The 288,358-nt window shown below is 46.4% G+C and overlaps 9 protein-coding genes across 10 annotated transcripts in view; 4 read left to right on the forward strand and 5 right to left on the reverse strand.

The window, feature by feature from the left end:
- The window catches only part of LOC128302214 (GTPase-activating Rap/Ran-GAP domain-like protein 3), a 65,107-nt gene extending 15,782 nt beyond the window's left edge, over positions 1-49,325 (reverse strand). The window contains exons 1-2 of the mRNA XM_053038984.1: positions 48,856-49,325; positions 4,079-4,148 (exon numbers count right to left, since the gene is read on the reverse strand). Of these exons, the coding sequence (XP_052894944.1) occupies positions 4,079-4,148; positions 48,856-49,325 (540 nt within the window). The remainder of the gene's footprint in view (positions 1-4,078; positions 4,149-48,855) is intronic.
- Positions 49,326-77,944: 28,619 nt separating this feature from the next.
- On the reverse strand, positions 77,945-79,378 carry LOC128309217 (integumentary mucin C.1-like). Its single transcript, XM_053045624.1, has 8 exons — positions 79,316-79,378; positions 79,200-79,235; positions 79,090-79,137; positions 78,985-79,017; positions 78,883-78,912; positions 78,767-78,814; positions 78,531-78,702; positions 77,945-78,468 (listed from the first exon to the last, which is right to left on the reverse strand). The coding sequence occupies exons 1-8, from the start codon at positions 79,376-79,378 to the stop codon at positions 77,945-77,947; spliced, it is 954 nt and encodes a 317-aa protein (XP_052901584.1).
- Positions 79,379-79,713: 335 nt separating this feature from the next.
- On the reverse strand, positions 79,714-81,922 carry LOC128299260 (adenosine 3'-phospho 5'-phosphosulfate transporter 1). Its single transcript, XM_053035164.1, has 2 exons — positions 81,576-81,922; positions 79,714-81,513 (listed from the first exon to the last, which is right to left on the reverse strand). The coding sequence occupies exons 1-2, from the start codon at positions 81,605-81,607 to the stop codon at positions 80,121-80,123; spliced, it is 1,425 nt and encodes a 474-aa protein (XP_052891124.1). The 5' UTR covers positions 81,608-81,922; the 3' UTR covers positions 79,714-80,120.
- Positions 81,923-82,667: 745 nt separating this feature from the next.
- On the forward strand, positions 82,668-85,227 carry LOC128299259 (aldehyde dehydrogenase, mitochondrial). The gene is made up of 4 exons (XM_053035163.1): positions 82,668-83,122; positions 83,208-83,356; positions 83,416-83,512; positions 83,587-85,227. Exons 1-4 carry the CDS (start codon positions 83,012-83,014, stop codon positions 84,778-84,780), a joined length of 1,551 nt encoding a protein of 516 aa, XP_052891123.1. The 5' UTR covers positions 82,668-83,011; the 3' UTR covers positions 84,781-85,227.
- Positions 85,228-85,764: 537 nt separating this feature from the next.
- LOC128299258 (PDF receptor) lies at positions 85,765-108,039 on the reverse strand. 2 transcript variants are annotated; one of them, XR_008287292.1, is made up of 12 exons: positions 106,866-108,039; positions 92,319-92,787; positions 92,119-92,226; positions 89,995-90,155; positions 89,729-89,832; positions 88,670-88,829; positions 88,020-88,240; positions 87,745-87,814; positions 87,400-87,669; positions 87,172-87,317; positions 86,789-87,069; positions 85,765-86,597 (listed from the first exon to the last, which is right to left on the reverse strand). XR_008287292.1 is itself a non-coding variant. In XM_053035162.1 (12 exons), the coding sequence occupies exons 2-12, from the start codon at positions 92,494-92,496 to the stop codon at positions 86,585-86,587; spliced, it is 1,605 nt and encodes a 534-aa protein (XP_052891122.1). In that variant the 5' UTR covers positions 92,497-92,787; positions 106,866-108,039; the 3' UTR covers positions 85,765-86,584. The 2 variants fall into 2 exon arrangements, 1 of the variants encoding a protein (XP_052891122.1); XM_053035162.1 differs by having other exon boundaries at positions 86,896-87,069.
- Positions 95,127-96,779, forward strand: LOC128299262 (rRNA methyltransferase 3, mitochondrial). The gene is made up of 3 exons (XM_053035165.1): positions 95,127-95,892; positions 95,967-96,405; positions 96,479-96,779. Exons 1-3 carry the CDS (start codon positions 95,151-95,153, stop codon positions 96,645-96,647), a joined length of 1,350 nt encoding a protein of 449 aa, XP_052891125.1. The 5' UTR covers positions 95,127-95,150; the 3' UTR covers positions 96,648-96,779.
- Positions 108,040-121,365: 13,326 nt separating the features above from the next.
- On the forward strand, positions 121,366-220,462 carry LOC128299257 (basement membrane-specific heparan sulfate proteoglycan core protein). Its single transcript, XM_053035161.1, has 55 exons — positions 121,366-121,441; positions 123,017-123,247; positions 150,975-151,692; positions 151,760-151,904; positions 152,496-152,659; positions 152,996-153,355; positions 154,372-154,473; positions 164,906-164,917; positions 186,872-186,979; positions 187,068-187,193; positions 189,017-189,136; positions 190,700-190,816; positions 191,103-191,260; positions 191,456-191,546; positions 192,074-192,217; positions 193,124-193,256; positions 193,559-193,644; positions 193,991-194,119; positions 194,540-194,676; positions 194,756-194,858; positions 195,878-195,982; positions 196,050-196,160; positions 196,435-196,551; positions 196,814-196,942; positions 197,677-197,751; positions 198,018-198,032; positions 198,719-198,852; positions 198,938-199,031; positions 199,487-199,867; positions 199,940-200,346; positions 200,425-200,709; positions 200,786-201,750; positions 201,844-201,961; positions 202,041-203,111; positions 203,190-203,450; positions 203,534-203,705; positions 204,061-204,243; positions 204,600-204,733; positions 205,213-205,387; positions 205,466-206,066; positions 206,131-206,393; positions 206,592-206,772; positions 206,852-207,840; positions 208,253-208,371; positions 208,450-208,625; positions 209,242-209,260; positions 211,541-211,778; positions 214,410-214,564; positions 214,628-214,909; positions 215,005-215,927; positions 215,995-216,155; positions 216,236-216,486; positions 217,098-217,797; positions 217,887-218,037; positions 219,405-220,462. The coding sequence occupies exons 2-55, from the start codon at positions 123,146-123,148 to the stop codon at positions 219,436-219,438; spliced, it is 13,230 nt and encodes a 4,409-aa protein (XP_052891121.1). The 5' UTR covers positions 121,366-121,441; positions 123,017-123,145; the 3' UTR covers positions 219,439-220,462.
- Positions 220,463-226,601: 6,139 nt separating this feature from the next.
- Positions 226,602-228,432, forward strand: LOC128296784 (phenoloxidase-activating factor 2). The gene is made up of 5 exons (XM_053032267.1): positions 226,602-226,767; positions 226,923-227,003; positions 227,109-227,248; positions 227,329-227,654; positions 227,730-228,432. The coding sequence occupies exons 1-5, from the start codon at positions 226,644-226,646 to the stop codon at positions 228,322-228,324; spliced, it is 1,266 nt and encodes a 421-aa protein (XP_052888227.1). The 5' UTR covers positions 226,602-226,643; the 3' UTR covers positions 228,325-228,432.
- Positions 228,433-228,502: 70 nt separating this feature from the next.
- Positions 228,503-230,469, reverse strand: LOC128296967 (uncharacterized). Its single transcript, XM_053032507.1, has 5 exons — positions 229,854-230,469; positions 229,616-229,740; positions 229,444-229,535; positions 229,142-229,355; positions 228,503-229,058 (listed from the first exon to the last, which is right to left on the reverse strand). The coding sequence occupies exons 1-5, from the start codon at positions 229,997-229,999 to the stop codon at positions 228,640-228,642; spliced, it is 996 nt and encodes a 331-aa protein (XP_052888467.1). The 5' UTR covers positions 230,000-230,469; the 3' UTR covers positions 228,503-228,639.
- Positions 230,470-288,358: the final 57,889 nt, after the last annotated feature.

Consider the following 288,358-nt stretch of genomic DNA (forward strand, 5'->3'; position numbering starts at 1 on the left):
CAACCACTTCTACGTAGCGTGATGTGTGCGATATAATCTCCCTTTTATGCTGCCACAACTTAATGCTGGCACAAAACAACAAAAAAAATCTGCACGCCCCTGTTGCGGGTGGTCGATTGGCGGAAATTCGCCAGTGGCACTTGGAAAATGTCAAACATGCAGTCGAGAGCAAAAAAATTATCTGGATGGCATCCAGTTTCACGAACCATCCTACAGATTGTTTTTGTGCGCAATTCGGTGTATATATTCAACAGGTTCAACGATGTTTGGCGAAGCAGTATGATTCAATTGAAAGTCGTAATTTATAGGAGCATTATTTATTGGGTTTTAATTTGGCTAGAGAAGTGAGCAAGTGCTGAGTTTTGGTGTGAATTTAAAGTGCACAACTAACTACGCTAATGGAGCTTCTTTACTATAGGCTTAGATTTTAAGATAAGTTTACGTTCAGTGTCTAGGCCTTCCATCAGCCATAAGCGAACAAACAAAACAAAAACTGTCCTTATTCAAATGGTCATTAGCTGTATAACTTCAATATCCAAAAGTTTTATAGTTTATAATGATAAGAATTATAATAATTTAGATTATAAAAATGTAGTTTCATAATTATAAGAACTAAAGATAAACATACGAAAATACGGCATTGCCGTCATAATTGAAATTAAATAAATGAAGGTAAACATAATTCAATGTCATTGCATGGATGCTAGCAATGGAAGCCTTTAAGTTTAAATAATTCTCAATAAAACGCTACTGACATAAAACGCGCTGATTCTTTACTTTTATTGAACTTCAATTATACGTAGATAGTAACATTTTTCATATCCAATATACGAAAGCTTGGTTTCAGATTCTATAAATCTAAGTTATATTAAGAAGTATTATGTTATATAATTCGGAAACATATTAATGAATAAATGGAAAAATATACCTCAGGAGCGTTAAGCTTAAGGCGACTGTCGAGAAGTAGTGGGAATAGGATTATTTACAGGTTAAGGGTTCAGCAAACCCAGAGATCATACCAACACTTCAATGAACATCGCACAACTGGTTCAATAACAAACAACTATATTAGAATTCATCGGCTGCTGGTGACGCTTTCCACGATATCACGAGACACTGCAGTGCTACACTAGAGGAGTCCAGCAACCTGGGCTTTCCCATACTAGTTCAATACATCGGGATTAGTCATCTAAACCTCAACAGTATTGGAGACCGGTAACGTCGGCCTTATGTTCCCATATATGTCACATACATGTATGGTCAACCGAATATTACAATTTTTTTTCTAGGGATGACAATGATTTTAATAATCCAATTAGCTTAAGAGCTGTTTACTCTTTGTTGGTTCATTGGTTCAATGAAATTTTTAATAATTAATATTATAAATATTGTGAAGACATCATCTACAAAGCGTCCCACAAATAGATACCAACACAATATACTCAAGTGTAGCCACGACGTTCTGCGTGCAACTTCATGTATGATGCCATCCATTTTTCCGCAGAATCACTCAAAAAAACCTTAACAATACTAGCTTTTGGACACGCAATCTGAATGATACCAGACACTCTAGTATTACTAACATTTTATCGATTGGCGTTTAAAAAAAATTATTACAAATTCATAAGACCTACAGAACTATATTTCTCATAGTGCTTTCTATAGCACGAATAATTACAAACAGCAATGCACAAAATAGTAAATAGGGCAAATATTAATATTCTCCATTGCACATTGCAGAACGACCGAACTCACTCACTTTCTAACGCCCTTGATTACTCACGCTCATTCCATCAGCCACGCTAAAATATCGCTGCCATCAGCATAAAAATACAACATCCCCCCAGCCTCTACTACTCAACAGTGTACCAATTTGACAGCTTCCACAGTGCATCCAGGCCAGCATCGAATGCCAATCGTGTCATAAAGATGCACCATAAAGAGTTCAGCGACATCGGCCACGATCGCACGAAACCAACCAGGCAACCGACCTTAGCAACCGGCGCCCAACAGTGGGTGAGATGGTGTCCGATTAAAATCAATTTTAATTGAAACCATTTAACCCGCACCGCAGCTTGAGGCATCCGTGCCGTACGGGGTGACCAAGCGTGACGTGTGCTAGTGGCGGACGGGTGAGGAAAGGAAAGAGTTCTCGCGAAAAACGGCGCCATTCCCGGCACCGTTCATTGATGCCAATTGATTGACACGCGGACAACTTCACGATGGCAAAACGAAGGCGAAATGGTGAATGGCCGTTGCTCGCACTCGTTGATCTTCCCGACTTCTGATGCGCACTGGCTGCTATATAAATATCATTAGCAATCGGCTGGGCGGACAACATTGTATACGCGGTGGTGCCGTCGCTCAGTTACGATCTGGCTGTAACGCGAAACTGTCGTCGGTGCTGTGTGCTTGGGTTCGGAAGTTTTGGCAAGTGTCAACAAAAGTATCCGGTTGCGCGTGAAACGGATACGGTGACAGTGACGTGATCTCGGGGGATCTATCGTTACGGAGGCGCTTTTTTTTTTTCGGGGAAGATTCTGCCCAAGTCCACCAGCTCACCGATCAATCCACGCGCTAGCAATGAAACCGCGCGGTACCTGCCACCTCGCGCAGGCATTACTGATTGTGTGGTTTCTGCACGCTTCCACACTGTTGCGCACCATCGTACAAGGGCAGGACAATGGGTTCCACGGCAGCTCCGGCTTAAAGCACGAGGACTACCAAAACTCCAGTGAAATGTACGTGGAGGACACGGAAGAGCTGACGCCCAGCTATGGTGATGTCGACCAGCACGACATGGAGGATTCCCGCCACTTTCAGTACCGCTGCCAGGCATGCCAGTACCGCAACGTGTACGCGATGGCATCGCTCAAATCGATCAAAGCGCACGTACTGATGAAGCTGGGCATCGACTTTATGCCGAACAAAACGGAATACCCGTCGGTACCGGAGCAAATACTGTCCAGCTTCAATAAGCAGATGGGCAGCAGACCGGAAGGTAAACAGTTGTCCAGTGTGACCCACGACCCCGACTACATGGAGGACGATCCGATGGTGGATGAGGTGGAGGAGGACTACGACTACTATCCGGTCACGAACAAGATCTACATACTGGCGAAACGTGAGTAGTGTGTCGAGCTGTGGGACGCATGAACTAATGGCCATTTTCTCGCATTTCTGTGTCTTCCACCGTTGATTGTTCCATTTCACAGGAAAGCAAACCAACCTGCCAGGAAACACTCGAATCATTTAATATTAAGTAATTCTTTTTATGCAAATAACACTTTTTTTACAGCTGGGGATATTTTTTTGTGAAACTAATCGATCATTTTCAGCACTTATTTGTTGTTTGTTATAAATGTATATTAATCAACTTTTTTTTTATTCTAGCTGTTACCTCATTCTCCATTCTCGTAGTCCTTTTCTTGCAGGTCATTTGCAAACCGAGATGATTTTGTTGGGCCACAGTCAAATGATCTATCTTTCTTACTAGTTGGGCTAGGATCATTTATAAGGATTTCTCTCACCGTTAAAATAAATCTGCCTCTAAAATAAATCTGCAAAAACACTATCAGTCGGATAAGATAAAGAAAATCACTCCAAAACATCCTGCCTACTGGCAAAATTTATTGATTAGCACTAACCGAACCAAATTTAGTATCACGTTGAGAGAATATCCTTGTTAAATGAAGAACGACATGAAAAGATGCGAATAAAAGTTTCTAGTCCGGAGGTCAATCATTCTTGGCTATCTTTTTTCCGACTGTAAAAAGAAAGTTAAAAGCGAATTTTCTGTGATCGAAAGAAAACTAATGGAAGTTCATTAAAATGGTGCAAAAGAATGGTGGGAAATAAAAGAAAGAAAAAAATCACTACCTTTTAAAACACACGCTTTGAGCGGCGTAATATTAAACGATCTTTCTTTTTCTTTTTTTCTTTGCTATGTATCGATCATTACTCCAGTGTCGCTAAGGTCGTCGTAGGAAATTATGCGCACCTTTTCTTCCCCATCCGACGGTTGGTTCCTTTTCCATCTTAATTAAAACACACCGATTAGCACGAACATTTACATTACCTGGTCCACTGATCCGTAATGGCGCCGGGAGAAGACGCCCCGCCTCGATATGAGCTCTGTGGCCGAGGTGCTGTAGGGAAGAAACGGTAAGACACGAGAGCGCGTGGTTAAATTTCCATTCGTCTTAAGCTATTTTAAAAACGTAAAGCTCAAACTCAAAAGCACCACAAGATTGGTGGTAAAATTACGGAAGAGTTGTTATCGTTCGGGCCGAACAAGTGGCCCAGCGAACGATGTGACGGTGCAAGAGCAGCAAAAAAAAAACTGGAAACCCCACAACTGCTTTTCGCTAATTGGTACTAAATAGACACTTGCAGGATCGAAAATTCCAAACCATCCAAGACGATGCGGCAGATATTTCGAATGTGAATGTGCAAACAAACGAATAAACAAACCACCGGTATAACCTCCACACGGCACCGTGACCCATGCCCCCAGAATCATTAATCAGTGTCAGCAGCGTTACCATGGGAAATGCCAAGCTCCTACAATGTCGCCATCGCATCTGCTCGAAAGGGACACGACGCCGGCAAAGCGGGTGACAGAAACAAGAACATTTTCCGTCGAAAGGTACCATTTTGGGTGGAATGAATGAAATAAAATTGTGCTATGCGGCAGATTTTGTGTTTGTGATCCGGAATGCTTCCGGAGAGATACTTCTTCTGCACCGACTGGACGGGTTTCGCTTTGCGACGGGTGTTATTTCATTTGCAGTTTAACGGCATTAATATAGCGCGAGAAATTCCGTACAAGCGCGGGTTTAATGGTTGAGCTGGACCTAATTTTGGGGCTAATCTTGATTTGCTGCCATTTTCCCTTTTTTCGATCGTTTTTATCATTAATTTTAGGAGTGCATTCTGATGATAACGGGCGCGAGTTGTTGACTATTTGTTCGGGGAAAATATTCGTTATTATTCCATAAATGAGCTTTAATTAAACACGAACCACGGAAAGCAAAATGGAAAATAAGGGTGATTGTCTTGCTGCAAAACAGACAAATAAGCTATCTTGTCAAGCTTATTGCATAGTTTTTTTTTATGTTGCGTATCATTTCGCCTCAGACTATACAAGCTACGTGACATCATGACATCCCGTTGTTGTGTCATTCTACTTTTGCTGCAAAAAAAACCTATTCGTTGCTCTGCGCAATGAGTACCTCTTGGATGGTTGCCCCTTAAGGTATGCACACCAAGCACAAAAACGCTTTAAATAGCACAATGTTGTGTTTTTAAACAAATTTGTCTGTGGCTTACTGTATTGGTATCAAAAATTTACCAGAAATAACAAGTAGATGTGTGTAATTAAAAAATATATAACAAAATAATAACAGAAAACATACAAAAATTTAAAAAAGTGAAAATAAGAATAAAATACAATAAAAATAAACATCTACTCTAAAAGACGAATTATCTTTATCTTTTTAGGCTAGTTCATAACTAAACAATACATTATTAAGCTCTGTTGAAAGTACAGAAGCCTTACAAAATTTAATATACGCACCATTTAGATAACGATGGCAAATGTTTGGCTCACATGAAATCTTTCATGCTGCTCATACCATCAACCATCGGTACACCTTGGTGTACCTTAAGGACGATACGAAAGTTTTGTGGGCAATTGAAATAACAGCTCAAACCCCGACCAATGCCAAACACCAAAACGCCGTGTGTTTATCTACCACCATGTAAACGAACACAAACAGGAAAAAGCGAAACAATAATATGCTTTCGGGTTCTTTTCGAAGGGGGTTGCGCGTGACCTCTTTGTGAGCATGGGCTTCGAAGGGTTTCGGTACTAGCTAGTGCCTTTTGGGACGGGGATTCGTACGTACGCTTTGATGCTGGTGGTGTGTTTGTGATGTTCGGCAGGTTAGAAGGCGTACGGCTGGTTATGAATCTTATTTTGAATGCTTAAATTGCAACGGAAAGGCTTACGTTCACCTCACTAAGCAAGATGAATCAAAGGTCTGTGATGACGCTTGGTAGAGTGGTTGAAGTTACAAGCCTGTGCAGCTGGTTGCGTTGCGCTTGGGAACAGCATGGGAAGGATCGTTTTATTTTTGCGATTGAATTCATTCGTTGCTTAACTGCCCTATCGCATGTAGATGAGAATGTCAATCAACTACGTGCCTTTGGAAGTACACGTACTGTAAGATAAAAGTTTGTGATTTCCCACGGAGCACGGAATCGAAACCGAACACGTGAGCCCGCCCGCCAATGGCCAGGCAAGGAAACGGAAATAAACTTTGGCTGTCTTTGGCTGGACATAACCGTATCAACAATAGCATTTCGCTAAACTTCTTACCCCACTCCACCATGCGCTGGGACCGTTCGAGTTGATGATGATGATCATGACGTAAAACAAACAACTCTCCGTAACAACTTTGCGCGTCTTTATTTTAATGGTTCGAATAGCCGGACCAACGATCGCTAGTGGTTGGCAGATAAAGCTGGATGTGTATATTGTGGTTTGGTGTAAGCGTTCCGGCCAAAATAGTGGCAACTCGTGTCGGTAAAAGGGATCCGGGTATGGCCGGCTAATGTTTCCGTGTCGGGAAGCTTACGGCACACCATACGGTGTACGGAACCGGTAACTGCGTGTAGTTAATATACCTTCTGTTTCACTTTTATCACAGATCCAGCGCTGACACACAAAAGAATCCCATCAAAAAAGTTATGCTAAGCTGCTAGTGGGTACCTATTTGAATAATGAATGGTTTGGTGGGTTTGATCGATGTTATCAATGCGGGGGAACTTGTACCGAATTGTGCTATTATCGGACAACCTTCGGAAAAGCTAGCGCAGACGTACCAGATGACCCGGAAAAGATCTCCACCCTTTTCCTAACCAACAATGTTACCGCGCGAACAGCAGCATATAGTTTATATCCATCGAAACGGGTAACGAGTTCCGGATAAATTGTTAGCAACCATTCAACTTACATTACGCTTGACGCACGACGCTGCAGCACCCGCAGTGCACCGATATCTCGATGCGGTGCCCGCGGTGGCGGTGTAAACAAACTTTGACTCCGATCGCGGACCGGATCCGAGTCCCGGTACGTGCGGAAGATGGTCGCTATCTTCAGATTGAAGCACAACATTGTCCATCCGAACGTGTAACGTTTCTGAGACGCGCGCCCGCGCGACCGTTACGCATCACATCCTAGCAGCCGGCCACGGTTGCCACCCATTACAGCATACGTGCAATGGTTCATTATCGAACCGCACAGCAGGAACGGGACGGAACCGTTTCAGCGACCGGTTTTTTGGTGTTTTCGTTCGTATTGTCCCGGACGGTGTCCGCGGCGATGGCCGATGGGTGGGGAAATGGACCAACCGAGTAGTCGTGAACGGTTGCAACGCGGTTGCTCTGGGTGGCCTTCTGTTGCCACTGCCACTGCACGGAGACACTCGTTTTACGCTCCACGGGGAACAATTTATGGTCGGAATCACTTTAACATGGTTGTTTACTTACGGCACCAATTCACTGTATCATGCCGTCACGCTGTTAATGTTCTGAACGGTACATAGAGCATGTTTGTAGTGTCGTTTTCACATTCTTTTCGATCAAACACAGTTTGTTTTCACTAGTAAGTGCCAGCACGTGCATCACACCATGAACCTCAACATGTGGGTAACGCTTGTAGCAGACTAATAGACATATATGGTGGTACAAGACTTGCAGAGTATAATAACGTATGGTCATTTAATCATTTGCCGAAATGTTTTCGTTTATCACAAAGCTTTTACGTTCTCATTACACCTAAAGTAATCCATCGTGACATGTGTATTGCATGGATTTAGGCAACGCGACCCACACATTGCATACTGTCAGGCGTTTCCCACCCCCTAAAATGCTTAGTGAATTGTTAAATTAGACAAGTTTTTCGTAAGCACGCGGTGAAACCGTGTGCAAAACTCTAATTGAAGTATTACGTTCGTTTTTCCAGCGAACTTTTCTCGAGAATCGAACTCATTTAAGAGCACTAAAAGAAAAACAACATGAAAACCACCGCCTCCACACCTCGTTTCATAAAGCTGTCAACGTTCGGTGACTAGTATGGGTGGCTCACGATACCTAACTCACGCACGCTTGGTATTATAGCTAAATAACAAAACAAAAAATGAAACGATCGCACGATTCTGACAGTCGTTTTAAGCATTTTCATGCCTAGCCGTAATCAGTCGGGAACATGCTTCCCTTCTATGCAGCAGTAGCGAGAAAGGAGAAATAGGAAAACTTTCACCCCACCCAGAAGGGAAGCAATGACGTGCGTAAAAGGGTGAAGTGAAACTTTGTCTTTCTCATTAACTACCACCAATAGCATGCCAATGCTGCGTTGCTGTCACGAGCAGACAGATGGCAACAAACAATAGCGAAAATCCCGTTGCTTGGCCGGAGTCGCTCGCCCGGATGTTGGCCTGCCTTTGGCTTCGAAATCCGGCACGGGATACGGTTAGCTTACGTCAAATCGAATTCAGTGGAAATCAGTCGCAAACGGCTTACAAGATTCAAATCCGCCTCGCGTAATCGTTTCGATTACTCGGGTGTAATTAACTGCAGTAAGGTATGGGTTCCGTTGCAGGTAACTGTTGCAACTGCAACCCGCCGGTCCCGGATGTGATTAGTGGCAGGTTAGTTACGGTTCGAAGCACACAAAAACGGACACGCTTCGGAGGCAAATGCACATTTAGCAGTGCGCTTCCTGGGGGAAATGGCCGACTAGTCAAGGTCGGGGTCAGGTAGCTATTGGGATGGAGGTGACATGAGATATATTTACGAGATACGCTACTCCGGAAGCGCCAATTAAATGGAGAATCGTTTAATCAATCGCTAATGACTATTATCGGTGGTGCGGTTAGGTAGCAAATCGATAGATGAACCTTTCAAGATATGACCCAAATTATCTTCATTAAATGTGGTTTCACTTTAGTTGAGCACAGCCAACGAAATGATGAGAAGAAGCATTAAATTAGGGTTTTAAAAAGAATGTCTTTAGCACTGGCCGCCTGCATGTAGGCTGTACATATTTTGAGGAAATAAATGGTCATTCTTCTTTATAAGTGCTAAGCTAAGTGATCCAACGAGTCACTTCCGAAGCTTTTTTAATACCAACATCTGTCAACGAAATATGAATTGAACAATAAAACAAATAACCTGAATCAAACAAAAAAATATTAATCCGAAGCCTTGGCTAATAAAAAGGCTAGGATAGAAGGCACTTCAAGCTTTTTTTTTCTCTCTTTTAAAGCACTTGAAACAACTCAAGTTCGTTCTGCTTTAGCTAAACTTTAATCGTTATTACTTTTTCCCTGAACAACCTGACCCGGAATAATTTCGTTTTCTGCGAAAGACTTCCCAGGTCCGGATACATCGGGCAGACGGGCTATTCCAAAGTCATTATATCTTTATTTTTCGACCGTTCCTCACATAGCTGTCAGCTGCTGTTTCCTGTTATGTTTGTTTTTTTTTTCGTGCCCTCCAATCTTCAAATGACACATTACGTTGGGTGAAGTGTGAGCAAACGCTGAAATCAATGTTTGAGCCAATTTTCCGCCACAATTCACCTTACTGCTATGGTGATGAAATTCTTGCCCTATTCGAAGGTCGCCGCTGGTATTGGAGGATAATGGCGTCGTTTTCTCGATGCTTCATAGTCACCGCCATTTTTTCAATCGATGCTGATTTCAATATCACTGTAGTAACATTCTCCACCGATCGAACGTCACGCCAAAGGAACGTACAAAAGCTGCTTTATGCTCAGCCGTGCTGCTTCGGCAGAGAACGTTCTCTTTGTGTTCTCCGTGAAGCTCCAGCTGCATTCACTGTGTTCGAAAGCGAATGTTTCGCTTCTAAATGCATAAAGTGCAATGTTTACTCTTCACCGATCGATTTTCTCAACAGGATCGGCGAAGCAACAGCATGCGGCACTGCGAAGCAGAGTGGGGTGAAAATTATCGAAGGAAGACGGAGAGCAAACAGATCATCGAGTTTTTTGGGAGAATCGGAAATGATAACAGTTGGCCGGTTCGGGTGTAGCTCCGTAGAGGTTAAGCAGCACATGCACAATGTGCCTTTTGTGTTCGCTTACCCAACCCTTATGCACAGGACAGGATGGACACGCTTTTCCTGTCTGCTTGTTTGCCGTTTCTCGCAGCAGCACACAATTCCGTTACATACGAGTTGAGCTGAGTCGACACAATTTGTGCTTTGTAGCTCGGAATCGTACAGATTCCTTTCCGTATGAAGTGCCTTAGGTAGTTAGTTTGTAATGTAAATACTGTCTGCGTTACTACCTGCAGGGAAGGAATAATCCTTAAAACAAACACTCAGTATGCCTCCGAACTTTCACACGCATACGTTTCGGTGTTCAAACCCGTTTAGCTCAGCAAAACGATGAAGCTAACCAATCACAAAGCTATGTTCGATTTGTTCATCTCACATAATACCCAGCATGTAGGACTATCTTAATTAACAAGCTCCAAACAGGTTGAACGAGTTAGAATAGAACGCATTTCTGATTGTTCTCAACATGAAACAGCCCTAAAGTATGCAATCCTCTAAACAAAAGGATGTTCAACTGCGTAGTACCCGGGTCTTAAGTACTATTTGTGTCGCTACTGCCGGCGTAGTATGCATGTTAAACTGGTACATTTTCCCCACATGACGTATACGGTCCGTCACATTTGGCAATCATTCGTTGAAACGGAGCCAAAACAACATACGAACCCCGAAATGGTGTCAGTGGAACGATAAATGCAAACATCCAAAAACAAAATCCCATAACTCTCCTACCATGGGGCCATCGGATAAGCAAACGCCAGTTTACCCGCACCGTCGCGTTTACTTCATCACAGCCAGCCGATTTGCACCGTATTTATGCGTCCAATCGATAATTCGGCTTGGGACAGGTTTTACACGTTTTTAAAGCTGCTTGTCTTACCGGACAGTGGTGCATTCTTGCGAGCGAACGATCAAGAGTGAAGTCATTTCAATGCTGGCTTTTATTATTATGATGCTCCCGACAAAAGGGAATGGAAATTGAGTTTCTGGCCCGAGCGACAGGGAAGGGTTCCGGATTACCGCAATAAGCTAAACCATGGCACCCGAATGACCTCGATTGCTGTGGTTGTAAAGTGCAACGACCTACTGGCCCCGCCAAGAATGCGAAACCGAAACCATACCGGAAAGCATCTGCGTCACTGAGGGGTGAGTTTGGGCGGAGGGCGAATGAAAGTTAACTGCCCATTTTGGCATGTTCATGCTATGTCATCGTGTCCTGCTGCTGGGTGTTGTTGGATTGTGTGTCTTTAACCGAGAGCAGTTCAGTTCTAGCAGTGCATACCAAGTGCATACACACAAAGGCAGTTGTGTTTTTTTGTGCGTTTGAGAGTTAAAATTCACAGCAAATTCTCTTTCGATTTCATATTCCTGAAGAGCCAATTGTAGAATAAAAGTTGAAGGCAAGCACAATTGAGATTGAAATCTTCTTCCCACGAACCACCATCAAACCCCACAACACGATTCGATCGTGTCTTCATCGAACGATGCGGTATGAATAATAGTTCCGATGAAGTTTCAAGCATATTTTCCACAACTTCCACACTTATCAGAACTTCTCGAGCAGTGAAAGTTCTCCCTACAGGTGAAATTCTACAATCACGGCCATCACGCGGCGTACAGTCACGCTCGGAAGGATAAAGTAATAACAGAAATATTGATAGCTACCTATCATGCTCACCCCTTCCACGTCAGCAACAGCCGACTCGACTGCGGACTTTGCATCGGGAGCGGGAAAGATGAAGCGAGACCACAAAAAGTCATGCCTCCATCGAAACGACCGATGTAATGCTATGGCCTGAGCGATTCAATTTCGTTCCAACATCCATTAAGTGTCCGATTTTGGTCGAGCGCTGCAGCGGATGCCTTTGAAGACGGGTCAATTGATGGATGGTATGGTACGAAGGTACGTGTGTGTGTGTGTAATTCCTTTTCGATAGCGTTACAGCCCCGAAAGCGATACCGAGATAGACTTTGGACCCTCTGCTTGGCATAACGAAGAAGGATATGGCTGTCTGGTGCTGGTCTACCTTTATTGATTGGCCCCCTCCGTTTTGGGTGTACCCTTTCAAGGGATCCCGGCACTTCCGAGCAGCTCAAAGCCAGCTTGGCTAAGATGTATCGTTCAAGATGCAATCCGCCCCATTTTGTGCCGCTGTGATGAAGTATTGTTCTTGAACGATTATCTTCGCTTGTGAACCTTGTGCGCTTGGGAACAGCATGGGAAGGATCGTTTTATTTTTGCGATTGAATTCATTCGTTGCTTAACTGCCCTATCGCATGTAGATGAGAATGTCAATCAACTACGTGCCTTTGGAAGTACACGTACTGTAAGATAAAAGTTTGTGATTTCCCACGGAGCACGGAATCGAAACCGAACACGTGAGCCCGCCCGCCAATGGCCAGGCAAGGAAACGGAAATAAACTTTGGCTGTCTTTGGCTGGACATAACCGTATCAACAATAGCATTTCGCTAAACTTCTTACCCCACTCCACCATGCGCTGGGACCGTTCGAGTTGATGATGATGATCATGACGTAAAACAAACAACTCTCCGTAACAACTTTGCGCGTCTTTATTTTAATGGTTCGAATAGCCGGACCAACGATCGCTAGTGGTTGGCAGATAAAGCTGGATGTGTATATTGTGGTTTGGTGTAAGCGTTCCGGCCAAAATAGTGGCAACTCGTGTCGGTAAAAGGGATCCGGGTATGGCCGGCTAATGTTTCCGTGTCGGGAAGCTTACGGCACACCATACGGTGTACGGAACCGGTAACTGCGTGTAGTTAATATACCTTCTGTTTCACTTTTATCACAGATCCAGCGCTGACACACAAAAGAATCCCATCAAAAAAGTTATGCTAAGCTGCTAGTGGGTACCTATTTGAATAATGAATGGTTTGGTGGGTTTGATCGATGTTATCAATGCGGGGGAACTTGTACCGAATTGTGCTATTATCGGACAACCTTCGGAAAAGCTAGCGCAGACGTACCAGATGACCCGGAAAAGATCTCCACCCTTTTCCTAACCAACAATGTTACCGCGCGAACAGCAGCATATAGTTTATATCCATCGAAACGGGTAACGAGTTCCGGATAAATTGTTAGCAACCATTCAACTTACATTACGCTTGACGCACGACGCTGCAGCACCCGCAGTGCACCGATATCTCGATGCGGTGCCCGCGGTGGCGGTGTAAACAAACTTTGACTCCGATCGCGGACCGGATCCGAGTCCCGGTACGTGCGGAAGATGGTCGCTATCTTCAGATTGAAGCACAACATTGTCCATCCGAACGTGTAACGTTTCTGAGACGCGCGCCCGCGCGACCGTTACGCATCACATCCTAGCAGCCGGCCACGGTTGCCACCCATTACAGCATACGTGCAATGGTTCATTATCGAACCGCACAGCAGGAACGGGACGGAACCGTTTCAGCGACCGGTTTTTTGGTGTTTTCGTTCGTATTGTCCCGGACGGTGTCCGCGGCGATGGCCGATGGGTGGGGAAATGGACCAACCGAGTAGTCGTGAACGGTTGCAACGCGGTTGCTCTGGGTGGCCTTCTGTTGCCACTGCCACTGCACGGAGACACTCGTTTTACGCTCCACGGGGAACAATTTATGGTCGGAATCACTTTAACATGGTTGTTTACTTACGGCACCAATTCACTGTATCATGCCGTCACGCTGTTAATGTTCTGAACGGTACATAGAGCATGTTTGTAGTGTCGTTTTCACATTCTTTTCGATCAAACACAGTTTGTTTTCACTAGTAAGTGCCAGCACGTGCATCACACCATGAACCTCAACATGTGGGTAACGCTTGTAGCAGACTAATAGACATATATGGTGGTACAAGACTTGCAGAGTATAATAACGTATGGTCATTTAATCATTTGCCGAAATGTTTTCGTTTATCACAAAGCTTTTACGTTCTCATTACACCTAAAGTAATCCATCGTGACATGTGTATTGCATGGATTTAGGCAACGCGACCCACACATTGCATACTGTCAGGCGTTTCCCACCCCCTAAAATGCTTAGTGAATTGTTAAATTAGACAAGTTTTTCGTAAGCACGCGGTGAAACCGTGTGCAAAACTCTAATTGAAGTATTACGTTCGTTTTTCCAGCGAACTTTTCTCGAGAATCGAACTCATTTAAGAGCACTAAAAGAAAAACAACATGAAAACCACCGCCTCCACACCTCGTTTCATAAAGCTGTCAACGTTCGGTGACTAGTATGGGTGGCTCACGATACCTAACTCACGCACGCTTGGTATTATAGCTAAATAACAAAACAAAAAATGAAACGATCGCACGATTCTGACAGTCGTTTTAAGCATTTTCATGCCTAGCCGTAATCAGTCGGGAACATGCTTCCCTTCTATGCAGCAGTAGCGAGAAAGGAGAAATAGGAAAACTTTCACCCCACCCAGAAGGGAAGCAATGACGTGCGTAAAAGGGTGAAGTGAAACTTTGTCTTTCTCATTAACTACCACCAATAGCATGCCAATGCTGCGTTGCTGTCACGAGCAGACAGATGGCAACAAACAATAGCGAAAATCCCGTTGCTTGGCCGGAGTCGCTCGCCCGGATGTTGGCCTGCCTTTGGCTTCGAAATCCGGCACGGGATACGGTTAGCTTACGTCAAATCGAATTCAGTGGAAATCAGTCGCAAACGGCTTACAAGATTCAAATCCGCCTCGCGTAATCGTTTCGATTACTCGGGTGTAATTAACTGCAGTAAGGTATGGGTTCCGTTGCAGGTAACTGTTGCAACTGCAACCCGCCGGTCCCGGATGTGATTAGTGGCAGGTTAGTTACGGTTCGAAGCACACAAAAACGGACACGCTTCGGAGGCAAATGCACATTTAGCAGTGCGCTTCCTGGGGGAAATGGCCGACTAGTCAAGGTCGGGGTCAGGTAGCTATTGGGATGGAGGTGACATGAGATATATTTACGAGATACGCTACTCCGGAAGCGCCAATTAAATGGAGAATCGTTTAATCAATCGCTAATGACTATTATCGGTGGTGCGGTTAGGTAGCAAATCGATAGATGAACCTTTCAAGATATGACCCAAATTATCTTCATTAAATGTGGTTTCACTTTAGTTGAGCACAGCCAACGAAATGATGAGAAGAAGCATTAAATTAGGGTTTTAAAAAGAATGTCTTTAGCACTGGCCGCCTGCATGTAGGCTGTACATATTTTGAGGAAATAAATGGTCATTCTTCTTTATAAGTGCTAAGCTAAGTGATCCAACGAGTCACTTCCGAAGCTTTTTTAATACCAACATCTGTCAACGAAATATGAATTGAACAATAAAACAAATAACCTGAATCAAACAAAAAAATATTAATCCGAAGCCTTGGCTAATAAAAAGGCTAGGATAGAAGGCACTTCAAGCTTTTTTTTTCTCTCTTTTAAAGCACTTGAAACAACTCAAGTTCGTTCTGCTTTAGCTAAACTTTAATCGTTATTACTTTTTCCCTGAACAACCTGACCCGGAATAATTTCGTTTTCTGCGAAAGACTTCCCAGGTCCGGATACATCGGGCAGACGGGCTATTCCAAAGTCATTATATCTTTATTTTTCGACCGTTCCTCACATAGCTGTCAGCTGCTGTTTCCTGTTATGTTTGTTTTTTTTTTCGTGCCCTCCAATCTTCAAATGACACATTACGTTGGGTGAAGTGTGAGCAAACGCTGAAATCAATGTTTGAGCCAATTTTCCGCCACAATTCACCTTACTGCTATGGTGATGAAATTCTTGCCCTATTCGAAGGTCGCCGCTGGTATTGGAGGATAATGGCGTCGTTTTCTCGATGCTTCATAGTCACCGCCATTTTTTCAATCGATGCTGATTTCAATATCACTGTAGTAACATTCTCCACCGATCGAACGTCACGCCAAAGGAACGTACAAAAGCTGCTTTATGCTCAGCCGTGCTGCTTCGGCAGAGAACGTTCTCTTTGTGTTCTCCGTGAAGCTCCAGCTGCATTCACTGTGTTCGAAAGCGAATGTTTCGCTTCTAAATGCATAAAGTGCAATGTTTACTCTTCACCGATCGATTTTCTCAACAGGATCGGCGAAGCAACAGCATGCGGCACTGCGAAGCAGAGTGGGGTGAAAATTATCGAAGGAAGACGGAGAGCAAACAGATCATCGAGTTTTTTGGGAGAATCGGAAATGATAACAGTTGGCCGGTTCGGGTGTAGCTCCGTAGAGGTTAAGCAGCACATGCACAATGTGCCTTTTGTGTTCGCTTACCCAACCCTTATGCACAGGACAGGATGGACACGCTTTTCCTGTCTGCTTGTTTGCCGTTTCTCGCAGCAGCACACAATTCCGTTACATACGAGTTGAGCTGAGTCGACACAATTTGTGCTTTGTAGCTCGGAATCGTACAGATTCCTTTCCGTATGAAGTGCCTTAGGTAGTTAGTTTGTAATGTAAATACTGTCTGCGTTACTACCTGCAGGGAAGGAATAATCCTTAAAACAAACACTCAGTATGCCTCCGAACTTTCACACGCATACGTTTCGGTGTTCAAACCCGTTTAGCTCAGCAAAACGATGAAGCTAACCAATCACAAAGCTATGTTCGATTTGTTCATCTCACATAATACCCAGCATGTAGGACTATCTTAATTAACAAGCTCCAAACAGGTTGAACGAGTTAGAATAGAACGCATTTCTGATTGTTCTCAACATGAAACAGCCCTAAAGTATGCAATCCTCTAAACAAAAGGATGTTCAACTGCGTAGTACCCGGGTCTTAAGTACTATTTGTGTCGCTACTGCCGGCGTAGTATGCATGTTAAACTGGTACATTTTCCCCACATGACGTATACGGTCCGTCACATTTGGCAATCATTCGTTGAAACGGAGCCAAAACAACATACGAACCCCGAAATGGTGTCAGTGGAACGATAAATGCAAACATCCAAAAACAAAATCCCATAACTCTCCTACCATGGGGCCATCGGATAAGCAAACGCCAGTTTACCCGCACCGTCGCGTTTACTTCATCACAGCCAGCCGATTTGCACCGTATTTATGCGTCCAATCGATAATTCGGCTTGGGACAGGTTTTACACGTTTTTAAAGCTGCTTGTCTTACCGGACAGTGGTGCATTCTTGCGAGCGAACGATCAAGAGTGAAGTCATTTCAATGCTGGCTTTTATTATTATGATGCTCCCGACAAAAGGGAATGGAAATTGAGTTTCTGGCCCGAGCGACAGGGAAGGGTTCCGGATTACCGCAATAAGCTAAACCATGGCACCCGAATGACCTCGATTGCTGTGGTTGTAAAGTGCAACGACCTACTGGCCCCGCCAAGAATGCGAAACCGAAACCATACCGGAAAGCATCTGCGTCACTGAGGGGTGAGTTTGGGCGGAGGGCGAATGAAAGTTAACTGCCCATTTTGGCATGTTCATGCTATGTCATCGTGTCCTGCTGCTGGGTGTTGTTGGATTGTGTGTCTTTAACCGAGAGCAGTTCAGTTCTAGCAGTGCATACCAAGTGCATACACACAAAGGCAGTTGTGTTTTTTTGTGCGTTTGAGAGTTAAAATTCACAGCAAATTCTCTTTCGATTTCATATTCCTGAAGAGCCAATTGTAGAATAAAAGTTGAAGGCAAGCACAATTGAGATTGAAATCTTCTTCCCACGAACCACCATCAAACCCCACAACACGATTCGATCGTGTCTTCATCGAACGATGCGGTATGAATAATAGTTCCGATGAAGTTTCAAGCATATTTTCCACAACTTCCACACTTATCAGAACTTCTCGAGCAGTGAAAGTTCTCCCTACAGGTGAAATTCTACAATCACGGCCATCACGCGGCGTACAGTCACGCTCGGAAGGATAAAGTAATAACAGAAATATTGATAGCTACCTATCATGCTCACCCCTTCCACGTCAGCAACAGCCGACTCGACTGCGGACTTTGCATCGGGAGCGGGAAAGATGAAGCGAGACCACAAAAAGTCATGCCTCCATCGAAACGACCGATGTAATGCTATGGCCTGAGCGATTCAATTTCGTTCCAACATCCATTAAGTGTCCGATTTTGGTCGAGCGCTGCAGCGGATGCCTTTGAAGACGGGTCAATTGATGGATGGTATGGTACGAAGGTACGTGTGTGTGTGTGTAATTCCTTTTCGATAGCGTTACAGCCCCGAAAGCGATACCGAGATAGACTTTGGACCCTCTGCTTGGCATAACGAAGAAGGATATGGCTGTCTGGTGCTGGTCTACCTTTATTGATTGGCCCCCTCCGTTTTGGGTGTACCCTTTCAAGGGATCCCGGCACTTCCGAGCAGCTCAAAGCCAGCTTGGCTAAGATGTATCGTTCAAGATGCAATCCGCCCCATTTTGTGCCGCTGTGATGAAGTATTGTTCTTGAACGATTATCTTCGCTTGTGAACCGGGATCAATCGGGAAGGGGTTTTAGTCGGGTTTACACAAGTACCGAGAAGGTTTTGGTGTAGTGCTCGATTGGTGTAGTAGAGGCAAAATCGATTATTGACAAGTATTTTTGAAAATAAGCTTTTCTTTAGCGAAAAGAATATTTTGGAGTTTCTAAAGTATTTATTTCAAAATCACGGTTTTTTGCCATAATAATGCGTTAAGCAACTAGACTAAAATAAACAATGTTATAGATGCCTAACTAATATCAAACCACGCATACCATTTATCTTTAATAGTTTCGTTCATCAGAATATCACCTTTTCACATAATCACGGAACATCAGCATCATTATCCTGGTCTTAGAAAATATAATCGTTACTGTAACGATAAGTTCCATCCGAGAAAGTCGACCGAAAGCTCAATTACTCTGCACCCGCTCGTGTCACATCGTTTAGTTTGTCCTATAAGAAGCAACCAACATTCATTTTGTGGCCATAACGTAAACGTAATCGGATTCTTTCATCATTGGCAATGCTTTCTTCATGTTGTCTCATTGCCTTTAGCTTGCCCTTTTATGGACAGGGACGGAAGCAAAACTGTTCCTCCAAGCGGTATTAAAATCATCCGTCTCAATTAAACCTCAATTATGGATGTTTCATTTAATTCAATTATTGCATAACCGCACCTAAACAAAGCGGATTCCGGCGAAAAGGGTAACAACGCTCTGAGTCTGCTAAGCTGGCCGTATCAGCGCTGTTTTCTGATGTTAGCTAAACGCGGTAAGTCTGGTATGATGAGATAATTCAAATTAAGGCAAGATTAATAGGGGTTAACAAATGTGAAGGTGCAAACAAAGGTGTAACAGCTACAAGTGTCCATGTTTAATATAAAGTATATGATCAAAGTAGGATCAACGAAGTAAAAGTTAATTAAAGCTCTTTAATATGTCACTTGTTTAAACCATCTGCACTTTTACCTCGGTAAACGTTGGCAATTTTCCGGAGGTAGCTCTGAAGTGTGTAGATCAAATGAAAACTTCAGAAAGGAACATTATTGCTATAAAATAACTAACTTTTTCACGCGCGATAAACTTCATGAGTGAACGCTCGACATGCAGAGAGCATTTAAATTGTTTTAACAATGCTCTGCTCATAACTGATGTAAACTAAGTCTCGGAAAACAATTTTTGTTACACGCACAAGAATAAAACATTTAACAATATTAATTGAAATGAAACTACCACCCGAACACATAATACAGTTTTGTTCCAAACAATCCAAGGCTTTGACATGCAAAGGCTGTCGCATACAATTTTATGATCACAATTTTATTTCAAATTGAATGTGATTTTTTATTCATCTCCTCGGGCACACAGAAAACCACCAGGCGCCTCCATCGGTGGAGGGAATTTAAATATTTCAATGTACTTTTAGCAGCTTTTCACAGCTTGTCACACAATGAAACAGCAGATAAAATAAAATTTCTTGAATTTTGCTTGCTAATTTTGTGTGTTCGCATTTGAATATCTATTTAAACGGGTTTGAGAAAGTGTTTTTTTAATTAAGCAACAGTTGTATACGGCTTGTGGTGGCGTTAGATTTAATAGAATTACGCTGAAGTAACGAACGGAGGGAGTTTGGATAAATGGACTATTCTAGAAAATTCATAGAACACAACGTAGAGTTAGCCATCAACAGTGTGGTTTGCTACACATTTCATCACCTGAAGGTGTAATTTGTACGCTGCGAGCATCAAAGTGGGGTTGTGGTTTTGAGTAATTTATTTGTGAACTAACAGACACCTTAAACGCAGCCTTCAATCATCGTTATCGCGTTACGTCTAAATTACACACACATACACACACACGGTCGGTTACACGATCGCAAAATATAACCGGAAATATCATTTACCGGTAACAAGGCACAATTAAAGGTGATTTCAACCGATGCACAATGGTAAACGATTTCTCCAGACGCGTGCATTGCGTCATCATCGACGCATTTACCAAGAAACATCGATTTGTCGTCATAAGCTGCCAACGTCTATCGTCGTAGCTCACGTGGCCTAGACAACGCGCACGCAGGAAGCCGAGAAAAGCTTCGATCATATGTCACTACCGTTGCCGAGTACCGAGCCTGACTTTGTACCGAAAACCCATCACGTTACCTGTCGGTGGCAGGAGAAGTGGCATGACTCACGTTTCATCACGATTGGCTTTTATTCTTCGAAATCTCGCCAACAGCACGGCAAACAGACATCCGGTGGAATCGGTTTGCGTAGTGAGAAGGTTTTTTTTCTTTGCATTTTATCTTTCATTGCCGTTTGAAGGTACATTGAAATTTTTAAATTCCCTCAACCGATGGAGGCGCCTGGTGGTTTTCTGTGTTCCCGAGGAGATGAATAAAAAATCACATTCAATTGCAAATAAAATTGTGATCATAAAATTGCATGTGACAGTCTTTGCATATTAAAACCTTGGATTGTTTGGAACAAAAATGTATTATGTGTTCGGGTGGTAGTTTCATTTCAATTAATATTGTTAAATGTTGTTGTTGTTTCCACTACAGATACTTAATTACGAAATAAACCCACCTTGTTCAAACCACAGAAATATCATTTAACAGGAAAACCAATAGCGAAACTACACCACATTCCCACATGTAAAAGCTTCAAAAAGAGTAAAACAGACAAGTGCACCTACAATACAAATCGTGAAACGGTTCATAACATAACACAAATACGCATATTATTCTTGAGATGGAATAATCACACATCGAATGAGAGTATTTTTCAATCCTTCTATTTTAGTTCTTGTTGTTTGAACAACATTCTTCTAGAAACAAACCAGAACCCCATGTTTTAAAAGAAGCCGTGCGGACACTGCAACACACAGCAGGACTGGGGTCTGTCTGCGTCTCATTCTACCAAGTTTTGACTGGTCGTTATTTCGGTACGTATTGATCGGGTCATATGTGAACCGGTCCAGTAACGAAACATGCAGATAGTGTCTACATTTTGGGAACGACGCTCGGTGGGTGGGTCTGAGCAGCCATTTTTTGACAGCTGAAATGGACATCCGACCAACCTTGCATGTGTGAGCTGCTAAAAATAAATCACATGCATGATATGGAACACGAACAGAATGGAGCAAACGAAAAACAAAACCAAACAAACAAACAAACCCCAACGGTTCCCCCGCAAACCCAAGACGTTTTGCTGCTGACCACCAAATGTTGCACGTGAAAGTTGCTTTAAAGTCGTACCGATGCACTGCATGTCCTTTTGGTGGTTTGGTTTGAAAGTCGATCGTTGCCTTTCGACATCCGGCGCTGTTGGATTCCGGAAAATGGGCAAAAACAAAAACTTTTCTTCCCGTTGCGGTGTGGTTTTGTTTCGATTTAACCAAGCAGTCGGAAAAAACGACATCCGGACAGTTGGACAGAAAGTTTCGGTGTGTTTCTGTGATGTCTTAGATGCAGCTTTTGCGACCAGGTCGACCGAACGTCGTATCGAAACGTTTGACACATTCACTTTAAATTCGAACTTCGCTTTCCGTTAGAAAGAGACTCATTGTATGGGGCTATTGCTATCGCACCATGAATGGTGATTAATTTATTATTCATAAATTAATGTCTGAGTGGTACCGACGCTGCACGCCAACCGGCGGCCGGAGCATAACAAACCATTTCCGCGCAAATTATCACCTAGACCGACGAAAGCGAGCGGTAACAAACAAAACAATCTAAAACTGAACCAAAGCTAATGGATTCCAAAAATAAAGACACACCATTTACCACCATACACACCAGTAGTACCGTTGGGAAATTTAATCGAATCTGATTTTGGCACACTCAAACAAAGTCATGCGACTCGGGGCTGCCTATGTTCTGTGCAGCACACACAAAAACAGTGTACATTAAGCGTGTAAATCCCTGCCGGTTCGGGCACGAAATTGATTTTACAACCATAGCATCCTTTTCCGGACGCTTCTTTCACGGTGCGATTACTCCTCAATCAAGCGCCTGGCACTCGCCCCAGCACTCGGGTCCACTGTTCGGTAGTGACACTTTCTTTTTTCTTCCGTCATATGCTCGATCAAACATCCATTAGCGCGCGCGAGCTGGTTGCACAGCTTTTGGGGCGGCAAAAAAAACATATACCAAAACCCCGTTACACAACCAAACAGGGAAGGAAAAAGTTCGAGCGACAAAACCAATCGCTTTGGAGTTTGGAGCAAAAAGTTTGCCCCAGCACTTCGCAAAAGCGGTACGGTTTTTGGGGCGAAACTTTTCCAACCAAACGGTTTGCTGAGCGATAACCATGGCGCTGACGCGATCAGGTTCATGGCACTGTGCAAAAGGTTCCGTACAAAGGGATCGTTCTATTCACGTCGAAAAAGACGCCTGTAATCAACGAACCAGAAAAGGGAATCGACAGTTTACGTGTGAGAAAGTGCATGAGAGGAAAAAAAAGCACAGAAGCGAAAATCAGCTTTTATTCATCTTGCGAGCGTGCCCCGTAGTAGGTAATTAAAACTTTGACCCAACACATGTTGGCGTAACCCACGCACTCACTGCCACGTGCCACGTACCGGATTCCATGCGATCGGGAAACAGCTGAAGCATTGCAACGCATCGCAGGACCGCGAACGGAATGAAGGAAACGGCCGAGAAAGCAAAAGGAATGTCGGGCAAATAAGAGATCTTCTTGCGGGGTCGAGTTGATTTAGGGTAATTTTGGGTTTTACACTTCCCTGCGTAGCGATCTGTTTAACCTCCTACGGGAAAAAAGGTAGGTTTATTTCGTGTTTGATGTTGAAAATATTTGATTTAGCGAGGTAATGAGATTGGGACCCATTGCTGCATTGGGGAAATATACAGCGCTCTCAAGATCATCCAACCACCGCCCGAGTATTCGAATCGAGCGGGATGGTATCTGACGCTAGCGAGAAAAAGGGTATCTTCATTTGTCCATTTTATTCCTTTGTTTGATGTTTGCAGATTGAATCGCTTTGCCATATTAATAAAGTTTTCGCTTCGAAGAAAATGTGTGATGTATAGATAAAGGATAATAATTAAAACGGAAATTAATTCACTTAAGCAACCAACTCGTTCTTCGCAACGGGAAATAGAATTGCTGATCCAATTTTAAAGCATGTCACGTCAGTTGTAATTCCATAAGTGGTTCTAATTTGATTCACAACTAAGTAATGTCCATTTTTTAATTGGATGAAGCCAGTAGAAATTTGGAATCAATTTTAACATTTCCAAAACTTAAAGTAAGGTAAGTAAGGGAACCGGATTTTTTTGCCCGAAAAATGGCTTGATACATGCAATGCTTCAAAAGATAAAGAACGTTTCTGTAAAGTAATTCTGAATTTGGTAGAAATACGGCTTAAAATAGGTATAGCTAATTTTCGAAATCAATCCATATTTCTGATAACAAAAACGTAAATTCAAAAATGTTCCAAAAACAGACCATATAATCAAATAAACATTACATACTAAAGCATCTACAATAATACTAATTTAGATACTATTCTCGTTAAAAGTATATGTTTTTAAATTTGTTAATAATTGTAAACTTAATGGTCCTTGATAAAACACAACTGTGATTGTCAGTGTGTTAGACCCTACGCCGTATACCAAGACCATTCGTCCTTCCTGGTCCAATAAAGAAAATTTTGGAGCATTACTATGTACTATTGTAACATATTTCAAGGAAAACGCTATCATTTTAAATCAATTTCTGTAGCTTTAATCCTTTTTATGTTCAGAAAAAGCAAACTTTTCTCCCATTTTCACCGTACAATAACCACTATGGTTGCATTCCCACAACGATTGTTTGCATGGAAAATTAGAGTGAATGCTAATCAAATTCCCACCTCTTTTATCAACACATGACACACATACGACGGCCCGCATGCACACACAATCACCATCGATTGAATCCTACACGAGACCACATTTTCCCATTAACTCGCCCGAAGGGTCGATGTTTTGTGATCCGCCCATATATGCACATTGTTATCACCCACGATACGCAATTCACATCCATTAAAGTGCTCAGGTGCGTGGACGTTCGGTGGCAATTTCACGTGTTTTCCAAACAATCGGTAACATCCTACAGCCTGTTGTTAAGACAAAAGAAAACAACAACAACGGCAAGCGAATCAATCACGCCCAATCGCACGTTGGATGGTCACTGCAAACGATTAACATTTGCACCGATTGTACGCTCCGGAGTTAATTAATCACATACGCAAACAGGGCGGTGAGCGAAACTTCTTTCCCTGGGCATCACTAAGATCCGAGGGTGCTATGTGATCACATCGGTGAAACGAGTAGGCACATGAATTATGAACCAAACATAGGTCCTGAGGTGACAAAGCCGCACCGAGTGACTCGTCTGAAGAGGAGTGAATTTCGGTGAAGTAGCAATTTGGTAGTCCTGTCTCCCAATAACCCCTTTTCAAGCGCGGTCGCTGTAATGTTCATGCACGACTGCTGATTAAATTATGCGATGGTTAATTGAAATCCGTTCAGCATCCAGCCGTGTGCAAGCCACCGTGCGGTGAAGTCCGTGACGGCGTGGTGAATGATGGCTGAGGTGAATAAATTATATTTACTCAATTACATAGAGCCCAATTTGGGCACAAGAACGGAAACAACCCTCAAGGCGTAGACCAACGACGGTGGCCAACCACCGAACATCGCCAAGCGGCCGTAATTCTTCCGAAATTATGTTGCCTTTTGTTCGATGATTATTAATTCAGTTCTACTTCTGCTGCTACTGCTGCTGCTGCTGCTGCACAAAAACGCCACGAACGGGAGCTCATTCATGAGTTCATTCTTATGATGATACGTTACGCGATTCCAGCAGATGATTGTGTGTGTGTTTTTATGCTAAAAGAAAAGTGTTTCAATGTGATTCTGAGAAAAAATCGCTCCCTGCACCGAACGAAACCGGTTTATCGTCTGCCGTACACAAAGAATGCGATCAATTCGATTTACGGTTACTTTTTTACACTGCTCTTTGCAACCATTAATTTTACGATCACTCAACCGGAAGAAGGTGTGGCCACACGATTATTGCACTAGACACACCACCCGGGCGAACATACATATTGGCCGTTAGTATAATTTTCATGTATCAAAACCACACAATGCACCGATTATACACCACTGCGAAGAGCTGCCCGCAAGCTCCGAAAACAAACCGCAACCGAACTAACCGTGCGTGTCTGCAACGGCGACACACGAACCGTCTAAGGACGCGCTCGAACCACACCAAAACACCGAACCATACCGGTTGAAAGCTCGTGGAAAACTGACACGAAATGATTTTCCGAAGCAAGCGCCAAGCTTGCCGAAATATATCTCGCCTGCGTCTGTTTTTTTCCTCTCCAGCGCGTCTCCCCAACCAGCCAGTCCTCCACCTAGCATGGTGTGCATCAGACACGTCACGGAAAAGTGTGTGTAACGTCATCGATTAGAGGCGCCGCGGTTAGGGTTTGGGAAGGGGGTGGTAAATTGTGTCGCAAGGCGGGAAACAAGTGCGCTACGGTACGATAGATATGCGAACAAAAGATAATAACAAAATCATCTAGCGAAATAAACACCCTCTTCTTCCACACCATCCCTTATCTTTCAGTACGCGCCGAAAGTGGGACAGTAAAAGCTCAACGCGAACGAACGTTCTGGTATGCGAGTCCGTGTCGTCTCGGCCGAGAAAAAAAGGGGCCACCCTGCCAACCATGCCTGTGTGTCGAAACAGGGCGCTTTTCATTCATGTCATTTCCGTCTCCTCGGCATAGTAACGCAACCGCACGCACACATGCGCAACGGTACGAAAGCGTTCTCACGAATACATGCCACGAGAGTATTGAAGTGGTTTGTAAACAAAGTTGCCCTTCCGAGCCGAAGCCACGTGCTTTTATGGAAGGACATCAAAATATCGGAAAACGCAAAAGAAACCTTCGTGCGTTGTGCCGCAGCGATGAAAAGCGATGAACAGCGATGAAAATGTTGACTAGGAAAGCTTTCTTCCCTGGTGCTTTCATCGCACGGAAAATTCTCTCAATGAAATTTCTGGAAAATTCTGGAAAATGATCGATGGAAGCTTTGCTACTGAAGGATGTTTAGTACAGCGTTGAAAAGTTTCATTTACAGTCGTGAAATATTTCACACCGGGAAGGATAAAAGGAAGGATGCCCTTTTTCCTGTTTCCCATTTTTCCAGAGCATTTACTTACTACATTACTTTCTTCAATAGCAATATTAATGGTGAAAAATAGAAAAATTAATCCTCTATTAAATAATTGACGTTTCTAGTTCGAAGGGTTGATCGGCCTACAAAATTATTTGAAATAATACCTTAGTGATGCAAAGTTGGCCATGCATCATATGTATTACAATATACTTACGACATGAAGGGTGATTTTTGTACCTTTATGAGTTATTTTGTCAGCTTACCTGTAATGAAAGAAAAAACACCATAATATAAGACAATCATAAAACTATATTCACTTTCAAACAGCTTCAATTGATAACTATTAATCCAAGAGATTGTTAAAAGAGGTACAATATTATACCCAACAGCTTAAAATCTTTATAAAATCTAGATGATAAAGCTGATCGGAAAGAGGATGCAGAAATTCAAATGTTTTAAGTGTTTGTTGCTCATTGCAATTTAACAATATTTAAATTGTTTTGGAAAATCCAGCAAAACTCGTTCATTAATATTCAAGACACCGATGGTGTAGACAAATCATCATGATAATATTTGTTATGACAAATATGTAAATCATTTGTTTGCCTTCTAAAACAGTTTTATAGTCGTACACATTCGACTTTCAATGTTACAACATTTCAAACTCTTCTATTAACGTTCTTTGACTAAGCTCTTACACATGACGTTAATTGATGTAACCATTGAAAGTCTTTTCATTTCATAGTAATGATGTTATGATGGCGAAAGACCTGAAGGTTTACATTCTGAAACAGGGAAAATGTTCAACCTTCCCGATCTTGACATTCAGCCGTTGATAAACACTACACACATTTGCTGTTAAATTATTACATCACCCGTATTATATATCAAATTACCTTACCTCCCTATAGGATCGAAAAACAATTCTCCTTCTGATCTATGCAAAACATCATTCCATCGATTCCACGAATGACGTTTAAACAATGTTCTAAAGGAATTACCCACACAACACGGCTGACATTGATTATGCAGCACATCATATTGTCTCGGCCAGATACGTACCCGTACAGGTGGCTGAAGATTAAATTAGGCCCGTGAGCCTGTCGCTAGAGGTTCCGTTTCGAAACTAACAAATTGATTGTGCTTAAGGTAACATCGTGAACACGGCTTGTTCATCAGTCGGAAGCGATGTGATGAAGTTGTGCTTTACGTTTGACGAAGCAACAAAGTGATGATTTACACCTGGCACTGCAGCTATTCGCCGCGTGTGTCGGGAGGCGAACTAGTGAGTAATTGTTCCGTCGCGCCTATAATTGATTTATCGTGGAAAAGCGTACATCGGATATAGTATCCACTACGCCTAGTGATGGTACGGTCCGGGTATGAGTTGCTAGCACACAGGATGGTGCTACAGTGAAGATGATAATTCAGTGAAAAGCCGGTATAACAGGAGATTGGCAATATTTATCGCTGTCCGTTTATATGCAAACAAGTATATTTGAGTGGTACGTTTTTTTTTTACACACCTGTCCTTGGACATTGGAGTAGTAAATTGATGGACAAACAAGCGGATAAAACACGCGGGTTTGCAAATGGATTGGGTTTATGTTCATTAACAGATGTCAAACAATGACAATGAACTTGTTAACACTTGTTGAAAGCGTTAAAATACACAATCCGATAAAAGCTTGTTCATATGGGGATGAATTTTCCCTTCCTGATTCTGCTTCCATGTTCAACTTGGTGAGTAATTTTAACAATTTCATTCTTGTTTCTTTTTCATACCGCATAAAAGTTCGTTAACGACACTCAGCGAGCATTGTTAGCCACACTCCAAATCGTTCGATTGTGTTCCACTGTCGATGACAAGCCCCTTTCCACGCGTTAGACAGCTGTCATTGTTGCACAAACCGAACGTGCCACTAAAGCCGCTAAATTTGTGCAAAGTGCCCGTGGTGAAAATGAATGGTGGTTTTCGTCGTAAAGAAAGCCCGGCAAAAGCTAGACGATCACGGCAAATCACACAAATCTTCTGTCCCATTTATCAGCCGCGATGATTAACGGATTCCATGTCCATGCTCGTCCCCGTTCACTGTCACGTTTCCGCACATAATGGTGGTCCAATCGTAATCGAGACGTGTCTGAATGGGAGCTATGGAGTGACAGAATAGAAAAAAGAGGCAAATCTCACCCCTCCTGTTCCGGCTATGTCACCCTACAAAATGCCCAGTGCTCCCGTTGGAAAGGAATCCCATTTATCAATCTAGTATTTTGAGCGACACTACATCATTCCACCACCAGCTGGACACCGTGTTGTCCAGCGCTGATGAGGCACTTTTTGCACGGCCTAGAAAACTTCCAAACTATGTGTTCGGGTTGGGGATGGGGAAAAAATTTCTGCATTTTTGTCATTTCACGCACCCTCCAACCGCCAGTGGAAATCTCTCCTGCCCATCAACCGTGTATTTGGTGGAAAACTCAATTGAGCACCATGACTAATGGTATGCAATAAATTGGTACGGCCTACCGGCAAATCGGCAAATCGATGGCACCTGGTCGGTCGATTGGCGCCCGGGATCAAAACCATCAATTTTACATTTCAAAACTGTTGATACCCACACGCTGCTTTGGGTCTCACCTCTGTCCGGTGGCGCTTTCGTTCCATCGCTCGATGGAAATGCTGCTGCTGCGCGACCGAAAGCGTTCCTTCTGGAGTTGACGAAGTTGACGCAGTTCCTCCCGGTACGCACCGAGCGGATCACGGTCCGGAACCGATTGTTCCGCGGAGCTGGACTCCTGGGTACGGTGCGCACCTTCGCCCGCATGCTTCCGCCGTGATCCAAAGCTGGTCCCGCTCGGTTTCCCGGTTGGCGAGGAGGATGGTTCCGGTGGGTAAAATAACCCCGTCGAGGAGGACGACTTCGGGCCGATGGAGTGGAACATTTTTTTCGACTTGACAAACTTGGGCGAGGCGGAAGCGAGTAACCGATCGCCGAAGCTTTGCGTCCGGAAAAACTTCGGCGATGACTGGGGCGGAGCGTTCGGGGTGGTTTGGGACGATGTGGTACCGTGGCGGGAGGACATCTCCGCCCGCAGCAGCTGCTGCTCATCGAAACTTCCGGCACGAAGGGCCACACTTTTACGACGTCCGGCTGATTGTACGGTAGGGCCGAAGCTCGTTTGTGTGCCGGTCGGATCGGGCCGGTGGCCCGTATTGACCGACTTCACCGAACGGGACATGCTCAGGCAAGCACGTATCACTCACGGTTGCCACATTCAATAGGCTCGCTATGTGTGCCCCGAATGCGATAATAATCGATGCACACGGCCCGACCGATAATATTGATCACACGCTCGTCGTTTTAGTTGGGAGAAACGATTTTTCTTTTTATTTAAATACAAAATCACACAAAATCACACACGCAAACAACTTCTCGGCTGGCTGGTAGGGAACACTACCGATGAATGCGAGCTGCGAAAGTTACCTTCCGGGAAATGGATGCCCAACGTTCGCCAGCACACTGAGCTGTAAATAATCGACACACAGGACACAACTCAGCAAACAGCAGACACACGTACAAACACACACACATACATGCACACTGTAGGGACTTCCGCGCGCTTCCGATAATGAACAAGTTTGTCGATCCATCAACCACTTCTCGGTGAAACACTGGGATTTTGTCTTCCTGAACGACTTGGACGTGATATGAGCAAACCCTGCCACACTATCCCCCACAATGTGCATCCCGCGTGTGGGTTGCTTCGATTAAGATTTTCATTATACCTTCATCCCTGTTTTATGAACACCGCATACCACTCCCCAGCCACGCTGCTATCTCCGACGTGTTCTTTCTCTGTCTCTCTCGCTCGCTTCACGATTCAGTTTCATCAGTGCAACATGATCGATCAACGCGCGGCACTCCAGCAAAGCAGCAGCTCATTGTTAACTCGTTTATTGGCACTGTTTTATGTGGCACCAGCATCGGCATCCGCCACGGCAAACGACGGTGAAGCGGACTATCGATTGCCGCTTTTAATGTCCCATTCATTGTGCTGCGCGAAACAATGCAAGCGCCCATGGTAAGCATGACGCGGGAATGTGCACACCATCTTTCCACACGAGATGGGAATTTTGTGGAAGTTTTGCTTTTTTCCTCCTGCCCCTCAGCCACGGGTGGCTTAAGATTTATTGGGTTTCGTTAGCCGCGAATTGAGCGTGCGAATACGAAAAAAAAAACCACTCCAGCCACTTGGGCCGGAGTGTGTTTAAGGAGCTTTAAACAATACCCACCGCATGAAGTGACTTTCCACGCGAAAGGCGATCGATTTCTTTTGCTTCCGAACGCCATACTCGTCCAACACGTACGTGCCATTCCGGATTGCATACTTTCGACTAATGTGGATGGGTGAGCAAAAAAAAAAACACAAAAAAAAAACAAATGCCAATCCATCACCAAAGCGCACTCACCGGCGGTACATTAAGTGCACGGTGCAATGCTTTCAGCAGCAAATTTCCATTAATTGCTTCCTCGCGTGGACAGCACGGAACGGCAGCCAAGCGACGGATTGGAAAGCGTGTGTGTTTGACACGATACTGATGATTGTCCACGAAAGCGAGAAATCGTGCAAGTGTGTGTGTGTGTTTTGGAAGTGAAGAAACCGGAAGGGAAGGCTTGGATAAGAAGCGAAGCGGTCCGTGTGTAAATAGCATCTTGATGGGTTTTCCGTGAACTTTAATGAACCGTGGACGGTGTGCAGTTGACATGCGAAGCGGAAAACTGGTTTTGTCTAATGTTGCCGTCCGTCCTTACCGCCGGATTGTGTGGCGAAAGCTTGCATTCTTTTCACATTTTGTTTGCACGGTGAATTGTGTGCCTGGGGGGAAAATTGGCCCGCCACTTCATTTCCCGGAAGTACATGACGATGATGCTGATGACGGCGAGGACGTCTTAAATTGAGCTGCTTCAGTGGCATTTGGTACGCTGGGCGAAGGGAAAATCGATTCGGATAGCCATAAAATCTGACGCGTTGGTTTGGAATGAATATGCAAACAGGATTACGACATTGGTTGCTTTTCGTGCAACGTGGGCCACGCCATAAAAGCCATAAAAGCGTAATGTAATGTCCATTAGCGTCTTAAATTGGTATAGGTTTTAACTTTAAAAATGGCAACCAACATTCACCGTTCACCATCCGTTTAACACTTTTTAATCCACTCTCCATGCGGTGCACCATTTCATCACTTGGGTTCACGTTTACCACGAGAGCATAACTCACTGCACGCTCGAGTCGTTTTTAGATTTCTGTAATACTAAACCCAACACTGCCGTGCGCTGGCAACGAACGCGGGAAACTGGGAGAATGGCCGTAATTGCGACAGGGTAATCCTTTCGCTAAATATCTTCGCGGAAAAGAAAACTCCCACGGTCCTACCAGCACCATCGACTGCAACCGACTGTGGCTCAACCGCGACGGCGACGACGATGACGACGATGACGGCACACTACTACCGAGCGGTTGTCTTTGACCACGGGACCGCGAACCATGGGGCACCATGCCTCCATGGTGGTACGAATGCTCAGGTTGATCTATCTCCATCCATCCCATCCACCCACACGGAGGACGACTGGCTGCTATGAACGCGAGGGATTTGTCGCGCGAGATTTCTCTATGTTTGTCCTGTTTTTCCTCCTATTTGGAAACCGAGTTTCCTGTTGCTCATTCGCCCGCACACACACACGGCTGGAACGCGCGATCGTTGAGCCAAAAAAAAAAAAATGGGGTAAAAGGATCACCATTCCAGCTCGGGAGTGCTCTCGCTATCCATGGCATGCTTTCCCGAGACATGGCGACAATGTGGCCTCGCTATATATCTCTTTCCTTCCCAACCGCCTGCGAGAGAGTAAATCCATCGGAATGAACATTTCTTGCCTGTTGCCATTGTGTGCATAGTGTGTGTGTGTGTGTGTATGTTTGGGGGGGACGGGTATGATTTTTTATTTGTTTCTCGTTTCCTTCTTCACTGCCATGCTGCCGAGTGGGTGAATCGAGCCGTGATTTGGTCCGACCACCGACCACGACACTAACGAGACACTTTACGATCGAAGCGCTCACTTCACTGGCCGTACACCGTCCGTTCGCATCCGCAAACAACGGTCACGATGGTTTGTTTAACTTCCGGTAATTGAGCTCATTTCTGCGGTAGAAGCGTGCCCATTTCTACCTGTTGGTTTGGGAAATTTGTAGGAAGGAAAAGCCGGGCCGGGGAAACTATCCCGAAAAAGCTTTCTACCATGGTGGCTGGTGTCCCGAGATAAAGCACATTCACTCCCACCAACGGTACCGTATAAGGTTACCAGTTGGAATGGGAAAATCAGAAGCTTTAGAGAGGAAGAGAGTGAGAAACAGTGAGAGAGAGGAGAAATGAAAGAGTATATTATGGAATCAGTAGTCCGTAATGTAATGTAAACTTAACAACCCCTTCTTTTAATGCTGCAATGCATTTTACCAAACGTACATCAGAAACTTGTGGACTCAATGCTATTTTATGACATTTTTTTTATCACATTTTCCCCATTTATGAATTTTCCGACGTATGGAAATACGCAAAATATAAAGCCCTGTAAGGGATGTAAGCGAATAATTAAACCGCCCTCCCTACCTAATACTTCATCAACCTTGAACCTTACCCTTTGAAACCGTAAGTGTTGCACCACTTTTGTCTTAAAATGACAATTGGATACATCGGTAAACTTTCGTTCCACCTAAATCGGTTCATTACGGTGCATGTAGTTGTTGTTGCTTCCTGCATCATTCTCATTCTGATCTCCCGCTTCATCTCGCTTTCCACGTTCACTAGCTCATTTTTCAACGTCCTCCACCGTCCCCTCGCTCTGCTGTCGGATTCATCCCTTCGGGCGGATCTTCGCGCTTAAAACCCTTCCACCGACACGCCACCCGTTCCCATATCCTGTCTGCCACACAAAAGCAGACGGCACGGCGACCGGTACCGTCAAGAGAGCGCCAATTCGAAAGCATATTTTTATCGCACCACGGCCATATACGACCCGGCCACAGGGCCGGCCATGTTGCTATTATTATTTTTATTGTGCTTTATGCTGCCGGGTTCGCCGTGCCACAGGTTTTGCTGTTTATTTGTATGTTTTTTTTTTTCTGTCAATTTTCCTTTCCTTTACCGCTTCGATGGTGAGCGCTATCCGTGTGGCAGGAATTTCCAGTGCCATCCCGTCTCGGTGCCGGTCGTCTGCTTCGGGCGTATCCATTATCCCATTGCGGGTAGGACCGGGTGGAGCGATGACTTTAAGCCGTAGTGACAACAAATGGTAGCAGCTTCCATCCGACGAGCGCGCGGGATTATGGAACCGTGGATCTCATGTCAATGTCGGCGACATCGACACGGCTGTGACATCCGCCGTTGTGAGTGGCAAGCGAGTACGGGGTTTTTTTTTCTTTTCTTCGCTACAGAATTGTTAACCAAGATTTGAAATTCAATTGACACCGGAACGCTCTGGTGGCCGCTCTGGTGTCTAGTGCTGGTCTGTCCATTAAGCTTGATCTGCATTTTAGAAGGGGCAGTTGTCATGTTGGTCCGTCCGTTAGAATTCTCCTGAAGCAACCCAGCCAACTATCAATATATTGAATGGAATTCTAGGTTTTTTCGACTATTCTTAAATGTTAAGTTCCAACAGTGTCAAACAATGATTCACAGATTCAACCGTTCCTTTGAGCAGATGTCAAAAACTTGAGACCGGCAAATGTTTTTTTCCCGAGTCACTTCCCAAAAAACAAAACTTCAATTTAACGTCTCCATTCAATCGTTGAGCTCCAAAGTTGATCTCCAAATAACTGCTCATTTGTGATAATTACTTATCAAACATTCATAGTCTGTCAGACGCCCTGCCAAACGGTCAGCTCGGCAGACAGCGCCCCCAAACACCGACACCGACCAGATCAACTTCGTCCAGCCCACTCGAGCGTGTCGAACGAAAACACAAGCCACGCGAGCCTGCCCGGAGCTGGCCTATCGTTATAAATCATGCAAATCAGAAAGTTAACAATCTGCCCGAGAACCACTTTGTGCTAATCACTTTCGTGCCACCTTCATCTCGCCGACGCCGCCTGGTCGGCGCATTCACAACACAAATTAAGGGGAAATTATCTTAATTACTTTAGACGCAGCGTCGAAGCTGGACTTGATTTGTCAAACGTGAACCTTTCGCGAGGCAATCTGTACGAAAAAGGGGAGCACGTGCTGGAGTGACGGCCGGCCTGCCGATGTACCAAAGTTCGTAAGGATTAAGGGTAAACTTTTCATCAAACACGAATTACATCAGGAAGAAGTATGTCCAACTGTAGGAATTCGTTTCCAAGGAGGCGTTAGGCATGATACGTGCGTTTCGAAGTGTACACCGTAGTATCAATTCGTATCCGAGATGAAGTTTACCCAGCTACGAGATGATACGACCAAACGAGCACGGTACTTGTTGATATGTGGCACATTCGTCGACATTGGAGCCTCCAATAATGCAATGAAAGGAACATTCGCAATGGCAAAGATGGTGGAGATCAAATAAACCCTTAAGCGCGAAAGGTGTTGGAAAGTGGGAGAAAATGAAATCCGTGAGCTTTACTTCCGGCACGTGGTTCCTTATGTACGGCGCGACATACATGCACGGTGGTTCTGGAATCTTTGCCTTTCTCCAAAAAAGACATCCGTAAGAAGGTGAACGGCTGACGGCTTTTGTCGTTTTCGTTCGTGCAGCCATCTTTGTAAGCTGTTTCCTTTAGCTCTTTGGCTTCCACGCAAACACACTCAGACACACACAAGCAGAAATCCTCCAGCATTAATGTTTGCCTTTCTGGAAGCTTGGGAAAATGTTCGATTTTTCCAACCAGTCCGTTTGCCTTCGTCAAAAACCGGAAAGTGTGCCCATGTTTCCCGCACGATCTGCACGCTACGGTTTGCTAGTTTACTTTAATTGTTTCGCTTTGCTCTAGATCGTCGCCGGCATCGGTTCCGTCACAGTGTTGACGCGCTGTCACGTTCGTTCTGGGGTCCGATTGTTCGGAATGGTCGGTTCTAACATAAATCAACTACCCTGCTCGGAAGGTATTTTCCATTAGTGGTCCAAACAAGAGGATTTCGGTTTGGGTGGCTTCGTTCTAAATCTCTAGACGGTAGCCATTTTCTTCCTGCCCTCCGCACCCCGGTGCTCCCACGGAATCAATAGAACAAACAATGGTTTGACCTACGGAACCGAGGATGTTCCACAGATACCGGCACCATTTCTCACCTCACGCTTAAAACCCTTCGGCAGGGGAAATCTAATTTAACCGTTTTCACAACCAATTTGCGCAAAACTGCTCACTCGGACCATATTGACGTGCGGTGCGGTAGGAAAATCCCGGCCCGCCCCGGTAAGGGGAATGTGACAGGAACGCTGATTTGGTTGCAGCTTTGCTTCGGGAAGAAGCTTTTTTAAAGCCACTCAGCCACAGCGTCGAGTTTGAGTCCATGGTTTTTCACACCCTTTTCGATGTATTTTAAAGGTAAAAGGATCACATTGAGACAGATTCTTCCCTTCTGGTTGGCAGAATGGGATTAGGTAGCAGAAATGGCTAATAGTATTTTCTATTTATAATATGTAGCATTACATCCACCAACACGAAACACTATTGGAGGAATTTATATCCATTTGCACGCTTCCCTCTTCATGGTGCTATATATATACACAGCACACATGTGAATTTGAATGGTTCGTAGCAATTGAGATGCTAACGAACTGGCAATAGACGTATTTTGGAGATCCTATACATATCGTACTCCATTACGAAGGTGTGAAAAGTAATTCCAGTGTTAATAGCATTAGCTTCGGCCTAACACTGACAGCAATAGATCAAGCTGGGATTATTTTTGTTTATTCATGACAGAGCTATTTTATCTTTGGTTCACTTACTTGTTGTTGGTAGGGGAAATAGAGAAATGTTTTATTTCATTTATATCATACCTGTAACGACAAGAAAAAAAAACAAAATATTTATTTTTACTTATTTTGAATTCATATATATTTTTTTTGTTTTGTACTAAACTAAGAATTTACTTCATTGTCTTACGGTATAAAATATCAAAGCCAACTAGGCAGTATTGCCTAGTAACTGGTAGCAAAGCAGTAACTAACCACCCAATTCAATAATCGTTGCCTTTTAGACTATGGTCATGGTCAGCTGTTTGTCAGTTTCTCACTTACAAAATGCTGCCGAACCGTTCGAAGCGAGCGAACGAAAACACAACCCAAAACAAATCGAATCAATTACGTCCACCCCGTGTGGAGTCACTCCGGCCCGGTGTACGGTGTGCGGTGAACCTTCCGTCATGCTAGCTGCCATACAATTTTCCACGATTGATGCCAATCAATCCTTTGCGGGAAGGGGAAGAAAAGGGAAGCAGCGGGATGGGTGATGGTAAGGAAGGTTTTCCTGCACCAACATCCTGTGCCAGTACCACTCACCGACCGATTACCGGTTAGAACCACACACCAAACGACATTCGGATCGATCGATCTTTGGCGTTTTCCGGCGTTCGGTAGCTTCAGTTTCCGGTTCGTTGGAATCAATACATTGAGCCCGTTTGCTAGCCCTCCCCACACACACACACACGCACGCTCAATCGTGAAATGAGCGATTTCGTTGGGGCGAAACGAAATTAATATATAGAAGAAAAAAATCCCATTTTCCCAACCCGGGAGCGCCGAACGACGGAGGTTGAAAGCTGTTTACATATATCGCACACATTTATGTGAAATGCGCAGCCCAGCGTAATGTCATCGACACTCGATCGCAACCGAACCGTACACCGATGATTGATTTATGGCCAACAGGCAAATTAGATTGATCGTCTGTTCGCCTTTGATGGCTTACTTTTGTGTTGTTTTTATTACCCTGCTTGATTGGACTGGAATTTCATACGGTTGTTGCTGTTTGACTTGATTAATTAGACGCTGTGCGTTGGGTTAGCACGTGGATGAATGGATTAGGATGCAACCTTCGCGCGGATGATGAACTAATCCTTCATGAGAAATGTGCGGATCTAGCGGACTGAAATGAATCGTGTTAGATAGGGAAGGCTGCCTTGACGCTCTTGGGTCGGTTCTCATTTAGATCCGGCTTTTACAATAAGCACAGTCTATTATTCGACTCTATTAGGGCTTAGCTAATCTATTCTCCATTTCCTTCCTTATAACATTGGATTCCTGGAACTTTACGCTAAGAATACCATGGAATACCATTGTGATAAAAGACTTTGTAAAAGACAGGTCGAGTGGTGTATTTGGCATCACACAACATAACCGAACCAAAATCCATCCGACCCAACCCCTCGTGCGCAATACTTACTATCTAGCAATGGAGAAATAAAGTCACAGAAACCCAGAAATTACAGACCGGATCCTCTTGAAGCTGTTGTGCCGGTAAAGAAGATGACTCCCTAAAACTAGTTTCAACGGGGAAAACTACACGTACAAAGTAGGGGAATTTTTGATAACTTTTATAGTTTTACTTTTATAAATTAAACCTTATTTTAGGTGTCAACAGGAATTCGTTAGTTTTAACAAGTATTAACTATCGGCCGAGTACACCCCAAATAAGGTGCCCAGGCACTGTTTAGAGCAGGAAATGTCTTCAAATTAATGTGAATTGTACCACAGATTAGGTTACCAATCGCTATAAGCAATTCGGTCTGGACGTTTTTCATGAATAAAAAAAAATCTTTAAATTCCAAATTCTCAACAGAGAACACATGCTGTAAAGATAATGTCAACCTACTCAAACCCATGTTGGGGTAACAGATGGGACTTATCGTTACTATCATCATCTACATTACAGCCATCGTCCTTGGTTTGGCCCAATTGGCTGTCTGTGACAGTTATGTTTATTAATAATGCTCGCAAGAATGGCCATTCCGTAACTTTAATAAGTAATTGGACAAACTTTATATCTAATATTACGAGTTGACATTAAATCGAAATATTCGCGTAATATTCCAGTACACATCTTAGGCTACTGAAGTTATGCCAATAAGGCCGTAATAGACTTAAAAAAAAACAAAATTAAGTGGCTTGAACAATTCACAACACAATACTCCGTCCAGCGTATGGATGAAAGAATTTGTATCGAGATATTACGCCCCAAGATATTTGATAAGAATTTAAGAAATGTGAAGACAGTTGTGAACGTGTTTTCAATTCTTCGTTTAAAGAAGAGAAGGGGAAATTCTGATGTCTCATGAATATCTGGCGAAATCTAAGCCTAATATAGTTCAAATATATAAAATTTAGTATTTGAAATTATAGTACAACCTTTAAACAACAAAAATACTCGCCAGCGATGTATTGTTACTTCACTTCACTCCAAAAAAAACCTACCATACTAGCTGTTCATTATTAAAGCAAATGTCGTTATGTGTTAAGTTTCTCTCATTTGTCCCACATTTATTACACAAATCACAGCTGCCGAAAGGGGAGGAACACTTTGAAACACCGATTTCCATCCATTCCGTTACATCGACCTACCAATCCGCCCTCATAACAACAGCACCACAAGAGCAAAAAAGCACACAGCAAACCATTAGGTATCATTTATCGCCTCGTCGCAAACCTCGAGAGCCCCAGCCGAAGATCAACGTTTCACACAATTAATTCCCGTTTAATGTTTGTTCGAGCGTAAAGCAAAAAAAAGCCCCAGCTAGCCCCAGGACCGGGGTTCGGTCTGCGTAATGACAGGCAAACGCATTAAATTTAATCTTACGCTTCGCTCAACTGCACCGGTTAAATAACAAAATGGCGAATTATGTTCATATTAATTTTTAACACCCAACTTCCACAACACCAAACCCCGAAACCAGCGAAGAACAAAAATATACATAAATACATTTGTTCTCGAATAAATCGTAAAAAAAACACACACAGAAACCAAAACAAATGGCCATAGTTATGAGAAAGTTACGGTGATGTATGGCTGGGGATGAACTAACGCCCGGATTTGGAGGAATGCGTTTAGTTGGTGGTAAAAGAAAGGGGTGCTTTGAAAATGGCCGGACTAAATTCCCATGCAATGCGTAATGGTTACCTTCCGGTGTTACCATCGATTTATGCTCCCTCTTCAAAGTCTGCTGTCGACGCTTTATGGCATGCGGTGAAGCTTGTTCGTAAACTTGTGCCCCTCTTCTAAGCCCGGAAGATGTTTCGTGCTCCACTTCATGACGTACAGGGTAGGCAAAGCATAACGCTGTTATTTGCCGAGGGTTGTTGAACTGAATTTGCCTTCGAAATGAGAAATAAGCAAATGTCAAAGACGCCAATCTCTGGCACCGGTTAAAGAGCCATGAAGCACCATGTTGATTATTCCCCTTACTTTGCGGATCCTTCTTAAGGCTTCAGCAGCGCGAAAGGTAAGCAATTTCAGGAAGCATGTTAATAATTTATCATCTCTCCCGGGGCTACTTTTCGACCGTGAAAAGGTATCAGTAACGCTCCGGGGCATCTCGTGCCAGTTGGACGACATTTGAAAAGCCACGGGTAACGGGTAACGAGTTGAATGGAACGGGACTTTAAAGGTTTATTTAATGCATTTATGATTAAAATGTAATGATTGTGGAATATAAAATTATTTAAATATAAATAAATATACACCGGTGAATTAATAAATCAGAGCTCTTTATTTTCCTCATCCGATACATCGCTACAAAACTCCTTCTATTTAGCGCTTTCACTGTGACCCATTTTACATAATTGCTTACAAAAACGCACCGTGCGAATGAACCAAAACAAATGTTAAAAAGTGAAAGAATTCTGCTTCTTTAGCCCTTCAAAATGGAAAGTTAATCCATGCATACTGACGGGCACACAATAGGTTACAACCGACACTACTCCTCAGCTCAACCTCAGCTCGCGGTTTAGTTGAGCAGCGAAGCAAAAATAAAAACTCCATCCACTATATTTTATGAAAACGACAGGACAGGAAAAATGAGAACACGGAATGAGAAAACTTTGCCCCGTAATCTGATCCGTCGCAAAGTGAACGAAAGCGATGCAGACGAAGTTGCTCGTTTCGTCCACTGCATTACACTTTCGTACAGCATTCGCCGTTGGTATTTTTCTGCCCGTGTATTTGAAAATTCAATGTATGTAAAATGGATAAACTGCAGTTTGAAGCGCCGTAAAAGTAGTGCCATCTTTGTTGCTGTTCCATCGGTCACGATCACTGCGCAGCGCACAAAGAAGTGCAACACAGATGCAATTCCACCTAACCAGACAGGGTGGATAAAGGGTGCATTGTAAGTTATGGTGTCGTTCATTGGGAGGCAAGGTGCACCAACAGGTTATATGTTGCCGTTGCAACCCCGCCGCTTGATCAATCCCATCCGAATGAAAGCGTTTCGAATGAAATCGAATCACGGATAAGCTCGCGCACAAGTGCTTTTTTTACGGTGTGTGTACTGTTGCTTTGGTCGCATGCATGCAGTTCGAATGCAATGTTCATTTGTATGGTAATTAGTGTTTTACATTTTGTTGCACCATTTGAATACTTTGCAGGATGAATGAACTACACGTTGGCGGTTGATGTGATGCACGCTACGGATTTTACAACATTTAATGCATCTATTGTGGAACTTTTTGCGGTTCCTTAATTCTTTATAATAGAATTGATTCATATTTGAAATTTAAATTGGCTTATCTAGAAGTTCCAGTTGATGGCCCCTTTTTTAATATAATCAGGGTCAGGATTTTATAGTTCCCCGTATTGGGTAGATCATTTTACAGAATAAATAATAAAGTTCGTTGTAGGTATTTACCCATCACATCTCATCTCCGCAGCCTTGCATATGTTTAAAAAACTGTAATATTTCGATCAACTAGATACTCAAGATATTCTTGATGGAAAATAATTGGAAATTGCAAGTTATTACATTTAACACTTGTCTTACTAATTTTCTTTACTTACAAACAAGTAAAATATTCATTATCATGAGCTATTTTATAACCTCAACTTAAAGTCAACATATTCATCTGCTGGTGTGTTTCGTTCTTTGATTTAAATGGCCAACTCCAAAAGTGAATTTGTTGTCAATTTTAATATGTTTTCCTTTTTTATAGAAGTTGTTTTGTTAAAGTTTTGATGATGAATTAAGAATTTTGTAACATATTTTCACCATTATCAACAACCCCAACAATTATGTAACACAACCATGACTGGGATAAGGAAAAAGACAAGACGAAAATGTTGTTACAAAATTAAAACCTTCTCAGTCCATATGCGGCTGACAGCACGATGAGGTAACATCATAGTAGGATAAGTTTATGCTCCTATGAGTGTCCAATGTTTTTGAGAATAATATACGCTGGGAACTTACCCGTGCACCCATTATATTAATTTTTCCATTCACATACGAATAATGAAAAAATTAAGTATCTCTTGATTAGTAAAACTAAATCGCTATATTTCCCCAAAGACTGCACAATGAAATATGCTTGGCACAAGGCAGCGCTGCATATAAACTGAAAATTTGAAGTTTTCCTTCGTTCCTTAACAAAGAATCGCATCTTTATTCCTAACGCATAGCTCATACCACGTGCAGCATTCGTGGAAAGTCTTTGCTAAATGGCAACGCTTACTTTCCTCGCAGTTGGTGCAAGTTTGTGCAGCTTAATGGTTTTAATGCTTCTCACGTAAATTAATTATGAGTATCTTTATTATCAGACCGAACCTTACAGCGCAACCCATATCGGTTCATACCCTTCGCACTACTTCTCACCTGGTAGCGTAGCCAGATTGCATCGGGAAACTTTTCAACGCATAAAGTTTGATTAAAGCTTCCGCAGCGCAGCATGATGCTTCGATGGTGTACGGTGTTCTGTTTCACGTATCGCGGATCCAGCAGTTGGCGTTGGCGCGTCTCACAATCTACACGTGAGTGCAACTCCATTGTGCAGCGGCATCCAGCAACTTGCATGTGTGCCAACAAAGAAAACGCGGCTGCTTACACGGTGCGTGTGGTTTTGCCAGTACCATAAAGCATCAGCAAGAGCTCCGAATGGAAATCCTACCACACCGAAAATACTGGCCTCAAACCGTCGGTCTACTTAGCAGTGTAGCAGTTCGTTGCGAACGTTTTACTGCTGCCCTTACCGCTGCCTTCCGTTTTATATGCGCCACCGATTTTCATCAACAAGTTCAACCACTTCATATCGTTGCAGCATCGGCGAGGTTAAGGCTTCCCAAAACCTCAAAAGGTTTGGCCGTAGCAACATCGCCAAAGTGCCCACCGGGCGGAGATTTTGGTTTGTCGAGACAGGGCCCACCATAACCACGACAAAAACCCCCCACCGTACCAGCACACGTGCGTGCAGGTGCACATCCCGAACGTATGGAATGAAGTTTATGGAACCGAGCGTCATCACAACGAATCGGAAAAGCATCGCGTCTCTTCGTTCACCTGTGTTTGCCCGAACACGTGGCAAATGGTAAACGAGAAGGCACTGCTCACCGTGTGCCTTTTGCTACTTTATGCTTTGCCCGGTTTGATCTAATCCGGAGCAAACATAGTGCTCCAATTTACAGCCGGCCCCATTACCACAAGCTCGGGCCGGGGTAGAAAAATATGCCACGGCCAAGATCCATCGTAACGGGACCGTTAAATTTAACCTCAACCATTTGCAGTCAGTGTTCCGGCCTACCGGGTCTAGGGTAGGCCCTTATCGTGGCGAGCGAGCGAAAAGAGAAATTTCGAGGATCAAAAATTAACACTTCGTTTTAAGTGGTGCTCTTGATGTTGGGATACAGCATACGGGGGTGGCTCGGTATGAAATCGAGCGGACGCCAATGGTTTCCACTAAGCTATGGATATCGTCTGCGCCAAACAGCTGCTGGCACGCAATGATAACAGAACGTGCGCATTGAATCATAAAATTTCTCATCACGTTACAACGAATGGCGAACCGTTTGTGACTGTTTTTATGTCTACAGTGTGAGAATGCAGTTCAGCTTTTTTTTTTGTTTTTGTGCCCTTATTCCAGCAGGGGGAGGAAATTTTCAACTGTTGGATGAGAAAACTCGATCAAAACAATGTGGATTGATCTGGTGGTGCATAGCAGGTCGCAAGTAAAATGTGTTAAAAAACAAATCAAGCACATAAAAAACCAAACCAACAAATCAATACCGAGTCGAACGTACCGATTTCCCGAACGACAAACCAACCAAAGTGATTTCAAACATTCTACAAAGTTTCAACACCCAGATCAATACGAAGCATGCACTAGCTTGGAGAGGAAAGTTTTCTTTTTTCTCTTTTATTCGTTTCCGATTCATCGTTACACGGCGGCCAGTTCGGAAGCAAAAAAAAAACAAGCACCACAATGTAGGCATTTTCTTGGAAAAGAGCTGTATGTTTGAGACCGGTGCTTACGGTTGACAATGGACAATGGGAGTAGTGGTGGGCGCTGCCATTTCACCACACAACTCCACCACGCTGTTCTGACATTCGCACGCGCGCTTGTGTTTGACTGCTCAACGGTAACATCCATCAAGCTGACAGTGTAAAGCATCCGAAGGGAAATGAACGTTGCTGTCGCGGAATGGGTGAAAAGTTGGTGGACTTTGCAATCCTTACGGTGTTTGTTTTTTATTGGAATGGAATAGATAAACGAGTTTGCTTTTCCAATACTCAAAAGAAATACATCTCGCTACATTGTTCATCGTACAATTTAAATGCAAATTAGTTTGATCATATGGCGAAAATTATTGTACCACTAGCAAACTCTAAGCATATAACTCTTCAGATATCAGCTCAGTGGAGTTGTTCAAACCCTCCTCTCGTTCTGGATCTACATCAAAGGATATTCAAAACATACCGCAGTTACACTGTTACGAGTTCCGACATTGCCACAGTCGTTATTGTTTCACATCATTGTCATGCTCGTACACGGCAGCGGCATGTCTAGGTCGGGATGGAACGTCTTTCCTTTCGATCATTGTACTCCGTACGAACGAACAAACGATAGAAGGATGAAGCATCTTGCAAAGAATGAATCGTACCATCAAACAACCGAACATTATCACGAACAACTTGATGGACGTATTTAAAGCTTTTTGATGTTTTACAGAAGCAAGCTCCAGTTTGTGAAGCTTGTCTAAACGCACTGGTGACATCAAATGAAGAAATAGAATCAAACAGTCGTAATGGTCAGACTGACGCAAGCAATATTTAGATATGGAAGCGATGGAAGCTTTAGTCGTGGCAAGTTTCTTGCTGCTTGTATGTTACCTGATATAACATTCAAATAAAAATCGTTTCGCTTCCAAGTGCTGCGTTTCGCTACACGAATCGCTGACCATTCTCTCTTTGATGTGTTGCCCTATGGGTACAAACATTTCCCGACGAACGGTTGCATTGTATAGCATTAGTGCTGGTGCTAAACCGATTTGAAGCTTGCCGTATTTGTCTTGTAATTAGACACGGCTAGGATTAGATTTGATATCCCGTTCGCGCTGCCCGTGTGCTGCACAAACCGAAGCGTATCAGATAGATGTAAGCGCGTCGGAAATTAAATATTTATCCTACCCGTATCCGTGACGCGTATAATTAGATCTGCGCTGTGCTGCCCCGAACAAAAAGGTCCTTTTGTTCGAGAGCTGAGTGGCGAGCAGCCACTTTTTAACAAGTGCGAATGAAAGCATTACGTTCATCCGTTGACTCTTTGATTATTTGTGGCTTTTTTGGGCCTTATTTTGGTACTACTGCGAAACATAATAGTGAACGGCTTAATATGTTTTTTTTTTTCGTTCACAGATTACACCTGAATCATGTGCGAGAGGGAGGGTTTTGTGTGTTGGTAATGATTTGTTCATTACTGTGAACCACTTTTATGTGCAATCAACAAAGAAAGCACTGAAAGGAGCACTGATTATTATCTTCATTGACATGAGTGATGATAAAACACGCCATTTTGCAGGAGCTTTGTGTGGGGAACAATAGCCACGAAACCAGGTCAAACAACATGCTCATCACGACGTAGTCTTTCGTACTACCGAAGCATCCCAATCATTGTGCGATTACTAGTGATTTCTTTGTTTTACTTCACATGGGATGTGGTATATATGGGGGAACAAATAATACATGAAGCTTAAAAAAATAATGATACGACTGGACAATTACTTGAATTACATTGTAAAAAAAAATCACTCATTCAATGTACCAACAAACAAAATGACCTAAATCCACATAAATTGCTCCAAATGAACGTTAATACGACTCCTCTGTCATTAAATTAAAAAGAAAAACTAATGTTACGTTGTTACTTTCAAAAACTTGCCATACCGCTTGCCATGGAGACGCCTGGTAGCTCACAGGCTCGGACGCTCACCATGGAGACGCCCGGTACTTTGACTCCAATTAAGGTCGCTCAAAAACCGTCCCGATCGTTGCCGGTATCGGTTATCTACGATCGAAATATTGCCCAGGTAGCGATAAATAACACTCAATACCCCGTACTCGTTAGTACAGCTGAGAAAATATTGACCATGAGTGGGTAATGGTGTGAGGCAGCACGCGTTGCCTGACTGCGGTTCATCGATGCGAACCAATATCATTAAGATTGTGATTGGGTGTAGGCTTCTACTACCAGTAATCTGATCGACACAAAAAGGAGCAACATTTCTTCGAACGATTGTGGAGAAAGTTTATTGGGTTGGAAAGGCAATAAACAACGGTAGAATATGTTATTTATCCAAGAAAGTTCAGTTTCCAAGTAAAACATTCGTTTAATTTTTATTATCACAAAAAGCCATACAGCAGCAGTGTTCTAGAAAATATCTACAACACAGAGAGCAGCTTAGTAGCATTAACTAGAATCATAAGCATAATTTGATAATGAGTTATATAATCATCTTCTTGAAAGCCTGCTTGCAAGAGTTCTCCGTAACAAAAGCCATTAAACGCGTATTAAATGCCAAACGTTCCTTAAGCGAGCGAAGTATTTCAGCTATCTGAATCACATTTTTTTTCATGCGCGATCATAATTCTTCCACCGATAATGTACATATTACAAAGTAGCGTTCAAGAAACCATCCATCTTGGATGCTCACATCAACCACATAAGCCGGATGCCTCGGGGTACTCCGTTGTACACACAACCAAGTTCCCGCTCCACACATACCCGTGCAAAGGATCAACAAAACAGCCAGAAGCGGAAAACATGCCAAAAATTCCCCAGAAAAAAAAGGAACCATGCAACTATGTACGGGGCTGGTACGTTATTGCATTTGTTGCCTGTTGGTAGTTTCGCTCGGTTTCGCCGGCATTCCACAGCATTGTCAAATCGTTCGTTATGTTTCTTTTTAAACGCACACACACAAACAATCCATCAGGGGAACAGGTCAGGTGGGGCTGGAATAATAATGCTTCATCCTGACGGGCTCCGCAACTCTCCTTGGGCAAAAAACGCAACCTTGAGTATGACATTTAACTGTGACTAAAAGCACCAAGGCAAGGTACAGACAACAGTCACATCAAACATCTTCACATAAAACTCAACAGCAGGGAAGTTTGGGATTGTCGGTTGAACAGCCATCGCGACCAATTCATTTTGCACAATAAAAGCAGCTGTTTTCGGGGTGATGAAGAAACGGGAGGCCAGCTTTTTGGTGACAAGGACTGTTTACCGACGGTCTAACAGGCGTGAACAGGCCCCTCTCCGCTAGGCAAATGGCTGGAAGTGAACCGGGGCTGATGTAATTGAACGTACGCAAGCCGGTTATCCATAAAGTGTCTACCAAAGCGGACAAAGTTATAATTGGGCGTGTGTATTTTGGTCGTTCGAGTGAAAACTTTACTCATATCTATTTGAAGAAATAAACAGTGTGAAGCCAGTAAGATTTCATTCCCATCTGATCAATATTATGTACAGTAGTTTACTGTGAACCGTATCGCTTTTTTTAAGTGGAAAGTAAATAAAACGTAAATTTTTGTTACGACAAGCCATAAGTGGGACGGTGGTCGGTAGCAAACAAAAAAAAACAAAAACTTTCAAGACAAAGCATAATAAATTAAACAAAGACTGCTTCGGAAAACGTAATCAAAACTGATGGCCATCTTAAAGACTGTTTAAGCTTCTCGACACCGCCCTTTTGTAGTCCGGGCATTGGCGCTTTAAATGGAGCTCATTAGCATCATTACTTCTTTTGTGGTGTTCTGCACGAGCTCAGTTATCAGATGGCAAGTGTCGTTTTACAATGCGTGTCAGCTACAGGTACCGCGTAGCGCCAAATGCTGCCCGTGCTAAAGCGAACCAAAAAATACGACAATCACGATAAAAATGGAAAATGGGGAAAAGCGCACATAAAAAACGAGCTTCACCCCCGGGGGCCAAACTTTAGCAGTTTAACGAAAGAAGCAGAGGAAAAAAAAACAACCACTCCCATTCGCTGCGGGATTTAATTGTTACAGGTGTTTTGCGCCATAATTCCATTATGCAATCGCCAAACCAATCCCCAATGGATGCTACGGGGATGATTCCGAACGAGGAAGCGCAAACGAATAACAGTGTTCTTCATGCTGGGAAAATGGATCTGCCACCATTGCAAACCACAGAATTGACCGCTTTGGTGGTGAAAGAAAAAGGTTCATCCACACGTACACTGGCGCAACCATCAAACAGCGAATGGATGGCTGTTCGGATAGAGAACCGAAAGCGAAACCGGTTAGAAATGATCGCTACAGCAAAAAAAAACAACACAAAAAAACATTTACCTTGCCTTTGATGAGGATCTTCAACCAAATAGCGTTTTTCTTTCGCATGTTTTTGTTTCAACCTTGTGAACTTTTTTCATCTTTTATGCTTATTTTCTATTCAAGATTTCCCTCCGGCTTTCAGTATCATATTTTCGCAGCTGGTACCAGTTTGGATGCCTATTTGTTTTATCATCCTTTCACCGACTAGTTAATTTATGTGTCTGTGTCTGAGTGTGCGTGTTTGTTTGTTATACCGAGACGCTCGAAACTTACCTGGCTGCAGCGTAATCGGTCGCATGGTAGGAAGCATTACGACCCCCAGCCATAAACCCGCCACCACCGCCACTTGCACCACCACAACCACCCGCACGGTCGGTCTGTACCATCTCCCAGCTGGTGATACGGATGGGCCAAACGATCTGACCGAAGCTGTCCCGTATCAGCGCCTCCCAGGACGAGTAGGATGGCGATGATTGGGAGTGGTCGGATTGAAGCCGTTCCGAGCGCTGCAACCGGGCCCGCCGCCGGGGTGACAGTGAACTTTGCTGGCCCGGACCCGCCGGGCCATTGGGAGGATTGCTGCCTGCTGCCGCTGTGACCGCAACAGGTTGGCTCGGTACCGTGCTGTTGCTGCTGCTAGCCGAAGCGGACGGTGGCTGGCGTGTTGCATAACTTCCGGCGCTTGGCGTTGTACCTGACACGGGTGACAGCAACGAGGGAGCGCTCGGTTCGCCGCTCGCCATGTTGAAATGTGTGAACAGGTTTGACGACGCACTGCAGTCGTTCCGTCCGTGGCAGGGGATGTTGCTTGCTTTTAATGGTACCCTGCACACTTACCGCACAATGATTGTCCGTTGCAAAACATTAACACACAAACACACCACCGAAAACTGGGAAAACGAGCTACGGCAGCTTTTAAATATATTGACAAAAATTACAAGCTTTCAACAGGAAAAAGCTTCAGCATTATTTGTGATGTAAGAACACTAACTTCACTAACCCAATCAATCCAATCCGGAAGCAAAGAAAAGACAGCTCACGTGAGCAGCTTCCGTTTTTTTTTTCTTTCGTTGAACTCACTTCATTCCCACTTCACTGCCCACGACCGAAACACTCGGATCAACAGGGGAAGTTGCACCGTGCACGGATGCATGCATCATAATGTGCCTTTGTTTCTGCACCACAGGATTTCCTTTCGTTGCGGTAATGCACAACAAATGCTGAATGTTAGGGCAATGGTACATGTACGGCATTTGCAATTAGCTGCGGCTGCTGCTCAATCACCAATGTTCTTCCGCCATCAGATGATTGCCTGTACGTTACAGTGGCGTGCGGATTACACAAGCTCACAACCCGCTCGACCCCACAAACATTCCCACCCAACAGCTGCCCCTGGGAGACGGCGAGACTGGGAGTTTTATGTCGTGATGATGAACACGCTGCAGCTGATGGGAGAGAGCCTAGAACGCGTACACTACCAAGTACAAGCTCTTAAAGCAACACCATAAATCACGCTTACAAGGTTAGGGCAACGGGATCGGCCATGTTCCTTGTGGTCACTAATCGGATGGACGAACACCGCCAAGCTGTACGTGGGTGTTTCAAAACGCATTGCAGCATCCTTCGCTTTATTTTGTTAAACGTATGAACGGAACTTCCCTCGCTAACCAATACAGCTGCACACCACGAAAAAAAAAACACGAAACGAAAATCGCATTAAAAAACCCCGGAAAACCTTAACGCTCGGTGGGAAAGTAATAACCATAAACCAGTCCGCCAGAATAGACCGCGCAAGCTGCACGAAGTGCTTTTGTTTTATCGAAAGCGTTTTGTTTCCATTCCACGTGGTTGGAAAGGTTGAAGCGAATGAAACAAACAAAAAAAAAAGAATGAAACACCAACCCCGGACACACACTTATACGCGCGCGAGATTGCTTGCAATGAACCGGAAATGGGAATAAATTAAATTAAAACAAAAAAAAAGTTATCCCAACGGTCAGGGCCATTCTGCAACGAGCAACAGCTGTGGAAACACAAAGAAATATAATACCTTCCCGTTATCCTGCGGACAAATAATAGTGTGAACTGTACGGCACGGAAAACAAATCACGACACTATGGTTTTGTCTAGCAGCACACACCGCACAGAGAACAAAAAAATTCCCTTCCCTTACAGGATCAGATGGATCCGATGCGTTCCTGCTATCGAAAACACATGCCCGGTTTGCGAAACGGAACCGTGAATACTGCTACAGAACCAACACAACCGTTACCGTTTGCCGATCGAACGCGAATGCCATCTGCTACAGCTACGATGCGATGCTGCATGGTACCGTGTGCCCGCGCTGGAACACCGTCCCGACAGTGGCAACCGTACCAAAGCAGCACGGCGGGCGATATCTTCGCCAACCCCCGAAATCGTGCTCGATGGATCACGTGAAGTGACGCATCTCTTTCGCGTCGCCAGAGACCGTTTGGGATCTGCAACCCAAAACACCGTGTGCAACCACAACCATCTTGTAACAGCGCCGAACGCACAAAACCGATTAAGCAACAGGAAGAAAGAGAGGGCACCATTGGTTGTAACGGATAGGATTCGTCACGCGCTCGCACCCATACACGCGCACGCGGTCGAAATATAAACGTTGATGCGACAACGTTACTGGCAAACGCACTGTGCTCACGTGCTGAGCAACAGTCGGAAAGCTAACGACGGAAGAAAACCCGTCACCCGGAAGCTTTTCCCATGTCGCGCACAGGGTGTGCCGCGGTAAGCTTTCGAGAATAATCAATGTTTCCGTGACGGTGCGATGTGTTGCACAACGTCACTCATGAGTGACTGCCCGAAAAGCTTGCTTTGTGAGTGGCTTTTTGTTGTGATTTCATCTTTCCAAGGAGCGGCATCATGTGTGGTGTTCCTGGATAAATGAAAACCCATTCGTTCCTGGGATATTTTTTCTTTCTTTCGTGCTCAATTGTTACAATGGAATTTGTGGTACTCTAAAGCGTGCTAATAAACAGTGTGATAATTTGTGTTGGCAAAATAAACATTTGTTCTCCTCTTCTGCTAATACGTTCTCTACCCAAAAACGCAAACAGTTTCCACTGCTAAAGGAACATCCAAAGAACAACTTCCACAACAAGTCACTCCCCGGAGGGTAGATTATAATTTCCTGAAATAACAGATAGTCCCTACAGATTGGCGGCACTTTATCAGTCAAAGTGAGAAAAAGCTCAGGTATGCAAGAGAGTTGCTAAATAAACAGCCTGTGGGTGTACAAAACATGCAAACACTTACACACACATTCATAACACTAGCTCAACTAGGACCGTCGGTATGCCCGGTACCGTCAGCACCGGTGTGTGTAGATTAGCATCCCGGTGGTTCACTACGGACCATGCCCAGCGTATCGTAGTTCTTTGATCTAAAGTTCCGGCCAAAGAAGCGCTCGGGTTCGGACTTTTTCATGCCATGGGTTTTCCGGTGGCACGAGCCAAAGCCAGGGATAGATTTCGGGTGTATACACTCGAACGTTGACTTCTGGTAGGTCGTTTTTATTAAACCTCACAAAGTTTATCATGCAAGCTAACCGATAACTGCCAACAACGGAAATGAAGCTGCCAGCACGAAAGGATTGGGGTTTGGGCTTCAAATCTGTTTACTGTGTTAGCTGCCTCAGGCGCTTTGTACCGTTCGTTATTCGACGAAATAACTTATTTAAGACTATTGTTGAATTAATATCATTCAGTGTGAAAGAAGTTTGGATTTACGCAAGGAATACAAGGATTTCTACACCAATATTGCATACTTTTCGGCGTTTATACGAAATACGCCTTAAAGGTATGCAATTTACGCGACCAGACGCCAAGTGTTATGCTGTAGGCAACACAAAGTTATCTCTTTTGTTCAAGTGCTGTCGTTATTCTGTACTATCAATTAAAAAAATATTGTAATTGATCGGAATCTGAAAATTGGGAAATTCAACTCCCGGTTGTTTGAAATCCGAACCCTTAACAACCTCTCACTAGTTTTACTTCAGCTATCATTTTTCATACACCTCAGCAAATGCTCCTTTACTGCTATAAACCATCGCTAATGGCGTAGAGTATGAAGATTATTTTGAAGCCGCTATTTAAGACATTTTAATGAGGTTGTTTTACTCATGTTTCCGTCCGTGTATCTGTTCTGCCAAACTCCAACAACCACCTGACAGGTATTTAAGTTCAAGGCATCATAATCAATCTGCCGATAATCTTCTGGCGTCATATTTTAAAAGTTGCTCAAACTTTCCGCTCTGCCTGTAATTTTTAAGCCTCAACATTGTTTTCTCCCACTTCACAATGTACGCTCTGCAGGGGCCGGAAGCATCACAAAACTTTTCAATTCCCCCAAAAATACGGTTGCGGTACGGTGCCCTGGTTGCCGTATTCTCGTCACGTACCAGTTGGGTCAACACGGACGATCCGCATCTTGCATCCGGAAAATGGGGACAGGAAATCAAAATTTGCCCTGTTTCATTCCGGTTCGGCGAATAAATCCTGCATTCCGATTATCTTCAGCTAACCCAGATACGCTGCTGTAATAAATTGCATAACCCAGCGTCCTGCTATGCTAAACTTGTGCGCAATGTTGCGAAACTGCAATTACATAACTCCGTTGGGAAAGGAAGGGAAAGATTCAAAAACTGGCTCCACTGGCTAGTAATTTGCATTCTGTGTAGTGAGGTACAAAAAAACCAAACACACACAAAACGAAACACCTTCGCTGCAGTGTCAATAGAATACGTGAAAGCCATCGCATAATGAGCAAATGAAGCGCAATCGTCTAAATTTGCACCCTTTCACAGACTGCCGAATGCTGAGTGGTGGAACAAAATTAATCCCCTTTCCTGCCGAATGCTATGGTAGTGTGGCTATAGCGATAGGAAATAACATTGCTGAACGTGATTCTATCCGCTCCGCTGTGACGTTATAGCTTCCACAGTAAGGAAGTGGCAAGTGAACCGAAAGGGAACGATCTTGCTTGCTGCTGATACTGCAACTTTCCGGCTCTACACCGTAATCTGTTTTAAGCGGATCTCAACCCTCAAAAAAAAAATTCGTCCCAGCTGACAAATAGTACTTGGGAAAGGTTCAGCTGTGCCAAGACTTCCATGGTTTTGCTAACGAACCAATCGAACGCTGGGGCCGGAGAGGAGCCCAGCTAGATGGGGTTGGGTCTCTACGCTGAGCGTTTGGCACTTTAGTGCCACTTTTCTTGTGGTTTCAGCGCTTTCTTCAAACATGATGCGCTGAATGCATGAACTCTACCGTAAGAATTGTGCTCACGCTGCACGGTGGCTCAAGCTTGCCGAGCACCAACCACCAACCACGCACTGCAGCACGGAGAAAGTAAGCACCGAAGGTTTGTGTGGAAAACATTTCACTGTCAGAACAATGCGTATGCCCGCCGGCTCCGAGATTGCTAAAACACCGAACGGAACGCTTCATTTCGGCAAACGCTTCCTGTTTTAATGCCCGTCCTAAAACTGGGACACGTAACACGCTGGTGAATGCCACCGGTGCCACGTTTAAGCGAGAAGAACAATTTCTTCATCAAACAATTTGGAGCCTCCAGAAAGGCGCGAGGAAAAGAAAAGTGCTCCACGGCCAGCTATCTGGCGTGGTATAAAGTCTCCGCCGACAATCAGTTTCTCGTTATCGTTGGCGCAAGCAGTCACAGCGCACAGGATCGGTTTCGGCGATGGGCCAAAACGATATGCAAGCCACATTGCCACTTATCTTACGTCGTTTGGGTAATACGCCATTTCGGAATGGAATATGAATTTAAATAAACGTAAAGAAAACACTTTTCCTTTCATATGATTTCTTTCCATTACGGGTTTGCGTAAGGATTATCTTATACCGCGATCCACATGCTGTTATGCATGATAATCAGGATGAAACTATTTTTAAATAATGCTGGTTTTCTGTTTGTGAATAATACTCCCCGAAGAATTCTTCTTAAAAACTACTCAAAATATCTGCCTTAACAGCAAACGAAGAATTCATGTAGTAAAATAACAATATGAGTTTGAACGTTATGCAAACAATTAACTTAAAAAAGTTCTCTGTGCGTGTAATACAACTAAAACAATTCCATCGTGTGCAGTGTACGTCGAGGAGGTTGGCTCTCCACGGTTCTTTCTCGCGCACGATACGTTTTAATTTGTAAACCAAAACGAAATATTCATTTACATTCGCAGATTCCGTTGCAATTAGTTTTGTAAGTTACGGTTTTAATTTGCATTCACGAGAAGGCTTGAAATTAACACCGCATTAAAAAGCAAAATGTATGCATTGTGGCACAAATGCGATTCAAATAAAAGTGTTCTATTTGATAAAAGCTTTTTCTTCCATTTCGACATACACATTATATCGTAAGTTTTATTAAATGTTTATTGCAAGTAGTAGCTCACGTCTTTACTTTGGTAACATTTTTAATTTATAATTCTAGTTAATTAATTATGTTTTTTTAATTTATATTTTTATTAATTTATATTTTTTATAATATTTCTTCTTATTTTTCTTATGCATCTTCTTATGAAAATTTCGCATGCTACCTTTATTTTTATTTTCAAAGGTCCCCTATAGGGTCCATTGGTATATTTGGTAGCGGTACCGGTCTTCGCACGACAAGCCCGGGTGACAATCTCATCCGAACTATCCAGCAAACAGGTAAATAAAGACAATGAAATTCAGGCACGGCCTCCTGGTCTCCTTTACCAATTATTATTAAAAGGAAACAGTGCTCTTTTTCAATGAAATATTCCAAGTGATGTATGCGAAGCAGCAAAATATATTATAATTTACATCCTGGTGATGTTGTTTTTTTTTGCTGAAATAATGTTTATATTCCACAGAAGTCTATATTCCACTGAGTTACTCATAGAAAATTCGTTTTAATATTCTTTGTAACTGAATTATTGTACATAGATAAGTGTTCAGCTTATAAATAACTATGTTAAAGTGTTAAGAGATGTAATAATTTAATGAAAAAATGAATCCATAATTTTAGAATGACCATATCTCGTTCATACCCTGATCTTTCTTTCAATGTTGAACATCTCATTTAAGATGTAATACAAAGCCTACTTTTGCATTAATCATGAAAATTTGTCATTATTGTTAAAATAATCTTACTTTCTACGTATCCAGCAAGAGCCACCAGGCGCCTCCATTATTACTTATAAATCCTTTGCTTCATGTACTATTCTTTCCGAGATTCGCACACTTCTCAGCGCAAAATAACAAGCATCATAAAACGGCAACAGTTATACGGCAAAAAGCTTTCATTTTCATATGAAAATATTCCACAAGAATAGTCGCATCACCGTACAGAACGGTTCGTAATAGAAATAAATCCTTATCAAGCGCCATTATGCTCAAAATTTGAAACCTCATCCCAACGAACCCCGCCTCGAGATGTGCGATCAAATAAAATGTAAATAAACCCATCAAAAACCCACGGCCACACACAGAGGGTTAAACGTACTCGCGTAACAGATTAAGTGCTACCCAAAATGCTGCAATGAGCGAATCGATATCATCATCAATCGGAATTGCATTTCGCGTCGTAAAACATCACTGCCTTTCAGCCGCAATACAAACAAACGAACACACACACACGCGCTCTTCAGTGCGCATCGTGATAAAGTGCCAATTGATTGGAAATGATTTTGTCGGTGAAATTCGTACCTACGCCGAAAAGACCGCTCAACATGCGTCTGATAAAATTGCAACCATACCCGACAAACTATGGCCGAAACACACGCATAAAAGGCTACTCATGCTACAATCTCAGATCGTCTGGCCCACCGTGCGAGCAGATGCGAAAACATCGAGATCGTGTCTTGTTTACAGATACACGATAGGCCCAGGGATCATAACGAACGAAGCTCTTACGGTGTGCGTGTGTGTATCGGATTATCATCCTTTGGGATGGGATTGAAGGATGGTGGGTATTGGGATTACTCACTGAGCCTAGACACAATCAGAAATATCATCCTTATAAAGCAGAGGGGAGTGTGTGTGTGTGTGAGTGGATGGACGAGGGAAGGATCCAGTTTTCCAATAGGTACACGTGCTCCGGATGTCTTTAGATGAAACGGTATGAAAGCATTCGAGCATGGGAAAATGCTACAAGCACAACATTAAACACATTTCGCCTGTTTGCTAAACGGGCACAATGTGTGATGGTACTACGATGTCGGAACATAATGGATATGCTTCATGAGGTCATAAATCTCCCTCTCTCTGGGGAGTCTAGGGGGAAGGTTGGGGGGGGGGGGAGGTTGAGTATTAAACCGGCAGGCACTACCAACATTACGCAATAAATCGTCCAATCGCCTAGCAGTTCGCTCTTCGCAAGGGGTCAATGAACGAAGTGGTATGCAAAAACTGTGAAACAAAAACGCCATTAGCCGCCGGTGCTTAATGCACGATATCAAAATTTAACATTACATCCCTTTTGCAAAGCAATTACAAAATTTAATTTCATTACCCAAAACTCGCACACACAAAGCTGGTCGAAATATCCACTGCTTCCAACTTGCTTTAGTTTTGCATAATCAAATCAATTCGGTGGCCAACTTTATGCAAACAGAAACTTATTCTCCATGCATGATGCTGCCATCTGGCATCGGAACGTGTGCTGGTGGTCGATTAGCACTATTAAATAACCAGCTCGAAAGCATGATGCTCCACCCCGCCCTGGAAAACCGCACACAAAGCTGCCGGCGCACACAGTAAACAGAACATGTTAATTTAAGCACCAGTCGAGGTCGAGCATGCAACACCCGCACGCACAGACACAGACAGTACCAGCACGAAAAACATATCTACTTCACCGAAAGCATTCCAACCAAGCGAACGGGGTAAACATTCCAACAAGTTTCTATTTAAGCTACATCGAGAAAATGCAACCATTTGTACATTATGGCTTAGTAGCAGTGCGGTGAATGAAGCTTCATGCTCGTGCTGCAAATCAATCCAACGTGAAGCACACAAGGGAATTTCGGAGCAGCAGCGGCACCATATCCTTACTCCCGTTGCCTGCGGCATGATGATTGATGATTCGAGTGAAATCGCGTCCCGAGCACGAGAGCCCCGGTACAGTGAAAATTAGCTGTGAACATATACTTTTCGTACAACGACTGGATGGATTTACCAAAGCGAAAAGCAGTTCCTCCATGAAGCGAACGTTCAATACTCAATTATTGGCCCGAAAAACAACCCTCCAAGAATAATCATTAAAAATACGTCAAAAGCAGCATAGGATGCAATTAAAAGAGCAACAATAGTCCATTAAATGCGTTGAACTATGCGTCCATAATTCACGATAGCTTCAGCCCACTAATGCTTTCGTTTGTCGGGTGTCGGGAGAGAGCGATACAAACAGTTCCTTATTTTCCACACACCTTAGTTGTAGTTATGCAACACAGCGAGAAAAATCTCACCCGAACAAAAGCAAATAGACAAAACTATCCCGGCAGCAAAAAGGAGCACGGCCCAGGATCAGGTATCGATTTTTTTTTTATTGTTGCCATCCTTCTTCACAACTTCACAATCTGACCTACATCGGAACGGCACGAATCGCCCATTTATGCCAGCGGGTGAAATTTGCACCAGCATCACCGGCACTGCATCGTTAAGGCGTGACGAGATACATGGCTAACACGACACATTCGTCGCCCTCCTTCCGCCTTCCGTCAGCCACGCTCGACGTTAGGATGATCTGGCTCGGTAAACAAACGAAATGATAATATAAATCGTCACACTAGGACGCACCGGAAAATGAAGTGTTCCCAGCGTTCTGGATTGGGTTGATCCCGAAGTGGGACGGTCGAACAGTCTATTATACACTAACAATGGACATCCTGATGAGGTAAGGGAAGAAAGGGAGGGGGGGGCGGTCATCGTGACCTGACCCAACCGGAAAAACCACTCCATTTTACGGTCAGCAAGCCGGAACGCGCGTATATAATCTGGTGCCGGTGCCACATTTTTGCTGCTTGTCGTGTGTAGGGTCTGGGTGCGAGGTTTCCCAACAATAGCTTATTAACGCGTTGTTTAACATTCCATTGAACGAAGCGTTGTGGATTGGTGGACCGTGGGTAAACAACCAGCAGCAAACGGTAGTAAACCCTTACGCTACACTTTATAATGAAACCGATCGTGATCGAAGGTGACAGGTAATATGAAGATTTTGCTATACAGGAAATAGATTCAAACGGTAGTGTTGTGAAATTAACTGGAAAATCCAATGAAAGAACCTCATTTAAAACACATTTCCTTCTGCGGAACATTGGCATCAGTTTAACAACTCCCTTATACTAATCAAACCACATTCGAACTCAAGAATCAATGCTACTGATCTCTTCCAAAAGTGCACTCTTAACGGTTCTACAAACTACCATGCGCCTCCATCGAGACCCATTCAAATGCTCTGGCCTTCCGAATTCAAAAGAAACTGTTAGCTCACAATTAGCAAATATTCTTTGATGCACTCATGCAGCTTGCTGTGCTGTAAATCCTTTTACTCTCCATTGCATGCTAAGCCACTTTACCATCTATTGCACTCTCCAGCAGCGCGCTGATCGCTTACGATACTACGGTCTTTCAATTTTGCCTCCAACAACGTACCAGGTACATACATTCAGACCCATTCGGAATATTGGCAATAGATTTTCCCACGTCACTGGGTGCACGTACAAACTGACCCACTTGGAGCGGATTGCACTTGGAAAATGCAAACGAATCAGGTCAAGTGCACGGCCGGCAAAATGAAGCGTGGGCAGCAGCGCTGGGGCGGTGCGAATGTGTGTGAGCAACGTAGTACAAATCTGTAGTACAGCCGTCAGGTCCAGGTACAGCGTGTGGGAAAGATTTATCGTGCTAGCATTACGTGCATGTTCACACCACCGTTCGGACGCCAACAGTTGTTTGACTGATTGTGGCACTGTGGTGATATCACTCCCCAGCACGGAGCGATGCTTTCAAGAAGTTTGTTGTTGAAGTGAGCATCGGGGGTAGCTTTTGTAACAATATTTCAATAAAATTATCAAATTGAAACAGTTAAGATAACTGTTATTTTCATTCATATTGCACCAGCTTGGGAAATACACTCATATTTAGAAGGGCAGAAAAAATATGCCAAACGAATTTATGTTCAAGCCAATGAGCTAAATGCATTATTTTGCCTTCCCTGAAGAGACGTTTCTGAAGCTGCACACCAAAAGCACCTGAGGGTAACTAATAAATAAACCAGTTAGTTCACCTCACCGGGCAAAGGCAGTCCAGTGCAGTGCTACCGTTACGAGTGCCATCTAGGTCTTACCTCTGTGTTTGCTAGTCTGCTGCTAATGGAAAGCATCAAATTTACAACCAGTGCACTCTACTTTTCGGGCCATTTTCTACCACCGGAATGGCTTGATCCGAGCGTAATTTCATTTATATTCTAAAGAAGCTTACTGCATAAAGATAAACACACAGATTATTATACTGAGTGGACGGTTTCTATTGCTAGTTCACTTTAAAAGCAGTGCTTGCGTAGTTGCTACTTAAAGCGATCAGTTAGGAAAAAACAAGAAGTAATTCTTATTCATTCTTTTTCCGGCAAAATAACGGACATTTCAGTTTGGAACAGAAGGCTTCAGCATCGGTTTCGATTAGCACGTTTTAGGTCGTCGCTCTTCAAACTCAAACTCAAAATGTCAATCGTTTACAGTGAGGGGAAACGGAAACCGTACCGGCGCTACCCCCTTTTATTAGGGATCCAATTTATCTAAGTCTAAACTGTTCTAGCTCACTGCACTCCATCAGCCATAATGCGTCCAATTTAATGTGATCAACTTTCCCAACGCTCGGCGGGTTCCCGAGCTGTCGAAATATAAAAAAATGCGCAAAAGGACAACCATCACCAAGAGCTAACCCATCATTGCCTATCATCGTTGGGCATCCGCGAGCTCGATTTAATTTAATCTACCCGCTTCAATTGGATATCCAGTGCTCTGTTCACCAGATGCTCGAAGGGAATCCTTTCAAACCCCTCAAAGGACTATGCTTTTTTTTATTTCACCCTCAGGATTCAGCTGGCGTTTCGATTTTTGTTTGTTTTGTGCATGCTCCTTTTATTCGAATGTAAGGTAAAGAATAAGTTGCTTTAAATGGGGAGTGAAGAAAAGAACTTGTCGTTGGGAAAGCTCGCTATGCAAAAGCAACCACCGGGGTGTTTTGTGTGAACCAGCAGTGGAACCACCTGGAATGTGGAAACCACAAAATCGTCAACAAGTTGCAAAGAAGTTGATGGATTTTTTTTTGCTATTCATTTCAATAAAGACGGTTGTAGGGTTTACCGTGGTTCGCAAATGGAACTTTTTTCCCTTCGCTTCCTTTCAATGCAAAGCTCGATACAATTGCATGCAGCGTGAACGATGAGCGAAACGGGTACATTCTAGGGCACATGAAGAAACTTCGCGGTTGCGTAGGATGGGAGAAAATCGTTTAAGAAGTTATAATTGGAAACACATGTGCGAATATTACTTTGATAAGTGCGGTAAAGCAACAAGGAGTAAGATTATAGAATTACTAATATGAAGAAATATCTTCAATGTAGTATTATTGTTCACATCCTTCAATAATAATTACAGAAATATGCTTTTTTATAAAGTACAATAATTTAATTTTGTACAATATATATTTTTATATTTTCGATAAAATTAAATAAAACAGCTAAATTGATATGTTTTGTATGCATGTAACATGCCTGGGGTGAAAAACCTCCTCCTTACACAGTAAAACAAAGCAACTCCTCTCAAACACGAGCCGCGGGGCATGATTTGCCGAACCGTTCGACCCAACAAGCCGGATTCGCTGGAATAAACCATTAAAAGTGGCTTAAAACAGTGATAAAATTTGGACATAAGCCCTGAAACACATAACTTTGCGCTATTTTTTTTTTTTTTGTTGGCTTGTTTCTGTTCCTGTCTGCCTACTGTCCACAATTCTACCAGCCGCCCGACGGGATGCTCTGCCTCGAGTGCTTTCCACAACCGAATGGACAAACGAAAGACGGGTGGAATTGAACGAACCATAGGCACGGAGGTGACCGTGGGTCGTAAATTAAACTCATAGGTTACAACTCCATCAAATACTGCAACGGTTCCAATGAGCGAATCTCGCTTTTCCGACATCAACGATCAAGCGGTAGTTGCCGCTGTCGGGATGGGAAAGGACAGTTTATGGCACCATCAAAAGTCGTGTTGATTTGAAAATTCCTTCTGTGTTTTTTTGTGTATTCTTAGTACAATAAACCGCTGTTTCATTTTGAGGTGGAATAATTTATAAACTTTAATCCATGCTGTGCTATTTTCAGCATTTTAAGTCTGGGACAATTGAAGCTGCTCTTGTGGGGCGGATGTGAAGTTTATAGCATGGATTATCTCTAAATCGTTTTGCTTGAATGTGCGTAATAATTATATCGGGTCGAGATACACTTATGGGGCAAAATTCAGCCAAGCGTACGAAAGACAAAGCCACATAAAACTGAAACCCCACTCTTAAGAACAGTGCGGTGTGGCTGTATCAGCAGTTTGTGGGTCTATCGATACCTTTGGCTCACAGGACGGCTAGCAAAGCACGCCGTCTCCGGGTGTTTCAATTCGATAAGACATCGATGCGAGTCGGTACACTCTTGACCTACTTCCACCACCACAACGGTTGGGCGTAGAAGGGATGTACGGGTACTCGTCAAGCCTACGTTCGATTGATTGTACCGTTCGATCCAATGCGGACCGGCTCCGGGGCACTCCTTGTGTACGATGCAGATTGTAGCGAGGGTGTCTGGTAAGAAATTCTTCGTAAAATCCCACAAACTTCCATCCAAACCACTCTTCACTCACATACCAACAGTCGTTTACAGTGGTGTGGTAAGGTAAAGCTGTAATAAACGACAAACTGCGGTGTGTGTGTACGTGTGTTGGTGATGAGCATAATTAAGCACACGTGACATTCGTTCGCTTTGTTCGATAATGTTTAATTAAATTTTGGTAAAGCGGCATAAAACAGCTCAATTCGATAAAAGCTCATAGTAGCTAAATTTTATGTCTAAAATTCTGAAAATCGATCGAAACGCCAGTAATGTGGTTCTGAATGCCGACAGTACTAAACAATCACTCCAAACCAACACAAGATGACATTTTGTAATTAAAAATGATTATGTAAACTTTGCGTTTCCATTATGTGCCTGTGCTATGTAGCGGAAAATCGTTCACAATTAAACCAGTTTACAGAAGTTGTCTAAACAAAGTGTAACCTTTAACGTACTACAGCACTCGCCTAACCGTCCCATGCTCACCGTAGTACATAATTTCCCGGAACATATTCAATACTGAAACGCCGTATCGATTTTCTTCGCCTTCGCCCATTTGCGAAGCCATTATCGCCAACTGGCTAACGATCGAGTATCGGGCGCCTCCATCGGTACACACCCAGTCAAACAATCAACAAACACGTCACCCACCGTCTCCCAGCCCGCACCACAAATACCATGCGACAACAGCACAACCCCTAGCGTTGTGCCAATATCTTGTTGTTTTTTTTTTTTTGTCTTTTCCCCGTTGTGAATAAATTTACCCGCACAGCATTGCAACCATGGAAGCCTTACGGTGTTTGGCCATTGCTTAAAGTATCGCTACCGAACGCCGAACGACTGCATGAAGCAAATTGAAACATTCCAGCCCACGTGCGGTGAACTTCATATTCGGCAGTGGATTGGGCAGTGATTTTGGGCGAAATTTTCCCCGGGTAACGACCCCCGGGTGGTGTAAGGGCCGCGCGAACAGACAAACGTTTCCTTCCGCGACATGGCAGCGACTGTATTTACCCAAATACCCCAACGGTTTCTGTCCAGCAGCTGTCGAACTGTGCGCTGGATGTGAAGATGGTACGCGAGAATTCTAGCCCCCGTTTCGTGCCCGCTGGCCAGCTACGTTTGTTCTGCGAATATTCGACATCCAGGACGATCCGGTGCGTTGGGGATTCCCCAAAGGCATCATTCGGAATGTTATTGCTTCCTGCACTTCCTGCGTGGTTTTGGCATGTTTATAGCGTCCAAAAACCCCCGGAAAGCCAAGTTGTACGCCGAGCAGAGTGAAACGTCTTCACCGTTCCTGGCCCTCACAGTAGACGGTGGCTTGTGATATAGGTTTATTTATAGCATGATTTAGAATGCAATTTTCGGCATAACACAGGCTGTCTTTCCCGTCTCGTTTTCGATATTGAATATTGAAAGTAATGTGTGTATCAGCGACCAGAATATGGGGACGACTTACGATCGCGCTGGGGATCTGCTGATTTTCATTCCATTGCGACCGCTTCCGAACGAATCACGGTTGGCTGCCCTTATCGGTACGATTCAACCGGCCAGCCGTCAACTGTCAACCGTTCTCACACAACGTCGCACATCGACATAACGATTATGGGCCACTGGGAACCTTCACGAGTGTCGGCCCATACTAGCTTTGCAGCTGCAACCGTACACTGCCCAGGAACGCATCCATCGTACTTGTTGAGATGTGTTGTGTGTGTGGGTGTTTTTTTTTATTATTCCTGTCGTTTTTATGTTCTGTACGCCTTGTTTACTGTTGTGCTAGTCATTAGAATCATTCACACGTGAAAAAGTCACGTCAACAAACGGTGACATGTAATGGGCTCGAACGCAGCAGAACGAGGAAGGCAACATAACACACCATAGCAGGAATCGATGTCAGAGGTTCCGCACATGTCACACTATTCCAGCCCAGATCGTTGTTCCTGATGTGGTAGCTGAAATCCTCCCCCCGTTTTGCCGCAACGACCACCAGCACCAGCGAGAACACTCGACACGAGATCACACCACGGACAGTTGTGGTGGACTCACTCGCACTGCAGTGTGGAGGACTTTCCGCCAGTCCAGTACTTTTATTTTCGTATTATTCACCCTCGCTCACGGAACAGTGCTGGAACTCGTTGCGCGACACACGGAACGCTTCACCGCAGCAAGTCGAAACAGGGAAATGGTGAAGTTTTACTGACATCTGAATACGTGGACGATGGCGTTCTTATCTGACGCATCTGTTACAGCTGTGAAGGTTTGTTGAAATGGGCGAACAGCAGCACAATGTCTGCCATATTCTCCAACGCGCCACCAAGCTCGTCTTCCTCACCTTAAGCACCTAAAGCGGCCGAGATTATCTTGCACCGGCTAGGAACAGCCGTAGCAAAAGTTCGTGCCAACGAGGTCCGCTTTGCTGCGATTATCTCATTGCCATTGCCCCGTTTGACAGCAATAGGATTCATTTCGGGGACATCCCCATTTTCCGCATCCGATGACGACCGTGGCAAGTTTTAATAATCCCGGCCGGGATCGGGTCTAACAGTTCGGGGTGGCGTAATCATAAGTAAGACTACCTTAACGACAGTTCTTGTTTGGGGAGGCTTTTATTCTTTTTTTGTGGTTCTTTCGGTAAGTACATAAGACCCGCCTCCGACTTATGTTATTTGTTTGATTTTGATTTCAGATCCACCATAATGACAGGGCATTAGATTGAGATAGTGTTGGACGTGATTAGATAACGGGTAATTATCATCTTTTCTCAATTTGACGTGTTCTTGCGGTGACACGATGCTTTAGAGGCAACTTCATCATTGCCCAACGGAACCCTGACTTAATCGATAGAGGGATTAATCTTCACGATGACAAGATTACCGGTACAAATCCCCACGTATGTACGCATCGCCCGAAAATCATTTCCTTTGTGAATGTTTTATGCTTCGGGTCGGTTGTCACCATCTCACTCAGGGGGGAAAAAACGGACGCACACGCAACCCATATGGCTGTGTTCACATGGAACTGTTTTACGTGCCCAGTAAAAGTTGGGACCTTTCTTCATCTAGCATAGAGCTTAACACTATCCTGCTAAGCAAACCCACACAAACCACATCAGCCACCGCCATACTCTGTCCCAGCCGCCCTAATCTCTCACCTCTTGTGGTCAACGTACGTGTGGAGACACGCGTTTCGCAAATACGCGTCCATATTTGATTACGTTTCATTTATACGCAAACACGCACCATCGCACCGTACCAGAAGTGGCAAAGATGCGAGGTGGAAGTGTCGTAACCGTCTACTGCCACAAGCGCTTGCCCCTTCCAGGTGAGGTCGCAATCTCTTTCATTTCATCCTTTCCTGCTTGCCACAGCTAGATGTGCAACTCCCGCTTATATAGGGGTTATAAATCTGTTTTCGGTTGTCATGAGATATATGGTACGATTTCACCTCAAAAAGAGCGAAGGAAACATAAAAAAAAAACCCTGACGCAGAAAAGGTATTCCGCCGAAGAACTCAGAAACGTGTTAGTACCCGGATGAATTGTTTCATTTAAAGGTCCCCCTTTCCCTCCCCTTTCGCCTGTCACACCCTGAAGGCCACAGGTTAGACGATTTGGGATGATGCCACTTGTTCAGCAATATTCGCTACCTTACCTAACCCTGGCGTTCCAACCAGCGAGTGGAGCAGATAAAACTTTTAACCACTCGGTTACTTCATTTTTTTTTTGTCCATTTCCAACCATACCCAAGCCTATTTGTACGCACATTACTCTGAAAACAATTTATCGAGTAGCGGAAAAGTTAGAGTGGTGTACAAACCCTGGGTAGAAAATCAGCCCACCCGCCAAGCTCTTGTGCTGTGGAGAAACTCAGTTTTTCTTTACTTTGTCGAGCGGCAATTTGGACCGTTGCACCCCGTACTCATACAAGAGCAAGGCAGCGTACAAATCCTTCGAGGTGGAAAACTTGCCCCTCATAGGCTACCCGTCGTGATGGTACAGCAGGGGAAGGGGATGTGTACAGAGGAGAAAGGGGGGAAGGAATGTTCCAACTCAAAATTCGCCGAACTGTTTAAGCTTTTCAATCGCACAAAATAGACAACCGTTGATTTGGTGTGTGCATGATTTTTTGGTTTAATGTTACAGAGCCAAAAAAAAGCATTTCCGAGAAGATTGAGGGACTAAACATTAGCAATACAAAAGAAGTACAGCATATTATCATAGAAACACAAAAGAAAGTTTTGAGGCAGCAGCAAAACAGCGAGAATAAAGAACAACAATCAAGCTTTTGAAAAAGAAACGATTGATAACGTTTGATAGTAACAAAAATAAAGAAAGAAACGTTTTTTTTTGTGCCTTTCTTGTGTTGATGTTCTTCTCAACAATTGCCTTTTCCAGAAGCATCTTGATAAATAAAACCACCCAGCAAAGTACTGATGCTATCCACCACAATTAATAATCTTACTTTCTCACTCTTTCTCTCTCTCTTTCTCTCTCTCTCTCTCTCTCTCTCTCTCTCTCTCTCTCTCTCTCTCTCTTTCGCATTACTTTAAACGATGGGTACCGGGTAATGTTTGCTTGTCCCTACATTTTCAGGCCCCCAATTAAGTACGCCACACCCAAACCATTTCTAATTGCGAATGTGCACCATCGGCAGAAGCAAACAAACAAAAAAAAACATTACAATTGATACAGACTGAACTCGTTAGGCCTAGGACAATAAACAGACCTAAGTACGCCTGAAAGCTGGAGGGTGAGAAAAAAAGGTTGGATCCACCTAATGACCCAAATTACGGTTGAGGCTGCAAATTTAGCAATTAGCAAATGAACTTTTCGACACTACTCGGTTCGTCCTTGCGCTCATGCAGAAAGGGGAAAAAGGTTGGTTGTGGAATGAAGCTTTATTATAAGTCAATTAAAACATAGTTGATATTGAGTGAAGTATAGATGAAAGTTATTGAAAGTTTTCATTTGTATCGCTGTCTTGAGCTAAACAAAAGACTCCTTACACGCAGGTCATCACGCGCCAAGATAGATAGTAAATGTTTTTGGAAAAGGTAAATAAATACAGTTTACGATATCGTTTTCGCATCACAGACGCATCAAACCCCCATCAAAGGTTCATTCCGCTATTTAAGCACTGTTTACGGTGCTTGTAACAAAAATTAAACCCAAATAAACGAACCAATCGATAACAGTACCCGGCCTTCGCGTATGTTCATTTCACAACAATTTTATGACCAACTGATTGCCAACGGCTGTTTCGATACGATACGATGCGGGGTTGCTTTTTTTGCGCCGAAAACATATAATTTGAACAGTTTTTTTTTTACATTTCATAACAATCGATTGATTCGGGCAGCTTATGCACAGCCGTGCCGTTTTTTGGCAATTTTCCTGAAGAAAAAAGCACATTTATGTATCGTTTGTCAGTTTATAAATTACCTTTGAGCGGTCGTTAAATCCTTATCCATGGTTCGATTACAGCTGCAGTGCTGTTACGCCCGACAACCGGTGATTACTTCTCTCTGCGATGGTGCGTTGAAGAACGATTCAGTGCCGACTCCGCCCGATTGGCACTTGGTTCCCGTACACGATGAACTGTAACCGTACACCGGTGACACCTTTCCGTTTCACTGCTGCATTATGTAATTTACATCAGCACCTTCACCACTTTGGTTCCCCAACACACTATCACTAACCACAATACGCGTTGTTATGAAGGAAAAAACAACCAAAAACAACTACCTATTAACGACCATAAAAGCAATAACGCCTCATACGACCGGATATATCAGTACTTCCGGTTTAATTATTTTTTTTTTGTTTTCGGTGATCCGTTTCCTATTTTGTTAAATTGCTTTGTCACGCACACACGCACACAAACATACACTGCGCCTATAAAGAGAACGATGCCATAACAGTTAATATTTCATCTGATAAGAGCCCGACTCTTGCACGAGACGCGATATTTGACCACAACCAAACGCACTAGCTTGCGTTTCGAACGTGTTGCGTTCTGGCGGTCATTTACATTTACAACCCTTTTCTTTATCGGAACTATCGAAACGAGTCTTTTCCTGGGAAATAGTTGGGCGTTGGTACGAACTCAACCCTCTAGGACTTTGATCTATGTTTTTGACCCCGTTTCCGATCGCTAACACAACAACGCCTCTAATTGTGGTCAGACGATGCCCAATCATCGACATCCGTTCACCACACACATTCTCACCACACACACACACACGCGGAATAGGGGATGGGCGATAGTGATAGACCTAATTTTCCACTGTATTTCCTTCTATTTCGCCTCCGCTGCTTTTCAACCGTCTTTTTTCACACTGCACACTGCACTGCACACTGGGACCCGAATGTTCAATTTTTGGCAGTCCGTGCCGACACCTAGCACACACACCCAACAGCTTCCGGGTGTTTGTGTAAAGCACTGGGTGTACAGCATTGGCAGAGGTAAACTTGCTTCCATCCTTCCCAGCCAAACGAAGCAAACCGTTCAATTACGTCGAGACTCACCGTGGCGGTCAGTAGTCAGTCTGTCGCACGCTCAACACACAAACCAAACCATTGCAGGTGATTTTTCACACCAGACTGAATGTTGAAATCTGTGTTTCAAGCGTACAGATACACACGGTTCACGGAGTTCCACACAAGTTCCACGGTTCTACGGCCGAACGGTGGCGCGAAAATGAAACGAAAACCGAAAAACCGAGGTAGCACCGACAGGGCCCCACAGGCCGTGTTTGGGCTGGGTCCGTGGTTCTGTCCGTGTTCGGGCGTATGCTACACTCATCGAGTTACCGAGCGTGCTGTGGATGGATGGATGCGGCTGGGTTGGGTCCGTGGAACAATTACGAAGATGCCGGTTGACGCTCAAGACGCTTTCATTCATGCTTTCCTCGCAACAGCAACAGAAGAACAAAGCAAAAAGTTCTATAAATCATCCCGTGTGGAAGAGATTTTGTTGACAGTCGGAGGGATTAAGATGGGTCGGAGGTAAGGTCGAGTTTAAAATTAACATCGACGCATCTAAATGTAATTTTAGTACCATATCGATACTACCACGCCCGTAACTGTAAGCTCATATTAAAATTAAGATCATTTGTTTAATAAAATCTTTTAAAGTATAATAATACTTTAAAATAAAATACATTAATTGATGTATTTTCACCATAAAAATATTCCAGTATCGCGTTTCAAAATAAAATACACCCAATAGCGTAAAGAATGCCACAACTCACGTGACGTTCGTCGAGTTCGTCGCCTAGCAGCACGATACGGTGAGTTACCCGAATGGTACGCATGGTGAGTGCCACCTCGACCGGAAAATGAGTGCCGCTCTGCGTTCTCTGTGTGTAATAACATTTACGAAGCTTTTTAATCGAATTTCTTCGCTATGGCCGACAGAGCAGGAGAGAACTTTGCCAAAGCGAGAGAAAGAGAGAGGAAGAGAGAGAGAGAGAGAGAGAGAGAGAGAGAGAAGCAACGGAAGGAACACTCACAGCGAACTCCAAATTTTACTATTTCGCTTTCGTTTGATCGTGGCTCGCCCTCGGATGGTTCTTTGTTTTCTGTTTTATATCACCTTTTCAAGCACCAGTTCAAGTACAGTGGCAGGCACATTTTTGGCGGCAAACAATGTAAACGCAGTGTGCAACAAAGCGCGATTCCACCCTGCTACATAATGTATGCTCCATTGGTGCTGGAGGAAAAAGCCAAAAGACGCACTACCAGCAAGGGAGTCAAAATGGTACAAGTGTACAAGGTACTATTCCGTTCACCTCCCATTCCCTGTCCTCACACACTCACCGTGTGCTTGTTGGTAAATTGTTTTCTTTTTTGGGTTCGTTGCGATGAACGCCCGTTGAATTATGAAGCACAAATAATCATACACGGTAGAACACGCGCTCACGACATGCTGTGACCCCGCAACCGGCATGAGGGCCACACCGCAAAGATGATATGCAAATTAACGATCGATTCGGGGAACGATTTTTGTCTCTCGTCAGCGGGTCGCGGATGTGGTTTGTGACATTTCGCATTCACGGCAGCGTGCACGTGCTGTCGCGACTACATGCTCCATTGCCAAAAACATGAGAAATGAATTTTAAAAATCCATCGCGTAACTAGAGCAGCTTCACAAGCTGAAGAAACAAACTCCATGGAATAAATCTTTCGTGTGGAAAATGAGAATTTTTAGTTACAGCTCAGAAGTAATGAGATAGTGACAGTGAAGAATGTTTAATTTGATTCAAACGATGCAGAAATAAATGACTGTAAAAACAGCTTTCCATTTCCTTTCATGGTGGTTATATTTTATGAGGAATTGATGAAGGAATAATTTATTTACTTTTTGAATTCATTTTTCTTTTAGTTAATGTGTGTTTTATTTTTAAATATTTTTTTATGATCAACAACTTATCTTCAGTATGTATTTTATTACAAGATACGTCAAAACATAACACAACTACTTACTATATGTGTACCAAACAAACGTTTATAGGATTGACATTATTTTTAAGGAAAATACAAATTTGGAGATTCAAAACTTCTCATAAAAATAATCATACATTTTGAACGACAATCATTTATACAATGAGCTCATAAGCGAAAGTGTAAATAGAGAAATCTACAATTACTCACATTGTCATTATTTATCGATGAACATCACCGGATGGTATCATAAACGTATCACTTAAAATCACAAACTTGATATTGCACCTTCAAGTATCCGTTTTGCAGTGCTATCTGTAACCCTTGTTGTAAACGTTAGTTACAAACTGGGGTTTTGTAATGTTTTTTGAAACACTATCGATTCCAACACAAAAGTCGTCCATTGCTTTGATGACACTTTCGTCGTAAAAAATCCACTGTAAAAGTAATTTTCACGGGTTTTGAAATAAAACTAAATTGAAAAGACACGACAATCGTCTTCGACACTTTGCTGCTTTGTCACGAAGCAGTAATTCTTACGTTTAGCAGTGAGCTGGAATGTTCACCTCTCCCGCTTGCCGACTATTTCCGTACCCCGTCTGAAACTGCAGGCAAAGAGAAATGTACATAAATTCCATTCCAAAACATTGACCGTCCCTAAATCATAGCCCTAACAACCTTCCGGTGTATTCTGTTTTGTGTCTGAGCCCACCATCAATCCAGTTACAGTCGCAAACCGTTCCAAGTTAAGAGCGTTCTGTGCTGAATGTTATTGGTTTTTTCGCTCGGTTCGTTGGATGTTATTGCCGGTTACAAAGAAAGGTGCTGCCAAGAAAGTATCGTCGATCAAACAAACTTACACGCCCAAAAAAAAAACGCGGAAGCAACGCCACGTGGAGTTCGTTCGCTGGTAGAATTATTACCGCTGTTTCACTTGAACGAGCTTTTTCCCTTTACATCCCAAGCGTCCTATACATTGTCCATTAACATTATTTATCTATATATTGAACTTCGAACCCAACGGTCTTCCGTTTGCACCCCCTAAATGCAGAAAAATCAGTGCCCACAAGCCGGCCAATTTTCACCTCTCTCGCACCGGTGTTAGGCTAATGGACTGCAGTGCTAAAGGATCGAACGGAAGCTTTTTCCGAAAATATGATTATCCCTGCAGTAAATTGACCTGCCACTCCAGCCGTACTGGGGCTGACATTACATCATATTCGACGGAAAACGTAAGCAGAACCCCCGCTGAAGATACCTTTCTGTTGGTCGGGGAGTGTTTATTGATGTATTTGGTAATACGACGATAAGTGTGTTTTCATGACCATTTTCTATTTCCGTTCACCTGGTGCGAAAACCGTACCAAGCAGATTGTTATTATTTTTGGATGACTTTTCCTCGCAGTAATATGAACGTTGGCGACTTCAGTTCACAAATTTGACTTCGCTCTGCGTTTGGAACTTTGGCGACCATCCATGCTCGCGGACATTACTCGCACAAAACAATACATAAAACCCAAATACATGGGCCCGAATTTTGTTTCCCGCCAATGGTAATCCTACCATAATCCTCGTCAACAGTCGTCCAAATTTTACGACTCATTCGGACCTTTTCGAGGGCAGTGAACTCGGGAGGTTTTTCATCCCAGTTCCGGCATTGGAACGCATATCGTCTTTTTGCTGCTAAAATATGCATGTCCACTTCATTCGAAATGGGACGACATTGATTGGAAACTGTTCCAAACAGCTGGAACAGTACGAATATATGTATTTGGAAGGGTAGACTGAAAAAAGTCCAGTCGAGCTCCGGGGAGTTAAGAGTGAGAGAAGAAAAAGTAACCATCGGTGGATGTTGCCGGCTCATAGGAACTCGGATCCGAGTGTCCAATGGGACTAGCAAAAGGGAAACAGGTTGAATATCCGTAACCACGATCGATGATGACAGCCGGCCCGACCAGTACTCAAAATGAACTTCTCGATTTCCATACTGATTATCATCCGAAGCTTTGCTCATTGACTGGATATTGAACGAACGGAGCCAAGTTCGCTGCACGTTTGAAAACGTATTAAAAGTGAACAAATGGTAGTAATGAAACGAACGTTACGTTAAAAACGACCAGGTCCTAGGTTTGGCATCATCAATATAACGAAAACAAAAATTACGAGTATGTTCTATCTCGATAACTTAACACTATTTGGAAATTTTGCGTTCTTTGTTTGGGTACATTTAATAAAAATAAATATTGTTAATTATGTGCTTCTTATTGCTTTTTTCCTTGATCAAATAAAATTAACAAATTAAATGCGTATAAACTAACCATAGTTAATTAAATTATAATCCCGATGAACAATACAAGCTGGAGTTATATACAATCTATTCCGGTACTTGCATGCACCTTTCAGATATGGAACTTGTCAAAAACTTAGGAAAACCCTCTTAGCTGCGCTTAAAAGGGAGATGCTCGAAAGGATTGTTGAACCGATGTTGTTATTTATGGGAAAACAGTCACTCTCATGTTAAACCCTGCGAGCTGTACGAAAACTTCATTATAACGCAGCGAATTACACTCGTTAGTGAGCTAATTATATAATTAAAATGACACCAGACGATCCAACTTAATTTCAAATTTTTAAATAAAAACTTCTTAGGTCGCCCGCAGGGACAGAGGAGCCATGGTAAGTTAGAAGACTACAGAAGCAATACAAGAACGTTGAGAAGCAGCTCCGGATAAGTAATTAAGTAATTAAAAACGGGCTTAAAACGATAAGTCTTCTATAAAGCTAATAAATTGAGGAATATTGAAATCAAATATAGAACCAACAATCAACGCTGACATTTTGCCATGAGAATCCGCTTTTTCTAACTACAAAGACTTCCACAGATACCCAACAATGGCCTGTAAAATTTATTAATTCTTGGATTGCTTTACTGCAGATAGTAAGCAAATTAACAACCTGTGGTAGCCTCATTTGCTCAAATTTATTGGTGTTTTTAAAAGAATGTTATATAAAAAAGGCCATATATATCAAATACTAATTTTGAAATATTCTTTAAGAGGACTTGTGACACTGCAACATTCACGGAAGCATCTTTGTAATTTTCTTTCTAGCCCATTATTGAACTTTTTGCCTGGCAGGCATTTTGAAAGACCCTACACTAATCTGATACTGCATTCGAGGGCCCATAAACTACAAGAGCTTTTTTTTGCTACAACAAACAACAAGAAGTAGAATTTACAGCAACAACCTATTCAAATTTAAAGATGGAAATAATAAATGAAGTACTAAGCAATGTGAAAAATCACACTCGTTAAAAATATATTGTGAACTCGAAATAAAATAACATTAAATTGAGTACCTCCATCCGTTCACTTTGTTCGCATTGGGACATGCTATTAGAATTATTTCAATCTGCAAAGTTCACACTGTTTATAGTTTTGTTACTCCTTTTGCAGTGAAATTCCAACTCATCCGGGAGCAAAGCATTAAAACAATTTCAATAAAAAACTTTTCTTCAATGGAGAAACACAAAACAAAAAATCCTCCCATGATACCTACCACCCGTCCGTTATCACTGTGATCGTGGCTATTGTGTGGCCGCTTTCTGTTACAATAAACGTTTTTCTACCCATCTACAAAACATCGGGCGTCTCCACCGATGCACCACCGTCCGGCAGCAAACATCCCAAGTTGCGGATGCAAATTGAAAACTATCCGACCGCAACTTTGCGCTCCACCGGGAGCTGCGCAAAGAGATTTGAAAAGTTTCCTTTCACCAATTCCCGTGATAAGGGAGAGAGGGAGGGGTGGGGGAGGGGGTGGTCTTTTCTTTTTTCCCACTTTCTAAACGAACCGTCCGTTTATTTTCGACATTTCAACTGTACACTGTTGCATTCGTAAGCTGCAAATGACGATGCATTCTTTTGGTTCGGTTCGATGCTGGCAATATTCCGTCCAAGCTGGGAATGATTCCTGCGCTAACACTAAAAAAACACTCACACACACTTACTAACCGGCCATTCATCTAGCAACAACAGGGTGGTATCGGTTTGTACCGCGTCAAAACCAAAACCCTTTTTTGCTTCCCGAGAGTCAGCGAAACAATGGCCACTGAATGTGGCTCACTGAATGGGTATAACAGTACCATCATATCAGCCGAATAGTATCCATGGTCACGCTTCCATGCAGGCGGTGGTGGATGAAACCATCACCCCGGGAGGCGGGAGGCTGGCGGCCAGTGGGAACGGCGGGAACATCCGCTCACAGTACCGTGATGCATCCTAGTGGAGCGAAAGTAGAGCAACATGCCGCGCACTTCCGGCAGTGTTACGATGGAGAATGGCTGGCGACACGCGAAGATGGCACCGAGCTGGATGACGATTTGAGACAATCTGCTCCGAGGATCGGAGCTCGTAAATTGCATGCTTTTATGAGTGCTTTTTCACCCACGCCTGTGTCGCCGCGGTGTGCAATGAAATGAAAGAGAAAAGGAAGAATGACAAAATAAAAACTATTGCCCACTCCACACCGAGAGCTTCACGCTTCACGGGATGGACAAGACGTGGATTGGTGTAAGATACAGCTTGTTTCTCTTGCACCATAGTTGGCGTGTACCGTCGGGTGTATCGGGGAAATGGGGGACACAAAATTGATAGGAAATTAAGTTTATCCCAATCAATGTATGTATTAAACCCGGTCGGAGAAGACTTCAGTGGAAGCTTCACTTCACTATTGCGCTTTGTTTCCCACAAACTGTGTAGCGTGCCGCGTGCTTGTAACGTTCAACTGTCCTCACAAAAGCATGCTTAATGGCAACTTTTAACTTACAGTAATCTCAGCAATACGAACTTGCGCGCTTTACAGCGTCACACAGTAAGCACATTTTAATGGTCACCTGTTTTTAAAACATCACACAAACGAACCCACCGCAACAGAATCCTTCAGATTCGTTTGTTTCTTCTGCATCGTTTCTAATGGCGTCCTCTAATCGTTCGTTCGTTCTCTTAATTGCAACTATTAACATTCATCAGCTGGTTTTTGCTATCATTACCATTACAGCCGATTACGGTGCTTACCGGGCAGTGCCACACGAAGAGTGTCGTTCTGGTAGATGTGTTCCTTTTTTACTTTTGACGTGAAATACCATCCATACGTAGCGTGTGGTTCCCCCGCACGGGGCGGTACCTTAATTATGATGGCACGTGTGCAACCTGTAAGTGGTAGGTGTAATGCAATTTAACATGGTTTTGTTTATAATGGAGCTAATTTGATGTGTTGTGACATCAAGGAGATCAATAAAACTATTATCCTACACAGAAGATATACAATCAGCGTGGTCTAAGGACCCAACCATTTCTTGCACTGCAATCTTTTGATGTCAGGAATATCTCATACAAATATCATTAAATGTAGTGGGAAATATAGAAAATATTACATAAATAATGTACCCATCTCCATGTAAATCACTCATATTCTTATTGATTTAACGAGATTCTCTCAAAACAACAGGGTATTTTATCATTAACTTCAGAATTTTAATCGAAAAGTACTAGATAAATGAGATTTAGAACTAAATTTGTATTATCTTGTTTTAATTTTTTTTTAATATTATGATCCTGACACATTTTTATAAAATACGCGTGAGTTTCACCAGCATTTTGAATCAATGTTAGATTCTTTTACAGCAATCTAAAAAATGTATATGAAACAAATTTTATTAACATTCGTTTACTAGTTTATATACTTTAAATAATCTCAAATGACTATGCTTAGAAATGGAATCTTTGTGCTGACAGTTACAATTTGTTAAATAGGAGGAAGCGGAAGGGGGATGCTAAACTTTTGTTACGTAACATGCAATAAAATAAAACATAGATGTAAGATTCCTGATTGTATCTATGAAAAAATAACTTTATTTTATAATTTTCATACAACTTCCATGAAAGCTATATACTTGTATGATGTTTAAACGTCAAGATCCTCCGTTTTGACCAAGTCGTATTAATTTGGAATTTGAATTTTTATCGCTTTGGCTGTGAATGTAGGATAAGAGACGATAAAAAAATGAAAAAAATATGATAATTTTTCAAAACGAACCCGATTATATTCCGATATTATATTACGATATAATATTCAAATCAGATGTAAACATTTATGAGCTGTGAAGTGCTCCAAATTAAAAAAAAAAAAACTCGGTACATTACAACATTGCGGCTCTTTTCGATCTGTAGCTTTGGGACGAAGTGTCTGATAAACCTCTGGTCGAGTTTACGACACAGTAAGCAATCCTACGTCCTATGAAAAAAACGGTAAGCTTCAAACGCTAATGAGCTTATCAAGAAATGTTTGTCAGAAACAATCATGTGTTTCTGTTATCTGAAACGCATGTTGCAAGAAGATTTCATTTACGGATTTTCAAATTCTTTCCTATACACTGCAAAACATGCTGAACAACATAAGCATTCGTAATTAATTAAAAAAAAAACCGTGCAAAATTCTAGAAGATCTAGAGTAGATTAAGGATCCCTGTTAAAAGCTTCCTTGACATCAAATGCGCCCACTTACATCTTCACACGGCGTAAACATTAATGAAAGGGCATTCAACGCATGCTCCCACGCTGGATTTACGTTGCTACTAGCAATTATTGGACGTTATTTCAAGCCAAAGAAACTTCCAGTAAGCGCAATAACACCCATTGCCACGCAAGCTATGAGCGCAATTAAGCCAAAACGAACCCAACTACTTCCTTCTCACAGGTATCCCTATCCTTTAGTTTCTCAATGAGCTGCGTGAAAATTGTTTAAAATGACAGCCGTACTTTGTACTTCGGAGCACCACCTATTCGTTTGCTAAAACCCCCTGTCCCTTGCGGATTAAGGGCAATTTATTTTCTCCCTTTCATTACACACACACACATTACACACATGCACACCCTTCTCATGCGGTAATGTGCGATAAGCACGGGAACTCACCACGGTAGGGTTTACAATGTGCCATTTCTATATGTTGCTATTGCTCCGTTTTCCTCTCTTTTTTCACCTTCTTTGGTCGTGGCGTAGTGCTGGTTGTTGTGGTGGATTTTTTCCCAGTTTTACGCACATGTTTTTCCCTTTCTTCGCGATGTTCCGGAAAACCGGTAGTTGTGGTGGTTTGCACTGGGATGAGCTTTCTACCTTTTTTATTCTTTTTCGGTTTCTTCGTCTTACGGGGTCGAACGGTGGTGGTGGTGGTCGTTGTGGTAGTGGTCGTCGTGGTTGATGTAGTGGATGTCGATCTCGTTTTTTTAACGCGCCGCTTTGTCGTGGATGATGCGCTGGCTTGTGTGGTGGACGAACTTTCGGTTTTTTCGAATATTTGGACATTTTTATCGTCGGAAGAGCTCGGCGATGGATTCACAACCGGAACAGGGATGGGCACTATGTTTGTATCGGCAGGTTGATCGGAACCGAGAGAGTTTCCATTTAGTGGAACTGGAGCACCCGTAACAAGTCCAGGCAGTATTGTCGTATTATCGACAGATGGTAGAATTGTTGCTAGAATACAAAAAAAAACATTTATATCAGTATCAACCCCAGTAGATGTAACGAAATATTACCCTTATTCAAGGACATTTCAATTGCCGTGTAGTCCGGATAGGTTGTATTGCCAAGCAAAGCTAAACTGTCGTAGTCGAAATCCGTTGCGGACAAAACATCTTCATTCGTACAGTTCGTACACTCTGGTGGTGCAAACGCTGGCGAGAATGCTGAGCCTGCACTGAAAGCAGCCTGTAAAGGAAATTGGGTTTTCGTTCCATTATTCATTACATGAAGTTGCTTTGGCAACACTCACCATCAGAGCTGGACCACCCGATTTCACAACAGCTCCTGAGGATCCACCCTGAAATTGGGAAAAAAAACATTGCAACCGTTCGTTTCGACAGTCTATTCTGCAACAGTTTACAATACCTTTGCCGTGGCCGTTCGTGTCGTGGTAGTCTGCAAGAAGAAGAGTGAACAGGTCAAGCGCAATGCAGCGGATTAAGCTCTGCACACCATTCACATAATTACCTGTACACGTAACGGTGCGGAAGATTGAGCGGTCTGTGAACATTTGGAATGGCATTATGTAATGATTGTCCTGGGATGAGTCTTGAGCCACTCAGTGCTACTTACCGCAGTTCCTACTTTTTCGTAGTCCATAATAACTAGACGGTGAGCTTTCTGGAAGGACGGTATAAAAGTATTGATCATTTTGTGAAGTTTCAATGTAAATTAACTCATACCTTTTCCGGTGCGGGTGTGGTTTGTCCAGAGATTCCCTGGTGAGTGTCGAAATTTGAAACCAAAAAAACATTGTTTTAAACATTTCAGTGCAAAGACGACGTATTCCAATACATACCTGTAGTATCAAACATATAGTTCCTATATGTAACGTCCATGTCCATGTTCTTAACCTTATCATGATGTCGGTTTACTAGCTACTGTAGCAATACTATGCCGAGGAATGAGTTCTTCCTGTGGCTTTTATGCGTTCCAGTACAATTCTACATTTATCGTGCATTATAAATCGTTCAGCAGTTAAAATCGTATTATCATTGTCACGGAATCGGCGAAAACGACAACTAATTTGTTGTTAAAAATTCAACTAAAGCAGTAATGTGTTATAAAGCTGCAAACTGAGTGTCAATTTAAAAAAAGATCCAAATGTATTTACAACTAATGTTTGAAGCAATTAGCTAATGCTGGTTAAATGATGTTGTAGGTAATCGGTACACACATGTTTATTTCGTTGTCGAAATTTATTAATCGCCATCCAAACACTACACACAAACATATTGATCACGATTCACAATCAATCGATCGTCACATTTTTGGTTAGAACAAGCATTCAAGCGTATCAGAACGGTTTCGTTATTTTACCTCATTTTACTTTGTTACATGGCTACGCACTCTACCGTAATTTGCCTCACTGTTAACGCGTTATGTCTTCTATAAATAATACATCTTATCTTAATCTACAGCACCGGGCGGTGAGTCCTGGTGAAAGAAATTTCTCCATCTTGGATGAACTAAAATGTTGTCTGTTGTCTAATAGAACGAACAATCTTAATTAGTAAAATGCAAACGCGCTGACGCTGCTAACTGCTTAAGCACACCGTATGCCTATTCTCTCCGAAAAAAAACGAAACAACAAAAGCCGTATTTTAAACGTTGATACGTGGTTTGTTGCTGCCACCGCTCGGTGCAGTTTGGTGTCGTTGCTTAATTGCTTTTAACCGCTGGTTACAGTACACCCGCAGGAAGATGGCGAGAAACACGATCAGCACACCGATTACCCCGAGGAACGAAATACGGTGCTGATAGATCAGACAGGACAGCAGTATCGCGATGGCCTGTCGCAGTGTCATGATGATCGTGAACACGACCGCTCCGAACGTGGCAATCGTGTAGAAGATAAACAGTTGCCCGATCGCGGACGAAATGGACAGCACGATGCAGTCGATCACAAACTTAGGATGATCAACGGCAAACACGAGCGAACTGTAGAAACCGCCCTGCATCGCGAGTGACGCACCGGTGAACAGTGTGCTGAATAGGTTTACGCCGCACATCATCTGGATGGAGGACATCGAGTACGATTTGAACAGTTCGCCCTGCCAGTTGGAGGTGAAGCTGTCGAAAATCATGTAAAACGTTAGGAGCAGCACACCGGTCAGCGTCGTCATGGCGGTCGATTTCGATTCGTCCGTCGAACCGGTCAGGAAGAAGATCATACCGACCGAGATCATAACTGCGGTCAGGTATTCGTAGAACTCGTACTTGTTGCGCGATATTATTTTCCCCATTATCATTACCGGGATGATTTTGCACGATTTGGCCAACACTTGCGTGGGAAAGTTGACAAATTTCAGTGCCTCGTACTGGAACCAGGCGCTCATGATGTTGGAAAACGAAGCGTACGAATACTTGTACAGCGGTGCACGGTGGCGAAATTGACGCTTTGCCACGAGATAAACGGCCGTTATCATGAAGCCTAGAACACGGTTGGAAAACACCAGAAATTGGGAATCCTTGAAATGTGATTTGCGCTTCTCCGGTCCTTCGTACTCCTGGGTCATAATTTTCTCCTGCAGTACTCCCCAGGTAAGGTAGGAGCCCATCAGTCCCACCAGACAGTAGCACAGCAGCACACACTCCTGGGCCGTTGTGCGTTTACTGGCCGCTCCTTTTGTTGTACCGGACTGCGAATCCAGAGGTCGATCGAGGCTATCCGTGCCGGATCCGGAGTAACAAAACTTCACCAGTGCTGAGAGATGTGACCGCTCCGATCGTTCCATGTATTTGGTGCGTTTGGCATACTTGTAGATCAACACTCCGGGTACGAAGATACAGAAATAGCCGAACAGGTTCACCATCAGCCGAAGGAGCCATGAGTACTCTTTCGATTTCTGATCGATAAGCTGACTGAGGGACAGATCGGGCTTTGGTCCACTGTCGGCAACCGGAGGTGCGACAAGATTCGGTGCATCGCTAAGCGTTTCATGAAGAATTTGTGATACTAGTCGTACGATAGTAATCGTTACGATGATGATAAACCTGGAAAAGAGTTTGATAAGTGAATTTCCAGAAACGCACAAACGAACAGCAATTTTACTTACAGAATGATGATGTCTGGCACGTAGTTCCTCATGATGGTTCGCTTGCAAGTGAAGGACGGTGCGACGGGAACGCTCACAGTAGCATTGATTGTGTTCAAACTAAAACGGGGCTGGAACAACGCTCTTGTTGTGCTGCGTTCAAGCACGTTTTCAAAGTACTCGCCACGGGATGCTTACTTAAGTAGGGAAACTTTGCGCTTCTCTCTTTGGAATGATACGTTGTCAAACACAGAATACTGGGAATTCCTTCCGAAACCCCAAACGCACCGAGTACTGTGAAGTGCTCACGGCAGTGGGCAAGTTAACAAGGAAACATCCCTTCACATGTTTATTACGCGAACGATGCAATTTTCCCCCAACGATTGCAAAACGAAAATAGCCAACAAGGCTTGAAATAAAACACCACAAATCGTGACAACACAACAGCTGATCTTTGGCATCTGGTGCATGACAGCTACGCACGGAACATTTTGTTGTCAAGGTTAATGTAGCTCAGGTGGGCTCGTTTTAAATAACGTTTCGTGCCAGACGTGTGGTGTTTAAAAACAAAATAATACAGGACTATACATTTTATATTTTTAGATAAAGTTAAATTATGTACATCGTTCATCATATCCTACATTGGGAAGACCTTGCCTCAACTCATCTTGAGTTTATCATATCTTGATTGTCGCACGGTAGTATCGACAAGATCATACTGAAATTAATATATTTTTTTATAATTATATTAGGAAGGCTCTTAGTACGACTTGTGTATACAATATGACAAATTCGTAATGCTTTATTCATGCTCCTTTCTATATCCAAACCAGAATTTTGACTATTGCAGTAAAATTGAGAATTAATTAATCTAAACAAAACAACAATCAATCAATGCAAAATCATAGAATATCCTTCTTGCCAATGCAACGGTGAAACTTTTTCTGTTATCTCGATGATTCATTCAGGATACTAAAAGCAGGAAATCTTTAGTGCAAATATTATGCTTTCGTCAATTAGCATTAATAAACTGACGGTTAGATAACTGTCAAACAATGCACGTCGGTCCGCCTGGTTTGCCGGTTGCAAACGCGTAGTAGTGGGAATGAAAATAGAGCGGAATTCCACCACCACAGTTGTTTTGCAATTTTATTACGCGGTTTTGTACGCACGGTTCTTGATTAATTGCTAGACTCTTCGTGCATTTAAATTACTGATCGTTAAGTCACCTTGTATAGCCTCTCTGATCTTAAGCGACTGCTAACGATCGTTAAAATTCTGCCGGAGAATTATTGCCATTAAAACCGGTAGCTGTACTGTAGATAGAACCATCTCGGCCAGTCTTATCGCTGGGACAGAAGCGATAAACAGTGTGTTTTCAAACCAGCGTCCAGTAGCCAGCAAAGTGCATTTACGGTGTTTGACTAGTACTGTGTCTTCCGCCAATCGTTTACGCTATGCATCGTGTGGTGAAATCTTCGAGCATCTTACGTGCTCTGTCTGCAGCCGGTGCCCGCAATTATTCGGTTCCGGCTCCAAAATCATCACCGGAGATTCTTTACACGGGGGTAAGTGTGCTTTCGTGATATTTCACTAGAGGTCAAAGGAACACAGAATGGGCGCGTCTTCTACAGTGCTGTTCCTTATCGGCAGATCTTTATCAACAATGAGTGGCACAAAAGCTCGACCGGCAAGACCTTTCCCACAATCAACCCATCCAACGAGAAGGTAATCGCGGAAATCCAGCAGGGCACCAAATCCGACATTGATCAGGCGGTCGTAGCGGCTAGGGAAGCTTTCAAGTAAGTATTTTGACTTCGATTCATTTACACAAGTGGTAATGATTTTATTTGTTCCGCAGGCTGGGTTCACCATGGCGTCGAATGGATGCCTCGAAGCGAGGTCAACTGCTGTACCGTTTGGCAGATTTGATGGAACGCGATCGGGTGTACTTAGCGGTTCGTATGCAAGCAGCAACCCAAACGTTGCTTGTGAGGTCACTAAAATGGTCTTAACTTTTTACGAAATCCAGAGCTTGGAAACGTTGGACAATGGCAAACCGTACTTCATGTCGTATAATGCGGACGTACCGATGGCGATAGGCAACTTGCGCTACTATGCTGGTTGGGCGGACAAGAACCACGGTAAGGTCATACCGATGGATGGCGAATATTTCGTCTATACCCGCCATGAACCGGTGGGTGTTTGTGGACAAATCATCCCCTGGAACTTCCCGCTACTAATGGCGGCCTGGAAGTTTGGTCCGGCGTTGGCTACCGGCAATACCATCATCTTGAAACCGGCCGAGCAGACCAGCCTGACGGCATTGTACCTGGCGCAGCTGACCAAGGAAGCTGGATTCCCACCCGGAGTCATCAACGTCGTGCCCGGTTTCGGTGATGCCGGAGCAGCCCTTGTCGATCATCCTGATGTGGATAAGGTGGCATTTACCGGCTCGACTGAGGTAGGAAAGAAAATTCAGCAAGGCTCCGGGTTGAGTAATCTGAAGCGCACCACGCTCGAACTGGGCGGTAAAAGCCCCAACATCATTCTGTCCGACTCGGACATGAAGCACGCGGTAGAAACATCCCACTTCGGACTGTTTTTCAACATGGGCCAATGTTGCTGTGCCGGATCGCGTACCTTTATCGAGGACAAAATTTACGACGAATTCGTGGAGCGTTCTGCCGAACGGGCGAAGAAACGTACGGTTGGCAATCCGTTCGATTTGACCACCGAACATGGTCCGCAGGTCGATCGGGAACAGTACGACAAAATATTGGGTCTGATCGACACGGGCAAGCAGCAGGGAGCGCGGCTTGTCGCGGGCGGATCGAAAGTACCGGACCTGCCCGGTTTCTTCATTCAACCGACGGTGTTTGCGGACGTGCAAGATAATATGACGATCGCGAAGGAGGAAATTTTCGGCCCAGTACAGCAGCTGATCCGGTTCAAATCGCTCGACGAGGTGATCGAGCGCGCGAACCAGACCGACTACGGTTTGGCGGCAGCCGTCTTTTCCAAGGACATCGACAAGGTGAACTATCTGGTGCAGGGTCTGCGGGCCGGTACGGTTTGGGTCAACACGTACAACGTCCTTTCGGCACAAGCACCGTTCGGCGGGTACAAGATGTCGGGGCACGGTCGCGAAAATGGCGAATACGGTCTGCAGGCGTACACGGAGGTAAAAAGCGTCATCACTCGCATTCCGGTCAAGAATTCTTAAATAGGGCCCTACCTGTTTCCGTTTGTTTCTTAAAAAGAGAAAACGAATGCACTAACCAAACGCGCACCACAAAACCGTTGTTAAACGACACACAATAATCAATCATTTTTTAAAGGTAAGAAGAATTTCACACTTTCGTCAAACAATTTTGAAGTGACGAAAGAGGTGACATGATGTATAAATGTCCTTTTGAAGGAAAATAAAGGAAAGCATACAAAACTGATAGTTCATTAACCATCTGAGAAAATTTTAAACTGTGTAGACCATCGGAATAATGGTTCACTGGAGTTGATCAATTACAGTTGTTAGAAAATTCTAACGATAGTTTCAAATAGAATGCTAGTTAAAACATCACCGGTAGAAAGGTCATCTCTGGGTGAATAATAAATAAAACCCTTAAAACTCTGAGATTGGGCAAATGAAGGGACATTCTTGTAGATTGATTTGAAGTTCGGTTGAAGCCATATAATCAAGGCTTATATCAGCAAAAGCATTGATGAGACGAATACAATAAACGAATAAATTAAAGAAGAATTTCGAATGCTAGAATTGAACTTTAATCTGTCATGAGGGTTACTCCATTGGTCCAGTGTTAGGCTTACGGTTAACGAAGGATTCGAGAACGGCTACTTGGTTGGCTGACCCTTCAGCGTATTGGTCTTAATCAATGTAATCTTTCGACAGTAATATAAAAAACCAAGACTGGTTATAATGGTAATGGTGTCTTCTAACAGTGTGTTAGATCTTGTCTAGATGTCTTTGCCTTTGTCTGGATTCGTTTGTAACAGAACTAGATTGAGCGGAGATAGATGTGGAGTCAATTGCAATTTCTGAACCAACCTGAATTATTCCAGATCTATTTCAGCTCATTTATGTTTGCACCGAATCCAGGAAAAAACCTCCCCCAAATGAGATCTGATGAGATCAGCACTGGATCGACTCAACTATTACATCAGTTACCAGCGGGCTTTTTTTGTACAAAAACAGACAACATTGCATTTATTCGTTCATTTAGCATTCCAGTTTTGTTTTACACATAAATCAATCTAAACTGCTCCCCGGTCCAAATGATCGGTGATGTGGATGTAGTGTAGAAGCTGTCCTGGTTCTTGGGTTTGCAATTAATTGCGCGATACAGCTTCCGTTACGGCTGCCCGTTACACCTTACACGCTACAACAGTTACGAAATCGACCAGAAAAAAAACAATCGACATAATTTAATAGCTTCTTCGGCTAGAATCTTCGTCACCCTGATAAAATATATATATATATATATGTATACATATATTTGTATGTATTTATATATCTTTCTCTTTTTCTTTTTTGTTGTATATCAAACGAGCGAGCAACATTTTACCATTCCCTTAATTCGATACATTCCTGCCCAACGTGCCCAAAACCTATCTAAGTAACATTTCCTTTCGTTTACTATACACCGCTGCCCCTCGGTAAATTCGATTCTTACGCACGGTAATACAATCGGATGCGCGTATGCTCCCTTTAACTTTTTCTGCAAACGGTGGCAAAAGCTTCAAACAAAGTTTTGGCGACAGAACAATCGCCCGCTGTATGTAAAATCATGCGTTTGTTGTTTGCTGTTTCTTTCGTTTTTTTCCTAATTTGTTGTTCATCGTGTTGCGTTTGCTGGTACAATCGTTCAATTGGTGCGCTACCCTGATAGCAGTTCCGGTTTCCGGTGACGCACAGTCAACCGGGTAAAGCTTTTTTTTGTTCGTTTTGTTTTGTTCTAGTTTCTTATAGTCTCATGGATCGGTGTACTTCACACGTGCTCCGACAGCCGCCATCACACGCTGGTTCTGTAAAAAGAGTTATTGTTGGAAGATAGAAACGTTACCACGCATTAGTTACAACAAGCTTAATGTGACAAACCGGAGGAGGAGGTGAAAAAATGGCGTAAATCGATAGAATAATGGGTAGAACTATGCGTGAAATTAAGCATGAATGAATGGCTAATCGAGGGCAGACGCTTACGGAACAGAATACGTACAAGGATGGAGTGGCCACAGAACAGAAAATCAAACAAACGCAGCAAAAAGGAAGAAAAAAAAACACAAGGAAAGGACACACTAGTCGGAAATGTCGAACACAACTGACTCGGGTGGGGCCGGCTCCGGAGCGGACGGGTTGGTATGTTTTTGTACTAGAAAGCAGCGACTAAACCAGCCGCATCGGAAACCGTTCGCGGTACTGCTGGCCATGCCACCGTTGGCGGTATGATTGTTGGCACCTGTCAGCAGGTTGTTGCTGGCGGCATTTCTATTGGTGTTGCTGTGGTTTTTTTTGGCGATGGAATAAAAACAAATAAACAAAACGAAAGTGTTCCATTAGTATTAGTTCCCGGTCCGGGAGGGGGCGCTTTAATTGGCTAACCGATTTGTGTCTCCGGCGTGCGGTGCCTCATTGACCGGTACCGTGGGATAACCGGCGGAAAAGAGCGATTGCCTCCGTACCGCCCAATCATGGTGCCCGCGCAGTGATAGATACACGCTGATACTCTTCATCAGGGCCGTCCGTACCTGGTTGGACGAGCAAGAAGATGCAAATTGTAAAGGTTTTAAACTGCAACGGTTCAACAGCGATCGTGTGAGGGAACCGCACCTCGCCATTTAGGAAGCAGTACAGCAGCGCGATGAAGAACCCTTGGAAGGAGACGAGAAAATGCGTCACGTAGGACCAGATGGCGAACTCGAGTGCCGTCTTATCAAGCGGGTTTTGGGTCATGTTGAGTATGTTGGTGATTCCAAGCAATGGCACAAGGACGACCGCCGCACGGACCGCTTTCCGTACCTGCTCCACATCGCTCGTGTGGCTTTGGCGCAGCTTCACGATCAGTACACGTATAATGTTTAGTAAAAATATAAAATTCAACTGCAAACGAAAAAAGACGTGATTGGATCCACTGTTTAATGCACGTTCGGAACAATCGGTTTGGGCGGGTCTTACCACGACTACTGCTAATCTTGGACCTTCCAAAATCCAGTAATAAGGCGTCAAGTTGTAACCCCACCAGCATCTGCAAGTACGCGGAGAAGAACGATCAAGAAACTGCTTAGTGTCGCTTTCGCAGTTCCCGGAACCCGATGGAGGCGCCCGCGGAACCGTGTAGGATTTGTTTGCGCTTTTCTTGGCCAGACTCGACTCGACATATTCTTACGGCACATCCGGACACCCGTGACACACTCCCTGCAACGGGACGCCTCTCCCACCACTCTACTTACTTCTGCTGCCGGATGTAGTGCGCGGTGGTGATGGCCCAGATGACGGTCAGTACGACCGGGCCACCCCAGCCCACGATGGCGTAAAGCGTATGTGGAAACCTTCCCTGAAATACTGTCACCGTCACTACGTTGTGTAAATATAATCCCTCTATAAACATCCACATAAACATGCAGGTCCTGGCGTACTCCATCAGCACGTACGACGCTTCGCAGAGGAACGGCTGTGTCAGTGAGAGAGAGCGAGAGAATGTGGACAGAGAGAAAGCAAAAGGGAATATAGTATGTATCAATGCGCACTCACTGCAAACGGAGGCAAACGGTTGTACAGGATTATGCTGTTTGATCTTTCCTTTTCTTTTTTGTCCCACAAAGAAAAAGCTTAAAGTCACACCAAATTTGCATAATAAACACACACACACGTAAACGCCGGCGTGCATAGGTACGGAGGATGTGAAAGGGTATCAGAACAGAGAGAAAAATAGTGAACATCCCAAGAATAATATGTCGCCAACCTTCGTGTTACATGAAGCGGGAAGAAGAGATTTTGTATACTTAAGGTTCTTCTGCCAACGTGCAAACGTCGAATGTATCGTACAATGTTTTCCCATAAACCAGTGGGCCAACGGATGCGTGGCGGCGTATTTGCTTACCGTGTTATCGATTCCTTGGCGGGAGCTTTCGTTGCCGAACTTTTTGCCCCCGCTGCGTATGATCGCTTGGTCGATGTATAAGGTTAGGCGGATCACCACCTGTATCACCATGGCAACGAACAGATTTTTGTGTATTCTCGTCCGGTTGTTGCGAAGACCGCTGGAATGGGGGAGACGAACGTTACATCATCGAGCAAGTGAGCTGTTTTGCGCGGGGGTGTTATCCTTCAAACGGTACATTTAAAGATGATGTACAGTTTAAGGCAGGCAGATAAATATACCGCTGATTTCTTCTTATGTCTGTCTGTTTTTAAGCGTTTTCCTAAATGTTTTCCCCCTTGGTTTGGTATTGCCAAGAATTTGGCAGTGTAGATATCACATCAACTCTTCAAGACTATATGTTAAAAAATCAACTCGTGATCAGGACTCATGATTATTTAGCAATGGATCTGAAGCATATGATGTTTTTGGGATGACAAAAACTACACACATGAGGCTATTTTCCATTCTTCAACAAAGAAGTAATCCCTAAACTATACCTTCAACATGTTCCCGTAAAACGATCTACCTGTGCCTTTCGACGATCGTAGAAAGGGAAATTTCCGTGAAGATTTTTTAATTTTCTTCAGGGTTTGTGATTATTTGAGATCTATCTTGGCCTATTAGGTACCAAGATCAGTATTGGAAATAGAATCTCCAAAAGCTTAATGATTTAAGGAAGTCGACCAACTCCCTCATTGATCCTCAGATGCGATCGACTAGAATTCTTTAAGGAAATACCAGACGTAGACTGTACTCAAGAATAATTTCAAGAATAAAATGCCGTGCGCGTCACAATATCACGAAAAATCATGAGTCACAATATCAAGAGAAAGAGTAAGCTTGGTTAGTTTCAAAGAAATTATGGTATAGACTTTTATTTCTGTTATATTGCTAAATCACTACACGAGTCCCTCCTCAGAAAGGATTCCTGAGTGGAGAAGATTATTACGTAAACCCAGACACAGATTTCGCAGAGAAATGGTGTATGTTTCAAACCCAAAATCAATAGCTACTTACCGAAATTTACAAAATATTACTAACGAAATGATTAACGCTACTAGTGAAAGACTAAATCCCACCGTCTCCAGCGTACGCGTCCGCTCGGCAATGTCAATCTTATCCTGGAACGGTATAAAAAAAAATCCATATCAGTTCCTCATGGAGCTTGCGTTCCCTGAGCTGCGTCCCCAACTGCAAATCAGTTATTAATAGCGACACAGCGAAAGGATCAATAGGGACAGACAATTAAATATTGGCGGGCAGATGGAAAACAGCTCACGTACATTCGCTTCATCGTCGTTACCGCCGGCGTAAAGCTTTCTAAACAGTTGTATAACTTCCGGGCTGTAGCAGGGCGTATAGTTGGTCCATCCGTGTAGGTTTGACGGGGAGCCCGGTCTCCCTTCCCACTGTCCCTCGGCACTGCATCTTCGTTCGGCAAACTCTGGCGTGTGATGAGCGGAGGTTTTCGAATGCCCAGGCGTGGCATGGAATGGAGTGGTGAAAAGAAAAAACAAAATATAGTTGTATAACCGGTGGCGAGTAGCAATAGTGCACCGTACGCAACGCACTGTGCGGTATAAGTTACACTCCAAGAAATCCTATCGATGTTAGCGGAAAGTTAGTTCCCATTTTAAGTATCCGCAAAGGGGGGAGTGGGGGAATTTCTTCCTACTTGAGATCCTGTGATCTTCGGAGAGAATTTGCCTTATCCCAGCAGTGTTAAGAATACCTTCACGTTACATTGTTTCGTAATGTTGTGTCGTCTAAATCGGGGACGTGGGGCGAGTTCCTATCGCGGGTTGCGTAAGACGGGCAAGAGGGAACGCAAACTGAAATAGGGTACGGAGCACAAAGTAAAGGGTGCTCCAAACTTACACACATTGGCCGGGTGCTAACAGTCGGGTAGGCGTCGTCAGGACGAGAAATCAGCTTACGTAAAACGGTTTACGTAACGATGCTCATCATAGCGGCTTAAAAGATAAGCCGCTCCCACCACCAGGTCCAGAGCAACAACAGCAGCTCGCCATCTATCCCAATCACAATTAATCAGACACACCTTGTTTTTTTTCGTATGTACGAAAGATTTGCTCCGAAACCCGAATCCATCTGTGCGATATAATGACTGCGATCGGTTGATTATGCTTTAGCGCTGCATTGTGTAGGTTAGTCGACAGAGTGGCAAAGAAAATAACAACTTCAACAATACAAAACATGGAACTCGGATGCAAGGAGGGGTGCAATGGATCCTGTTCCGTACCAGGACTTCCAGCGCTCGGCATCGTCACGCAACGTAACCGTGTGCGGAACGACTGTACCGAACATGTGTATGGTACCGTGGCGAAATACTATACAAAACCCCATTCCGCAGTGTTCCGGCGAGGGCAACAGGTTGCGGATTGCGTTTGTTCGTTGCGCAATGTACGACAGCGTGCACCGGGCTGGAGTTGGAGCATTATCCCAGCGGCCCACGGATATTGGAGCTGTGGGATGGCATTGGTATATATCCTTGTTTGTTTCCGCCGTCCTCTGTGCAAAATGCGCCACTCACCTCGAGCCAGAATACGACAAAATGCGTTACGTTAAATCAAAACCCAAGTCAAGCATTGAGGTTTTACCCTGTTATATGTCGTACTCGCGACACTCGAACCTTCTCCGAGACCGGTGGTGACACAACCACATCCACAAACGCAAAACCCCTGGTAGTGGGATTCTAATCTTCAAAAAAAACCTCCTCCTTCAAAGCCGCAAACCATACCGTTCGGTTTATTATCAGGAAGACTATTTTTGTGCTCACTCGGTTTGATGGCTAATACCTGTAGCACATTGTGGAACCTTATTCGGATGTTGGGTTTTACGGTGGAAACCGGGAAGGGCGACCTGTTTCCGAATTGACATTCGTGCAATGATTATGATGGGGAGCTGATCCTTGCCGAAATGGCTGTTTGGGCTCGTGGCACGGAAGATAGAATACATTGGCAAATATGCGCCGGTGCTGCCACGTATGAATACAAGGATTAATGTATTTATCATATTATAATGCTTTTCTCTCTCCTTCTCTTTCTCTCTCTCTCTCTCTCTCTCTCTCTCTCTATCCTTCTCTTTCTCTCTCTTTTTCTCTTTTGCTTTATCTGGGCCACAAACATTACATTCAAAAATCAAATCCTCAGGCCAAATCTGTTTAGCGTAAACATTTCCTATGCAGAAATAAAACACGAAAAAGCTTTTCAACAAGACTAAAACACAAACCCGTTGGCGAATGGTTCACAAACAGCGCGAAAAAAAAACAACCAAGCAGATATCATGTTTTATCATCCTGTAAAGCTGTAAAGTGTGTCCCGGGTTTGTGTGAAGATCTCGTCTGTGGAGTGTTCTCGCTACACAACCCGATTGTGTCGTACACTTACTTGAGGTATCGATTCCGTGTCCAGAAGGGCATCGCTGTCTTATTGTCAAATTGGCTGGCGTTGGTGGCCAGCACAGTATGCTATCCCAGGTCCAGTTGCAGTAAGGAACTAGCGTCAAGAACAGATGGCAATATGTGGTTACAGTGCGGAATCAGAAGTAGCGATGAGCGACCTAGTGTGGTCCACTGGTGGCAACATACCTGTAGTCGGTATAACGAACTCTTCATATTTAAGGGCACATGAGTCAAGCGTTGTGTTGATGAACAGTTGTGTCGCATCAGTAGTGGTGCTGATGGTGGTTGCCGCACCCGCAGCACCGGCAACAGCGGCAGCAGCAGCAGCAGCGACAGTAGAAGGGCCACCGATTGTTGACACCATGGCGGACCATATCTCTGGAATATTGGGTGAGGGTCGTTTTGCACTTCCCGAGGGGCTGTCCTTCCAGAGCAGCACAGTGCGAATGTTCGCTAGCCGCAGGTCGGCACCTCTGTCCAGTTGCCGGGATAGTTAGGTGTTCCGCGCCCGAGCTGACAGACTTTCGGGTCGAATGATTTCTGTAATTTTGCCACTATGCAATCTCGTGGTGCACGTCCTGGTAAAGCAGGTCCTTCCTGCTTAACGCCGTGCTGGAGTGCTCTGGTTGCGCTTTCGTCTAGACGATATCGTATACTGTAAATTAAAGAAGCGAGAGACAAAAACAAAAAAAAATCATTACCATCGTTACCCGCGAGCTGGCCGGAACCCGTGTGCTTATCACACTGTGTGCACTTTTCGTGGTGCTTCGGTGAATTTTAACCCCAGCCCCGCTAATGCTTGCCGACCTCGAGCGCAATAAAAAACGGCCATGGCTGGGTGAGTGAGTGACCGTGCAGCAGCAGAATGGATAGGGATAAAGTACAGCTAATATAAAGCATCTACAGCTCATGTATTTCTTTTTCCACCCCAAAGCACCAGCAGGATCGGTGGTTTCTGGTGCTCTCTGGTAGTGAAAGTTGTCAGCCTTTCGCAGGCGCAAGAGGCAAAAAAACCCTGGAATTCCCTTGTTTCCTCCCTGGGGCCTCAAGGTGGCCACCTCGTGTAAGCCTCGTTCAACACGCCTAATCGGCCCGTAGCTGTGTGTGGCCATTTTAGATTGACTGGTTACCAACAATGGGTGTCCTTTAGGGAGCCGGCGCACAATGCTAAGTAACTTGCCGTCCACCTACCTCCCTCACCCCCTTCCGCCCTTCCATTCCACGATTCGTTCCTTGTCAGGTACCCCACGTTCCCATTCCATTGTGGTACCGACGGCAACGAGCCGGGATGAATAATATTATGGAGAGGATAATGAAACTCGCCAAGGAGGCGTCCAGGGCCAGTACGGGCAAACCTGCAAAATCAGTACTTTTTGAAGTATGATTTCAAGTGTCATCAACAGTTGCTATTATACTCCCCGCTGGCGGCACAAGAGTCGTCGCAGAACCGAAACGGACGGCATCCGTGGCACGGACGGTGCACGGCACTGCACCGGAATGGGCCAGCGGATGGGCCAGCGGATAAAATGAAAGCGTGGAACGACTTGAGAAAAATACTTCTTTAATCAATAGTTTCCTGCTTGGTTCGTTCGGGTTGCGGTTTTTGGCCGGAAGTTCCTGGCTTTATTGGTAGCAAGGATACGGAGGTGAAAGTAATTCAGCGAACGACAGAATTGTTGTTTTCTTTTTTTATTTTGCTCAATTGATATTCACGGAAAATTGGGGAACAGAATACAGTTTTTATTGGCAGTGAAGCTTATCTACAATAGGATAATGAAATAATCCTTTGTATGGAATTAGTGTAGTATTTAGAAAAAACATTACATTCATTTCTACATAAATAGCATAATTTCGTGACTATCATCGCTAAACCCACAGCCAATTACCCGTCTCGTATTTGGTCGTACTAGCGGCAAAAATGTTAAAGCTAATCTCCATTCATACCGGTACCACTTTTCATTCATGCCCATCCACGCACACACTTACACACTCGTAGGACGTAAAAATGTCCTTGTCAGCGAGATATCTACAGTGAAAAGCTCATTAACCATGAGCTAGACATAAGTACTTTATGTCTTCTCTGGGGGGCATTTTTTATTCTCCGTTCCGATCGTGCATCGTGGACCAGCTCAATTGATTATCGATGAGCAGCCTCAAATGAGCATGTTCATGCATAAGTGTGTCAGAACGTTCTTGATGAACAATCAAAGCGCTGGGTTTGATGAACGAGCGTTCAGGAAAGTATGCAGACATCGCGAGGCAGTTGCTCTTTTCTTGGTTGAAATTAATTTTTCAACATTTTGCTACGCAAAAAGCTTCAAATAGCTTAAATGGTAATTGCTGTAATAAGCTTTCTGGGTGAGGAGCGTTTTGGAACAAATGTGGTTATAACATTTTCCTGTTTGTTACAATGTTTCTTCAATTTACGATAGCTTCCGGTTTGTTGCTACCTATTGACGAATTCAGTAATGATTCATTTTTGTACCTATCCTTTTAATGACTTAATTCAAATGTATAAATATCATTCAATCAATTTTCCACCAAGAAACTAGTCATTGATGATTCCAACACAATGTTAGCGTAGAAGCTCCTTGCATTGCTAACGATCAGCGAAACAGATAATTTTCTTTTCTGCAGAAAATTACGATGATTTGGAATATGGTCTTAATGTATCCTCTCGAAGTTGTAGCTTTCATCAGCATTTATGTCGTGAAAGAGTATGTGAGCTTTAATTTTTACATCAGTAACCAATTGACTCATTACTCAAAGTTTACTCAAGGTCGACCCAGAGAAGACATAAAGTACTTAAGGTCGGTAAATGCAAAATTTAGATTTATATTCTTGCAAATGATCGATCCTGGAGATTTTCTGGGCGACAACGCGATACGAACCATATGGTTTTGACAGTTCTCACGCACACGTGCAGTGGTACGTGCGCTGCACCACTGTCAGTCGGTTTGTTTACGTTTGTTTACATTCATTCGCGTACCGGGCGAGCAGCAAAGCGGGAGTGTTAAAATGTTTCGAACGTGGAAGGTGATGCGATTTTGTGCCAAAACAGACATTAGCATACGGTTTTATCGACAGTTCGGTGTAGTTACTAATGTGCAACAGAAATGCTCTCCGACACTGTTTGTACCGCGTGGTTTTCGACCAACAAGCAACGAAATGCCGGAACAATTACAATCCAGTCCGGTGACGAATGCCGTCGAGCATGAGTTTGTGGAGTGCGGTGCTGAAGATGAGCTGCTAAACAATCGCAAAAGTATCCCAAATTTAAAAGTATCCGAGCTGCTGAAAGCCGTGCCACGATCAAAACTGAAACCGGAGCGTAAATCGTCCGATGAAGTAAGGGAAAGCACAAAACCGGCGCACAAGAAAACGGCTATCGAGAAAGACACGCTCCAGATGCTGCAGCATCGCTACCAAGATTCGCGCGTATCGGAGGAACGGTACGACAAGGAGCTGAAAGTCCGCTACACCATACTGCAGCCGAACGATGACCGGCACCGGGATTTGATGATGCTGCTCGGGTCTCGCAAATACCGGGAGCGGGAAAAACAGCTCGTGCTGGAAGGCAGACGCTTGATAATGGATGGGTACGCCGCCGGATTACGGTTGGAAGCGATCGTTACGAGTGATTTGAAGCTGCTAGCGGAACTCAAATTTAAGAATATGAAGCAAAACTGGCCCATATTGCTTGTCAAACGACAAACCATGATGGAGTGGTCATCGTTAGCAACCAGCCCCGGTCTAATAGGTAAGGCAAGGTTCTGTTCCAGCCGCCACAGTCTTGCTACAGTATTTCTTTTTTTTTATTCATTTTCGTTACAGGCATTTTTGCTGAACCGTCCAACCTGGCCGAACTAGTAAGTCGTAATGCGGCAGGCAGCAAACGACTTCCGGTAACAGTGGTTTGTGACAACATCCGTGAACCGAACAATTTAGGCAGCATAATACGCAGCTGTGCGGCCGTATCCGTGCAGGAAGTAATTCTGCTAAAAGGTTGTGCCCATCCGTGGGATCTAAAATGTCTCCGCGGTGGCGCTGGGGCACACTTTCGTGTGCCCATCTACGGTCCAATGGAAACCTACCAGCTGCCGGATCACACCCGTGACGGTTCATTGTTTGTGGTTGCTGACAACAAGAAACCGACCGATGAGAGAAACGGATTCCAATGGAAACATTACGATCAGATTGATTATGCAAGTGCGGATCATGTGGTGCTGGTAATTGGTGGAGAAACGTATGGAGTTAGCGATGATATTAGAAGGTACGTGTTGGGGAAACCTATATTTTATGCAGCTTCCTCAAGGTTTTTTCTATGCTGTTATTTTCTTTTCTAGCTTTATACAGCAGCTATCCAAGCCGGTAGAACAAGGAATCCAGGACCGAAAGTTTGTGGCCCACATTCCACTAGCGAATGGTATTGAAAGTCTTAACACAGCATCTGCATTGAGTGTTGTTCTTTACGAAATGAGGCGTTCTTTGCTACAAATGGATGGCACTACGTAAAAAAAGTAAAGGTAACTAATGGTACAGACTAAACAAAACTATAGAGATGAAGTGGTAAATAAATCAGCCCAGAATTGTAGTAAATTAAATAACACAGATTTCAGACAAACGATTTAATGCTGATGACAGAATCATTTGCCCTCTGTACAAAAATACATTGTTCAAACATACAGCACAAAACAAATCCTTTTATCAGTTATTTAAGTTATTGGGAAAGTTTAAGTTTTCCAGTTTCATACCTTTTTCTTTGGAAAGTTGCACAACGTTCGTTGGCAGTTAGTGATCTTGACAATGCACCCAAATGCGTCCTCCGAATTGCAATCTGGTGCAGAAAGCTTTGTGTCGAATCCCATGTTTTTCACTCCAATCATACACTCGGATGACCACTTAGCCACATACTCTTTCGGTACGAGTTTAACAACCGAACGTCAACAAGTATTGAAGCTGACGTGCTGAAAAACAACATTTATCAATCTGTCAATGCAGTTTCGCACTCGAGAGTTTGGAAATTGTTTTGCGTGCGAACGTTACGAACATCGCAACAAAGCAAATAGAACGGACATGACGGTCATAACCGTGAAATGGCGTGCGTGGGTTTACGCTACCCGTCGATGAAGACAGTTCGTGATGCGAAGGGTTTAGTGTTTATCAATTGAAAATTGCTTTCCTAAGGAAATCTTTATAATTTATTGATTGTTTAATGTTATTATATTGCATTGTAGTGATTTAAGGAGTATAACAATTTTCCACAGTTCAGGTAGGGTATTTGTTCACTAAGTTCAACAGTGTGCTTTTTGTCAGCAGCAAAAACACAAAGAAATCATAGCAAAATTCGTTGAATCTGGTGCTCGTAGTCTTCAGCAGTTGTTTCACAGCATTATCTGCCTGCTAACATAACATTGAATACATTGATTTGCATGGCACACAATACTTAACCCATTAGCAGCGAAATATTCGATACAGCTGAATAAGAACGTAAATGATTATTAACATTGCAAATTTGGTTCCCAGCATCCTTTCGCCTGCAGGTCTGACGGGTTTTAACAACTTTCTAAAGATATATTCTCCCATCAGGCTGTTGCAAACCACCTATCCGTCAGATATGGCGTAAAGTTACCTATTTTCATCGGATTGATAAGATACATTATATGTACCTCGTGTTTGGTTTAAAGGCATTTGAATTTAGGCAATTAAAACTACGCGATCGTAAGCTAATGGTGTGCGAACCGGTAGGAACCGAAATGTTTTAAAGAATTTCATGAAGGCCTTTTATACGCACATTAGAAATTTCGGTTGTGATATTGTTTTATTGTAAATGATCTAACCTTTACGAAAGTTATCAGGAGTTTTATAAAAAAAACCCAATCACAGTAGTATTTGGACAATTTTCAATGGCACAATGAAAAATAAACGAACAAACTGGGCAACACATGCAATTTAGGCCTGATTCGCACCCAGTGGGAACACATTGTGCACGTTTATGAATAATTTCTTTGCCAAGAACCGAGAGTCATCATCATATTGCAAGCGTGTGAAGTTTTTACGGTGCTTTGCAGGAGCTGTGTTTTCCAATGGGGGAAAGAACACATTTGAATCGAGTTGAACGAAACCAGGCCGATGGATTATGGAGACTTGGGGACGCAGTGCACTTCTGGTGATTCACTGCGGCTATGAATTGCAAATGGGCTGTTACTTTGCTAATTACTTCTGCTGCGAAGCATCGAGTTGATGAGATTCCTTTAGTTAGTTTAGCATTTTGAAGCTATTTCTGTTGTTGTGGGAAACAATAGCGTCATAACAAAAGCTGGCATCTATTTAATGCTTAAAAATTGATTACCTCCTAGGTTTTTTTAAACATTTCATTTCATGTTTTTCATTTCAACCCTCTATGGGTTTGTGCCTTTAGGGGTTAGCACTTGCACAGAATTAGCAAATTAGGATGAGTTGCGGGAAATCGACTAACTCGTTCAGCGTTCAGATAGTAAGAGAGCTTTTATTAATCCTAGTTGTTTGTTAGCGCATAAGCACCATTCCCTTATGCGCTCGGTCTACACCCAGGCGTCGGGTGATTCCATTTAGTGCTGCGTCGAGCAGTTCCTTACATCACTCCCCCCTTTAGTAACAATATCGTTTCGGTATTGTGGTCACGCGATCATATCGTGTAGTGTAGTGCTTATCGGGAGAGCACTTACCATATCGTAGTGCTTATCGGGAGAGAATCTTCTTGCGTAATTGGTTGACCCGATGCGTCTATGTGTGCGGCTTTTAAGCGGTCAATAGATACCTGCGTGCATGATCCTAATTCTGCTTGTACGCACGACTTGCTTTTGTCATCGTGCTGAGTATGTGTTGACCTTATCTTGCTCATCATTTGTTCAACATTTGATTCTCTCTGTTCTCTCTTGATCGTTGATCTTAATCCTAACAATACAATTAGTAGTGCCTCAGTCCATTTCGGGCAGTTGTCGCACAATGTTGCGGATTTTAATTGCCGGTGCACTTTTGCCTATTTGCCTGTTAGCTTGCGGATGGTATGGTTTTGTTCTTAAGTGGTTTATCATGCGTTTAAAAACGAGTGAATTTTTCCATCGTTAGACAATAGTGGTTTCCTTTAGATGGTGAAAGTGGGCCTATTAAGCCCATGTGCACGTGGTAAAATCTATGATCCGGAACTGTGATTGTGTTGGATCGTTGTGTCGTTGTGTCGATTGATTTTTTTTTTGCATACTAGTGGCATAGTGTTTGCGCGAAGTGTTTGCAGTCTTTTCGTATAGAAAGCCAAACGAATCTTTCGCAAATCAAGTGTGTGGTTGCTCGTACTCCCGGATGTGATGTGTTGTGCTATTTTTTCTGTTATACGCTTCCTTCAGTGTTGTGTTTCAGTGTGCGTGCGTTGCAGCTTCGCCATGTGCTCATAATCTATCGCGTCAGTGTTAAACGAATCGACTCTGCTTAACATATCAGCCATTTTGTTCTGTTCGCCAGAAACGTGGTGAATGTATGTCGTGAATTCGCTGATGAAACAGAGTTGGCACTGTTGCGTAGGATTGGCTCTTTCTGAGCGTTGTTGAAAAGCGGTGATCAGTGGTTTGTGATCAGTGTATGCACAAAATTCGCGTGCCTCTAGGAGGTCTTTGAAACTTGCTCTTTCTGGGCGTTGGTGAAAAGCGGTGATCAGTGGTTTGTGATCGGTGTATACACAAAGTTCGCGTGCCTCTTTGAAATATCGCACTGATTCGTATTTGCGATGTAGCGTCATATGAACGAAGCGTTACATGAGCGTTACATTACGAAACTCATCGTTCCTGCGTACGCATCTCACAGGCGTATATTTCTCTATCGTAAGTACTCGCTTTTTGTAGACATTGGGTTAAACTTTTAGAAAATAAGGTTAAGGGCTCAGGACCATCCTTTCCGATTTGTTGTAAAACGCCACCTATTGCATGATTTGATGCATCAACAATTAATGCTAGCTTGGCGTTTGGTGCAGGATGCGCAAGGATTGTCACATTTGCCAAATCTTTACACTCAGTGTATAAAGCGCTAACAGTTCGTGGTAGTCACATAGTTTCAACAAGACACCCACTAATACTTTATTGTTTTCGCGACATCAATCAAATTTGGGTGATGGACACGGCGCTGAACGTGTTAACCTCAGAGGCTGACTTCGGAATCCTATGTTATGTTTTCGCTTATTGTATCTACCAATGAATATGTACATCATTTCAATTAATTTTCAGTTTCGTTCGTCAAACTTATAAAATATTATCTCTAAAATTTTCTTTCGTGTTGAATTGTGGGTGAAAAAACATTTCCGAACAGATAAAAACAAGATACCAATACCTCTCAAAGTTGACGCCATAATGATAGCAATATGTTTGTTCGTAAACATTTGCCCAGTGAAGGAAATGTAGCATCCACATGATATTTACCCGCAATGATTCACTTACTTTAATTCTAAAACATCACCATCCCTCCAACATATGGGCAATTCGTAGTACCGAATGGATGTTTCTGTTTTGGAGAGGAATATGATTTCTTATATTCCTTCCAAAATACACTCACCGATCCCTGTCCTTTTGCCATGGGATATGGCAAAAGTTATCGTATCGCGTTTCTGTTTACCTACGAGTTAAAGTAAAAAGTTTCCGACCCAAGTTTTTCGGAGGGTCGCAAAGCTGTAGGCGTGTAGGACGCTTTGGAGCTTTTGAGCCAACACTGGTCGACCGTGGCAGATAATGTTGATTTTTAATATAGTAAGATAATTTTCAACACGTTACGGTGGAGTAACTTTAAGGCAAAAAGAAAAACTTTTATAATTATGATGCCGATTTTCTTACCCCGCTCGTACCAATCACCCTTTTCATTGCACTCTCTACCCAGCACATGTATGATTCACAATCCTTCCAGGTGGACTGTTCTAGTACGGAGGGACATTAGCCAAACATTCCGTCTCTCATCAGCCTGCCTTAATGAATGTATGCAATCTGCAACTGGATGGACCACAGATGACTGTATGTGTTGACGTTTAATGGAGCAACACAACCATTAGCCGTTTCCCCCGCTTCCCGTCTCTCGCGTCGTTCGCCAAATAATGTAAACAAATTCGGAATTCTTCCGACCGGAAAAGCACTTGAAATTGATTGCTGCTAGCGCCTGGCAGGCGCGAACATAAACACCCACCGTCCGGACAGGAAACAGCACTTTCCAGCGTGAACGCGAAATGACTCGCCGCGCTCGCGAAGAACTTGCAGTACCGTGCACACGGTCGTGGAGACAGATTCGCACGAAGATGTAAATCGGTTTGCCATCAGTTCGGCACGCCGGTGGCCTCTAAACGTCCATCACCCGAATGATGGGACGCCGGCAGAGCGGATGTTCTGGAATGTTGTGATTTATGACAGGCAGCAAGTGCATTATGCATTTTCTCTTTTCAAAAGGCGAGATAATGCGCCGAATTTTCCATATTCATTTGTTATCGGTATTAAAATCTGATCATCTCATCGGAGAAAATCCATACACCACAAACGCATCCATCTGGCGAACAGAGCATAATCTCTACGCCCATTATATGCTGCTGTTTTGTGTTGCGTGTGTTTAACTCTTTACGATTGGCGTGTATGTTTGAACAATGCAAAAAAAACAAAGATCCACAAGTATCCATCAGCGGTGGATGGGGAAGAATTTGCCGGCGTTGTTTATGGGATGCCGAAAAGCCGAAATGATGAATGGCATATGCACCTGGCACATTTCCACACTAAATTTATGCGTTCTTATTTTTTCATTCTTGCGATCGTAAACTCTGCTCCATCGTTTCATCCTAAATGGGAACGTATCCTGCCAGAGGAGTGATGGATACTGCCGTGTTTTAGCTTTAAGTTATGGAAAACAACCAAAAACACAACAACAAAAGCGGCATAAATTTTGTGTCATTGGATAAAAATGACGCATTATGGCAGATTCCAAAGCCAAAATGGAGAAGAAAAAATAAAAAAAAGATGGGAAACCATGGTAGGAAACATGGGAACGATGTTCGCTTCCTTCCTGTGCATGTCGTGACGGCATACGGGATGACCTTCGGCGCCGTTTTCATTGCAACCTGGTGCAGTTTACTACGGATCGACGGATATAATTTCGGTAAAGCAGATCCCAATGTCATCGAGGGTTTTTGCTGCAGCAGTTGCAGCTGCCATCTCATCATCTAATTGCAATGCGCTTCCAAGATCAAAGAATGTGGGAAATGTAATATCCCCGTGGTGTGTACGGTTCGCACAAACTGGTTCGCCGGTTCCCGAGTCCCCGGCACCAGGCGCAAACAACAAACCCCCGCACGTTGGGATTTGTGGGTGGATATCTCTTAATTTCTAAGGAATCTCAACGGTCGGTATTGAGCCGCAGTGGTAGTTAATTTGATTTCATCATGGAATGCTTCGAGAAAAGGTGTCTACCGTCTTGGCATTTTGCCAACGGTAGCAGTAACAACTAATTACGTTTAGCAAACGTGTCCCTTCCATGGGCCTCGTTAGAGAAATTTATTAAAATTACATTAAACTATAGGATCCGAAATCCTTTTGCGAAATTGCTGAATAACCGTACAGGCAAAGTGTGCAAAGTTGGAACTATTTTACCTTACAAATTAACCCATTCACGTGTGCTAGTGTCTTCGTTCACCGCGGAGCGTGATAACCTTTCTTTCCACTTCACGTGATTCATTCACCATTCAAACCATTCATTCGATCGTTTCCCATGCTTTGCTCCATTGCAAGGTAATATGGAATTCATGCTGCAATCTGTGTTGGTGGAAAAGTAGCGAAGGTAAACATATGTACAGATTTTAAGAGCGAAAGCCAACATACGTAAAAGGAACGTTGAGATTTTCCTGCTGTGTGCTGTACACATAAAGTTGATCTTATGCCAAAGCGCTTTGATTGCTTCTGCTTTACGATTTGCCGAGCCTGCTTACATGGCTTTCCTTAGCTAGCGAAAGGAGCGTATGCGGCGAATACAAGTGGATGAGAAATTTCACAATGTGCGCTAGGATGAAAATTGCATAGCGTAAGGATAGGAATCAAAACAATAAAAATAATATACTTAACTATTCACTGTTGTGCAGTGGAATGCTTCCACCGTAGAAACTCTTGCATTTTTATCGTCTACCCGTGACATATTGCACAGAACGGTACCATAGTTTACGACCTTCAAGAGCTAAGATTGAGCCTGTATCAATATAACCTTCTTCATTAAAGACATTCCCAACATACAGGGTGCCTCAAAAGAACTGCTACTTGATGATAAGCATTAACTTAAATTGTTAATGAGTAGAGTAGCAATAGCCAACATGACCTTACTCTTATGCACAGCAGAATTATTTGTTTAGTACATCAACAATTTATAGTGCCATTTTAATAATTTGATAAGCGATAACCACTAATAGGACGAAATTGTGGGCTGTTCAGCAGTTACAAACAAATCCCGTCCAAAACCACGATATTAGGTGAAAAAGTCTTCACACTTTCATGTCTCCTTGTTTCTTCATGTTTCTATTTGTTGTAAAAGATTTTAATGATGTTCTTTCGTACATTTGTATTCTGATATTTACATCCTCTATTTCTAAACCCCTCTGATTTCTAAGTATCATAATTTTTCGGATGGTATGAAAGTAAAGCCCTATTTTTGCTTAAAATTCCCTTTAAATCCTCTCCCCTTAACTATTCTCGTTGCATAAAAATTGACTCTTAGAATATGATGTTGATGTATTCGTCTGCAGGTGGTATTAAGCTTCTACAACATCGTCTCTTTCCCATTAAATGGAACAACATCGATTGCTGAACATCCGTCTTAAAGTCGCACTTCCACACACTTCTCAACACTTTAGCGTAAGATGTACGGTTCTGGAAATACATCTTTCCGCTTGATTTGCGAGTTTTCGGAACGGAGCGTCACTGACACCACTGGACGGGCGCGTTCAATCAATAGTTTGACTCTCGACACCACCGTGGTGTCACCGGACGGCAAAGTGTTAATATGAGCAACCAATCGACGGTCGTTTAAAAGTGATCGAAAAATTAAAAAGTATTGCAATTTTTTCAGTCACCCTGTGTGTGTTTCACTGACCGAATTAAATGCACAATAAGCTCATGTGGCCTCAATCAGACTCATGGGAAAGGGGGTTGATGTTAAATTACATTATAGTCGGAAATGTGTGTTACAATTTGAACAATATGCTTCTACATTTCCATTTTTTGGAAGTAAATATTAAAACTTTTTTTAAATTTAATTTCACTAAAATGTGGAAAAGCACCTGATATAGAAGCATGGGTAAAATTTCGAAATTAATTCTTTCGTTCGTATTTTTTTTAAATCCGCAATTCAACTTTAAGTAATCATTCAAACATTGATACACATCAGGCATCACATCACATTACAGGGAAGATGGAGTATAAGCCAGCGCACAAAACCGATCCGACAAGGATGAGAAACAAACAGTCTGAAACCAGTATGTATAGAAATAAATTTTGGTAAACAACAAGCGCACAAATGCTTTAGTCAATAGTTCATCTTTCCCCGTCAGACCCACTCGAAGGTCGGCGGCAAATTGTACGGGCGCAAAGCAAAAACAGCAAACTGTACGGTACAATTTGTCAAACACAAGTGAAAGATGTTGTAGGAACCGTTGATTGCGCAGATAAGAGAAAGCAGGTCATCGGAGCAGCATGATAAAGCAGCATCGAACAAACGGCGAATTTCCGCCAGCTGTATGTGTGTGTGTAAGTATTTTTTTAACATTGTTTATTTTTTTACCATCGTCCAATTTTCCGCTGTGGGAAAAGGACCGCGCCACGCGGATCCACGATGGTAGGCAACTGATAGGATGACCGGAACGGTCGAATGCAATCCAACAACAGTAACGGGGCGGATTTTAAGGATGGTTTATTTTAAAAACCATTTTGGAACATTTTACATCCACTTCTGGTGAGAACAAGCAAGCAGGTGAGCAGTTGGCGAATAGCGAAAGGATGAGCGGTGGTAGTGAGAAATCCTGAGAACGCTTCTGTAGCGCATCGGATTCGATCCCAGCTGCCCAAAATTTCAACCCCATTTCCACGGTGTGAGTGTCATCGTAGTAACTACACCGATTGAAACGGTAGAGTTTGAAATGGTTAGACGTGCCATAATGCTCGTGAATTTGGCTCTATTATGGTTCCTTTGTGTGCCTTTTTTTTTCTTTCTTAAGAACCATCCCAAAAGTTCAACGCAATACGTTGCTCCATTTGGTTGCGCACATTCAAAATGCTTACCGACGCGGGGGTTTCGTTCGTGCGTTCGTTCAAACTGTATGCTAATATTATTGCTACATAACAGCTACAAACCTACGCCGTGAGCAATACGCACTTTCTTTGGCATCCTTTCGGTCCCTGCACGTATCAGTTTAGAATTTCAGACCGACTGTATCCAGAATAATCCGTCGCTCTGTATGTGTGTGTGTGTATGTGGGTGGGTGTGGGTATCAGCTCGCGTTTCACGCGTTCAAGATGGATTTATTGAATTTTGACTCCAAGCGCACGGGACTCACCACACCAGCCGAGTGATGGGTGAGAGTTATTTTGGCAGCTTGCGTTTTGCCGTACATTGGCGGTTGACATTTGACAAAGGCATTGCGATTGGGCGAGGGTTGGGTTTGAATCAACACACGCGGGCTGTTGCGAGTGCTTCAGGGCACGTACCAGCACTACGCACGCACTAACCCATGAAGGTATGCGGTCGAATTACGGCGACCCGCGTCGTCTGCCGCTAGAACACCGAAGGCAGCTTAGTTTTCGGCGGTGCCTACGGCTTGTTGCTGCTCGCCACATTGCGGAGGGGGGTCGGCGGGATGGGAATCGGTAATCTTAAACGCTTTTTCCCCGTACGTGCGACAACAGCGCCAGGATGCAGTCACAATGCTGGTAATCCTATCTGTCGGCAGCGGTTTGATAGTGTGACAGATGCAAAGTTTTGCGCGAGACGCGATGGGGTTGCCGCCAGCTGGGCGTGCAAGATTTGCACCGTTACGAATGTCACATTTGCACCGGCACTACGGTGGAGCGTGCCAGTGTAAGGGCAAGGTAAATGGCAAAAACCTGGGCTACGTAACGCCCGATGCCACCCGCGCTCAGTTGTGTTGCGGTGTTTACCGGTGTGCATCTGTGGTCGATGCTGGCCGATGATGGGACTTGGCCTGGTTGATGTGTGCAACCCGGCCCGCCAACGGGTTTGAAATTGGATAAGCCCAGACGCTTATCCGGGGCGTGCGGCGCAGGACGGGTCGGGAGGGTCGTTTATTGTTTTCTGCGTTACGGACAAACCACAGGTTTTAATTATGCAATCACAACAATCGCACGGCCTCGAAAGCAGATGCAGGAAGCGAATTCTTAACCGGGTACCGATGCGATCGTTACTGCAATGGGCCTGAGTGAAATCAGTGCCACAAACGAAAGCCTTTTCAGATACTGACGATGCGATAATTTTCGCAGCATCCCGGCTAAGATACACACCCCAGAGACTAGTGCTCTGGTTTCCAGAATAATGGACACACCTGCCCTGCATGGTGTATCCGGTCTTTGATATGGACAATTCTTAAGAAGATTGGTGCAATAATATTTCATCATGTGCAGCGATCCTTGAACACAAGGCTGTGCGCTGTACTAAGCGTGGTAATGGTAACGGATGTCTACTAACCTGTCTACCACCTTCAATTAACAGACTTCCAGAAGTGCGGCGTGTGTGATACATTCCTCGGAATCACTTTATCCATTTGGTGCGACATAACTAGAGTTCCCACGTATGCTGCATCGTAGTAGCGAAAAGAGTGACCACTAACTACCCTGTTGGATCGTGGGCACTCGTCGTTCGTTGTATTTTTTTTTTATTTTTTGACTCTACCTTGCAGGTTAACTATCTTCTCTATGCTTTAATTACAGACTTGATCTCTTTCTCTCCCTCCAAATTGTACGTTTTTTTTTTGGTTCTCACTTTGCACGCGTCTTCAAATGAAGTCCGCAAAGTTGCGGAGTTCGTTCGTTGCACTACAGCACTGTTGTGGACGCTTCCGCTGGAATTGACCAGGAGAATGATTTCTTTTTGTTGTGGCCGCTGCTGTTTGTTGGCTATCTTCACACTTTCGTTCGTTGTCTACCGTGCGGGGTCAGTTGGGCATGCAACGCACCGGTACAGTTCCATCCATAGCAGTGGATAGCTGCCTTTACGGGATGAAAATTTTGCAAAACCCTTATACATCTACGGCACTGCGTTCCTTTTGTCCCACGTTCACTACAACACACCGCGCGGATACTCCGGTGGGTACTTTTGGGGATTTTTTTTTCGCCTCCACTATTGCACACTCGAGATTTGTAATGAGAAATCTCGTCACCCTTCTTCATCAGATTCCGCCCGCTCCTGGCATTACTTCAGCAGAACGTAGAATAAAACAATTTGACACAACTTTTGCAACCGATCACGAATGGACGAATCAGAGCGAATGTTAGGGCACACTACACGCGGTTTGGCAGGACACGTTTCGTGCAATGTATCGCCAGCTGAACGTGCACCACGGAACAGGCGAACCACCGGGAACGGCCGGCAAACATCGCAAGGTTGACACGGATTGTTAATATCAACTCGCGCAACCGTAAAGTCATTTAGCGTTAAAGGTCGCGCTGCGTGCGTACCGAACGACGTGCAACTAACGTGTCACAGCCGGGTCACGAATTCAATCAAAGGTACACTGTGCACTGTGCTGGTACGGTTCACGGTGACCCACACCGAGGAAGAGCATGTGTGTTGTGCACACGCTGACTGCCGGCAGCTGACTGACTGGCTGTACGGCCGTCCGCGATGCTCTATACACTGCGAAGCGCGTTGGAACACTGTGCTGCTGTGCTCCAACATCGTGCAACGTGAGCAGCATCGTCATTCAATCATCTTATCGGAGCGTTTCGTTCGGCAATCCCCAACCATATCGTGGCGAGATCGCTTTTCCGCGTGTCACCGACACCGGAACCGGTTCGGCTTCGTGTTCGGGTTTTTGGGTGCATTCGTACGGATTTCGTGTATGCTTTATCCTTTGCTGTTGCTTCTTCTTTTTTCTTCTTCGTTCGTCTACTGGATGCTGGCCGGTGCGGCTCCATCCTGCTGGCGAGAGCAACCGAGCGCTGATAGCCTCTTCGGGGCGTGGAGCGGAACCGGCTGGGGGTTACAAGGGTTTGTTGTTATAGTATTTTCCTCCGTCCTGATCCGTGCACAAGTTTCCCACCCGGCATTCACACCGTCATGGTCTGCACGGGCATCACCGATGCCACAGGTTGATCATAGCCGATGGGAAAAGTTGACGATTGTTTTGGTAAGAAAACCGGTAGCTGCTTGACGACCTTTGGCTGTTGACGCTATCAAGGGGATAGAGTTAATAGTGTGCACCGTAGTACCGCAAACCGACAGTACAGATCCCGTGCGGTCAAGCGGACAGCAGGCCGGCAGCAAATATTAAACGAGAAAAAATTCTTGGCTTCACACGTGCAGCTGGGGTTTCCTGTTGTACAATACCATTGTCACAATGATTGGATAACATGGACGCGTACCCACCGGTACTACTTCATCTTTTCAACACATGGAGTTTTGCTACAAGTTTCTTTCCCTCCGTTTTTTTTCTAGGAAAATGAATTATTCAGCAATGAAAAATCTGTTGCACAAAACTTTTACTCGAGAAAGCATTGTTCCGGTTCGAGCCTCCGCCAGTTAGATTGTGTAGCTTCGTCTGCGACTCGATCGCAGCAGCTGTTGGGTGCGCATTAACAACCATTTCATTGTTTGAAGCGCTCCAGAACTTTAAAAACCAACCACAGTGTTAATCAACATAAACGCTGCTCGGTTTTTGTAAAGTTAAAATCTCAAATACATGGGCACAGCGCCGACATGACCGACCGCATCGCCAATTCCCAACGGTTGGCAAAAGTTTCGTTAAAACATTTCCCACTGCTTCATTCCTGGTGGTGGTAAAACTTGTCAAGTGTAGTGAATGCGATGCGTACGATTGCTTTCTTCGCCGGTCTGGTCTCTCCGGCACGAACTATACTGTTTGAGCGGCATTTTCGATAAACAGCCCATCCCGCCCGAATTGATTGCGCAAATAAACAGATCAGCGGGTTTTCTTCAAACTTTCTAGACTATCCAGCACGCCGTTTATCGGTTCCAGCGTTTCGGTGGCCAATCCATACAGCTACCGTTACCGCTAGATGGATAACTCAATAAATTTTCCAAGGCCCGTTTCTCGAACACTGTGCGGATGTGGGGTTTCATGATCATGTCGACGTTGGCTGTATTTCGCTGTAGAATCCCTCGAAGATGGACGTTTTGGGTGTATTTGGGATGAAACTCGATTAAAACGGGATCGGCTTATGCTTCTCATCCAACCGGGTGAGTACTGCGGTTCGGGTAAACATAAAGCGTGAACACGGTTTACATTGAATTGACTTTTATGAAAAGTGTGATGGTTTGCAGATTTAGCAACCTTTGCCCACAAGTTAGTGCCGATGCATCATAACCTTTTAATTGCATTTTAATTGAAGTATGTATTTCAAACAAATTCGGTTCATTTTTATTCATTCCACGCTGGCAGCTTTTACAGCCTGTACGAAATGGTGTAATTAAAATTCCGTAACAGAACAGAAATGTGCATAAAAACCTCGTAGCGCACGGACGCTTCAAAAAACGAGAACACCACGTGTCCCAAAGTGCGAGATGAAAGGGAGTACTTTATGGTGCCGCAGTACGTTAACGCGCTTTAAGCGATCCGGATGAATAACGGACTCACCGCAAACGGCACGTTCCGTTCGCGTTCAATAGCGGAAGCAATGAATGCAATTTATTGCATTACCACCGTAAACAAATAAAGCGAAGAGCGAGTCACAGTGTGGACAGTGTTTTGCTTCGTTATGGTATCGATTGGTTTTTTATTGCTTCCCAAAGGTGTAAAGCTGAACACCAAGCATTTGTTGACCCATTACATGATTACTGTGCTACCGGTACAGAAGGGCTACTTGCGCTTCAACACACTTTGACCTATTATGTTTCCTCTTTAGGCACTATAAGCTTCATTTTCTGTCAAGTCAACGACAATGGGATTTAACCATAATTTACTCAAATTGGAGAGAACTACTGTCTGTCTATCTCGTTTCTTCTCTAATTAGAAACATAATATGATTTTGTAACAATAAAATAATTTATCAAAATATTCCACACAACTGCTAACGCATTTTGCTTTGCACAGTCAGTCCTGAACAGTCCTGAACGGTGCGCGTGAAAAGATCTCATAAAAAAGAACATGTTTGTGGCAGTATACGGATCCAGTGTCTCGTTATGTTACGAACCGTTCCAAGAATACACCCAACATTGAATCTTTTTATAAATGTGTTTTGACGATGTTAAAAGTTTGCATCATCACTTCAAACGAGTGATTGGAATTTGATTTTAAATCACCATTTTATTTTGCTTTTTTTTAAAGTCTGTGATATGATATAATATCATATGACTTTTATATTTGAAATTAATAAGTAAGGGGAAATAGCATTTTCTTCCGCACTACGTCACCCAATTCCTCAGCCCTTTAATATGAGTGCTGAAATCAACTAAATTTTCTATCAAGTCCGAGCAAACAAATAAGAAACAGAACAGAATGTTATTGTGTGTAAATTTAATATATCATGATGGTTATTATACTATAATTTAAAAAAAAACTCCACTATAAATTGGCACAACAAAACGAAAAATATGTTTCAAGACTCGTTTTCAAGTTTGTTTCAACAGCTTAGAAAGATACGCGGTGTAACAAAATAAGCCCCGGTTCTGCTAACCCTTGCCATAATTTGATCTTATTTTTAGTCATTACGATAACAATAGACAAAAACTGCGAACCACAAAAGATCATCCCACGGAATCGTTCTTATCGAAACTTTTTTTTATATTCCTCCCTCCCCATTGAACCCTTCGCTAATGCAATTTAATCGAGCGAATTTGTTGATCCCGATACCGTGCCCTGCAGCGAATAATGGTTTCGCCAAATTCGTTTCAAAGAAGGATTTTGTTTTGCCTATTTTGCTGTGCGCGCACCCAATACTAGAAGCAGAAAAGCGTTCAAAAGTTTAGGAAATGCTCACTCGTTCGACAGGGAAGGAAGGAGGTGGAGCTGTAGCATTGAGGAGCTAACGGAGTGAATCATCATTGCCCAAAAAAAAATCTTCCTGTATGTTCGGTTAGCGGGATGTTTTTTTTTTGTTGCTACCAGAGGATAATCCTATTCGATTCGTAAAGTAATCAATATAGATTGTGATTGATGAGAAAAAAAGAAACTACTTCGTGCAGAACGTCATCGCGGTCATGGATGAATGTGCCGGGTTGAAGTTCTGGAAAGTTGATTGTGTTAACATATACTGAGAATGCTTTCTGTACTATCCGTCGTACGAATGCCGCTTCCAACATGTGGTATCTGTAGGCAATGTGCTCCAAGAAGAACAGAAAGAGCTTATGAAAACATGCCCAATCTCATGTGCTTCACAATACTTTAGAACAATATTTGTCTTGAAGCAAAGGAATTGTTGGAAAATGGAAAATATTATCTAAAACACTGTATAAACTAGCAAGGAGACAATATTACCTCAGAAGGTTGAAGCCTATTTATAAGATGGAATAAAAGGTTATGCCTTTCAGATAGACTACAAACAGTCGTTGACTACAAAATGTCAACAGCAATAAATATAACAATCACAATTGTTAGTACCTGCTGCGAAGCCAATTTAAAATACGTCTGCACAAAAAAAAAATCCCCCAGGTGGTACAGAACAGTTCCGGTCAGGGATAAGGTGGTAATAATGATCAACCGACCGTTACCAACCGAACGTAACAGGTTAACAATTAAAGATTAATGAGGGCCATAAAAGAAGCGGTACAGCATTGTTACCCGCCCGATAATGATTCCGACCGAGGATCTTCGTGCCGGAAATGGAGACGCCTGGTTCCTCACCCGTTACGGTCAACCGAACAATGGGACTAAGGAATGGTAAAACGTTGGTGATGATGATGATGATGATGTTGGTGATGATGATGGGAACATGATAACCGTACGCGAAAGAATGGACGAATTACATAACAACCGTTGGGCACACCGTCGGAACAAGAAAGCGTAACCCCGCTTCCGACACCCTTCAAACCGACCCGGTGTACAAATGATTTGCTTTCTGTACGATTTTAGGTGCGTCCACACAAATTGTAACCACTCATATTCACACTCCCCGCACAGGGGACACACGAGAAAACCACGTCGCTTCCGATCCCATCATCATCATCATCGTTGCCGCTCCGGCACACCTTCGACCATCGGAGAAAACATCCCGCAAATGGTTCCGGATTTCGAAGTGCTTACTCCGGTCCTTACGGGCGCGTCTGGTTTTGGCCATCATTACGTGGTAAGGTCCAGCGAGTGTCCACTAAAAACCCCGGGCTGCTATATAATTTAACCGAATGGATGCTGATTGTCGGGTGAGACTACTTCTTTTACCACGCGGGATTCAATTTCACATCCAAAAGGTGAATCCAAAAGGTACTGTAACATTTCCTTATCGTTTGACGTTTTGTGGAGCATTTTTGGCAAACAAATTTGAACAAAAGCCTAACCGACTAAGACGTATCGGGAAAGCATCTTTCGTGATGGAATGGAAAAAAGGAAATGCGAAAATAAAAAAAATATGATAGTGTATTTTCGTTCAATGCTCGAACAGCCGATTCGAACATCTGCGATAGCGGAATTCCAACCAACCTACCGGCGCGCTGGTCGCATGATTATGACATATACACTTGAACAGTTGTGTCATTTGCATTCAACCGCCGACTACAATGGTCCTTGAAGGATGGATCCTTTTCTTCGAGCATGTTTTTCATTTAATAATCTCCTTTTTATATTTACCGTTCGCTGATGGGACGCTGGTGCAGAAACTTCGTTTCCCTATCCCTTTGGCTACGCCACGCTACCCCCCAAACACACACTATGCGTTGGAAAATCACTCACTTGCGGCGCGTTCTATCTTCCTGTCCTGTACGGCCCGCGGCCAAACCGACTTTTATTCAACCGTCAGTGCGCGGCCGGGGACGCAGAGATTTCGGCCCAATGGGTGGGTGTGAAGGGGCGGTGGAGAAATTTGTTTCATGCTTCTGTAACATCATAATGTGCGCCGTGCTGTATCCCTACCCGTGTAAGCCGGCTGCTGGATGGTCGGGAAAAGCAGAACAAAACGGGCCCGAAAGTGATGGTGCAGAATATGGCCGGGGCCGGGTCGGATTCAGGTTCGGTTCGGTTTGGTAGTGGAGTGTAGCTTTTCTTTTCCTTATATTGCGTGTTTGAAGTGTTTCTTGAACTGACCTTTCCTCGAACGGGCGCCGGCGATTGCAGTGGTACGGGGAGAATAGGTCCTCATCCACTATTTTCCGTCGGTGCGTCCCGGTTTTTTTTTTCTCCTTCGCTTCGGGTTCAACCATCACCGACAGCAGGGTAGCTGGAAATCTTTTGGCTTTTAACAATGGGCAGTACTTGCCCGAAGGCAGTAGACGATGCTGTTGCTAGTGCGGAATGGAACTCGCGCGAAAACTTTCCTCCAGAAGGAGGGAGCGAGAAACTAAGTGTAACCGAGGGGTAATGCTTGTACCAGCGAGATAGAGAGAAAAGGAGCAAGCAAGAGAGCAATACAGACAGCTATATTGGAAAAGTTTTGGACCGTGTCAATAGTGGGAAAGGACACCGTGGTACGCACGTTGCACGAGACCCTTTGCTACCATTGTGAACTTGTTACGCCGATGTTGAGCACGGGTGCTTGAGATGTACGTGGCGTGCCAAGGTAATTTGATACCGGGGTTGTATCGCGTGATTCAAAAACACCGGACGGACGGACTGCAGGACCGGGATTTGGCCACACTTCGCTCTAAAGATCCAAGCAATAGTAACTGATGGAAAGTGTGCACAACTTGCACAACCAGGTAACTTCACTAAGCTTGATCGATCTTTCGCGTGTCGTAACGCTGACATATCCGCTCGGTTAACGAATGCTTTCGCTCTTACATGCATGGGGACACGTTACAAAGGGTCGCGCCGCCACGTAATGGCAAATCAATGACGAGGTAAATAATTTTGCGCGTCCCGGCTGCGCCAAACCGACCACGTGTCTACGCTACCCGCTACAGCATCCGTTGCGGCGCGGGAGCACGGCCAGAAATAGCTTTCCCCCGGTGGGATAGAATGACGTGCGGCGGATAGTTGGCAAACAGTGTGGCGGGATGAAAAATGAAGCTTGTGTGAATGCTTAATTCTACTCGCTGTTGCCGAATGTGTCCCTGCAACCCGGGGAAACAATTGCCGAAGGTTTTCCTTTTTGGGCCTGTTTCCTTCATCCCGCCCGGCACAGCGTAATGGGCCGGTAGGTATTGTGGACGGTGTGCGGTTTCACTACGGCCAGAGAATGGAGTCGTTCATCAATTATTAAAATCAATTTGATATAAGGCACATAATGACAGCTTTTACTACGGTGCGCTATTACGGTGCGCTCGTGGACACGGTGAATGGATGCTTTTCTTTAGGTTCACCCAACCGTGAACGTGAGAGCACACTTCGAGCGCTGCTGCAACCATTTTTCCTGTGGGTGTTTGGATTTCACTGAGTTCAGTTAGTCTGCGAACAATAAGATTTGGGTGGCGCGGTTGAATGATAAAATGTTCTACGGCGCGGTAAATCGGTCTCGGTCCGCTCGGTACTGGCCGATGGGAAAGGAAAGCTTATGTCCTTTTGATGATGTAAAAATCATTCCACGCCAGCTAGGGTGAGCGTACGAATATGTTGCATGGCGGATGTAAGCTGCGGTGCTATTGGCTGGCAACGGTCTTGCAATTATGCCGTCATTGCCGGTGAGGTAACTGATCGTAGAGCGGATTTGTTATTTAACGACAAAGTTAGTGAAAAAGTATTGCTTATGGCCAACCACGTGTACTATATTTGTGACATTTGTGCATTACTATAAATTTAGATTAAAACCTGGGACTACATATTTGATTAAAGATTCGAACATAAACTGTATTTCAATACAAAATATCTTAGGCTAAAAATGTACACTTAATAATTCTTCACTTATGTCTACATCGGGATTTTGACTTACTTCATGTATGTAATTAACGAAGTGTTTGAAACCCGCTCCTTTCTTTGTAGTATCAGGGAAATCTTAGTCGTTCTAGCTTTGTGGTTTTAGGCTACTTAATTGTTTAGTTAACTTAAAAAAAGTCACAGTTTTGTTTTGTCGTGAGACAGGTTGTGTACATGTGTTCTAACGTGTCTATTCCATCGCATCTTTCACATTTTTAAGAGTTTCTAAAGTTCATTTGTTCAAGTGTTTTGTTGTTGTGCACTTTTTCGTGCATTAAATAGGAGTACATGTTTTTCTGATTGGTTGTCATACTATTTGTCTGTAAATTTCTCGATATTTGCTTCCATTTTTTGGACAAATCTCGTTATTTCTGCCTTGATTTTGGTGATCTGTGAATTCAGTGGAGAAAAAATGCAGCTATATACCATTTCTTGGACATATTCTATGTGTTGCAAATAATGACCTTTTGAATTGAATTCAGAATGCTGTGGTTGTGGGGCCATACATGATACGTTATTTTTTTCACTGCCCATGAGCCGTATATAGTTTATGACTTCTAATATTTGTATATTGTATTGAGCCAGGATAATGAGATGTTGATGCAATTTGCTGTATGTCCTACATTTAATCTTTTACGTTTAGAAAAGCTTTAATTAGCTCCAGTTTCCTCTTCAAATTGGGTGATTAACTCTTTAATTCTATGAAGTGTGCTTGGGGAAGACTGGGGAGACTGAAATATCATCAGTATATACTGTGATGCAGTCATGCTTCTCCAGAGCATTTTTTTCCAATTTTCTTATTAGAGGATTTAGGTAGATCACGATCAAATAAGCATTGATATGGGATCCTCTTGTCTTACGAATCTTTGTATATGGCCTGGCCTGTAACTAAAACATTTGATGTTGCTTTGTCTCCTATTGTTTTTAGTATATGTATTATGTTTTTGTTTATTCCTATGTGGTTCCTTGTCTTGTATAGGAAATTTCGATTTGTTCTTTCTTTTTTTTTGGGTTTATAACACACTGTTGATTCCTAATTTCATCACCACCTTGTAAATGTGGTGCTATCCAAATGTGATGATAACTTATCGCATTTGTGGAAAGTATTTAGAAGGATTTAATGATCAGTACCAATGATCAGAACGACAAAGTTATGAAATTTTTTACCCTGATGAGATCTGTTATAGTTCGAATTATATGTAACGATCCGATTGCTCCATATTGACAGTTGCAGAATGCAGTTGAATGTGAGACTGAGGTTTGACTTTTGACACTTACGCCGTTACTTCAGACATTCGCGAATTTTTAACGTCGCCACCACAGAAGGTTGATTGGGGAGGCGAAACTTGTTTAAGTCGGATAAATTAAATTATTAAACGACTACACCAAAGGCATTAATTGTTGCTAGATAGATTGTCTCATAAATCCTGCAAAATAGTTTTTGGTCTCCCGAATGGGTAAAAATGGAACTTACAGATAAACATCGTTAGATCTTTAGAAGAACTAAAACATTACGTACTGTTGGATTAAGAACCATAGCACAATTGCTAGCCATTGAGACCTTAAATCACGTTTCTAGCAACGGTAGAAAAGAAACTTAAACTCTAGATTCGTTATTTAAAATATGTTGACTGTCAAAACCTAATTTGAAAAATTCTCACGTAGGTTGCATTTTACAGAACAAATATCCATAAATATATGTACTCTCTTTACTAAATCTCTCATATATTATTGATAAATTCTAATAACTCTAGGTATGTGTTGCTATTTCAAATCATTTCATATCTATATCTGATTACATCCCTTGTATGAAACGATAATTAGGTACGGATAAGTTGGTCGATTCAAAGTTTTGGGAGTTATAATTTACTGTAGACATTTATAACCTGGACAAACATTTGATGGGATGTTTAATGAAGGCGTAACCTTTTCCAAGTTAAAATAAGCATGAATAAACGATTCCTAATGACTTTCCATCAACTGTGACGAAACTGTTTGTGAATGTTTCACTACTCTCGGATACCGAGGAAGCAATAGTTAAGCTTGCTTAGCAACTTTTACTTCCCCTACACGGTACACACCGGTGGCAACAAGTTTGTGTGGCAGGATATGTGCCTACCGCCCGTTTCTAACTGCATGGCCCGACAATTCCAAAATTTATTCGAAATCTTTCCAACGAAAACGATGGTAACACGTGAGCAAATGTTAAGCTACCAGAGAAAGGGAATAGATTGCAGCGTGGATACCGAGTGCCTTTCGAGTGGTAATTTTATTCCCCATCCTTCGGTTTTGCAATCAGTGTAATTGGAAAGTGCCACGAGGCGTGAGTTTCGCAATAATTAACATTTTTTGCACATGATCGATCAGCGTGACATGTGGCTAATCGTCAGTTACACGCGTGCCGATAAGGATAAGACCGACGTCGTTGGCGGGGTACGGAAACTGTGGGGACACTGTGTCATTTTAAAACAAACACTGACCAATCGTTCGATCGGTGGAGGATGTGATTGAGATGTTTTCATCGCTACAATTTCCACCTCGACGAGCTGTCATTTATCCATTCCAATTTGAGGACCTTTAGGAAATACCGGGAGGTCCTCACTGCAACGCTGCAAGCAAGTTGGCAACCCGGCATGAAGCTATTTTGGTGTATGTATAGCACAGCGGTGTGTGCAAACGTTTTCTTTGCATTTTTACGAGCGGCAACTTTTCGCCATCCAAAAGCACTACGTGCTTTTCGCAAACCGGTGGTGGTTTTGGGTTGTTTGGAACATCGCCAGTAAAGACGGGTGGGCCTCCCCGAACCAGCTCGACGGAGGCTAACGGTCTAATAAATGTGTACACGAAAGCTGTATCGGCATGCGTCGGTGTACTGACGCGGCCTGTTGCTGACATGCTTCGAATTGTTTTATGGTCATTTAATTTGCCATTATAGCTGGAATGGCAGGCGAGAGTTTCCGATGGAATTACACGCTTTTTTTCCCCCTGCTAGCTAGCATACTTGGCTAGCATGTGCGTTACACAAGCACTAGCGGGAGACGCTGTGGTATGTGGTATTTAAAGAAACAGGACGGGGGAAAAAAACATGTTACAGTAAATCACAGCAGGTGGTTTGATAGCTTACCAAATCGAACAAAAAAGGGGCAAGAAATTCATATTACGCCGCGATAAAGAAAACACATTTCGGAACTGTCAATAATGCAGGAAGCAAGCGGGCAACCTTCAAGTTGCGAATTATGGCAAACAAACTTCGTACAAACATTCCCAATGTATACCGGAGTTTAGAAACAAAAAGTTGACGAACTAATTCATACCTATTTTCATTAAACTAGATAAACTTCTTTGAATAAACCATTTTGACGATGCATTAACTGTAACTGGTGTTTGACTGTTTTAGAGCTTGATTTAGGCATAAAAATAGTTAAACCCAGGAACGGAACATTTTCTCTGCCAGTGAAAACACATCTTACAGCTTGAAATGGAATAGTAACTGAGTTTACAGACGAATGGCAAACAGTTGCAATGTGACGAACGCAGACGTGTTAACCATTCTGGGCGCTCTTCTATCCATTTCCGTTCTGTATTGCTGTAGACCCCTACGGGAAGGTTTAACCATACCTATCACCAACACCCGGCCACAGTCGTGCCGGTCGTCAGGCAGTCACGTGTAATGCGTAGTAGAAGGTAACCGTACAAGAGACAAAGCGACAAAATTCTACCCAACTTTCCATCCTTCGGTACCGTCACGTGCCATCTGAGAGCACCCAAACTTTCAACTGGCAGTATGCGAGAACTTCTCTGCCGACCAGTGCTCCAATTCTCTCCCTTTGCCTCACACAAACAAGACGGCTTCCGGTTCAGGAACCATTCGCATAATGCGACCGGAACTGCAACTGAAGATGGAGTGGAGAAAACAAAACGGTATGTAACGTGCATGTGATAGGTACGGTAGGGAACCCGGGACTGTCAATCGGTGCAAGGTGACCAGATACTCACGCGAGCCATGGGCATAATGCTCCATTGAAAATGTATGTTCGGTAGCAGTACCTCTGCTACGGCAGTGGTTTACATTTTTCGAGGTGGCGTACGACATTTTCTACGACAAAACGGGCCTTGCAGGGATTCGTAGAGCGTGAGTTTGGTAAGTTATTGTTTTTTTTTGCGCCCCATCTGCGTTCGGGGAGAAGCCCTCCGATGGAAAGAAAAATGACGGTTTGAAAAGTTTTCAGTTTATTGCACGAGAATTTCGAAGACAAGAAGGCATACCGTGGGGACTTTTCTACTGAATAATCGCATAATACGCGCAATCGCCAGGAATTTACGCAGTAGGAATGGGTAATGTTTAAAAAAAAACACCGTAACGAGGATAATTGATAAACAAATTCAATAACACATTTTTGCATACGAACTCAAACTTCAGTTTAATCTTGTCGCTTAACTGTACAGTTTGATTAATTTTTCCATATTAATTGGAACTGTTCTACTTATTGTTAGTCGCTGATGGTCTTGATTTTTGCTATCACCAGGACAATAGATGATTCTGCTTACGAATTGACTCTTTTCTCAAATCTTACCGCGTCTGTTAGTTTTAACAGGTCCGTTAACCAAACCCTGCAATACCTATGATGTCACCGGTCTGACCGGTCACCCTTACTATTTGCTGGCGGTTATGGAGAATAGTCTCAAAGTCGTCACAAAAAGCCCTAGCAATTACCTGACGAGCTGTATTTTCGAATGTGTTTTATCATGTCGAAAATGATCATAGCACACAATCGGCCGGCAGTGATCTTTGATATGATGCGAAATCTTATCCATTGCTCCATTAACAATTGAAAATTCATGTAAATAAAATAAATAGGTCATGACGACAATGCCATTTCGAAAAATTGCAAGCGGATTTGCGTATTGCTTATATATTGAAATAATTTTAATAATTTCAACCCAAAGGTATACTAAATTCAATGAATTTTCATTTGATCAAAATAAACAGCGCCAACTGTTCAAAAACCGTTACAATTTGAAACGCCATTGAAGTCAGTGCCGCCATCTACACGGTGAATGAACTCTCTAAGACAATGAAAGCTTGTGTTCTGACGAAGTAAAATTCCAAGCGAAACAAAATGCTGTTTTACTAGCTCTTATCGATTAATATTCTGTTGGTGAGGTAAAATTGTATTGACTTTATTCGCATAAACATAAGCAGACGACAAAAGTTGATTAGTAAAAGCGATTGAAAGTGTTTTTAATCTGGTCATATTTTGATTTTTCACACATTTGATGTTTGAAATTCAACTTATTTATATATTAAAAGATCAGCAATCACGTAAGTTCAGAATCAACCCATCCACGTGCGATAACAACAACCGTCGGCGAAATCAACCGATGGTGGCGAAAAGCGTCTCCATTTTTGTTTCAAACGAGCTTTCGCATGGGGCCCCCACCGGAATGAACGAAGCTGCGAATGAACACAATGCAAGCAAACAGCTGGTGTAGCATACAACCGGCATATTAGCCGGCAGAAATGAATGACTACTGGAGAAACGCCACACCACGTGGAGAGGTGCCAAAGACACGAGTCCGCGCATTAGCGTGTCGCACGGAGTGTTATCACCTGGTCTCGGTTTTACTCCGTGCAGGGGTTTCGGGATTTATCTCAGAACTCCACCTTCTCGCCGGCTTGGGGCCGGCCACGTGTGGACCAATCATCGGGGAGGCCAGCGATTTGCTGACTTCCGTCGTGGAGCAAACGCAAAACCCCGTGAGATGAGCGGTGAACGGTGAGCGTGGCGAAGATGAGCCTGGGCATTCGTCCATTTCGGATTTGCGTTCATCCGCGCGGCCGGCCATGGATAAAACTCTCGAAGCAGTGGTCTCGAGGTCACGCCGTGCTTAGTGACGTGATCAACGGCAATGGTTCATTTTTCGTTCGTCTGACAGACGGTCGGTACGCAAGGTTTTCGGCTCGCGCACCCGACGGTTGCGTATCGCGGCTCAGTTCGTGGCCGCGGCTCAGCCAGTGTGGTTCGGCATTTCGGCAAGTGCTTTCCTTCTTCCGATTCCCGCACACTATCTGTTCCCGTTGCTTTTGGTGCGTTGTGTTGGGGTTCCCCCCTCTCCCCCCTCGGATCGTGTCCGATTCCCGGCCGTTCGCCCAAGTGTAGACTTTAGGTTAAAGAAGTCGGCGCGTCTGGCTCTGCACGGGTGTGAGTGTACGCGCGCGCGTACGTTTGGTTGTGCGTGCGCGAGAGTGTATTTTTAATAGATCGGTGCGGGGCATGCTGTTGAAGCACGAAGAACCACGACGGGTGTGTGTGCGGGTGTATCAACCGCGGTGTTACTGCCAGTCTGCACCAGTGTCCAATTCCTGTCCCGAACCCTTCTTTCGGCCGACTTCTTTCCCTTCTGTCCGTACTGGCTGGACTGATGTGTTCCCGTGGCTGTGGCACCGGCTTCGACGCACTCGTCAGCAGAAACAGGGACGTCGGAATCTGACAGTTCCGACGGCGCAGATCATGTTCGCTGGCGGAAGGTGTTGAATTGTCAGCATGTTGCACCAGGAACCATGCAGTACGAAAGATCACACATGTTAGGGTGACCGACGATCGTGCCCAGAGGGGTTTTATCGCCAATTGAAAAGTTGAACTTTTCTCGATCACGGTCGCTTGACGTCACGTTCGGATCGGAATACCTAAGGACGTATAGTGTCAATCCTATCTTCCGTATGGTTACTCTTGACAACTCGCTACAGGAAGGGAGCACAATGCAAACGAAACAGTGAAACGTGATGTAGTCCAAAATTAGATGACAACAGATGCATGATTCTACTTACCACTATCTCTCTCTCTCTCTCCCTCTATTTGTCCTATGTGCATGAGTGTTTATAAATATAAAGAAGTGTATGTGTGTGCGTGTGTGTGTGCTTGTGTTTGTGTGGGTATGTGAACATTTTCATTCAACCCCTCTTGGAAGCCGGTAATAATGAAAAAGCGCTATCGAGCTGGTAACCGCGCTGAATCAAAATCAATTCGAATGCCTACTCCCCTTCTTATCGCATAGATCGAACGTACACGGGGCCGGATCTCATCTTCCCCTATTGGTAAGAAGACGGAGAACAAAAAAACCACACCGGGGCCATAGTTTCGAACAGTTGTGATCGAATACCGGGCACGAAAGCGAAGAGACCACACTGCTGGCGCGATAAAAAAGATGTGGTGCTGTGTAGGCCGTGGCTCTATCGCGCCCGCTATCGTCATCATCTAGTTTGTGTTGCATTGTTTGAGCTATTGCTAATATTTACCTTATGGTTTGGGGCCTTTTTTTTCCTCTGGCACAGACCACCTTTGCGTCTGAATCGTTCCTGTGATCTTTCGTGACGCAACTATTTTTCTTACGCTGTGCTTCGGTGAGGATTGAAGTTCGTGTTAGGGATGCAACTAGAAATCTTAGAGTAGAGTCCAGAGTTTGAGTATTGTTGGATTATATTTGGATCAGTGATAAGGAAAAGATATTTCTAGGAAACTATCATCTACCATGTGTGAAATGTTTTACTGTGTAATATGTTGATATTTATGATTCTATAATTAGACTTTATAAATTTGAATATGGAATGTTCCTCATCAGCTATATAGATTAAGAGGGGTTTCTATTGCACTTTCGGATTTAGTGACAGTGTTGTGTTGGTGCGTTAAGCAGGACAACTTTAGTGTTTAACTTCCCGTAAACCATCCTCACCGGATCCTCCCGTTCCCGGAGCTGACACATCAGCGGAAGTGATCGCATCGCCGCCTCGGCAATGGCGGCCGTAAGGTGCAGGGTAGCGGCATTGCTGCTGTTACTTCTAGCCGCCATCGGAACGAATGCAGCCGGGCAACAGCCAGCCATCGTGGAAAGTGAGGTAAGCGAGTGTGGAGACCACACCGGGGGTATGGGTGTACGCACTGTGCGTGTCGCGACACACCGGTAGAACAAACAATGTACCGAGTGCTGACAAACGAAGGCAACTTGCTCGAGAGTTGAAGTGGGTCGCCCTGCAGACGATGTGTGTGCGAGTGTGGGCCAAGTGTCCATCGAAATGCATGCTGGCGTCGGATTTGGAGGACTACTTTTCGCCGTCAATTGTGTGCTATCAGTTCTTCCTACATTCCACTTGTACACCTTGAACGCCTGCCACTGGATGCACTGAGTAGAATAAGAATCTTTGTGCAAGGGAGAAAAAAAGGTTATCAGGAACTTCGTACCGCACCTGTTGCTGGTGTTGCTCCACGTGTCGCTGCCCACAGCGCAAGTTATATCGGGCTCAAGTAGCTTAACCCGGGAGCAGCATTGCTCTGCCACAATGTATCCGGCAACGCACTCCACTCGCGATCGTTCACGGTGTGGTGATCCAATTTGCTGACCCTCCGACCATCCGCCGCTACCACCCCTAAACCCCCAACGTGCATGAGTCTCACGATCTTGATTAAAAAAATACCACCGATTGTCCACCGAAGCACTGCTGACGACGAGGTTCTTGATAAGAGTGTTTGAAGCGCTTGCGTTGGTGCATATTTTTGTGCATGATGTAACTCAAAGACGCGAGGCGCATCACCGTATCGCACACCGAACGGTCACGATAAGAAGGCAGTGCTGTAGTTGAAGATAAAGCAAACGGGCGGGAGTTTCCAAAAGGTTGGACCGTGTTTGCTGTGCCGCAAGCTTAGACGAACTCGAGCATGCTAAGATGGGCTTATTGAAGTTTTGCGCACGGTGCGGTATGCGGTTTAAACATTCCACGCGTGAGGGGTTTTGGTGCATTCATCCGGATTACACATGCAATGCATTGTATTTTAGTTTTATCTTAGGATTTGCAATTTTTCCATTTCGGTCGTACTGTTTGATAAGTGTGACAATTATTTTGACAGTTTCTTCCGATCCGATCATACGAAGAATGTTTGAAAATAACTGCTAAAGTAGGTATTTTTTGAAGCTTTGGAATTCGTTAAGGCCCTTCGAGACATCTCTGCCGAAGTCAATCAACTTTTGATCCTATAGCTTGCGAAGAACCTTGCTGTAGCAAAATATTCTACATGCATGATGAATGCGATGCATCATTCTATACGTATGATCTTATGCATTTTGGAACGTATTTCGTTGCGATATTTCATAACGAAATTTTTTTTACTGCACCAATGGATACTTCAAGAACTCCTCTTTAAGAGACCTTCGCTTTGATGCCACTTTCGCTAAGCGTAAATCATCATGGGTTACTTCGTTTTGTGGTCGATTATATTTTGCTAACAAAAAAACCCCCCCTCGTACAGTTCGCGAAGAGTCAGAGAACCTGTTTTCAATTAACACTCCGCCCGGGCGAAGCCGATCTTGGACTCGGTTTTGCTCCAGACAGACGCGCCTTCCCATTAGGATACACTACCTATGTATTTGTGGCTTCCTTCACCATGTAAGGGAGACCCATGCCAGCACAACTAAAATAAAAAACCCTTTTTTGCGGTAGAGAGAAATTGTGGTATTGTGGTTGGAGGAACAGAATTCGAGATGTTTCAAGGATAAGATTTCTTCTGCTGAGGCCCGAGGTCATCGCATCCAGCACACATGGAAGATCTCGACCACCGTTGTTGCCTTTCCTTCATCGGATCGTAACTATTTTCGTACCGAATGCTGCTATTTGCATGAGATAGACTGCAAGATCAATCTTAGTCACGAGACTGCGTAGCGGTAGAAACAGAGCATTAGATACACACGTCGATTGGTGGTTATTTCTTTGGGACTGTTATGATTCGTACCCGGTTCGGAACACGTAGGTGGAAAGCAAGAAGCTACTCGATACAGTTTATCGGCCCCGCAAGATGGACCGGTGATGGAACCGTGTGGGACTGACCAAGATAGGTGCACAGGGAAGTTCCTTATTTGGTGCGTTTCGCAGAGGTCTCCTCTTCGGCGCGATTGAATGAAGGCGAAACTCGAGCAACTGCGTGCTTGGTGGATAAGGTCGGCAGACAAAACCCACAAAACAAAAAATACGCTAACCGGTCATTTTATGTGCCGTATATGGGCATGGCGCATAGGACCAAAAGTGGTGCCGTAGACTGCCGTGCTAGGGCTTTGGTGGCATTGCCGAGGGCGATCGTGAGTTCCAGCGCTCGTGCTGCTCGCACTCGTCATGGGCTTGTGAGTTTCTTCGCTTTTTTCCCCCCTGTTGGCATTGGCCTTTCGGAATTGATACGGTACCGGTGTCTTTCATTTCGTACCGCAGCCGATTGCTTAATTATCATATTATTGCCGCCGCCGCCACCGCTGCCGGTGGGACAATCGTACGCGGTTAAGCTTCTTGATAAGTTACGACGTACGGAGGTGACAGGGTCAGGGGACTGGATTCCAATCAATTTGTTCGTTTTTTCACACACACACAAAAAGTGACAGTTTTTCACGCCTTCCATTCATTGGTGAACAGGCAGGGGTCGTGTATTACATCGTGACACTATGGTATAGTTCTAAGAATGCACTCCTCCTGCTCGATACCCCTATCTAATACACTTGAAAGTGAAACATTTGGACTGATGTCACCGTTTTTTTTCTGGATCATTGTTGTAGCTTGCTGATTCAATCGAAATGACGCCATGTTTTGATAGCACATGTTGAAGTTATGTCATCGCCAAGTGTCCAAGTGTATGAGAAGTTGATGTATGAGGGCGGAAATGGATAACAGTTTGTAAGCTTTCTGAGAAGACTACGGCAGGCTAAGATGTGATTGTTATTAAACATTGCAGACATCAGTCATTTTAATTGCAATGATCCGTCACACAACTTTTTGTGGTAATTACCCTAAATTCACCAAAATTTATGGTGATTATCACACATTATTTAAACGGATTTTTTATTTATTATTGGAATTGATATAAACAATTATTATTAACTTAAACAAATGTTAGAAATTGTTTCTTTTTTTGCAAAAAATCTTGAAAAGCTGAATCTTTTATCGATCTACCAGACACGCGTGAGTTATTTTTTAAATTATGTTGTAAGTTCTGGAGAAGAAAAACTAAAATAAATAAAATTAGCTGCAAATGATCAAAACATTCATTTAAAAACAATCCGATACTTCATGATACACCTAGCTGTTGCGCTACCGTAGCCACATTGTAGATGTTATCCTAGGCTGGGGGTGATGATTAATTTAAACATCCATAAAACCCAACCAGATAAGTTTGAGCGTACAAGCCTGCCCAGCATGAATCACGGTAAGCTGTCGTTTAGTATCTCTTTTTTTTCCTGTTGGAGGAAGTTTGTTTTGATTTCTGTTGGTTTTTGGTAAAGGTTGCAGATTTAGTTTACTACTTGCTCCTGTCTCCAGCCGCATGCTCTCCTTTCCCTCCACTCAAACAAGCAGCAGTAAGCATCATAGGGAAGAGATTAGTGAAATTAGACGTATGCCGCGAACAATGTTAGCCACCGGTCGGCAGCTAAAAACGGACCAGCAATAATTAACATCTTTCACACTTTGATAATTTATGAAACTTCGTTGATCCGCTTTAGGAAGGTTGTTGCCACCGGCGTGTCCGGCAAGTGGCGATGTGGTGCGCTGGATTTTGGCTCCGGAAGAATGGTACGGTTGCGTTTAAGAATGGTGAACATTGTTGGCATTATGAGTATTTTCATGAAAAAAGAAGAATATTATATTACTAGCATCCGTCTGTTTTATGCTAACGTAGTACAACAGAAGTTTATTATTCATTAATCCATCTGATGTTTCAATTAATTTTACATTTAATTCCAAACACAGGTTTGCTTTTTATCTGATTGTTTGATTACAAGTGTAACAACAATATTTTAATATTTATATTCGTTCCGTATGTGGGTGTGGGTTTGCGATGCGTCGGAAGAGTGGTTCTATAAATTATTTCTTTTTAACACCATCGATGATGTCACTGCTTTTACATCCATAAGCATCCATAGGGAAAGGCCAGGAAAATTTATGGAACGCATTTCAAAACAAACTTCACCCACTGCCAAAATAGGCTGGAAGGTGCGATGATGCCATTGTCGTCCGTGGGTGGCATGTGATAGATTTGACCACTGGTTCGGCATTTCGAAGAAGTGTGGTTGTGGCTGAATGGTGATCCGTTTTGATAGAGCCAAGCATTCACTTGTCTGTGAATGAATGGTTTTTGTTTTCATTATTTTCACTACAAAAAAAGAGCACAATCCATTCATTCTGATGGAAATGATTTGATACATACGAGCAGCTTGTGAGGAATATGAATATAAATTTGAAAAAAAAATCATATTCACTTCGGCGTTTCTGCTCAACAGTTTGCCAAATTTCAGGTACATTCTGTCTCTCTTTTGAGGCTTTATGGTAGTTATAATTTTTAGCCAGGCTGATGAATAATTCAGCCCATAATTAGTTTTTTTATTCTGCGCCTAATTTTTCCTAATTTGCCTGCCTGTATTTTCACCTTCTCGCTCTCTGTCCCAACATTGCATTCGGGGAAGATACGCATTACGTACGTATTAAATTCCTTTGCTCGCCATCACAAGCCGGGAACGTACGCCATCAACTCTCTGCATGCGCCGGCTGTATTATGATGAATTTTTTTATAATCACTCCCAAATTACGCCACCCGTAGAATCGGTTCAGGCTGGCGGTAAGTTAGATGTTTTTCTCTCTCAAGTTTTCTTTTATGGTAGGTTATGTCTTATTTGCTCACCCATTTAGCCGGATTAGCCTCTTGCCGGATTCCTGTTTTACTGGACGGCTGTGTACGGCTGTTTTACCCAGCAGCCCCGGTGTTGAAATAGTCGGATCTTATTGGTGGCGTTGGTGGTGAATTTAGAACTTCAGCGGCCGTGAGATGTGTCGGGTTAGATTGCTGTTTCATTGCGGCACACAATTTGCGTTTTTGAATCTCTTGTTACCTTTGAAATGATGCGTAAAAAATGGCCGTCAGGATGGCGCTTGTTTTACGAGTTTAATTGTTTCTGCTGTCGGAACATTTTCTGTACGAGTTATCGCAAACGTAGAACAGATCTTGCATGCGCTACGTTGTCTCGGCGAACCGTCCAGCAAATCATGTGCAGTGAGAGTGAAAGAAGTTTTCAAATAATTAATGTTCTTACTCGCAGAGCTTCGAAAGGCGTTAAAAAAAGTTACAATTTTACGTTACAATGAATTTAATTTCGAATTCCGTCTAGAACCTTGCTATCCATCGCTCATTCGGCATCCGTTTTGATTACGGGATTAAATTCGAATTTATTACAACGGTGGATGCTCGTCGCCATAATCTTGCAGGCAAATCAACGATGAAAAGTAATGCGTTTTAAAGAACATTAGAATGGTGGTCCGTTCCTCCGAGCCCTGTAGTTTTTTGGATGCGCCATGTGGGGCATGTGAGGGTGTTCTAATTTATTTACAGCATAACAATAAATTAGACGACATCATTAGGCACGATTAAATTTCTCTGATTTTCACCCCTTTTTTAGGAGATCGTTTTTTTATTGACGCTGTTACTAGGCTGGGTAAAATTTATTACAATTTTTTTATTAAAGATATGATTAGCTATTCCCAATCGGTATGAATTAAATCAATTCATAAGCAACATTGTACGAAGAATCTTTTTGAAAGCCGTTTTAAACATCCCACTAAATACACTCGGTATACACAGAAGCCGCTAAATAAAACGTACCGAAAATTGATACGTCACTGTTTATAGAAGGAAACGGTTGATCCACCATTGTCGGGCCGATAGGATTTTGCGAACGATTTTATGCGCAAAAGAAACCAGTGCAGACAAAATAAGACGAGAATTGTTTACTTAACCGTGTGTATATGGCATGACCTGTATCTTTAAATTCACCGTAGACCACACGTAGCGAAGGATTAGTGTAGTGAGCGAGAGATATTTCTTGTGCCTGACGTCATCTTTATAAAAATTGAAAATGGTTTAGCTTGATCATCAATCTTTCGAGTTGGACTGTGGAGGTTTCATACCGATGAAGAAATAGATACCTGAGGCAATACATTTATTGAAAACAAAAAAAAGGAACAATTAAACTTGCTTTTTGACTTATTCTTTAATGATTTTTAATATAAGACAAAATAACATGACGGAAATGGCTTAGGCGATTTTCACTGATATATGAGACTTTTTTGACATAGCTAATGATAGTGGCAAAGCCGATAAATACATTTCATTTCCTTATTACTTCACTGTTACGAAATCGTCCGGCAGTCATGAGCGTGGGCACTCATAGCTGTTGGTTTAGCACTCTTCCAGTGCTTTGACAACTTTGTTTCCCATCTTCACTACGAGCATCATTAATCATGCCACGGGAGCATCGAGATGGGACCGAGCGCCTACAGCAGTTACTGTCAGATTGTTTTCTTAATAATTGCAGCTACCGCACTGGTGGCTTTAGGGTGATAGATGAACCGTTTTTTTTTTGTTATTGTTGTTTTGCGCCTTTTTTCCCTTAAGATGGATTAGTGAGGGAACCAATCGCTTCCATCGTAACCACCTCTTACTATCCCACGTAGGTGTGTATGTGAGTGTGTATGTTGCCGTGCCTGGATCTGTACGATGCTCCCCTTCTCGGATCATCTACCATGGGCATTGGAACATGCACAGCGATTTGTGTTTTGACGCAGCTCCAGCACCGAGGAGACCGAATAACAGGAAAAAGGTGCTTAGGTTAGGTGTCGGTGTGTCAGTCGGCCGTCGCACCGAAGACAGGCGGAATGAATCCCACCGATCACCTCCCCCTCCCACACCGTGTGGCATGTGGACCATATTTATGTCGGCAAGTTCTCGTCTTGCCGGGTGCTCCGTGGCGGTGAGAATCAATTAATTTTCTGGTTTCGGGCCGCTGATAAAGTAGATTATCGTGTGGAACGAACGTACTGAATCGATGGGTTTTGGATGGAAGCATCGCTGCATCAAGGGTCGACCATCGGTGCATCAGCCTTTCACAGCAAACAGGGTATCCACCAGTCAAACTGGCAGGTTTTGAGTCTCCCAACCGAGTATGCATCCTGCCACCAGTAACATGAGATCGTTTATAGATGAAACCTTGTCGTGGGTTTTTTTATCGTCGCTGTTGTTGTCTGCTGTTCAGCGATGCTCAAGAGCCAATCGTGCGAGTGAAGGGCCGCGCTAGGAGGGCCGATCCCTCTTTAGAAGCAAGACCTGACACGGGTGCCTATTAGATTGATACAATCGATGCCGCCAATTGGCATTTCTGGTTTAGAAGGTTTGCGGGGAGGTTGAGTGCTACTTTAATCGTCCGATTGTGATTCGGGGAAAATCGGTCGGAAAATTGTTTTCCAGCAGCCGGGTGTAGGGCAACAGGGTGTCGAGCGAATGCTGCCGCTCAGCTGATTGATTCAATGCGTGCACAATTGACCTGGGTCAATTAGATTGTTAACAGTATTATTGGTGTTTATTATGTGTTGTTTACTAGCACTTAAAACAATATTATTCAATACTACGTTTACGTCACAATGAAGGGCATCTTCCCATACGGGTAGGTTCAGAGAGATGACATAAACACACTTCACAATTGCAATTCTATTTAGTATAAATTTCACATTAAAGTTCTATATTTAGCATAGGATATTAAAGATACCGTCCCATGCTCTCCTACGGCCAGTGTCTTTGTGTTGGTATGCTAGCATTTAAATTCTAGAATTGATGGATCACGATTCCAGATAGGATAAGTAAGGCAAACTGAAACATTATTCAACGCCATCAATACAACGATCGCTAGCGCATACGTATTGCCTGCTTTGACTAATCAAGGCATATGATTGTTTTCTATACAAATTTTAATGCACCATCAAGAAAATATTAACGCGCCAGTTCGCCGATGGATTAGCGCACCAAGTGCCGCACCTCTTTGCGCGTGGAACGTTGAATATGCAGGCCTACCGCGAACTAAACCGGTTTTGCTTTCTCCTCCTGCTCATCCGTACCGGCGTCGTATGGTCGCGCAAGATGTGCGCCACAAATGCGCATGCATTTTGTTTATGCTACATATTGCCGATGGCCAAAGACAATACGATTCCACGAACCGTCACCCAGAACGGTACGGTACGATGTTTTATTGTGAACCTTCCTTTTTTTGTTTTGTTTTTTTCCTCCGTTACGAACACTCCGAAGAAGAAAGATCTGGCAGACACATGACTCATGGTTTGCGTCACCGAGCGAAACTGCAGTGCTTCCGAGTGCGTTTGATGCAGGGCTGCTGCTGCCACATTGCCACATTGCGCGCCTATGGAAAGTATTGCGTGAAGAAACGGGGGGAAGCGAAAACGCCGCCGAGTTCGAATCGTTTATTAACGATCGCGTCGCGTCGATGGTAAGGCGACGACACAATGCGCGGAACGATAAAATTAATGACAATAATTTAGTTCGGTCGTCTGCTAACCGTTGCAACATGGGTCTGCATACGGTTTGAGCCAAGGGAAGTTTGCACGGCGTTGTTGACTTGCTCCAAAAAAGGGGATATTAACAACAGTGCGTAAATCAACAGCGTTTCCATGCTGCAGCAGAGTCTTGCTGTAGTCATTCGGTTTCTTGTGAGCCATGCAAGAATCGTTGCGTTTTTAAACCTTTGCCTTACTTGAACCGAGATGAAAAAAGACATTCGTTTGATTAAATTGAGGAAAAATAAGTGAATTATTTTTTAAAATAAGACTAAACCTCCATCGGAAGTTAAGAGTTTATACAGAAGCAAACAATCAACTGAGGTCCAGTTCTGCAGAAATATTGTTATCTGAGTAGATATGAATTATGTTAAGTCTCTGTTTAATCAAGACATGCTACAGAAGTATGCATTTTTATTGAAATATTTAATGGTTTCACTTAAGTTTATGATATTATATCTCTGTTTAATCCTGGTAAGATTAAGAAATATAGTTATTCATTTGAATTTTCAATGGCTTAAAAAAACGAGAATCAAGACACCAATTGCTAAACAATTCCCTCAAAGAGAGAGAGAGAAAAGAGAGAGAGAAAAGAGAGAGAGAGAGAGAGAGAGAGAGAGAGAGAGAGATACAGCCTAACAGAACCAGACCAACATAAATCACCCAAAACCTCAATTCACATGTCCTAAAAACCCCCCACCGTGGTAAAGGTGTTTCGGAAGGAATGCGTGTGATTGCGTGTGGTGGAAAATGCCACAACAGCGTTACGCTAGTAGGCAGAAAAATATGCTTAGCCCTTCAGATCCAACGAGCGCATTAAACCACGAATGCACGCCCTCGTTCGACCGAAAGCATTGCATACCCATTTGTTTATTAGTTCTAGCAGCAATATCGTTCAGTCGCCTCAATATCAGCTGAGCGTGATGCTGGGTGCCGAAGTTTTCCAATGTCCATCGGTGCGGGAGAAGAAAATATTGATTTAAGGCTGCAGTCGGTCTTTTCGCCGATGACCTAATGGCTAAATTCATCGCCAGCGCAACCGTCATCGGGAGCTACATTGTTTACCGGGCAGGACGATCGATCGATCGCAACGACCGGCGCACATTTAGAGGTCGAATGGAGTTGAAAAAATGGTTGATAATACGGTCGGTGCAATACAAAGCGCTCGGAACAGATGGTGATTTTACTGACTGCCAATCGTTACTTTCGTCCGAATCAATGAAATTGTGAACAGGGTAAAATGAAAACTGAATTGCGATTAGCAGGACTTGATGATAATTTTAAAATTTAACTTGTTATGTACATTATTTATTATTGGTTTAAAGGATTTCTGTTTGCCATTGAATTAAGAATTCTTTAAATATTGTATGTATAAATAAATTGATTATAAATGTATATTTAAAATGACAACTGACGTTTCTAGCTTCAAACAGTTTGCTGAAATAACATTGAGAAATGAAATGACCCTTTTGAGATCTGCTACCCGTGCGGCCGCAGCGCATTTCACGATGATGTCATAAGAAATATTCGTCATTCATATTCGCCGAAGCGCCGTACATATTAGGGTTTGCGACATGGGTTTTCCGTTTTGTTTGTTAGTTCTTTCACTCCGCACGATCATCCCCAAGAATGTGTATGTGTCTTGTGAACATTAATGCACACATGTGGCGCTTTTCCGCGACGCGCCCCAAAGGTCGGTAAAGAACCCAACTCCGGCCGACGGGGAGGGACCCCTTAGCCGACTGGCACAGTTTTCACACGCGCTCACCAAAGCGAGATGCTCTCGTCGGTCACATTATTTATGTGAGCCATCGTTGCCAGCGAACGAACCGCGATGCCCGGTGGATTTCAGCTATGAGATCATGCGCTGACAAGTGATCGTGGAAAGTATGCAGCATGGGAATCGGGTGCGTCACCCGTAAGTGGTCGGGAGGTCACCTAGAGTGGATGAAGATAAAGCCGATTTAAATGATGTTGCCCAGTACTAAGCGAGTGCTAATTAGCTTTGGCGTGCTTTGGACATTCGACGGAACCACCACCGGAGCACCACTCGATCGACGATCACAGCCGAACCTGAATAAGGAGCTGTTAGCATACTTTTACAAATTATGTGATGAGTGTGGATGTGCTTTTAAGTGGCAGTGAGTCCGGCAGTGACCGATGGCTATTCTTGATGCTGTATTGAAACAACAAACTAAGATGAAGGAAATTTTATTTCTTGACGCATAAATCATACAAACGGCAACACGCATCAACCCGTAAATAGTTTACCTCACAGGCCACCATTTACCATTACCCGTTGTAGTAACGCGTGCGACGGTGATGTATTGGAATAGATTTATTTCGTGCACCCCACACCATGGATGTACGTGGCTGATGCTAATGGGCATTTATATGACAGCATATCGCGCCGGCTAATCGTGATCCAGCGGGGCAAACGGTAGATATGGAACGCTTAAAACGACAACCATGTTCCCTCTTCATGGCCGATTTCGTAATATATTTCTTCTCTGACGAAACCGCGCCTGATCCGTTTTATGATCGTGCTTTGTGGTGGGGAGCAAAATAAAATCTCAAACCATCACCACACACCATAGGTGAACCGGGAAGAACGTGTTCCAGAACACATTGCGATGCTGTGGTGTTTGTGGTGCAATGTTTTATTTTGCTTATTTTTTCTACTATTTTCCGAATCGGATCGAAAGCTGTTTGCAAACACCGCACCCTGGGAGGCCGGACGAGTTTGCGAAAGCAGCGAAGTTGCTGTCTGCTGTTAGTGAGTGAAATGAAACATAGGATAATCCGACGGTTTACTTCTGAGCTGCCGAAGTGTGTTATTCGTGGAAATTAAGCGAGTTTTTTCGTTCGTCTTTCACAAATGGATTTTGTGTTGGTTTATGGAAAATCTTGTTTGATATTTCCACTATTCTGGGTGCGCATATCTCGACATGCCGTTATTAAAATGCGCCAATGTAAACACTAAACAGATCGCTAGAAAACGTGTGTAGGTGTTCATAGTCTTCGTTCGTCTAAGATGCTCGGTGTAGTTTTTGGCAAAACTGCTACGTGTTGGGATCGACGATCGATTGCAGCCTGTCTGGGCCGCCGTTCGTTCGAAGGAATGCCGTTGTGAAATGCTGCGAGCATTGCGAACGTGCTAGTCCCAGGCAGCGAGGCACCAACAGAGATGTGATTCACAAATCCGTGTGTACTGTCGCCTGATGCGCATAGCATATGTGTTTGAGGTTGTCTTATTTTAATTTATGTTGAGTCAGGATAATACTTCTTCTAGGGTTCCTAGATCGAGTGCGAGGGGAACATTCGTTTATTTTCGTTTTATTCTTGAACGGGGTGCGCCGAACAACAAAGAGCACACATGTTCGAGGTGGAACACAAAACTGGGACAAATTGCAATCTCTTGCCGCGTGTGAAAAAGATCCTTTAAGTTTTACAGTATCTGATACGTCATGTTAAAAAATGTCTTAAAATCTTCCATTATAAAATGGGGAACAATAATCCCGTAAGTGTAGTATTACATGCAATGTCAAAATTGATTAATTTGCTATACATTCTCGCGTGTCCCTTTTTTATAAACAATCAGCATTTGCAGTACTCGTCACAAAATGAAAATCCAATATATCTTAACCGAGAGCGATTTGTTTTACACCAAACGATACGCAACGACACACGACATCCGGCAGTACAAGCATTGCCAGAGAACTTCATTTTCACAGGACGGAGTGGATAAGAAGCGACGCTACTAGGGGGCCAAGTTTTTGTTTAATTTATTACACATCACACAATGTGTAAAGCATGTGGGGATCGTTAAAAGTGCTGCTCACCGTTGTGCATGGCCGTGTCGTTGTGTTTGTGTAACATTCCTAACAGATGCAAAACACTTAGTGCAACATTTGTGCAACATGCGCCGAAACAAAACAAAAAAAAACCGGCATCATGCACACACCATTACGGAGCGATGTGTGCGAAACGGCTAAATATTTGAGCGACAAGCAGAATTCGAGACAAAACAGCAAACATGGCCAAAATAATTATTCAAATGGTTAGGTGTGCAACTGCAAGCAAAGTAACTGCAAACAACATTTCGTTGACGCAGTAAGATTATGTGGCGCGGTACAGTAAAATAAAAGGAAACAAATAAAGCTGCCGTTCTTGTATCAGGTGATGTTCAATGAATACGTGCAAGAATTAATGAATGGGAAGAATTGTTGGTAGATTTTTTTCCTTCTTTAATTCTATTGGTACACAGTACGCATTGGTACGCGAGAACTTGTGAATATGTTTGTTAATTGAGCAAACGAGCATTTGGAAAATGTCAAAATTCAACAAAGTCACCTCCAATATGATCGCCGAATAACAGATCTCCGATGTACTCTGCAATGACGAATGGCAAACAATGTTCTTACGCGCATTCTCCAGCGGATTAATTGTCAATGGGCATGCTTTTTCGGTTTTCTAAGTTCTAGGATCATCGATTGTCCACTGCTTGCTTTTTAATCGTACGTGAAATCGTCTTGTTTGCCTGCCGGTGCTATGTTTGCAGTTTTTCAATACCACCAAACCATCCAAACTCCAAGCAAGAAGCTTAAGTACACACATGCATACGTAGCCATGATGTCATTGGCTGCGACAAAACCGAACGGAACACGCTTCGTACCAATGCTTGATGGATTTATGTTTTGCTTCTCTGGTTTTGGTTGACTTTTTTCTTCCCCCCATCCGCCAAACCTGATTTGGTTTCTTGTTCGCGCGAACAAATTTGTTCACAGGCAACGGAAGGGCGTGCAACACTGTTGTCTGACACGGTACGGCACGTTTCGCTTGTAATTTGTACGCGCACTTGTCACTTGTGGTGCCCTTGGTGACGCGCCTATACGCGGCATTGGGTGAAGATGAGGAATTTAGGCAACAGGATCCACCGGGCTGCATACACCCTTCGATGGTCCGATGAATGGGGCGGCACTCGATCGGGCGAGGCCCGGCAGTGTGTGCGATCGTGTGTTTGTATTGTTTATGAATTTGTTTAATCAGCAGGATTTATCCGATCCAAGCATTATGCGCCTGTTTTGCTATCGGTGGTCTGGCGGTGGTCATTGAATTGTTACCGATGGGTGAGTAGAATGTTTCGATGTTTTACCTTCCTCATGGAAGGCCAGTTTCATGCGAGGAAGCAACGAGTGCAGGCATGATTAATGGAAGGAAAGAGTCACCGCCACTGTCACCGCGCCACACACACTGGCCTTGAATACGCGGAACACTCAGAGCCAAACAGTGGGACGACAACGCAAAGGAAAAGCGAGAACGCACCGGATCGTACGATTCATTAGTCGCGCCCTTTTGGTTCGCTGGTCGTCTGTTGGAGACGTGCGCTTCAGAGCGAAAAAAAAAACACACTCTGCTGAAGAATTGAAGTACAAACGGAAAGTGCATCTTGAGTGAAAAGTAGCCGAGATTTCTGAAAGTGTTTGGAAGAACGCGGTACGCTCGCAAATACTATTGCAAATGCGGAACCGGTAGCAAATCTTAAGGGACCTGGCCAACATGGCTCGGAGCCGGTCATAAATGAAGGAAAGAGCAAAAACGTATCGCTTTAGCAAACAGGCAAAAGGGGAACTTTCGCGCTGCTGACCGTGTTGGTGTGTGCATTAATGCATTTCTGTTTTTTTTTCATGTCACAGATACATCTTGAATGATACTATCGAAAGCAGAAGGAAAAACGAAAGGAAGATTAATGAACCTCGGGACATTGGAGACTGATTCAGATATAAAATCTGCATGGAGAATTTAAAAATAATTGACCATTATTATTACGCTTGGGACAGTTTTACAAAACCCAATAAGGATTTTACGTCTGTTGGTATAAAATTTGCATTTACCAGTGGTAAATGTTAAGCATTCTTTTTCTAAAAAAATAACCCGATTAGCTTTATACAACAACCACAGGCTCTATTGTTGGTTACTGACTGTATTATAGACACCCCGCCAGCCAGCCATTTATTCGTAAACATTTGCATGCAAACAAAAATGCATTGCGTTACTGGCGCGAGTAAGAAGATCGTGGCAAACGAGACAACAAAGTAAAACGCTTTTAAAAACCGTCGCCCTTCGTCTGACTTCGTTCGTTTGGGCGTTCGAGCGTTGCTGCTGAGAGAAATTCAGCTAAAAAAAACCAGTAATAAAAGGGGGAAGGACATGGGTGTGTTTATGGTTCTGCTCAAGAAGCGGCACCACAGCGCTATAAGCATCCTCAATCACTTTCTTGATATCTGTGTCATACCGCAGAGACCACTGCTGTGATGCAGCGCGTATAGAAGCAGCAACAACAACTGAACAGATACATACTGGCTGCGGATTTTTTCCGCTTAATTTAGCTAAAGAGCACCGATGTCAGCGTTGGATGAGTCAAGGAATGGGTTGGTTCGCAACACTCCCTCCCCCACTGTCTGGTGAACAATATTATGCGGCAGTGGAGACGACCGTCTATTACGCGTAGGCGAAGGACGGTTTTACTGTTATATGCAGTCGGAAACCACGGCAGGAGTTTGTGCCCGTAGAACCGGTTTCGCGGTCTTGTGGACATTCGTTGGCCGTGGTTCAATTAAAAAAAACCTTTTGTTGCCCTACTAAGAGCTGCAAGACTGTTTCTTTTTTTGTTTGATAAATATTGGCGTAAGAAGGACATCATACAGTTGGTATCTCGATAGCAATAATAGGACTTAATGATTTTAGTGAAAAAATAAAAAAATCTCTTTGCAACATTTCCAAAACAACATACACATTTCACAATAAAGTGATGATTATTCTTTGAATGAGGTTCAGAGTAAAGCTTTCCGTCAAGATCATAATATAGCTGTATCAATGTAAAATATATGCAAATACCTGAAAGATGTGATCATTTTAGAATTGAACGAACAGAATGCGAACAGTCTTTGAATGATTCAGCGGCGTGGAATCCGACTGGTCAGATATTTTGTTGTTGTTGTCAGAACATAACAACGTTCGCGCAGTATGTACAGCAAATTTATGTTTGCTTGATTTTATGCGCAACGCATCTAAATTCCAACTTAATAACGCACTTTGCGGCGAAATAAATCTATCCTTCCTGTGGTGTGTTCGTCGCTTGCGGATGCATCAAGTCTGCGGTCTGTAATCCTTTACCTTTCAACACCACACCGGTCGCACAAAGGTCAGCCCAAGTCAAAACAAGACTGTGATGCTGACAAAGAAAGAACACAGAATCTCGGAGCCCTTTTCCGCACTGATCATTTTTCGCTGCGCGTCGTCCTGTACACGATCCAGTACAAGATCTCCCCCCCCCCCCCCTTGCTCCCCCTGCCGAGGATCCTTTGCTCCGGAACATTCGAGCGGGAATCGGTGGAATTCATGGAACCGACCGGCCACCATGTCTTGCGTCTGCTTTGCGTCTGCTTCGCGTGATTGCTAATCGCGCGCGGGCAAAACAAGGCGAACGGGTTTACTCGATGGGTTAGGCGGTGTACGGTGCTCGTCGTTTTGCTTCACCTGGAGCCGGCATTTTGGAGGAGTATTAATTTCTTTCACTCTTCGCCTGTCCAGTGCACCCACGCGCACCCAGCCCCACGGCCCCAGTACGCACCCTTACTACCCACCCCTCCAAAGCCCCGCGGCAGAAGTTTTCTGGCGAATGTGATCGTGTTATTTTTAGAACTCGTTTCGGAACATTGTGAAACGTCTGGCAGGTAACTAATGTCATGTCGTTGACGGTCTGGAATTGGAGGGAGGAGGAGGTGGGTTCGGTTTCTTTTTTCGCTTTTGAATGTGTTATGCCTCACTTTATGCGGTTGCTGCTGATGCTGGTCCTGTGTTCTCGCTGTTTCTCTGCACGGGAAATATTATTTCATTCCCCCGCTCCAAAGTTAGGCCAGAATCGGCGTGATGGTGATCTGCTACCCCCGAATCTTGACCGCTCGTAATTGGTGGATCAATAAATCATCAAATTTAGCTTCGTTCTTCGCCAATGTTATGTATCAATTTGTTATTCTTATACCCTTTCACCTCGTCCCCTGCGTAAACAGGCTTTTGTGTGATATCATTTTTTGTTTTGCACATGCTGCGAATATTGATTGCATCATCGGGCCGGGGTGTTTTGTTTGCCCGTCCAGATCGATTACGATGTCTATTTGTTTATCTCGAAAAATCAAGAAAAACAGACAGATTCGTGCAGATTTCCAGCCGATTTGGAACGACTTGTTGCAAACTGCCTTAACAATTCCGGATTCATTTTTTGTGTGTGACTTTTACTACGATTTCTGTTTCGTTTCATTGAGCATTCAGTTTGAACCATGATTCGTTGCAATACACAGTTGCAGCAACTGATCGTGATTTATCTATCAAAAGTGCTTATAGCATCGATTCAACTTTTTATCACGACAACCTCAGTTCGTTTCCTCGTATTTCAATCCATAGCTACCAGAGTCAACACGAACAATTTCTTAACAGCTTACAGCAAGTCACGACACTTTTTATACGAAGAACGGACTCTGTATTGAGCAACGGAAAGATTAGTGAGCAGATTCTGGTCCTTAATTTTAATTCATGTTTAATTATTGTTAAATATTTAAATGTGGAACTATAGTACCGCATCATTATTTCATTCCACAAATTAAAGGCAACACACAAACTGTTCTTCGATCTTTTCAATAACTTATGCACAGTCTGATCATCATTAGGGTCAAGCGCATTGGCACGTAAAACTTGATTCGTTAATAGACGCAACCATTAAGAATCATTTGATGGAAGCTACAAGTATGAGCTGTTTAACGAGCATTGAATGAAACTGTAATGAGTTTTTCATTCGCCAGATTCCTATAAGATGGAACGGCAAGAACTCGTAAAACGCGTTCACCAGCAATTGCATGACTTATCCGTGTGTTTGCGTGTGCGTGTGTTTACTGCGCCCGGGCGCCAAGCCACTAGGCTCCGGAAAGAAGTTGAGTTGATTCGTGCTGATTTGTTGATGCTGCTGTTTTGTAAAGGAAAGTGCTACATATTGATCTGCAAATAGCATTGAATATCGGACAGGCTTTAATGTCAATCTGTTGCTAGTCAATGGAATATTTTTAAAGTGTTGTTTCAAAATACTCTTACATCATACTTTCGAATTCGAGAAAATAAAGACTCCATTTATTTTATCGAACCACTTTACATTAAGATGGTTTTTCTTTTACTTTGGTCGATGATCGTCATTTCTTAGGTTTTAGTCTATAAACCACTATAAGGTATAGTCTCAAGAGTTCTCAAGTCCCTCCCTTTTTTAGATTTATTTTTCTTTGTTTACCCCAAGCTGTCACTCCAGCGTACGGAATTTATGTCATGCATTGCAAAATGCATTTCAATAATCAATTAAAATTTTTATTAAAAGACTCACCCTATAGCACAACTAAAGTTGTAACTAGCAACCCATAATACATATTTGTTCTCGGGTGCGTTCCTGCTAGCGACATACAAAACACATTCATCAATCTCACCTAATGAGCAATGTTGGCAGCATTGCGGCAAGACGAGGGTTACAATGAACACTTATAATGCAACCGTTGACGCGTGAAAACACGTGCGGTTGGCACTTCCTCCCTCGATGGTTCTTCGTGACGGTGGGAGTAAATTTATATGTAAAAGACCTGCTCCCATCAAACGCCATCGCGCGGTGTGCCATTAGGACCGGGCGCAATGTAATTTGCTTGTTGTTATTCTGTCGTGCACCCTCATGAATAGTGGATCAGGAACCGCACGGTTGGCGTTCCCCAAAACCTCGTGGCTAGCGTAGTGGAAAATGTGAGAAAACAAAATTCATTGGCTACAAATTGAAGGCTCGTCTTGAATTCTTTTATTTATTTATTTTTTTGGCGACCGCTTGTTAGACTACAATGGAAGCAAGAATGAAGGGGCATTGAGCTTTCGAAGCTATAGAGCAACCATTTTCACGTTTTTCATGAAGTCCGGGTATGGAGTCTTGCACGCGTGTAATGGCCCGGTTGGTGACAGATTCTGACCCGTACTTGTACTTCAAAGCAGTGTCTTGTTTTTTTTCTGTTCTGCGTTTGCCAACTTTACTCAATTTCGACACAAGCGTGAACGTACCATCGGGGTTTGCGGTAGCATCGCAATTTTGGTCACGTTTCTCTTGTTAAGTTCTTAAGCTTACCATTTTGGGGTTGACGCAACGGTTCTGAGTGGTGGCGTGTTTCCGTGCTTTCTTGTGTCCTTTCAGTTTCTTCCTTCTGGGTCGCCTGCCTGCCTGTGTGGCGAGTGTTATTTCATACTCTCCTACCATGGCGCATTGGTAGGCGAATTGCGATGCCCTGTGCAATCTCAAGTGCCTAAAAGATTGCGAAAAGGTCTATTGGCCAAAATGTGGTGTTAAGAAATATTGGGACCTTGCCACAGGTTGTGAATCTGGCTCGGAAGGTTTTTGTTTTTTGCTTCTTACTGCTAGCAATCATTATTCACCGTTGGTAGACCGGGGCAAAATGGTGCGCCACGGTGAGAATATATTGAAGAAACGCCATCATCTTCACAGCGTCAGTCTTTAACCAAACGGTTTTCCCGTAACAGGGCAATCCTGTACCATAACAATGCATAATGCATGCGATCGATCGAACGTTTGAGCTTTACCCACTTTTGCTATGTCTTGGCGGCATTCATGTAGCTAAAACACGAAGGAATTCGAAACGAGGGCTATCTATAGACAACTTGTAAAGTTCTGGATATTTTTCTTGAAGACTTGCTGCTCAATGTGTATAATCGGAAGTTTCGTTGAACTAAATTTGAAACACAGTATAAAGTTAAGATACAAAGACTTCCTGATTTAACTATAGACAAATCTCAAGATCCACGATCTATGTAAGGCTACTACATTGTGTAAGTGTAAAGTCGCCTTCCCATTTGTGGTCGATAGCACAAGCGTGGGTAATAAATTTTTATTTCAACCAACTTGAACTTGAGTCTGCTTGGAAACGGGGTGATCAGTTGGTACCAGACTGGCTTCGTGCAATGTTTAATACAACCGCAAGAAAATGGAACGAGAGAGAACTGCAAAATGAGCGAAGAAAGTGGCGACGAATGGCATGATCTCGTTTAGCAGTTCCCTGCTTTGGGGTAGTTAGCGGAAGAAAAATTAAGTTCTAAGCTTTTTCTGACAACTTCATTGCATCAGTAAGTGGAGACCGTTGGTTTCGTCATCGTTTATTGCAAGATTGGATTGAAAGTAGTTTTCAAACGACCGAAGTGCAGTTTGCCTGAATTGCAGTTGAGTATTGCTATAAATTTGTGTAATAATTTGACCACTTATCTTGCCCATAATATGTGCTCAATGGAATAGTCCATTTCGTTCCACTTTAATAACTTGAATATTTTATAAATGTGTCATATTAGCCGAAAACTTGCTCAAGAAAGTTTTGCTACCATAGAAACAAATTCCGCGTATTACGCAATCAATGTATAACACTTACATTAAATTTTACAAACAGTTTGTTACGCACAAATATGTAGCTGAGTTTTACAAATAAATTTAAAAGTAAACCACTTAATAAAAGTGTGTTTTTTCCATTTTTGTATAACCAGTTTGTGTACAAATAAGTATGTCAACCGTTATGGAGACGCCTAGTAGTTGTGGTTTAGAAACAGAACAAAATGGTTTAAACGTTACTAAAATAGTGACTGCGACAATATATCCACGTCTCTATAAATCAAATCAATGATATGACCTTTAAAGGTTAATATTATAAATGTTACCTCTGCTTCTAGTACGATTACGACATACGATTTTTTTAATCCAACATTGCCTAATTACCTGATTTATTAGCTAATTCAAGCTTAAATCGATCATTTATATCAGCTATTGCTATTACCGATAGCATAACTGATTGGTAAACATGGGTGACCATCGCAATTTTACGGGTAATTTGATTCCAACCGTAAAAAATATTTTTACTAAACTAACACCATTAAAGCGGAGATGTATCCATGCACGAAAACAGAAAATATTGACCGTGCCAGGCTTCTTTATTTGCCCCCATTCGTCATCATGTCTAGCGAGGGCAGCATTCAAAGCAAGCACAGATTTGCAATTCAACCTCTCAAAGTGTTCGTATCGTTCATCGAAATTATGATACGATTGCCGACCAACGCTTTACGATGGCTTGGCAAATTTGATCTTCGATCTTTCGCTGCTGCCTTGAGTGAAGAGACTGTACTAGATGGAAGAAGACAAAACCAACATACCGCCGTGCCGAAAATAAACACCATCCACATCGACCGTCAATTTTACGACCAATCAATAGATTGATGGTCGTCAGCCTTAGCCGTTAACCTGTGCCGAACGGTTCAAGCGCTCTCTTTTAGCAACTGGTAGATAAACACTGCCCCAACCAAGCAGCGTGTGCACGACGTGCTGTATGTTTCACTATCATCAACATATGACCCCTCCGGTGGTTTGGGGTGCGTTTTATGCATCCCGTCTCCCATACAACCCACACCGGGGTAGCACACCAGGGTAGGTGATCCTAATTAGTGGAGTCAACCGTGAATGACGGTCGCTGGTTGTCGCGCAGGGAAATGATGTATTTTTTTTCGCACCGACAACGATACGACACGCTGGTGTGGTGTTTTGATGGTGCAAATATTTACCGATTCACTGTTTGCCTCGGATCTTTGCTGACTGATGGAGCGGCGTTGTAATCTGTCCGCACGCGGCTGCAGCATCATGCTCTTTTGCACGTCGCCAGCGTTCGTGTTTGACCGGTTTCCGAGTGGCAGTTTTTCCGGCTGGGGCAAACGAGAACGTGAAAACGAGACGCGGGGGTGCTACTTAAACTCGGTTGACCTCATGGCCATAAAATGCACCAAGAGATAGCTTAAGCACCCGGCGAGATGAGCTCACGTCGTGAATGCCTTCTGTTGTGGTGTATCGTTTCTGAATGGTAAAGGCACAAAATTAAACGTACAAACCATTTGAAAACCTCAACGATAAAGAATAGTTGAAGTATTTCTCGGTACACAAACATCCATCAGCAGTATAAGATGATGAGCAAGATCAGTTCAATAATTGGAATAAGTTAAGTACTAGTACTCAAATCAATTTTCATAAAAATAATCAAGCCATGTTTCCTTGGCGCAATGAGCAGTGCACTTTGACATTCCATGATAGTACTAAAGGTTGATCATCGAAATGAATGATTCAATCGATTGGATTGATTAAAAGGTGTGTTTCCTTCCAAGGTGGTTGTCGAAGAAGAACCGATGAAGAGAGCGGATGGTTTGTTTGATACACCGAGAAGCGAGAAAATTACCATAAAACTGCTGATTTACATAGCTCCATCGTGGATGGGTTCGTGCCACCAACGACAGTCGGGGCTAATCTCTGCGACAGGTTGTACGCGATGGAAGCACCGATCGAAGGCTCGCAAGATGTCCCAAATTTAGTTATCTAACCTTGAAATAAAATAATACCACCGTTTTGTTATTTTGGTCTGAAGAACAGGTTTATGAACAGGCTGAGAATTGATGAGATAAGTTTTAGATGAGACTTTCCGATCTGGTGTGTGGTTCGTCTTTTAAATAGCAGTCAACATAAATCCTGTTAATGCCGACCATCTTACAGCAGAGTTCTCTTACCTTCAGACGCTTTGCATGTATAAAAAAGCTAAATTCACATTATTCTTTTAGTCAGTAATCCATTACCATTATACTAAGAACCACCGGTTTTGCATGATTTCTTGGTTAATGTAGGTACGAAAGAGTGGCAAAACTCGTTTAATAATTTTTATAAGCTGCTTCTGATCATGGAATTTTAGCTGAAGGCCATGCTGTGTACTAAATGGGTTTTGAGATTCGTTGGATTTTAGTTTCATTCTTCGAGCAGTCTTACAAACAATGTAGTTAATATGTACTTCAAATGAGTACAAGAAACAGTACTTCAGCATAGTATGTCCATCGTCATTACTAAGTGGTAGTTAAATATAAAGCAGAGCACTGCAGTAACAACCATCCACACATATGGCTCCATGTTTACTAATCATCGTCCTTCAACAAAGCACAAATAACCCGCTCTTCACGAAATAATAATCGGTGGATATCACTCGCAACCTAGTTCAAGTACATTTAAACCGTTATCGCATGGTGGTGTGAAGTTTGGGCCGCTCTTCAGCTGAAACAGATGTTTAAAATCTGGCCCGCTGATGGAAGAGGGCATGGTATAACAGTTCATAAAACCCCCACTTGAGTTATACGATGGCGCTACTTGCCTCGTGTTCCAAGGGTTAGAACATGTTGTAATCATTTCCGGGTAGTTTGGAATCAAACGTGCAACATAATTTCATATTCAAACGTGTTTCTTTACAAATAACTTTAGTAATGGAAGTGCAAAAAGAGTGAAAAACTAGGTTACCGTCATTTCAGTCAACAAATCACACCAAAATGATGAGTGGAAAAGTTCCAGTTAGAAATAATATATTGCATGGCTTATGTCGTCATACTGAAGGCTGTAGCGCTAAATGACATCGGTGCCCGAGAATAAACACACACAATATATCGTTTCTCAATACGGAAAGCAGCGTGAAATAAAATATGAGCGGATGATCATTAAACTTTGTCAGAATTCCTTTCTTCTGCCGAATTGTTGCATTCCCACCCGAGATCGCAAACCATTTTCCCCTCCGAGATTGTATCCATTTCACGCACTGTAAATATGCCGCCAGGCACGGTCATATGTGCACGGTGAATTAATGCCGGTAATAACGACTCGTGGCGATGCGTGGACCATTGCTCTGGGTGTTATTCGTATGCCGGTCGGGGCGTAGAGTGGTTTAGTCTTAATTATGGCTCGTTTAATCGTGCAGCCAGCTTGGTGTGGGGAGGTGTTGGCTGTTGCTAAAGCAACGCCGAGCATAATAACACGGGAGTATCGTGTTTGGGGACCACGGATGACAGAAGTCAATGGTAATAAATTACGAATATCAAGTGTCGGTCCGGATGAACAAGGCAAGCCACCCATGACATCACCTTATTAACTAAAAGTAGTACCAATTGATACAGATGAGTCGACTCAGGCTTGATCAGTTGCATCATACTGAAAAAAAGTTTTTCCCATAAATTAGTAAATTAACGGCTCATTGAAACAGACAACAGATTGATATGGTTTGGAAAAAAATGACGCCTAGATAAGAGTGGCTAATTGATGTTGATTTAAAAAAAAACGCTTCGCCTACTAATGACACAATTCCCACCATCATGATCACGACACATGAATGTCCACAAAAGATAACCCCTTACATCCGCAGATCCATTGAATAATATCGATTGTTCATATCGGCGTAACGAAAGGAAAAGAGTGAGAAAGAGAACTTACACAAAAGCAAAAACAATTGCTTCATCTGTGTATGGCCGCCTAGGAAAACATTCCGGAAGGCGGAACATCTGATGCTCCCCATAAGTCAACAGACAAGTTAGCACAATCATCAGCTCGCTGCCGGATGGTTTCAACCTTTCCGGAGTTGAGTTTTTTTTTTCAACGGTTTTGTTTGTGGTGTTCTTCTTCCTGCATCGCTCATGCGGTCACACATGATTTCCCGGACTGTTTAAAATAGCAAATGGATGGACCGGGCTAATAATAGCACGATCCATGCGCCCTACATACACTGCTGGGATGCTGAAAAACGCGTCGCCGGTGTTTCCGTCAATAGACTCGAGCTAATGTTTTGACCACGGTGTAGCACGATTGGCACTTTTTCTGGACCACTGCCACACCCTCTGTTGCTGCAGTACGCGAGAAATATGCACCCACCAGGGTAACGATGCCCCGGGACTAGGGTCTCCCAGTTTGATGGGCCCTATTCAACGACTCCGCACATATTTGGAATAGATGAGTCCGGAGATTCCACAGATGCTTGACTGGGGCGCACTAAGCTGTCGGCGTTACACGTGATGCCCACACGAGACCAATTTGGTTGCACCATTCCCGATTCTTTTGACGCACTCGCATCTCGCGCACGATCACTTTGAAGCACTTTATCTCCATTTCACGCTGACAAAGTGTTCGCTTCCGATACACGAGCCGGACCTCGTTGGAGAGTCAGACCGGCAAGCAACCGACGGTGGGAAAAGATGATGGAAGGAAGGAAGATTCCCTATTCCACAGGATGATATCATACCACTTTGCGTTGTCAAAACTGTTGCCATACGATTTCATTAGCATTGTGGACGGTGGTGGTGCACATACTTCAATGATCACAAACTGGGCAAGATTCGCCATTAGAATGATTCGCCCGCCGGGGGGAATGGTGGTGGGAAATTGTGTACGTGTCAATTTACTTGCAGACCACGCAGCTTTCTTAGCAGCGCACCGACCTGCGCGTCCGGCACGGTGGCGTTTTGTTTGCGTTTTTCATTTACATATCATTCTAACACAGGGCGATAGTGGTGATGATCATGTGTCTGTCGGTTTGTGCATCGACTTCATTTTAGCCTTTCCTGCCGGTTACAGAGAGATGATCCGGACCGTCTTATACAGTGCGGATCAGAAAGAGCGCACAGCTTATATGATGGAAATATTGCATCCCATAAGTGGGCTTGAAATTAAGTCCTTAAATACCTCGAAGTACATGAAGTAAAATAGATCAAAACTTGTTTCAAAAAAGTTATGGAACAAACGTTTGTTTCTATTATTTAGAGAATTTTACCTATTAGTTTGTGATTAGTGATGTTTAGTTGATTCATCACAAACAAAGCACACACAAAATACAAAACTGGTATATCATATTTTCAAAGCAAAAAACTGTTAAACAATCACTTGCAAACTGACATAAATGAGTAAATTGATGCACTATAATGTACAGTCATATCGATCATGGCGGAGATCAATTGGTCCAATTATTTAACAATTTTTCCTCGTTAACGATTATCTTACCGAGAACCCTTCCCTTACTTTCTTCCTTCTTTTTTACTTACAATGTAACTATCGCACTACATTGCTGTAACAATTATGATCGAGACTGCTGATGTGATTACTCTATCAATGGCTTTTCTTCGTGACGCACTGTATGGGCGTACTCACTCATCGCGCACCAAGTACATTCGCTCCATGCTAATCTGGTGGTGCTTTACTCGATCCATGCAATGCACGGAAAAGCTTTTTGCGGTTGTGCAACTCGGACCGTAATGGAGCGAGAACTGCTAATCGTAAAAAGTACGATCGTTTTCAGCGCCGGTAATGTGAGATTACTTTATGCGCGCGAGATCGACAAGAACGACGATGGAACGATCCGGTGGCCGTCGGGATGGGTTGGGTTAGGGCTTGGAATTAAACCTATAAAGATTACCATTTGCAGCCCTTGCATGGCTTGGTGTGGAGGCGCAAGAAGTAAGACATTGACGCTAGGACAGCATTGCTCTTACGGACAGCAGAAAGGTTTTTTGTGTCGCAATCGATCCAGTGGCGATCCATAAATGCCATATTTGACCTTATTTGACCATATGTTCTCTCGGTCGAAAGGATTGAGAATGGTAATTAAAATTAAAAATCCCACAGTTTTACTATTTTTAACTTATTAGTTTATTTTGTTATTTGAAATTGTTTAATAATACGCAAAACTAAAGTATTGATAACAATTTACAGGCTTGTAGTTATAATGTAGTCTTACATTCGAGACAACTGTTAACGTTATTTTCTTATAATTCATCTTAATAACATTTTTACTGTACCCTAACATCCACAAAACAATAACTCCATAACCCTGTTTATTGCGCTGGGTAGTTTGTGTTCAAACGAGATACGTACAATGAGAGGAATGGCTCCACAAATGTGTATTAATGATCCGAAAACGACCCGCTCAAGATGCTTTTCATCGTTTTTGTTCGTTTTATGTACTTTTTTGTCCGACATGTCCGTCGACTAACATAAATTGATGCAAAGCAAAGCTAGGCAGCAGGAAGGCAATGAAAAACTCATCAACGGTCGACGCTTCCTCGTCTGCTTTCGCTTCGGATGGAGTGGAACAAATGTAGGAGCACTTGGCACTATCACTCCAATTCCAATGATCGGACACGTGTTTATGCTTCGTACACTTTATGTTGATCGTTTGTTCGACAGACAACAACGGCGCGATGCAACAGGGGGATAGTAAAAATGGGACATTAGGTTTGATGAGATTGTTTTAAATTGTGATGATGTATGACGCGATGTAACGCTGATGCAATTTTTGAATGACATGTATAAAATCATTATTTTTATGAGAAATTGTTCAAATCCACCCTTCAGAAACTAAAACATTCAGAACTCAGTTTGATTCAGTTCAGTTTGTTAGGCGAACGAAAAATTCTTCCAGTGTTGAGGGTTGAAAACTTAATAGAGTTGTTTATCATCTTCGCACACTTCCTTCGTTAAACAGTAAGCTGTACCAATCTGCACACTTCCATTCTTCACCAGCAATGGCAAGGGAATCCTGCAAACCAAATATGGCCAGCCAATGACGCTTCCTCCGGACAGGAAATATCTCGTTCATTGCCACGCGGCACTCTTCCGAGCATACCCGACCCGGTGCATGGACTGCGCTCGTGCTCACGTTGTTTCACATTACTTTGGTTGCTCTTATGATTCGGTTCGGCACCGTACGGGCAAGCGTCAGGCCACCAGAACACCTAATAAACGAGCGAAAAATGAGCGCGCCGTGATGCCGGTGGTTAAAATTGCCGTCGCGTGCTTGGAATATTTGATTAAACGCGATTTTGGTCGCCCGTTTGCATGCTGTTCCCCCGGAAGGAAAGGGAGAAACGAATGTACAGCGAAAGTGACCGCACAAGTATCAGTCAAAATAGGTTCTTCAACTTTTCGGCATCCGAAGGGTTGGGGTAAGGGAATCGGAATGGAGAAGTTGGTTTTGAGAACATTTCACGAAAGAAGCACATTGTGCCATTCTGGATGCAATTCCAAAGGCATGCCCGGGATGGTGGCGATTATAGACGATGCTCCGTCGATCGATACTTCATGATTTGAAAATCAAACTTTTACACTTACGAAACTTGAGGCTTTAATGTAACAGCGATGAGACATTTGGAGAGCAACATGTTAACAATCTTTCTCCCGACCGTCATGCTTGTTTTGTGTAATTATAAACTTTTTAATGTGTCCATTTTTTGTTATTGTACTCTTCCGCAGAATGCACGGGACAGCGATTTGGTGTTTGAAGATGAAAAACCATCGGACTCATCAAACTTTGACAGGCTAATGGATATTGAGAACGAAGAAAAGCTCCGGTTATTTGCCGCTCACTCCAAGCTCACGTTTGAACATTCCGATGAGCCGGTGGACATTGGCGAATCGCTCAGCAGCGAAGAACCTGCGGACGACGTCGAGGAGTTCAATGAGGATGAGGAGGAAACCGACAATGAGGTGGCTCTGCCGGACGAGGCGCAAAAGGACGAACAAAACCAGAGCTGGCTGATGCGCAACGTGAAGCGTATCAAACGTAGCCTGGACAGTTTGTGGAGCGGCGCAAAGCCAAGCGATGCGAACGCTGAGGGCGAACACAATGTTACGAAGCACGGCAAGCACAAGAAGAAAGCCAGCACGCTGGAAAAGCCACGGAAATCGAAAAACAAAAAGAAGCAGCTTACGAAAGAAGAGCGCCAAAAGAGACGGGAGCAGAAAGCTGCTGCTGAAACGGTTTCGGAAACGACAACTACTCGGCGATCCAGTTCCGGACTGGCTCACCAGCATCAGGTAACGCACAATGCGATACCAACGGTTGACGGAAAATCGACAAAGTTTATTGGAGTTCGTCCCAAACGTCAGTTCGATACGTTCCTCGATACCGAAGGCAGCGGTTTTGAAGGTTCCGGCGAGAACGGTGCCGGCGAAGAGAATTGGACATTCTGTAAGTGGCGACGTTCTGAAAGTCTCGGAGGCATAATCGAAGGTTAATGGTGTATTTACTTTTGCAGACAAAATGATGATCACGCTGAATGAACGGTTCCATCACAGTATGCGTCAAGATAACGAAAAGAAGGCGCACGTCTCCGAGCTAGTCAAGAACCTGATCGAAGAATCGCTACGAATGGAATTTGAAGTGAACACGAAACAGTTCGAGTAAGTGTTAAAACCAATGCTTTTTATATAACCCTTCTCGACTTATGAAGTTGTTCGTAATTTTATGACTACACTTATTTCCACTGTGGAAACTAAACTCACAGGTCTTTACTGGCGAGCTCTTCACATTAGGATTATTCCGAGTTTTCCGGGTTATGATAAAAAAAACTAAAAACACCCGAAGGAAAAACCCGAAGTCAAAACACCCGAAGTGTAGTAGATGAACCAAACTGCATCTTTGCTGTACGTAATATTGCATGCTCAAACCGGCTAAGCTTTCGGTTCATCCGTGAGATTGAATCGCATGCAGGTTCATCCGTGGGATTAATGCACAGCTCACTCGGCTGAGCGGAAGCGTTTGCTGAGCATGGATTGATGTGCTCACCGGTTGTTGTATTGCTCTCGCGTTTTCTCGTTCATTTGTGCGTGAGTGAACACACATTTGGCGCGAATTTTAATGTCGGTCTGTGCGTCACGAACACGTGGTTGAATTTAATGAACGTTTTTTTTTTTAAACATTTGTACATGATTAATGTTATTGTATTGCCAAAGCGACCATTTTAACTAACAACATTTCTGTGCATATTACAGTCCATACCCGTTGAACGAAGACCAAACAGTGGTAACACTGCAGCTGCATGCACCAAAGGACTTAAACTTGGATGACATGGAGGACAGAATACGTTCGCAGCTGGAGAGTGGGCTCTATGAGCTAAGCGCCGACGGACTTTCGCTGGTGCTCGCCGAAGATACTGGTAAATATAGGGTGTCTCGTTTCCCAGGATTTCCACATGTCCAAGGCCTTTCCAGATCACAAAGTGGTTCCCTTGAAATGAATGATTTCGTTTATGTGTGTGTTACCTTACTGCCTCGCGGTTTGTTTTAGCACAATATCTGTAACCTCCGCGATACTGAACGGTCTATCACGATTCATGTTTTCCAACATACTTGACAAATGTGGCAATCTGCGTCGTGTAAACCTTTCAAACAGTATTCCACACATTGTTCTTTTCCTTGTTACGGCATATCGTTTAACGCTTTCCCTTGTCCTGCCTGTCCATCCCACGACGTCCCCGGTACGCACATCGCAGATTTCAATGTGTACGGTAAGATTCCACCCATTCTCAATCCTGTCCGGGACACACCATTCCATGGCCGCGGTAGTAATGATGGTGATGAAGAGGAAGACGATGAGGAGGATGAAGAGGAGGACTTCGCCACCGATCAACCGATTGACGGAACGGAGCCAAACGAGAATGATGTGGAATCGACCACCCCGGCACATAGTTTCGATAACGAACACGACTACCGGGCGGAAACGACGGATTTGTGCCGTGGTGACGATAAAGTGCGGTGCGGCAAAACGTCCGTGTACATCTGTGCCATCCAATGGTGCGACGGTAACCCGGACTGCCCCCACGGCGAAGATGAAAACGCGAACGAGTGTCAAAGTTGGTTTTATTTTATTTAACCTTTTCATTTCTCCACACACTTTGCTTGCTAAGTTTTGTTTGTTTCATCCCGTTGGCTTCTGTGCGAGTTTCATGTCCATGTCCTCAAGGGTGTTTGTTTGTTGTTCATTTGTTTTGTTTAATGGGTTGTTGTTTTTTTCTTTCGTTTTGACATTATTGTTGGGTTTTGTCTGATCAAATTACATTGTTTTCTCGTCTTTTGTTATGGGTTTTGTGTTAAATTTAAATTGTTTTCATTTCATTCATTCGAGCTTATAAACAATCAATTATTGTTAATTTTTTGTTCAAAATTAATACAGTTTTCACTCTTTCCATAAGCTGTGCTATTCATTTATGTGCGGTTTTTTACTACAAGCTTTGGTTACTAACAGTCATTTGAAAGTGTGTTACTTTTCAACGAATCGATGTTATGTTCACTTTACTGTCCATGTTTTAGTCTTCTACAGAAAACGGATTTATATTTTCCTTTTAAACGTTACCTTCATTTCATACTTCAACCACGCCATCTTCTAATGCTCACATTCTTCTTCAATTTGCAAATAAACTTTAAAACTATAGAAGACTTATTTTCCCCATTTTCATCTACATAAGCACTTCACATAAGTAGTTTATGCATAACTTTTTACATTATATTTTTGTTGCATTCATACATATTTGTTCAATGTGTTAGTTTTGCATAGCAATGATCTACGTTCCGTTTCGTCCTTTTCGTGTTGTGTGATTGTCTGCTGCAAAAACATGTTGGAGCTTTTGAGCGTACGGCAGTGTGTTACCGTGTTGATACCAGCTAATACGTACACATAAGTAACACCATACCATCACTTACGGCTAGTGTGACAAAACAAAAATCAAGCTTTCGGCGGGGTGTATCAAAATTAAACTACATTTGCTTTTCACTGGCGTTTTCGGGCTTGTCCATACTTGCTTATGACACATTGGTTTTAATTGTAATTTTGTTCACCTTCTTTTTCACATATTTGCTGCAACCGTGTCAGAGTGCGAAAAGGACGAATTTTCTTGCGATGGAACCAGATGCATATCGCTCGAGAAGAAATGTGACGGCCGTCATGACTGTAACGATGGACAGGATGAAGCGGGTTGTCCTTTGCCGAGTAAGTAAAATCTCTATATCGCTAAGTTTCTTCTTCTAGTATTGATAACAAATGTTTACATATAAAATCCACGTAAAGAGCACACTTCCTCATCAAATTCACTTCGCCTGCGACTTGCGTTACACGGCGAGGAAAAGCAAGCACATTTTCCCTCGGTGGATAATTTTCCACAGTGAGCCAGCAAGCAATGGAATGAACACTCGGTCAAGGCAAACATTCAGCTCCATGTGGCCCACACCAAGCGAAACACGCATCCCCCACGGTGGTTCACGAGATTCATGCTCGAGTGCGCAAAAGTTTACGCCCCATTTTGTGATGCCGCCGATGCTGGCCAACGTGAGCGAATAATGGTTTTTTTGTTGTTGTTTGCGTTCGTTATCATTTACGTTCGCTACGAAAGGAGAACCGCCAACGCACAACAGCATTACGACCAGCATCCGCCCGTGAGAGTCGAAGTCACTCGTGGAGGGTTTTCCTCCGTCTGTGCTGTGGTCGATTAATTCGTCTCCGGTTCTGGCTGCGTTTTGTTTTTTGTTGTTGCTTCTACTAAGAACGCGCTCCCGGTACGGTTCGCATCGATGTTTATCCGTACCGGAATGCTTGGACACCCATTCAAGACAAACTCATAGCTGAACACCCGCCGTGCGACTAATGTATGCTCTCGTTTCGGGATTCACCACTGCCGGGGAATGACTTTTCCACCGTGGCTTCAGTCAGTGTGCTTGTGTATGTGATTCTGTTTTTTTCTTTCTCCATCCAGCTCTACCGAAGCTGTAGCGGTTAGTTATGATATTGTGACACCACGTGAAACGCCCTACTTCAAGGCGGTTTTTCATTCGGTTTAAATCGAAACCCGCAACGAAAACAAATATTATTCCCAGTTTTAGGGGTTGAATTTATTTACTCTCGGACGTCGTAAATCAAAATCGCTCGAAAAACGTATCGTGGAGCGAATTAGGATTACCATCGCATTGGGATGGTGAATAGAACTCGAGTAGCGTTTACATGCGTTACTTAATTTCTGCTCACTGTACACTACTGGTAGTGATAGTACCATTTTCTCTCCAAGCAAACATTATCTTGAAAGAATTCATATTCTGTTGACGAATACTTAATGAAAATCCCTTTAAAAATGTAGTTCCTTTTGTTAAAATCATCCTACCCACAATATCCTTTCCTGTTCATAAACCGTTTTTCCGGTCTAAATGTTGATTCGCTTAAATGAAAAATAAACCTTATCGAATATGTGTGATGAAAGGCTTTCGAAAGGGTGTTATTGTTTGGTCAAAAAATCACATGTCGATATTGAACTAAAACTGCCACCCGCATGAAAGATGATCAGATTACCTACCGAGTGAGGGTTTTTGTGGTGGGAATACGTAGTAACGCCACTAAAAGCACACTGCAAATGTTATCCAAACTCGCAAGTGGTGTTGGAATGTATTATTGAAATAGAGAAATTCAAAACCCAGCGGATGAAAATATTGATTTTTAGATGATGAGATTAGAGTGTTACAGGAATCTAAATCTACGTCCACGCATTCGACTCTGCTTCACCCTATCAATTCGCTATCAACACTATCGGATGCATTTGGTGATTGGCGTTAGTGGAAATCGGGATTTGCTGGATCTCATTTTTCCGGCACTCTCTCCCACTGCCGGTTTATCACGCCGAGTAAACGACAGGCCAGGACAGAAAAAAAATGCAGCGGAAAAAACACACGCGGTGCAGAGCACGTAACCTACATAAGCGCAAAAAGAGTGGTAATTTAAAATTCCCCTTGAACAGCCTCTCAGGTGAACATCGGCAGAAGGTGGCGCTATTCGCGCGCCTAACTTTCGATGCTACACAGTGGGGCATAAATCCTTCGGAACACCCCGGCACGAAGTCATTTGATACGCGAATGAAGGCATCAAGGGATTCGATGCCGGGTTGAAAAATGTTTGGTACGACGTGAGAATTTGGCCCGTTTCACTGATTTCTCCTGATGCGATATGCGACGAACGAGGAGACACACGTGCCCCCGTTCCCCGAACGTCGTTGTGGAAGGTCAGGACGAGCAGCCGCCAAAGGAAGCGAATGAGTAATGGCGTCATGCACAAACACACACACACACAGCTTGCATGTCATCAAAATGTGTAAAAATCCACCTCCTCCTGTGATGCTTCCTGGTGTGGTGGTGTGTAAAAAAGTGCAGCGAAACGATTGACGAAGTAAAACAAAAAAATCGTCTCCACTCTGCCCAGTAGATTTATAGATCAAACATGTTTCATTACCATTACGGACATGTGTAGACGCAAACACACAACCACTCTCGGAGTTTTCATGCGGATGCAACCCCGGAAGTGTGATAACGATCGCAAACGCTTAGAAGCGAAACGATGCTGTGAAGCAGACGATGAGATTTTTACTTTCCATATGCCATTTTCAGCATCTCACGGTATCCACTCCACTAGAGGACACTTCCTCTCACCCTCGTAAATGCAGGTCACTTTTCTTAGGATGTTTCTTCGTGACTCCATCGCCCAACATGGATATATGCAAATGCAAAGTGCAATATGCATATCGCTAATTGGTCGAATCTAATTACTAGCCGAATGCTGCCGTCGGTGCTCTTTAGCACTCTTTGCAGCGAGTGGATGTAGGGCACGGTGACTCGTACTCCATTCGGAGTATCGGAACTCGGGTCGAAACTTGTAAGTCGTGAGTAGAACTACTTATAGCCCAGCTCTGGGCCACGGTAGCATAAACAGAAAGCATAAAAGTGAAACTATTTCAAGTCCAGATTCTCGCAGCGAAAAAATCGCACTATATCGAGCAGCTCATCAAAGCGGTTTAAAAGCAGACGAGAAGCGGTTGGACCAAAGATGTGGACTGTCTGTGCCGCAGAAACTATTCTTGCCTATTGCGGAGACAGGGAAGTAGATAGAAATCTATGCGTTGGCGGTGTCTTTAATCCAATCCACTGCGAAACCGCTGAAGATATGCCCCAATTAATTTGTACCCTTTTTCCATCGCAATAGTGAGCAATAAATATCCATTCGATAATGATTTCCAAGAATGAGTTCTAATCCTACTAATAAAAGTATGAGATTGGCCTTTTTAAAGAAATTTATTCCCTATAGCTTCGTCATTAAAATAAGCAATGGAAAACAACTAATAATATAGCCGTTGGAGGCTACATCTTCTTTCATGAAGTAGGATAAACAGAAATAAAATAAATATTACCCAGTAATGGATGACAACGGTCCATAAAATAACATATCCTTGCATATCATCCTATGAGTTATTGAGCGAAAATTGTGACTTAAGGTTTCACTTGAACAGGTGCTATAAAACATACGCTTCGTTTGTTTTTCATTACGCCATGGAGAATACTTTTATATTCATACCTCTCGCACTTCAAGTACGGTCGGTGTAAATTATTTTTGAAGTGTTGGGAAGAAGATTGTATATCTCGTAAACCGCAATTTCAATGCCAAAAAGCCAACAGTAGTTGAGTAAAATATCTAAATAAACCAGAAGTTTCGAGCAAGCTATAAACCTATTTTCTAGACGAACAAAAAAATAAGTTCCTTCGAACATAACTAAACAACAATTGTTATATATTTTATACATAACTGTACAACGTAATGAAATAACGAAATTATTGAAAAATAATAAAACACTACAAGATTTGAAAAGCAATAAACTAATAACACTTTAAAGGCTATGCGCTGCCCATAAATTAAACATCACATAATAATAGCGTTAGAGTTATTCAAACACTTTGTTTAGAGCTATTCCTGGGAACTCCATCGGCTCTTTATAATTCATTTCCACACTTTCATATACCGTGTGCTCGTTTTCAAGATGTTTACGGTCGTATTATTAGTTCGCAAAAGTTAGGCAGCTCTAAAACTGCGAAACATGATTAAATTTCCACAAACCATACTGCAGATACTAGAAATTCTGTACGCTGCTTTAGTACAGTCCAGCAAAACAGACCTCGGACCTCGGTGTAGTGTACATAACCTCGGCATGTAATTAGCTGTAACTGACCCACGGGTGTGTGTACTGAGCAAGTAATATCTAGGTGCGCACTAGCTCCAGGTTCAAATTGATTCCAGGCCCAAGAGTGAAGAAGTTTGCTCTACAGAGGCTTCATCCATTTCGTTATGGTATTGTTTTCGCCGATGAATTGTTGTGGCGTAGCATGAGGGATTGTTTGTCTATTTTATTTACTGCTGGTCAGACCATTTCGGTTTTCAAACGCTTAACTCCTGCGATGCTTTCTCCTGCTTGCGCGTAAAAGACCAGGTAAAAAGTTATCTCTCACGTAATTAAATGCTGGCAGCATTGGGGCTATTGCCGTGGCATGACTTTAAGCAGATAAGATTGTCGACAAATATGCTTTGGCTGGGAAGACTATAAAAATGTCATCATGTAAAATGTAAACCTAGCCGTATCGTACGCCAAAGATCGGACCTTGTTGGTCTCCTTTCGTCTTCGTTTCGTTTTTTTTTTCCTCTATTGGCTAGACCAATGCGGACAAAATGGCAATCAGCTGCAATCACGATAGGGTTTATTTTGTGTGGAAAATTTACTCCCAGTCCAATCCCGTTCGGCAAGCTTGTCAGCCGAAGCACACACAAATTGGACAGTGGCAATCGCTTTTTAAAAACTACCCCACATAAACAGATAGCGCAGTTAGCAGCCGGTGGCCAAATAGGAATTTTGGCCGTGTGCTTTTGTTTTGTTCGTCAGCCGATCCGATTCGATTGCGTGACTTCAAATATTTATTACGAACCGCACACAAACTTCTAACGAACTGTTGTGTGCTCTGCCTCGTTGCAAGGTGGGCGCTTCTGGTGCTCGGCACCGGTACGGAAAACTTAGAAAAACCGTTCGCGTTCCATTGGATTGGTAGCAAAACTCATTGGCGAAAAAATAAAAACAGTAAGTTCCACTAAGTTTTAGCACAAGATAAACGAAAAACTAGTGCTCATTTTTATGGCACCCGGATTGACAAAATCAACCGGTAGGCCGAAAAAGGAAGCGTTCAACGAACCATCGGCAGGGAGGCAGTTTTCTCATTACGACCTGCAACTCCTTTTGCTACGTTTTTTTTTTTTTGTAACGATTTGCACGCAATTCGTTTTACTCACGTCGAATATGTTTATGATACTTTCAAGCGAATATTTTAAATCGCTTGATTAAACAGAATCGTGATTTATTGGGACACGGTGTTGTTTGTGCTGCATACAATATTGCCATTGTGGGGTAGCGTCCATAATAAAACATAATTTTTAATTAGTTTAACGTAAATGAATATGAATATATGAAAAAAATAAATTAAAATCAATTGTCAACAAAATATTATGGAAAATACCTATTAAGGATTAGAATTTGTTATAGTTTTAGCAAGCGATGCATGTGAGTATGGACATGTACTAGGTCAGCAACAAAGAAAGTTATTCTATATTTAAGATGATTTCATTCCAAAAAATGGGTAACTCGGAATATCTTCCACCGATGGTAATTGTTGTGTATACACCTCGGTCGTGAAGCGTTACGGCTTTGCTCGATCCTGTCGTCGTGCGACAGCGATCGACGTACGCTGTTCGGCTATCGTCGGCTGTGCGCGCGGCCATCGTCTTGTTCTCTTCCAACGCAACCGCCCAAGCGAAGGGACGTGTTCTGTAGCGTCCCGCCTTATTGTTATATTTGTGTTAAGTCTTAAAATAAAGTGTGTTGTATTAAGTGTTTTAAATTCGACCGTCTCAGTTTTTATTAAAGTAAAACGAAAGTGACTTTTAAACACAAAAGTGGCGACGAGGACTAAAGTTTAGTGAAAAAAAAAAGTATACCGCGAAGTGCAATCATTCCGCTCCCACGCAGGCGGCGTCGCAAGAACACGGACCTGAGAGACAATAGTATGGAAGAGGATCAACGTCGTCTCTCGCAGCAATTCGATGTTCCGGGTACCGCGCATCTACAACCCGGGTTTGGACCGCCGTTCCAGCCGAACGGTGCAACGTTGGATCATCAAGCAGGATCGCCCACCCAGCATCCGCCATCCCTTATCACGGCGTCATCAAGCCAGCATCCGCCATCGCTTTTCACGGCGTCATCAAGCCAGCATCCCCCATCGCTCACAATGCCGTCATCACAGACGATTTTGTATCAAAGCGGTGAGCCCACAATGTTGCAATTGATCCAGCTCATGCAGCAAGTAATGACCAAGTTGGAGCAGCAGCAATCGGTATCACAACCGCAGTCAGCATCAGAGCCACAGCAGCAGCAGCAATCGGTATCACAACCGCAGTCAGCATCACAGCCGCAGCAGCAGCATCACCAGTTTCCCTTCAATCCTGAGCAAATCCTTGATTCGTTGGCCAGGAACATCACGGAATTCCGTTTCGATGCTGACGCAGGTGTAACGTTCGAGAAATGGTATTCGCGTTACGAGGATTTGTTCGTCAGAGATGCAGCCAGGATTGACGATGCGGCCAAAGTGCGCTTACTCCTGAGGAAGCTGGGTCCGTTAGAGCACGAAAGGTATGTGAACTATATTCTTCCCCAAAAACCCCGTGATTTTACGCTCGAGGCAACCATTGCCAAACTAAAATCCATTTTTGGAAAAACAGAATCCTTACTAACTAAGCGTTACAAATGCATGCAGTTAGTAAAGAGCAAGAGTGAGGATTTTTTGGTGTACGCATGTCGCGTTAATCGGGCGTGCGTGGATTTCGAGCTAAATGGAATGAGCGAGGAACAGCTCAAGTGCTTAGTTTTTGTCTGCGGACTGAAGGAGGAAACGGACAAGGATTTTAGAGTGAAGCTGCTCACTCGCATTGAAGAGCGCCCCGATATCACTCTAGAGCAAATATCGGCGGAATGCAACCGCATTGCTAACCTGAAGCGTGAAAATGCAATGATCACTGGTGCGTCGGAAGAGCGTGTGCTTGCATTACAAAATGGCGGCCGAAACCATTTTAAGGGCTCGGATAAAGGATCGCGCTCGCATCGCACGTTTCGCGATAACCAATCAGGGAGTAAGAAACCGAGTAACGCTTGCTGGCTATGCGGTGGTTGGCATTGGGTGAAAGATTGTCCGAAATCGAATTATAAGTGCAAAGAGTGCGGTGAATCAGGTCATCGGGAGGAGCGTTGTCGCAAGCGGAAGCATCACACCGGTCGCAGAAGCCACCGACCACCACGGTCTGTTAGAACGGTTAGGGTGTGTAGTGTACGAGCCAGCCGTAAATTTGTGCAGGTTTCCATCAATGGAACGAGTATCCGGTTGCAGTTGGATACGGGCTCGGACATATCGGTCATAGGTCAGACCGCATGGGAAAAACTAGGGAAGCCATCATTGGTAAAGCCTACCGTTTGTGCAAAAACTGCCTCTAATGAAAAATTAAAGCTGCTAGGCGAGTTTGAAGCAAGGGTGACAATATGCAACGCCACCAAGCCGGCGATCATCCGTGTGGCTCAGGTCGATCTGCTCTTGCTGGGAGCAGATTTGGTGGATTCTTTTGCCCTTGGCTCCGTCCCAATGGACATGTTTTGTGCGAACATTTCAACGGATACGCACGTTCCAAAAGTGTTGCATGCAAGTTTTCCCGAAGTGTTTCGAGGTACAGGGCTTTGTACAAAGGCGCAGATCAAGCTGCAGCTAAGGGAAAATTGCAGTCCAGTTTTCCGTCCAAAGCGGCCCGTGGCTTATGCCATGCAGGCCATTGTTGAAAAAGAGCTTGACCGATTGGTAGAAATGAACGTGATCACTCCCATTGATTACTCCGAATGGGCAGCCCCAATCGTGGTCGTACGTAAGAGCAACGGCAGTATTCGAATTTGCGGCGATTATTCCACTGGGCTGAATGCTGCGCTGCAGCCGCACGAGTATCCTTTGCCGTTGCCGGATGACATTTTTGCGAAGCTTGCTCACTGTAAGATCTTCAGCAAAATAGATTTGTCGGACGCATTTTTGCAAGTCGAGATCGAGGAGAGCTGCAGGACTCTTCTCGCGATAAACACGCATCGGGGTCTATACCTCTATAACCGTCTACCTCCAGGATTAAAGATAGCACCAGCCGCATTTCAGCAGATTATAGATGCGATGCTTGCCGGATTGCATGACACATCTGGTTATATGGACGATGTTGTTGTCGGGGGTAGGACGGAAAGAGAGCACAATGAGAACGTCAGAAAGGTGCTCCAGCGTGTGCAAGACTTTGGGTTCACGATCAAGGCCGAAAAATGCGCTTTCAATATGCACCAAATAGAATACCTCGGGCACATCATTGACCGAACAGGTTTAAGGCCGAACCCAAAGAAAATCGAGGCAATCATAAAACTGCCAGCGCCAACAAATGTTAATGAGGTTCGTTCATTTTTGGGCGCAATCAATTATTATGGCAAGTTTATTCCCAGGATGCGGGATTTGAGGTACCCCCTGGACGATCTGTTGAAAAATGAAAGCCAGTTTGTTTGGACCAAACAGTGCGAGAGAGCATTCAGCAGGTTTAAGGAAGTGCTGAAATCGGATCTGCTTTTAACTCACTATGACCCTAGAGCCGACATCATTGTAGCGGCGGACGCGTCTTCCGTAGGACTCGGAGCAACCATCAGTCACAAGTTTGCAGACGGATCAGTAAAAGTGGTGCAACACGCGTCGCGGGCTTTAACAAAAGCAGAAGCAGGGTACAGCCAGATAGACCGCGAAGGATTGGCGATCATATTTGCGGTAACGCGTTTCCACAAAATGCTGTATGGCAGGCATTTTCGACTCCAAACCGACCACAGGCCATTGCTCCAGATTTTTGGCTCGAAAAAAGGCATTCCCGTATATACCGCAAATCGGCTGCAACGGTTTGCGCTAACGCTGCAGCTGTACGATTTCGAGATGGAGTACATACCAACGGACAAATTTGGGAATGCGGATCTGCTATCTCGGCTTATTAGCAGATGCGAGAAGCCGGAGCTTGAATACATCATCGCTAGCATCGAGCTGGAGGAAGTCGTAAGTTGTGTGGCCATTGAATCACTAAAATCATTTCCGATTCATTTTAGAGAAGTTGCTACAGCTACGAGAAACGATGCACTACTACGACAAGTGTACCGGTGCGTCAAAGAGGGTTGGCCTCGGGGCGTGGCTTACGCAGAGGATTTAGTCCGCTTTCATCACCGAAGAGATGCGCTGACAACCGTGGATGGCTGCATTCTTTTCGGGGAGAGGGTAGTGGTACCCGCTGCTCTACAAAAAAGGTGCCTAAACCAGCTACATCGTGGACACCCAGGCATCCAGCGGATGAAGGCGATTGCGCGCAGTTTCGTTTACTGGCCATCACTGGACAACGACATCACCGATTGCGTCGCTACATGTGGGCCGTGCCAGGCCGCAGCCAAATCCCCTCAAGCAGTGGCCCCATCATTATGGCCAAAACCATCCGGTCCTTGGCATCGTGTTCACATCGACTACGCCGGTCCAGTGGATGGAGTGTATTTCCTGGTCGTCGTAGATGCCTTCTCTAAGTGGCCTGAGATCGTGAAAACGGCGAGTATTACCTCATCCGCTACAATTACCATCTTGCGAGGCATATTTGCTAGGTTTGGACCACCGATAACATTGGTCAGCGACAATGGACCCCAATTCACCAGCGAAGTCTTCAGCGAGTTCTGCGAGCGGAACGGCATCGAGCATATTCGAACTCCAACTTTTCATCCTCAATCGAACGGCCAAGCCGAGCGGTTCGTGGACACGTTCAAGCGGGCGTTGAGGAAAATACAGGTGGGAAGTACGTCGCTGGAAGAAGCATTGGATCTGTTTCTTCAAACCTATCGCTCCACACCAAATCCTGTTTTGGCGCAACGCACCCCAGCCGAGGTGATGATCGGAAGAGCAACCAGAACAGTTCATCATCTGTTGCGGCCGCCAGCGTCATCAGAGACCATCACTAGGAGCGATATTCGAGAATGGCAGCCGGGTGATTTGGTGTATGCTAAGGTATACAAGGCGAACTCTTGGAGCTGGGCATCTGGAAGGATAGTTCGCAGAATGGGTAATGTCATTTACGAGGTGGTTACCCAGGACCAGCAAAAGCATCGGCGTCACGTGAATCAGCTCCGACGTCGTGTTGCTGGCCCGGCTGAACGGAACGAGCGAACGGAGCATCAACTACCCCTATTTATCCTGTTGGATGAATGGGATTTGCCGCATCCTTCATCTCATCAGCCAGCGTTACCCGTGCCGTCGCCCGCATCGCATCCCACATCATCATCAGCACCGCCTGCGCAGGTAGAGGCGCAGCGAGCATTAGCATCATCGCCAACAGCACCGGCACATTTGGAAGAGCAGCAAGGACCCCCGGCTAATAGCAGGAGCAACACACAGCAGACGCGGCTACCACGACGTTCTTCTAGGATTAGAAGATTGCCACGTAGGTTCAGCCCGTACAGGCTGACTTAAAAGGGGGAGGTGTTGTGTATACACCTCGGTCGTGAAGCGTTACGGCTTTGCTCGATCCTGTCGTCGTGCGACAGCGATCGACGTACGCTGTTCGGCTATCGTCGGCTGTGCGCGCGGCCATCGTCTTGTTCTCTTCCAACGCAACCGCCCAAGCGAAGGGACGTGTTCTGTAGCGTCCCGCCTTATTGTTATATTTGTGTTAAGTCTTAAAATAAAGTGTGTTGTATTAAGTGTTTTAAATTCGACCGTCTCAGTTTTTATTAAAGTAAAACGAAAGTGACTTTTAAACACAAAAGTAATGAGTCTCTCTGATTATGTCTTTGAGTTGTGGTTCATCTGTCAAATTAAAAATTCGTAATCAAACATTAGCACTCTTCTTTGGAATAATCCACAAACCAACTTTTGTAAGTGTGTCTAAAGCTGCAATATCTGCATAATGCATCGGATGGCTTAGAATCATTTTTTCATCCTGAGCCTTTTATCCTGAGCACCAGTTCTAATATATCCCCATCGAAATCGTCTTCGCACGTTTTTTCGTACCTTTTGCCTTCCTTTGCCTTTTAGGAATGACCACTTTAAATTAGTCATTACTACTCTCGACACCTCGCTTTGCTTAGAGCAGCTTTTAGTCTTTAAAACCAAGAGGTAATATCTGCCGTAATTGCCATTTATTTAGCTTCAAATCAGTTATATTGATGCTATCAAAAGTAACCTATTCCACACGCCTCAGCTTGGCGTTACGATTTCAAAACGGCCGTTACTACGATCCGGAGCTAACACTGGTGCAAAGTTCGATAGTTTAGCTTTCAACACAACCGAATGTTTTGATCATAAATCAACAGAAATTGGTATGGAATTCCATCGCTTTTAATGCAATTACCCATTTATCGAGCATAGTTTCAACATCCTCGTTTAGAAAGCAATTCTGCATGACTAAAACCGAAAATAGATCCGCGGTAACAGAATGGCATAAACAGTAAAATCAACAACAGTGTGGGGTTCAGGATGAATTATGTTTTAAGACCTGTATAAAATTCCATTTTTTTTTTGTTCTGTGGAATCAGGTTGGAATTTCTGTGCAGTTTTGTTTACTTTACAATTATAAGTACACCCGATCGACATAGACCGATCTAACCGGCGCACATTCTAACGACAATCAAAGCAATGGAGCAACCAAGCTTTTGCCCGTGGCGCTCGGCTGCAGCTGTGTCTATTCGGTTTAACGAACACCTCGCCTAGCTTGTTGCATCGAGTCATATGTTGATATCATCGTTCCGCTGTTTCCAATGCATATTATTTACATTAAACGACACGATCTAGCAGATCTCGCCAACGGATCGCAGCGCAGCGCGATCTGAATAGCGAATAGCCCGTAAGCGGGCGTGCGAGATGAAGTATTATTTTTAGTATCGCTTACCGTACCACTCTGGAATGTTTCCCGATGGTGCGGCGAGTTCATCCAGTTCAACCCACTGAAAGAGCAAACGGGGAACAGAGGGACAGAAATTCACTAGGTACCGGTTCGTGCGTTCCTGACGCATGATTGATATGGCGCGTTGCCGGGGTCCGAATTGTGCCGACCGACGGATATCATAGGCACAACTGCCGGTCTAACACCTCTCGATTGGCAACTGATTGGTTCAATTGGGTTCGATTTGGCGCATTGCACACGCTCCGGCTGCACGGATCTAACACCAATCTAGTCTCAGAGGCGGACACCCCAAGCTTACGCATACGGCGCGCCCGTTCGCTCGGGTCAATGCGTGACCTGACAACGCCATAAAAATCCAGCACGGGCAGCAGTTCGTGGTACTTTCTTTGGCATTGATTGCGAAAAGAAAATAAAAAATTAAAAAATGCCAACATTGATGTTGGACCCCTTCGGCGAACGAAGGGAGCAAATTGGTGTTAAGCGTTTTTAAAACAGTACTTAAAATGAAATCGCTCCCGGAATGGAGTCTCCGTCCCGCGCAACGACGTGGCCCGCTGATTGCTTCATGTTGCGTGATAATTTATGGTGGTGCAAATTTGCTACGACATCCCAGGCCACCGTACATATTTCTTGACTCCGTAGTTGACTACTAAACTAAACTACGGCGAACCAGAATTGGAGTTTGATCAATTCCTTCCCAATCGGGTGCAGGTCTGCTGTGCCTCCGCACAGTACCATTTGGCACCGTTCATTATGAGCCAGACCCTTGCTTAAGGACACGTCTTTCGGCCGGTCGGCACGATCGTCCGTTGACAACGCACTTACACAAACACATTTCGCGGCGAGATTCATTTCGTCCCTTCGTTCGGTGTGCGGTGTTTGGTTCATTTGTCGTACTGATAAACGAACCGGCACTCCGGTGCTGGATGAAAAATTTGACCCACCAAGCTATGTCACCCTTCCGTTCACCCAACTCGGCTCCCCCATCGCCCCCTGCGTGAAGAATGTCAACGGTTTTGGCGAAACGAATTGTCTCCACGCCATGGTGGAAGGACTTTTATTAAATCGATAATTACATTAAAACTCACCACCGTAGGCGCTTCGTGGCGTGTGGTCTACCACGAGACGCAAGCAAGCAAAGGTGGAACAAAAATATTAACCTACACTAAATACCGATACCGTCTGCTGCATGGTCCACCGAGGGGTTTTGATTTCAGAAATTAGATCACCGAACTTCGGGCATGACCTTCTGCCATCCATGGTTTCGCTTCGTCTTCGCCCCCCGGCGCAAATACCCATCCCATCGGTATTGGTCCCATTAGACATTCTCTCGGCGCGTTACACACCGTTGAAGGGTTTGATTTTTATGACTTACTCAATCGCTCATGTTCCGCTCCCTTCCCGAATCGTGCAATAAGTGCAGTAATGCATCGAAACTGGGAGGAACCATTGAGGTGGAAGACCTCCAACTCCAGCCCGGTTAGAAACAGTCGATTGATACGAGCGATCTACTTGTTGTGTGCAGTTCTGTACAGTATTTGAAGTCATTTGGCTAACGTTTAACTACTCGCAGAATAGAGTCGTCGAATCAATTGAAACACTTGTAAAGTTATGCAGCAATTAATGTGGATGCTCAGCTCAAAGGAGTGCTCCAATGTCCTTACCTGGGCGTGGAAGAGAGTGAGAGAGAGGAAAGAAAAAATCACCCATGCCTACTAAGAATAAATATCCAGAATGCTTAATTTATGACAACAGAATAAATTACAGCTACAAATTGAAAACTGTGGCAGAGCTATTTGCATTCAGCTGCATCTGCTTGATGCACTACACACATGATTAATGCCGCACTCATCCCAGCGTTAGAGGGCACTGTTTTATTGTTTTTTTGTTTACACATTCCTACCATTTTTTTCTGCTTCTTCTCCGCTTTGCTACCATCAACGTTTTCGATTTCGATCAGCGCGAGCGTGCAAAAAAAAAAGACAACACTCTGGCGGAGGTGGTTCAAGGATTTCCAATCGTACCAGGGGGAGTTGAGATGATGGAAGCATGATTGGATCACTTGACATTCTTGTTTTGCGCGAATTGTGTGCATCTTCGGTTGTTTGCCTAGGAAAAGAAGTGCACCGATACACGTGCACTCGGTGTTTGGACTATATCAGCCGTACAGCTGCAATTGGGTTTTCACCGTTTTGCATGCCGAAATGTAAACATAAATCAATGAATCAACGGCCTGGCGGCAGTTTTGTTGATCGTTTGTGATCGTTTCGATGATCTACAGTAGCGTCACGCACGACGGTCCAGTTGCTCCCAGCATGCAAGTGGCGGGATCTTCCCCCAAAGGATGACGCATGGTCACACGAGATACGTGCATGACAATTTCTTCGGCATGACAACAAACAAATCATCGCCCATTGAATAATTCTGCACGCCTGTCGAAGGGGGCAAATTTTAATGCTTAATAGCGCTCATCGAGCATTACATCAAACAACAACAAAAGCTTGTAACAATCTAAAACCGACCACCCCCCGAACCCCCCTCCCAGAAGGGTTCATTTCCGCTCGGGTGTTCGGGCATCACGCTCGAACTTGCTTTTGGCTGCTGACGAGCAAACAGTGCGCTCCACCCAAGCGCTGGCAACGCATTTTCTTCACTCGGGCGCTCTCGCGAGCATTTCTGCTCACAAGCCCGCACTTGCTCGCTTGTAGTAAGCCGAGTCGGCAAGTCGTTCGCTGCCTGGTACGTTAGTTGGTGCCGGAAAACGGAACCGTGCGGACGCATCTCGAGTTCTTGAGGACGACTTTTCCGCCGCGTTCCATTGTGCACACCACGGCTTGGTGTGTGTGAGTGTGGAGTGATCGTATGTCTTGTATCAATAGTGGATTATATTAATTGAAGTTTATGTTTTCGTGAATTATCCTGTCCAGTATGGGGGGGGGGAGTTACATTTTGTCCGAAATTCCCACTGGTGTGCATGTTTTGCTGATCGTGTTTTGCTACTAATGCCCGGGTGGACTTGTACCATGTTAGCTGGCCGAGACGCTACGAGTGTGCATTCGATCGCGGGTGTGTGTTTCGCTGACACTTCATTTGTCAAGCGATATTTATGGCGCCGAACTGGGAACGCGGTGGATTTTCTCGGCGCTTAGCTCATCGCTTCGGTGGATGGAGGTTCACATTGTGGAGGACAATTCGCTTTTGATTCCCATTTTCATCTGCGAAAAGTAAGCTGTGTTCCACATCGGGGACAGCAATGCGGATCACTTTCCTTCTCGGAAATCTCCCGTGTGTATTTGCGTTCGGACAATTCCACATAACGCAATGATCGAGTTGCGCTTACACCGTCGGTTTTGATGATGCCGTTGATCATTTGTTGGTGCCGTGAGAAATTCAGAGTTCCAGCGGGAACTCTTTTCTTGGGATTAAAGAGCCATTACAAATTAAATTGCTTTAAATTGCCATTACACGAGGGAAACTTGCAAGGGCATTTAATAAATCCTTGAAGAATTTTGAGCTGGGAAAAGATTCCAGAATGCAAAAAAGCTCTTAAATTCTACCGATGATGGCACGAAATGTGATCCAGTTGCAGATTTAAAAGCTAAATTAAAAATAAGTGATATTTTAGTAAACATTCTCATTACAAGATCCTTCCTGTGGATCATACAACTCCACTCTTACGGATGAAGTTCAGGAAAGTGATTATTTTATAATTTCTTTACGCGAAAGGATCCACGAACCACACTTCTGGTGAAGTCGAAATCGACAAAAATGCTCGGTCTGTGCTGTGTGCTTAGGATCCGTTATCAGCGTTAGTTAAGTTCGTGAATGTCGAAAATACAACCTGTGTTATGACGGCCATAGCTAAAGAATGGACCTAGGACTGATCGCCACCAGTGACCTTTTACCGCCGATGATAATACAGAGTAACATAGTTGCGATTGTGAAATTAAACCTTAGCGAATAGAACATCGTGCGGTGCTATGCGTGTGCGATAATAACAAGAAATATTTCAAGGTTATTTCTGTCGTCAGACCTTCCCAGGCCAATCAGTGCATTGAAAATGGGTGTTAAAAGATGGTAAAAATACAGCACCCGCGAGTAGGATGATCGCCTTCCAAATTCTTATCGCAAATTACGAGTAATGGAACACTCGCAGTAAGCGACGTGTAAGATTAATGTGCTAATTTTAATATTGTGAATAATATCTCCATGCACTGCCATTACGCTCGATTATTCACCGAGCGTGCGTTAGTAGTATAAGCCGTTTGCTGCATTATCGCAACGGTCACTGTTTACTCTTACGCTCACCTCACACCCGGGGGCTGTGTCGTCGGACGATTATCGTGCAGTGTCATCATATTCGTTCATTAGCCAAGCCAAGGTGTTGATGGTTTCCTGTCGTGACGGAAATCTGTCGTTTAATGTTTCCTTCCCACCTGTATCGCACGCCAGGGAAAAACTATCGCAAACAAAGCCGCGCATAAACAGCCGAGAATGCCTGGTTGATCACGAAAAACGAAAAGAGCCTTTCCCACAGCATCGCCCGTTCGCCAGCCGGTGGATGAAAGTTAAACTTTATTATCGTTGCACTCGAAAAGCTCTTTGGGCAGCAGTCTCCTACGTTGGTCCGGATTTGCCCCTGCGTGCACGTAAATGTTAGCACAGTTTGATGCTAAAGCAGACCACCGTAAGGGACGAATGATCAGACCGTCAGGCTTAGCACACTTTGAGGTAGTAGCAAAAAATTGGATAAAAAATTATTAAATTTTCTGTCAATTTGTTTGCGCTGCTGATTTCGCTGTGTATGTGTGTGTGTGTGCGTGTGCGAAAGCGTAAGTATGCAAGCACCGCATTATGAGGGTGAAATTGCAGCAATAACAACACGACCTAGTGGCATGGAGAATGTCTTAGAGTAGAATGTTTTGGCTGAGGGATGATTTTTTTTTTTGTTGCTTTTTTACATTCCGTGTGATGAGTCGTCAGGAGAAGAAGAGAGATAGGGAGCAAAAAGTCAAACAAGCAGGAAGCGTATCATCGAAATATAAGGAAAGCATAACATGCCAACACTGAAAGCTTTTACTCTGCTGCACGTGGACCCGGTGTGAGTGGGAAAATTGGGGATAGAAATTTGATTTTTCCCACCATATTTTTTTCTTCTACTACTTGCCAACGCTAATGGTTGCTTCGTTTGGTTGTGATTGACTGTCTACCAAGAGTAGAAGAAAAAGTATACAACCACATCTCATGCGTGCAGGCAAGATGTGCTATTGCTTCTTGATTATGTTGTTGCTGATGGCCTTTGGAATGGAAAAATATAAGCAAATGGATCGTTTGTCTAGACTCTAGAGTTTAAAGGTAACAAATTGTCTTGTAACTATCGTCGGTAACGAATGAATCACATTCAAGGTTAGCAAAACAGCATTCGTAACATAAAACATCTAAACACATAGCAACCAATTTGTCGGTACGAACATTACATTTATAAAATAGATTACTTCTGAGAAAATGGTGTAATACGGTCAATCGGTATGCTTGAAAAATGGTAATAGAGCTGTAATAGAAGCAAATCTTCGATGAAAAGACACTCGCTGTCCTTGCTTCCCGATCGCCGATAACCTGCAGGGTTGCCGGGTGTTTGTTTTGCTTCTTATGCCGGACATGGTCGTAAAATATGAGAAAGTTTTTAAAACAACACGCGGCTCGATAAGGTCAAGTATTCCAAGAAAAAAGGCCCGATCCGCATTACGGTCCGATTACGGATTTAGTAGATGAGCAGAGCAAAGCAAAGGCAAAGCGGTAAAAAATTAACCTACAATCCGTTCGGAACAGTAAATCTCAATGAGCGAAGAACGAGTACGACCAGTTTGATAGTGCCGCCATGATTATCAGCATGTTAATATTTTTATTTTTATTTTCACGCCACATAACCGCGGATGATTATGGTCGGAATACACAGACACACTCCGTGTCCGTAGCTCCACATGCCAAATCACAGCCCGCGTGTGCTCTATTAAAATCAATACAACCAGTCAACCCGGTGGCCATTGATGCGCTGGAAATGATGAATGTACTTGCGACGCTCCGGACAGCTGATAGTGAGCCCTTTCCTTTACCGACCGACCGACGGAGGGTCAAGCTGGTAGGGCCGTGTTGTGACCCGTTTCGTACTGTTAGAAATAGACCAACCACAGAGATTAACGCAAATTAAACTCCAGCCTATTAGTTTTCAACGGTTCGAAAACGAAAATATTCAAAACCAAATCCTTACATCATTGACAACTGTCCAGATTGCATTCGAACAATGGTGCTCGTACAAAAGAGCTTTGAAAGCATGGGCAGCTTATTGAAACTGTAAGGACAATGATTCATTTGACACATCATAGCTTGAAGTGTTTAATTAATATGAGTCACTCAATGAAAAGAATGTGCGAAAATATATTTTTGTGCAATCGTTGCATCGTGTCACTGCCATCAATCATCAATCTTTAGACATGAGTATTATTAACTCACATCACGATGCATGTCTACATTGCAGCTTGCGAATGTTGTAATGGAAAAGATGTGTTGTGGTTAATGTATCATGAAAATAAATGCAAAATCAAAAGCTGCCTTACGCCGCTCTCTTGCGCTTTTTTGCAGATAGACAATGCTCTTTCTGAAAGACTTACTTAATATTATGTTTTTCTAAAATTTAATATAGAAATTGTTCTTTTGTAATCGTTCAACCATTATTTTAAAACATAAATTCAAAACGCTGTTTCTAATATTTGTGTTCAGCTTTATAGTCGGCCAGCATACCAACACTCATCCACATTATCCGATGGGATGCTGTAAAAAGGATATGGCCAAAAAGGGCCAACGTAAACAGCATCGCAAAGCGGGTACGAGACCCTAAAATAGCGCGTAAAGTGTGGCGTACACATCCTTGAAAAACTGTCGCGCATCAGTATCCTCCGCGGAAGAACTAATGACATTAAAAAGTTAATGGCCGTGCGGACACTAATTGACTTGAATGGTGCCGCGTGGCAGCCGGTCGGGGTGTGCAGGAGAAAACAAAGATTTTCGCTCTGCCTTTAAATCGGGAACCGTTCGAAAGTTGGCGTAGAAAATATTAGCAAACGCACCAGGGGGGACGCATCGCATCGCTAGCTAAATGGGACTCTTTTCAGCATCGTGCCAATGGAGCGGTTAACGCTCGTAACGCAGTCTTCCGGCAGCAGGCGGCTTCCTAGACAGATAGATCTCTATGGCGTCTGTGTTATTTTGTACCCGATCATTCGCCCCGCACGTACTTGAGCTCGAGATCGGGCGCCACCAGCGTTAAGTGCTGTGTTGTGCTTCGGGTATGTACTGCAGTAGAAATGCATCACGCACTTTCCGGTGATCGTGCAGCTTTGAGGCGGATGCTCCACTCGCATTGTGCATAAATGTGCAAACACTGTGAACCTAGACCGTACTGGGCGCCATCGGTACTGGCTGAGATCATAAACTTCCTCGAGTGTGGACCCGTGATGGGCGAACCGATTCAGTTAATGGCCGGAATAGAACCGCCGACCCTCGTAAATGATCGTTCGGATAGCAACGAGGATCGTGCGTACCCACCAGCACACAGTTTTCCGATCGTAAATTACTCAATTAAGAAGCGATGTAAACTTTCAAGAAATACATTTCAATTTGCCACCCTGCTTTGCATAGAAGCTGAGCGCACCCAGCAAGCTTAGCTGGCTGACAGGGCGGACTAACATCTTCCCAAACACACCGCTCGGTTTGGACTTTGTTGGAAGACGAATGAATAGAACTCGCTTGTTCATCTACCCGCTGACGTAGCGAAAGCCTGTTGATAAATTAATACAGATTATCTAGAATGCGCTCTTGCTTTCCCGGGTATCTCCCCGTATCCTACGGGCCGGCCTGGCTTCTGACAACTGGCTTGAGACGAGTTGACGGATGTCCGCACACACCCGTAGCGGAAACTGTGTACGTTTAATTCTTTACCACCAGCCATCGGGAATGTTTCGACCAGCTTTTTCCCTGGCCGTGGATGATTGGTTTGGTTAGCCAGGCCAGGATTAGGCAAGTCTTAACCAGTCCCTTTAATTTCTTTTCCCCGCACCAACCCACAAGGCTTCGTCTTCGCACAGACGTCATCAACTCATAACGATATCAGCATGGGTTTAGACACATCCGGGGAGAGGGAGTTGGTGCTGGTGCGCTTAAAAATTGTGTAAATAATGAAAACTATTAATATTAATTGACCGGTCGCATCCCAGCATCACTGGCAACATCGAGACGAAAGGACAGAGCACACACACACATAGGGAAACTATGAGCAAATCGGGCGAACTGAAAACATTACCTCATCGTCGTGCGCCGTTTGCCTCGATGGGCTAGGTCAAATCATTTCAAACCACCCTTTTACCCATCCACGGTACTTTTTGGTGGTCAAGCGTGTGTTCATCGTGTGCATTCGTTTATTTTAGGAGCGTTAGAAATCTTGTAACATTGGCAACAATGTGCCGGAAGGTGTGAGCCAGTGGCCCAAAACAACAAAAAAAAACACAAAAAACTGCCCCGTGTTTGAGTGTGTGTGTTGGTGAATTTCAGTTGACGTGTTTAAGGAATACAGGTGGCAAAGCAGAGTGAACGTTACTGGTCACTAAGGGCTGTGGTGTTTGTTGCCGTTACTCCTGCGGTAGGAGCACAACGGCACGAGTCACCCCCTGAAGGGTGTTTGTTACACCTACATAACTTCGCAATCAGTGTCCGTGAATCGACGAAAGCTAAATACAGAACCGAATAATCTGACCGAGGCGTAGTGCGACGGGGGCGGTGAATGCAAAATGTTAGCCGCGCACTCGCGACCTGCCATATGGCTGGCAGTTTTACTCATACTCACAGGATGTGCCCATGGACAAGGTAAGATGGATGTGTGTAGGTCTTAAATTTTAACACGAATCTCTAGAAGAACATTGGTTAATGCAATCAAAATGTTTTAGAAACGCTTCCAGGATGTGTTATATACTTTAGAATTTTGTGCATAACTCCAGAACCTGTTCACAAATACCTTTAAGTTTCCTAATTTTCCTAAATATGTTCCAAAGTTCGGATAGTTTATGAAACTTTAATCATCAGTATTTAATCATTCACAACAATTTAGAAAAATATTTTCACTTAAATATCTCCCCCCTTCCTAAAAATTAAGGTTTAGAGCCTTAAAGCTCACCTTAAAGAGTATTTTACACTCGAAAGTTCAAAAATTACATTTTTGGAATTTTGTGTTTTTAAGACTGTTTAAGCAAAATTACTCAATATAGTGGAGTGGTATTGTAATCATTGAAAAGTGAACACAATGAAAAATATTTAAAAAAACATTTTTGAACTATAACATGTACATTTTAGCGAGGGTTTCTCAAGAGTGTTGTCTAAAAATCCGAGATTTCGATGCCCACTGACGTGACAACACTTCAGAATACAAAAACTGACACATATTTTTGGCTAAAGGACAAAGGGAGTTTTTGACAAAAAATGTATTGCTAGTCGCCCAAACCAGAGGAATCTTTTAAAAAATAATAACCTAATAAGTAAATCAAAAGTATTGTGAAAATTACATGTTAATTAGGTTACATGTCACCGATAAATGTTAAAGTAACCAGTTTCGAAACGAGACGCATTTTAACATATAAAATTCTTTAAACTTCAAACTAGCAGAGGTATTGTGTAAAACAGAAATTCAGAATTTCGCTGACATGCTGAATTTATTTCAGCCTCGTACTGAATTTTAAAGATTTAACGGTTTGTAAGAAATGAATGGATGCATCTCTCAATCGATACGAGGTTTTGTTCGATTGATCGATTTTTGTCCTTCAATTGTAACGTAAAAACTCCCCAAAATACGTCCAACTGCATTCGTAAAACAATCACCTGCCAGTAAGCAACAGACTACAGCGCTAGCATTGGTCGAGTTATTTTAAGGATTTCAGCCTTTCACCTCGATTGTGTACGAGGCGACGAAGTTTCCCGAACCAACCGGAACACGCTCAACTCAGGCAACATCTGCCAACGCTTGTTTTCAATTTTTATTGCACTAATCTCAGCACCAGCAGCGTTATTTCACTACATCCAGCAGCCCTGGCGTATGTGCAGGGGTGCAACTGGACACTGCCAACGCAATCTGCACCCGGAGTTTCTAGGTATTCTCCCCTGGTTTCTGAACGCAATATGGCAGTAAAACCGAACGAACACCCAAAAAATAACAAAAGACTTGACGACCCCATGGCTGTGTTCCACGTGATTCTTTCACCCGCGTACGTGCCTGCGATGTATAATTCAATGCAATCAGCACGAACTTAAAATGTTATGGAGGACAAATATTGTGGCACAGTTTGAGATAATTGTACATTTATACGATATCTATCAGTGCTGTAACTTGATCAACTATTAGAGGATAAAAAAATGTACATTAATCTGTCAATTAAACAGTGTCTCTTTGCTTTTCGCCCCAAAAACGAATCGCACAAAGGTCAATCATTGCTGTCACACCTTGCAACCTGTAGATCAAAAGAAAATCACTTTCCGGCAGCAACAAATCCACGCATGGGTAACAAACGTGCCAGTTCGCGCAAAAACGCACGATTTTCAATTAAAAATGTGCCACGGCTTTTTTATTAAATCGTCCCGGAGGTGGAAGGTTTGGCCTTACTCCGCTGTTGTTGTGGTGTGATCCTACCGAAATTCTATTCCCTCGGCGACGCATACAGTCGGTGCACGTGCATGATACCGCGTGTACCGTTTTGCGCCATGCTGTAACCGTTTCACGCACCGCCTCGTTTGCTGCTCGATGCTGCGATGCTGTCCAAAATACCTCGGCTTACACTCGGTTGACTATTGTTTTTCTTCCATTACTCAGATTAAGTTGTACCGTCAGCGGCGGGTCGCGGGTTACTTGTAATGGCCGAGGACGCGCGTGTAAGCATGTTCCGTTATTGGTTTCGATCCGCTGTTGTCCCCCAAAATGACAGTTTTCGTTACATGGAAATTTTTGAGCTTCAATGATTTTGCTTTCCTCCCGTTCCTTTTCTGCTAGAGATTTGGTTGAGATTTAATGTGTGTGTCGTTTCACACGGGCAACCCATTGGAAACGGAATGTGGTATTGCACGGCGGAATGCTTTATGGGGGTGTGGGTGTGTGTCTATGTGTGCGGCCAATTTGATGACCTAACGCTACCAATTCAACGCGCCATTTGTCGCATTTCATTAACATCGTATATGACCAGCCAACACACTAGGAAAGTTGGACTACTCTCGTCCCCTTTCCAACCCAACAGAGGAGAGATTTGTTGTTTTAGTGTTGTAGCGATTTCTGCTACTGAATTACTTTAGCTGTTTCCACATGTTTTCCGCTTCTTTTTGACCGTAAAAATCTATCCCATCACGGCGTGGCGCCAACATGCACACAGGAGCAACAACTTTCGATCGGGCTAGTACAGACGAATAAAAGCCCGAACGAACTTCTCCCGTTACATGCACATTTGAATTCCACCGCGAAAACATCAACCGCACGAGTCGGTCCGGTAGCAGCATTTTGGAACTAATTGACATTTTCTATTTCGGTTCGGTGGTCTAACGCTGAAACCCAACCAGACCGTTTGTAACAAACATATGTAGGATGCACCATGCCGTCATCCCAGAACGGTGACCACGGGTAAAAACCTGTGCCATACACCCCCACACACACACACACAGGCGGCTCGTGTCGAGGTAAATGATTAACTTTCCCGCCATCCGACGACATCATCATCATCATCAACGTCTTCATCACCGTTCTGGTTCGTTGGAATTTTTCCCTTGTTTTCCGCGCGGAAAAGGGCCGGTGCGCGGACGTGGTGAAAATATTTATTTTCACACGAATAAGTTGGAGGAGGAATTTTTTTCCTTTACACCCCCCCCCCCCGTAACACCCGTATTCTGGAGAATGTTCCGCTGGCAACCTTCAGCTCAGCAGTGGGAGCAGAGTTTTCAGCTGATAGGATTGGTTTTTGGGTGTGTGTGTGTGTGTGTGTGTGTGTGTGTGCGCCAAGGGGTGGCAAAATGTGCATCGTGATCTAATTTCGAACTTCTCACTTCACCACCACTACTCGTCGGGCAAAAACTTCACATCGTCAGCGTTCGGTGTTGGGAGACAGGTGTGGTAGAAGAATTGAAGAAATGGATCATCAGTTGATCTTTTTTTTTTGACTTCTTGTGCTTGTGGAGTTGGTCAGAAACCGCTAATGGATTCCGAATCGAAGCACCCACGGAAGCAGCTGAACTTTGTCACATCGCCGGAAAGTGATTCGGTGTATGCCTAATAATTCTTCATTAGTTATAGATCATAACTTCACACCATGCTGAAGTGGAATGGTTTTTGGAAAGCAAAGTGACAATAATTAAAATCGCATCTGTGTTTGCTAATGGATTGATTTCGATATCCATTTTGATTTGTCAGAATTTAAATCGTTTTTTTTTTTTTTTGTAACGATCTTCCATTTTTTCTGTTGTTCTTTATAGTTTAACATCACAAAAAAGTGCTTCAATCGATTTTGTTTATATTCTGAAATAAATCTAATTTATATTTCACTTTTGACTTACACGCTAATGAGCATTCATCTTCCGGGAAAAAGCGGAAAAGGCATCTTCGTTTCGCTTCGCATTCCTTTTTTTTTTGGGGGTTTTAAATTAGATGTGTTGTGAATTGTATTGTTTATGTCTCCGTTCGGTTCCCAAATAAAATTAAAGGGTTGCCGAGAATAATGATTATAAGCAACCCCTAATGAATCGAATCAAAATATTGTATCAGATTACTGTAAATATCCCTTCATTCTAACGAACGCTGGGGAAGGTTGCATCAGCTTCGATGAAACAAATAAATGCTGTTTTTCGGGGTTTTGTTAGAATATGTCGGAAATCGAACCAAATAGGCAGCTTCAAGATGCTGGCAATCGTTTAAAGAGCAATATGAAATTTTGCATCCAAATCCGCACTGCCTTGAGTTAGAATAAATATTTCGATGCTAGTACCTTTCGATGCCCAATTTTAACTAGCGGTGCAAACAAATCTAATACTCTTTTGTAAGCGAAATCACACACCCTCCCCTACATTGTGTGAATCAATTTTCCAACCTAATGAATAGTGAAGATGAGTAGAATACATATCCACACGACACGGGCGAAGCGCATGAAAGAGGGACACAGACACAACAGACAGAAACGTCCAGGGGAAGAAACACGAGATAAACGTTTCAACGGAGCGGAGCGGATGATGGTGAAGATGATGATGAAGGTGATACAAATGATGTTCACCCTTTCCCAAAAGAGCGGAATAATAGACAACCTGTCTTACTGACACACTGTACACCCCGCTGTACGGATTGATGCTACCGGCGATGGCGGACATAGGACGAATGCAGACCCTAGGAGGACTTGTGACCAAACTCGGTCACGTATTTAATAGAAAATGCAGTCCTAACTCCCATTATGCTGGCGGCACGGCAGAACGGTTTAAAAGAAATCCGTGTGTTTGAATGTTGTTTTTTTTTTAGTTGCTTCATCGAGTCTCGACACCGGGAGTTTCTGTTCGGGCGGGGTTTCCGTGCATCTAGCAAATAATGATCTAATATTTATTCCAATGGGTGTCTACAAGCGAATGCATCCGCACTGACGAGAAGGTGTGCTGGGTGTTTCGTTTGTCAGCCATGTTTTGCTAATAGAAACAACAACGAAACAAATATGGTGGAAAAACTTTATCCAATTACTTTCTCCCCATAGCGCGCAGGGAGATTCCTTTCAACCCGGTTTCGTATCATCCAATTGTCTAAATGATGGGCCCCGAATGGTTCGTTTATTTATGAAAACCATATTGGTTGAGTTGGTTTGGTTACAATCATCGCACAAATTTCCTGCTTTACTCAAATTTTCCTTCTTTCTCACTACCGATTCTTACCTTTCGAAAAATTATTCTACCAAAATTCTCAACTCCACATTAAACTCATTAAAACGTTTACCCCGACAAGAGCTCACCCCGGTGTCTAGACACGGTCGAATAGTAAACAGTCCATACTTTTTACCATTCCCTGCCCCGAAAGGACGAACCATCCACCAGCATTCATAATTCTTGCCAGAAAAAAAACAGTACTTGCTAGCCCTGCTGTTCGGCCTTCCCTTCCTTCGGCTCATAATCCTTCGCTCTTCGTTGATCATTTGTGGCAGGTTTTCGTTCGATTGTGACACACTCCCACACTCCCAGGACACATGCAATCGTTCGTCGATTAATAGAGCTGGTCGATTTAATGTGACCGATACCGATTGACGGGAAGCATGTGGAGAAGAGCAGGACGAATCAACGACAAAAAAAAAACAACGGATCCCGCTTTGATTTGCATTTAGTCGTCAATAAACAAATGTATTTGATATTCTCTAAAATTGTTTGCAGTCACGTTATATCGTAAACCGGGGTACCATCGTTCCCGTTCTAGGCCATTCGTGAGGCATTCGTGAGGTCGGTTCGCTCGTTGTTCCGCATGGCATGGGACGGCCTGTTCATTACTAACCACCCCCGGGGATGGACGCACGCAAACCGTGGAATGTGGAAGCCCGCGCCAGTGAAACGTTTGACTCTTTTGCTCTCCCGGCTCACGTTTGCACTCGTCAGGGTAACATTAAACTAAGAGCATTCACTTACGTATCCTTTATCCCCGGCCACGAATCATCGCTGGACCTAAATTCAGTTTCGGGCCTTGGAACACTGTACCGTAATGTGATTTATAAATGTAGACATTTAAGCTACAGCCGCGGAAGCACTTAGCGAAATAAAGGAGAGTTTTTTTGTTCATTGAGCTGGCTTGGTGGGTGGTTAGGTTTTTTTTTTTTCGCTTGTTCCTTCCAAATATCGGTGTGTTGCTCGTTATGATTGTTACGACAGTGGGTGGAATTTGCACCACAATTATTCATAAATTGATCCTGTCTTCAATCAAGAGATTTCCCTAGCAATTGATAAAGCGGAATTCCGGTTGCAATAGAGAATTATTCCGCTTTAAGTGCTTTACTCTTAGCTTCATTTTCATAAACTTTAAGCTTGGTGGGACCGACTTTCATCAGTGTTTAACTAAGCTGCTGAGAAGGAGCAACTGTCCTTGTCCGGAGTAAGTTATTACCATATGAAATTACTTCTTCAGTTGGGTATTCGAATAAAAAAACATTCATACGAATCGCCAAGCAAATTAATCGCAATATGGACAGTGCTAACAAGCGCACTCAATACCTAACTGCAACTGCTTTTAACCATCCCTGCCAGCGGAGGTGCATCACTCTCACGAAAGGTGGCATGGATATGCAAATGTCAGCAAACTTTGTTGCCCTCTGCCACGACACACTCGCGACTTCGCGGGAAGAAACTAGATCAAAGCAGTCGAGCAAAGGCGATAATTATTCCTTTGCCGGTTTGGTACGCTTTCGGCCTGGACTTGGCCTGGAAGGAATCTGCTTTTTCAACGCTTTTTTTTGTATACACTTGCCACCACCGCAAACCCGCAAACACTCCAAACACATGATTTCCCCTTACCCACCACCAACCATATCGTATGAATCTTCTTTGTTTATGGTTCTAGCGAGTAAATTTAGCATTAAGGAGCGTCCAGGAATGTTGCCGTAATCGGCGTAGTTAAGTCATTATACATACCGGTTGCATACCGTGCAGCAAAAGATGATGAGTCGGAAAAAACACAAAGTGACGCATTTGAGTCTCTTAGCACGGTGAAGATGCTCGCGAGACTACTCGACGCGGGAGTTACTGTTTGCACTTGAAGCTGTGAATACCAATCAGTTTGATGGTGATCGATTGGTTACAAGGAAGCATATCAAACGATTCTTCATGGGAAGGGTTTTATTTTCAGAGATGGTACGCCCGAAACGAACGATAAGAAATTAACCGTAAGCGGAGTGACTTGGGGGGTAGGCGAGCCTTATCTGCGATCAAGTATGATATTAATATTCGATGCTTTATGTCGCACTCGTTGATGCATAACGATAACTTTTGAGATTGCATTACACGTCATGAAGTGTCCATCGAAAGCATTTCTTACATTTCGTAGCCCTGAGACTAGTTTAGGTTGGCAGCAAAACGAGCAAACATCGGCGAACCTACTCAACAAAGATGTTGCACCGTGCATGACAATGGCGAAAAACAAAACGTGTCATTACTGTTGTTGAACATATTATTATAGAACACCAATATGTCAACCGCTCAAATCGGCTGTGTAAACACCAACAATAGCGTTTTGACTGATTCGGAAAATCATTCTTGTAACATACGTTTATGCTCACAATACACTGCCCACATTCATTAGACTAAAACCGCTGTAGTCAGCAAACAATGGCTGCCACTTCATTTTTCAATATCCTGTCTAGTTTCCTGGCCGGCTAATGGATGCGTTATTCTGCTTGGCTGTATTCATTTCGCGTTGTTGGTTACGAAATATATCCGTTCAGGCTCAGGTGGAAAACATGTTTTCAATTCAGTCAGGATTGTTTTGTGTTTCCCTTCTATGATAAACAACTTGGCAGCAACTTTGAACAACAGTTAGTAGGATTTTTCGGTTGCTCGAGTGCTTGCATTTAAAAAGAAAATATATTCATTTTGTAAAAGCAAACTATTACAACACGAAACGAAACGACAGTAACACGATTCCCACCGAATTTCGCACTAATTGATCAAAAGTTTAGAGCGCAACAACAGCGATTTGCCGCTACTCGACTCAAATAATATCGCATTACCGCTCGCATGTTTGGCAACCGGAGTAGGATTTTGGCCGGAGTGCCAATCCGTCTGCACATACAGCGGGACATACAGCATGCGACTGCAGCATGGGTGGGTTGGAAAAACTCACGAAAAATGTACGCGCCAAACGGGATGCACTCTTAACGCTGGGTAAAGCTCGTACATATCCAAACCGTGCGCTACGAACAGTGAACCGTCCCGGCCGTGGAGGGAGTCCAGTTTTTTCCCCTTCGTTTTTGGCTTGATTGAATTACATCGTCTCTAGAAATGCCCTTCTCTCTGTATTTATCTAATGTGAACGCTACTGATGGATCGGATACTGGAGCACTGTTCGGGGATCCTCTCAGCACAGAAATACAAGAAAGCAAAGCGGACCCCATGTAGTTCACAGTGGATGCGAGTTGACTTTTGCTGCTCCTGAAAGGGGATACTGACCGGCGTTTGGTTGCCGGGTTGCCCCTTTTCATCATTCGGTACGGTGAGAAGTTTTGCCGTGGCTACGGTACAAGTTTCACAATCTACATGACGACTGCGAAAATAGCCTAAACTTTGCAGGAAATTTCCCGTTTGGCTGACGGTACCGTATTTAGCAGGTCATGTTACTCCAAAACAATGTGAAAACCGGCAACAACAGGTGGATATGAGCTGATTTTCATTGCATTCACCCACCTCTATTCGCCAATTATTACGAGCTGATGTTAAAAAAAAAACGAAGCCTTTTGTCGGCAGGAGCCGCATTTTAAACACGGCATTGTTTCCTTCCTGACCACCGCAAGACAAAGCAGCAAAATGGGTAGCCCTTTTCGAACCGGGTATCGAAGCCTTTGGCGAACGTTTTACGATGCTGGTCCTTGCGTATTCTAGCGCTTCTTCTAACATTCCTCGCTTTAAAAGCATAAAGCAGCTGTACGAACCCTGCTGTGGCTGTTGTTTATGTACTAAAGATAAACGCGATGCCTGGTTCCGAGCAAAAGCAAAACAACTTTCCACCTGGTGTCCGATTCCTCGTACCTGTATCAACTTCATGATTCGAAATTGGAAGACACGTTGATATGTTGCTTCGTTGCATCACTTGCAAGCTTTCCGTACCAAGCCCAGAACCAGACTACCTTCAACGCCTGGCTGGTCGGTACTATCGATGTGAAGTTTGGCGATTGGTAGCATTTTACTAGCACTGCCCTAGCGCGAAGGATATGAGGACGATGCGAAAAGGGCTTTAGAATATTCTGCAACATCCTGACTGATTGAGAGCAACCGGTGAAAAAAGTATATCCTCACTGCCATATACGCTTTAGGACCACTCGACACATGAAGCACATCCATCGGGAAGTACACAGCTCCACAGCTGGAATGTTCCAAATTTCGTTCCCCTGCTTCGAGAGCTTGTATGTGTGGGCCAATGCTTTCTTTTTGCATTGGCTTGGATTCTTGCTTGCAAAAAACAACATCAACAACATAAAAAAAACAACACAAAAATGTACGGTACGGAAATAGTGAAAGATAATGCGCGGATCAGATATCAATGGTAACAACACTGGCAGCTAAGGCGCATAGGCAACAAACCCCAAAACTTCAGCAGTGTGCGCTGCGTAACGGGGCGATCTCCTGAAACAGGGATCGAATTGCTACCGAAGTGGGACCGAACACCGGTTCCACTTCACCTGTGGAAAACGTGTGCAGCACCACTCGAAAGTTGTGGCCGGTAGGTAGGAGGATTTTTCGCACTCTCGTCGCGTTTGTACCAGAAACACTTTACAGAGCACCATACACGTGCTGGTACCAGCTGGTCGGCTAGTGTGTCACCTGTCGAGTAACTGTCATCTGATCCGGATGGTGCTGGACAACGGTCTCGCGATTGAATTCGATTGATCGAGTGTCGAACGGTGTTAGAATAGACGAAACGTAGATTAGATTTGATGAATTAAGGTGTGATTGATGGTTTACTGCTTTGATGGCCGTGTGCCGGTACATTCAAGAATGATGCCAACATCAAAAGAGCCTTTAATTATATTGATTTTAAGATGGTAAATATCCGTTCCCGAGCGAAATGAATTTTGCTTGCGAATATTTTATCCTGTATTTTTAATATTCAAACAAACCACTACATGTGTAAATTATTTAATTTTTAATTATTTTAATCGCTCAACTAGATTTGTTTTAAAACCTTTTTAAGATTTACATTAGCATGCGCGGTAACAGTACTGAGAGTTAGTGTTTAATTGAAGCATTTGAACTCGTCTAGAAAGCGATCACAATCACAACGATAATATCTTCAATTAGCAACAATTAGCGTGCTGTTTGGTTCGCGTGAACTTGCCCTTCGATAAATATTGGGTCAGGGGTGCATCAATAGCAGCATAATCGGAGGTTTTCATCCCTTGCCGTAAAATAAATTGACCGACTGTCGATGATGTAATGGGGTTCGTTGGTGCTGGCCCCATAGTTCAGTAGTCATAGTAGGCGTAGAGAATGAATGAGTTAAATCTTACTAATGAGTGAGTTAAAGCAAATTTCCACAAAAAATGTTTTTGAGCGGATTTGTGTTGTAATTTACTCACAGACCTATTTCCATTTTAGTGAACCTTCTAATAAACTCTCACAGATAAATAAGTGGTTTCAATAAACAGCGTTAATCAATACCACCATGAATGAGTTTTCTGACTGATGAGTAACAACTCATTCAAGTGAGTGAGTTGTGGCACTCATCAGTAAATTTATACTCACAGGAAAGAGTTATTAATCATGAGCTAAATAATTATACAAAATTAACTCTTCCGAAAGTCAGTGTTTCGAGTCAACTTTTCAATGAATCTCACTGACTCTGAGTGAATTGTTCTTAGCGAGCTGTTCTTCCCAAGACTATTGTGAAGCAAAATAATTTTTAAAGATATTGAGCGACAATGTAACTTAGCTTTTCATACAATTAAAAAAAAAATAAGCTATACAAATATGATAAATTAAGTTATTTTCCAAAAGAGTAACAGCTTTTAAATATAACTTAACTTTTCCGAATAAAGATGCTTCAACACATGCAAAATATTTATTAATTGTATTTGAAAATCTGCCCATATGTTATGTTATGTTGTGCTATTGTATTACGGTATTACTTCAATAAGGATTTTTTGTTGTTCTGGATTTGGTGCTACCTCCAGCAGCTTCTAGTGAATGTTTTATTTATCAACAACCATCCAGACAAATGGGCACGGCGCTGCAGCTAACACACCGGCGCTTCTTATTGCTATTCCATGCTCACATGTTTTGAAAATCCTTTACTTTACTCCTCGAATATCGCGGAAAGGAGTAAAATTGAGCAAAAACCACAACAACAATAAAAAAAAACATACAAAACGATGAGATCAACCCGCCCAAATCAACCTCCGTACCGAACCGTACACCGGATTACGCTGAACTGAATTTATAATCGGTTATGTTTGCGCTGGTGTTGATTGTAGCTTTCCGGTCGATTTAAACGGTTTCCTTGGTGCACAGCGACGAACGAACGGCAACCAACGAATATCAACCATAAGCTATCTAAAGACTAGCGCGACATGATACGAACCCTTGGCACGTGATACGAACGGATAACGTTCCGGTTTGCCCGTTCTTTTCTCTCCCTTCCCAAATGGTGTTTAGCATTGCATTTGGTTTGCTAACCGTGCGACTACTTTTCGCTTCTTGTCCCTTACAGGTTGTCGACCGGACGAATTCGTTTGCCTGGATGGTACTTGCATCGATCCGGCCAGGCATTGTGACGATGTGCCAGACTGTGCACGAGGCGAAGATGAACAGGACTGTGGTAAGTGTAACGATGTATTAATTTAAAAAAAACAAAACGTAACGTAACAACCGAAACTAAAATATTACGCTCTTTTCGGACCCAACAGACGTTACGGAGTGTGACGAGTCGAGTGAATTCTTGTGCCGTTCGGACAACACCTGCATCCCGAAGGATTCTGTATGCGACCGTCGATCGGACTGTTCCGATGGTTCTGATGAAGAAAACTGTGATGGTAAGGGCAAATCTTATCCTATTTTTTTCGAAAGGTATAAACCACCCTTACAGGTGTTCCCGTCACACACAAACACAAATACAAACATCCGGACAAACGGACAGTTGGAATCAATGCAACTGCAGCGCCTGATTGCAGCTGAGCGTATGCTAAATGCGTTCTGTAATGATCGACATAATCGACTGACTAACATACACGTACACGTACACAGTACATAACGTCCGCTAACCTTTTCCCCCAATTTGCATGCCGCTCTAACCGGAAAACCGGATCGGGATTGCTTCCAAGGAAAGGGCGGAAAAGCCACCTTCTGTCCGTTGGGAAAGTTCACCTGCGGTGACCGATCGTGCGTATCGATACTGGGTCGGTGCGATGGCAAGGTCGACTGTCCAAGGGATCACGCCGACGAGGATGAATGTCGTAGGTGTCGTTCTGTCTGTTTGTCTGCCATACGTTTTCACGCGCCGTTCCATCACTTTGTGTTGTTACTGTGCCGGCTGCGAGTAAGACTTACTCACTTGGTAAAAGAGTTTTTAAATTTGTGTGTGCACTCTCTCTCTCTCTCTTTATTCCCGCGCTCATGCCTTCCGGTGTTAATGTGGTGAACGCACCCCCACCCCCCAACGATGTTTTCAGCATGTCCCAGGAACACCTGGCAGTGTGACTATGGACAGTGTATTCCGCTCGAACAAAAATGTGACGGCAATATCGACTGTCCGGACGACATATCCGACGAACGCAACTGTCCCAGTAAGCAACCGGGGGAAGAGAATTTGTTAGTAGGTGGTGGGATTTTGGCTGCGGGGTTGGATTGCCTGTGGGATGTACTATCATTAGCATTTGCATTAACCGCGTTGCACGTAGTATCAGTAGCATGCCCCACGGAAGAGAACGATGCACTTCACTGTCCCGCCCTACCCCCGTTGTGTAGCATTTGATTGTTGTAGCCCTTGTTCTTGTATGCATGCATTTGATTTTTAAAACTGGTGACCGGAACCCGAAGCAGTACAACAGGTAAAACAATCCGCCATCCGACCGAGTACGATAAAACACCAAGGCCCAATGAACCTACATCGTCGCTTCCGCACACTTACTTAATATGCCCCCCAAAACGGTAGTGTCAGCCATAATATCCTCGTGCCATGCTCCAGACAAGGTGCCCACGTCGCTTTCCGCCCATCGATTCTCTTCCGACTTTGCCTGGTGATTCCCACGTTTGCTTTACGATCAATATTTAATGCCAACCACTCGGGGCCATGTTGCATGATTGAATTGAATGGCTTTAGGACCTCAGGGTTAGGGGATTCAAATTTTGATTTGTTTTCCACGCGATATGATTAGCTGTGTGTTCGTTGTGAATTTGTACTGCCCATCAATGGTTTTTATTTATATCCATGCTCCCGAATCATTTAATATTTGCACTGCTGAGAAGCCAAACGGCGCAAAAAATTGCACTCCAAACGGGCGCGGGCGAATAAAAAAATTAATTGACTTTCGTGTCGGGACTAATAGGTTTTGTGCGCCGCTGCGTGACATTGGCCAACTGGTATCGGGTTCGGGCTTGGACGATTGATGACTCGCGATGGCAGATAGGTTGATTGAAATGCGACGTTTGATACGCATTGTTTAATGAGTTTCCGTTGCACTTGCTTCCGTGAACAGTGAACATCAGGTTACGTGCGTTATAGTACCGCGAAGGAACGTTCCATTACTCCGACATAAAAAAAAAACACAAAACCTAACTGTATCGTCTTTTCAACGATTTTTCGGCTGTCGCTGTTCGCATTTCCCATCACTAATCCCTCTCCCATCACGCGTTTTAGTGCCACGCGGGTGCACACGCTACGAGTTTCAGTGTCGATGGGATAAACAATGCATACCGCTGGAGAAGAAATGCGACAGGGTGTATGATTGCTACGATAAAACCGATGAGCAAGTTTGTGGTAAGTGGTGTCTTCGTTCCCCTCTCTTCGTTCCTTTTTCCCCCATTTGTCACTTCACATTCCCTGCCCGATCGGTACCGATCGTTCATCCTTGCTCGTGTTTTGTGTCCCTCTGTGTGTCTATGTTCTCCACTGTAAGTGATTGTTTCGTAGTGTTGTGTCTAATGAATCTTTATAGATTTACAGATTCTTATGCAGCTTCAGTAAAGAGTCATTCCATTCATTGTATCAACTCTCAAAAATATGTGTGAATTCTCAAACATCATGAATCATAAACAAGAAGCTTTAGCAATCAATGAATCATGCGCAATTAATCCTTGCCGGTTCATGCATCATTGTACATCATTAAATCTATGATTCTTTCAGAATTATTGCATGATTCATGAATTACTCATGATTCTTGGAGAAATTGAGAATTTACAATATAAAGATTAAGGATCATTGAACCAGTTTAAAAGATTCATTCAGATTCATAAATCTGCATCAGATTATTCCAAAACCATTGTTTACTGTGCCAAATTTGTGCGAGTGTGAAATGTTTCATGTTCAATTCGTTTTGTGTCGTGTTGTTTTCACATTATTTACGCATTTTACATTAGTAATTGTTCTACAAGATACGGTGAAGGTAGCTAACGAAGAATGATAGAAGCTTAGCCATTAAGATGAGTTATTAGCAGAATAAGGCTTTGGGAACATTTAGGATCATTTAATTTAGAATATAAACTATTGAGGTATTTGCTACAAAATGCATGCTTTAGAACCTCCTTAGTATTTAAATTAACCGGGTATTATTCCGATAATGAAAAAAAATTAAAAAATTATCAAGTAATAATTCTGTTCCACAGTTATAAAGGATGAGTTTGAAGATCGCGTTAAATAACATTATAATATGATTAGTCAACGTCATTTTAAAGACGTTGTTGGCATCAAATGGTGGTATATGACAGAACTGTACCTAAAGTAGCATTTTTCTACCATATCAATTTTATTCTTGAAAATACGGTATTGCCGTCATAATATAAATTAAATAAAAAATTTTATTCTTAAGCAATACGGCCTTGAAGAAATGAAAAAAAAATTTCTTTTTCCACTAAGGGTAAATTTTTGGCAGTCAAGACGATCAAAATAATTAGGGTACTAACTAAAATATTTTCACTTGTACAAACAACATATTTCAACAGTGTTTTTATTTTCTTAATTACTAATGTGACTAACACACGTCCGCTTTATTCTTATTAACACAAACATATAACCGATACCCGATATCGGTATTGGTATTTAGCAAAATAAATCACAATTCCTGATTACTAATCACAGCGATGAATTATCTTTCTCTTTTCCCATTCACTGGTTTATGCTAACTTCTTATTTGCATGCCGCATGTTTTCGTTACGCATAATCGCATCTTCAAAAATTCGACACATACAACAACAAACAACCATCGTCGATCGCCAACGAAACGGGCGGCTATTTGCGGGACGCATGCTCTTATGTAACTTTTACCATACCCGATCCTGACAAACCCAACTCCCCACAACAACAACAAAAATACACACATCGCAGACTGCACCGTGCACGAGTTCCGATGCGATAACGGACACTGCATTCCCAATTATCAACGGTGCGATCGCGTGAACCATTGTAACGACCGATCCGATGAACGGGGATGCAACTTTACAAGTACGTTACAGGCAAATGGGTGCGGGTCATCTGATGGCTTGTATAGCCCTTTGGTGCTGCAATTGGATTCCAAAGTGAAGATTTCCTATTAACGGTTGCCTGTTGCAACTAATCCGAAACGCAGAAACAGAGAAGCATTCGCAGCGTTTTTTATTTCTTTCTTAATCTAGTTTCGTTATTTTTCAACTATTTATTTCTTTAATTTGATTAGCAACCATATTTTTGTTTCCAACTTTTATTTATTTGTAAGCTTTCCCTACTTTCTCCCATCCCTTTCACACGCCAGACGGTCGATGCAGCGATGAGGAGTTCCTTTGTAACAATGGCAATTGCATTCCGAAGCATTACACTTGTAACAATGTCGACGATTGTGGTGACAATTCGGACGAGGACCTGGCAATGTGTGACGAATATAATCAATATGGTACCTGTCAGCCGGAAGAGGTAGGACAACGCAGCTAGTTTAGTTGTTACCAATTTGTTAATTTGTTTTAGTTTTTCATGATGCTTTTATTAGTTCCATCGGTTTTATTTATTATTTGTGTTACTTTTCTTTAATCATCGTTCCATTATGTGTTCTATTTATTTTATACGTTCTTTTTTTCTATTTTGCCAATTCACTTTCTTCGTTTTAATCAGTTCACTTGCTACGATGGAGGCTGTGTTCCACGATCGGTCATGTGTGATGGGCACCGTGATTGCGAGGATGGTACCGACGAAATGGAATGTGGTAAGTGCAGATAAGGGATGCGCACTAACCTTGACCGAAATTGGCAGGAATAATGCATTTTACAGTGCAATGTGCAACAACTGCAAACATGAACCACCCACCATTGATCCTCCCTAGCACGTGCGTTTGTACGTTCGTCCCTTGTGCCATTGTCCCATTGTAACGTTTGTTTCCATTAGACTGCTTTGTGTTTGAGATGCTATTCGTACAAATTTAAACCTTTTCCCCAAACCCCAGTGTTCGTGTTGTGCCCGTTTCATATACGCTTACATGTGTATTGGCTTTTTCCGTGTCGCCTGTATGTGGAATTACTTTAAGCGATGTTTCATATCATTCCAACCATTCAAATCCGACACTGAACTACATGAAAGCAAACAAAACAGAAGCTAGTCTTCGTAAAGAAAATAGGGAAGTAAAATTACTCCAAAACGAGACAATGTTCATCTAACACTGCATTGGGATATTTGTTTGCCCTCCACGGGTCGCCAGTCTACGCAACAGTTACTCATCGCACCATTTCTCCATAGACCATACTCCAACGATCAAATCACTGAGCCGCTGTGGCCAAGGCCAGTTTGAGTGTAACGACGGCATATGCATTGCGGATTACAAACACTGCAACGGTATCGTTGACTGCCACGATGAATCCGACGAAACTGGCTGCAATCCCGGTATACACGAATACTTTTTCTTTCCTTCACTTCATCTACCTCGTGCAAACCTAGTTTAACCGTAGTGCCAACCAATCGTATCGTCGCGGCAAACGATTAACGTTTGAGCGCTCTTAATTTCATCTGAGAATGCCTTACTTACCGGGATTGATTAGCGTATTGGCTAACGTAGAGAGGTGTTCGGTTGCGTTGGGTATCGATTAGGTAGACGACTGTATCCTAGCTGCAGTACGATGTTTAGGATCAACAAATCAACCCAATTTGGTAGTTTTCATTGGTGTATTGCCCTATCGCATGTTTACCCACATTAATGTCACTTTAATACCTTATCGGTAGTCAAATTCAACTGTCTGCAAACGGTTGCTGGTTGGTAACATGAACCTTTGCTAGAATTTTATCAAAATAGCTTGCACTATTTATTTTCCATTGGAGCTGTGATAATTAATTTAATGATTAAGCAATAAAGCGTTTAAATTTATAAAATGCTTCTATATAAAATTTAAAATAACCTAGCGACATAACGTTCACTGCTAACGGCAGGTTTGTGTCTTACGGTAGCGTTGAGCTTTAATGTGAAATAACCAAATCCTTTGCTTTTGCTTTTGATACACCGGTACTAAAACGTGTACCAATAAACTTTTCACAGTTTAACATTCATTCTGTTTATGATTTCCCAAGAAACTAACACGTACCTTACAAATGGAATGCTTTATTGCAGTATAACAATAACAAAAAAAAAGCACCAATGAGCCACAGCAATTGTGAACGCTTTCAGTTTGCAGTGTTGCCAGCGAAATTATTTGTTTTTCTAATCAACTTAAATGTAAAATCTATCCTTACTGTCACAATTTTCTGAATCTAATCACTGTTTCGCCTTTGTTAAAAACAAAACAAACGAAACCACAGATGCGTGTAGCTCCGACGAGTTCTCGTGCGATGGCCAGTGTTACGAGATGCAGGCCTTCTGCAACGGTATACCCGATTGCATGGATGGCAGCGATGAGCAAAACTGTATCGTCTGCAATGGCGCTACGTTCCAGTAAGTGTGTGCCCGTGGGCGGACTGCGCCACCACGCTTTGCCACGTTCTGGCGGTCATCCGCAAGGATGTGTGGCGACCAAGTGCGACCCATCCGCCACTGTACATAATTTGCTGACGTTCTGTTCTCTTCTTTTTTTCTGGATCTTCAATTTCCTTTTCCGCCATTCTCTTTCGAACTCTGGGGGTCCGCTGATGATGATGGTGTCCGTAACGGTGTATATATCTGTCTGTATATGTGTACACACCTCTTCTATCATTGTACAATCGTCCACATTACCACCACCTGCACGCACTAAACAGTTGCAAGAACAAGCAATGCATTCTGTCGGAACACTATTGTGATGGGGAACCCCACTGTAGCGACGGTAGTGACGAGCTTGACTGTAGTAAGTGTCTATATGGGATTCGTGTGTGTTTCTTCACTAAGTATCGCTAACGGGCGTTTTGTAGTAGCAACTAATTCCGCTTGAGTTTAAACGCATTTAGATGTTGAATGTTTCCCCCGTTCCATGGTGCGGCAAGTAAAACGTAGGTAGTAAAAGGTTAATCTTCACATTTGGTTGTAACACTACCAATCTGTTCATAAACGCCTTTTTTTGGGGGGGGTGCGCTTATTTAATTCTTCAACACGCACTAGATTTAAATTGCTCCGCCACATAATTACATTCGATCAATGCCCATTTGCCATTTGCTTCTTCCTTTTTTTATTTTTGACGCACCTTACATCTGCAGACAACAATACGAACTGCAATCAGTACGAGTGGCAGTGTAGAAATGGCTTATGCATAAACAAGGATTTCCGCTGCGATCAGGCGTACGATTGTACGGATGGCTCTGACGAGCACGACTGCGAGCACCAAGGTAGGTGGCGCTTCATTAGCACTAACTACACACGTACAGGTGATCAAAACTAGCTACCACAGCACATATTCACAAATTTTAAACGGTGCCGATAGTGCGTATATATGCAACAGATCACCGTGCCAGTAATCACGGTATGCGTTTCAGCTACACCTCTTTTTATCACATCACTAGCTTCCACTATCTTGTAGTGAATAACCGCTCAGTACAATCCACCCGTTGCTAACTATATAATTGTTTGTTTTAATAATTGTGTGATCACGCTGAAACGATTGAATCGCCGAAAAACGATTTTGTTATCTCCAATCCGAAACAAACAATCAAACGGTGCCAGTGTGTGGGGCGCCACTAAGGTCAAACAAACAATATGTAAAAAAACATAACCTATATTTCTCGTGTTACACCTTTTCCCTTCGAAAGGAAATAACAACGATCCATGCCGCGAGGAAGAGGTCTACTGTGATAACAGATGCCTCGAAGAATATCGTCGGTGCGACGGCCATGAAGATTGCTTGGACGGAACGGATGAGCTGGATTGTCCTAGATTGCCAGAGCAGGTAATTTTGCGGTCGAACAGTGAATTATCTAATTAAATGGGTGGTAAATTAATGCTTTATCTATATTCCCTTCCAGCAGCGTTGCGAAGAGCTACAGTGTCCGGATGGTAGTTGCTACAGACATTCGCAGCGGTGTGATGGAGTACGCGACTGTCCCGATGCATACGACGAGCACAACTGTCGTACGTATTTTCTTTACGTTACGTTACGTTACCGATGCAAATATCGGAAGATGCGGATTCCGCCTTAACAGATACATTATCGTCCAGCACTAAAAACCGACACACTGAGTAGTACCATAGAATCGTTTATCGAAACCAACTAGGCCTAGTGTCGGAAAAAAACACTACTACACTCCGCTAGTGTAGATACAACAGCTTTAATCTATTTTCTTTCTATCTTTCTCTGCCATTTGGTTTTTTTCCCCCGCACCAACCACACCAACTCTACCACTAACCTTTATACGCATATATATATGTATATGCCACGTAAACCTTCGCGTACGTGTGCACGCTCTCGTGGGCACCTACCGCACTATCGCCATCACACCCAACGCACCTGCACAATATGCACCCCGGTGCAGGCACCTGCAATGATACTGAGTTCACCTGCTTAGATGGGCACTATTGCATTGACATCTCGCTGCGGTGTGACAGTTTCTACGACTGCAAAGATTTCTCGGACGAGCAGAACTGTTTCGGTTAATAATAGTACCTACACGTTATTTATTCTCCTCTCTGTTTCGTCTTTAGACGTTTTTTTTTTTGGGTTGAATTTTAATTTTGATGATTAATGCACACTTCGTCTGTCCATTCCGTCGTAGATTATTCCTGTTTTGTTTTGCTTTATATACATTCGATGATAGTTGCATGGTCCGATCTTTTTAGCAAAACTTATCTAACTTTGATAGTCGAAAAGGAAAAAAAACCCTCCGAATAGTCTTTGTTTGAGTTATCAATATTATATCTCCTCTTTTTGTCTTAGTGTTTAGGTTATTTTTTTATATATAATGCATGATACGATACTACTACAAGCACTCTTATTTATATCAGCATGACGTTCAAGATGCTTTTCTCTAAACATTTAAAACTGTTGCCTTCCGTATATTTTTTTTTTTGGTTATTTAAATCCTTATTCTTGTCATCGATAGAAACAAACAGCACCAGTGTGCGGTAATACAAATCCATGTTCTCATTTTTAGCTTGCCGATCGAATGAATTCACATGCGGCGATGGCCTTTGCATACCCAGCTTCCAAGTGTGCAACCGACGCACTGACTGTGCGGATGGATCCGACGAGCGAAACTGTACGTTCCCAATCGTGTCGCTTTCTATTTGCATCAGCTGACCAGTTCGTTTCATATCGCCCTGCAGGTTCGTGTGCAAGGGACGAGTTCCGCTGCGGTACTGGCCAATGTATCGACAACAACCGTCGTTGCGATCAGCGTATCGATTGTGCCGATGGATCAGATGAAAGAGATTGCAGTAAGTATCGTACGGTGATGGTTGACACCCATGTTCGACATTTGCTTCATTGAAACAACGCTACAATGATTCGTAATATTCTGCTGCTGCTATAATGTGGCCGTACGATTGTGTCCTTTTATTTTCATTTAATTTCGTTTAATTTTTAATTATCATTTTCTTTTCATACACCGCATTCCACACGCAAACCTCATTCCATACCGTCAATCATGTTTGGCGCATATCCTCCACATTTCCACACCTCGTCGAAATGGCAATGATAATGGCATTAAAGGGCCGGTTGGCTGTAGATCCAACGAATGGAAATGCCATGATGGTCAATGCATCCGGCTCGAACAACGATGCGATCGTCGGTACGATTGTGCGGATCGTAGTGATGAGTTGAGCTGCTGTAAGTTATTCCATTACTTTCCCGGAGTGTTTCTATGTTTATCCATTACTGACCTATCCCTGAATATCCCTTCTGTCAATGTGCTTGACTCTTCGGTTCTGGCACCTTGAACTTGTGTATCATGTATCGTTTTGATCTTACCTTGTTTGGTAAAAATCTAAACCGTGCCCTGATATCTGCCTATCTATCTTCTACCGCATCACACCGACATTCGGTTCCATTCGAACTACGACCCCATCCTACTCATCCGTCACCCATACAGATAGCTGCGGTCCGAACAAATTCCGATGCGAGAATGGTCCTTGCATTGCAATGGCGTTGAAATGTAACGGAAGGGTAGACTGTCCATATGATACAAGCGATGAGCTTGATTGTACCGATGAATCCGAATGTAAGTGCCGTGGCTAGGAGCCGCGCGGTACCCGCCTTTTTGACGCTTATATGCTTCGGGTTGTTGTTCACCACCACCTTAACAGCGTTTGACTAATTTTAATTGGTAATGACAATTTCACAACTTTTTAAACCCCTACTAAAATGAGTTAGTAAGAGAGTGCCTGAGCGACAATGGGACGCTACAAATTAAGCTCCACCGAATGTTACTGATGATAATTGATTTAAATTCTGACTTATTAGTATATTTTTAATTTTTCTAATAAACAAACATAATAAATTCAATATGATCTCTACCAAAGCGGGACATTATATGCTTGAAAAAATACAACATTCACGCTATTGTGGCAGTTATATTCGATACACTATACTGACATGTATCCGTACCATACTCTAATTTACGAAAACTGTAGCTCTTGGATTCACTCAACACAAAACACCACATTTAAACAGCATTACTGAAGTTACAACCGGGATTTCTATAACCAAATGATTTGTCTGCGTTTTGTTGTTTGCGTTACAAAATTTGAACTAAAACAAACAACCAATTGGTAATGATGTGTGAATTTGTCTAATAGCAGTATCACACTGATCGCTTCCTACTGCGTACTTTAAACTTCGTTTCGGCACAGATGTGAACCACCGGAAGGAGTAATATTAAACAGTTGTTAATGGAGCGATGCTAATTGAAATTTGTTTGTTCTTGTTCCATTCAACTGCTCTACTTCTACCTAGACGTCCCTCCACCGCCGTTCGATCAACCAAGACTGAACCTCAGGACGTACCCCGATGAACAAACGATCAAAGAAAGTAAGTAGCTAAGCGCTTGCGCAACCGAAAGCCGAAACCGAATTGTAAAAGTGTGTCCTGAAAGCTCCATCGGTTCAGAGCGATGGGATTTTCCTACTGTATTTATGTGTGCTTCAAATTTACCAATCCCGTGTTCTTGCTGTGCTGCGCACTTCCCAGCTCCCAAAACTATCTCCCTTTAAAGCCTATTGTCTACCTGTGCTTTACTATAACGCTATCTTCTTCCATTTTTATACGCTTTCTAATCACTTGCTTGCAATGAAAAGAGGAAATTGTGGAGGGTAAGTTTTACTACCGACGGTAAAGTCGTGAAAACGAGAGCATGTTTTTTATTCTATCTTTCTTTTTGCATGATCGCTGCATGACCTTACTTGCACAGTAGCTATATCATATTTTAAATAGCACGTTTAATTTTTTCAGTAAAATTATTAAGTTGGATCTATTATATTATTTAAATAGTTAACGTTTTAGTTAAACAAAGATGTTTATTTTCCTTCATTGTGTGAGTGAAATAAGAATAATTTAGTTTAAAAAAGAAACAAGGAAACCATTGTTTTTTGGGTGAGCCTTACGGGTCTTTATCCGTTATAAATCAAATCAATATTTATTTTAAAAAGTTGATACTAAACTGATGATTTTGATAACCAAATTGCTTCATAAAATATTACACTCTTTATAAACATGCACATGAAACTTAATCGCTATTTTAAGAAAATTTCAAACCTATTTAAGTTATTTGTTTGATATCTCCATTAAGTTTTGTAAATATGTGCACATCATAAAATATCATAAAAAAATTGTGGTGGCCATGAAAATGAAATCAAAATTATCCGATACTATTATAAAAGCATCTGATTTATTCACTACATTTAAAAAACATTGTAAGACATATAAAATAATGCACTTTAATCTGGTTAGAAAACGGTACAGTTCTTCAGGTACTAATACTACTTTCACGACATTCCAGGCAACGAAGTCGTATTCCAATGCCGCGACGAAGGACCAATGCATGCCAAGGTTAGGTGGGTGCGTGGCAATGGCCAACCGTTACCTCCCGGCACGAGAGACATGAACGGTCGCCTGGAAATACCCAACATTCGGGTTAGTTGTCCATCCATCGTTTCTCTGTCAAAGTTTCTGCAGCAATTGAAATTACACAATATTCCATTCCTCACCTTCTGATTAGATCGATCACAATGGTGAATACGTGTGTGAGGCTGTCGGCTATTCGAAATCAACGCCCGGAAGCAGCAAGACGGTACATCTAACTGTCGAACGATGTAAGTAAGCTCCACCAGTGTGTCGCTAGTGTACGTGGTTTAAAACATTGTTCGAACTGATTTACAACCGGGATTTTACAAAATTCCTTTTGAAACTATACCTCTATTCTAACCTTATGCCGATCGACTCAGCATGGAATGTGAAGTATAGTAAGCTTTGGTACAGCGCCCTAAAGTATGGACTAGTGCCTCATATAGGCTTTACATTTTATGGAACAGGTAAATTGAAAGCCTCTCGGTGCCGTCTTTAGAATTCCTAAAAAGAATATCCATCCATTTCATGCTTTCAATCACGATCTAACTTGCGTGATTTATTGAAACCTGGTTAGTATGAGTATTTACTTCCACCAAAGTGCTCCATTTTAGATGGAAAAGTTAAATAATATTCGCGGATTGGGCACTGTTCTTTCCATTGCGCTAACATTTGTGAACCATTTCTTTGGAAATTTCATCAGACAACTACCAACGACCACCGACAGCGTGCGCGGTTCATGAAGCGACCTGCATGAACGGTGACTGCATTCTAAAGACGCAGATTTGCGACGGCAATCGTGACTGTAACGATGGTTCCGATGAGACGGGATGCAGCCCGTACCAACAGTGCGAACCGAACCAGTTCAAATGCCGCAACAGTAAGTGCGTACTCAAGACATGGCTGTGCGACGGTGAGCAGGACTGTGGTGACGGTTCGGACGAAGAAAACTGTGCCACGCTATCGCCCGATGCACCCTGCCGATACGACGAGTTCCAGTGCCGATCCGGCCAGTGCATTCCGAAGTCATTCCAGTGCGACACGCACCCAGACTGTCAGGACAAATCGGACGAAGTTGGTTGCAGTAAGTGCTGGGCGCATGTCTAGTCGGGAGAACAATTTTAACCATCTTTTCGCCTATTATCAAACCCTACAGTGGCACCATCGGTGATACTGCCACCGCCACCGTCACTAACAATTCCGGCCGGCGGTATACTGAACATCACATGCCGTGCTACCGGCGTACCGGTACCATTGATCGTGTGGCGACTGAACTGGGGACACGTGCCGCAAAAGTGCAAATCGCGCAGCGATCAAGGTTTGGGCCGGTTGACCTGCGAGGATATGCAACCGATCGACTCCGGTGCGTACTCGTGCGAGATCATCAACACGATGGGCACGCACTTCGTGTCACCCGACACGATTGTCATCGTAACGGGCAGTGGTCCTGTTTGCCAGCAGGGCACCTTCAACAACAAAGCGCGCAATCCGACTGACTGTATCAACTGTTTCTGCTTCGGTGTGTCGACCACTTGCAGCAGTGCCGATCTGTACACGTACGCGGTGAGTAAATCCGTGGCAGGCGAGCTTTCGTTTCGAGCGAATTCGACCCAGTTTGCTTATTTGACTTTTTTCCCGCAGCTAAAACCACCAGTATCATCGCTGACGATCGTCGGTGTTGAGGGGCCGTGGAGTGGTCGAAGAGAATTGACAGTGGGCGAGTTCGAAAATCACAACCTCACTGCACAGCGCCACGGTGTGCAACTGCGCCTCACTAATCTTGTTCCAGGGCGTCGCGTTCCGTACTATTCGCTACCGGAGGAGTATAAGGGCAATCAGCTCAAATCGTACGGTGGATCCATTCGCTATGATGTCGAGTACGATGGCACTGGTCGTCCTGTGAATTCTCCAGATGTAATACTCAAGGTACAATCGACGAGAATACGAATTCTTCCCAACGCCGTTGAGGTGCTTTCAACCATACAACTTCCTACTTTTCTAGGGTAATGGAATGACACTGGTACACTGGCATAGAGGCACGTTCCATCCGGACATTAAAAACCACGTTTCGGTCAGTTTGCTTCCCAGCAACTGGGAGCGTGCGGATCGTACGCCAGCGACACGGGAGGATATTATGATGGTGCTGGCCAGCATCGAAAGCATTCTGATACGTATGCAGTATGTGGATGGAATCGAGCGTAACATTGAGTTGGTGAACGTCATGATGGATTCGGCCGCCCATGACGACCGTGGGCTTGGCTCAGCTTCGCTGGTGGAAGAGTGCCGTTGCCCACCCGGCTATCGGGGACTATCGTGCGAAAGCTGTGAGCACGGTTATGTGCGACAGAGCAGCGGACCATGGCTGGGACGCTGTGTGCCACGCGCGGAAGAATGTCGCCCCGGCTACTACGGGGATCCGAATCGAGGCATTCCTTGCCAACCGTGCCCCTGCCCGGTTGCTGGTGAAAAGTCAAGGGCCCGTTCCTGCTATCTGGACAGTCGGGACAATGTGGTGTGCAAGTGTGACCGTGGATATGCAGGCGAACGGTGTATGGAATGTGACGTGGGTTACGTCGGCAATCCGCTCGGTGAAGGATGCTTCCCAAGGCCCGTCTCGAACTGCAACTCCCTCGGCACGGAAAGGGTCGGCTCGGATGGTCGGTGTTATTGCAAGCCGGGCGTCGAGGGAGCGTACTGTGATCGGTGCGAAAACCATTTCTTCCACATGTACGATAAGGGATGCATCGATTGCTTCTGCATGGGCGTTGTGAACCAGTGCAGCAGTACTACCTGGACACGCGATACCATTCAAGCTTCGTTCGCTGACGGTCGGTCAGGATTCTCGCTGATTTCGGACTACAACAAACCATCGGTTGTTGCGCAGGCACTGCCAATTTCGAACAGAGAGATCGTGTACCGCAGCTTTGGTGCCAGTGACGATACCTTCTACTGGAGGCTTCCAACCCAGTACGTATTATGTAGCCAATCTAATAACTTCAACCCATAGCCTTTACCAACCCCTCGGTAACCTTTTGTTACTTTAACTGTTGCTCCCCTTAGGTTCTTGGGAAATAAGCTTACTTCGTTTGGTGGCACACTGAATTACACGTTGCGCTATACTCCCCACTCATCCGGTGGCGTTTCGCGTAACAATTCTCCAGACGTCGTACTGCACAGCGTAAGTATTGGGACTGCGCGTTTTGAACTTCATTGTATGTTATTACGCCAAATCTTATCTTATTTTCTCACACCTGCAGGGTAACAAAATTAAGCTGCATCACTATCGAACCAGCAACGGCATCTCACCATACGGATCGAGCACACATTCGGTTGCGATCGTAGAGGAAGAGTGGCAAAACTATGAGGACGGCAACACCGTCAACCGGGAGTATCTGCTTATGGCACTAGCGAACGTTAGTGATATCTTCATCAAGGCAACGTACAACACGGTTTCAAACGAGGCAGCCCTTTCACACGTAAGCCTAGACATTGCCCGGGACACACCGTACGGCAGTGGCGTTCGTGCCTGGCCTGTCGAGCAGTGCCAGTGCCCGGTCGGTTTCATTGGTCTGTCGTGTGAAGACTGTGCGCCCGGATATTTCAAGGGCGAGCAAGGAATTTATCTCGGACTGTGTGAACCTTGCGCCTGCAATGGACATTCGGAGGAGTGCGACGCGCAGACCGGTGTCTGCATGAACTGTCGCGATAACACGTACGGCAACAACTGCGAATTGTGTCGTCCACCGTACACTGGCAACGCGACCGTTGGCACACCGTACGATTGTACGCTCAGCAGACCCGATCAAGCGTTCGACTGTCGGGAGTGTGATGTGCGCGGCTTCACTGGCAGTTGTCAGCGGGGCTGCGAGTGCAAGCGGCTCGTCGAGGGACGCCGCTGTGATCAGTGCCGCGAGGGTTCGTTCGGGCTGAGCGAGCATCACGACACCGGCTGTTTGGAGTGTTTCTGTTCCGGTGTGACGAAATCGTGCGGCAGCTCGAACATGTACCGCGAAGAGCTGCCAGTGCTGGTGGACATGTTTGATAACACGATCACGCTGACCGATCGCGACGGTAAGCTGATGGTGAGCAACAACTTCAACATCAACCAGAGCATCAACGAGATCAGTTACACGTTCCGCGATCGTGAAACTTACTACTGGAGCTTACCCCACATCGTGCTCGGCAATCAGGTGCTATCGTACGGTGCCAATCTTACCTTCACGCAACACGTCGACGGTGGCCGACCGCAGCCAGATCAGGACGTTATACTGGTCGGTAGTGGTATGAAACTGTCATGGTCGTCTTCACGCGATTACCACGAGGACGGTGTAAGTACTCTCAATGGGGATTGGTGCAAAGGCGACGGAACATGTGCAGTACGTAACGCTGGTTGGAATTTGTTTCAGACTATCACCGTACCGCTGCTTGAACGTAAATGGACTGTGACCAACCGGCGAAATTCGTACCCCGCATCCAGAGGTGATCTGCTGACGGTGTTAGCCAACCTGGATCACATTCTGATCCGGGCAACGACTAAGGAATCTACTAGGGTATCCAAGTTGAGTGACATTACACTCGGAACGGCAATTCCCACGCCAACAGGTACACGTGCCAGTGAGGTCGAAATGTGTCGCTGTCCAAAGGGATATCGTGGAACTAGTTGTGAGGTAGGACATCTTGCGTGAACCATTTTTGCTTTAGAATCGAATTTGTAATTGATATAAAATAACCTAAAAATTCCACTTTTCAGCAATGTGAGGACTTGCACTATCGCGACATTTACGATCGTTCGGCCGGACTTCTGGGCGCATGTAAACCCTGCCCATGCAACCGTGATAATTCCGACTCTTGTCAGATGGACAATCGCGGTGTTGTAGTGTGCAACTGTCGGGAAGGTTACAGTGGAGATAATTGTGATAATCGTAAGTATCGGCCACTTTACCCTTGGTCATGGTGTTCATGGGAAATGAACTGTAATCCCTGATATTCCTCCGTTCATATTTTCGTATGCTCATACAATACCTAACATCGGGATACATTTGTAACGCAAAAAAACAAACAACAGCGTTATGCAATCAGTACAATCGCATTAATCATTCCAAGAACAAAGTCTTTTCGTTAGACACTACAATTTATACACTAAACGAGTTAATTGCATGGCGGTAAGGTAAATGCATAGGTTTACCAATCACTTTCCTTTTTGATTTCCACCTCATAAAACCATCCTAATAACACACACACATTTATTCTCCATCTATAACACACTCGTTTGCATAGAATTATCTACACACCATCCAGCGAGTCGCAGACCGGCTTACAGTAGGGTTCCTACCAAAGTTAAATGCACAAACAATGCCTTTCTACACACGCTCAAGAACAATCTCTACGATCTCTACCACAAGTGTGATAATGACGGTGTGGAGATCGGTGTGTTTTACAAGAGCAAGCGATCGAATGAAGGTTTAATCATTTATTTTTATCGAGCTTTCTGTGTTTTGATGGCTTGTTGCGTTAACTTTATGCTATATTAATTGCTTCTACACTAATTCCGGTATGCAATACACAGCAGCTAACTAACTAAAAAGCTGTAAGACTTAGTAAAAACAACACTCTTCAAAATTGTTGTTTGATAGATTGATGCTACGAATTGAGACGGTATATTAAGTTGCTCAAGTGACTAACCCCAGCACCAGTAGGCACAATGTTAATCCCAGTACAGACGATAATAAACATGTGTGGTCGCATTTATTTAACTATGTGCACTACTAACATTCTCTTCTCCTTTGTGACTTTTTCCACGCTCGTCTGCTGTACAGAAATCGACACACGCCCGACTGTACCACCACGAAATCCCGTAATCGAAGTGGTCATCAACGTACCTTCCATTAAGATCGTCGAGATCGGCGAGGATTTCCATGCGGACTGTAAGGCACATCACATCATTACGCAGGTAAGCACGAAGGTTCTAAAATATGTGGTTTTTGGATTTCGGACGATATTTCATGGCAAAAAGAGGCCCTCGAAATCACTCGTATATCCCGGCAACCGACCTTAGACTCAACTTTCAAAAGCATTTTGTTGTGAAAATTTTTATTATTGCTATTAATTCAAAACATTATTTTTGATGTTTTCTCATTTTATTGTAAAAAATCATGTCAACTTTGAAGAGCTATAACATGAAAACGGATTTGAGTTGAGGCGACTTATTAATAGCAATGTAAACTAGAAGAGTTTAATCGATCGATAGTTAATCGATAATGGATTAAGTTGTCAAAAGTTATAAGCCTCAAACATTCTGGCTACCCGTATAGCCCGGGTATACAGACCCTCTATCAGAACTAACCGCTACTTCCCTGACGTTCAGGGGTGTCAAAATGCATTGACAGTTGTATTTCATACATTACTTATTACTGCCTTGTACTACCGTAGAACCCAATAGACGTACACTGGACCAGAATGAATGGACGCATGCCGGAAACTGCTTACACAGACCGTGGAACGCTGGTGATTACCAACATTCAAATTACCGATGGCGGTTTGTACGTGTGTAAGGCGGGCAGTGGTGCCGAGGTGGTGTACAAGCAGATCACGATCAACGTCAGCGGTAAGTTGCGGGTGAACGAGCGAGTCTCACTTTACGAAGGCATCCCATTCACCGTCATTGCTTTTCCCCAACACACAGAACAAGAACCGGTCAAACCGACGTTGACAATATCGTCACAGTTCGTCGATCAGGACGAATATCAACCGGCAGAAGTGCGCTGTACGGCCACCGGTTATCCCACACCCATGATCCGGTGGGAACGTGTCGACCAACCGCTACCGTACAACATTGTCAACGAGGACGGTCTGCTGCGGTTCAACTCGCTGCGGTTGCAGGATGCCGGCACGTACAGCTGCCGTGCTAGCAATAATGTCGGCGAGGAATATAAAATCTTGACGGTGTATGTACGACCCGCCGTCGGACCGACGCTACCACCATCCCTGCCGCACGAGCTGGAACGCATTGAAATCACGCCTAGCAGCTTCGATGGACAGCCGGGCGAAAAGATCCAGCTCGTCTGTCGGTGCTCACCGACCGCACAGATCGTCTGGACAAAGCTGGGCGAACCGCAGCTACCGTACAACGTGAACGTGAACAACGAGATACTCATCATCGAGCATGCATCGCAGGAGAATACGGGTCGGTACAGCTGTACCGCGTACTTCCCGAACGGACGCGTCAAGACATCGACCGTCGATGTTATGATAACCGATAATAATTTGCCTCCAGAACCGAACAGGTACGACTGGACCTGGACGCACTAGCAACACACAAATACTAACGCTTGAGTTTCATCTTCGCAGGGTTGCACCGCGGGTAAATCCACTCAACAAAAACTACATCGTTATGCAAGGTGCCGATTTTTCGCTTTCCTGCGAAGCGACCGGCACTCCATTCCCAACCATCAAGTGGACACTGAGTGGCAAAACGTTCGAAAGTAACGTCCAGCAGAGTGGCAACGTGCTGCGTATCTTCAACGCGCAGCCGAGCAACGGTGGCGTGTACATCTGTGTCGCCAACAACGAGGAGGGCATGGATCGAGCCTACACCGTGGTAGAAATTGATCGTAAGTAGATGGCATTGCGTGGTGGATACTTATCAAAATAGCATCATTAAAAATTCATACATTTTGTGACTATTCTCATTACAAGCGCTCGAAGCGATAACCGGTAACAATGATTAGTTCCTCGAAAATAGAAATAAATTCCATCGAGTTCCAACATAAAACATTGCATACCAATCGATTCTTCATCAATACTTCCAGGTCGAGAGAAGCCAATCCTGGAAATCTATCCGAGCGAACCGCAATCGATCAAGGTGGGAGAATCGGTGCGTCTTAGCTGCCGTGCATCCAGCGGTGTACCGTACCCAACGATCACCTGGGTCCGGAAGGATCGTATGCCGTTATCATCTCGCTTCACCAACGACGCGGAAGGTGTTATAACGTAAGTATCCTTTACCATGACACTAGCCACCAGGTGTCTTGAACATAATGGCAACATCTCGCGAATTCGCCTCGAACAGTTTGCGCGAAGCCACCCTGGAAGATGCGGGCGAGTATGAGTGCCGGGCGGAGAATGTAGCCGGTACGACCGTCATTGCCACCACTATCGAGGTATTGCAGCCACCCATCATCACACTGCAGCCGAACGAATATCACAAGATCACGGAGAACGATGACTTCACGATTCACTGCTCGGCAACGGGCAAACCGGCTCCAATGGTCACCCTAACACCGCCGCGCGGCGCGGTCCGATCGCACTTTGGCCAACAGACGGAAGGTTTGCGTGAGGTAACGCTCAACCTACACCGGGCCGAGCTGACCGATGCTGGAACGTACGAGTGTACGGCCAAGAATGCGGCCGGTGAAGATTCGCAATATCTGACGCTGCAGGTGGACACGAAGCGTGGTGATGTTGGTGGGTACGACGATGACTACGATTCGCCGTCACGCGTACCGACGCAACCGCCACGCCCAAACCACCCGCAGTATCCGATCTTCCACACGTACAAGGCGGTGCTCGGCGAGGAATCGCATCTGATGTGCCACGAGGAGTACCGTAACGCCATGACCGAATGGCGCCGCAGCGATGGGCGTCCGCTTCCGTACGGTTCCATCGTGCGGGGTGGCAATCTGACGATTGAAAACACCGGCTACGATGCGAACGGCATGTACGATTGTGTCACGTACACGAGCGTCTCGTCGCAACCGGTGACGATAGTACGCATCATGGTCGATGTTGTCGCACCGCCGAAGATCACCTTCAGCCCAACGATGCCGATGACGGTGCGACCGGGCGATAAGGTGGACATCTACTGTAACATAACGGGCGAACAACCGATCCAGTCGCGCTGGCACGGTGAGCAGGGCTATCCGCTGCCCCGCACGGTACAGGTGTACGGAAACTATTTGCGATTCTCTAGTATCGCGCTGGAGGATGCCGGTCGGTACTACTGTACCGCATCGAACATACACGGCAACACCACGAAGGTTGCGGAAGTGATCGTTAACAGTAAGCATGGCTTTTTTATTTATTCTAGTAGGTTGGATTGATGTTTAACGATACTTTTTGATGTTGATGAAACTCCACAAAGAGCTGATGTAGCTCACAGAGCTCACAGAGATTTATATCATCAGTGAGTTATTGACCTCATTCAACTCACTCACCTAAAAGTGAGTTGGAACACTCATGAGTGAGTTAATAATTATGAGTGCAATAACTCATTTATTAGTTTTCAGTTTCAGTCCCGAACAATAACTCTTTAAAGAGGTAGCTTAAATGTAAAACCTTTAACGCAACTCACTCACTGTGAATCATATGATCTTAGTGAGTTAAAAATCCCTTCACTAATAGTAACAGTAAGAAAAAGTGACGCTCCGTAAAATACGTACACTAATCATTCAAAAAATGTTCACATCGCTAGAAAACGAACTCATGCCGGAGCCTCCAACATCCGGCCAGCGTTTCTACAACGTGGTGCAGGGTTCGTCGATACGGTTGGATTGTAAGCTGCCGTCCGATGCACCTTACGTTAAGGTTCTGGTAAGTGTTTGTTATAAACAAATTACTGGCAAAACTATCGTTCCACATATTGCTAAACGCTTGTCCCCAATACCACAGTATAACTGGAATCGCCGGGAACAACAACTACCCCCGAACGCTAGAATTGCAATGAAGGGCAAACAGATGCAACTTACCAATGTCGCCAGGGATGACGCTGGTACATACGAGTGCAGAATGACCTACCCGAACGGCACTGTCGTGTATGATTCCGTAGTACTAACTATCACGGGTAAGTAGCAAACCGTTGACCGCATCGCATTTGAGCAATGGAAACAGAAGCAAGGCGGGCCTGAGTTCAAGCTATAGAGAGCAACGGTGGTGGGAGCTTTAGACAAAAAAAAAACAAAAACCTGGAATTAAGCAAAACCGTGTCTCGACTACAGTCGAAGTATGGAACCGTAAATCAGCCAACAGTTTAGCAACTTTCGATTAGAAGTTAAAAAAAAATCGTGTTATTTCGGTAACTTACATTTACGGAAAATTGAAACCATGCTAACACCAATGTATTCCAAAACAGTATAAAAACAATCAAAATGCCATTAACGGTTGGCTCTTAGTTTTCCAGACTCTTTGGCAAGGTACAGTTAGTGTGTAACGCTTGCTACAGTACAGATTAGAACAATATCTCAGACGGTAAGATCAGTTGTTTGTTGAGCTAGCTAAATGTTAATGATTCCAAAGTTGTGTTTTTTTGGTGAAAGATCATTGTTATCAAAACGTTTAACCTAGCTGAGAGTCCTATTTCCCAGTATTTGTACATAGAACAGTAACAGGCGCTAGCTACTTATGCGAAGATTAACGTTTCACTGCTCGAATGGCGATGACTGTGTTGACGTATGAATACTTAAGCCTAAACAAACCAACATCTGTTGGCTAAAACGCTACCAATGGCATACTACTGCACACGCTAAGTTACCATTTAGCTGTTAAAATTAATCGTGGAAAAGGAGACGTACAGTTTACAGTGGGAGTAGAAAAAAAACAAACAAACAAATCGAATAACTCTCTAACTGCCATTCGTAGTGTTACAATCGCGTACAGTGCAGAACGGCGTAATGTGTTGGTCCCGCGCGGCAGGTTCTGCTTGCGGGAGGGTTTTTTTTCGAAATAGTTAACTGTACCTACGGTGTATGATACTTAGAGTAAATTAAAGAAACAAAAAAAGCACAAACAAACACACAAACACAAAACCCTAAATACTGCCACCCAAGCGAATGTATAGCGTTATTACGGCCACACGTTTTGACACAGTATATCGACAAATCAATTGCAAATTATGCTGTGAGCAAAAATCAAAAAAACAAAAAAGAATTCGCACGTGCGGTGTCCGGCCGTCCATAAGTAGAGGTATTAGAGGTGATTAACAGTAGTATGTAATGGCTAGCCACCGCATGTTCTACCACACCAAGGATCATAGTGTAGCATTGTTTGATAGGTTTTGGAGTTGATACACCCCTTGCACGTAGCCATTTGTTACCAACAGTTGTAGTGTTTAACGATGTGTTTCGTTCACGGCGTATCCTTGCGTCGTGGCACAATCAAAATTGTACCTTCATAATGCCTAATATAGAACACCTGTCACTAGCAACAAGCGAGTACTGCAACCTGCATCCTTGTACTCCATACCCTTTCATGCACACACACACGAACACACACACATGCACACACACACACACCGAAACACGCCAGCGAAAGAGCATACATACTTCCATGTACTTGTTTAAATATGCGCCTATATCCATTATGTAATGAATGACTAACCGCCACAAATCAGACCAGCTGTTGCGTACCGCCAGCCACTATTTAGAAACCAACTGTACCAGGGTTAGCTGACAAAACACACGCACAGGGGGTGTAGGCGCATTGCCTTGTTGGGAAGTGGAAAGGTAACACGAGCAGTGGAGCGATATGAACGAGAAAATGGGACAATAAAATAACCACCGGACCAGTGTACTAATGTAAAATCATTCATGATCTTTCGTCATTGCTTGTCAACCAACGGGGAGTACCGGTTTCGCTGCGGGTGGATCAACCCGGATGATCTCGATTGATGCACGTATCGCGCCAAAGCTTTCACCTCGCTGCCCACGACTTAGTTACCTGCTGCAAGGACCGTCACGATGCTGTCGACTACTAAATTCCAACGAACTTGTGCGACTCCAAACCTTCATTCCACTGCCCTTTCATCTCGCGATCACACATCAATCACATGCCCGCAGTCGTAGCTAACTGAACGATCACGGCAGCACTACACTATGAGCTGTGTGTGCGTGTGTTTTCTTTTTTGTTTTGTTAAAGTCTGTCACTACCCTTCCTGTCTGTTGTAGTCCCTAATTTGCCCTAGTTGCTTCTTCACCTTTCGTGCTACGTGATCATCATCGAAACAAAACCGAAAAAAAGGAAAGCCGGTTGCAAGTGTCTTGTGACTTGAAGTTTGACTCCATACTCCATACTCCATGCTTGTTCCATGTTGAGTTTATGTGTGTATTTTACATAGCGATTTGTTTGTGTGTGTGTGTGTAGTGCTAAATGTGTGTGTTTTTTTGCCAGTGTCACATCACATCCACATCATCACAGCTTGTAGTGAAAACCCTGTGACAACATAACTACGGGGTAGAAAGCGTACGACAATGCAACTTGCACCACTATTCCCACACACACACACATATATATACACGCACAATTACACACTAATGCACACATCTGCACGAACTTCATCATTCTTTTAATATGCGCGAATTATTGAAGTTTCTTGACAAAAATTCCCGTGCGCATCGAGAAGCGAGAACGTCACGATCAGGAACATTCATGAGCTGCATTTGAGCTGCAACTTGCCCATCCAAACAAGTGATTTGGCTGATCATAATTCGATCGGGCACAGGTGCCCCAATCAAATTTCAACCGTACAAAAATCGTTTTTCACAGCAATGCATCTACATGCTCATACATGTTTTTTTTCTGTTGCTGGCTTCCGAGCGCAATTCCTTAACAACATGTCTAGACCGACTAGACCAAAACGTAGCCACAAATGCATCCCCTAAATGTCAACCTCCATTTTTGCCCACGGTGTTCGCCGTGTTTTCGTACCGAATGCCGTTTCCGTGTGGTTCCCCGCGGTTCAACAGTTGATGCCGACAGGGGCGCAAAGCAACCGATCGTCATAATACAACTCTGTACCGAGGCGCCTCCTTACTATCCATACGTTATCCACATTACCTACATCGGCTGCGTGAGGAATAACGTGCCGCGGATACAGCGCGCCCGAAAGCGGAACGTATCCCGGTCGGGACGGGCCGGTATCGCCAGGTCCACGGTTAAGGATGCTGCGTTGGCGGATGTGGATGTCGGTGTCGATCGTCCGAAACGCCCACCAACGTACCAGCTCGGTTTGTTATAAACTATGATTTCTTATGTTTTCTTCTCTGTCTGTCTCTGTCCCTTAGTTCTCATGTGTTCCTCCCACCACCAACCCCAAAGTACCCATAGTGCCTTTACTTATCCCATCCATATTTACGTATATATAATGTTTGTCCGTCGCTATCTAGTACACCCAATAGCAATTGGTAGTTGACGTCGTAGTCGTAGCCAGTCTCGTTGTCAATGTCACTACAGATTCGTTCTTACAAGCAACAACAAAAACCTTCCGTCGATTCTGCTCGTGCCAGCTACTCCGCTACTGCCGCCAGTGCTGGATAACGCAGTCCAGTCGAAATTCCAAATTCTAAATTCTGATCCTGAAAACCTGATCGGTCTGATGCCACGTGGCGGGCAAAGGCACGCTGATTCGATGCACCATATCATGGACTTTTCCCCTTTTGCAATGCGCGGAGTACCTCGGAAACATTGAGCAGTGCAGTGGAGTATCTACGTCATTTCTTGTGTTCAGCATCCATGTGTTTCCACCATTTTGTGTGTTTTGTGTGTACCTACCACAGTAGAGATTGTGTCACTGTTTTAGTCATTTGAATTTTCTTCCCTGTCGTCTAAACGTTACGCTCAATGTCTTTGCTCAAAAAGCTGTTCTTAACATAGGAGTAACTGTTTGTATTTTTTGCCACCCCCATTTTTTATGCGTGTGTTAATTTGTCGCCATGTTGTTTGCTGCGTTACAGGTCGTTACAAGCCATTCGGTCATCGTAAACCCACTAAATGTTATCGTCAACAGTCACTTTGCCACCGCAAAACCCACAATTCCGCATCGTCAATCCAACAATGGCGTTGAAAACTTTAAATCGATCACCTTAAATACCTGTTTTGGTCTACCTCATTAAATACCTTATTAAAAATTATATTTTAAATGGTTAATTTTACAAAAATTAATTTTTAGATTATTTTTAAACAAACTTAAAACGAATCTGAGAATAATATGCTAGTTACTTGTTGAATGCTTGCGTCGAATAAAATATTTTGTCTTTTTTAACTTTAAAATATAATTTTACCGATTTTAAATCAGATCACAATATTTTTTTCATAAAGAAAAAAACATGCAGAAGCTTCTATGCAGCCAATTTAGTTTACGGTGGCAAAGTGACTGTTGATAACGACATTTAGTGAATATGACTGATTGGCTTCGTAAACCCTGTAATTTAAATATTCTGGAACAAATGCTTCTAGCATCTTACGCTTTGAGGTTGTGTTTTTAGTTCATTTGTTTTTTTTTTTTTGCAAAACTATATTTTATGAGAATAATTACGCTCATGTTGCTATGCATGATAGGAAAAGAACGGAGTTCCTTTCAAGTGATAGTTTAACATTAAGAAGTTGTTTCTCTGCTGATCTTCTTCTGATCTTTTGTGAAAAAATCTGATCTTGTCTTACAAAAGCAGCATCAAATATTTGCTTTTTAGTCGACCATTCTTCCAAAAAAACCATTATCGGATCCACAAAACAATGCGTCCGTGTTATGGCGCCAGAAAAAAAAAGTTAGTTAATTCCTCCCTTTAAAGTCGATCCACACCAAACACATCCAATAGCGGAACGGTATGTAGAACCTTTTTAAAATTTTTCCATTTCGTGTGCTTTCCTTGCGTACTTTCTGTGTGCGTTTCACCGTACGAATTGGTACTCGGTTTCTCGGGAAAGAGGTACCTATTTTCCATACTTAAAATGTGCTTTTGCTGCGTGACCTGCGTGTGTGCTTATGTGTGTTTGTGCGACTTTGAATGTTGCTTACAAAATTGCTCATCATCTATCCGTTGTCTTTTTCAATCTCGTTTTCTGTTATTATACATGTCGCATTCGTTTGTCCTTTCTTCCTTTTCGTCCTTCTTTTCTGTTTTGTGAAAAGTGAGGTGTTTATTTTCATTTTGTACTTTAAAACTCTGAATCCTTTTTGTGTCCTTTTAAATTATTTGTGTGGAATATTACGCTTTTCGCTGTTTTATTTTTCTCTGCGTGTTCTGTACAATGTCAATCATTTGCTATCACCATCTCGACGGTTCTCCGTATACCGCGCGAATAAATGCAGCAATTCGAGCTTCGATTTGCGCTCTGATTGAGCTTCATGGACGACACGTTCTCCGTACTTGCATTAGCGCTAACCGCCTAGTAAAACTGTGTGACTGCTAACACCCATCAGTAGCTGGTCTGTCCGTTCGTTGCCTCTGTTATAACACGCAGATCTTTCACCCATGCGGAAGAACATTTACTAATAGCGAGGTTGTGGTACTAACAGCTGGGAACGATGTGCTAATATCATAGCCCGGGAAAGGTGAAAGTTGCTAGTCTAATATGAGCTGGTAGAACAATAACTAGTGGTGGTAGTGCCTCAAAGGAATCAATTCGCGTACCAAGAGCAATGCAGCCAAATCATTTCAGAGCCAAAAAAAAAATGCAACTAGCCAGTAGTAGTGAATGTTATAAAACCGATATGTATCGAACAGCCTAGTAACATCCATTGTCGAATGGAGGGTGTTTTGGTCTAAACCAAACAAAAAAAAACCAAACCGTAGCACCCTCATTCCGGAGATGATTGTAATAATGAGCTCTCGTATTGTCACACTTTCGCTCCGGAACAGCACCAGAGTCACTGCCAATTCTGCAGCTGGAACCATCTCATTCCATGGTACGGCCGGGCGAATCGCTCGTCGTCGATTGTAGCTCGTCCGCCGGTACGGGTGTACCGATCCGGTGGGAAAAATCCGACGGAACGACACTGCCGTACAACATTCGTGTAAGTATGCCGCATTGTTTTGCCGACCCATGGTTTTTATCACGCTTTCTTCCCCGAGCACAGCAAGAAGGCAACCGGCTCTACATTCAGAATGCCCGCGAGGATGACTCCGGCACGTACACGTGCGTCTGCTACACGGAGGACGGTTTGCGCTACATTTCCGACTTCCAGCTGGAGGTGGAGGAAAACACGATCCCGGATGTGTTGCCGCGCAGCACGACGCGGCTAGAGTTTGCCGAACGGGGTACGACGGTGAAGCTGCAGTGCAACACAGACCAGTACTCAAACTCCTACCACTGGACCCGTGTGGACGGTGAATTACCATCCGATCGAGATACGCGCGGAGTACGTACTGGATGAGATAGTACCACTGTTAACTAGTCAGTTAATCACTAACCTTACAATCTCTTCTGAATCTCGCCCTTCCAACACGCGCACAGTCCGTTCTGATGCTCCCGAATGTGCAAGCTTCCGATGCCGGAAAGTATGTCTGCTCGGCGAAACACGGTGGCCAGACGGTGAACGTCGTCATAACGCTGGTGGTCAACAACGTCATACCGTTCTTCCCGCAGTCACCGCTCAGCTACATGGAGTACAAATCGTTCGACAACGTGTACTCCAAGTTCTATTTCGAGATCTCGTTCAAGCCCGAGAAGATGAACGGTCTCATACTGTACGCGTCGCAGCGCCGCCCGAACCAGGACTACATCGCACTATCGCTCCGCAACGGTTACCCGCAGTTCCGCTTCAACTTTGACGGCCAGCAGGTAGTGCTGCAGCCGGAGAAACCGGTGCACATGGGCAAATGGCACACGGTGAAGGTGAACCGTGTGCGCAACAACGGGTTCCTGCTAGTGGACGACCAAACACCGGTCAACTTCCCCGAGAAGCTGAAATTCTACGGACTCAACCTGGACGACCATCTGTTCGTGGGCGGTGTGCCACACTTCGACCAGGTGCCGGCATCAGCGATGGAGTTCAAGGAGGGCTTTGTTGGGTGCATCAGCCGGCTGAAGCTGAACGAACGGGAGGTGCAGCTGTACCAGGACGCGCTGGAAACGGTCGGCATTACGACGTGCGAACCGTGCGCTGAAGATCCGTGCAACAATGCGGGCACTTGCATGGAGGCGCAAACTACCCAAGGCTTTAGCTGTCTGTGTCGGGACGGATACACCGGACGGAACTGTCAGCACGAGGGTGACGGCTGTGGCGCGGATACGTGCGGCGTTGGACGCTGTGAGGAAACGGACAGCGGAACGGAATGCTACTGTCCGATACACAAGACCGGCGATCGCTGCCAGTACACCGAACACTACACGGACGCGACGCTTGCCTTCAAGGATGGAAGTTATGCTGCTTACGAGTAAGTGTTATACCCGACCCCCGAGTATATACTGACTTTTAATACGTGATTCTGTGGCTTTGTGCAGCAAATTCCAATCAAGGCGTAGCATTCGCTTCCGCTTCAAACCGGACTCGTTGGAGAACGGTATTATGTTCTATGCGGCGGAACACGAACAGGCTTATGGAGACTTTATGGCGGTCATTCTCAACAACGGATACGTCGAGCTGCGCTACAGTGTGGCCGGAAGTACGTAACGAAATATACGCGTTTCGGTGGAGGAGAGAACAATGCATTACCGTACCCATTCTCGATCGTTCCTTCCACAGAGATGAAACCGCTAATTATACGCTCGACCATACCGATTGAGGCTGGTCAGTGGCATACGGTGTCGGCAGGACGTAGCAAGGGTGGTGCCGGATTTTTGCAGGTAGACGATGAACCACCGCACAACGAGATCGCCAACCGCAACACTCCTATTCTGCTCAAGACGAAGGTGTACGCTGGTGGGTATGACAAGCGGCTGCTGCTCAGCCAGGAGATTGGAGTCCGGCGGGGCTTTGAGGGTTGTATAGCTGAGGTAAGTTAGTGCCGTCATCTGGTGACGTTGTCAACTAGCGTTGTGCTTAATTAATCTTTTGAGAAGAGTCATTCAAATCAGGAATCCACTATCAAAACCCTCAGAGCATGGGAAGATTGGGATTCGGAAGAATCGAAATTCCTATCCCTTGAAGTGTTCGATCGGATCGGATCCCAAATGATGGATTCTAAAAGATCCAATTGGGATTCTAAAAATGATTCAATTCGATTGAGATCCTAAAACGATCCAATCTGATTAGGATTCTAAAAGGATTAGATCCGATTAGCAATCCATAGGGATTCGATCCGATTGGTATTCTATTGAGATTGGATCCGAATGGGATTTTGGGAGTTCGATCTTCGATGATTCATGACTCTTAGAGGATTAAGGAATCTTTGATCTTCTGTGGCCTTTCATTAATGATCTTCTTGAAGGTCATTAATCTTGGATGAATAATTTCTCTTTAAGGACGAATTAATCTTTGGTTTGGAGACTCAAATTCATTCATTCATTTGAAAGATTTATTCCAATTCCTGCATCTGAGCCAGATTTACTCTTCACTTTTATCAACTGATCGTTGCTTACATTATTTCACCTTTAACCCTCGTTAGCTCGAAACGTCTGGCAACAAGCTGAACATGATTGATGACATACGGGACTCGGCAAACGTTTACCACTGTGGACACGCGGGTGCACCCCAACCGTACCCGTCCGACGTCGAAAGTCCGGTCACATGTCGGCCGGGACGCGGTGGCTACGACTGTGAAACCATCACCGATATCTGTCTGGACCAGCGGCCCTGCGAGAATGGTGCCCTCTGCCAGACGCACCACGGTGGTCTCAACTACACCTGCACCTGCCAGCCGGGCTATCTGGGTTTGAGGTGCGAGGTGCAGTACAACACGCTCGTTGCATCCCGCTTCAGCGGCAACGGTTTCATCGAGATCAACCCGATGGCGTTCAAGTACGGCGAAAACCAGCTCACTACCGAGATCGCGATCATGTTTAGCACGAGCGAACAGAACGGGCTGCTCATCTGGTACGGGCAGCGCAACGACGAAGAGTTCCTTGGCCACGACTATATCGCGCTGGCTATTCAGGGTGGTTTTGCCGAGTTGACGATACGAATGGACGGGCAGGAATCGTACGTCCGCAACAGTGATGTGTACGTTGCCGATAACGAACGGCACGTCGCGCTGATCCGTCGCGAGCGCAACCAGTTCCATCTGCAGGTGGACGGGCTGACAGTGCACGGTGAAACGCGTCCCACCGGAAAGCAGACGATGGACATACCTGGCAGCATCTATGTCGGTACGTACTAGGCAGATGTGGCAGTATCTGCATCGAAGCACATTTCGTTGCGTGGCGTACTTAATTGGCGTTGAACAACTATTTTGCAGGTGGTGTGCCGGATGTTGAACGTGTCACCGGTAATCGGTACAACGAAAGCTTCGACGGGTGCGTGTTCAGCGTCGAGCAGGTTGACGAGAACCAACCGATCGAGCTGCGCGACTACGCCATTCGCACCGTAAACGTAGATGTGTGCGACGAGTAAGTACCTATTCTGCTGACCTTCTTCTACCTTTTAAAATTTTGAATATTTTTTCGTTTTGCTGGTTTAAAGTAGCAGTTTTAAGTCTCAAATAGCGACATCTCGCGCAAAAACCACTAACTAACAAACATCCATTTTAACGCACACGCTACCGTACGGAACTTGTGGTAACTATCACTGAACTTAACTCACATTAACCAGCCCGTCCTGGATACCTTCCTCGCTACTTTACACCGATTTCGATGATCTGGACGATTCGCTGGGCCCGTATGAGTTTGATAAAATTGAGGAACCTCCGCCAGTGCACATAATCTATCCCCGTCCGTACAATGGCGCTGCTCGGCAAGGGGCACCGTCTACCCGCTGGCTTAACATTCTTGCCATTCAACTCACGATGCTCTTGCTAGCCCATAACTTAACACAAAGCCATACGTTATGAAACGTTTAAAATCCTTTCTAACGTCACAGGCAATAGGAGGTTTTCTGTTTCTGTTTTGCTAGCTAGTTTCAATGCCATTAACGAATTCATCGCCAACACACACGATGGCCAACATCATGTACAGAACCTTCATGTGCCATTATTGTTCATCGTTGCTGTTAATCGTATCTTTTTTTGTGTGTGTTTTTTGCCATGCCATGCGACAGTTTAGGTGTAGTTTAACCCAAACGGAAGATGGTGTTCTAGCAGAAATAGTTGATACGTACTAATGTTTTACTCATACGTTATTGCGAGCAGGGTCCATGGGTTCGCAAAATACACAACCAGACTGAAATGGACCATGTAGTTACGGTGAACGTTATGGTAATAGTGTACATAGAACAATAGAGAGTGCTGCATGCATCTCATGATATTATTCTCTAATTGATTGTTAATACTACTATTGGTGCATATCATCATGCTGCTTTCAATTCAAGTTATTTATTGGAATTGTTCGTTTTTTTTTGTAACTAAACTATTGAAAACATAATTATGTGGCAGTCAATTATCAAACGTATTGTTACTCTAGCAGTTGCTGATGTTCATTGATTGTATCCCTTGTATTAATTTGTAAAACAATAGCCCTTCCCAACCGAAAGCTTCGTTTCCATCCAGTTCCCAGCTAGTACCATAAGCAATCGAATGTAAATAACGCACCAACGATATACGACCACTACATATCGAAATGGAAGACAAAAGTGTTTTTCTTTTCTTTATATTGTAAGGTATTAGATCAGTCTTTAGCTTTAATGTACTAAAACGAAGGGATCGCTCTAACTTAATGTAAAATCAAAAAGAAAGGCAACGCTACAGAAACACCAATCTGATGCAACGGACTTCACCTAACTACTGTGAACAAAACTCTACCCCCATTTTCCCAATTTGCAGACCTGACCTAGGACCGGAACCACCCGTTGTGTAAAATTCCCCTCTGCATACACAAGGCAACCAGCAGCTTCTAATCGGACCCACAACGGTACAACGTTTTTTCGCTTCCAAGCGCGATTAGAAATGGTCCCGGAACTGTACGCTCTCAACCGGTGGCAACATCGAGTGGCAACACAACCAACGATGCTTAATGTGGAGCGTGCAGTCAAATAAAAAAAAACGAAGGACAACAGTGAACATAAAAAATAACATATAAAAACCATGCATACTAAAACTGTATCGTATACCTATAGAAATGCAGCAATATTGCACGACGAAAACAAAAAAAAAACAAAACCGCGTACAGTAACGAACAACGAATGTGCCAAATAATTGTAGTATTTATGTAAAAGAAGGGAAAAATGAACGAGAGAAAATAATAACGAAAGGCGGCACAGTCACGCCGTCCGACCGGCGTTAAGATTTCGACCAGCACCGCCATATGTTTGTTTAAAACAAATTTTGAATTCTTCCACCCTCTCCCTGTGTGCGCGGGCAGAAAAAATCCCTCCGACACGTGCACTTTCTTTTTTTGTCACTGCCAAACTTCACGTTTCACGTACGATATTACTTTGTCTCTAATATGTTGTTTTTATAATTGCTGCACAATCGTGAGCGATGGGTAACGGTCTGCGGCATACGCCATACCAGTCAACAAAACAAACTGCGCAACAAAAATGATTGTGTTCATTCGCTTAGGAGGTAAAAAAAAGTATCCTTAACCTTAGCTCAAAGGGAACACACACACCAATTTCGTTTCGATATTATAATCTCAAATTGTTGTTATTCGCACACATTGTAATTCAGCACAGCTTTTAATTTGTTCTTGTATTTAATGCCTCAAAACGCTCTTTTCGTAAGAAAGATGTAGGGATAGTTTCTTTCTACTAACTGCCCATTACGATGGTCTTCAATTCCTACTACTAAGCACGCTCGATACGTTGGAAATGGCGAGTAAAACTGTTAGGAAAGATGTTATGAAACTATGATGAACAGATAGAAACTAAAAACAAACAAAACAAACAATATACAACAAAGGCAAAGGAACGAAAATAACTAAACTATAATTTGTCACTCGTTTACTTTCGTATCAATTATGACAATAAAATGATTAGTCAATGTAAAGCGACTCCACGATCGTGTTGGGATTAATTTATCGCATTTGTCAACGGTTGGCGAGAAAATCAAACGTGCGTTTGCAAATGCATTTAGCGCCATCTAGTGGTTGGTGCAGGAGCCAATTAAGGCAATCAAAACATACCAAACCCTAAGGTCAACAACCAGCCTGTACGGGTAAGTATTGTACTTTTATTTAGAAAATTTTATTTTATTTCTTATTATTAAAATTCTTATGTTACGTTCCTGTTAAACAAGTTCAGCAGTTTTGTCCGTTACATGTACAAACAATTCAGAAAAGGAAACGTTATCCCTTTCGCAATATATGGCCAAATGAAAGTTTCAAGAGCGAAATAAAAAGAAGCAATATTTTTACAATTCTAACCACAGTTTCTTACTTACTGCTAAACTAAAATCAAACTACTACTGCTAACCTACATACTTCTCTCTTCCTCTTTCTGGCGTAACGGCCTTCTAGGTCATGCCTGTTATTTCTGGTTTACTAGACTTAATTTTACCACGTACCCGGATAGTTAGCCCTTGTCCAGTCGTGTGCACCGTTACAAATACCACCCCCACCTCCTCCCGTCTACAAACTACATACTTACTAGACAATATTCCAACATATGTACAGCGGAGCGCCCAATATCCGTGCTCATCGGATCATCATAATTGGAAAAAATTGCAGCTGTTTTCTTTTAGAAATAGAGCTCACTTTATCATACAAATTTTTAACATTCCTAATTCTCTCAACGGTGTTTGCATATGTCAAATTCCCTTTGCCATTACGCAGCGACGGATCAAACGATAGGCGGAGTAGGTGATCGGCTAGGGCCTTGCCATGTTGGGGGCCCCAAAAAATTTGTGCCGATTGTGCGATTTTTTAAAATTTAACAGCAGAGTTAATTTAAAGCAAAACATTTAATTGAAAAGGTAAAAACTTGATCAAAAACATCTTCCTTGGTTATATAAAACATTTGTTTCTATGCAGAGAAGAATATCGCAGAGAAAATGCAGAGAAGAATATCGACTTTGTGACTTTAAAATAAAAACGAAATTGCACCAGGATTTCCGAATGTATAGTACCAGGAGAGCATCCACGGAAGAGGTAGCACCTAGTACAGCAATTTTGGTCGAAAACCGCCGAAAGGTATGCAATGTTTCAACACTAACATTTTCCGTTGGTCGAGAAAAATTTCTTCGAAAACTACCAGTTTCCGAATGTATAGTACCAGGAGAGCATCCACGGAAGAGGTAGCTCCTGGTACTGCGCCGGAAGGTATGCAATCAACTTGCAATGCAATGCGCCGTAAGGTATGCAATGTTTATACACTAACTTTTCATACAAACCAGCTGTTTTCAGATTTCCGATACCAGGAGAGCAGGTTTTTCAAGAGGTGACACCTAGTACCAGCCGAGTACCAGGATGTTGCACAACACATGTTGCACGACACATGTTGCGCAACATATGTTGCCCAACACCTGGCATGCAACACATGTTGCGCAACATATGTCGCGCAACATATGTTGCGCAACATCTGACATGCAACAACTTGGGATTGCAACTAACGGGAAAGTAACAGGTGTCACCTCTTGAAAAACATGCTCTCCTAGTAACGGAAATTTGAAAACAGCTGGTTTGTATGGAAAGTTAGTGTTTAAACATTGCATACCTTTAGGCGGGCAAAATTACCAGGTGCTACTTCTTCCGTGGATGCTCTCCTGGTACTATACATTCGGAAACTGGTAGTTTTCGAAGAAATTTTTCTCGACCAACGGGAAAATTAGTGTTGAAACATTGCATACCTTTCGGCGGTTTTCGACCAAAATTGCTGTACTAGGTGCTACCTCTTCCGTGGATGCTTTCCTGGTATCGGCAATCTGAAAATAGCTGGTTTGTATGGAATTTCGTACCAGCCGACGGGAAGTTTGAGCGAGATGAAGGATGCTTTCCGTTGCATCCATCTTCCTTACACTAGCGATCGCTCTCACGGATTTGATAGTATGCAATGTAATAGTGATGGGCACACTGCAGGTGTCATCTCTTGAAAAACATGCTTTCCTGGTAACGGAAATCTGAAAACAATTGTGTTGTTCATCGCCAACATGAGCGATACAGTACAGATTGTTAACGTAAAGTAAACCGATTGAAAAAACTGTACCTTGGGCGAAAAATCGTAGAAGGCGTTGGACTAATCAGGATGCGTAAATGTACGTAAATCGTAGAAAATGTGATCCAAGTAGTGGCGTTATGGTTCTCCTTAGCGCATACAAACCTTTATATATAGACTAGCTTACTAGGCGCGTTTACAGGGCTACGCAACAGAACTCTGAGGTTTACGCAAGGGATCTTTCTTTCCGAGACTTTGATGGTGTTGTTAAATCATGTTTGAAGTACACCTCCCTAACACCGATAATGCCGTAGCAAAATTATAGGCCCCTTTTAAAAATTCCGCCCTGGGCCTCCAAGGGGATTGATCCTCCACTGCCATTACGAATTGAAAGGATAATCAAAAAATCGGTTATATGACCCGAATAGTTGGCGCATCACATTTATAAAAATAAATGTTCCTCCACATGCAGCACGCACTGTACATCCATGTTGTCTACACCTTGGGCATCATGCGGGCGAAAAAGCACATTCGTAGAGCTCCGGGCGAAACGACCACTTTGTAGTGCTCCGCCGCTTCATGAAGTTGTCAAACGCAATACTTGGCAACAATAATAACATTGATTGCACCTCGGAAATTATGTTTTCATTTTCCAATAAATAAACCCCTTGCAGTGGAATTGAAAGCAACTACCCGATCCGCGTTCAAGTGCGATTATGCGATAGATTCAATCGGTACAGCGGTAAAGTGCAAAGTTTTATTCATACCGCCAGCTTCTTGTGATGGAGCCTCCGTACAGCTATCTGCAAGTGGACATTCAGGAACATCCGACGCCGATTGAGTTTCCGCCACCGTTCAGCATAGAGGAGTTCAACCTGTACCATCATCACGGATATCCGCCGCATATGAATTACGATAAGAATGCCTTGTACATGAACCATCTGTCGCTGTCCGGCACCATGTTCCCGAACGGTGCTTCCCGAAGCACCCACAAGTCCAAAGGCCACAACACCAAGCATCAGCAGCAGCAACAGCAGCCCCAGCAGCAGCAGCAGCAGCAACACCCGCAACAGCATCAGTCGCAACACCAGCAACAGCACCACCACCAGCAACATCAGCATCCACAGCATCAACAGCCACACCAGCAGCAGCAGCAGCAACAACAACCACATCCACCGCAACAACCGCAGCAACCTTCCCCTGCACCGGCACACCCCCCGCAAGTCCACAACAACCCACGTATGCCGAAGGAAGAAAAATCCGATGCATTCAGCAAGGAATCTTCCCAGGGGCCACCAACTGCCCCAGCGACCGGTGCCGAGCAGTCGTCCAAGCTGAAACACTCACCTACCGTGCCCGAGGATTCGATTAAGAACCTTTCCGTCAAACAGCTGATTCGTGCGAAACATACGCTGCAGCAGCGTATAAAGCGCCAGAACGAAACACCCGAACAGAAGGCCGCTCGGAGGCTGCGGAACGCCGAGCTGAATCGACGTCGCCGCCAGAATAAGGAGGACATTCGCGTAACCATCGAGAAGACGAAGAACCGGCTACGGCAGCGGATAAAGCGCGAAATTGATCGGATGCTGCGGACACGCCAGAAGCGGGACGATTTTCTGCGCGAAACCTTCGAACAGATGGCAACCGTGTTCGCGGACGAGGACATGCTGCAGTACCAGGAGCGGGTGGCAAACGTGCTGTGGGAAATCTCTAAAGCGACGGGCGTAGATACGGCATCGCACGGGAGCGAAAACAGTGGGACGAGTACTGCCGAAAGAAGCGTTTCCTAAGCTTCGCTACGGATAAATGATGGAATTGGCCGCCTGTATGATGTACAAGCTTTGTCTACTTTCTTTAATTTTTTTTTTCTCTTGATCAAATTGTGCGCTTACATGCGAGCGTATATGGGAGGTAAAATATACATTGTAAAATAGAACTTATCGTATCGAAACTTGCATGAGATTGTCCTTGGGCTCCGGATGCGTCCAGTTTTGAAACAGAAAATCAAGTCCACAGAAAACAAAAAACCTTCCCTTTTCATGACTGGAACGAGAGATTTACGCCACGGACGCTGAGTTAGGTGGAAGCTAGGTCGCAGTCGTCGCAGGGTCCCCCAAGGATACGAAATTAGCAAATTAGAAACTAATGTGTGCGATAACAACAAACACAAAACATACAGCAGTAGTGTGTAAGTAAGCAAGTTCTAAAGCCGCTCAAATGTAACTAGAAATTAAGAAGTGTTCGAATGCATACTTTTAACAAAAAAAACCCTTGATGTTTCGTGTCATTTTTTGCCTCTTGGGTTGGGACCTTGCAAACTCACGCCCAGCACACAAATAAACTAAAAACATCCACACAGCAGCGGTACTATCCTCAGAAGTTCAATAAATCTGCTCGGTCCATATGCCATCCGTTTGAATGGGTGATGTGTGATCGGTAGAAAGATTTGGTTCATGTTTTTATCACTGCTTGCAATCAAACGACATTAGTAAAATCGTTAAATAAAATCAGTCTAGGTGCAAAAATGAAGTCCGGAAAAAAGGTACCATTGTTTGCACGTACCATCTGGAATGTGTTCACCACCACCAGCCAGATAATTGGACACCCAGCAATGTCTAGCCAATCCGATGGCTACTCTACCGCATGCAAACAAACGACTGTTCCGCGCAACTGCATGCAGGCGTAATTGCAGCAGTATCGAGCAGGCACTATGAGGTCTGATGGGATTTTCCAAATCCAAAAAGCTGTGTCCACCGCGTATTACTATAAATGGAAGGCATGCGAGCCGTGGTACGTTTCAGTGGGATACGGTACGCAGTACGAAGCAGGAGCTGGTTCAGCTAGAACGCACGAAGAAAGTGTCCGTGATCATCGACTAACGTAAAAAAGGTTCAATACTTGCTGTGACTAGTGATGGGTCAAATCGCACTGTGCGGTGTGCGGTGTGTGGTACCACGCACAATTCGTTGTGTTGTGCTATTGTGGTACTGTTAAATTATAGTAAAATAATTATAGCTAGACATAGGTTCGTTTGTATTTGTTAGTCTGTTAGTATTTAATAGAGAAGAGCGTGATTGGTAGTTGTTTAGCGAAATAGAATAAAATAGGATAGGTCACATAAAGATAGAGATAGCCATTAGAATAGTTAGCATAAGAAAATTAGGAACACATAATGTTAGCTAGGATTAGACAGGTAGGATTTTAGTATAAATAGCGGTTAAAGATTTACAGGAGTGTCATTAAAATTATATCCGTGTAAGGGGAAAGTACGCACAGCCGCCTGAAACAACGCGCAGCACACGAAATCTGTGCGTTGTACAATAACTGTGTGATACCGTTGAAATTGAGCGATACACTAAAATTGTGGTACCACAAATGTTGTGCGCTTTATGACATTGTGGCACCACAAAAATTGTACGTTACATACGGAGGGTGTATTGCATGCAATCGATGTGACATTTTACTGTGTGGTGCCACAATTATATTTTGGGTATACTGTGCTCGCACACTTTACTGTGCTGCGTGTACGTGGTACCATAGTGGCATACGACCCATCACTAGCTGTGACTACGATTCAAAAACTACATAGTGTATTAATTCATTCGTTTGGAATTGTTTGATCAAGCTTAGCTCTTCCTGAGTTCGCGCACTAACGGACATAATTGAAGAACGAACAGAAAAATACAGTGAAAGTAGCTGGAATTCAGTACCATTCTCTCCGCAACGGTTTCAAATCGTTACGATTAGAATTATTCCTTTAAATATAACCAATCTTAAGTGTCTTGCCAGTGTGTTCATTGATTTGTGCAACTCCATCAATCATCAGCTCTGGAAGCAAACTCTACCTTCATTTGCTTCCATCCGCGTGCTTCTTAATTGACACGTTAGCACGCGATACATTCGCAAAAGAGAGCGAGTGGATAGACATAATCATAAAAGCACAAGAAGCGTATTGTTGAAAGCAAAACGTGTCATGGTTTGCGTTCTCGTAGGACTGGTGGTTCTGGCCAGCTGTGTCTACAGCGTCGCTGCACTGTCCACCATCGAACGCAATCCAGCGTTCAATTTCCCTCAGGATGGTGCTTCTCCAGCCAATGGTAATATAGAATTGAGCATGCTCGAACTCTTTTTCAAACACACGGCTCCAATCGCTAGCACCGCATCACTACTATTATTATGCTTGTTTTTTTATTCTGTATCTATGCTTTAAACATCTTCCTTATGGCCGTTTCACAAACACCCAATCGAAAAGACCTCACACGACAGGCCACTAATGTGAGCAATGGCATTACCAGCGGTGTCCTTACCGGTGTCGTACCGTTGCAGCAAACAGGTTAGCAGAGCTTGGTCTCCTTCTTTAAATACTGCATTAATTTTAACGCTTTTGGTATTGTTTTTCGCGCCAAAACGCTTCAACACACGACGCACGCAACGTAAGGTATTCTACCGAACATTGTTAACACGGGCATACCTACAGGACAGACGTGCATTTGTGTACCAACGGGCCGGTGTAATGCAACCGTCATCGGCGGCACAACGGACGGTGCTGGCCAGCTAGACGTCAGGATTGTTTCCAGCGTAAGTGGTCTGCAGCGGGTAGTGGGTTTAAACATGCACACGATTTCCCTTTCCATGCGTCCTTTAACCTACATTTACAGCCAACTGCCAACACAGGGGTAACGATCGGTTCAACAACCTTAACAAATGCCGCAAATAACATCGCGTCTGTCATTCCGGTTAATATCGTCTCACCGGCCAGCTGCCAGTCGGGACTGGAGCGTTGCTGTTTGGCGGGCAGTTACCAGTGCGGTTTGCAGTACCCACCAGTTGCAAATTCCCCGGCCGTGTCTGCCAACCAGGCTAGCTACGGGGAATATCCTTGGCAGGTGGTGTTGCTTGGACCGGGAGACGTTTACGTTGGTTCCGGTGTGCTCATTGATAACCTGCACGTTTTGACAGCGGCACACAAAATTTCGGACTACACGTAAGTGAGGATTAAAGGGCGTAACACGGGCCAACTTGTCATAGGCATTCATGGCACCTTCCGACCTTCCCACAGTTCCGGCGGCCGTACACTGAAGGTGCGCCTTGGCGAATGGGATGCAGCAACAACGTCCGAACCGTTACCCGTGCAGGAGTTCAACGTAGCCCGGTACTTTGTGCATCCAAGCTTCAATTCGGCCAACCTCCGCAACGACATTGCCATTCTACGGCTGTCTGGGACGGTAGCGCTCGGCACCACGCCAACAATTGCAACCGCCTGTCTGCCCGTTACGTCCTTCATCGGTAGCCGCTGCTGGGTATCCGGTTGGGGTAAAAATGATTTCGTCAGTGGCGCTTTCCAATCAATCCAGAAAGAGGTGGACGTACCGGTTGTAAGCTCGGACAACTGTCAAACGGCACTACGCACTACGCGTCTCGGTGGCAACTTTGTGCTCGATGCGACCAGCTTCATCTGTGCCGGTGGCGAGCTTGGCAAGGATGCGTGCACCGGAGACGGTGGATCGCCGTTGGTGTGTGCGCTCAACGGGCGCTGGTATGTGGTGGGTTTGGTAGCGTGGGGTATCGGTTGTGGTGCCAACGGTATACCGGGCGTGTACGTTAACGTGGCGTCCTACATCACATGGATCACGAGTACGATCGCGAGCGTTTAAATCTGCTCATTAACCGATATAAATTACGCACCGCGAAGCATATCCCGTTCCTGTTGTTATTCTAAATTCTAGATCTGTTTTGTATCTGGTACCAAATAAATGGATCGAGGATAAGATAGATGCGACTTGACAGTGATATTCACGCAATGGAAAAAAGAAAGTAAAAGGTAAGTCGTATCCACAAAGAGCAGATATAATTTTGGTAAAACAACAGGAAAAACAACTGCTTCATTTCATCCGGCAATATGCCACCGCGTAACAACTTACCTGTTCTCACCTTCAAGGCTTTACGTCTGTCTATCCTTTGTCCATTTGCTATAACTTGAATGTGCCGGTGCTACAAGCACTACTGGTAACATTACCACCCTCGGGTACCTTGGCGATTGAGTAGATATTGTACCGCTTTCGCAGCACTTGGTGCATTTCTTCCGTACAGTCGATGCGTAAACCGTGCCGCTTATACTCCAGGTACGTTCGCACGAAATTACGATTCGTTTCGTGTACCTTCGGATGGGCCAAGTATTCATTCACATCCATCCATTCGCATTTGGCAATCTCCCGATTACATTTCGTGATTTCTTCCGACAGTGGCGTCAATGCCATCACGATGTACAGATCGGAACAGCCGAAACCGGCTCCGTGTGCGTGCCGTATCGAGATGACCGATTCGAACTTGGTACGAATGTTGGTTTCTTCGGCCACTTCCCGGATCGCGGCGTCAATAAAATTCTCATCTACGGGTACAACAACAAAAATACGTTACAGATTTTGCGTGTTTGTAAAAAAAAAAGGAAATGGGAAGCTGGCATCCACTCACTTGGTTCCACATAGCCTCCCGGTAGTTTCCACGAACCGACGATTAGGGCATTGTTTTCGCTTACCACCAGCACCTGATTTCGGTCATTTATCACAAGCGCTCCGACTCCTACCATCGTATGCGAGTACGGTGGAATGTTGGCCGTTTCGTCCGTCGGAAGCCAGCGGTACAGCATTACGAACGAATTTTTGGCATGATGGAATTGAAATCCATTCTATCGTAACCACCGACCGGTGACAAATGGTCAAAAGTAAATAACAGCTTACAACCATTCAAACGGGGAGAGAGATAACCATACTTACATTAACTAATTCCGGTATCCAACAGGCTGCGGTTAAATGGACCTTGAACCAAATGCCCCGATGTTTGCTTTGAATCCAATGTTCGAGGGATCCTGCAGTGTGAAACATTACACAGAACAATCATGTTAGAAACCGAGATCACCATTATTTCAGGCAGAAATAAGCGACTTACGCTTCAACACGGTTGGAAAACTTTCGGGGCTGCAGGTTTCCATGCTCGAGTCAACCGTGATGCCATTGAACCGATCCTTCACCCCTTTAAATGTCCCCTCGGGAGAACTCTCGACGGCTGCGTATCTGCAATGGGGATAATGAGACACAGTAAACAACACACGACCATGAGGATATTATTAGACCGTGTGGCCGTTGCAAGGTTGGATTACGGTGCTTGCAAAACCATGTCAGCTTACTTGTTGAACCAACTATCAGCACCCTTTACAATGTTACTCTCCGTTTGTTCGCTCATTTTGCTCGAATGGCGCGTTATCAATGAAACCTGGTTACATCGGACGATTGATAGCAAGCGTTGCGGAATGACAAAAAGCGCTCTACTCATTTAGCGACCGGGCCACAAGTGTGATTTGCTGGAACGCACGGGGGTGGAAGCACTTCGGACACTTATCTACGGGGTCTACGCACAGCTGTACGCACAAACTGGTTCGATTCTCCAGCGCACTGAATCCGTTCATGCGACACTTTTGACCGCTGCCAAACAAAACATTACGTTTTCCAGTAGCAATATCAATGCAAAAATAAAGAAAAAAAAATGCACTACACCACTCGGTCGTGTGGAATGGCCACACATATGGTATGGCGTCGAACAAATAGAGGATGCACTCGTTGCCACCACGAATCAAAGCAGATCGCTTCCGACCAAACAATGCTTTCCGTCGCAAGTCACAAGGCTGTGCGGCGTAACAATTGGTCCATTGTTTCGCGAGGTATTTTGATTAGAATCCACACCCACACACACACAGCCACGCACGCACACAACCGCTCACAAACGTGCACACTGCCGCTCTGTTTATCTTCGTAACATCGTCACAAACAATTGATCACAGCATTGAAATGGTTACACATTTTTTTCTACCGATTGGCCAGCAAAATAAAAGGGTTAGTATTTCACAACGAGGCAAATCGAATGTTGTTGGCCGGAAAAGTGCTTGCCAATTGAAATTGGAATCTGTTCCGATGCGTGTTGTACCTCTGCTATATAAACCTTGAACATACAGTGAGCCAAATTTGAAATTATCGTTGCACGATGCGTTTGGTTTGTACATATTGCGTTACGAAATTTGTGGATAAAATACACATAAAAGTTTAAAAGTTACTCAACATAAAACGCCACTTGAAAAGCGTATGGAAATCTGTTCTCAATTGCTTGCAGAAGTCACCTAGTTTGACCAGGAGAGCAATACAATGCTGTCAAAACTGTTATCGGCGGTAAATTGTACGCTCTATTGCAACACTCTGTTCAGACGAGAGAGATTTGACACTACGACGTAGGCGCAAAGATACATAAATGCAGCTTCATTACATTTACATTACATTATTAATTTCATTACATAAAATAAAAATGTAATTTTACAAGAAAGTCTTTTCACGTTGCAATTATTTTTCTGAATTTTTCCATCTATGAGCAACATGCAGCAAAGTACCCTAAAAGATAAGCTCCGTCCAACATTCCTCAAAACCTTGTGAAGAGTACATTAAATTCCATTTTCACTCGACTAACTCAGAGGTAAACCATACGTCCATAATGGATATTTCTCCAAGTAATATGTTATTGCGAGTAAATTCGAATACAATGTTTATATTTACATTTTATTTTTTCATTAATTACGAATGATCCCCGAATGATTCATTACGAATAAACGAATGATTACTTGTTTCGAATGGTATTATTTGTTTCTTTTTTATATTATAATATGTGTGATATAAAAAATGTGTACAATTTTGCATTATAGTTCTAAATGCATTTAACATTCCGATTTACAAAGATTTGTAAGAATGCAAATAGAAAGAAAGCATTCTTCAGCTACGAAAAACCGTTAATTGTATACGTCAAAACGTATGGAATACCCGGGTATGCCGGTTGCCAACTTACGTGTGTAAATTTGGTTGACAACTCTACGGTTAAGGAATAGAATGAATAAGGATTTAAAAAACAACTTAATTTTATTTATGTATCTCGGTGCTCTTGTTGAGGCAGCTTGGTTAGGATCACAAACCAGCAAATCAGATTGATAATTATATCTATAAACAGTCAGACGATCTGCACCGAATATCCCTAGCTCTGGAGACGCTGTTATGAGAACATCTGTCTTCATTCTTCTTGCACGGGGAAATCCGAAGCTCAGTTAAATCAAAATTCTCTGAAACACAACGAGGGACAAAAATGGGTGTGGTTGCATGCCCTAATAATTTTTAAGGGCTGTGGTCTGATTGCCAGACATACAGTCGACTTTCCAGGTGAAGAGAAAAAAGCAACACTTTAAAAGTTTTTTCCCGCTTTCGTAACCCAAACGAGGCATGCAAATTGTGTAAATGCTCAACAAGTATCAAAATGCAGTAATGCACATTTTCTACATCTTGATATCATCTTTTGAACTGCCATTACCTCGAGTCATCCCAAGGGAAACATCCAACATTAAATATCATTCCGGACTGCAAGTAGAGTATGATTACTATTTTTCACAACCTCTTGTACTTTACAACAAATAAATGATAGTCGATATGCGAAGAAGCGAAAATCTTTTCTCGGTACAGCATCGTCTCCAGCACGAGATGCGTTTCTACTCTGCACGCGTTCAATTAATCAGCAATCTCAATACACGGTTCAGGATCTCATATCAAAGAGTGGATCATTTAACGCCAATTTCATTGCATTTTCAGTTCGCAGTACTACTACTGTTGACTGGGAATTAAAACTACTAGACAATTAGCTTGTTTAATTAGCTATTTTTTTCCCAGAACCTAACCTAACCTAACCGAAAAGCAATACCCCTTCATCTGTTTGTCACTTGCTATCCTGATGCTTCTGATGCACAAACAAGCTGTTTAAGACGTGCGACATACATTTTATAATATGCTATATGCAAATATGCTATATGCATATAAATATAATATGCTATAATATGCATTTTATATTATGCTTTATAATATTCCGTACCGACTCAGCTTATTCCCTTCTCGATGGCCGAAGCATTTTACGCAATATGTATTTCGTACAATAGTTATTAATTTAATAGCTAGGTTTATAATCACCTATTTAATAGTCATGCCGAAAATGGTTGTTAATTTGACGTGGCGCATAAGTCCATTTCCACTGCACTTCTACTTTAATTCAATATTTGAAACTAATGAGGATACCGCACGTTATTTGCTGCATTTACCTGCCATTCAATGTGCACTACATGTGCAATTAGAACGTGAGCTTTTGGGTGGGCAATTAGAAGATGAATTGAATTCGTTCGATAGACACGATCTACGTTAATATCATTAGGTCGTTCTTCGTACTGTGCCACGGGTTCTGCATGCAGGCTGTATTTTAACTGACCATGCGAACTTGATGCAAAATTACACTAAAAAAAGTGCATGTCGTTCTGCAACATTCATTACGCATGCAATTGGAATATTTGCAATGAGACACGCTTGCCAAGGATGAAAAGTTTTAGATTGAGCTTGGTGAAGTAGTTTTTTTATGTTTTTTGTTTTGAGCGTGGTAATAAAGCTATATTTAAATTATATTTATTTACACACTGGACGGGTATAGGGCTATGATTTAGAAGTTCCAAAACATTATACACGGCCAGCGGCGGACCAAACGGTAGGCGGAGTAGGCGGTCGCCTAGGGCCTCGCCGTGTTGGGGGCCCCAAACAACTTGTGCCGATTGTGCGATTTTTGGAAATTTAGCAGTAGAGTTAATTTATTGCACAAAATCTAATTAAAAAAGGTAGAAAATTGATCGAAAATATCCTTAGATTTTATATATCCTTGGTTAGATAATTTTTTTTTATTTGAATAGCTATATCGGCCCGGTTACACGGCTACGCAAGAGAAGTATGCAGTGTATTCAAACTCCTTCTTCTTTATCGGCACGACATCTTCTGGATGTTTAAGCCTACCATTTCTATTTTTTTAACTTTATTTATCCGTAGGATAGTCAGTGCTGCGTACGGAGGTTTGGTGGTCCAAATGAAATTTTCCGTGGTCCTGTCTTGTGCAGACAGGCTGCGCTACGAATACACCATCTGTCCGAACCGTGAACCCTTATATTCCCTTTTACTTCAACCTATTCTCGTATTCTATTTGTTGAACGGGATTTTTTCATCTGTTCGTAAATGATCCTACCGTTAGTTGCTAGAATGGAAACCATGCTTATTTTCACTTCCGCAATATTCGCAAGCTATTGCCATTGCGATTCTCGTAGTGTGGTATTGTTTTCTCTCCCCGATTGAACCGTGAAAATTTCCAGCCTACGTGTTTCGAAACAGTATTGTGGTGGAGTATTGTGTTTAGTATTTCGATTGTCACAATTTCTGCAAGTTTGCAAGCCGGTAATGATGTTATAACCGACACAATCTGTCAGTGTACTACGAAATAGCTAGCATTGATAGCATGAAACGGAAAACATCCTTCATCTTGCTCAAACTTTCCGTCGGCAGGTACGAAAATCCATACAGAACCAGCTGTTTTCCGATTTCCGATACCAGGAAAGCATCCACGGAAGAGGTAGCACCTTGTACAGCAATTTTGGTCGAAAACCGCCGAAAGGTATGCAATATTTAAACACTAACTTTCCCGTGGGTCGAGTAAAATTTTGCAGCAATATTGATCGAAAACCGCCGAAAGGTATGCAATATTTAAACACTAACTTTCCCGTTGGTTATGAAAAATATCTTCGAAAACTACCAGTTTTTGAATGTATAGTACCAGGAGAGCATCCACGGAAGAGGTAGCTCCTGGTACTACGCCGGAAGGTATGCAATCAACTTGCAATGCAATGCGCCGTAAGGTATGCAATGTTTATACACTAACTTTTCATACAAACCAGCTGTTTTCAGATTTCCGATACCAGGAGAGCATGTTGTTCAAGAGGTAACATCTTCCATCCCTCTCCCCCCCCCTTCGCCTAAATGATGGTGGCCAAGATGGCGGACCAGATGGCGGCCAAGATGGCGGACAAGATGGCGGCCAAGATGGCGAACAAGATGGCGGCCAAGATGGCGGACAAGATGGCGGCCAAGATGGCGGACAAGATGGCGGACAAGATGGCGGCCAAGATGGCGGACAAGATGGCGGACAAGATGGCGGCCAAGATGGCGGACACAACATGGCGGACAAGATGGCGGACAAGATGGCGGACAAGATGGCGGCCAAGATGGCGGACACAAGATGGCGGACAAGATGGCGGACAAGATGGCGGACACAAGATGGCGGACAAGATGGCGGACAAGATGGCGGCCAAGATGGTGGACCAGATGGCGGCCAAGATGGCGGACAAGATGGCGAACAAGATGGCACCCAAGATGGCGGCCAAGATGGCGGCCAAGATGGCGGCTAAGATGGCGGACAAGATGGCGGCCAAGATGGCGGACAAGATGGCGGACAAGATGGCGGCCAAGATGGCGGACACAACATGGCGGACAAGATGGCGGACAAGATGGCGGACAAGATGGCGGCCAAGATGGCGGACACAAGATGGCGGCCAAGATGGCAGCCAAAATGGCGGACAAGATGGCGGACACAATATGGCGGACAATATGGCGGACAAGATGGCGAACAAGATGGCGGACAAGATGGCGGACAAGATGGCGGACAAAATAAAGGACAATATGGCGGACAAGATGGCGGCCAAGATGGCGGACAAGATGGCGGCCAAGATGGCGGCCAATATGGCGGACACAAGATGGCGGACACAAGATGGCGGACAAGATGGCGGCCAAGATGGCGGACAAGATAGCGGCCAAGATGGCGGCCAAGATGGCGGCCAAGATGGCGGACAAGATGGCGGACAAGATGGCGGCCAAGATGGCGGACAAGATGGCGGCCAAGATGGCGGACAAGATGGCGGCCAAGATGGCGGCCAAGATGGCGGCCAAGATGGCGGCCAAGATGGCGGCCAATATGGCGGACACAAGATGGCGGACAAGATGGCGGACACAAGATGGCGGCCAAGATGGCGGCCAAGATGGCGGCCAAGATGGCGGCCAAGATGGCAGCCAAAATGGCGGACAAGATGGCGGACACAATATGGCGGACAAGATGGCGGACAAGATGGCGAACAAGATGGCGGACAAGATGGCGGACAAAATGGCGGACAATATGGCGGACAAGATGGCGGCCAAGATGGCGGACACAAGATGGCGGCTAAGATGGCGGAGAAGATGGCGGCCAAGATGGCGGCCATGATGGCGGACACAAGATGGCGGACAAGATGGCGGCCAAGATGGCGGACACAAGATGGCGGACAAGATGGCGGACACAAGATGGCGGCTAAGATGGCGGACAAGATGGCGGCCAAGATGGCGGCCAATATGGCGGACACAAGATGGCGGACACAAGATGGCGGACAAGATGGCGCACAAGATGGCGGCCAAGATGGCGGCCAAGATGGCGGACAAGATGGCGGCCAAGATGGCCGCCAAGATGGCGGACAAGATGGAGGACAAGATGGCGGCCAAGATGGCGGACAAGATGGCGGACAAGATGGCGGACAAAAGATGGCGGCCGAGATGGCGGCCAAGATGGCGGCCAAGATGGCGGCCAAGATGGCGGCTAAGATGGCGGACAAGATGGCGGACAAGATGGCGGCCAAGATGGCGGCCAAGATGGCGGACAAGATGGCGGACAAGATGGCGGACAAAATGGCGGCCAAGATGGCGGACAAGATGGCGGCCAAGATGGCGGACACAAGATGGCGGCTAAGATGGCGGACAAGATGGCGGCCAAGATGGCGGCCAATATGGCGGACACAAGATGGCGGACAAGATGGCGGCCAAGATGCCGGACAAGATGGCGGCCAAGATGAAGGACACAAGATGGCGGCTAAGATGGCGGACAAGATGGCGGCCAAGATGGCGGCCAAGATGGCGGCCAAGATGGCGGCCAATATAGCGGACACAAGATGGCGGACACAAAATGGTGGACAAGATGGCGGCCAAGATGGTGGACAAGATGGCGGACAAGATGGCGGACAAGATGGCGGACAAGATGGCGGACAAGATGGCGGCCAAGATGGCGGACACAAGATGGCGGACAAGATGGCGGCCAAGATGGCGGACACAAGATGGCGGACAAGATGGCGGACAAGATGGCGGACAAGATGGCGGCCAAGATGGCGCACACAAGATGGCGGCTAAGATAGCGGCCAAGATGGCGGCCAAGATGGCAGCCAAAATGGCGGCCAAGATGGCAGCCAAAATGGCGGACAAGATGGCGGACACAATATGGCGGACAAGATGGCGGACAAGATGGCGGACAAGATGGCGGCCAAGATGGCGGACAAAAAGGCGGCCAAGATGGCGGACAAGATGGCGGACAAGATGGCGGCCATGATGGCAGCCAAGATGGCGGACAAGATGGCGGACAAGATGGCGGCCAAGATGGCGGCCAAGATGGCGGCCAAGATGGCGGCCAAGATGGCGGCCAAGATGGCGGCCAAGATGGCGGACAAGATGGCGGACAAGATGGCGGCCAAGATGGCGGCCAAGATGGCGGCCATGATGGCGGACACAACATGGCGGACAAGATGGCGGCCAAGATGGCGGACAAGATGGCGGCCAAGATGGCGGACAAGATGGCGGACAAGATGGCGGACAAGATGGCGGCCAAGATGGCGGACAAGATGGCGGACAAGATGGCGGACAAGATGGCGGACAAGATGGCGGACAAGATGGCGGCCAAGATGGCGGACACAAGATGGCGGACAAGATGGCGGCCAAGATGGCGGCCAAGATGGCGGACACAAGATGGCGGACAAGATGGCGGACAAGATGGCGGCTAAGATGGCGGACAAGATGGCGGCCAAGATGGCGGACAAGATGGCAGACAAGATGGCGGCCAAGATGGTGGACAAGATGGCGGACAAGATGGCGGACAAGATGGCGGACAAGATGGCGGACAAGATGGCGGACAAGATGGCGGCCAAGATGACGGACACAAGATGGCGGACAAGATGACGGACACAAGATGGCGGACAAGATGGCGGACACAAGATGGCGGACAAGATGGCGGACAAGATGGCGGACAAGATGGCGGCCAAGATGGCGCACACAAGATGGCGGCCAAGATGGCGGCCAAGATGGCGCACACAAGATGGCGGCCAAGATAGCGGCCAAGATGGCGGCCAAGATGGCAGCCAAAATGGCGGACAAGATGGCGGACAAGATGGCGGACAAGATGGCGGACAAGATGGCGGCCAAGATGGCGGCCAAGATGGCGGACAAGAAGGCGGCCAAGATGGCGGACAAGATGGCGGACAAGATGGCGGACATTATGGCGGACAAGATGGCGGACAAGATGGCGGACAAGATGGCGGCCAAGATGGCGGACAAGATGGCGGACAAGATGGCGGCCAAGATGGCGGACAAGATGGCGGCCAAGATGGCGGACAAGATGGCGGACAAGATGGCGGACAAGATGGCGGACACAAGATGGCGGCCAAGATGGCGGACAAGATGGCGGCCAAGATGGCGGCCAAGATGGCGGACACAAGATGGCGGACAAGATGGCGGCCAAGATGGCGGACAAGATGAAGGACACAAGATGGCGGCTAAGATGGCGGACAAGATGGCGGACAAGATGGCGGACATGATGGCGGACAAGATGGCGTACAAGATGGCGGACAAGATGGCGGACAAGATGGCGGACAAGATGGCGGACAAGATGGCGGCTAAGATGGCGGACAAGATGGCGGCCAAGATGGCGGACAAGATGGCGGACAAGATGGCAGCCAAAATGGCGGACAAGATGGCGGACACAATATGGCGGACAATATGGCGGACAAGATGGGAGACAAGCTGGCGGACAAGATGGCGGACACAAGATGGCGGACAAGATGGCGGCCAAGATGGCGGCCAAGATGGCGGCCAAGATGGCGGCCAAGATGGCGGACAAGATGGCGGCCAAGATGGCGGCCAAGATGGCGGACACAAGATGGCGGACAAGATGGCGGCCAACATGGCGGCCAAGATGGCGGCCAAGATGGCGGACAAGATGGCGGCCAAGATGGCGGCCAAGATGGCGGCCATGATGGCGGCCAAAATGGCGGACAAGATGGCGGACACAAGATGGCGGACAAGATGGCGGACAAGATGGCGGACAAGATGGCGGCCAAGATGGCGGACAAGAAGGCGGCCAAGATGGCGGACCAGATGGCGGACAAGATGGCGGACATTATGGCGGACAAGATGGCGGACAAGATGGCGGACAAGATGGCGGCCAAGATGGCGGACAAGATGGCGGACAAGATGGCGGCCAAGATGGCGGACAAGATGGCGGACAAGATGGCGGACACAAGATGGCGGACAAGATGGCGGCCAAGATGGCGGCCAAGATGGCGGCCAAGATGGCGGCCAAGATGGCGGCCAAGATGGCGGACACAAGATGGCGGACAAGATGGCGGCCAAGATGGCGGACAAGATGAAGGACACAAGATGGCGGCCAAGATGGCGGACAAGATGGCGGACAAGATGGTGGACATGATGGCGGACAAGATGGCGTACAAGATGGCGGACAAGATGGCGGACAAGATGGCGGACAAGATGGCGGACAAGATGGCGGCTAAGATGGCGGACAAGATGGCGGCCAAGATGGCGGACAAGATGGCGGACAAGATGGCGGCCAAGATGGCAGCCAAAATGGCGGACAAGATGGCGGACACAATATGGCGGACAAGATGGCGGACAAGATGGCGGACAAGATGGCGAACAAGATGGCGGACAAGATGGCGGACAAAATGGCGGACAAGATGGCGGACAAGATGGCGGCCAAGATGGCGGACACAAGATGGCGGCCAAGGTGGCGGACAAGATGGCGGCCAAGATGGCGGACAAGATGGCGGACAAGATGGCGGACACAAGATGGCGGCCAAGATGGCGAACAAGATGGCAGACAAGATGGCGGCCAAGATGGCGGCCAAGATGGCGGCCAAGATGGCGGACACAAGATGGCAGACAAGATGGCGGCCAAGATGGCGGACAAGATGAAGGACACAAGATGGCGGCTAAGATGGCGGACAAGATGGCGGACAAGATGGCGGACATGATGGCGGACAAGATGGCGTACAAGATGGCGGACATGATGGCGGACAAGATGGCGGACAAGATGGCGGACAAGATGGCGGACAAGATTGCGGACAAGATGGCGGACAAGATGGCCGCCAAGTAAGCCGCCAATATGGCGGACAAGATGGCAGCCAAAATGGCGGACAAGATGGCGGACACAATATGGCGGACAATATGGCGGACAAGATGGGAGACAAGCTGGCGGACAAGATGGCGGACACAAGATGGCGGACAAGATGGCGGCCAAGATGGCGGCCAAGATGGCGGCCAAGATGGCGGCCAAGATGGCGGCCAAGATGGCGGACAAGATGGCGGCCAAGATGGCGGCCAAGATGGCGCACAAGATGGCGGCCAAGATGGCGGCCAAGATGGCGGACACAAGATGGCGGACAAGATGGCGGCCAACATGGCGGCCAAGATGGCGGCCAAGATGGCGGCCAAGATGGCGGCCATGATGGCAGCCAAAATGGTGGACAAGATGGCGGACACAAGATGGCGGACAAGATGGCGGACAAGATGGCTGACAAGATGGCGGCCAAGATGGCGGCCAAGATGGCGGACAAGAAGGCGGCCAAGATGGCGGACAAGATGGCGGACAAGATGGCGGACATTATGGCGGACAAGATGGCGGACAAGATGGCGGACAAGATGGCGGCCAAGATGGCGGACAAGATGGCGGACAAGATGGCGGACAAGAATGCGGCCAAGATGGCGGACAAGATGGCGGACAAGATGGCGGACAAGATGGCGGACACAAGATGGCGGCCAAGATGGCGGCCAAGATGGCGGACAAGATGGCGGCCAAGATGGCGGCCAAGATGGCGGCCAAGATGGCGGACAAGATGGCGGACAAGATGGCGGACAAGATGGCGGACACAATATGGCGGACAAGATGGCGGACAAGATGGCGGACAAGATGGCGAACAAGATGGCGGACAAGATGGCGGACAAAATGGCGGACAAGATGGCGGACAAGATGGCGGCCAAGATGGCGGCCAAGATGGCGGACAAGATGAAGGACACAAGATGGCGGCTAAGATGGCGGACAAGATGGCGGACAAGATGGCGGACATGATGGCGGCCAAGATGGCGTACAAGATGGCGGACAAGATGGCGGACAAGATGGCGGACAAGATGGCGGACAAGATGGCGGCTAAGATGGCGGACAAGATGGCGGCCAAGATGGCGGACAAGATGGCGGACAAGATGGCGGCCAAGATGGCAGCCAAAATGGCGGACAAGATGGCGGACACAATATGGCGGACAAGATGGCGGACAAGATGGCGGACAAGATGGCGAACAAGATGGCGGACAAGATGGCGGACAAAATGGCGGACAAGATGGCGGACAAGATGGCGGCCAAGATGGCGGACACAAGATGGCGGCCAAGATGGCGGACAAGATGGCGGCCAAGATGGCGGCCAATATGGCGGCCATGATGGCGGACACAAGATGGCGGACAAGATGGCGGCCAAGATGGCGGACAAGATGGCGGACAAGATGGCGGACAAGATGGCGGACAAGATGGCGGACAAGATGGCGGCCAAGATGGCGGACAAGATGGCGGACAAGATGGCGGCCATGATGGCGGACAAGATGGCGGCCAAGATGGCGGACAAGATGGCGGACAAGATGGCGAACATTATGGCGGACAAGATGGCGGACAAGATGGCGGACAAGATGGCGGCCAAGATGGCGGACAAGATGGCGGACAAGATGGCGGCCAAGATGGCGGACAAGATGGCGGACAAGATGGCGGCCAAGATGGCGGACAAGATGGCGGCCAAGATGGCGGACAAAAAGGCGGCCAAGATGGCGGACAAGATGGCGGACAAGATGGCGGACATTATGGCGGACAAGATGGCGTACAAGATGGCGGACAAGATGGCGGCCAAGATGGCGGACAAGATGGCGGACAAGATGGCGGCCAAGATGGCGGACAAGATGGCGGCCAAGATGGCGGACAACATGGCGGACAAGATGGCGGACACAAGATGGCGGCCAAGATGGCGGCCAAGATGGCGGACAAGATGGCGGCCAAGATGGCGGCCAAGATGGCGGACACAAGATAGCGGACAAGATGGCGGCCAAGATGGCGGACAAGATGAAGGACACAAGATGGCGGCTAAGATGGCGGACAAGATGGCGGACAAGATGGCGGACATGATGGCGGACAAGATGGCGGACAAGATGGCGGACAAGATGGCGGACAAGATGGCGGACAAGATGGCGGACAAGATGGCGGCTAAGATGGCGGCTAAGATGGCGGCCATGATGGCAGCCAAAATGGCGGCTAAGATGGCGGCCATGATGGCAGCCAAAATGGCGGACAAGATGGCGGACACAAGATGGGGGACAAGATGGCGGACAAGATGGCGGACAAGATGGCGGACAAGATGGCGGCCAAGATGGCGGCCAAGATGGCGGACAAGAAGGCGGCCAAGATGGCGGACAAGATGGCGGACAAGATGGCGGACATTATGGCGGACAAGATGGCGGACAAGATGGCGGACAAGATGGCGGCCAAGATGGCGGACAAGATGGCGGACAAGATGGCGGCCAAGATGGCGGACAAGATGGCGGCCAAAGATGGCGGACAAGATGGCGGCCAAGATGGCGGACAAGATGGCGGCCAAGATGGCAGCCAAAATGGCGGACAAGATGGCGGCCAAGATGGCAGCCAAAATGGCGGACAAGATGGCGGACAAGATGGCGGCCAAGATGGCGGCCAAGATGGCGGACAAGATGGCGGACAAGATGGCGGACAAGATGGCGGACATTATGGCGGACAAGATGGCGGACAAGATGGCGGACAAGATGGCGGCCAAGATGGCGGACAAGATGGCGGACAAGATGGCGGACAAGATGGCGGACATTATGGCGGACAAGATGGCGGCCAAGATGGCGGCCATGATGGCAGCCAAAATGGCGGACAAGATGGCGGACACAAGATGGCGGACAAGATGGCGGACAAGATGGCGGACAAGATGGCGGCCAAGATGGCGGCCAAGATGGCGGACAAGAAGGCGGCCAAGATGGCGGCCAAGATGGCGGACAAGATGGCGGACAAGATGGCGGCCAAGATGGCGGACAAGATGGCGGCCAAGATGGCGGCCAAGAAGGCGGACACAAGATGGCGGACAAGATGGCGGCCAACATGGCGGCCAAGATGGCGGCCAAGATGGCGGACAAGATGGCGGCCAAGATGGCGGCCAAGATGGCGGCCATGATGGCAGCCAAAATGGCGGACAAGATGGCGGACACAAGATGGCGGACAAGATGGCGGACAAGATGGCGGCCAAGATGGCGGCCAAGATGGCGGCCAAGATGGCGGACAAGAAGGCGGCCAAGATGGCGGACAAGATGGCGGACAAGATGGCGGACATTATGGCGGACAAGATGGCGGACAAGATGGCGGACAAGATGGCGGCCAAGATGGCGGACAAGATGGCGGACAAGATGGCGGCCAAGATGGCGGACAAGATGGCGGCCAAGATGGCGGACAAGATGGCGGCCAAGATGGCGGACAAGATGGCGGCCAAGATGGCAGCCAAAATGGCGGACAAGATGGCGGACACAATATGGCGGACAAGATGGCGGACAAGATGGCGGACACAAGATGGCGGACAAGATGGCGGCCAAGATGGCGGACAAGATGAAGGACACAAGATGGCGGCTAAGATGGCGGACAAGATGGCGGCCAAGATGGCGGACATGATGGCGGACAAGATGGCGTACAAGATGGCGGACAAGATGGCGGACAAGATGGCGGACAAGATGGCGGACAAGATGGCGGCTAAGATGGCGGACAAGATGGCGGCCAAGATGGCGGACAAGATGGCGGACAAGATGGCGGACAAGATGGCGGCCAAGATGGCGGACACAAGATGGCGGCCAAGATGGCGGCCAAGATGGCGGACAAGATGGCGGACAAGATGGCGGACAAGATGGCGGCCAAGATGGCGGCCAAGATGGCGGACAAGATGAAGGACAGAAGATGGCGGCTAAGATGGCGGACAAGATGGCGGACAAGATGGCGGACAAGATGGCGAACAAGATGGCGGACAAAATGGCGGACAAGATGGCGGACAAGATGGCGGCCAAGATGGCGGACAAAAGATGGCGGCCAAGATGGCGGCCAAGATGGCGGGCAAGATGAAGGACACAAGATGGCGGCTAAGATGGCGGACAAGATGGCGGACAAGATGGCGGACATGATGGCGGACAAGATGGCGTACAAGATGGCGGACAAGATGGCGGACAAGATGGCGGACAAGATGGCGGACAAGATGGCGGCTAAGATGGCGGACAAGATGGCGGCCAAGATGGCGGACAAGATGGCGGACAAGATGGCGGCCAAGATGGCAGCCAAAATGGCGGACAAGATGGCGGACACAATATGGCGGACAAGATGGCGGACAAGATGGCGGACAAGATGGCGGACAAGATGGCGGACAAGATGGCGGACAAAATGGCGGACAAGATGGCGGACAAGATGGCGGCCAAGATGGCGGACACAAGATGGCGGCCAAGATGGCGGACAAGATGGCGGCCAAGATGGCGGCCAATATGGCGGCCATGATGGCGGACACAAGATGGCGGACAAGATGGCGGCCAAGATGGCGGACAAGATGGCGGACAAGATGGCGGACAAGATGGCGGCCAAGATGGCGGACAAGATGGGAGACAAGATGGCGGACAAGATGGCGGACACAAGATGGCGTACAAGATGGCGGACAAGATGGCGGACAAGATGGCGGACATTATGGCGGACAAGATGGCGGACAAGATGGCGGACAAGATGGCGGCCAAGATGGCGGACAAGATGGCGGACAAGATGGCGGCCAAGATGGCGGACAAGATGGCGGACAAGATGGCGGACAAGATGGCGGACAAGATGGCGGACACAAGATGGCGGCCAAGATGGCGGCCAAGATGGCGGCCAAGATGGCGGACAAGATGGCGGACAAGATGGCGGACATTATGGCGGACAAGATGGCGGACAAGATGGCGGCCAAGATGGCGGCCAAGATGGCGGCCAAGATGGCGGACAAGATGGCGGCCAAGATGGCGGCCAAGATGGCGGACATTATGGCGGACAAGATGGCGGCCAAGATGGCGGACAAGATGGCGGACAAGAAGGCGGCCAAGATGGCGGACAAGATGGCGGACAAGATGGCGGACATTATGGCGGACACAAGATGGCGGACAAGATGGCGGACAAGATGGCGGACAAGATGGCGGCCAAGATGGCGGACAAGATGGCGGACAAGATGGCGGCCAAGATGGCGGCCATGATGGCAGCCAAAATGGCGAACAAGATGGCGGACAAGATGGCGGACAAGATGGCGGACACAATATGGCGGACAAGATGGCGGACAAGATGGCGAACAAGATGGCGGACAAAATGGCGGACAAGATGGCGGACAAGATGGCGGCCAAGATGGCGGACACAAGATGGCGGCCAAGATGGCGGCCAAGATGGCGGACAAGATGAAGGACACAAGATGGCGGCTAAGATGGCGGACAAGATGGCGGACAAGATGGCGGACATGATGGCGGACAAGATGGCGTACAAGATGGCGGCCAAGATGGCGGACAAGATGGCGGACAAGATGGCGGACAAGATGGCGGCTAAGATGGCGGACAAGATGGCGGACAAGATGGCGGACAAGATGGTGGCCAAGATGGCAGCCAAAATGGCGGACAAGATGGCGGACACAATATGGCGGACACAATATGGCGGACAAGATGGCGAACAAGATGGCGGACAAGATGGCGGACAAGATGGCGGACAAGATGGCGAACAAGATGGCGGACAAGATGGCGGACAAAATGGCGGACAAGATGGCGGACAAGATGGCGGACACAAGATGGCGGCCAAGATGGCGGACAAGATGGCGGCCAAGTTGGCGGCCAATATGGCGGCCATGATGGCGGACACAAGATGGCGGACAAGATGGCGGCCAAGATGGCGGACAAGATGGCGGACAAGATGGCGGACAAGATGGCGCACATTATGGCGGACAAGATGGCGGCCAAGATGGCGGCCAAGATGGCGGACAAGAAGGTGGCCAAGATGGCGGCCAAGATGGCGGACAAGATGGCGGACATTATGGCGGACAAGATGGCGGACAAGATGGCGGACAAGATGGCGGACAAGATGGCGGACAAGATGGCGGACAAGATGGCGGCCAAGATGGGAGACAAGCTGGCGGACAAGATGGCGGACACAAGATGGCGGACAAGATGGCGGCCAAGATGGCGGCCAAGATGGCGGACAAGATGGCGGCCAAGATGGCGGCCAAGAAGGCGGACACAAGATGGCGGACAAGATGGCGGCCAACATGGCGGCCAAGATGGCGGCCAAGATGGCGGACAAGATGGCGGCCAAGATGGCGGCCAAGATGGCGGCCATGATGGCAGCCAAAATGGCGGACAAGATGGCGGACACAAGATGGCGGACAAGATGGCGGACAAGATGGCGGACAAGATGGCGGCCAAGATGGCGGCCAAGATGGCGGCCAAGATGGCGGACAAGAAGGCGGCCAAGATGGCGGACAAGATGGCGGACAAGATGGCGGACATTATGGCGGACAAGATGGCGGACAAGATGGCGGACAAGATGGCGGCCAAGATGGCGGACAAGATGGCGGACAAGATGGCGGCCAAGATGGCGGACAAGATGGCGGCCAAGATGGCGGACAAGATGGCGGCCAAGATGGCGGACAAGATGGCGGCCAAGATGGCAGCCAAAATGGCGGACAAGATGGCGGACACAATATGGCGGACAAGATGGCGGACAAGATGGCGGACACAAGATGGCGGACAAGATGGCGGCCAAGATGGCGGACAAGATGAAGGACACAAGATGGCGGCTAAGATGGCGGACAAGATGGCGGCCAAGATGGCGGACATGATGGCGGACAAGATGGCGTACAAGATGGCGGACAAGATGGCGGACAAGATGGCGGACAAGATGGCGGACAAGATGGCGGCTAAGATGGCGGACAAGATGGCGGCCAAGATGGCGGACAAGATGGCGGACAAGATGGCGGACAAGATGGCGGCCAAGATGGCGGACACAAGATGGCGGCCAAGATGGCGGCCAAGATGGCGGACAAGATGGCGGACAAGATGGCGGACAAGATGGCGGCCAAGATGGCGGCCAAGATGGCGGACAAGATGAAGGACAGAAGATGGCGGCTAAGATGGCGGACAAGATGGCGGACAAGATGGCGGACAAGATGGCGAACAAGATGGCGGACAAAATGGCGGACAAGATGGCGGACAAGATGGCGGCCAAGATGGCGGACACAAGATGGCGGCCAAGATGGCGGCCAAGATGGCGGGCAAGATGAAGGACACAAGATGGCGGCTAAGATGGCGGACAAGATGGCGGACAAGATGGCGGACATGATGGCGGACAAGATGGCGTACAAGATGGCGGACAAGATGGCGGACAAGATGGCGGACAAGATGGCGGACAAGATGGCGGCTAAGATGGCGGACAAGATGGCGGCCAAGATGGCGGACAAGATGGCGGACAAGATGGCGGCCAAGATGGCAGCCAAAATGGCGGACAAGATGGCGGACACAATATGGCGGACAAGATGGCGGACAAGATGGCGGACAAGATGGCGGACAAGATGGCGGACAAGATGGCGGACAAAATGGCGGACAAGATGGCGGACAAGATGGCGGCCAAGATGGCGGACACAAGATGGCGGCCAAGATGGCGGACAAGATGGCGGCCAAGATGGCGGCCAATATGGCGGCCATGATGGCGGACACAAGATGGCGGACAAGATGGCGGCCAAGATGGCGGACAAGATGGCGGACAAGATGGCGGACAAGATGGCGGCCAAGATGGCGGACAAGATGGGAGACAAGATGGCGGACAAGATGGCGGACACAAGATGGCGTACAAGATGGCGGACAAGATGGCGGACAAGATGGCGGACATTATGGCGGACAAGATGGCGGACAAGATGGCGGACAAGATGGCGGCCAAGATGGCGGACAAGATGGCGGACAAGATGGCGGCCAAGATGGCGGACAAGATGGCGGACAAGATGGCGGACAAGGTGGCGGACAAGATGGCGGACACAAGATGGCGGCCAAGATGGCGGCCAAGATGGCGGCCAAGATGGCGGACAAGATGGCGGACAAGATGGCGGACATTATGGCGGACAAGATGGCGGACAAGATGGCGGCCAAGATGGCGGCCAAGATGGCGGCCAAGATGGCGGACAAGATGGCGGCCAAGATGGCGGACATTATGGCGGACAAGATGGAGGACAAGATGGCGGCCAAGATGGCGGACAAGAAGGCGGCCAAGATGGCGGACAAGATGGCGGACAAGATGGCGGACATTATGGCGGACACAAGATGGCGGACAAGATGGCGGACAAGATGGCGGACAAGATGGCGGCCAAGATGGCGGACAAGATGGCGGACAAGATGGCGGCCAAGATGGCGGCCATGATGGCAGCCAAAATGGCGAACAAGATGGCGGACAAGATGGCGGACAAGATGGCGGACAAGATGGCGGACACAATATGGCGGACAAGATGGCGGACAAGATGGCGAACAAGATGGCGGACAAAATGGCGGACAAGATGGCGGACAAGATGGCGGCCAAGATGGCGGACACAAGATGGCGGCCAAGATGGCGGCCAAGATGGCGGACAAGATGAAGGACACAAGATGGCGGCTAAGATGGCGGACAAGATGGCGGACAAGATGGCGGACATGATGGCGGACAAGATGGCGTACAAGATGGCGGCCAAGATGGCGGACAAGATGGCGGACAAGATGGCGGACAAGATGGCGGCTAAGATGGCGGACAAGATGGCGGCCAAGATGGCGGACAAGATGGCGGACAAGATGGTGGCCAAGATGGCAGCCAAAATGGCGGACAAGATGGCGGACACAATATGGCGGACAAGATGGCGAACAAGATGGCGGACAAGATGGCGGACAAGATGGCGGACAAGATGGCGAACAAGATGGCGGACAAGATGGCGGACAAAATGGCGGACAAGATGGCGGACAAGATGGCGGACACAAGATGGCGGCCAAGATGGCGGACAAGATGGCGGCCAAGTTGGCGGCCAATATGGCGGCCATGATGGCGGACACAAGATGGCGGACAAGATGGCGGCCAAGATGGCGGACAAGATGGCGGACAAGATGGCGGACAAGATGGCGGACATTATGGCGGACAAGATGGCGGCCAAGATGGCGGCCAAGATGGCGGACAAGAAGGTGGCCAAGATGGCGGCCAAGATGGCGGACAAGATGGCGGACATTATGGCGGACAAGATGGCGGACAAGATGGCGGACAAGATGGCGGACAAGATGGCGGACAAGATGGCGGACAAGATGGCGGCCAAGATGGGAGACAAGCTGGCGGACAAGATGGCGGACACAAGATGGCGGACAAGATGGCGGCCAAGATGGCGGCCAAGATGGCGGCCAAGATGGCGGCCAAGATGGCGGCCAAGATGGCGGCCAAGATGGCGGACAAGATGGCGGCCAAGATGGCGGACACAAGATGGCGGACAAGATGACGGCCAACATGGCGGACAAGATGGCGGCCAAGATGGCGGACAAGATGGCGGCCAAGATGGCGGCCAAGATGGCGGCCATGATGGCAGCCAAAATGGCGGACAAGATGGCGGACACAAGATGGCGGACAAGATGGCGGACAAGATGGCGGACAAGATGGCGGCCAAGATGGCGGCCAAGATGGCGGACAAGAAGGCGGCCAAGATGGCGGACAAGATGGCGGACAAGATGGCGGACATTATGGCGGACAAGATGGCGGACAAGATGGCGGACAAGATGGCGGCCAAGATGGCGGACAAGATGGCGGACAAGATGGCGGCCAAGATGGCGGACAAGATGGCGGCCAAGATGGCGGACAAGATGGCGGACAAGATGGCGGACACAAGATGGCGGCCAAGATGGCGGCCAAGATGGCGGACAAGATGGCGGCCAAGATGGCGGCCAAGATGGCGGACACAAGATGGCGGACAAGATGGCGGCCAAGATGGCGGACAAGATGAAGGACACAAGATGGCGGCTAAGATGGCGGACAAGATGGCGGACAAGATGGCGGCCAAGAAGGCGGCCAAGATGGCGGCCATGATGGCAGCCAAGATGGCGGACAAGATGGCGGACACAAGATGGCGGACAAGATGGCGGACAAGATGGCGGACAAGATGGCGGCCAAGATGGCGGCCAAGATGGCGGACAAGAAGGCGGCCAAGATGGCGGACAAGATGGCGGACAAGATGGCGGACATTATGGCGGACAAGATGGCGGACAAGATGGCGGACAAGATGGCGGCCAAGATGGCGGACAAGATGGCGGACAAGATGGCGGCCAAGATGGCGGACAAGATGGCGGCCAAGATGGCGGACAAGATGGCGGCCAAGATGGCGGACAAGATGGCGGCCAAGATGGCAGCCAAATTGGCGGACAAGATGGCGGACACAATATGGCGGACAAGATGGCGGACAAGATGGCGGACACAAGATGGCGGACAAGATGGCGGCCAAGATGGCGGACAAGATGAAGGACACAAGATGGCGGCTAAGATGGCGGACAAGATGGCGGAAAAGATGGCGGACATGATGGCGGACAAGATGGCGTACAAGATGGCGGACAAGATGGCGGACAAGATGGCGGACAAGATGGCGGACAAGATGGCGGCTAAGATGGCGGACAAGATGGCGGCCAAGATGGCGGACAAGATGGCGGACAAGATGGCGGACAAGATGAAGGACACAAGATGGCGGCTAAGATGGCGGACAAGATGGCGGACAAGATGGCGGACAAGATGAAGGACACAAGATGGCGGCTAAGATGGCGGACAAGATGGCGGACAAGATGGCGGACATGATGGCGGACAAGATGGCGTACAAGATGGCGGACAAGATGGCGGACAAGATGGCGGACAAGATGGCGGACACAATATGGCGGACAAGATGGCGGACAAGATGGCGGACAAGATGGCGGACAAGATGGCGGACAAGATGGCGGCTAAGATGGCGGACAAGATGGCGGCCAAGATGGCGGACAAGATGGCGGACAAGATGGCGGACAAGATGGCGGCCAAGATGGCGGACACAAGATGGCGGCCAAGATGGCGGCCAAGATGGCGGACAAGATGAAGGACACAAGATGGCGGCTATGATGGCGGACAAGATGGCGGACAAGATGGCGAACATGATGGCGGACAAGATGGCGGACAAGATGGCGGACACAAGATGGCGGCCAAGATGGCGGCCAAGATGGCGGACAAGATGGCGGCCAAGATGGCGGACAAGATGGCGTACAAGATGAAGGACACAAGATGGCGGCTAAGATGGCGGACAAGATGGCGGACAAGATGGCGGACAAGATGGCGGACAAGATGGCGGACAAGATGAAGGACACAAGATGGCGGCTAAGATGGCGGACAAGATGGCGGACAAGATGGCGGACATGATGGCGGACAAGATGGCGTACAAGATGGCGGACAAGATGGCGGACAAGATGGCGGACAAGATGGCGTACAAGATGGCGGACAAGATGGCGGACAAGATGGCGGACAAGATGGCGGACAAGATGGCGGACAAGATGGCGGCTAAGATGGCGGACAAGATGGCGGCCAAGATGGCGGACAAGATGGCGGACAAGATGGCGGCCAAGATGGCGGCCAAGATGGCGGACAAGATGAAGGACACAAGATGGCGGCTAAGATGGCGGACAAGATGGCGGACAAGATGGCGGACATGATGGCGGACAAGATGGCGTACAAGATGGCGGACAAGATGGCGGACAAGATGGTGGACAAGATGGCGTACAAGATGGCGGACAAGATGGCGGACAAGATGGCGGACAAGATGGCGGCCAAGATGGCGGACACAATATGGCGGACAAGATGGCGGCCAAGATGGCGGCCAAGATGGCGGCCATGATGGCGGACAAGATGGCGGCTAAGATGGCGGACAAGATGGCGGTCAAGATGGCGGACAAGATGGCGGACAAGATGGCGGACAAGATGGCGGCCAAGATGGCGGACACAAGATGGCGGCCAAGATGGCGGCCAAGATGGCGGACAAGATGAAGGACACAAGATGGCGGCTAAGATGGCAGACAAGATGGCGGACAAGATGGCGAACATGATGGCGGACAAGATGGCGTACAAGATGGCGGACAAGATGGCGGACAAGATGGCGGACAAGATGGCGGACAAGATGGCGGCTAAGATGGCGGACAAGATGGCGGCCAAGATTTCGGACAAGATGGTGGACAAGATGGCGGCCAAGATGGCAGCCAAAATGGCGGACAAGATGGCGGACACAATATGGCGGACAAGATGGCGGACAAGATGGCGGACAAGATGGCGAACAAGTTGGCGGACAAGATGGCGGACAAAATGGCGGACAAGATGGCGGACAAGATGGCGGCCAAGATGGCGGACACAAGATGGCGGCCAAGATGGCGGACAAGATGGCGGCCAAGATGGCGGCCAATATGGCGGCCATGATGGCGGACACAAGATGGCGGACAAGATGGCGGCCAAGATGGCGGACAAGATGGCGGACAAGATGGCGGACATTATGGCGGACAAGATGGCGGACAAGATGGCGGCCAAGATGGCGGACAAGAATGCGGCCAAGATGGCGGACAAGATGGCGGACAAGATGGCGGACATTATGGCGGACAAGATGGCGGACAAGATGGCGGACAAGATGGCGGACAAGATGGCGGCCAAGATGGCGGACAAGATGGTGGACAAGATGGCGGCCAAGATGGCGGACAAGATGGCGGACAAGATGGCGGCCAAGATGGCGGCCAAGATGGCGGACATTATGGCGGACAAGATGGCGGACAAGATGGCGGCCAAGATGGCGGACAAGAAGGCGGCCAAGATGGCGGACAAGATGGCGGACAAGATGGCGGACATTATGGCGGACACAAGATGGCGGACAAGATGGCGGCCAACATGGCGGCCAAGATGGCGGCCAAGATGGCGGACAAGATGGCGGACAAGATGGCGGCCATGATGGCAGTCAAAATGGCGGACAAGATGGCGGACAAGATGGCGGACAAGATGGCGGACAAGATGGCGGACAAGATGGCGGACACAATATGGCGGACAAGATGGCGGACAAGATGGCGGACAAGATGGCGAACAAGATGGCGGACAAAATGGCGGACAAGATGGCGGACAAGATGGCGGCCAAGATGGCGGACACAAGATGGCGGCCAAGATGGCGGCCAAGATGGCGGACAAGATGAAGGACACAAGATGGCGGCTAAGATGGCGGACAAGATGGCGGACAAGATGGCGGACATGATGGCGGACAAGATGGCGTACAAGATGGCGGACAAGATGGCGGACAAGATGGCGGACAAGATGGCGGACAAGATGGCGGCTAAGATGGCGGACAAGATGGCGGCCAAGATGGCGGACAAGATGGCGGACAAGATGGCGGCCAAGATGGCAGCCAAGATGGCGGACAAGATGGCGGACACAATATGGCGGACAAGATGGCGGACAAGATGGCGGACAAGATGGCGGACAAGATGGCGAACAAGATGGCGGACAAGATGGCGGACAAAATGGCGGACAAGATGGCGGACAAGATGGCGGCCAAGATAGCGGACACAAGATGGCGGACAAGATGGCGGACAAGATGGCGGACATGATGGCGGCCATGATGGCGGACACAAGATGGCGGACAAGATGGCGGCCAAGATGGTGGACAAGATGGCGGACAAGATGGCGGACAAGATGGCGGACATTATGGCGGACAAGATGGCGGACAAGATGGCGGCCAAGATGGCGGACAAGAAGGCGGCCAAGATGGCGGACAAGATGGCGGACAAGATGGCGGACATTATGGCGGACAAGATGGCGGACAAGATGGCGGACAAGATGGCGGACAAGATGGCGGCCAAGATGGGAGACAAGCTGGCGGACAAGATGGCGGACACAAGATGGCGGACAAGATGGCGGCCAAGATGGCGGCCAAGATGGCGGCCAAGATGGCGGCCAAGATGGGAGACAAGCTGGCGGACAAGATGGCGGACACAAGATGGCGGACAAGATGGCGGCCAAGATGGCGGCCAAGATGGCGGCCAAGATGGCGGCCAAGATGGCGGACAAGATGGCGGACAAGATGGCGGCCAAGATGGCGGCCAAGATGGCGGACACAAGATGGCGGACAAGATGGCGGCCAACATGGCGGCCAAGATGGCGGCCAATATGGCGGACACAAGATGGCGGACAAGATGGCGGCCAAGATGGCGGACAAGATGGCGGACAAGATGGCGGACAAGATGGCGGACATTATGGCGGACAAGATGGCGGACAAGATGGCGGCCAAGATGGCGGCCAAGATGGCGGACAAGATGGCGGCCAAGATGGCGGCCAATATGGCGGACAAGATGGCGGACAAGATGGCGGACATTATGGCGGACAAGATGGCGGACAAGATGGCGGACAAGATGGCGGCCAAGATGGCGGACAAGATGGCGGACAAGATGGCGGACAAGATGGCGGACAAGATGGCGGCCAAGATGGCGGACAAGATGGCGGACACAAGATGGCGGCCAAGATGGCGGCCAAGATGGCGGACAAGATGGCGGCCAAGATGGCGGCCAAGATGGCGGCCAAGATGGCGGACACAAGATGGCGGACAAGATGGCGGCCAAGATGGCGGACAAGATGAAGGACACAAGATGGCGGCTAAGATGGCGGACAAGATGGCGGACAAGATGGTGGACATGATGGCGGACAAGATGGCGTACAAGATGGCGGACAAGATGGCGGACAAGATGGCGGACAAGATGGCGGACAAGATGGCGGCTAAGATGGCGGACAAGATGGCGGCCAAGATGGCGGACAAGATGGCGGACAAGATGGCGGCCAAGATGGCAGCCAAAATGGCGGACAAGATGGCGGACACAATATGGCGGACAAGATGGCGGACAAGATGGCGGACAAGATGGCGAACAAGATGGCGGACAAGATGGCGGACAAAATGGCGGACAAGATGGCGGACAAGATGGCGGCCAAGATGGCGGACACAAGATGGCGGCCAAGATGGCGGACAAGATGGCGGCCAAGATGGCGGACAAGATGGCGGACAAGATGGCGGACACAAGATGGCGGCCAAGATGGCGGCCAAGATGGCGGCCAAGATGGCGGACAAGATGGCGGCCAAGATGGCGGCCAAGATGGCGGCCAAGATGGCGGACACAAGATGGCGGACAAGATGGCGGCCAAGATGGCGGCCAAGATGGCGGACAAGATGAAGGACACAAGATGGCGGCTAAGATGGCGGACAAGATGGCGGACAAGATGGCGGACAAGATGGCGGACAAGATGGCGTACAAGATGGCGGACATGATGGCGGACAAGATGGCGGACAAGATGGCGGCCAAGATGGCGGCTAAGATGGCGGACAAGATGGCGGCCAAGATGGCGGACAAGATGGCGGCCAAGATGGCGGCCAAGATGGCGGACAAAATGGCGGACAAGATGGCGGACACAATATGGCGGACAATATGGCGGACAAGATGGGAGACAAGCTGGCGGACAAGATGGCGGACACAAGATGGCGGACAAGATGGCGGCCAAGATGGCGGCCAAGATGGCGGCCAAGATGGCGGCCAAGATGGCGGCCAAGATGGCGGCCAAGATGGCGGACAAGATGGCGGACAAGATGGCGGCCAAGATGGCGGCCAAGATGGCGGACAAGATGGCGGCCAAGATGGCGGCCAAGATGGCGGACACAAGATGGCGGACAAGATGGCGGCCAACATGGCGGCCAAGATGGCGGCCAAGATGGCGGACAAGATGGCGGCCAAGATGGCGGCCAAGATGGCGGCAATGATGGCAGCCAAAATGGCGGACAAGATAGCGGACACAAGATGGCGGACAAGATGGCGGACAAGATGGCGGACAAGATGGCGGCCAAGATGGCGGCCAAGATGGCGGACAAGATGGCGGCCAAGATGGCGGCCAAGATGGCGGCAATGATGGCAGCCAAAATGGCGGACAAGATGGCGGACACAAGATGGCGGACAAGATGGCGGACAAGATGGCGGACATTATGGCGGACAAGATGGCGGACAAGATGGCGGCCAAGATGGCGGACAAGATGGCGGCCAAGATGGCGGCCAAGATGGCGGCAATGATGGCAGCCAAAATGGCGGACAAGATGGCGGACACAAGATGGCGGACAAGATGGCGGACAAGATGGCGGACAAGATGGCGGCCAAGATGGCGGCCAAGATGGCGGACAAGATGGCGGCCAAGATGGCGGCCAAGATGGCGGCAATGATGGCAGCCAAAATGGCGGACAAGATGGCGGACACAAGATGGCGGACAAGATGGCGGACAAGATGGCGGCCAAGATGGCGGCCAAGATGGCGGACAAGATGGCGGCCAAGATGGCGGCCAAGATGGCGGCAATGATGGCAGCCAAAATGGCGGACAAGATGGCGGACACAAGATGGCGGACAAGATGGCGGACAAGATGGCGGCCAAGATGGCGGCCAAGATGGCGGCCAAGATGGCGGACACAAGATGGCGGACAAGATGGCGGCCAAGATGGCGGACAAGATGAAGGACACAAGATGGCGGCTAAGATGGCGGACAAGATGGCGGACAAGATGGCGGACATGATGGCGGCCAAGATGCCGTACAAGATGGCGGACAAGATGGCGGACAAGATGGCGGACAAGATGGCGGACAAGATGGCGGCTAAGATGGCGGACAAGATGGCGGCCAAGATGGCGGACAAGATGGCGGACAAGATGGCGGCCAAGATGGCAGCCAAAATGGCGGACAAGATGGCGGACACAATATGGCGGACAAGATGGCGGACAAGATGGCGGACAAGATGGCGAACAAGATGGCGGACAAGATGGCGGACAAAATGGCGGCCAAGATTTCGGACAAGATGGCGGCCACGATGGCGGCCAATATGGCGGCCATGATGGCGGACACAAGATGGCGGACAAGATGGCGGCCAAGATGGCGGACAAGATGGCGGACAAGATGGCGGACAAGATGGCGGACATTATGGCGGACAAGATGGCGGACAAGATGGCGGCCAAGATGGCGGACAAGAAGGCGGCCAAGATGGCGGACAAGATGGCGGACAAGATGGCGGACATTATGGCGGACAAGATGGCGGACAAGATGGCGGACAAGATGGCGGCCAAGATGGCGGACAAGATGGCGGACAAGATGGCGGACAAGATGGCGGACAAGATGGCGGCCAAGATGGCGGACAAGATGGCGGACAAGATGGCGGACACAAGATGGCGGCCAAGATGGCGGCCAAGATGGCGGACAAGATGGCGGCCAAGATGGCGGCCAAGATGGCGGCCAAGATGGCGGACACAAGATGGCGGACAAGATGGCGGCCAAGATGGCGGACAAAATGGCGGCCAAGATGGCGGACAAGATGAAGGACACAAGATGGCGGCTAAGATGGCGGACAAGATGGCGGCCAAGATGGCGGACATGATGGCGGACAAGATGGCGTACAAGATGGCGGACAAGATGGCGGACAAGATGGCGGACAAGATGGCGGACAAGATGGCGGCTAAGATGGCGGACAAGATGGCGGCCAAGATGGCGGACAAGATGGCGGACAAGATGGCGGACAAGATGGCAGCCAAAATGGCGGACAAGATGGCGGACACAATATGGCGGACAATATGGCGGACAAGATGGGAGACAAGCTGGCGGACAAGATGGCGGACACAAGATGGCGGACAAGATGGCGGCCAAGATGGCGGACAAGATGGCGGACATGATGGCGGACAAGATGGCGTACAAGATGGCGGACAAGATGGCGGACAAGATGGCGGACAAGATGGCGGACAAGATGGCGGCTAAGATGGCGGACAAGATGGCGGCCAAGATGGCGGACAAGATGGCGGACAAGATGGCGGACAAGATGGCAGCCAAAATGGCGGACAAGATGGCGGACACAATATGGCGGACAATATGGCGGACAAGATGGGAGACAAGCTGGCGGACAAGATGGCGGACACAAGATGGCGGACAAGATGGCGGCCAAGATGGCGGCCAAGATGGCGGCCAAGATGGCGGCCAAGATGGCGGACAAGATGGCGGACAAGATGGCGGCCAAGATGGCGGACAAGATGGCGGCCAAGATGGCGGCCAAGATGGCGGACACAAGATGGCGGACAAGATGGCGGCCAACATGGCGGACATGATGGCGGACAAGATGGCGGACAAGATGGCGGACACAAGATGGCGGCCAAGATGGCGGCCAAGATGGCGGACAAGATGGCGGCCAAGATGGCGGCCAAGATGGCGGCCAAGATGGCGGCCAAGATGGCGGACACAAGATGGCGGACAAGATGGCGGCCAAGATGGCGGACAAAATGGCGGCCAAGATGGCGGACAAGATGAAGGACACAAGATGGCGGCTAAGATGGCGGACAAGATGGCGGACAAGATGGCGGACATGATGGCGGCCAAGATGGCGTACAAGATGGCGGACAAGATGGCGGACAAGATGGCGGACAAGATGGCGGACAAGATGGCGGCTAAGATGGCGGACAAGATGGCGGCCAAGATGGCGGACTAGATGGCGGACAAGATGGCGGACAAGATGGCAGCCAAAATGGCGGACAAGATGGCGGACACAATATGGCGGACAAGATGGCGGACAAGATGGCGGCCAAGATGGCGGACAAGATGGCGGACAAGATGGCGGCCAAGATGGCAGCCAAAATGGCGGACAAGATGGCGGACACAATATGGCGGACAAGATGGCGGACAAGATGGCGGACAAGATGGCGAACAAGATTTGCGGACAAGATGGCGGACAAAATGGCGGACAAGATGGCGGACAAGATGGCGGCCAAGATGGCGGACACAAGATGGCGGCCAAGATGGCGGACAAGATGGCGGCCAAGATGGCGGCCAATATGGCGGCCATGATGGCGGACACAAGATGGCGGACAAGATGGCGGCCAAGATGGCGGACAAGATGGCGGACAAGATGGCGGACAAGATGGCGGACATTATGGCGGACAAGATGGCGGACAAGATGGCGGCCAAGATGGCGGACAAGAAGGCGGCCAAGATGGCGGACAAGATGGCGGACAAGATGGCGGACATTATGGCGGACAAGATGGCGGACAAGATGGCGGACAAGATGGCGGCCAAGATGGCGGACAAGATGGTGGACAAGATGGCGGCCAAGATGGCGGACATTATGGCGGACGAGATGGCGGACACAAGATCGCGGACAAAATGGCGGACGAGATGGCGGACAAGATGGCGACCAAGATGGCGGACAAGATGGCGGACAAGATGGCGGACACAAGATGGCGGACAAGATGGCGGCCAATATGGCGGACACGATGGCGGACACAAGATGGCGGACAAGATGACGGCCAAGATGGCGGACAAGATGGCGGCCAAGATGGCGGACACAAGATGGCGGACAAGATGGCGGCCAAGATGGCGGACACAAGATGAAGGCCAAGATGGCGGACAAGATGGCGGACAAGATGGCGGACAAGATGGCGGCCAAGATGGCGGACAAGATGGCGGACACAAGATGGCGGACAAGATGGCGGCCAAGATGGTGGCCAAGATGGCGAACAAGATGGCGGACAAGATGGCGGCCAAGATGGCGGCCTAGATGGCGGACAAGATGGCGGACACAAGATGGCGGACAAGATGGCGGCCAAGATGACGGCCAAGATGGCGGAAACAAGATCGCGGACAAAATGGCGGACAAGATGGCGGACAAGATGGCGGCCAAGATGGCGGACAAGATGGCGGACAATATGGCGGACACAAGATGGCGGACAAGATGGCGGCCAAGATGGTGGACGATTGGTGGGTGGTGGCTTGTGGTAGGTGAGTGGAACCCGTGGGAGGTGGGTGGTGATTTGTGGGAGGTAAGTGGTGTCCCATGGGAGGTAAGTGGTGACACGTGGGTGGTGGGAGGTGACACGTGTGGGTGGTGTCACGAGGGGGAAGAGACACGAGATCTAACACACGTCTTTCACTCAGTGGAGGATCAATCACCTTGCAGGCCTAGGGCGGAATTATAGTTGGGGCCTCTAATTTTAAAAACGATGAAAGAGGAGGGGAGAGGGGTTGACATTGAGGCCCTGAGTGAGTTGAAAAATGAGACAAAGCGAAAAGCGCAGTAAGAAGGGGCCTACTTCACCTACCGTTTGATCCGCCGCTGGGCAGTCACTAACCATGTTCTTCAATGGCCAGGGCCATCACCATCTTCGAATACAATATCGGCCGCCATCTTGGCCGCAATCTTGTTCGCCATCTTGTCCGCCATCTTGTCCGCTTCTTGTTCGCTATCTTGTCCACCATCTTGGCCGCCATCTTGGCCGCCATCTTGTGTCCGCCATCTTGTGTCCGCCATCTTGTCCGCCATCTTGTGTCCGCCATCTTGTCCGCCATCTTGTCCGCCATCTTGTCCGCTATCTTGTCCGCCATCTTGTGTCCACCATCTTGTCCGCCATCTTGTCCGCCATCTTGTCCGCCATCTTGGCCTTCATCTTGTGTCCGCCATCTTGGCCGCCATCTTGTCCGCCATCTTGTCCGCCATCTTGTCCGCCATATTGTCCGCCATATTGTGTCCGCCATCTTGTCCGCCATCTTGGCCGCCATCTTGGCCGCCATCTTGGCCGCCATCTTGTCCGCCATCTTGTGTCCGCCATCTTGTCCGCCAGCTTGTCTCCCATCTTGTCCGCCATATTGTCCGCCATATTGTGTCCGCCATCTTGTCCGCCATTTTGGCTGCCATCTTGTCCGCCATCTTGTCCGCCATCTTGGCCGCCATCTTGTCCGCCATTTGTCCGCCATCTTGTCCGCCATCTTGTCCGCCATCTTGGCCGCCATCTTGGCCGCCATCTTGGCCGCCATCTTGTCCGCCATCTTGTCCGCCATGTTGTGTCCGCCATCTTGGCCGCCATCTTGTCCGCCATCTTAGCCGCCATCTTGTGTCCTTCATCTTGTCCGCCATCTTGGCCGCCATCTTGTCCGCCATCTTGTGTCCGCCATCTTGGCCGCCATCTTGTCCGCCATTTGTCCGCCATCTTGTCCGCCATCTTGTCCGCCATCTTGGCCGCCATCTTGTCCGCCATCTTGTCCGCCATCTTGTCCGCCATCTTGTCCGCCATCTTGTCCGCCATCTTGTCCGCCATCTTGTACGCCATCTTGTCCGCCATCATGTCCGCCATCTTGTCCGCCATCTTGTCCGCCATCTTGTCCGCCATCTTAGCCGCCATCTTGTGTCCTTCATCTTGTCCGCCATCTTGGCCGCCATCTTGTCCGCCATCTTGTGTCCGCCATCTTGGCCGCCATCTTGGCCGCCATCTTGTCCGCCATCTTGTGTCCGCTATCTTGTCCGCCAGCTTGTCTCCCATCTTGTCCGCCATATTGTCCGCCATATTGTGTCCGCCATCTTGTCCGCCATTTTGGCTGCCATCTTGTCCGCCATCTTGTCCGCCATCTTGTCCGCCATCTTGGCCGCCATCTTGTCCGCCATCTTAGCCGCCATCTTGTCCGCCATCTTGGCCGCCATCTTGTCCGCCATCTTGTCCGCCATCTTGTCCTTCATCTTGTACGCCATCTTGTCCGCCATCATGTCCGCCATCTTGTCCGCCATCTTGTCCGCCATCTTAGCCGCCATCTTGTGTCCTTCATCTTGTCCGCCATCTTCGCCGCCATCTTGTCCGCCATCTTGTGTCCGCCATCTTGGCCGCCATCTTGGCCGCCATCTTGGCCACCATCTTGTCCGCCATCTTGGCCGCCATCTTGGCCGCCATCTTGTGTACGCCATCTTGTCCGCCATCTTGTCCGCCATCTTGGCCGCCATCTTGTCCACCATCTTGGCCGCCATCTTGTGTCCGCCATCTTGGCCGCCATCTTGGCCGCCATCTTGTCCGCCATCTTGTCCGCCATTTTGTCCGCCATCTTGTCCCCCATCTTGTTCGCCATCTTGTCCGCCATCTTGTCCGCCATCTTGTCCGCCATATTGTGTCCGCCATCTTGTCCGCCATTTTGGCTGCCATCTTGGCCGCCATCTTGTCCGCCATCTTGTCCGCCATCTTGGCCGCCATCTTGTCCGCCATCTTAGCCGCCATCTTGTCCGCCATCTTGTCCGCCATCTTGTACGCCATCTTGTCCGCCATCATGTCCGCCATCTTGTCCGACATCTTGTCCGCCATCTTAGCCGCCATCTTGTGTCCTTCATCTTGTCCGCCATCTTGGCCGCCATCTTGTCCGCCATCTTGTGTCCGCCATCTTGGCCGCCATCTTGGCCGCCATCTTGGCCGCCATCTTGTCCGCCATCTTGGCCGCCATCTTGGCCGCCATATTGTGTCCGCCATCTTGTCCGCCATCTTGTCCGCCATCTTGGCCGCCATCTTGTCCGCCATCTTGGCCGCCATCTTGTCCGCCATCTTGTCCGCCATCTTGTCCGCCATCTTGTCCGCCATCTTGTCCGCCATCTTGTCCGCCATAATGTCCGCCATAATGTCCGCCATCTTGTCCGCCATCTTGGCCGCCTTCTTGTCCGCCATCTTGGCCGCCATCTTGGCCGCCATCTTGTCCGCCATCTTGTCCGCCATCTTGTCCGCCATCTTGTGTCCGCCATCTTGTCCGCCATTTTGGCTGCCATCATGGCCGCCATATTGGCCGCCATCTTGGCCGCCATCTTGTCCGCCATCTTGGCCGCCATCTTGGCCACCATGTTGGCCGCCATCTTGTCCGCCATCTTGTGTCCGCCATCTTGGCCGCCATAATGTCCGCCATAATGTCCGCCATCTTGTCCGCCATCTTGGCCGCCTTCTTGTCCGCCATCTTGGCCGCCATCTTGGCCGCCATCTTGTCCGCCATCTTGTCCGCCATCTTGTCCGCCATCTTGTCCGCCATCTTGTCCGCCATAATGTCCGCCATAATGTCCGCCATCTTGTCCGCCATCTTGGCCGCCATCTTGTCCGCCATCTTGTCCGCCATCTTGTCCGCCATCTTGTCCGCCATCTTGTCCGCCATAATGTCCGCCATAATGTCCGCCATCTTGTCCGCCATCTTGGCCGCCTTCTTGTCCGCCATCTTGGCCGCCATCTTGGCCGCCATCTTGTCCGCCATCTTGTCCGCCATCTTGTCCGCCATCTTGTGTCCGCCATCTTGTCCGCCATTTTGGCTGCCATCATGGCCGCCATATTGGCCGCCATCTTGGCCGCCATCTTGTCCGCCATCTTGGCCGCCATCTTGGCCACCATCTTGTCCGCCATCTTGGCCGCCATCTTGTCCGCCATCTTGGCCGCCATCTTGTCCGCCATCTTGGCCGCCATCTTGGCCGCCATCTTGTCCCCCATCTTGTCCGCCATCTTGTCCGCCATCTTGTCCGCCATCTTGTCCGCCATCTTGGCCGCCATCTTGTCCGCCATCTTGTCCGCCATATTGTGTCAGCCATCTTGTCCGCCATTTTGGCTGCCATCTTGTCCGCCATCTTGTCCGCCATCTTGTCCGCCATCTTGTACGCCATCTTGTCCGCCATCATGTCCGCCATCTTGTCCGCCATCTTGTGTCCGCCATCTTGGCCGCCATCTTGGCCGCCATCTTGGCCGCCATCTTGTCCGCCATCTTGGCCGCCATCTTGGCCGCCATCTTGTGTCCGCCATCTTGTCCGCCATCTTGTCCGCCATCTTGGCCGCCATCTTGTCCGCCATCTTGGCCGCCATCTTGTCCGCCATCTTGTCCGCCATCTTGGCCGCCATCTTGTCCGCCATCTTGTCCGCCATCTTGGCCGCCATCTTGTCCGCCATCTTGTCCGCCATAATGTCCGCCATCTTGTCCGCCATCTTGGCCGCCTTCTTGTCCGCCATCTTGGCCGCCATCTTGTCCGCCATCTTGTCCGCCATAATGTCCGCCATCTTGTCCGCCATCTTGTCCGCCATCTTGTCCGCCATCTTGTCCGCCATCTTGGCCGCCATCTTGTCCGCCATCTTGTGTCCGCCATCATGGCCGCCATATTGGCCGCCATCTTGGCCGCCATCTTGTCCGCCATCTTGGCCGCCATCTTGTGTCCGCCATCTTGGCCGCCATCTTGTCCGCCATCTTGTCCGCCATTTTGTCCGCCATCTTGTCCGCCATCTTGTTCGCCATCTTGTCCGCCATCTTGTCCGCCATCTTGTCCGCCATATTGTGTCCGCAATCTTGTCCGCCATTTTGGCTGCCATCTTGGCCGCCATCTTGTCCGCCATCTTGTCCGCCATCTTGGCCGCCATCTTGTCCGCCATCTTAGCCGCCATCTTGTCCGCCATCTTGTCCGCCATCTTGTCCGCCATCTTGTCCGCCATCTTGTACGCCATCTTGTCCGCCATCATGTCCGCCATCTTGTCCGCCATCTTGTCCGCCATCTTAGCCGCCATCTTGTGTCCTTCATCTTGTCCGCCATCTTGGCCGCCATATTGTGTCCGCCATCTTGGCCGCCATCTTGTCCGCCATCTTGTCCGCCATTTTGTCCGCCATCTTGTCCGCCATCTTGTTCGCCATCTTGTCCGCCATCTTGTCCGCCATCTTGTCCGCCATATTGTGTCCGCCATCTTGTCCGCCATTTTGGCTGCCATCTTGGCCGCCATCTTGTCCGCCATCTTGTCCGCCATCTTGGCCGCCATCTTGTCCGCCATCTTAGCCGCCATCTTGTCCGCCATCTTGTCCGCCATCTTGTCCGCCATCTTGTCCGCCATCTTGTACGCCATCTTGTCCGCCATCATGTCCGCCATCTTGTCCGCCATCTTGTCCGCCATCTTAGCCGCCATCTTGTGTCCTTCATCTTGTCCGCCATCTTGGCCGCCATCTTGTCCGCCATCTTGTGTCCGCCATCTTGTCCGCCATCTTGTCCGCCATATTGTGTCCGCCATCTTGTCCGCCATTTTGGCTGCCATCTTGGCCGCCATCTTGTCCGCCATCTTGTCCGCCATCTTGGCCGCCATCTTGTCCGCCATCTTAGCCGCCATCTTGTCCGCCATCTTGTCCGCCATCTTGTCCGCCATCTTGTCCGCCATCTTGTCCGCCATCTTGTCCGCCATCTTGTCCGCCATCATGTCCGCCATCTTGTCCGCCATCTTGTCCGCCATCTTAGCCGCCATCTTGTGTCCTTCATCTTGTCCGCCATCTTGTGTCCGCCATCATGGCCGCCATATTGGCCGCCATCTTGGCCGCCATCTTGTCCGCCATCTTGGCCGCCATCTTGTGTCCGCCATCTTGGCCGCCATCTTGGCCGCCATCTTGTCCGCCATCTTGTCCGCCATTTTGTCCGCCATCTTGTCCGCCATCTTGTTCGCCATCTTGTCCGCCATCTTGTCCGCCATCTTGTCCGCCATATTGTGTCCGCCATCTTGTCCGCCATTTTGGCTGCCATCTTGGCCGCCATCTTGTCCGCCATCTTGGCCGCCATCTTGGCCGCCATCTTGTCCGCCATAATGTCCGCCATCTTGTCCGCCATCTTGGCCGCCATCTTGGCCGCCATCTTGTGTCCGCCATCTTGTCCGCCATCTTGTCCGCCATCTTGGCCGCCATCTTGTCCGCCATCTTGTCCGCCATCTTGTCCGCCATCTTGGCCGCCATCTTGTCCGCCATCTTGTCCGCCATCTTGTCCGCCATAATGTCCGCCATCTTGTCCGCCATCTTGGCCGCCATCTTGTCCGCCATCTTGTCCGCCATCTTAGCCGCCATAATGTCCGTCATCTTGTCCGCCATCTTGTCCGCCATCTTGGCCGCCATCTTGTCCGCCATCTTGGCCGCCATCTTGTCCGCCATCTTGTCCGCCATAATGTCCGCCATCTTGGCCGCCATCTTGTCCGCCATCTTGTCCGCCATCTTGGCCGCCATCTTGTCCGCCATCTTGTCCGCCATCTTGTCCGCCATCTTGTCCGCCATAATGTCCGCCATCTTGTCCGCCATCTTGGCCGCCATCTTGGCCGCCATCTTGTGTCCGCCATCATGGCCGCCATATTGGCCGCCATCTTGGCCGCCATCTTGTCCGCCATCTTGGCCGCCATCTTGGCCGCCATGTTGGCCGCCATCTTGTCCGCCATCTTGTCCGCCATCTTGTGTCCGCCATCTTGGCCGCCATCTTGTCCGCCATCTTGTGTCCGCCATCATGGCCGCCATATTGGCCGCCATCTTGGCCGCCATCTTGTCCGCCATCTTGGCCGCCATCTTGGCCGCCATGTTGGCCGCCATCTTGTCCGCCATCTTGTCCGCCATCTTGTGTCCGCCATCTTGGCCGCCATCTTGGCCGCCATCTTGTCCGCCATCTTGGCCGCCATCTTGGCCGCCATCTTGTCCGCCATCTTGTCCGCCATCTTGGCCGCCATCTTGGCCGCCATCTTGGCCGCCATCTTGTCCGCCATCTTGTCCGCCATCTTGGCCGCCATCTTGTCCGCCATCTTGTCCGCCATCTTAGCCGCCATAATGTCCGTCATCTTGTCCGCCATCGTGTCCGCCATCTTGGCCGCCATCTTGTCCGCCATCTTGGCCGCCATCTTGTCCGCCATCTTGTCCGCCATAATGTCCGCCGTCTTGGCCGCCATCTTGTCCGCCATCTTGTCCGCCATCTTGGCCGCCATCTTGTCCGCCATCTTGTCCGCCATCTTGTCCGCCATAATGTCCGCCATCTTGTCCGCCATCTTGGCCGCCATCTTGGCCGCCATCTTGTGTCCGCCATCTTGTCCGCCATCTTGTCCGCCATCTTGGCCGCCATCTTGTCCGCCATCTTGTCCGCCATCTTGTCCGCCATCTTGGCCGCCATCTTGTCCGCCATCTTGTCCGCCATCTTGTCCGCCATAATGTCCGCCATCTTGTCCGCCATCTTGTCCGCCATCTTGGCCGCCTTCTTGTCCGCCATCTTGGCCGCCATCTTGTCCGCCATCTTGTCCGTCATCTTGGCCGCCATCTTGTCCGCCATCTTGTGTCCGCCATCATGGCCGCCATCTTGTCCGCCATCTTGTGTCCGCCATCATGGCCGCCATATTGGCCGCCATCTTGGCCGCCATCTTGTCCGCCATCTTGGCCGCCATCTTGTGTCCGCCATCTTGGCCGCCATCTTGTCCGCCATCTTGTCCGCCATTTTGTCCGCCATCTTGTCCGCCATCTTGTTCGCCATCTTGTCCGCCATCTTGTCCGCCATCTTGTCCGCCATATTGTGTCCGCCATCTTGTCCGCCATTTTGGCCGCCATCTTGTCCGCCATCTTGGCCGCCATCTTGTCCGCCATCTTGTCCGCCATCTTGGCCGCCATCTTGTCCGCCATCTTGTCCGCCATCTTGTCCGCCATAATGTCCGCCATAATGTCCGCCATCTTGTCCGCCATCTTGTCCGCCATCTTGGCCGCCTTCTTGTCCGCCATTTTGGCTGCCATCTTGGCCGCCATCTTGTCCGCCATCTTGTCCGCCATCTTGGCCGCCATCTTGTCCGCCATCTTAGCCGCCATCTTGTCCGCCATCTTGTCCGCCATCTTGTCCGCCATCTTGTCCGCCATCTTGTCCGCCATCTTGGCCGCCATGTTGGCCGCCATCTTGTCCGCCATCTTGTGTCCGCCATCTTGGCCGCCATCTTGGCCGCCATCTTGTCCGCCATCTTGGCCGCCATCTTGGCCGCCATCTTGTCCGCCATCTTGTCCGCCATCTTGGCCGCCATCTTGGCCGCCATCTTGGCCGCCATCTCTGCCGCCATCTTGGCCGCCATCTTGGCCGCCATCTTGTCCGCCATCTTGTGTCCGCCATCTTGTCCGCCAGCTTGTCTCCCATCTTGTCCGCCATATTGTCCGCCATATTGTGTCCGCCATCTTGTCCGCCATCTTGTCCGCCATAATGTCCGCCATCTTGTCCGCCATCTTGTCCGCCATCTTGGCCGCCATCTTGTCCGCCATCTTGTCCGCCATCTTGTCCGCCATCTTGTCCGCCATCTTGTACGCCATCTTGTCCGCCATCTTGTCCGCCATCTTGTCCGCCATCTTAGCCGCCATCTTGTGTCCTTCATCTTGTCCGCCATCTTGGCCGCCATCTTGTCCGCCATCTTGTCCGCCATCTTGGCCGCCATCTTGGCCGCCATCTTGTCCGCCATCTTGGCCGCCATCTTGGCCGCCATCTTGTGTCCGCCATCTTGTCCGCCATCTTGTCCGCCATCTTGTCCGCCATCTTGTCCGCCATCTTGGCCGCCATCTTGTCCGCTATCTTGTCCGCCATCTTGGCCGCCATCTTGTCCGCCATCTTGTCCGCCATCTTGTCCGCCATAATGTCCGCCATCTTGTCCGCCATCTTGTCCGCCATCTTGGCCGCCTTCTTGTCCGCCATCTTGGCCGCCATCTTGTCCGCCATCTTGTCCGCCATAATGTCCGCCATCTTGTCCGCCATCTTGTCCGCCATCTTGTCCGCCATCTTGGCCGCCATCTTGTCCGCCATCTTGTGTCCGCCATCATGGCCGCCATATTGGCCGCCATCTTGGCCGCCATCTTGTCCGCCATCTTGGCCGCCATCTTGTGTCCGCCATCTTGGCCGCCATCTTGGCCGCCATCTTGTCCGCCATCTTGTCCGCCATAATGTCCGCCATCTTGTCCGCCATCTTGTCCGCCATCTTGTCCGCCATCTTGGCCGCCATCTTGTCCGCCATCTTGTGTCCGCCATCATGGCCGCCATATTGGCCGCCATCTTGGCCGCCATCTTGTCCGCCATCTTGTCCGCCATAATGTCCGCCATCTTGGCCGCCATCTTGTCCGCCATCTTGTCCGCCATCTTGGCCGCCATCTTAGCCGCCATCTTGTGTCCTTCATCTTGTCCGCCATCTTGGCCGCCATCTTGTCCGCCATCTTGTCCGCCATCTTGGCCGCCATCTTGGCCGCCATCTTGTGTCCGCCATCTTGGTCGCCATCTTGTCCGCCATCTTGTCCGCCATCTTGTCCGCCATCTTGGCCGCCATCTTGGCCGCCATCTTGTGTCCGCCATCTTGTCCGCCATCTTGTCCGCCATCTTGGCCGCCATCTTGTCCGCCATCTTGTCCGCCATCTTGTCCGCCATCTTGGCCGCCATCTTGTCCGCCATCTTGGCCGCCATCTTGGCCGCCATCTTGTGTCCGCCATCTTGTCCGCCATCTTGTCCGCCATCTTGTCCGCCATCTTGTCCGCCATCTTGGCCGCCATCTTGTCCGCTATCTTGTCCGCCATCTTGGCCGCCATCTTGTCCGCCATCTTGTCCGCCATCTTGTCCGCCATCTTGTCCGCCATCTTGTCCGCCATCTTGTGTCCGCCATCTTGTGTCCGCCATCATGGCCGCCATATTGGCCGCCATCTTGGCCGCCATCTTGTCCGCCATCTTGGCCGCCATCTTGTGTCCGCCATCTTGGCCGCCATCTTGTCCGCCATTTTGTCCGCCATTTTGTCCGCCATCTTGTTCGCCATCTTGTCCGCCATCTTGTCCGCCATCTTGTCCGCCATATTGTGTCCGCCATCTTGTCCGCCATTTTGGCCGCCATCTTGTCCGCCATCTTGGCCGCCATCTTGTCCGCCGTCTTGTCCGCCATCTTGGCCGCCATCTTGTCCGCCATCTTGTCCGCCATCTTGTCCGCCATAATGTCCGCCATAATGTCCGCCATCTTGTCCGCCATCTTGTCCGCCATCTTGGCCGCCTTCTTGTCCGCCATTTTGGCTGCCATCTTGGCCGCCATCTTGTCCGCCATCTTGTCCGCCATCTTGGCCGCCATCTTGTCCGCCATCTTAGCCGCCATCTTGTCCGCCATCTTGTCCGCCATCTTGTCCGCCATCTTGTCCGCCATCTTGTCCGCCATCTTGGCCGCCATGTTGGCCGCCATCTTGTCCGCCATCTTGTGTCCGCCATCTTGGCCGCCATCTTGGCCGCCATCTTGTCCGCCATCTTGGCCGCCATCTTGTCCGCCATCTTGTCCGCCATCTTGGCCGCCATCTTGGCCGCCATCTTGGCCGCCATCTTGGCCGCCATCTCTGCCGCCATCTTGGCCGCCATCTTGGCCGCCATCTTGTCCGCCATCTTGTGTCCGCCATCTTGTCCGCCAGCTTGTCTCCCATCTTGTCCGCCATATTGTCCGCCATATTGTGTCCGCCATCTTGTCCGCCATTTTGGCTGCCATCTTGTCCGCCATCTTGTCCGCCATCTTGTCTGCCATCTTGGCCGCCATCTTGTCCGCCATCTTGTCCGCCATCTTGTCCGCCATCTTGTCCGCCATCTTGTACGCCATCTTGTCCGCCATCATGTCCGCCATCTTGTCCGCCATCTTGTCCGCCATCTTAGCCGCCATCTTGTGTCCTTCATCTTGTCCGCCATCTTGGCCGCCATCTTGTCCGCCATCTTGTGTCCGCCATCTTGGCCGCCATCTTGGCCGCCATCTTGTCCGCCATCTTGGCCGCCATCTTGGCCGCCATCTTGTGTCCGCCATCTTGTCCGCCATCTTGTCCGCCATCTTGGCCGCCATCTTGGCCGCCATCTTGTCCGCCATCTTGGCCGCCATCTTGTCCGCTATCTTGTCCGCCATCTTGTCCGCCATCTTGTCCGCCATCTTGTCCGCCATAATGTCCGCCATCTTGTCCGCCATCTTGGCCGCCTTCTTGTCCGCCATCTTGGCCGCCATCTTGTCCGCCATCTTGTCCGCCATAATGTCCGCCATCTTGTCCGCCATCTTGTCCGCCATCTTGTCCGCCATCTTGGCCGCCATCTTGTCCGCCATCTTGTGTCCGCCATCATGGCCGCCATATTGGCCGCCATCTTGGCCGCCATCTTGTCCGCCATCTTGGCCGCCATCTTGTGTCCGCCATCTTGGCCGCCATCTTGGCCGCCATCTTGTCCGCCATCTTGTCCGCCATAATGTCCGCCATCTTGTCCGCCATCTTGTCCGCCATCTTGTCCGCCATCTTGTCCGCCATCTTGGCCGCCATCTTGTGTCCGCCATCATGGCCGCCATATTGGCCGCCATCTTGGCCGCCATCTTGTCCGCCATCTTGTCCGCCATAATGTCCGCCATCTTGGCCGCCATCTTGTCCGCCATCTTGTCCGCCATCTTGGCCGCCATCTTGTCCGCCATCTTGTCCGCCATCTTGGCCGCCTTCTTGGCCGCCATCTTGTCCGCCATCTTGTGTCCGCCATCTTGGCCGCCATCTTGGCCGCCATCTTGTGTCCGCCATCTTGTCCGCCATCTTGTCCGCCATTTTGTCCGCCATCTTGTCCGCCATCTTGTTCGCCATCTTGTCCGCCATCTTGTCCGCCATATTGTGTCCGCCATCTTGTCCGCCATTTTGGCTGCCATCTTGGCCGCCATCTTGGCCGCCATCTTGTCCGCCATCTTGTCCGCCATCTTGTCCGCCATAATGTCCGCCATCTTGTCCGCCATCTTGTCCGCCATCTTGGCCGCCTTCTTGTCCGCCATCTTGGCCGCCATCTTGTCCGCCATCTTGTCCGCCATAATGTCCGCCATCTTGTCCGCCATCTTGTCCGCCATCTTGGCCGCCATCTTGTCCGCCATCTTGTGTCCGCCATCATGGCCGCCATATTGGCCGCCATCTTGGCCGCCATCTTGTCCGCCATCTTGGCCGCCATCTTGTGTCCGCCATCTTGGCCGCCATCTTGTCCGCCATCTTGTCCGCCATTTTGTCCGCCATCTTGTCCGCCATCTTGTTCGCCATCTTGTCCGCCATCTTGTCCGCCATCTTGTCCGCCATATTGTGTCCGCCATCTTGTCCGCCATTTTGGCCGCCATCTTGTCCGCCATCTTGGCCGCCATCTTGTCCGCCATCTTGTCCGCCATCTTGGCCGCCATCTTGTCCGCCATCTTGTCCGCCATCTTGTCCGCCATAATGTCCGCCATCTTGTCCGCCATCTTGTCCGCCATCTTGGCCGCCTTCTTGTCCACCATTTTGGCTGCCATCTTGGCCGCCATCTTGTCCGCCATCTTGTCCGCCATCTTGGCCGCCATCTTGTCCGCCATCTTAGCCGCCATCTTGTCCGCCATCTTGTCCGCCATCTTGTCCGCCATCTTGGCCGCCATGTTGGCCGCCATGTTGGCCGCCATGTTGGCCGCCATCTTGTCCGCCATCTTGTGTCCGCCATCTTGGCCGCCATCTTGTCCGCCATCTTGGCCGCCATCTTGGCCGCCATCTTGGCCGCCATCTCTGCCGCCATCTTGGCCGCCATCTTGTCCGCCATCTTGTGTCCGCCATCTTGTCCGCCAGCTTGTCTCCCATCTTGTCCGCCATATTGTCCGCCATATTGTGTCCGCCATCTTGTCCGCCATTTTGGCTGCCATCTTGTCCGCCATCTTGTCCGCCATCTTGTCCGCCATCTTGGCCGCCATCTTGTCCGCCATCTTAGCCGCCATCTTGTCCGCCATCTTGTCCGCCATCTTGTCCGCCATCTTGTCCGCCATCTTGTACGCCATCTTGTCCGCCATCATGTCCGCCATCTTGTCCGCCATCTTGTCCGCCATCTTAGCCGCCATCTTGTGTCCTTCATCTTGTCCGCCATCTTGGCCGCCATCTTGTCCGCCATTTTGGCTGCCATCTTGTCCGCCATCTTGTCCGCCATAATGTCCGCCATCTTGTCCGCCATCTTGTCCGCCATCTTGGCCGCCTTCTTGTCCGCCATCTTGGCCGCCATCTTGTCCGCCATCTTGTCCGCCATCTTGTCCGCCATCTTGTCCGCCATCTTGTCCGCCATCTTGTCCGCCATCTTGGCCGCCATCTTGTCCGCCATCTTGTGTCCGCCATCATGGCCGCCATATTGGCCGCCATCTTGGCCGCCATCTTGTCCGCCATCTTGGCCGCCATCTTGTGTCCGCCATCTTGGCCGCCATCTTGGCCGCCATCTTGTCCGCCATCTTGTCCGCCATAATGTCCGCCATCTTGTCCGCCATCTTGTCCGCCATCTTGTCCGCCATCTTGGCCGCCATCTTGTCCGCCATCTTGTGTCCGCCATCATGGCCGCCATATTGGCCGCCATCTTGGCCGCCATCTTGTCCGCCATCTTGGCCGCCATCTTGTGTCCGCCATCTTGGCCGCCATCTTGGCCGCCATCTTGGCCGCCATCTTGTCCGCCATCTTGGCCGCCATCTTGTCCGCCATCTTGTCCGCCATCTTGTGTCCGCCATCATGGCCGCCATATTGGCCGCCATCTTGGCCGCCATCTTGTCCGCCATCTTGGCCGCCATCTTGTGTCCGCCATCTTGTCCGCCATATTGTCCGCCATCTTGTCCGCCATCTTGTCCGCCATCTTGTCCGCCATCTTGTACGCCATCTTGTCCGCCATCATGTCCGCCATCTTGTCCGCCATCTTGTCCGCCATCTTGTCCGCCATCTTAGCCGCCATCTTGTGTCCTTCATCTTGTCCGCCATCTTGGCCGCCATCTTGTCCGCCATCTTGTGTCCGCCATCTTGGCCGCCATCTTGTCCGCCATCTTGTACGCCATCTTGTCCGCCATCTTGTCCGCCATCATGTCCGCCATCTTGTCCGCCATCTTAGCCGCCATCTTGTGTCCTTCATCTTGTCCGCCATCTTGGCCGCCATCTTGTCCGCCATCTTGTCCGCCATCTTGTCCGCCATATTGTGTCCGCCATCTTGTCCGCCATTTTGGCTGCCATCTTGGCCGCCATCTTGTCCACCATCTTGTCCGCCATCTTGGCCGCCATCTTGTCCGCCATCTTGTCCGCCATCTTAGCCGCCATCTTGTGTCCTTCATCTTGTCCGCCATCTTGGCCGCCATCTTGTCCGCCATCTTGTGTCCGCCATCTTGGCCGCCATCTTGGCCGCCATCTTGTCCGCCATCTTGGCCGCCATCTTGTGTCCGCCATCTTGTCCGCCATCTTGTCCGCCATCTTGTCCGCCATCTTGGCCGCCATCTTGTCCGCCATCTTGTCCGCCATCTTGGCCGCCATCTTGTCCGCCATCTTGTCCGCCATAATGTCCGCCATCTTGTCCGCCATCTTGGCCGCCTTTTTGTCCGCCATCTTGGCCGCCATCTTGTCCGCCATCTTGTCCGCCATAATGTCCGCCATCTTGTCCGCCATCTTGTCCGCCATCTTGTCCGCCATCTTGGCTGCCATCTTGTCCGCCATCTTGTGTCCGCCATCATGGCCGCCATATTGGCCGCCATCTTGGCCGCCATCTTGTCCGCCATCTTGGCCGCCATCTTGTGTCCGCCATCTTGTCCGCCATTTTGGCTGCCATCATGGCCGCCATCTTGGCCGCCATCTTGTCCGCCATCTTGTCCGCCATCTTGTCCGCCATATTGTGTCCGCCATCTTGTCCGCCATTTTGGCTGCCATCTTGGCCGCCATCTTGTCCGCCATCTTGTCCGCCATCTTGGCCGCCATCTTGTCCGCCATCTTGTCCGCCATCTTGTCCGCCATCTTGTCCGCCATCTTGTCCGCCATCTTGTACGCCATCTTGTCCGCCATCTTGGCCGCCATCTTGTCCGCCATCTTAGCCGCCATCTTGTGTCCTTCATCTTGTCCGCCATCTTGGCCGCCATCTTGTCCGCCATCTTGTGTCCGCCATCTTGTCCGCCATCTTGTCCGCCATATTGTGTCCGCCATCTTGTCCGCCATTTTGGCTGCCATCTTGGCCGCCATCTTGTCCGCCATCTTGTCCGCCATCTTGTCCGCCATCTTGTCCGCCATCTTAGCCGCCATCTTGTCCGCCATCTTGTCCGCCATCTTGTCCGCCATCTTGTCCGCCATCTTGTACGCCATCTTGTCCGCCATCATGTCCGCCATCTTGTCCGCCATCTTGTCCGCCATCTTGTCCGCCATAATGTCCGCCATCTTGTCCGCCATCTTGGCCGCCATCTTGTCCGCCATCTTGTGTCCGCCATCTTGGCCGCCATCTTGGCCGCCATCTTGTGTCCGCCATCTTGGCCGCCATCTTGTCCGCCATCTTGTCCGCCATTTTGTCCGCCATCTTGTCCGCCATCTTGTTCGCCATCTTGTCCGCCATCTTGTCCGCCATCTTGTCCGCCATATTGTGTCCGCCATCTTGTCCGCCATTTTGGCTGCCATCTTGGCCGCCATCTTGTCCGCCATCTTGTCCGCCATCTTGGCCGCCATCTTGTCCGCCATCTTAGCCGCCATCTTGTCCGCCATCTTGTCCGCCATCTTGTCCGCCATCTTGTCCGCCATCTTGTACGCCATCTTGTACGCCATCATGTCCGCCATCTTGTCCGCCATCTTGTCCGCCATCTTAGCCGCCATCTTGGCCGCCATCTTGGCCGCCATCTTGGCCGCCATCTTGTCCGCCATCTTGGCCGCCATCTTGTCCGCCATCTTGTGTCTGCCATCTTGTCCGCCATCTTGTCCGCCATCTTGGCCGCCATCTTGTCCGCCATCTTGGCCGCCATCTTGTCCGCCATCTTGTCCGCCATCTTGGCCGCCATCTTGTCCGCCATCTTGTCCGCCATCTTGTCCGCCATCTTGTCCGCCATAATGTCCGCCATCTTGTCCGCCATCTTAGCCGCCATCTTGTGTCCTTCATCTTGGCCGCCATCTTGTCCGCCATCTTGGCCGCCATCTTGTCCGCCATCTTGTGTCCGCCATCATGGCCGCCATATTGGCCGCCATCTTGGCCGCCATCATGGCCGCCATCTTGGCCGCCATCTTGTCCGCCATCTTGGCCGCCATCTTGGCCGCCATGTTGGCCGCCATCTTGTCCGCCATCTTGTCCGCCATCTTGTGTCCGCCATCTTGGCCGCCATCTTGGCCGCCATCTTGTCCGCCATCTTGGCCGCCATCTTGGCCGCCATCTTGTCCGCCATCTTGTCCGCCATCTTGGCCGCCATCTTGGCCGCCATCTTGGCCGCCATCTTGTCCGCCATCTTGTCCGCCATCTTGGCCGCCATCTTGTCCGCCATCTTGTCCGCCATCTTGTCCGCCATAATGTCCGTCATCTTGTCCGCCATCTTGTCCGCCATCTTGGCCGCCATCTTGTCCGCCATCTTGGCCGCCATCTTGTCCGCCATCTTGGCCGCCATAATGTCCGCCATCTTGGCCGCCATCTTGTCCGCCATCTTGGCCGCCATCTTGTCCGCCATCTTGTCCGCCATCTTGTCCGCCATAATGTCCGCCATCTTGTCCGCCATCTTGTCCGCCATAATGTCCGCCATCTTGGCCGCCATCTTGTCCGCCATCTTGTCCGCCATCTTGGCCGCCATCTTGTCCGCCATCTTGTCCGCCATAATGTCCGCCATCTTGGCCGCCATCTTGTCCGCCATCTTGTCCGCCATCTTGTCCGCCATCTTGTCCGCCATCTTGTCCGCCATCTTGGCCGCCTTCTTGTCCGCCATCTTGGCCGCCATCTTGTCCGCCATCTTGTCCGCCATAATGTCCGCCATCTTGTCCGCCATCTTGTCCGCCATCTTGTCCGCCATCTTGGCCGCCATCTTGTCCGCCATCTTGTGTCCGCCATCATGGCCGCCATATTGGCCGCCATCTTGGCCGCCATCTTGTCCGCCATCTTGGCCGCCATCTTGTGTCCGCCATCTTGGCCGCCATCTTGTCCGCCATCTTGTCCGCCATCTTGTCCGCCATCTTGTCCGCCATCTTGTTCGCCATCTTGTCCGCCATCTTGTCCGCCATCTTGTCCGCCATATTGTGTCCGCCATCTTGTCCGCCATTTTGGCCGCCATCTTGTCCGCCATCTTGGCCGCCATCTTGTCCGCCATCTTGTCCGCCATCTTGGCCGCCATCTTGTCCGCCATCTTGTCCGCCATCTTGTCCGCCATAATGTCCGCCATCTTGTCCGCCATCTTGTCCGCCATATTGGCCGCCTTCTTGTCCGCCATTTTGGCTGCCATCTTGGCCGCCATCTTGTCCGCCATCTTGTCCGCCATCTTGGCCGCCATCTTGTCCGCCATCTTAGCCGCCATCTTGTCCGCCATCTTGTCCGCCATCTTGTCCGCCATCTTGTCCGCCATCTTGTCCGCCATCTTGGCCGCCATGTTGGCCGCCATGTTGGCCACCATCTTGTCCGCCATCTTGTGTCCGCCATCTTGGCCGCCATCTTGGCCGCCATCTTGTCCGCCATCTTGGCCGCCATCTTGGCCGTCATCTTGTCCGCCATCTTGTCCGCCATCTTGGCCGCCATCTTGGCCGCCATCTCTGCCGCCATCTTGGCCGCCATCTTGGCCGCCATCTTGTCCGCCATCTTGTGTCCGCCATCTTGTCCGCCAGCTTGTCTCCCATCTTGTCCGCCATATTGTCCGCCATATTGTGTCCGCCATCTTGTCCGCCATTTTGGCTGCCATCTTGTCCTCCATCTTGTCCGCCATCTTGTCCGCCATCTTGGCCGCCATCTTGTCCGCCATCTTGTCCGCCATCTTGTCCGCCATCTTGTCCGCCATCTTGTCCGCCATCTTGTACGCCATCTTGTCCGCCATCATGTCCGCCATCTTGTCCGCCATCTTGTCCGCCATCTTAGCCGCCATCTTGTGTCCTTCATCTTGGCCGCCATCTTGTCCGCCATCTTGCGTCCGCCATCTTGGCCGCCATCTTGGCCGCCATCTTGTCCGCCATCTTGGCCGCCATCTTGGCCGCCATCTTGTGTCCGCCATCTTGTCCGCCATCTTGTCCGCCATCTTGTCCGCCATCTTGGCCGCCATCTTGTCCGCCATCTTGGCCGCCATCTTGTCCGCTTTCTTGTCCGCCATCTTGGCCGCCATCTTGTCCGCCATCTTGTCCGCCATCTTGTCCGCCATAATGTCCGCCATCTTGTCCGCCATCTTGTCCGCCATCTTGGCCGCCTTCTTGTCCGCCATCTTGGCCGCCATCTTGTCCGCCATCTTGTCCGCCATCTTGTCCGCCATCTTGTCCGCCATAATGTCCGCCATCTTGTCCGCCATCTTGTCCGCCATCTTGGCCGCCATCTTGGCCGCCATCTTGTCCGCCATCTTGTGTCCGCCATCATGGCCGCCATATTGGCCGCCATCTTGGCCGCCATCTTGTCCGCCATCTTGGCCGCCATCTTGGCCGCCATCTTGTCCGCCATCTTGTCCGCCATAATGTCCGCCATCTTGTCCGCCATCTTGTCCGCCATCTTGTCCGCCATCTTGGCCGCCATCTTGTCCGCCATCTTGTGTCCGCCATCATGGCCGCCATATTGGCCGCCATCTTGGCCGCCATCTTGTCCGCCATCTTGTCCGCCATAATGTCCGCCATCTTGGCCGCCATCTTGTCCGCCATCTTGTCCGCCATCTTGGCCGCCATCTTGTCCGCCATCTTGTCCGCCATAATGTCCGCCATCTTGGCCGCCATCTTGTCCGCCATCTTGTCCGCCATCTTGGCCGCCATCTTGTCCGCCATCTTGTCCGCCATCTTGTCCGCCATAATGTCCGCCATCTTGTCCGCCATCTTGGCCGCCATCTTGGCCGCCATCTTGTGTCCGCCATCTTGTCCGCCATCTTGTCCGCCATCTTGGCCGCCATCTTGTCCGCCATCTTGTCCGCCATCTTGTCCGCCATCTTGTCCGCCATCTTGTCCGCCATCTTGTCCGCCATCTTGTCCGCCATCTTGTCCGCCATAATGTCCGCCATCTTGTCCGCCATCTTGTCCGCCATCTTGGCAGCCTTCTTGTCCGCCATCTTGGCCGCCATCTTGTCCGCCATCTTGTCCGCCATAATGTCCGCCATCTTGTCCGCCATCTTGTCCGCCATCTTGTCCGCCATCTTGGCCGCCATCTTGTCCGCCATCTTGTGTCCGCCATCATGGCCGCCATATTGGCCGCCATCTTGGCCGCCATCTTGTCCGCCATCTTGGCCGCCATCTTGTGTCCGCCATCTTGGCCGCCATCTTGTCCGCCATCTTGTCCGCCATTTTGTCCGCCATCTTGTCCGCCATCTTGTTCGCCATCTTGTCCGCCATCTTGTCCGCCATCTAGTCCGCCAAATTGTGTCCGCCATCTTGTCCGCCATTTTGGCCGCCATCTTGTCCGCCATCTTGGCCGCCATCTTGTCCGCCATCTTGTCCGCCATCTTGGCCGCCATCTTGTCCGCCATCTTAGCCGCCATCTTGTCCGCCATAATGTCCGCCATCTTGTCCGCCATCTTGTCCGCCATCTTGGCCGCCTTCTTGTCCGCCATTTTGGCTGCCATCTTGGCCGCCATCTTGTCCGCCATCTTGTCCGCCATCTTGGCCGCCATCTTGTCCGCCATCTTAGCCGCCATCTTGTCCGCCATCTTGTCCGCCATCTTGTCCGCCATCTTGTCCGCCATCTTGTCCGCCATCTTGGCCGCCATGTTGGCCGCCATCTTGTCCGCCATCTTGTGTCCGCCATCTTGGCCGCCATCTTGTCCGCCATCTTGGCCGCCATCTTGGCCGCCATCTCTGCCGCCATCTTGGCCGCCATCTTGGCCGCCATCTTGTCCGCCATCTTGTGTCCGCCATCTTGTCCGCCAGCTTGTCTCCCATCTTGTCCGCCATATTGTCCGCCATATTGTGTCCGCCATCTTGTCCGCCATTTTGGCTGCCATCTTGTCCGCCATCTTGTCCGCCATCTTGTCCGCCATCTTGGCCGCCATCTTGTCCGCCATCTTAGCCGCCATCTTGTCCGCCATCTTGTCCGCCATCTTGTCCGCCATCTTGTACGCCATCTTGTCCGCCATCATGTCCGCCATCTTGTCCGCCATCTTGTCCGCCATCTTAGCCGCCATCTTGTGTCCTTCATCTTGTCCGCCATCTTGGCCGCCATCTTGTCCGCCATTTTGGCTGCCATCTTGTCCGCCATAATTTCCGCCATCTTGTCCGCCATCTTGTCCGCCATCTTGGCCGCCTTCTTGTCCGCCATCTTGGCCGCCATCTTGTCCGCCATCTTGTCCGCCATAATGTCCGCCATCTTGTCCGCCATCTTGTCCGCCATCTTGTCCGCCATCTTGGCCGCCATCTTGTCCGCCATCTTGTGTCCGCCATCATGGCCGCCATCTTGGCCGCCATCTTGTCCGCCATCTTGGCCGCCATCTTGTGTCCGCCATCTTGGCCGCCATCTTGGCCGCCATCTTGGCCGCCATCTTGTCCGCCATCTTGTCCGCCATAATGTCCGCCATCTTGTCCGCCATCTTGTCCGCCATCTTGTCCGCCATCTTGGCCGCCATCTTGTCCGCCATCTTGTGTCCGCCATCATGGCCGCCATATTGGCCGCCATCTTGGCCGCCATCTTGTCCGCCATCTTGGCCGCCATCTTGTGTCCGCCATCTTGTCCGCCATCTTGGCCGCCATCTTGGCCGCCATCTTGTCCGCCATCTTGTCCGCCATTTTGTCCGCCATCTTGTCCGCCATCTTGTTCGCCATCTTGTCCGCCATCTTGTCCGCCATCTTGTCCGCCATATTGTGTCCGCCATCTTGTCCGCCATTTTGGCTGCCATCTTGGCCGCCATCTTGTCCGCCATCTTGTCCGCCATCTTGTCCGCCATCTTGGCCGCCTTCTTGTCCGCCATCTTGTCCGCCATAATGTCCGCCATCTTGTCCGCCATCTTGTCCGCCATCTTGGCCGCCATCTTGGCCGCCTTCTTGTCCGCCATCTTGTCCGCCATCTTGTGTCCGCCATCATGGCCGCCATATTGGCCGCCATCTTGGCCGCCATCTTGTCCGCCATCTTGGCCGCCATCTTGTGTCCGCCATCTTGGCCGCCATCTTGTCCGCCATCTTGTCCGCCATCTTGTTCGCCATCTTGTCCGCCATCTTGTCCGCCATCTTGTCCGCCATATTGTGTCCGCCATCTTGTCCGCCATTTTGGCTGCCATCTTGGCCGCCATCTTGTCCGCCATCTTGTCCGCCATCTTGTCCGCCATCTTGGCCGCCTTCTTGTCCGCCATCTTAGCCGCCATCTTGTCCGCCATCTTGTCCGCCATCTTGTCCGCCATCTTGTCCGCCATCTTGTCCGCCATCATGTCATCATGCCATCATCTTGTCCGCCATCTTAGCCGCCATCTTGTGTCCTTCATCTTGTCCGCCATCTTGGCCGCCATCTTGTCCGCCATCTTGTGTCCGCCATCTTGTCCGCCATCTTGTGTCCGCCATCTTGTCCGCCATCTTGTCCGCCATAATGTCCGCCATCTTGTCCGCCATCTTGTCCGCCATCTTGGTCGCCTTCTTGTCCGCCATTTTGTCTGCGATCTTGTTTCCGCCATCTTGGCCGCCATCTTGTCCGCCATCTTGTCCGCCATCTTGTGTCCGCCATCATGGCCGCCATATTGGCCGCCATCTTGGCCGCCATCTTGTCCGCCATCTTGGCCGCCATCTTGTGTCCGCCATCTTGTCCGCCATCTTGTCCGCCATCTTGTGTCCGCCATCTTGTCCGCCATCTTGTGTCCGCCATCTTGTCCGCCATCTTGTCCGTCATAATGTCCGCCATCTTGTCCGCCATCTTGTCCGCCATCTTGGCCGCCATCTTGGCCGCCTTCTTGTCCGCCATCTTGGCCGCCATCTTGGCCGCCATCTTGGCCGCCTTCTTGTCCGCCATCTTAGCCGCCATCTTGTCCGCCATCTTGTCCGCCATCTTGTCCGCCATAATGTCCGCCATCTTGGCCGCCATCTTGTCCGCCATCTTGGCCGCCATCTTGTCCGCCATCTTGTCCGCCATCTTGGCCGCCATCTTGTCCGCCATCTTGTCCGCCATCTTGTCCGCCATAATGTCCGCCATCTTGTCCGCCATCTTGTCCGCCATCTTGGCCGCCATCTTGTCCGCCATCTTGGCCGCCATCTTGGCCGCCATCTTGTCCGCCATCTTGTCCGCCATCTTGTCCGCCATCTTGGCCGCCATCTTGTCCGCCATCTTGTCCGCCATCTTGTCCGCCATCTTGTGTCCACCATCTTGTCCGCCATCTTGTCCGCCATCTTGTCCGCCATCTTGTCCGCCATCTTGTCCGCCATAATGTCCGCCATCTTGTCCGCCATCTTGTCCGCCATCTTGGCCGCCTTCTTGTCCGCCATCTTGTCCGCCATTTTGGCTGCCATCTTGGCCGCCATCTTGTCCGCCATCTTGTCCGCCATCTTGGCCGCCATCTTGTCCGCCATCTTAGCCGCCATCTTGTCCGCCATCTTGTCCGCCATCTTGTCCGCCATCTTGTACGCCATCTTGTCCGCCATCTTGTCCGCCATCTTGTCCGCCATCTTAGCCGCCATCTTGTGTCCTTCATCTTGTCCGCCATCTTGGCCGCCATCTTGGCCGCCATCTTGTCCGCCATCTTGTCCGCCATCTTGTCCGCCATAATGTCCGCCATCTTGTCCGCCATCTTGTCCGCCATCTTGTCCGCCATCTTGTCCGCCATCTTGTTCGCCATCTTGTCCGCCATCTTGTCCGCCATCTTGTCCGCCATATTGTGTCCGCCATCTTGTCCGCCATTTTGGCTGCCATCTTGGCCGCCATCTTGTCCGCCATCTTGTCCGCCATCTTGGCCGCCATCTTGTCCGCCATCTTAGCCGCCATCTTGTCCGCCATCTTGTCCGCCATCTTGTCCGCCATCTTGTCCGCCATCTTGTACGCCATCTTGTCCGCCATCATGTCCGCCATCTTGTCCGCCATCTTGTCCGCCATCTTAGCCGCCATCTTGTGTCCTTCATCTTGTCCGTCATCTTGGCCGCCATCTTGTCCGCCATCTTGTCCGCCATCTTGTCCGCCATAATGTCCGCCATCTTGGCCGCCATCTTGTCCGCCATCTTGGCCGCCATCTTGTCCGCCATCTTGTCCGCCATCTTGGCCGCCATCTTGTCCGCCATCTTGTCCGCCATCTTGTCCGCCATAATGTCCGCCATCTTGTCCGCCATCTTGTCCGCCATCTTGGCCGCCATCTTGTCCGCCATCTTGGCCGCCATCTTGGCCGCCATCTTGTCCGCCATCTTGTCCGCCATTTTGTCCGCCATCTTGTCCGCCATCTTGTTCGCCATCTTGTCCGCCATCTTGTCCGCCATCTTGTCCGCCATCTTAGCCGCCATCTTGTGTCCTTCATCTTGTCCGCCATCTTGTGTCCGCCATCTTGTCCGCCATCTTGTCCGCCATCTTGTCCGCCATAATGTCCGCCATCTTGTCCGCCATCTTGTCCGCCATCTTGGCCGCCTTCTTGTCCGCCATCTTGGCCGCCATCTTGGCCGCCATCTTGTCCGCCATCTTGTCCGCCATCTTGTGTCCGCCATCTTGTCCGCCATCTTGTCCGCCATCTTGGCCGCCATCTTGTCCGCCATCTTGTCCGCCATCTTGTCCGCCTTCTTGTCCGCCATCTTGTCCGCCATCTTGTCCGCCATCTTGTCCGCCATCTTGTCCGCCATCTTGTCCGCCATCTTGTCCGCCATCTTGTCCGCCATCTTGTCCGCCATCTTGTCCGCCATAATGTCCGCCATCTTGTCCGCCATCTTGTCCGCCATCTTGGCCGCCTTCTTGTCCGCCATCTTGTCCGCCATCTTGTCCGCCATCTTGTCCGCCATCTTGGCCGCCATCTTGTGTCCGCCATCATGGCCGCCATATTGGCCGCCATCTTGTCCGCCATCTTGTCCGCCATCTTGGCCGCCTTCTTGTCCGCCATCTTGGCCGCCATCTTGTGTCCGCCATCTTGTCCGCCATCTTGTCCGCCATAATGTCCGCCATCTTGTCCGCCATCTTGTCCGCCATCTTGGCCGCCTTCTTGTCCGCCATCTTGTCCGCCATCTTGGCCGCCATCTTGTCCACCATTTTGTCCGCCATCTTGTCCGCCATCTTGTTCGCCATCTTGTCCGCCATCTTGTCCGCCATCTTGTCCGCCATATTGTGTCCGCCATCTTGGCCGCCATTTTGGCTGCCATCTTGGCCGCCATCTTGTCCGCCATCTTGTCCGCCATCTTGGCCGCCATCTTGTCCGCCATCTTGTCCGCCATCTTGTGTCCGCCATCTTGTCCGCCATCTTGTCCGCCATCTTGGCCGCCATCTTGTCCGCCATCTTGTCCGCCATCTTGGCCGCCTTCTTGGCCGCCATCTTGTCCGCCATCTTGTGTCCGCCATCTTGTCCGCCATCTTGGCCGCCATCTTGTCCGCCATCTTGTCCGCCATCTTGTCCGCCATAATGTCCGCCATCTTGTCCGCCATCTTGTCCGCCATCTTGGCCGCCATTTTGTCCGCCATCTTGTCCGCCATCTTGTCCGCCATCTTGTGTCCGCCATCTTGTCCGCCATCTTGTCCGCCATCTTGGCCGCCATCTTGTCCAACATCTTGGCCGCCTTCTTGTCCGCCATCTTGTCCGCCATCTTGTCCGCCATCTTGTCCGCCATCTTGTGTCCGCCATCTTGGCCGCCATAATGTCCGCCATCTTGTCCGCCATCTTGTGTCCGCCATCTTGTCCGCCATCTTGTCCGCCATCTTGTGTCCGCCATCTTGTCCGCCATCTTGTCCGCCATCTTGGCCGCCATCTTGTCCGCCATCTTGTCCGCCATCTTGGCCGCCATCTTGTCCGCCATCTTGGCCGCCATCTTGGCCGCCATCTTGTCCGCCATCTTGTCCGCCATCTTGTCCGCCATCTTGTGTCCGCCATCTTGTCCGCCATCTTGTCCGCCATCTTGTGTCCGCCATCTTGTCCGCCATCTTGTCCGCCATCTTGGCCGCCATCTTGTCCGCCATCTTGGCCGCCTTCTTGTCCGCCATCTTGGCCGCCATCTTGTCCGCCATCTTGTCCGCCATCTTGTCCGCCATCTTGGCCGCCATCTTGTCCAACATCTTGGCCGCCTTCTTGTCCGCCATCTTGTCCGCCATCTTGTCCGCCATCTTGTCCGCCATCTTGTGTCCGCCATCTTGGCCGCCATCTTGTCCGCCATCTTGTCCGCCATCTTGTGTCCGCCATCTTGTCCGCCATCTTGTCCGCCATCTTGTGTCCGCCATCTTGTCCGCCATCTTGTCCGCCATCTTGGCCGCCATCTTGTCCGCCATCTTGTCCGCCATCTTGGCCGCCATCTTGTCCGCCATCTTGGCCGCCATCTTGGCCGCCATCTTGTCCGCCATCTTGTCCGCCATCTTGTCCGCCATCTTGTGTCCGCCATCTTGTCCGCCATCTTGTCCGCCATCTTGTGTCCGCCATCTTGTCCGCCATCTTGTCCGCCATCTTGGCCGCCATCTTGTCCGCCATCTTGGCCGCCTTCTTGTCCGCCATCTTGGCCGCCATCTTGTCCGCCATCTTGTCCGCCATAATGTCCGCCATCTTGTCCGCCATCTTGTCCGCCATCTTGTCCGCCATCTTGGCCGCCATCTTGTCCGCCATCTTGTGTCCGCCATCATGGCCGCCATATTGGCCGCCATCTTGGCCGCCATCTTGTCCGCCATCTTGGCCGCCATCTTGTGTCCGCCATCTTGGCCGCCATCTTGTCCGCCATCTTGTCCGCCATTTTGTCCGCCATCTTGTCCGCCATCTTGTTCGCCATCTTGTCCGCCATCTTGTCCGCCATCTTGTCCGCCATATTGTGTCCGCCATCTTGTCCGCCATTTTGGCTGCCATCTTGGCCGCCATCTTGTCCGCCATCTTGTCCGCCATCTTGGCCGCCATCTTGTCCGCCATCTTAGCCGCCATCTTGTCCGCCATCTTGTCCGCCATCTTGTCCGCCATCTTGTCCGCCATCTTGTACGCCATCTTGTCCGCCATCATGTCCGCCATCTTGTCCGCCATCTTGTCCGCCATCTTGTCCGCCATCTTGTGTCCTTCATCTTGTCCGCCATCTTGGCCGCCATCTTGTCCGCCATCTTGTCCGCCATCTTGTCCGCCATCTTGTCCGCCATCTTGTCCGCCATAATGTCCGCCATCTTGTCCGCCATCTTGTCCGCCATCTTGGCCGCCTTCTTGTCCGCCATCTTGTCCGCCATCTTGTCCGCCATCTTGTCCGCCATCTTGTGTCCGCCATCTTGTCCGCCATCTTGTCCGCCATAATGTCCGCCATCTTGTCCGCCATCTTGTCCGCCATCTTGGCCGCCTTCTTGTCCGCCATCTTGGCCGCCATCTTGGCCGCCATCTTGTCCGCCATCTTGTCCGCCATCTTGTCCGCCATCTTGTGTCCGCCATCTTGTCCGCCATCTTGTCCGCCATCTTGGCCGCCATCTTGTCCGCCATCTTGGCCGCCATCTTGGCCGCCATCTTGTCCGCCATCTTAGCCACCATCTTGTGTCCGCCATCTTGGCCGCCATCTTGTCCGCCATCTTGTCCGCCATCTTGTCCGCCATCTTGGCCGCCATCTTGGCCGCCATCTTGGCCGCCATCTTGGCCACCATCTTGTACGCCATCTTGTGTCCGCCATCTTGGCCGCCGTCTTGTGTCCGCCATCTTGTCCGCCATCTTGGCCGCCTCTTGTCTGCCATATTGTGTCCGCCATCTTGGCCGCCATTTTGGCTGCCATCTTGGCCGCCATCTTGGCCGCCATCTTGTGTCCGCCATCTTGTCCGCCATCTTGTCCGCCATCTTGTCAGCCATGTTATGTCCGCCATCTTGGCCGCCTTCTTGGCCGCCATCTTGTCCGCCATCTTGGCCGCCATCTTGTCCGCCATCTTGGCTGCCATCTTGTCCGCCATCTTGTCCGCCATCTTGTCCGCCATCTTGTCCGCCATCTTGGCCGCCATCTTGTCCGCCATCTTGTGTCCGCCATATTGGCCGCCATCTTGGCCGCCATCTTGGCCGCCATCTTGTCCGCCATCTTAGCCACCATCTTGTGTCCGCCATCTTGGCCGCCATCTTGTCCGCCATCTTGTCCGCCATCTTGTCCGCCATCTTGTCCGCCATCTTGTCCGCCATCTTGGCCGCCATCTTGTCCGCCATCTTGGTCACCATTATTTAGGGGAAGGGGGGGAGGGGGATGGAAGATGTTACCTCTTGAACAACATGCTCTCCTGGTATCGGAAATCTGAAAACAGCTGGTTTGTATGAAAAGTTAGTGTATAAACATTGCATACCTTACGGCGCATTGCATTGCAAGTTGATTGCATACCTTCCGGCGTAGTACCAGGAGCTACCTCTTCCGTGGATGCTCTCCTGGTATTATACATTCAAAAACTGGTAGTTTTCGAAGAAATTTTTCAGGACCAACGGGAAAGTTAGTGATTAAATATTGCATAACTTTCGGCGGTTTTTGAGCAAAATTGCTGCAAAATTTTACTCGACCAACGGGAAAGTTAGTGTTTAAATATTGCATACGTTTCGGCGGTTTTCGACCAAAATTGCTGTACAAGGTGCTACCTCTTCCGTGGATGCTTTCCTGGTATCGGAAATCGGAAAACAGCTGGTATTGTATGGAATTTCTCACCAGCCGACGGAAAGTTTGAGCGAGATGAAGGATGCTTTCCGTTTTATTGATATTACTTACTAGCGATCGTTCTCACGTGTTTGATAGTATGCAATAGCAATTGTGATGGGCAAATTTGTCCCAAGCTGCAGATGTCACCTCTGGGAAACCATGCTCTCCTTGTATCGGAAATCTGAAAACAATTGTGTGCGCGGCAACGGTATGGTGGTTTTCACAGTTGCCCAGTTTATTTGGTCATTGGACAAATTTGTCAACTCTCGTGGCCCTGCACATATTAATGTGAATTTCGATCGTTCGCTTGATCTTCGCGTATTAAGTTTGATGCTCTAATTTTAGGTCGGTTGTCCGTGCGTCAAGAAATCCAAGAATTTCTGGGCCGATCTCTTCGCTCATTGTGAAGACACTTGCGATAATTTCGTCACATTTATACTTGCAGATTTACATTAGTATGAAACACACTATGTGCTCCTCAGGCACAATTTGATAATCAGTAGCCAATTATAGGGATACAACACTCACTATTTTTTCTCAAAATAACTGAGTTTTCAATGCAAAAAAACGAGACCACTTTCAGCACGCACGACAATGTTTTAGCAAGACTTCTATGATAGGTTCTTCACTGAATACATCGTTTTTATATCAATGCATACTTGATTTCTTCAAGTATCTTTTTTAATGTTCTTTTTTTTATTTAGATGAACGATTTTGCGGTGATGATCTTCAACCGTATGGATTTAGAATTGGAAATTTTAGAACAATTTGTAATATCAAACGGAAAGTTTAAGAAATAGAATACATGAATAGGTTGAAGTAAAAGGGCATATAAGGGGGTTCACGGGGCGGCCAGATGGTGTATTGGTAGCGCAGCCTGTCTGCACAAGACAGGACCACGGAAAATTTCATTTGGACCACCAAACCTCCGTACGCAGCACTGACTATCCTACGGGTATATAAAGTAAAAAAAAGAAATGGTAGGCTTAAACATCCTGAAGATGTCGTGCCGATAAAGAAGAAGGAGTTTGAGTGCACTGCATACTTCTCTTGCGTAGCCGTGTAACCGGGCCGATATAGCTAATCAAATAGAAACAAATGTTTTATATAACCAAGGATATATAAAATCTAAGGATATTTTCGATCAAATTGTTTCCTTTTTAATTAGATTTTGTGCTATAAATTAACTATGCTGCTAAATTTCCAAAAATCGCACAATCGGAACAAGTTGTTTGGGGCCCCCAACACGGCGAGGCCCTAGGCGACCGCCTACTTCGCCTACCGTTTGATCCGCCG

The sequence above is a fragment of the Anopheles moucheti genome, chromosome 2 (genome assembly GCF_943734755.1).
Source record: "Anopheles moucheti chromosome 2, idAnoMoucSN_F20_07, whole genome shotgun sequence".
NCBI lineage: Eukaryota > Metazoa > Arthropoda > Insecta > Diptera > Culicidae > Anopheles > Anopheles moucheti.

Excerpts from the sequence above, each read along its gene's own strand:
- LOC128296784 (XM_053032267.1), top strand. The coding sequence starts at position 226,644 with ATGGTTTGCGTTCTCGTAGGACTGGTGGTTCTGGCCAGCTGTGTCTAC. Across the intron at positions 226,768-226,922 it reads TGGTGCTTCTCCAGCCAATG|ACCTCACACGACAGGCCACT; the intron begins GTAATATAGAAT and ends CCAATCGAAAAG. Across the intron at positions 227,004-227,108 it reads CGTACCGTTGCAGCAAACAG|GTATTCTACCGAACATTGTT; the intron begins GTTAGCAGAGCT and ends ACGCAACGTAAG.
- LOC128296967 (XM_053032507.1), bottom strand. The coding sequence starts at position 229,999 with ATGAGTAGAGCGCTTTTTGTCATTCCGCAACGCTTGCTATCAATCGTC. Across the intron at positions 229,741-229,853 it reads GCTGATAGTTGGTTCAACAA|ATACGCAGCCGTCGAGAGTT; the intron begins GTAAGCTGACAT and ends TCCCCATTGCAG. Across the intron at positions 229,356-229,443 it reads GGATACCGGAATTAGTTAAT|AATGGATTTCAATTCCATCA; the intron begins GTAAGTATGGTT and ends TGGTTACGATAG.
- LOC128299259 (XM_053035163.1), top strand. The coding sequence starts at position 83,012 with ATGCATCGTGTGGTGAAATCTTCGAGCATCTTACGTGCTCTGTCTGCA. Across the intron at positions 83,123-83,207 it reads CGGAGATTCTTTACACGGGG|ATCTTTATCAACAATGAGTG; the intron begins GTAAGTGTGCTT and ends CCTTATCGGCAG. Across the intron at positions 83,357-83,415 it reads GCGGCTAGGGAAGCTTTCAA|GCTGGGTTCACCATGGCGTC; the intron begins GTAAGTATTTTG and ends TTTGTTCCGCAG.
- LOC128299262 (XM_053035165.1), top strand. The coding sequence starts at position 95,151 with ATGTTTCGAACGTGGAAGGTGATGCGATTTTGTGCCAAAACAGACATT. Across the intron at positions 95,893-95,966 it reads AACCAGCCCCGGTCTAATAG|GCATTTTTGCTGAACCGTCC; the intron begins GTAAGGCAAGGT and ends TTTTCGTTACAG. Across the intron at positions 96,406-96,478 it reads GTTAGCGATGATATTAGAAG|CTTTATACAGCAGCTATCCA; the intron begins GTACGTGTTGGG and ends TTTCTTTTCTAG.
- LOC128299260 (XM_053035164.1), bottom strand. The coding sequence starts at position 81,607 with ATGAGGAACTACGTGCCAGACATCATCATTCT. Across the intron at positions 81,514-81,575 it reads GTGCCAGACATCATCATTCT|GTTTATCATCATCGTAACGA; the intron begins GTAAGTAAAATT and ends ACTCTTTTCCAG.
- LOC128299258 (XM_053035162.1), bottom strand. The coding sequence starts at position 92,496 with ATGGTGTCAACAATCGGTGGCCCTTCTACTGTCGCTGCTGCTGCTGCT. Across the intron at positions 89,833-89,994 it reads GTAACGACGATGAAGCGAAT|GATAAGATTGACATTGCCGA; the intron begins GTACGTGAGCTG and ends ATACCGTTCCAG. Across the intron at positions 88,241-88,669 it reads GCCAAGGAATCGATAACACG|CCGTTCCTCTGCGAAGCGTC; the intron begins GTAAGCAAATAC and ends TCACTGACACAG.
- LOC128309217 (XM_053045624.1), bottom strand. The coding sequence starts at position 79,378 with ATGATAAGGTTAAGAACATGGACATGGACGTTACATATAGGAACTATA. Across the intron at positions 78,703-78,766 it reads CGGGTGGTCCAGCTCTGATG|GCTGCTTTCAGTGCAGGCTC; the intron begins GTGAGTGTTGCC and ends TTTCCTTTACAG. Across the intron at positions 78,469-78,530 it reads TGAAATGTCCTTGAATAAGG|CAACAATTCTACCATCTGTC; the intron begins GTAATATTTCGT and ends TTTGTATTCTAG.
- LOC128299257 (XM_053035161.1), top strand. The coding sequence starts at position 123,146 with ATGGCGGCCGTAAGGTGCAGGGTAGCGGCATTGCTGCTGTTACTTCTA. Across the intron at positions 201,962-202,040 it reads CAGACGTCGTACTGCACAGC|GGTAACAAAATTAAGCTGCA; the intron begins GTAAGTATTGGG and ends TCACACCTGCAG. Across the intron at positions 203,706-204,060 it reads TGGAGATAATTGTGATAATC|AATTATCTACACACCATCCA; the intron begins GTAAGTATCGGC and ends TCGTTTGCATAG.